Here is a 245942-nt window from a genome sequence, read left to right on the forward strand (position 1 = left end):
GGCCGGGATGGCGGGGCAGTACCCGCGGGACGCCGGGATGGGCGGGGGGCGTCCCGGCTGAGGAAAACCACTCGCACCTCTTCTGGGGGGAGCCACCGCGGCAGGGAGAGGGAGGAGGAGAAAAGGAAGCCGAGGAGAGGGGCTGAGGAGAAGCGGGAGGGAAGGGAGCCGGGGTCTAGAGGAGGAGCTGAGCGCAGAGAGGCGGCGGCGGGCAGGGACTCAGTCGGGCCGGGAGCTGACGGCCGCCGGAGCGGCGGGCAGGCGGGCGGCCGGGGGCAGGTGCGGGAGCCGCCTACGGCGGCGGGGCGGGGGGCTCGGCTCGGCGCCCCGGCAGCGCGGCGGCGGCCCCCGGGCCCTATGGTGCCGCGGCGGGACCCGGTCCCTGCCCGCCGCCTTCGAAAGGGGCCCGCGGAGCGGCGCGGGGCAGCGGAGCCCGCCGGCCCCGGCACTTGGCTGGCATGAGGAACCTGCCGATCCTCCTCCTCTCCCTCTGCTGGAGCCTGGGGCGGGTAAGTCACCCCGCGCTCGCCGCCGGGAGAAGGGCAGAACTCGCCCCTCCAGCCGGCGGGCGGGGCGGCCCCTACGGCTCTTCCCGCCGCCCCCGCCCCTGAGGTGCCTGTGGGAAGCCCCCCGGGCCGGCGGTCCCCTCGCAGCTTCCCCCGCTCCCCGGCGCGGGGGCTGAGCCGCAGCAGGTGCGCTACGCGCCGCCGCCGCCGCACGCACTTCGGGAGAAGACAAGCGACTCCCGCCGCCGGCGCTTACCGGGCGTCCCCGGGCGGGGCTCTCGCAGGAGTGAGGGCTCCGCAGCCCCCGCCGGGACCCCCGGCCCGGCTCCCCTCTGCCGCTCCTGGGGCAAGCTCCCTGCCCGCGCAAGCAGCGCCGGGCCGGGCCGGAGGCGCAGGCGGCTGGGGGCGCCGCCCCGAACCCCCGGGCGCTCGTCAGGGGCCGGGACGGCTCCGCCCCGGCGGGGCAGCGCGGGCCGGGCCGCAGCCCCGTCCCGCCGGAGCGGCGCTGAGGGGGACCGGCGCCGGGCCGTTCGCCGGCGAGTCGCTTGCTCCCCGGTACTTTCCCCGGCGGCCGGTGGCCACCACGAGTTCCCGGAGGGCTTTCGCAGAGCGCTGCCCCGGTGCGGTCTGGAGGGTGGCTGGCGATGACCGTATGGGGGGAAAACCCGCATGAGTACTTTAATACATGCAACCTGCTAACAGCGTACGAAGCATTCAGAACATTAAAGTCTTCAAATTTAGAGCATCTGCTTTTAACATCTTTATATTTTTAAGCGTTTCTGTTGTTCGTAAAAGTCTATAGCGTTGCTGGAAACATGATTTACAAAAAAATCAAAGATCTGCTCTCTAAATCTTTCCCTTTTTTGCTGCTGTAAATCGAAAATAACAGATTATTTCCATCAAAAGTTGGGAAACCGTGCTTAAGGTAAATGTAAGCTGCTTGTCAGAAGAAATGTTTTTCCGGTCAAACTGTTGTTCTGGGTGCCTTAAAAATTATTAAGCCACTAAAAACATAGAGAAACTCCTCAGCTGGATTTCCAGCTAGGTGTTTACCTTCACAATGCACAGCACAGCGCACATGGTTCTGAATCCTGTGGCTACAAAGGATAACATAGCCTTGGTAAAGAAGAGGGAAAGATGGACGAGCACCAACCCTGAAAGGTGTTGAGTGAGTGCCCTCAAAATCCATTTTGGGATTCTTGATGTTTTTTTCGACGTGGTCAGTGCCACATACTCTTGAACCCTAGATCACTTTAGCTTGGTGAAGTACATCTGAATGAAACGGGTGTATATATTAGAACAAAGTGTATTACAGTTTGACGTGTCTCAGGTTTGAAAAGTAATGTCGTGTTACCCTTGGGTACTAACAAATTTATGTTCTCAGAGTAACTGTTGCTATTAGATCATTGATACTGGGAAACTTGCAGTTCTTTCAGAAGTACGAGGGAGAGAAGCCACTTACTCATCAGGTTTCTTAATTGCGGTAGCTGCTTTGATTTATCCCTCATTTAGTTAACATTTCTATTTACTGGAGCCTACCTTTCCAAGACCCAGTAATTATAGTACTTTTTGATGAGCAGGAAATATACTCTCAGTTACCAAATGTTTGCAATTGGAAAAAAAAAAAACATTCAAAATCCGTTACGTGAAAGGAAAATGCAATTGCAAACATTATGGATACATAGGACTTTATTTTACAGTGGAGCTATCTGGAAAGTAGATACTATATAACAAAACACAGATTTTCAGTATAACACTGAACTTTCTATATTAAATGCTAGAAATCCTACTTTATGTTAAGGATCTGTACAAATTCCCTTAAAAAAAAATCTTCCCAGGAAACATGTAATATCAATAGTCAATGTAGAGAAAAGATGGGGAAAAGGAAGTAAGGTTCTGATGTTGTAGATGGTGCAATGAGACATTTGGAGAAGAGACGGGGTTTTGTGAGTTCTCATAGCAGCTCCTGCTGTTATGCTTATGGCAATTATTACACTGTATTTTTAAAAGCTGCGCAAGTGTCTTGCCCACAAGGAGACTGCAGCGTAACCGGGTGCTCAGCCCTAATTCTGGGTCCTACGTTCTGGGTCCATGATCACAGCTTAATTAATTAAGTGTTGCCAATTAAAAAAAAAAAAAAAAAAAGTCCACAAACCAGAGATTATTACCATGTTTCCTTTCAAAAGTAAGAGAGAGTAAGAGAGAAACTTGGAGACCACCCTTTTCTGGGTAACTGCAAGTGTGAGCATGACTGAAGTACTCCATATTCACATTTTATTTCATTATGGTGTTATTTCATTTGAGCTAATCTCACTGTCCTCTCAGCTCCAGTGATGTTTCCTACTCCCTCATTTGTCAGCTACTACAGTCATTTCTCCCATGCAGTCCTTTGTGGACTCCGCATGTTTCTCTGTTAGGCTCCGTGTGCCTCTGTGAGTCCAGCTGACTTACCTACAACTTCCCAGTTGTATCTTGTATCTCTCCCCAATACTGCTACACCCCTGTCTCTTCCTGTGGACTTAAGTAACCCTTTCTGAAAAACAAGGAACTGGGCCACGGCTATAAACAAGTAAAGGTGACAGTGCTTTCATTTTTAAAGGAGTAGGGTTTTCTTCCTGTGTAGCAGTTGCTTGAATCAAATAATCATACTCTGGGGCCTTCAGGAGGTAAAAAATACATGGTGGAAAAGGGAAGAAAAGCAAAATTTACCGTGTCAAAGAGAATGCAGTTTGATTGGTTTTCATGTTCTGTGATTCATATTAAACTGTCAGCTTCTGAACTTACTACAAAAGCAAAGAAAGCAAATGTGTTTACTTTCCTGCTTCAGTTTAACTCACTTTTAAAAAACCTCAGTTTTTCTAGAGAAAAAAAGTCTCATGAAACAGTATTGGTGAATGCACTAGAAAGTTAAATGTTTAATATTAAATATTTAGTTAAGTAATCAATATTACAGAATTAATTAAATATTTACTAAATGACAGTTGGCCTTGAAATGCTGCAGGAAGGAGCCAGTGAATGCTCTAGTACCTTATTTTAACATTTTGTTTTGAAAAGTCAATGTGTGAGAAGCTAAGATGGGCAATGACTGTCTGTTAAAATGCCTAGCACATGGGCAAAACCAGCGCCAGCTAAAGTTGTGGCTTTCATTATCAGTAGCTGCATCCTTCATAAAGCATTTTAATTCACGTTTCAAGACCCTAACCTGTTTGTTATTTAACACAGGTGAATAGTGTCCATCCAGAATGCAGATTTCAGCTGGAGATTCACAAGGAGGAAACAAGGTGCATGGAACTTCTAAAGAACACAAAGCCAGTGGACTACAAAGGTAAGAGAAGATAAGCTGTAATGTGGAGACAGCTGGAGTATTCAAGATTTCCTCCCTTTACCTTCTTTGCTGTTGCGGCTGCAGTTCCCGTATTTGTGTGTACTGTGCTCATAATGTTGTGTATTTTGGCATTTATGCAGATTTTGTGTTAAAGGTACAGCTGCAACAAGCATGCTGTGAGAGGTGTGCCAGGCGCTAGGCACACACATTCTCCTGCTTTCAGCTGTTGCTGCTAGTGTTTTCTGCCTGGCAGAGAAGCTGCTGGCTGGTGATGACAGGACCAGCAGAAAGAGCAAGTCTGAGGAAAAGTTGAAAGCCTTGAATACAAGCATCTTTCTCTAGCTGTGGTTGAAAGTGAAGTATTAGTGGCAGGAATGATCTCTGGGTATCCCAGGCAGATGTTTCAAACAGAAGATCAGATTCACACCCAGAGTACCATAGGGTCACGCAAAGGAAAAACTGGACAGTGGTGTTACATTCAAAATCCAAATTCTCTCTGTTACTTTATTGTTTTTATTTTCTCTTTACATAGGAAGATAAATATATAGATACAGGTACGGCCAACTGTAATTTAATAGAAGAAAGAGGAAATGTAGTTTATTATTTTTTAATTTTAGATTTTACTAGATTTTCTTGCTACATTTTCATGTGAGTAGAACATAAGATTATTGAAAAGTGACATTCTTCTTGTCAGTTGAAGCTGCTGACAAAGCCGTTTTTTTCAGCAAGCAAAATATGAAGGCAACAGATAAATCCAGACAGACAAATGAAAAGCAAATGTGTGACATTAAAGCAGCTAGGGCAGAACTTGGTTAAAAGGTTTTGGCTTTTTAGGAAAATTGGAGGTGTGTATATATTAAGTTTAATTTTTTTAATGACAAAGGTATTAATATTTTATGATTAGTCATCTTTTGTAAACCCTGTGCCAGAACTTGTGAGCAGAAAGCTGTTGCTACCCACCTCCTGGTGAAAAGGTAAAAGTGCTTCTTGGAGTGCTTCACTTCCGTACATTTTCTGCCCAGCACTCTGGTACCGTGTCAAATAGTGAAAGGAAGGATGGGCTTTCAGTGGGACTTTGATAAAAGGGAAAGATATTTTGGATCTAAGATCACCTGAACATTTTTTGGTTCAAAATACAATTTTGATTTTTACAAATTAGTGTCACATCTGAATTCCTGTTGTTAAATGTTCTTTAAGTGACTGGAAGTATTTAATTTCAAATTAGTTCTACAAAGCTCTAAGCCACGTCAGTGTCCTGCCTTTTGATACAGTAGTCCAGGTATGTATCATCTCAGAATAACTGGGCTCCTTGGAGTACTGCAGCTCTTGCAGTGCAGTTGTTTGCCTTTGGCTGAACTAGATGATACATAGTGTATTTTTTTTTTTCATATTCAGTCTGTTTTAAATGTGCTCTGAAGATGATTATGGTACCTCAGGGACCTGCCATCTGCAGTGCTCTTGGAGCATAAACATGAGTCCCAACTCATGATGCTTTCTCCAACTCTTTTCTTGATTTAAATCTAAAGCTCTCTTAGTGCATACTCCTAGATCAATTTGTATACAATAAAATAGTTAAAAGTATCATCAGCAGTTTCTATTTTGCTATAATTTCTCCTTTTTATTAATCCAGATCAGTAATTAGAAAAATTATAATAACAGTGAATAATTTACATGGATATCTCTCCAAGCAAAATCTTACTGGAATAATTCATCTACTTTTGGAATTTTTTATTTATATGGGTGGTGAAGAGAGATGGCTGTTACATAAATAATACTAGTGTGAAGCCAGATGGAGAAATAATTACTAGCCTAGCTTAATGAATTAAATCTTGAATTAATAGATTCACTCTTAGCTATTATATGGCTTTGAAAGTCAAGATTTCTTCAAGATCCACTTTTGTGATCCAGATGCTGGGCTGCTCCAAGGATATCCTTGTGATGCACACCACTTTTATTTTGGGTTCCCTAGGGGAAGAAAGAAGCTTTCTGTCAGTATTTCCTTCACAGCGTCTTTTCACTGGAAGAGGGGTGTCTCCTGCAGGCAAATTGCTGTGGAAGAACTTCAAGTCTTGGAAGGAGACAGTATGTCTGACAGTGTTGATTCAGCCCTGTAGATGGTGATAAAGCAGCAGAGGAAGGATTTATATGTTTGATTGAATGCATGGCTGAAACTGAGCGACTATTCCATTTTGTAGGAGACTGGAATAAAGCCCCTGTGGTAATGAACCCTTAAAAACTATGTATTTCCTATGCTGCATGTTATAGATACCTTTACCAAGAACCAGTTAAGAAGAGCCTATGTTAAATATGTGCACTTGCATTCCAAAAATACACATTCTCTATTTCCTAATAAACTCTCTGTATTCTTACAGAGATGTAAGGAGTGTTTTGAACAGAGACTTGCAAATTGTCTCAGTGATACTTTGACTGTTGATAAAGAAGAATTACTAATGAAAATTGGCAAGCTGGAACTAGTCCAAGTCCTAGCTCTACACCTAAAACTTGTAGTACATTTGAAACATAATTCATTACAATAAATTCAAAATCCTATTTCATTTCCTGAGTGGGAAAGATGGCTATACAGCCTTTGTCACACTTTTCTTGCTGTAGTATTTGCTACCTGCCTTACAAAAGTGATAATGAAATCTGGTGAAGGTCCTGTCTGGAACTTGGAAATAAAGGTTCACAGAGGTTTTCCACTGGAGGCTTGGGCCTCCATTATCAAAATCAGTGGGAATTTTTTCATTAACTTCTTGGGCACCTGAGAAGCCTTCGCACCTCCATATAACATGCTTCAGAATTTGACTGATGTGCACAGCTACTGCATTTTAGAGGATGCAAATTTTATGGCACAGACAGTTTCTTCTTTGACCTAGATGGCAATTGTGTGCTGAATACCTTATCTAATACTTCTCAGCTCCCAGTCAGGGAGATATAAAGGAAAGATTTAAAGATGATTGTGTTTTTGTGGGGGGGGTTTTACATAAAAGAAAGATGTTATAGTCATCTCATCTGAGCTGCCTTATAACATGGGCTGAAGAATTTCACTGAGTAATTTTTGTAGTGCACCTAAAATCACTAAACATGAAGTCTACAGAGGACTTGCTTACTTCATGGCTAAATAGAGCAATAGTGTGTTTTTCAAGGAAACATTCTATAAATACTGTGTAAATATCCTTTGAACAATGCTAAGGATGTATTAGAACCACAGCACCCAGTTTGTCTAAATTCTGCTCATTTGCCAACGTTGAACTGTTAAACATCCGGACCTCCTGCTTTGCACCCTTTGAGGGATTTTCAGGCATTAAATGCACATACTCTTCCATTAGCGGAGCACATTACACTCCATTTAGGGAAGAAAGTCACTCTCCAAAGAGCTGTGGCAGTGCCTTCCTCTCTGTAGTGCTCTCTAGCAAATCTAGTTGTTTATTTTATGAAGACTGCATTAGTTTCTATCCACATTTGTTTTCTTCTTTCCTCCTGTAAGTTGACACGTGAGGTATGGATGCACCTTAGCTGGAAGCCTAGGAGAGGATTTTTTTTTGCGCACTTATTTTTGGAGACCAGATGAATTGCATTCTAAATGTCTCATAATAGCTATGGATTTTGAGGTCCATAGGGAAAAACACTAATTTAGTTTTTAACTATTACCTGTGGCTTGTCTTCTTACAAGAAATAGAAAGCTCCCAATAAAAAATTATTTAAAATACATAAAAATTGGCCCACTGCAAATTTCTGTCTTTATTCAGAAAATATTATTTGGAAATTTTTGTTATAGAGTGATTGACTCATTTCTGTTAACCTTTAAATGAAAAGTGAAATCTTACATTCAAAAATGGTAAAACTCAGTCAGTAGACTTTATAGCAGGGTTCTACAACAATAAAAAGATTTCATTATGAAAAAATTAAGTCTACGGGTTTTTATTCTATTTGGACTGAGTGACTGTACAGTTAAATGAGTCTTTTTGGCTCTTGCTTTCCAAAATGTGTTTTTGTTAGACAGATAGCCAGACAACATTTTTAATTTTAGATATGACATCTTAACTTTGAGGAAGGGATGTAGACGGAAAGAGAAATGGCTTTGGAAAGAATTTCATAAACCTCTCAAAGAGAGGCTTCATAATACAACTCATAATGGGAAATTAAAACAGACAGGACTACCAAAATGATACTTACTTATGCATAAATTTAAAGCAAGAGGGACCAATGTTGCTATATAATCCAATCTCCTGAATTGACTGCCAGTAGAATTTCACTCAGTGATTGCAGCAGAGCTCATGATCTTGTGGATGAAACAAAGTACATTTTTCTGAAAGCTCTTCAGAACAGTGGGATGAATATTCAAATGTTGGACCCATGGCAAGTTGTCCAAAAGTTACTTTTAACCTCTGCTGTTAAGGTTATTTCTCCAGTAAGAAAGGTGCCTATTTTGCATTCCAAATGCACACACGCACACGTATCTCTCTGTATTGCGCAAAAAGACTGATGGTGAGTGTAACTAAGCCAACCCGACGATCATTCTCTCCTCCACATCAGTAAATAGAAGACTTGCACAAAGTCAGAGGTGGCCTTTCTTTTGCTGTGTGAAAAGGAATCTCCTGGAGGCTCCCCCTTTCATAATCCTCCCAATCTCATCAAGGTCTTCCATCACTTGTTTAGTTTTGCAGCTATTTTCTCTGTAAGATGAGTCAGTACTTCAGACTGCAGTGTTGCTTAGAGTTATCTGAGGTAGCATTAAAAGTAGAATTAAATGAGAGAGTGGGATCATGGAGCCACCGTTCATGCAGCACCAGTAGCTCTTGCAGGACAACTTTCGCTTTCTTGAATCTCTGTGCTGATGCTTTTCTAGCTATAGTACAGACATACTGCTGCTTTTTGATTCTCGTATTTTTGTTTATGAGGGGAGCTGAAGGGGCTGCTTTGAATGTTTGTCCATTTTGGCTTCCATTAATTGAAGTGTCATCGTTAATGACACCACATAAAACTGATCAGCCTTATGGTGTTGACAATGTCTGGGCTTTCTGGTAGCTATACTTAATTATTTGAGGGCAGAAGATAGGCAGACCTTGTTCGTCTTTTGTGGAGGCTGGGTGGTAGGTGAGAAAGAACCTTAAGTGAAAGGAGTTGCCTACTGAAAAATAACCAACAGGAAGTAAACAGCGAAGACCAAGAAAATGTCCTGATCAGCCTCGTTTAAAAATCTCACATAATAAAGGTTACTAAGAATGACAATACCAAATTTTTTTGGAAAGAAGAGAGGCAACATGTGGCCACAGATACATTCTACAACTTTGAAGGTCTGAAATTTCTACCACCTCAAAACTTAAACAGAAATTCAGCAGTAGACATTAATAAATGGCATTTGGAGCCCTGAAAAAGGAAAGTGCACAGCCATAAGTGAATTTGTTGTGGTCTTCAGAAGATTTTGAAAGAAATACTGCCCCGCATAGTTTTGCACTTGAGTCCTGATAAAGACAGCTGTGGCTGTCTCAGTCTACTCTCCATGACATCCAAAGTTCAGATACCACAAGGAAACAATCTTGAAGAACAAAGCACTAAAAAATTTTGGCTAATTCAACAAATAGCACATGGGTTAGACATTATCCAAACTGACAGAAATATATGATTCAAATACTTTACAGAGACTTTTAATTTTTTGCGGTGGGGTTTATATGAACAGGAGATTGTTATTTAATGTTATTTTTTGAAGAATGTACAGCATGTCTAAGTTAGGGCAGTGAGAAGATGAAGGTACATCTTAGAGCCTTGGCTATACATCCATGAATATCTTTGCAGTATAATGGAAAATGGTGTTCTTATGGTAAGATTGGAGTGCTGTCCAGTCATACAAAAATAAATGCTCTTGTGTCCACAGAACATTGTGAGTACTTGGAAAGCAGGATTTACTTGGTGGAAAATTTGAATGGAAATGTGTTTTCTTTTTCAGAGGGTTTTTTTTTTTTCAAAGTTTTGATCTGGCAACTTCCATATTTCCTTACAGAACTGTAAAAATACGTAAATTGCATAAAAATGGAAAATTGGCTTATAGATTTTTGATTCTCTAATGGGAAACTGTTCTTTGGAAGGGAAATAAGGCATTTCTTCTAAAATGTTTTGTTTAGTGAAAAGCCAGTAGTCCCCTAGAAATCTCAGTAACAATATTTTTGCCATTCCTGGTAATAGGACTGGCTTTTGAAAACCTATGAACTGGAAATTTTTTAGGTGAGCATGAGATAAACTCTATTGGTTTCATCATTCATTTTTAACTAGTTAAATCCGATGTATACTGTAGACTTCCAAAACTGTTCTTGCTGTATATGAGTAGTTTTTCTTGACTGGTAGTTTAAAAAGTTTACATTTGCATTTCCTCAGAATTTCTGGATAATCACAGCTTGTATACACACACCACACAATTTCACAACGGTGCTTTAGTTCAATTTAGGCATATTGGAGATGCTTCTGGAGCGTTTTGCAGCCAGTATTTTCATGTTCACACAATTGCAGACTGACAGCTCCTTGTGGAGGGGTTTGGGGGCCCCTGATGGGCAGGCAGGGCCCATCTCACCCACAGCCATGGCAGCCGGAGGGCAGCCACAGCTCTGGGCTTCGGGCAGCTCCCTGGGGTAGGGACAGCTGCGGACATTAGCCTGCAGCTGGGGGGTCAGGATCCAGCCTGGTGCTGGGAACCAGGGTCGGACACAGCCCTGGGATGGCTGGGCAGGGCTGTAGCGGTGGGTCGTGGAGGTAGGCACAGGTGCTGCTGCGATGAAGCTGAAGTCAAGTGCACCCACAGCATCGCTGAAGGCCCAGACCTCAGCTCAGATGGGACCCTGGGCAGGGGCGTGAGGCTGGTCCCAGCCATTAAGGCCAATTAGTGCAGTCAGCCATAATCTGAGTTCTTCTGTGTGTTTGCTTTGCTTCCAGTTTCATGGCTCGCTATTTCTCTAGTGCCTCCTTTTCCTTTCTTTCTTATTACTTCTGTGAAAATGCAGAAAGAATTTCAGTCCGTATATGTTCATAAATTCTCAAGCGGCCATGCTGCAGCGTTCAGACCTGCAGTCTAGAAAACATTGCCCATAAGAGGTGAGATTGTTTCTGCTTTGTCAAGTTAAGTACAAAAATCAAAACGTTTCCCTGTTCGAAAAATAAACCCTAGACTAGCTGACAACTTTCTGGCTCATTTTCAAAGCACTCTCTCTTTATTTCATGTATCATGCACGCCTAGACGGTTTGAAAAATGCTAAGCCTTTCTTTGAATTGGGAGTTTTCTAAATCCAAATGCAAAGTGCCATCTAGTGGTTAATATATGGATAAAAGGTATATATATAAACTTGTACAAACTCAGTGTTACACATTTTTATAGATGAAGAAGCACATGTAGGTAAGTAAACTTACTCAAAGACTGAATCTCTGCAGGATGATGAACGTGGTAGCAATACTTATGTAAGCTGAAAAAAAAAAAGAGAAACAAGATGTAGTTTATAGTCTGTTATATTTCTTTTCATTATGACGTATGTGCAGATGCATCACAAGTGTTAAAGACCAAACATTCAAATAAACTAAGTGATCTCATTGAAACTAGCTAAGAATAGCATCTGCAATATCGTCTGGAGGAACAGGAGGGAAGAGCAGTAGAGGGGTGACACTGTGGCCACACTTGAACGAGTCATTGAGCAAAGGTTTTCTGGGAAGATTGATCATTTCCTTCAATATGCTGCAAATGACACACCAGAGAAATAAATTATGCAAATGAAGAGATTGAAAAGAGATTGTTACATGTAGGGTGCAGGAGCGTTCTTCTAGACACTACAGAAAAAGGGATGAAGAGCCTATTTTTTTGCCTTTGCCAGCTTTATTAATAGGTAAAGAAGAAGGTAAAGACTATAGTAGTAGAGATGCACAGAAAAAGTTGAGGAGCTAAGACAGATCAAGAGCTGTACTGGTTTTATATATGTACATATCAGAGTGAAAGGACAAAAACATACAAGGCTTGAGAATTTATTGAAGCAGGATGCAAAAATAGACTAAATCCATTAATGAACATAAGAGAATAAAATTGTACATTAAAATACTTTTGGGGTACTTAGAATATTTTTTTAACTACGATAAATAAAGAAAATTGCAGACATTATATGAAATAAACATTGGAGTAATTTAAGTTTATTTAAAATGTGAGATATTGTCCATAGAGTTATTGGTAAAATTGTTACTGGATCTAAAACTTAAAACCTTATTTAAAACTAAAAATAAAAATGTTTTGTGTATTACTTGATTAATAGCCTTTGGAGACTGTAGGAAACAGGCTTATTTATATGGGAGATGGGTAAAACTTCCAGAGAATAAGAGGGTCCATAATGATTTTATGAAATGCAGCAGTGATGGATGACAGTCCGGAAATACTAACATTGAATGAATTAATGTCTGGGCAGAGAGTAGAGGGAGTGAGTGAGTAGAGAGGAGAATATGAAGCTTGATTAAGTTAGATATTCTATGTGCAGAGACACATTTAATGTAGCATTTATTGCACCTTCATTTTCCAACAGTGTAGGTATTTATAGCACTGTAGGCTGCTCTGTAGTCACTGGGGACAAGCAGGCAATTGTTGGGAGCAATTAATCTGACCTATTTTCATGTGGTTTAGGATCAAGTGAATCATTCTCTGTCACTCTCTGACAATATTGTGTATGTCTTTGTAAAGGATACTGTGGCGGGTAAAGAGTAGGATCTACTTGAAGACCTGTGAAACTCACCAAGGTCTCAAATTGCGCCCCATCTTGAATTTCCAAGATCAGTGGGAAATTAATTGCTAGTTTCAGTGTGCACAATTAAGCTCGTGCTGTACAATAGAGATATGTTGTTGGGATGGAAAAGACAAATTGACGCAAGTGTAGTAAGAATGGACTTGTTAATTGTATGCCATCTCTGCATAAGGGTATGTTTTGCTAAGAGAAGAAAAGATGTATGACTGCAATATTGTCAAAAGTCTGTAGTAATAGGAGGAGGCAGAAATGAGGAAAGGTGTAATTTGAAAGCCTGGAAAGTGCATATTGTTTAGCAGTTATACTTCTCGCAGCTCACCAGTGACACCGTCATTTCAGCATTCAGCCTTAGACCAGTTTTCAGAAGCACACTGTAGTCATTCAGTGACCATAAATGCCTCCAGGACAATTCAGCAGTTTTCTCAGATTTCCTGTATACATAAATTGAGGCTTGATGTTCTTGGAATTCTGATGACAGCCACTCAAGTTTCACTTTCATGGTTGTTGGTGCGTTTGAATGTAGTCTAGATATAGGAAATAGAACTTTTGTGTTATTTCATCTGTTTGATTAAAGGAGTCTGAAAAAGTGTCATGCTCTCCTGTGCCATAAATGCCTGTGAAGTCCTAAAATACTGAGGAAAAATGGAGGTAAAAAATACATTCTGCAGAAAACATTAGTGACTTGTAATGTTTTGAATGTCAAAAACTTCTATACAGATTTCCTTCCTGCAAGCTAGCTTCGAGATCTGATTCAAATTATGTTGACTAATTTTGGTGGGAATAGGACTTGGACCTCAGATTTTCTGTATAATATTTCATACAATTGAAACTTGAATAAGAATTCTGTAGGTTTTTTGTGGAAAGTGTACTAATGGAGCTGTTGTTCAGCTGCCTTTTTAGCAAAACCTTAGCCCAGTCCATATAGCAGCTTAGCAAAAATTTATAAAGGCCATGAACTGTTTGCAGATTACTGTAGTAAGTAAGTCCACCATTTTACAGAGAGTGTGCTGAACAAAACGGAGAATTTGTGAAAGTCATCCGCTTCTATGGGTGTGCATGAACACTTTCAGGACTCATCTCAGTGTTCTCTCCCATTCTGACTTGTTAGTGGAAATGAGGATAAACTAAAAAGGTCTGAAGTCGCACAAGATGCTGATTATTCTTGTGTACTCCAGGGTTTGTTTGTGCTGGCTCAGGCAGAACCTCCATCAAAGCCAAAAGAGTTTCATTTTGTCACTATAGTTCTGAGTGCTGGCAGATGAAGAAAATAGTTTCTTTGTCTTTCTGATTACTCGTATGACAGGTTGTTGATGTTGTTTCTGGCTTAAAATCAATTGGGAAGGAAGCATGACCTGAATTGGCTGAGGTAAGCATTTTTTTACTTAGCATAAGCCTTGTTGTTACATCATAGAGAGTTGGACTTGATTTTGATCCAGTACTTCAACTCAGGAAGCACCTAAGCATGTTGAAGTTCCATTAACTTCAAAGATCATGAAGATGACTTGCCCAGATGTATACAGATGACCGTCAACATCATCTCAGAGATACCATTATTAATGCTAAAAGAAAAGCCACAAGTGCTAGACGGGAGTACAAGGTAGACGGGTAAAAAGGAGCATTGTCACGGTTTGAGGCTGGACCGACCACTACCGAATGACAGACGCTCTCTGTCAACCCCTCTCCCCTCCCAAAAAGGAAAAGGAGAGAGAACAAGGGAGAGAGACTTTATGGTTTGGAAAAGAAAACTAAAACAGCTTTAATGAAACAATAACAATAAAAGAAAAGATAATAATAAGAATAAGGAAATAATGGAATATATACAATATGTACAAATAGATACAAACCCAATACCGAACCCAACTCCCCCCACCCTGGTGACAATACGTCACCACCACACTGCAGAGCTGGCACTGGGGCAGTCCCAGGCTGGACTCAGCAGCAGACAAGGATGGGATGCAGGAGCTGGGTTCAGGCACTGGATTCAGGGATGCATGGATCGGGATCGACGACAGAAGAACAGAGAGAGTCCTCCTTGGGTGTCGGCCATCGAAGAAGAGAGAGAGACCCTCGTGATCTCTCAGTTTTTTACTGAATATGACGTATATGGGATGGAGTACTCTGTTGGTCAGGTTTGGGTCACCTGTCCAGTTCACTCCTCCCTGCAGGGGCGACCTTTTTCGTGCTTGTGACACTTTTCAAGCCTGGCACCCCAACACGCAGTACAAGATTTAGCAGTGACCTTGGTCACTACAAGAACAAGTGTAGGCAAGGGCCTCTCTGCACACCATTCCTTGGTACCAACTATAAACCTCAGGCCTTATCACTGCTAGAAGCAGTCACTGTCTGGAAAAACAGGCTGCTGTTTCAGAAAGTGCTGTTAGTTAGGGGAGACTTAACTGAAAAGTTAAAGCACTAAAACAGAATTGGTTCTGGTTTAGCCCAAACCAGGACAAGCATAGATGAAACTCATGAGTTAATTCTTAAAGAAGTGTATGAACAAGCTGTAGGGGCAGATAGACTAGAAAGGACAAACTCTGCATGATCAGCAGGGAAAATAAGAGTGTTTATGGAGTTCAAGGAGTATTACACTCTCAGTCAGTTGCTAAAAACACTTATTTGAGAGGCAAGGACCAGAAACCTGAAAAGAGTGAATTGTCAATGGGAACAGGAACTTCTCAGCCAACTGTGTAATACGGCTAAAAAGAATGCCTCTCCCACAGTTCCTAGACCTGGGTAAATATCCCTTACCTTAAGATAAGGCTAAAAGATGGAGTCAGATATATTGGTCTAGGAGTCAGAGTTACTAAAAGAATTGAAACAGTTAGTTCTCTTCAGGAGACTGGAGAACTTGACAAGCTGAAGTTAGTCACATGGTATTAAGCAAATAAGGATGGGATTGACTGGAGTAAATACAGATACTTAGAGACTAGTCTTACCTGGGTTAACAACATCAGGCTCCCTTAGGAAGAAATAAGCATTTTTTAGGATTAAATTCTGACCCTTTTTAGGAGTTTTCTTTAGAAATATATTGATTTAAGCATGAGTTAGCAGTGCACCCTTACAGAGATGAGGTTTAACTGTGTCCTGTGTTACATTAGCAAACTGGTATATCAAGAGAAGCAATTGTCTCTATTTGGCACTTGTGAGACTGCGTCTCAGCGGAGTACTGTGTGCAGTTTTGGGCTCTTGTGTACGGGAAAGCCATTAATCAGCTCAGCAGAGGGCGTGGAGATGGCACTGGAATAAGCAGCATGTAACAACTAACTGAAAGCTGGGTTTGTTTGGCTTGGAGAAAAGTCATCTGATTGCTGTCTTACCTACCTAATGGGCTTATAGAGAAGATAGAGCAGACTCTTCTCAGATGTGAACAGAAAAAAAAAAAAACCAAGAAACACAAAAGGAAACAATGGAAGCAGCCTGCAGCAAGGGAAATCCTGATTAGATGCATAGAGAAATTCTTCATGGAGGAAGTTGTGTGTGTGCAGGTTGCCCAGAGAGGTTGTGATATCTCCCGTCTTTGGGGATTTTTGATGCTTGACTGGAAAAGGCATTGAAGTGAGTATGGATGAGTGTGTGAGGTAATGAATGTTTAATACATTTGTTGCATACCTCTTTGGAGGTTGATACAGCATATGAGGCAGTGGAGGATAAGGCATTACATCTTGTCTACCCACACAGATATACTTGTGTTTAGTAATCCCTTGCTTTTGGCATCATCTTTCTGAATATAGAACAGATGCTGCATTTAAAGCTCTATAAACCACAGAGGAGTGAAGACAGACCCAGTCCCTATGAACAAGTTTCCTTGGGAAACTGTATAAAGACTCTACAGAATTGGTGACCAAATGCAGAATTTACCCCATAATCCTCCTCTCATCTTCTTTTTTCATCTCCCAACTTTATTCTTGGTACAGCACAAAGGCTCCCTCCCAACTATCACACTTAGATGTCTTCCAAAGGAAAGCAAGACCCGTGGGAATGCTATGCCACTGGCTCTCCATGCTGCAGCTACGACCCCAGGGGCAAATCCAACTGCCAGTGCTGTAACACATTCTTGGGTTCCCTAGTTTACACGTACTTTGAAAGTCACTTAAACTTGAAAGCAGAATGATAGGCACTTTAAGTCAACACAAGCTGTCCAAGTTTAATTGCACTAATATGGTTTAATACAAATACGGAACTTTTAAGTATTCCTTTTCCAGCTTCATTTAACTCAGGTGGCTTGATTTTGGGCATGACCTCACTAGCGCAGAGCAAATGAATAGTGAATTGGTAATACTATAAATATTCTGAAGAATAGTATTATGCATGGATGTGAGCAATTCCTAATCCAAGTTTCATGTTCTGTACTGAAAGGAACAAACTGTCCCTTAGACTTTCTAATAATCTTATGGAAATAATACTGGTAGGATAAAAGTTTCTTTTCTCTCTTTAGCATTAATTGTAAATTTCGATTTTCAGTTGCCTTATTTGAAGACATAAATCCCCAGAACTTTGCATATGCCTTTTTTTTTTTTTGAGATAACTTGTACTGAGATAATATGAGTAACATTTCCTTACTTCTTTGTCCTGATAATTTTTCATAGGGCTTATATTCAGAAACCTTAGTAACTCTTCTCTTAGCTTAGAAGACATGCATTATAAGTAGATGCCTTTAAACACATAGAGCATGGTTGATCCAAGTGCCCGTAGTGGGCTATAGGAAGGTTTATGCTCATTTACAAGATACTGCTTTTGAGCCACATTTACGTAGACATTAGCATGGGCAAACCTGTAACAAGTAGTTACTATCTGCTAGTAACAAGTTGTTACTAGTGCTACTATAAAACATGCCTATAAAATGTTATGACCTGCTCTTCCTGAAATCAATGTACAGAAGCGTTCTTTGTTCAAATCTCTGTATTTTGGTTAGGAGAGATGATTTTGTAAGTCCGTGCCCATTGTTCCAAAAATCCTCTGATCAGGATCCGCTCCTATTGTGTTTGTGATGCTGAGTCCAATGAACTACTTAAATATTTCTTTGTGATGTTCAGTCTTCCTGTTATTTCAGATAAAAAAGATAATTTTAACTGTGATTAAGAGATTCTCAAAATTTTGGAATTGTTAATAATCCATATTAATACTCAGATTTATTTTTTAACATTTCTTGTCTTTTCTTAGCATGATCCCATCAAAATGACACAGTCTTAATGAGACATTTTGCAAACAATATATTAACTGATTTAAAAATAAGCTGGTTAATCAGCAGACTCTTAAGATTCCCTTAACGTTTTAATGGAAAATACTGTCTTGGCAACTTTCTTGAAAGAGTCTCATCTTTCTTGAACTACTCATCAAAGCTTCTACCAAGTCTTTATAAGGTAAATACAGTAGGGTGATTTGGACCAGACTGAGCTTTCAAGTCTGTTACTGCTGTTTTTGTTTCAGGATGTGTTGGAATTTGGGATAACATCACCTGTTGGCGTCCTGCAAAGATTGGAGAGACTGTCACTGTCCCTTGTCCAAAAGTATTTAGCCTTTTTTCTGGCAAACCAGGTATTTCATTTTAAGGTGTATTTTTTCTGGCTTTTCTTTAGTATTTTGTAACAATGTGCTAAAAATTGTTTATTTGCAATATAAGGTTTTTATTTTTTTTAAAGAGTTAAAATAATAGATCCTTAACAGAGCTGTCATGATACATCATGAAAAGACCAAATAATTGTCTTTGTGGTCTGTATGGTGTTCTTTGAGTCACATACTAAATGTATATTCTGATATAATGACCTTCATCAAGGCTGAAGACATTGCTTGCTCTTTTTGTCCTATTTGTGTTAGTTAATAAGGCAGCTGAGCCTGACTGACATGTTTAACAGTTGCCAGCAGGTGACATGAAGGTTGTTCCTTCTGTGCTTGGGAGGGGAGCTCTGCCTTGCTTTCATGAGAATAATGAGCCAACATTAACACATAATAACTAAAAAGTGTCACTAATGCAATTTAAGGTAGTTGTGATTAAACCTTTTATCCTGCTTATTAATGGAACTTGAAGAGAGCTCGTCAGTGTCTCAAATTGCTGAAATATGCACCTGTTTTAAGTCTGCCGTCTTCTGCACCAACTTGTCAATACATGATACTGTGGTTTAATTTTGCACACTTTTGCTTGTTAGTGGGGTTTTGAAAACAGATAATGCAAACACAGCATTTCACATATATATCTTGAAATGCAACAGGGAAAATCTTATGCCCATTGATCAGGTGAGAACCCTTTATCATGAAGAGCTGGTGAAAGATGCAAAACTTATCACAGTGATTTAATTCTGCTTTTAAGGTCTCCGTGGAGAGCTTTTTTACAATATTACTTTTTACATAGAGGCTAACTTGGGATATGACTAAAATACCTTTATTCTCAAAATTGTTGATTAAGTCTTTTTCCAGTAAAAAATAGGTAACTAAAATAATCTATGGATGAGCAAATATTTTCATTCCTGGTGGTGGTGAATCTTGATTACTTTATCATGGGTAGTCTAAACAGTTTATAAAGGGGAAAGTATGCATAGTCTTCACTAAATCTGATGAAATCTATAAAAGTATTCAAATGACTCAAGTAAAGATATTAAGATGTCATGAGACAAGGCAAACTAATAAATAGAAAAAATTCAGGATCTAAATTAAATCACACTGCTTCTCTCTATTTACCAAAAGTTAGAGCATGCACACTCTCTCTGGAGTTTGGATGTCTGGTATTTCACAACTGTTAACATCTTATATTACAATAACATTTTAATTTTCCTATAAAACAAGGGCAATAAATATTTAAGTTTGAAACCTTCACAGTGCATTACAACTCTGTCTCACTTGGGCATGGCATCATCAAGACTGAAAGATCACTTTCTTTTTATAGTTTGCTGTAATTTTCCTGTATACAGCTTTTTTCGTAGCTACCCGTTTACTTCTTGCTTCTTGCTTGTGGAAATAACAGAATGGTTTTCAGAGGTACTTGTTCAATTTAGAGGATTTTTTAAATCTTGTCTTTCTATAATTTCAGAGAAGGAAGACAGCAAACATCTTGCATGGTTGATTCTATTAAGATATAACTAAGTATCTCAGCACCTTTATAATTTGATTATGCTCAGGAGTATATAGTTTATTTAATTCGTACACAGCACATTTCAAATTCCCTTGATTCTTATGGCAGGAAATTATAAAAATATCTTTAAACAGGAAATCTAACTCTTTTTATTTAGCCAGATTTATGAGATATATGTTTTAGTTTTTTCAGGGCTTAAGAGGAATTAAAATTCTACTACCAGGTAATCTAGACTACCTTATTTTTTATGGAAGTATTCCAAATCACAAGTACGCTTTTAAACACTATCAATTCTTTAAAGGATGTCTTAATTTAAATTGTAATTAAAAAGAGTAGTTGTCTTCTATCTTTACAACTTTTGGAGAACCAAAACTTCTTCTGTGATGGTCGAGGTTGTAGTTTAAGCATACCACATAATTAATTCTCTATTGAATATTAGTAATTATATCAAATGACTTTTTACTGTAAAAGCAATCATATTATCCCATAATGTTTTTTCTGTATTGTACATGACAATGTAATTATATGTGTATCAGAAAGTTATTCTGTGAATTTTTTATTCAAATGTATGTGTCAAGTTATAGGTTTTAAATGAGGTTGCCATCTGAAATATTTAATTGCGTGGAACAATGGTGTAGAAATAAACAGTGTTTTCCATAGAACAGTTAGGCAATGTTAGAAGGCTTTACAGTATTTATAGTAGAAAGTACTTTAGCATCTTAGTCCATAGAGTCTTTTTCTTGCAAAACGGGCTTTGATGTAATATGTGATTCTCTTAACACATTCCTCTGCTCTGCCTAGTCAGAGAATGTTGATGTACTTTTAAAGTGAAGACTCTTCAGAGTGTATAAATAGGTTGCATTTTCTTTAAAAAATGCCATGTCAATGTCAAATGGCAGAAATGTCCTGTTGTTTGAGGAGACACTGTGGTTTGAGGTCAAGGTCTTGTTACAAGCTAGAAAGATTTGGTTGTTGGTTGGTAAACCATTTGTAGGATATTTACAGCTTTCCACTGAAGACTTTATACAAAGAAGAAATTCCAGTAACCAATCAGCAAGATAAAAATCACAAAAGCTTTAGTTTGGAGTGTATATAAACATGTTTGATTATTCTTGGCCCAAGTTGATCTGTGACACATAAACTTGTTCTTGTGTGGTGAAAAACAGGCATCTTTAATCAGTTAAAGACCACTCCAAACCAAAGCAGTATGTTACAGATTTCAAGATCGTGGATATAAAAAATGCTGTATAGAAAATTGAGGGAAAATTGCTTATGATTTAACATTGTAATAGTAAGTTACAATAATTTTAGTGACTACTCTTTATTCTGACATCAGACTCTTAAGTTTTCTCCTACTGGAGCTGTTCCATATTGTATGATCATTAGTGCGTATTAATTAGATGAAGGAGTAGAATCAGGGGTTGCCCCTCTCTCATCTGCGTGGCTTCATCTGGGAAAAGTCAACAACTTCTCTCCACTCCAATCAAAAAATACTTTCTGAAATGAATAGATGTTCAAAATTTCTTTCCAGCCGTACTTGCACATCTCCTGTACGTTCCTTGGACTACATTGCTTCAGTGATTGGTTCAAAGAGTGAGATTCAGCATGCATATTTATTTCCCTGTTCTTCAACCTGTCACATAGTTTGGCCTTTAAAGTGCTTTACCAACTCTACCAACATTTGCTGTAGCAAAAATTCATCACCATACTATCCAAGAGCTTTTATAACTCTTCAGTAGTTCTTCAATTATTGCCTTCTCAGAAAAGCTTAAATAGGAGGCTAGAACTTAAATTACTTTTCTATCAGATTCCTTTACCAACAAATTATCCCCTTTATAGAGTGAGCTGAAAGACTTCCTCCAGAATACTTTGGAAACAACAGCAAAATATTTCAGGCTTTTGCAGATGTAACAGAAATAGCTGTCATACCAAAGCAGAAGCCTGCCATCACAGCTTGGAATTACTTTTGTTTTTTCCTAGTGCAGAGGCAACTCAGAGAAAGAGTAAAACCAAAGTAACATGAATGAAGAGCACATGAAAGGAAGTGTCTGGGTTGCTTTAACAGGAGTGCTAGGAAATACAGGATCAGAGAACAACAAAGTTAGGTTGTCTAAAGATTCATTGATGAGGAGACTTTGGAATCTTTCTGATTTAAACTCTCAAATTTTGCTTTATAGGAAATATTAGCAAAAATTGTACGAGTAATGGGTGGTCAGATATTTTTCCTGACATCTTAAGTACTTGTGGATATAATGACTATGAAGATGATTATAAGGTAGGAAAAATACTTTTTCTATTCATTTAGATGCTTCTATTCAATACTGCAATCAGACCTATTCTGCTTCTAAATAATTCCCATTTTACTCCATCAGAATTAATGAAAATCTGTAGTAATTTTTGGTAGCATTGATTGCCATATGCTTGGAGTGAAAATGTCATATAAGATAAAATCAGAAATGTAGAATTCAGTAACTGTTTGAAACTCAAGGCTATAAACAGTTGGTAATTGCAGTAATGCAGCTGTATTTCTAATATTACAGTGTTACTCGGCTTGTGCACAGTATGTTTTACATTGTGTTGTTTCTGGAATTTTCTATGCTAACAAATCCTAATACTGTAATAATCTGTTAATAATATATGCACCACTTGATTGCTGGTATGTGTTTAAGTTATAAGTAAAAATAGAATTAATTTAGGTAATTGGAATTATTGCAGATTTGTATCAGACTTTAAATTGCGTTAGCAATTAGAAGTAGTTTAAAAAGCTATCAAGATATCTTAAATACACTATAAATGGAAAAATGAATTTGTTCACTTTGCGGATACTATCTCTTGTCCTTTTTGTGGAGGGAAGTATTTTTTCTGTCACGTTTTACCTATTTTCTATCTGTTTTCCTGCTGAGGCTAACAGAGGAAGATTTTGTTTACAAGCATGAGCTCATACTGTCAGTAAAACTCTTGTTAACATGAACAGATGAAGTCCTCTCATGAATAAAGATACTTGACTGGTTGGGTTTTTCTGGATTTTACTATGTGTGGAATAGCTCTAGCAGATCTGTCTGGTTTGCAGAGATGTGCTGACATTCTAGCTAAGACGTGCAGTTCTTGACATCTCTTTCTGTATTTAAAAGCCCAGCCATTATTGTAGTTGGAAATAAATAATAAAGAAAATGGATAGAATATGCTGCTTTCCCAACTTTTCTGAAGATGCATTGTAAAACATTGGTATCATCTGACAGCGTGGGAACACACGCACACTGCTAAACCAGCCATTTAAAACCACTGTCATTCAACCCAGACATTGTCATGTGGGGTGAAAATGGGTCAAGACTTAAAAATTCAAATTAACAAAAGATAACCTTTCAAGTAGTGAGAAATACTTAATTAGCAGATGAACTAGTATAATTGAAAAGCAGTTCTTGTTTGACATATTCGTTAGTAATTTGAAGGAGGAGAATAAAATGCAGGTTGACTACTTGCAGGAGTGAAGCTGTAGAAACTGAAATAGGAAGTAGTAGCAACATTTACAAAAGCCTGGAAAAGAGCAAATAATAAACCAGTGAGGAGAGAAATCAGAAGAGAGATGTGGAAAGCTGGTACTGAAAAAATTATCAACAGAAGTGCAAGAGATAGAATATTATAGACATCTAACATAGACAGTATTCGAATAAATGCATAGCATGTTGTAGGGAGGGAGAGGGGAAATGCAGGAACTGATTGGATTTCAAGCAACATGGCCCAAGGGCCCAGTCTTTTTTTCTCAAGTACCAGGGAGTAGTCTTTGCCTGAAGATTATAATTTCAGTGGGACAAGACAGTAATTCTTTTCTAACCTTAAAGTTGACAAGTCAAAAAGTGGATACAATAGTGCTGGCTTGTCAGAAGATGAGCTGTTCCCATGCAAATAATAAAATTATTGTGGCTAAAGAAAGGACAAAAATTATAAGAATAAAATCTGAAAAGGGAAACAGGAAAGCATATGTCTAAATCCATCTCTTAATGGGTGATAAGAGAACAAATGCAAGTATCATGCAGTTGTGAGATCTCAGGAGGCACTAAGGTTATGCAGAAAGAAGATGTTGTCTTGAATTCGGATCTTAGCACTCAGTGGTAGCACCTCAAGCCAAAAGATCTTTACTCAATGTAGATCACGTTAGTGCATTTTTATTTGACCTAGAATTTTGACAAAAAGAGCTAAAAATTAAATCCTAAGTATTTGGATACAAAATATTTTGGACACTAAAATGTCATGCAACAATATGCTTTGCAGATGATGTATGAGGTTGCCCTCAAAGTTACAGTAAGGACATCATATTTTAGGGAAGGTGGCAAAATACTTTTCTTATGGTAAGTCTTAAATTTTCTTCTGAATTCTTTCTCTGAAGACAGTGTTAAAGGAGTAGGTACAAACTGTCTTACGTGTCAGTTTGGTGCCTGCATCTTCACTGCTGAATGAGTTTCTGTTATAGATCCAATTAAGTATTTATTCCTGGGTTTTTTTGCTGTCTTTTAGGATATGAACTTGTATCTTTACTTCAAAGGGCCTTATTTCTATACATATTTTATATTTTTTTATGTTTTTATATATATGCATACACACAGACATATATATCTCTCCAGATAAGCATCTCTTTTGAGCAATTTTGAATATTCTAGAGAAGGTTTGAATGACAGAGACTGGTGAGCAAATACTGAACAGGCAGTTTATTAATAGGTACCAAATTTTTATGCTGAAAATGCACCGAAATGAGAAAGCTTATTTAAAAATACTGTAACCATGTCATCTATTATTTCTCTGCTGAAAGAACTTGTCTGTTTCCACAGTTAGCATTGATTTTACTCAGTTAAAACGTTCAATTTTTATTCCATGTCAAATGATATATTAGCAGGTTCTATAAAAAGAAACAATTTGCGTAACATTTTGAAATGAACTATAAGTTCCTGATACAGCACCCTTAAACTGAATGTTTTATTTTATGTTAGACCTTCTCTCAGTCTTCTTTAGTGCTCCTGCCTGTATTTACAGGGGACCAATTTGACAAGTATAACAGTGTCTGAACAAACTGTCTGTATGTTGTTATCACATCAAATTGTAGATTTAAACCTTTATTATATTCTTCCAGTCTCTTTTCTATAAGTGAACTAGTTACTGCTAACCTTCAAGATCAAGTTTTAGGTTCATCTCAGTCATTCATATAAGTGTCTTTTTTTTTTCCCTTTTGTATTTCAGTTGAGCTCATGCAACACAATGGCAAAATGAATAGCTTGATTTAACCATGCTAGAAACACACATCAAGGTGTGTTAACCCAACCCAAGCCTCATTGCAAACTTTCCTTGACATATTTTGACATCTATCTAGACTGAACATGCTAGAGATGTGTCATTGCTGTCTTCATAGGGTATTAAACTCTCTGTCAACATCATTAATATATGGCAAGATGCCTGGTGAATGTAAAGGACTGAAATGTGTTCACTTCATTTAAAATAATGACTGAGTCGGTTCATACAGCTTTGTCTAATCTTAGCATGAATTCGCGCAAGATGTAATAGATCACACAGAACTCCCAATATGTAAAAGTTGCAGGCTATGTGATTTGAATGCCTAAGGTCATACAAAGGCAAAATCATGGCGAGAAGGATCCTCAGGGCTATTAAACGTGGTGATTCTGTTGCAGTTTGTGCCTAAGTAAAAGCATCATCTACAGACGAAGTGTTCCTCTCTTTGGCTGGTTTCCTGAAGCGTTCACTCTGAGGCTGCTGTCAGAGATAACGTCCTGTGTGTGTTACCTGCTACGCAATACAGATACCCTGCCCGAGACAAGTGGAGTCAAGGCAGGGAGGTCAGGACTGACACAAACACTTGACATGTCTGTCGCTACCTTTAGAAAACAGATGCATTACTACTGTCTGTGAAGTGGATCATTGCACTGGACTAATGGATTGTTTGTGTTGCGTCTAAATTGAATCCTTCCCTGTCAACAAAATGCTGGGCAGCCATCTACCAATGCTTTTTCTGTGCACCTATCACTCAGGCTATATTTATTTACATTACATTCTGCATTTTTCATTACTTTTTCCATGAGATGTGATTAGGAGACCAGTATTCCTTAAAATAAATAGAAAATCTTCTTCGGTTGACTTCAAGTAAGAAGAACTAGGTCTGAATATAAGCAGATATTCTCTCTTGTAGAGCACAGTGGGAATTTAATTTATTACTTGCAGACTGTCCAAAAGCGCTGCAGAATACCAGTATGCAATGAGAATGTTCACATTCACAGATACACATATACTAGTACACATTTACACAGGAAAATATGGAGGTTTGTGCATTTATAAAGTTCTCATCTCTCTCACTATGGTTAGGGAACTTTGAATAAGGAGATATTCTTACTGACATACTTAAAATTGATGATGCGACTATTATTAAGAGATACTTAAGGCAATGCTGGTCTTACCTTTTTTGAGTGAGGTGAATGGAAGGAGAAAAATGTTGGAAAAGGGATATCATTACTTATATAAAGATTATTAAATACCATGAGGAATACTGATTTTGTTACATGTATTTTTAGTAAATTCTGGTTTTATCTGTACCATTTAAAGTTGTGTAGAAGTGCTGATAAGAAAAAAGTAAGTTGCCCACAACATTTATTTCACCTCTTTATCTCCATTTATATTTATTCCTTTGTAAGTAAATGCTACAAGATTTTAGAAATGGCTACTGTGTTGTTGAAGTTAATTTTGCAAAAGGAAAGAACTAGTGTTCTGTATTTTACTTCTAATTGTATTTGCTCATTTCAGTGTTCTAAAGCACTGAACTCATTTGCTAGGCCTAGTTCTGATTTTATATTTGTACAGTTTAAGGTCTTGTGATATGTTCTTCTAGTGTGAATATTTGGATGTTATGGAATGTACTCTGATGTGTCTCATGAAAATTTAAGACCACAACTTTTAATACAGTTGTCATTAATCATATCTGTGAATACTAGACTCTTAAGCACAGCATTACAGGAATGTACCAGCCCACAGAAAAAAACAAAATGAAGAGTCACTTGGGATGATAATAGTCATAAATACTTCAGTAATCACAGAATCACAGAATGGTAGGGATTGGAAGTGACCTCTGGAGATCATCTAGTCCAGCCACCTGCTAAAGCAGGCTCACCTAGAGCAGGTTGTACAGGACTGCATCCGGGTGGGTTTTGAGTATCTCCAGGGAAGGAGAATCCACAGCCTCTCTGGGCAGCCTGTTCCTGTACTCTGTCACCCTCAGAGTAAAGAAGTTTTTTCTCACGTTGATGTGGAACTTCCTGTGCTCCAGTTTGTGCCCATTGCCACTTGTCCTGTCACTGGGCGCCGCTTGAGTGTTGATAAGGTCCCCTCTCAGTCTTCTCTTCTCCAGGCTAAAGAGCCCCAGATCTCTCAGCCTTTCCTCATAGGAGAGATGCTTCAGCCCCCTAATCATCTTCGTAGCCCTCCGCTGGACTCGCTCCAGTAGTTCCCTGTCCCTCTTGAACTGGGAGGCCAAGAACTGGACACAGTAATCCGGTTGTGGCCTCACCAGGGCAGAGCAGAGGGGGAGAAGAACCTCCCTTGACCTGCTGGCCACACTCTTCTTAATGCATTATCAATTATCAATTGATAATGATCGATTATGTTTCTGGTTAAATTAATAAAGAGGTGTGAGTTTTTCTTTTACATTTAGGGTGACTTCTGGTCAATAGTAAAACTCCTTTGGACAAAGAATCAAGCTCTAAACTTTCTTCAGAGCATTTTGTCCTTCAGCACTGAATTACCCCCTCACCCCTAGAGATCCTTCCAAACCAAGGCTGAGGTTGAAAGATCCACTGGGTAAATGTCAACTTTGCCTGGGAAGCTTCTGTGCTCTCTGTTCTGTAAATAAACAGAAGACTTTTTTCTCCTGAACTTCGTAAAAATTACATGAAACTAACTTTGAAGGAAACAGAAAAATGTGTCTGTTCTAAGAAAACAAAACACAAGTGTGCATAAGAATAGATTTTACAAAAAAAGTCTATTGAAGATAATACTTCTTACACCAACTTGTACTAATCCAATTTATTTTTATATGTGTTATTTTTACCCTTTTAAAACCTGTTAACATTGGATAGCCACAAAAAAAAAAAAAAAAAAGAGGAAACATCTTAGGATTAGACCTTTATAGTCTACAAAGCAGTTAGAGATCCTATGAAATTTCCATAAAATTGTTCTGAAAATCATAAGCCACTGATTTTTTGCTGTGGCTAACCACCTATTGAGCTTACTTTAGTGGTTTTAATTTGAACATTTTTATCAAAACTTTAAAAGTAAGTTGTTGGATTTCAGTTTTGGAATCAGTATTGCTCAGATAATCATGTGAATATTTTTCGGAGGCCAGCTGTTCTTACTACTGCTGCAAAAGTACTATTTTTGTTAGACTTGCAGAAAATTTCATGTCTTTTCAATTTCATAATGGCATTTCAATTTCATATGCATGACTCGAACTGGTTTATACTTTGAATACAATTATAAAATCTAAAGAGATTTTGATATTTTTTATGTGTTAAAATCCTTTAAAATATAAGTGTGATTTAGTTTTAAATTCTGGTTTGGTCAATCTGTACCTTATTTTACTCCTGCCAATCTTGCACCTTTTTACTAAGTTCGGAGGTTAAAGCTAAAGTTTAATTGAGAACTGGCTAATTATTGTTCACACAGACTAGTAAATAAGACATAAGATATGCCCATCTTACATAAAAGACATTGATTTTTATGTGCTATCAGATTTGGTATTGCTTTGCCTGTTTCTTTTGCAGCAATACAATATAAAGAGTTTGTTTCTAAATGGTACTATATAAAATACAGAGTAGTGACAAATATTTAATAGCTTTAACTAAGTCAATATTAATCTTAAGTAATGTCCTGGTTTTCAACTACTACAACACAATGCAGAATTTAATTCTTTGTCTTTATGGGGGTCATGTGTGTATTTAATAATCATATAATTTCAGAACACCATTCACTAATTTTTTTGCTGAGTCACTAGAAGTTATAGAGCTCTCACAGACAAATTAAGACACTTCTGTTTATGCTCATACAGGAAATATAAGTAGCAGGATAATTTCATCTTCTCTGGTGTGGATCTTCATGCTAATCATCTAAAATTTTTGCTTGTTTTTGAATAACACCTGAATTTAAATAATGGTAATTTTTGATGTACCATTGCATTCAAAATGTAGCAGTGTTTACTTAGCTTTGCAATAGTTTGAGAAGCAGTGTTAACTTTTGATCAGCAGAAAATGCTAAAACATTTAAGATTTCTGACCATTATGATACTAGGCCAGTAAAATGGTCTGAAAGAAGGAAAAGGCACAATTTCAAGTGTAGAACAGAGAATAATTTAAAATTTTTATGTATGATAAAATAATTTCAGTTGTGTAATTATTTCTTATTTCCTTGTACATAGTTTGAATGAAATTACCATGGTCAGTATTAAGGTAATGTCAAAGTACTTTTGGCTGATTAGCTTCAATCCTGACTTACTCCTCCGTGTAGCTACTTCATGTTTGTCAATTTGGCAAATGAATGGACGTCAGATATATTCAGTCCTGCTGACAATGACAGCTCTTGTGCTGGACTAAAAGTACACAGGATTCTTGTTTTGATTTTAGTCAGGCTATTTGTTGTAGGGGTCATGCATGCGTACAGAATGCTAGAAACATTATTTTAAATAATGTGTTTTTTCTGGAGGAAGACAACCTCTTCTCTTCTTCTTAGTGGGTAGAAGTGACGGGTCATTTTACATGCAGCTTGCCTGACAGTTACTGTCAAGCTCAGAGTACATGGCTAGAGGCTAAATTTGAGGCGCAGTAACATCCTTGTGGCTGGACAACTGATGCTTTGTTAGAAAGTCCATGCAGGGTTTCACCTTCTTTTCCTTCATTTAAGAATTTTGAAATCAGATACAAGACAGGTCCAATTTCAAAACATTCAGTCAATGGAGCTTTTCTGAAATCAGATCTAGACAGGTTTTTCAAGACGGTGTGGAACAATAAAAGAAGTCCAAGTTTTTCGCTGGGCATGTTTCAATCAACCCAATGCTGTTTGAGCCACAGCTGCTTTCTTTATGCCAAAGTACAAAACACTCTGTTACTATATAGTCTAACGACTGAAAAATATGTAAAGTAGTATTTTCAATTCTGTAATGCCAATGTCTGCCATGCACGTTTGTTTATAGACGGCAACAATTTTGGTAAGTTTATGAAGTTTAATGCAATTTATGTCTCTGCATCCGCAGTTGGAGTTATTAACAACAGTCCAGCTTCCAACTTAAATAATGAGGTTTTATGATGCCTTCAAAAATTGACAAGGTGAAGAACGTTTGAAGTTTCAGTGCTATGAACATAGTGAATATAGCTGGTATAGTTCCATCTGCTTCAAGAGCTGACACATGGCTTATATATAGAGGGCATGACTCCTGGGAGAATGTAAATACAATGGCTTCTGTATTTCTTGCCAGTGCTGTAGAATTGGCCATTAGATGCTTTCTAAGGACTGAGGTAATCTCAGTTGCAAGTTGATAATATCTGAAGCATGAGAGAACTGGAATAAAGGATGTCTCTAGTGGGAATCCTTTATTGCCTTCAGGGGATTTCTGAATCATTCCCTTTAGCAGATGCTTTTACTACTGACTTTGGAAATTCACTGCTGACACATGAAAATAGTCTTAGAAATACTGTTAGAAAAATTTGTATTGAATTCTGAGACTGCCTGCAAATCCATTTAAGCTGCTTTCCTTCTCTTTGAATGTTTATAAACAATTTTTCAAAAGAACGCTCTTCATTTTTTTCTTTGTATGTTATTCTTCTTGTCTGTTTATCTGATGCCTTTGCAAACTGCCAGCCTCCAAAGTTGGTTAACTTGGCAGCGTGGTGGCAGATCATAGTCTACCCAGGCCAGTCAAGAGCAGACCCAAAGGGAACAATTTGTCCACTTAGCCGTAAGCACCGAGGGGTTATGAATTAGATATAAACTCTCCAGGAGGTTGTGGACGTGTTATCAGAGACGGGTCAGTCAAGAACTTTGTGCAGCATGCTTTATTGGTAAAAACAGTAGATAGTATTTTATTCATAAGGGAAGGAGGCCATTAGGCAAAAAATACTTTTCGATGAGACTGTTCTCTCTCCCTCTACCTATTTGAGTTTAGATTCATATCCCAGGAAATACAAGGCGCAAGTAAAAGAAAGGTGAGGTATTAAGAGGAGACACAGTTATAAGGCATTGATTTTAAGACAGAAAATGTGTTAAAGAAGGGCTTTTAACTCTTAACATTTTAATTGAAATTTTTCATCAAACAAATGCAATGTAGGGATGCTATCAAGAAAAAAAAATTTGCAATGGACATCTTGGTTTTCTTTAACATACTATAAAATCATTCTGCAGTACTATCTTCTGCAAGATATCCTTTAAGAGAAAAGCACAGGATATTTTGAACAAAGATAACATCTGCAGTTTACAGCAGCTAGAATTGGAGCTGTGCTCACAACAGGCTCTGTGCTCATTTTAGATCCAGTGAGAATGACAACTCCTTTTGACCAGTGTCTTGCTTTGAACAAATGTAAATTGCAACAGAAGAAATGAATTAAAAAGACTAAGGCTCAATCTCTGGCTATCCAAAAACTTTAATTGGTTTAACTATGTGGTTTTGAAGTAAGCTGAATTGATGAACATTGTATTTGATTTTATTTAAGTTAGGTTTACTTGAATCAGGCTTGGTGGGGCTCTGAGCAACCTGACTTAGTTAGAGATGTCCCTGCTCCTTTAGCAGTCTCTTCCAACCCAATACATTCTATGATTCTATGAATTACCTTAATTTCTGACTGACTTATAAAGTACACAATATCTGCATGCATACATAGCTGTATATGCATGTTAAAGCCCCTATCTGTTGTGAGAATGCTGCAACACAAGATGAAAATGCAGAATTTTTAAATATTTCCATGGGAAAACAGTATTTAAAGCATAGCTTAATCAGTAGCTTCTGACACCTATCTTGTTAGTACGTTTCCCTTCAAAAATGCCTCCTCCCTCACTTCCTTGTAATTTCTCTGTACCAAGCACTACTGGGTTCTTTCCCAATAATCTCTAGTAGCTTTGAGATGCACGCTCATTATGTGACACACTGGCATCACTACAACTGTGTGCAGTTACCAGTAATAGTATGATGGCTGCTAATGTACGGGCACATCGCAAAACTGAGATTTTTGAACAGTAAGCAAAAAATGCATGCATTTGTTCAACTAGAATTACAACTCAATTTCATCTGACTAGATTGTACAATGTACTCATCTGCATTTAGTCCAGGCAGCCTGTGCCTTCTGTACAGTTGAAGGAGATCAAGTCTTTGGAGGCTGGATGGAAGTCAGATCATCCTGATTTCTTTGAATTGCTACAACCACAATGAAGCACATGAATCATAACACAGAAGAGTCTGTGCTCTTCCATTGACTCCCTCTCTTAGGGGACAACTAATTCTGTTGAGTTGCCTACCTTTTAGAAAGGCTATATCCCACTGTTATGTGCATTAAGCTCATTGAGTCTTACTTTATTCATTTCACCTAGTCAGCAGTAGTTATTTGAAAGGTTTTAAAAGAATATATTTTACTTTGTGATATTATTACTGAGAAAGCAGACTTGTGTTATCAGAATTCCCATGAGTGTTTAACCTCAATTGGAAAAATTCCAGATGAAAGGAAACCCAAATGCTAGACTTCAGATGCTGGCCTTCAAAACAAGATGGAAAAAAGGAATAAAGGAAAAAATCTTAATGTAAATAAAGCCCAAAGTTTTGTAATGCTTTTACTCCCTGATGGAAGGCTAACCAAATCCTTGGAGAAATTTATGGGACAGTCATGTCGTCTAATGTTAGACATCTGTCATCTGCATCTGCACTAGTGTCTCTAGGTTCTGTTGGATTTAATGACGAAAAAGTAGGTGGTTTTAATTCACTGCCCTAAATTATTTTAGATGCCTGTCTTAGGATGACATGAATAGCACTCTGCTGCTTCTATTCATTGGTTATAAAGAGAATCTTGATACCTAGCTCATATGGTCTCATCCCTGCAAAATTCAGTGGCTATTAGTGCATTTGTTTCTTTGCTGTACTGTCCTGCACTTTATTCTAACTTGTTTTGAGGAAGTAAACAGGAACTCTGCATTCCTGGGCATGGAAAACATTTACAGGAAGGCAAAATTGCTTATCCTAAAATCAACTTTACAGAGATCTCAGGAAAAAAATATTCCACAAAAAATGGAAAAAAGTACTCAGTTGAATTACATAAACCAGATAAATTTCAGTGTTGTTACTTGGTGTGATGGATTCCAAGAAACAGAGGAGTAAAAGATACATGGAGTTCAAATTGTTCTTGATATGAAGCAACGCAAACATATAAGCAGAATCCAGGCTTTCCCATGGGAACATTGTTCTGACTGCAATTTCCCCATAGCGACTTCTAGTCCAGAATCATTCCTATAAACATCTTGGTGCATGCCATCTAAAGACTATAGTGACTGTGGATCATTAGAGTGTGTAAATCAGTTGATTCTGTCTTCTTAATTTATGAAAGTATAATAGATGCTCTGTCTAGGATGGGAATAAAGGAAGGAAAAGAATGTTGGAGCAGTGCAATTCATTCCAAAATGAAGATGGGCAAAAATATGGAAAAAGTGAGCAAAGGCAATGCAGACTAAACATGGATATGAATTTGATATACTTGGCACCAAACATATTGCCTAAACGAAAACTTCCAAGATGGGACAAAAATTAAGGAGAATATACAATCTCTTCTAGATCTGGTATGCTTGGGCCTTTTGAACGATTATTAACATCATAAAAATACAATACACAGATGAGAGAATTGTATGATAATGCAAGCGGTGAGTATTTTATAAGCAGCGAACTTGTTGAATTGCAACGAAATGCATCAGAAGAAGTGATCAGAAGACAAGAGGTTTGTTCTTACCCATTCAGAATAGAGGCTGAGTGTCAAACCTTTCACCTTGCATTGCAGGTTTTCTAATCTGATGGGAGCTCACCCAGCTGTGTTCAGAACATCCGAGCAGGTGCTGGAACAAATTTCTTGTGTCTTTCAGTGGTGTCCATGCCAAGACAGTCAACCACATCAAATTCTTTCCAGTCGTTTACATTCATGTACTTACCACATGTTTTAAAACCTGAAAGGCCGAAATTCAACTTGCAGATCTAAATGCCTGAACTTGGATATTTACTTGAGATGTAGGTGTCTAATCATGAGTGTGTGGAAATAAGGCTTGATGTGATTGCCTAAACACAAGTATCTTGTGCCATTGGACTCGCCACTGCCAATCCCGCAAAGAGGTCCTTTGTCACATCTGCCGTGCAGGTGTCTTGCATGCCCAGGGCATCTCAAATAGTGCTAGATGACAACGTTTAGGCAAGTAGGTATGGTTTGTTCATTATGTAAGTGGAACTTGTGTTGACCAGCGGTGATGTCTACTTGAGGATGAACTGAATGTCTCTCTTGACTGTATTTTTAATTGATGCTGTAATCGATATCTCTGGCTGTGTAAGGAGGTGAGCTAGTATGGCTGTTGCTATGAAAGTCAAAAAAGTTGGGCAAACCTTATGGTAATGTAAAATGTTGCAAATGGAATTTGGCAGATGAGGACAGATCTCTATCCTGTCTTACTTGGTAATAAATTATCATCCATGATAGCCAGCAAAGCTGTTCATAGCTCGTGTACTGATCTGAAATCAACTGGTGCTACATCTGGCACGTTCATTGCCGTGTAGTGAGTTTGTAGCTTCACTTTACTTACTCTGGCCAGCAAAAAAAAAAAAAGGCAATTTGATAATGTTTTTTTTTATTGCTTAGGTATTTTATAGCTAGAATGGTGTTATTTACTATTTGGTTTTCTTTCATGTATTTGAAATGAATGAATCTCAATGACTGAGGTTTTCTATACTGATGAGCAGAATGCACACTTCTAACTGGCTGATTTAAGATGTTTAAGACATTAAATGTAAAGAAGCTGAAACAGCTTAACTGAATCATTATATGTGACAGTAAGACATATAGTATCTTTGCAGTTGTGTATGTTCTGCAGCCTGGATTAGTCACTCAGAAAGATAATATATATATCCATATATATCCATAGTACAGTCTTTGAAGTCTACTCCTTGCAGTAGATACAGAAACCCTTTGTGTGAAATAATAGTAAAAGATATTATGACTAATTTTTGAGAAACTAATGTTATATTCAGTGTCAGGCCGAAGCCGAGGACTTGAGTAGAGTTCTCAAAAATGTCAAACATGTTCAAGAATAGCTACTTTCTATTGTTGAAAAGAAACATACAAGTTGAAATTATGTCTTACAGTTGCCTGACAGTTTGATCTTTCATGTAAATATGGGATAAGTAGTCACTAGCAACAGAATGATGTAATCAAAATTGCTAGTGTCTGTATTATAAGCTAAATGTATTTTATTAATTCAAGTATTTTTAAGGTTCCCTGCATCAAAATAGCATCGTTTCTAGTACTGTCAGCTTTCTAATAATCCCTGTGTATACCATATGTGTGCGGTTTTTTACAAGATCTGCAGAAAAAGGATTTCAAGGCTGTTGTGGATTAGCCCCAGCCAGCAGCTCAGCCCCGCACAGCCGCTCACTCACTCCCCCGCCATGGAATGGGGAGAGAATCAGCACAGTAAAAGTGAGAAAGCTCCTGGGTTCAGATGAAGGCAGTTTAATAGGTCAAGCCAAAACTACATGTGCAAGCAAAGCAGAATAAGGAATTCATTCGCTGTTTCCCATCACAGGCAGGTGTTCAGCCATCTGCTGGAAAGCAGGGCTCCACCGTGTGTAACAGTTTGGGAAGACAAACACCACAACTCCAAATGTCCTCCCTTCCTCCTTCTTCCCACAGCTTTTATGTGTGAGCATGATGTCATATGGTATGGGATATTCCTTTGGTCAGTTGGGGTCAGCTGTGTGGGCTGTGTCCACTCCCAGCCTGTTGCACACCCCCAGCCCACTCACGAGTGGGTGGGGTGAGAAGCAGAGGAGGCCTTGACACTGTGTAAGCACTGCTCAGCAAGAGCTAAAACATCCCTGTGATATCAACACTGCTTTGGTCACAAATCCAAAACAGCACCCTGCGAGCTGCTATGAAGAAAATCAACTCCATCCTAGAAAAACCAGGTCAAAGGCCTAACCCAAATGCCAGCAGTGTGAGAGTGAGCACAAGAGAGTTTTTGAATGAAGCAAGGAGCTGACAGGAGGAAGTTTAATGTCTAGCCAGAGGGAACTAATCTTAAGTCTGGAGTACAGAGACCATGGTACTTACAGAAAAGTGTACGGTTGGGTCAGTTTAGTCATCTGTTTGACAGAAAATGCATGAGTTGTGCCAGTCTCACGTACTTCTTGTTTTGGAGTTGTTTCTGCTCCTTAGGCAAACCTAAGACTGTCTTTGGAGCAGATCTTATAACGAACTTACAACACACTTCAGCTGCTCAGCAGCAGAAAGGGACCTTGCAGCTGCTTTTAAGATTTTCTAGCACAATGAGAAACCGGAATAGGAGGGAAGAGGTAATTTCTTCTGGGCACTGTGAAGGGCCAGGACACAATTTACATCAGAAGTCCTGGTTTAAGTACTTTCCTTTTTGAAGGCTGTTAACAAATACAAATTAGAGGAGGCCAGTGGTTACTTTAACAGGTCAGGATTTGATAAGCTGCTTGGTAGTTCCCAGGATAAGATGAGAGTGGTGTAAAGTTGTCCCTCTGTCCACTCTTACCAGGTGTTGCGAGCATGGCTTTAGGATACCTGGAGAGACCTCTGTCTCTGCTTTGCAATAATGTGATGTTGAACATCACTGTTACTATTGAAAGTGTGTCTCTGCCAATCAATTTTTTCCATGAAAGTGAATAAGAAATCTCCACTCAGTGTTTAAACAGCACAGATGTATTGCCATTGTGACTTCTTTTGCAAATGACACTTATGTCCCTCAAATTTACAATATTTACTTGGTGGACGTTAAGAATTTTTGATTTAGGGATCATTCAAGCTTCTATTTGTATACTTGGTAGAAATGTATTCAGTAGCAATGGGGTCTGCAAATGCCAGCAAAACGATAGCAAATAGAACATATTGTGGAACTGCTGGAACTGCTGTGCATCATTTCTAAGCTTTACACTGTAATTGTAACTCCTGATGTGCACGAGGTCAGGAAATAAATTTCCTTTTCTTCCAGAATAGTGTTGATGGGGACATGAGGCTGCCAAATTTTTAAGTCATTTGTCGGAGCATCCTTTTCCATAATTTTGCAGAGTAGATCAGGTTGAGTAAATGAAAGAGGATGCCCAAAGTATTTGCAGTGTTCTTGGGCCATGGGCTGTTGTAATTGCTGCTGAGAAACTGCTCATCACTCTATTCCCAGAAAATTGCCTGGAGACTGGCTGATTTTCCTTTTGCTGTGACAGAAGCCAAATTAAAGAAGCGTGGTCTGCAGTGCTTGTCTGTAGGCATAGTTTGTAGAACTGTGCAAAAATGAGCCAAACTGCAGAGTGTAATTCTGCCATTCTAGCAGGGAATTGAAGGGCAGTTCTTCAGAAATGATTTTGTGTGAAATTATGTTAATTTTGAAAAAAATATTTTTAGAATTGTATTTGAAAACAAGTTTAGAAGCATCATTCAAGAAACGTTGGACTACTTAGAGTTCTATTTAGCAAACCCAGGATTCATGTGGAAAACCAGGATCTTTTGAGGGCGTCTGTCTAAGCGCAAGCATTTGTACACTCTGGGTAGCTACGCTTGCATTAGTCACTGTGAGGCCTTTTCATTGTCTGTAGAAATACATCCAATGAAGTCCATGTTGACTGCTTACATAGATACAAGAAGTGCTTCCTAGAAGGCTCGTGAAGAGAGCCCACAGTGCCTTAGATGTTCATATTTGCAGTGTAGACACCTAACTTTAGGTGAAATAGAGCCTATGATTTATGCCCACAGAGGGTCCCTAGAAATGCAGTGGAGCTCCACAAACATACAGCAGACTTTGTAGTGAGCAAGAAACTAACATATCAGGTTTAACCATTTTAACCAGCCAGAGACACCAATTAAAAAAAAAAAAAAAAAAAGAAAAGAAAAAGAAAAAGCAATATTCATTCAGGATTTTAACTGAGGAACTTTCTTATGGTCATTCTAATGGCATTGGAAATGACATTAATTTTGTATTTTCTTTCTTTAGCTCTGCAGTAAATTAATATTATGTAAAGCAAACAAAACATTAAACTGTCAGGACCGTTGTCAAAAAGGCTATTAAAGCTTACTTCTCTAATTAAAAAAAAGAGATTTCTGTTTCCTGTGACAGCTCATATACCAATTTTAGCTCCTAACAAGCATGATAGTTGCTATGAATATACTTAAGATCTATGTCAGTTGTATCCCTTATTTTTTTCCTTTAACTGTATCTACAATAGTGTGGTTGCAAGATTCTTCATTTTGTTTCACATTTCGTTTAGTCCTTTCTGTACCTGTATGATATTTGCTAAGGGAATGACCAGCTAACTTCATCACAAATTGGGGTTGCTGAAGTTACCTCTTTACTTGGCCTTTTAAATGCTATAAAAATATATTGATTTGCTTTTCCTTTTGCTATCTTATATAAAATATTGCTTCCTTGCTACTTTTTACAAACATTGCTCGAGAAGGTGATTGATATATGGGCACTAAATATTGAAATTCTGTCTGTTATACATAGCACATTCTACACTGCTATTAAAAACTTTAATCTCATAACATAGTAAAAAACTTCACAGTTTTAATATTCTGTCTAGCTTGAGTGGAAAATAATGTAAGTCTAATGACTGTTGTAGACATAAATGAAGAAGCAGCTTAATTCTGAGAATATATACCATTATTTTTCTTGGTGTTGTCATTCAGAATAGGATTTAATGTAATATGTAGCTGGTAAATTTACAGATAAGAGTCCACAGTTAATCAGCAGACTGTGCACTTCAGTCTGCTTTTCCTCTGTTGAAAAATTTCCTTTCCAAGTTCTAGCAAATAACTTTACTAAAGAAAGAAAGGGTAGTTTGGGTCAATATTTAATAAAGTATTTGAATATTTAGATTAGGAAATTAATGAGACTTAAACATGTCTTTTAAAATTAAACTCATGTATAAATGCATTACGAAGTACACTGGAGCAAGACTGTCTCTCTTTCAGACATAATCCATTCTTTCAAACTGTGGCTCATTCTTCCCAGATTGATTTTGTTTATGGAAGTTGATGAATCTGATACTTTCTTTGACCTCATTGACATTGGATAATCAGCTGAAATTGTGCCAGCTTGTGTGTCTAAGTTTTGAGTTCCTGAGGCTGAATTTTCTGCTGAGGTCAACTGGCTTGAGATGTTGCTTTGCAGAAATATGCTGGAATAAAGATGTAACATTCTTGTCACATACTGTAGAGCAAAGAGTGAAAATAATGCTATTTCTTAAGACTTCAGAGCTATTTAATGGAAAATTATATCATTTCACAGTCTATTTTACGTATCAGTAAGTGGTTTCTGCATATATATTTTTCTGTGCAGGTCAACTTCTATGTAAGGGTGAAGGCAATTTATACCCTTGGACACAGCGTATCTCTAATTGCTCTTACAACAGGAAGTATAATTCTTTGCCTTTTCAGGTATGTATTTTTCATAACTATGAAGATGACAGGAGTTAAATAAAAATTAAACCAAAAAATAGTAGGTGAGAGAGTATGTCTGAAATATATCCAGGATAATCAAAGTTTTATTTGCAAGAAAAACACTAGGATGGTTGCACACACAGAAGGATATAAAAATCTGTGTTTATGTTCATCTTATGTTAAAGTGTGGGAGAAATACCACTGGGATCTTTTGATCTGTGATACTGAAAAGGAGCAAGGCATACTTTATTTGTATATTTTGCACAGCCTATAGTGATCATGAGGATGATAAAAGAAAACAGCAAGGCAGCACTGAAAGGGGAGGCCCTTACTTAAGGTTCCTATTACTAAGAAACAACTGGAGAGTAATAGAAGGCTGTTCAAGAGCTTTCTGTCTCAAAATCTAAAATGCCTGTTTTTAAATCTCTTCTTAGAAAACTTCATTGTACTCGGAACTACATCCATCTGAACCTGTTCCTCTCTTTCATTCTAAGAGCAATCTCTGTTTTAGTCAAGGATGATATTCTCTATTCCAGCTCCAACACAGCTCACTGTCCAGAGGATCAAACCTCATGGGTAATAAACCTCATTTGCTACCTAGTATAATAATGTTGTGTCACTAAATTTTCCTCTTTGATCACTTTAAATATTTAGGAATTCCAAGCTGTCAGTGAAGACAGTTCTGTAGAGAATATAATGACTAGCAAAATGATCTATTAGAAGTAGCCAGAGAAAGAAGGTTGTATCAGGGGTCCAGGAATTGGACAGGTATCAATGGAGGGAGAGAAATTAGTCAGGGAATTAAATATTCACAAGAGTTGTCTTTATTAATTCCTGTATACTTTCTGCCTATGACAGAGGTGGTGTTAAGTGCATTCTTGGCAAGCTAATATGTTTACTGCGTTTTCATGCACAAGGGTTAAAAAAATCTCAAGTCTTGCTGTTAAAGGACTGACCACTATATGATATTCCCCATTCTCTGCCTCCATTGTTTCAGTCAAAAGTGCTGCAGAAGAACAAATATCGCTGAATATTCTGAATCTAATTTACTACAGTTTAAGCTTGTGAGAAAAAAATGGAAGGAAGACATTTTTATATTGATGAAGCCATATTGTCCAAAAGCATGAAGTTCTTAGCAGTGACTACCAGGCTGTACATATGAAATTGTAACCTGGGATATTTCTAATGAGAGAAGTCTCTGAGTTAGTAGACCCAAAGTAGGCAAAGTAGCTAGTAGGCAGACTGCCAGGAGTAATCAAAAGCTTTTAGGTCCTTGAAAGGTTAGTCAATGGACTTTCAAAATACTACTCGATTTCTGCAATTTCTTTTATTCTGCAGTTATTCTTGGCTGCAAAGCCTCATACTTTCCTATTTGAATATGTCCAGTCTTCTGGACTGTTGAGTATTTTCTGTTGCATTATATGTGGGATGATCTGACACCAGCTTGGCAAGGCTGTTTTGTCTTGCATTGGCTGGATGCTACCTTTCTTACATAGCAGCGTGCGGGGTTTGCCCCTTTTGTCGTATATGTGTGAAGTTCCACAGTTCTGCTGCACGCACAGATGTCTAAAAGCACACAATTCAAAATGCAATGTGACTAGGTCCTGAATCTGAATGACACAGAGCCATAATTTTTGGCTAACTTTTTACTGACAGATACCTTCGCTGTTCAGCATCTGGAAATACACCTGATACAGGATTAGCTGCAGGAGGAAAGGAAAATATTTTGATGCGGGGTTCTGGTATGTAAATCGAGAATATGATACAGGGGAGTATTGGAATTTAAAAGAGATTACAAAAATTTTATACTTTGACTGCTAATCTGGTTGTAAGTAGTCATAAGCGTAAAAGCAAATTTCAGCTTGCATTTTGAAATGTTTAATTTTCTCCATGTTAAATTTCCTGGCCCATTACTGGTCTGCAATGGATGTCCCTTCAGTGGATACGAAGTCCAGAGGTAAAATTAGTCTTACCAAACAAGATGACTGGACTAAGCTGTTTCTCTGGGCTTCTGTCTTTCTCACTGGACAGTTTATCTCATCTGTTTTAAGACTTTCTCTGGACATGCCTGTCTCTTTTCATGAGCTATATAAGGAGCTAGTTGCTTAGTAGGTGGCTAGCTTTCACCGGAAACCTTGCTTGTAGGCAGCTAAAATCAGATGAAATTAATTCAAGCCTTTGGGCTCTTACTTAGTTGTCTATATAGGCATGTACACAGGCATAAATGTAGGCATGTATGTTACTTGGAATGCACTGAGATTTCGGAGACATCACAAGGGACTGATGGATACAAAGAGGTATCTCCAGGAGGTCTGTGCCTTTCTGGCTTAGCAGCTGGTGACTGGGATCCCTGAGGGCATTTCACTTCATAATAGACAGCTGTGTTTTAGACAGAGGAATCAATCACTAAATAAGTGAGTTACCTACTTAGGTAATTGGTGTACTTGGAATTTTAGCAGAAACAGTGGAGGCATGAAGGATATTTAAAATGGGGAAGGGAGTAAAACAGGCAGAAACTAGAAGTTTTATGTAGTCCATTTTTTTTAGTCTGTTACGTTCGCCATATCATCACATTTCTCAGCTCAGTCTCAACAGAAACATTTTTGTGTTCAATTCTCGCAACCCAGATTCCTGCTGGGAAGTACCAAAGTAGCAGCAGCCAGCACTGTGGAACATCAGCACAGACATCTGAAAATTAATTCTGAAGAGCAGCACACAGACTATAAGTATACTGGGACTTCATTTTGTGATACATGCTTATGTGTTTTGTTAATTAAGAAACACTAAAGCATTTTCTAAAGGGAAAACATAATTTTTAAAAGTCCAGTCAACTTCTTCTAAGTCTGCTTAAAGTGTTCATCATGTAAAGTTACATTTTTCACTTAATTTCCCATTTAGCCTTGAAAAATTCATAAAGCAGTTTCTTTGTTAATTTTTGCTGTTAGAAAGCCAGCTGGGATTTTAATGTGTTTATTAGCCACCTAATAGATGATCATTTAATCTAATAGCCATTCATTAACTAACTATTGCAAATATGTGTTTTTATTGATAACCACAACCTTTTACAATATTGATGCTATGAAGTTTTCAAAATTTCTGAGCGAATTTGCTACGAGAGCCATCTAAAGAATTTTCTTTTTATATATACAGTAACATTTATGATATCTCAATTTGCTTGACTGAAGAAAAAAAATTCCTACTGGACCTGGGTTACTAGTATTACATGGAGAGTTAAGAACTGCAAGATATATTAATAAGAATAATACAGCATCTTTCCTGCAACAGCTTTGATCCCTATTCTCATATTTCAGGTGGGCTGCAAGGCTATTTTGGTGTTTTTTCAGTATGGTGTTATGGCAAACTTTTACTGGCTCTTAGTTGAAGGACTTTACCTCCACATCCTCCTTGTGCTAATATTCTCCCCCAACAGACACTTCACAATCTACCTGCTGATTGGATGGGGTAAGAACTTAAACACCTTCCAATAATATTCTTTTTTGTGTATGTACATATTAGTCAGGTTCAATATTCATACCAAGGTAGTCGAGCCGTTTCTGTTGGATGGCTCCTCAGACTGACTAGTTCCTCAGTTCAGCTCCAGCATAGGTTTCAGCCACTGTACCAGGGGGGAGAGTGGGCACAAAACTGCTGAAGCATGACTGCTGTCATGCAGTTCCTTGGCATGGCTCTGACCTGTGCCAATCTGCACAATGATCAGGGGTTGTTCAGGAGACAGGATGGTGAAAGGACTGCTGCTGCAAAACGTGTGATTCAGGCTGTCCTAATTTGGGAGGAAAAAGAAAGTTTAGCTGTTTGCCTTTTTGAAAAGCCCAGTAATATTGTCCATCTGGTTTTAAATACATGTATTCCTTTAATTTTCAGAAAGTGCAATGGTATTTGTACAGAACATTTTAAAGCTTCCAGTAATAGGTGGTCATAAAACATTTGGGTATTGCTGGGAAATGGGAATAAACCAGTGTGTGGGAACAGCTCCTTGTCAAATGATTTACACTTCAGTTTTATATTGTAGTCCTTGGAAGTGCACTAGGAATGTGTAACTTATATCTGTCTCCCTGTAGGTCACTCTGACAGCTTGAAAGAAACTTAAGAAAGGCGTGTTCTTTGTGTATTAGTCATTATGGCTTCATTTTCATAAGAAATAAACCCACTTCCCTGCAGTCTTTGTTTGTAATACATTGGTTACATCACATGGCTCATCAGATGGGCATCTCCCTCCGGTCACTAAACCGTTTACGCTGTATATTTGGGGAGTAATTGGTTACTTAGAGGCTGGACTTTTGGGTTGTTTTTTTTGTGGACTTACATTTTTCTGATCATCCTCTAAACCTCTGGGATTTTTCAGGAATTCCTACCATATTCATTATTACGTGGACAGTGACACGGATTATTTTAGAGGACACTGGGTAAGTGTGTGGGGAGAGAAAGCTTAAAGCCTCCAACTGTGCCAGTACAACCCTTGCTTGGATATGGTGGTGTTCACACCAAGCTCATTTGCTGATCTGAAGGGGATAAGCACAGAACTGAAATTTCAGATATGGCAATAAAGGGCCAGGTGTTTAGGAGCTCTTCAGCACTCAATTTACACTTGCTGTTTATTTGAAAAACTCTAAGGGCAGGAGAGGACAGAGAGAGGTTATGACTAACGTTGCCCCTTGGGACCCGCATTTAGAGGTATCTGCTTTGGAGCTCAAAATAATACTTAAAATAGCAGTGGGGGCCCTTGGGTTCAGTGCTGCAATACACTGCAGTAAGATGTTGGACATTCTAATTTGCTAACTAGCAACTCAAAAGATTGAAATCTAGATAACTTTGGGTATGTCTAAATTGCATTCCCTGAAGTGAAGCAATGTGGTGTAAACATACATGAGATGCACATAGTCAGGTGAAACTATGACTAGCTAGAGCTAGGCCTGGCTGCTGGCATGGGAAGGGGAACTGAGATAAGAATGTCGTAGGAAGATCAGACTTGGTGCTCCTGCTGGCCCCAAGGAATGGGGCAGCATTCCTAGCTAGTGGGAAAACAGTTTTCATGCTCCTTTTTTTCAACCTAATATTTTTCAACTGATTCTGTAATTAAACTGAAAAATCATATCCTACAATTCCTAAGTTTTCTTTGCATGTAAACCAAAGGCTAAAAGGCTAACCCCTTTTTCCTTTGTCATTATGATCACAGTTAGAGGAACTCTGAAGGGTATTGCCCTTGCTTGATTAATCTTTCAGAGCACTTATTCTCAGAGTATTTGTACCAAAAGTGCTGAGCCCACAGTGAAAATTAAATTTTCAGTTTTTCAGACAGATTTTCAGGTTCAGTCTCACATATCCCTATACCAATTCCAGCCATCTGTAACCTAAATATCCCACAAGGAATTATGTCTTTTCAATTGTATCTGTCAGTTGCTTTAGATCTTCCTGCTACCCAGAGGCTGGTGTTAAGTGCTTATTGGAAAAGTGTCCTTACAGAAAGTGAAATGAAGCTTGGTTTCCCTAAAGGCCAGCATGTCTAGCGGTACAGTCTAGTGTGCCTGATGTTTTAGCTGATTTGAATATGCATATTAAAACCAGGGAGGTAAAATTAAAAGCAGAAAAAGACTGAATGCCAAATTCTAGGCTAGAATAGGCATTATTTTAGTGAGCTTTGACTTGTCTGTAAGAAATACTTCTCCTCATAGTTCTTGCTTGCCAGATGATATTAACATCAACATCATTTTCCTTCTCTTTTTTTTATAGTTGCTGGGATACAAATGAGCATGGTGGTCCCTGGTGGGTTATACGAATACCAATTTTAATTTCTATTATAGTAAGTAAACTTTGAAGCATGAATTATAGATCAGTTCAGCATTGTGCAGTGCATATAGCCATTATTCTTTACTGCTGGTTACAGATAGGCAAGAATTCTGTTTTAATGAAAAGAAATTGCGCTGTAGGAGAAATGTTAAACAGATGCCAAGGCCATTAAAATTTGTTGCCATCAAAATTTATTTGCCTCCTATTAAAGGAGCAGTTGCTTTTATTTGTACGTTCTTTCTTTAACATCTTTCCTGTTTATGAGCCTGGGGGAAGCAAAAATCTAATTATACTTTTCAATGAATTGCAGATTTGATTTTGCCTGTAAATAGATAGCCCTGCAATTGAGAACCTGATTTTATTGCAAACATAAACTGGCTCTGTATATCTTTCTTTAATTGGTAGCCTACTGAAATATATATTGAAGTAGTTGCAAAAGAATACCATTTGAGAATGTTTCATGGGGCTTTTCCTATTTGGAGCTCATTATAATTACTGGAGTAGCATAGTAAAATTCCTGTTCACTGTGATGATTGTGTAATTAACTTTGGGCATAATATACTATGGTTATATGTCCATTTATGAAAACAGTCTCAGTGCAAATTAGTACTTTTCAGATACACTTGCTTTATTTTTAACATTTTAGTCAGAAAAAAAGTAGGGCATTATTAGATCACGCAAGATTTCAACTGTCCACATTACGCTTGGGCTTGCCTTTCAACCTGTGACTGCTGAAAATCATTTTGAGAGAACTTAATTATTGTCTTCATCAGAGTGAATTCTACAGTGTTTAGAGAGAGCAGAGTAGGAATGTGCAGAATGACAGAAGGTAAGGGCTCACAGAAAAGACATTTTATGATATGAAGAAACGGGCACACAACAGAACTGCAGCATGAAGAGGATACGTGTACCTCAAAGGAGGTGGAGAATTGGGGATTGTCCAGAGTGAAGAAAATATGCTGAAAGATAAAAGCAAAGCAAACCACCTGGTCTTTACAGAAGCATGAGTCTATTCTCTGTATGTTCAATTTAAACAGCTATCTGGTAGACAGCTGAGACTTCATGTGCCAGAAAGCAGTGGTTCTTCAAGGAAGTCCTAGACCTGGAAGCGGAAGTTATCCAAGTGCTCACTGGCAGACTTGAATTGCAGCTGGATCTTAGCAAAGACTGGGAAATGAGTTGTGACTTAAGCAAATGAGTACTGGTCAGTCAGCAAAAGTCCAGTATATTATAAACCGTGGACCAGAATCACTGCTTGAGGCAAGGGAACAGTAGTTGGTTTTGTTTTTTTTTTTTTTTAAATGGTTCTGTTACTAATTTGATACAAAGGGGTTGTAAGACATAGGAAGACATTCTGCAAGTGATGATTTTGGCTTGCTAGGTGCACATGTTTAAGTTCTGCTGTCTCCTTCCAGACATGTTTCTTCTCTTAAACAGCACGTTCTAGGGATGAGAGCAACTAAAGATGGCCAAGTGATTCTGCGGTGTGTACTGTGTGAAGCCACTTCTCCGATTAGATGATTCGTCAGCTGTTTGATCAACTACATTTTGCATTTAGGAAGTTAAGCTGTGAAAGGGAGTTATAAAAGCAGTGATACTCTCTCTTTCCTGCTGGATAAGTAATGTATCTTGCTGGAGCATCAAACTACAACTACCATGTTCATTGTGGCAGCTGGGATGCTATGCAAACTTACTGCTGTGCAAAGTAGAGCATGCATTCATAAAGCAAGAGGAGGTAATGAAGTGTCATGTAAAACTGGTCATTGATGAGTGAAAAATACTACATTCATGAGAACATAATTTTCAATATACATACACCATATAAGCCTCAACATTTCCTGTTACCTTCTAAAAAAACAGAAGTTGAAGATTCAAATCTTTGAATAATGAGGTCAGTGCTGCCTGCTGTTCAATAGTGAAAATAGATCATTGCAATTTCTTTGGATAGGCGTTGTGAAAGGGTCATGATGTTTCTCACTAAAAGTATGATGTACTTAGAGTGCCTTCAGTCGGCTCAAGAATGTAAGAAGACTGGAAGACTCACAGAGAATGGTGCAAGGATGACCAGCAATAACACATGGCTTCAGTATTAGGAAGGACATCTGTGTAAATAGTCAGTGACTGAACACAGAACTGAGAGAAGCTGAATTTCAGGAAAATAATGGAGAGCAGAACACCTAAGCTGCGAACTCCCATCAACTTCCTTATGTAATGGCATGAAATAAAGCCCAGAGTATGGCTGATATTGAAAATCATTGAGGAGGATGTAGAGTGAAGAAAAGTGTAGAAGAGAACCTGATTGTGAGAAAGATGCCATAAATATACTTTTGAAAGGCAGAGGGAATCAAAGGTTTTAAGGAACAATGGTTTAACCATATTAGATTTAACAGGAAGTCCACCATCTACATTTAGCCTGTACCCAGGGCTAAACTGTAACAGTTGCTCTGTCACCCAACACCCCTCACCAGCCAGGAAGGGGAATCGGGAAAAGGAGAGGAGATCTGTGGGTTGAAGTGAAAACAGATTTAGTGAAATAGCACCAATACCAACACAGGCATACAAAGTTATACCCAGCCAAATGCGTATGCAGCAGTCACAATCGACAGGAGAGCAGTCCTCAGGAGCAGCAGGACCTCCAGCAGGAACTCCCCTTCTTCAACAAATCTTCCCCTTTTATAATGACCATGACATGATGGGATGGGCTACCCCTGTGGCTCACTCAGGTTGGCTGCCCTGGCTGACTCCAAACTGCTGACAGCCTGCCTGGCATGGCTGGGCGGTGATTCTGTCCCAGCCAAACCAGGACATCCACTCAGTCTTCATGCCATATTCACTCTCTTACATCAATTTTTGTGTTAACTCCAGACATTTTCACTGCTTAGCAGATTATACTTTCTGTAAGGTTATTATCCAACTCTAAACAGTATTGTGAGTGCAAATGCTGAAGTCACTTCTCAAAGCAGGAACGGTTTCAGTTAATTCAGTGTGTCAGAAACCTTCCCTGGCATCTCCTCCTGACAAGTCTGGCTTGAGAAAAGTTGTCTGGCAGGCTTCCATGCTTTGTGCTGTACACATTTCAGAGTTATTTAATTGGGGGTGACTATTCCGAACAGTTAATGTGGTGTTACCCATATTCTTCATTTAGCAAATGCCTCCACAACTGTGTTCTCTGTACTTGACTTGCATAAACTGCTCTCATTTGGGAAGGAGTGGTGTTTGGGTGGAAATAGCACTTCTGTCACGACAAAGTAACTGAAAAGTATTTATCTTGTTATCTCACATTGCAGGTAGTGTAAGGGGCTAAATAGCAAGAAAGAAGGAAGATGAAGACAGTTTAAATGATACATGGTCAGGCAATGTCTTTAGACTCAAAACCTTATTGTCTGAGTCTGTCATGCAGTAGAAAAGGGTACCAGCAGCATCCTGCTGTTACCCCACTAGAGAGGCATCATTTGTTATCACTCTCTTGCAGTTCCTCTGCGTTCATATTATTTTCTCTTTTTCCTGATCTTAGATGTTCATTGAAGAGTATACATATTCTATTTTATTTAAAGGTAGTATGCTTGAAACTATTTTGTGGGACTGAAAAGCTACAATACTAAAAGTAAAATTTCAGGGCACTATGTGTTTCATATTTTATTGAAACATACTATTCTAAATCAGGTATTTACTTTAAAGAATTTTATTTGTTATAATTTGATAACGAATGATCAATTCAATGCTAATCTTAAGAGAAGTTAATTTACTCCACTCTAGTAAGTTAGTGGCAATTGCTACCTTTAGACCTTAATACCCAGTTTCAGCTGGCTGGATTTACAAGCTCAGAAGTGCCAAGGACTGTTACAAACTCCAAAGAAAAAGGTGTGGTTTTCATTAATCCAAGATTGTGCTTACAGACAGAAGGGTTTGAAAACAGACATAAAAGTAATACAGGAATGTCAGTCAAGAACATGAGTCACCCGAGTGTAGTTTTGCAGATGATTTGATGCTTCAGAAACCAAATGGATGACAGTTCATTCTGTTACAGTAGAAACTAGGGATGCCTGTGAAGAGCAAGAAGTTATTCTGCCAGTCCCTTTACAAACACAGAATAAAGAGTTTTCCTTCTCCTATTTTGTGGCTAACAAATATACAATTAAATGGAATCTCTCTCCTTGTCCACTAATACTGGCTGTAGTGCATATGGCAAATGAAATGTATGTCCCTTGGTCCGTACTCTCTGCTGTGGTGAGTCTGTAGATACAATCAGCAATAACAGGCTTCTGCCTGTTACTTTTATAGGAGACTTGCATCAAGGAAAACTTCTAAGCCATCATCTGCCTGAAAAATGTATGTTAAGTTCAATAAAGGCCTATATTTTCCAAATTTTGTTTAATTATTCTTTTTTCAAAAATACTAAATATAATTTTCCTAATTTTTTTATTTAATCCTTGTCAGTTCCTGACACTTCCCTTCACCTGTCATTTCAAATAACATATGAAATACAGAGGGACATGCAGTTGCTACGATCATGGTTTATTTATTAACATCACAAATTGTACTGGGTATGTCAGAGAAGACACAGAAATTCATTGAACTTTAAAAGCTTACAGCCAAATTGTTAAGACTCGAAAAAGAAGAGTTCCAGCAATACATCAAGGCAGAGACTGGAGGTTTGTAGCAGCGAGGCAGGCACCGTCTGGTTGCGTACTCAACCCCCTGATTTTGGGCTTTAGCATGGGGTTAGTTAAAAACAATAAAATGCTCATTTTCACAGTGATAGAAATTTTTCTCTAGGTTGATTTCTTCTAAAATGTGTGCATTTGATGCAGCTGTTTATGTAGCTGTAGCTGTAGTTTTTAGCCCACATTGTTGCTGTGAAGGTGTGGATTCCAAGTGTTCCCTCGTTTTAGTACGGGCATGCTATATTTAGTGTGTGGTTTTCTAGACCACACCAAACAATCCAGTACCGTAACAGCTGGTAAACTCAAGATGCCAAAAGCCAAGGATGAAGAAATAATGAGAGTGAGACTTAGGAACTACTGAATTTTATACATCAGTTTTCTAGATTGATCAGGGTTTAATCATGAATTTTTTATGCAAGGGCCTTTTTATGAAATAAAATATGAAATAAAATAGTGCTACTGTTCTATCTCAGAGGGCTGTCACGAGAATTAGACTGCATGGATTCGATTGCTTAAGCGATAATATCTGCATCACTACTGAAGACAGGCAGATACTTGTGAGAGGCCCTTTCAGTGCTTGATTGGAGTGAACAGATCACCTGTGCAACAATCTTCTGTTCCCCTAATTCAGACAGAAAATATTAAAAGTCAAGGTGAAAGGCAAAAGAGAGGGTCAAAACGCTGTGTGGGACTCACATTTTCCTTTGGGCTTCCAGTTGTGAATCCACGTGACAATTTAGGACAATGCTGGATTGTACCAAATCACATCCAGTGTCCCATCCTGCTAGGAAACCTATCTTCAGCTGAGATTTTTGGAAGGAGGGCATTTCTGACAGCTGGGGCTTTCAAATGTTTTTGCCAGCCAGACTAGAACTGCTGGCCATGCAGAGGTGCGCTGAATGTAACAAACCTAGTGAGGCAGAAAACGGACAATAGGTTTGACAGAGCTTGCTGTGTTCTGGCGGGAGGTGCACAACACATGCGGCTGAGTTGGTTTGGCTGACTTGATGAGCATTTCTTTGTGCTGAGTGTTGAGTGGAGAAGTCAGAAGTCACTGTTATATTTGTTTTCTTTCCAGGTGAATTTTATACTTTTCATTAGTATTATAAGAATCTTACTGCAGAAGTTAAGATCTCCAGATGTTGGAGGAAATGACCAGTCACAGTACAAGTGAGTCATATTTTCAGATATTATTTACAGAACCGAAATAATCTCTGTAAGATTTCCTGTGCTGAAACTTGTTTCCAACAATTGCTGTGATACTATAATTACCTTTAATTCAGAAATACTTTTAGATGTGGTTTAATGAAGATCTTCTCACTGTGTTGAAGTAGAGGTGAACATAATTTTTTTATCAAACACTAGATTCAATAAAAATATGCAATTTCATAAAGACTAACAAGCTATTCTTGAATTTTAATTTAATCTATGGATGAATATGCTGATACAAAAATACGGAGAGTAATATCTTTCTTTTAACGTATGAATATTTCATTTCAACATAAGAAAAGTTTCAAGATCAGAACACTTTGCTTCAATTTCCTTAAAAACATTTTTAAAAAAACTTCGTTTATAAAATATTTTTTTGTTGTAATATTTACATATATTTCACAAGCCGGAAAGAAATTATGTTGTTCCCAAAAAATAAAAAATGGAATGTAATGTCTTATGTTGATTTAAAATGGCATCTTTATTTTTCTAGGACAAAATGTTTCTGATTTAGATCAACTTCATTTCTGTTTAGCCGTTCTTCTTTTGCGTGTTAGTTTGAACATCAAATCCTAACATCCATTGTTTCCACAGGTTTAGAATCAAGGAATGTTGGGGAGCAATTTAAATACATTGCTAAGACTGGATTTGTTCTCTATTGTATTGCTGTTATCAGTTATTATGGTTTATTATAATAGCTGCTGGATACTGTAATCCAGAATCAAAAGTCTGTTGTAGTAGGTCTTATTTTAAAGCGCAGATATAGACACTGAGTTTGACACTTCAGGGTGTTAATATGATATTTCAATGGCAAAACCTAACGAGAAGACTGAAAATTCAAAACCATGCCAGTGGCCTTTGAAAACGGGCTCCTGGGTAACACCTTTTCTTTGTTTAAAAAATACTGAATTCCTGTCCTTAAAAGAGATAAAACATGGTGTGCTAAAGTAAAGCATATCTTTAAAGCCAAGAGAACTAGAACCTTACGTGTTTTGTAAATGGCATGACACATTTGATGCAAAAAATGAAGAATTCTGCTGCACCACAGAAAAGGTAACACGACTAGATTGACATAAGGCTTTGCTTCATAATGCTACAAGGGTCCTTTCTTGTGTTTGCTCCTTGAATTAACTAAACATTTGGGAGAACCAAATCAACCTAGATGAAATTATGCGGTTGCCACATTATTCTTTAGCACAATGACTAACCTATGGGCAGGAAATCCCCTCAAGTTTACTTCTTGTGTGATGAACTTTTCTTTGTTTCTGTGTGGTATTTATGTATTTTATGAAAATGAGGCATTCCCTTCCTATCAGTCCCATCATTTTCCACAGTTTACTGTAGCACTTCAGAGTATAAAATGTTCATTAAGAGCAACCTTGTCCTTCATTATTCAGCCCTGTGAATTCTTTGCTTGTAGCATTTGATTGCCTGATTAAGTTTGGATTGGATAGTCTTTAGCTGATACCCATGGGAACAGTGGATTAACCTCCTCAAGAAGTACTGCATCTACAGAGCAAATTAAAGGTCTGGAAGGCTGGCTTTTCAAAATGCAAATGAATTTTCTAAAATACAGAGAAAGATAAGGCTATTTTGTCTGTCCCTCCCTTTCACTAAAATGTAAGTGCAGTGTAGAGAAAGTAACATCCCCTAGACAAAAATAATGAAAACAAGAATGGAGTGAAATTGAAATACGAGTCTGAAATCAATACTACTCATTGAAGTTGCCATTTTTCTTCCCTTCCTCTGTCCCACTTGCTCATACCTGGTTCTGTTCTTTTTGTTGCTCATTTTACTCTTGCAGTGGGTAAGGTTAATTTCAAATAAAATCAGTGTTCTATTACACTTGGGAAACCAGGAAATTTGCTGCCATCGTCATCTTCTCCGGTTGTAAATGAATTTCTTCTGCTAAGGAAGTCCTATTTGTCTGGCTTATTGGTGTCACCTTTAGATGTGAGGGTTTTACTATTCCAGAGAAACTTTGCTGTCAGAACTGATTATTTCCACATAAATAGATGCAGCCTCTGGGACATTATGAGCAAAAGAAGGCCGTGAAGACTGACACAAATAAAACTGCTTGAAATACCTTGACTTTTCTGTTAAAATAGGCGAATTCGCGACAGCGTCCTTTCATTGTTGAATCGTTATATTCATCAAGACAGTGATGAATTATGGGACTCAATACTATAACTTCTTGAATTTTATAGGATACCAGGCATCCATAATCATGCAAGACTGGCCCTGTATAATATATAAAAGTGATGTTATTAGAGTGAAATAAGTGACAGATGAGGGATAATTAGCAATTCATCATTTCAGAGATTTCACAGGCAGTTTGTCAGAGCCGCTCTGCTTAATAATTTAAAGTTCGCTTTCCTTAACTTCAGTAGTGTCTTGTACTAAAATGTATTGTGTAACTGACAACATTAAAAATTAGTTTATGGCATATGCTTAATACCATCAGTATAGTTATGAGATTTCAGTATTTGGGGCATTTAAAGGAAGTTAACATCAATTAATTCCAACAGAGAGATTTTACCTTCCATGCAAGTATGACTTTGCAGGAAGGCATTATTCCTTTCCACTCTGAACCCTGTATGCCAGGTAAAAAATACCTTGAGAGATCTGATGGCAGCTTGTCGAATGTTGTCCTGTGGAATAATACAGTGAAACCCCACCCTCAAGAACCGTGCCGTGAAACCAGGCTGGGGACTGGATGTGTGTTGGAGACATGGCAGAGGGCAGGTCCTACACCCTGTTGCTCTCCAGAGGGCAACTGAGAAAGGCCCTGCTGCCTTTTACCAACGTTTGGAAGAGTGCAAGGTCAGCAAGGTCAAGTATAACGGGATTGCACACGTTACTGTATGAGGTTACTGTACGGCTAATCTCATAGCAAGCCTGAAAGGAAAACGATTTGCAATCAATGACTCTTACTAGGACTGTTTCTAAATCTGAAGTCATACGAGGTTTATCTAAAAGACCTTGCATCAGGTTCTTATCTTAGTAAACCAAGAGATTACCATTAAACTCCATCTTTTTCTCTTTTATTTACCCAGGAGACTTGCAAAATCCACATTGTTGCTTATTCCGTTATTTGGAGTTCATTACACAGTGTTTGCTCTATTTCCTGACCGCAGTTCCAATTATTATAAAATAATCTTTGAGTTGTGTTTGGGATCTTTTCAGGTAAATTTTAAAGTTTTTATTCCAAAAAAAGTTTTATTGACCTAGGTCGGTGCTGCCTACTAACTAAGGATTATTGTCTCTTTCCAGGGGTTGATTGTTGCAGTCCTGTATTGTTTTTTGAACAGTGAAGTAAGTATCACCGTTCCTACTGAGGATATTAAGTATTGTTTTCAGTAAATATGCAAGTGCCCCTATAATTCCACTTTGATACATGAAGCTGTTTTAAAAGATGTTTGCCCTCCTGTTTATTGAATATATATGTGGCATTTTCTGTGCAACAGGAGAAATTAGTGTGTTTGGGCATAGTTAAGAGCTGTTTGAAATCTTAATTCCCTCAAACTAAGGTGTTAGTAAGTGTGTCTTCTGTTATTTAATGTGATCTAATTCTGGCTCTGTTACAAGCAATGTGGACTGATCAAGTGAGGTGCAACAAGTCTAGAAATTTATCCAAAACTTGAAACACCATTTAGTAATTATTTAGGGGTAATCTCCTGGCAGAATCTAGCCCCCAGAACAGCGGCACATTTTCAGAAGTGCTCAGCATGTAGCAGCTTTCTTAATCTCAGCTGAGGAAGATGCAAGGAATTCCTTTTGATGTCAGCCACTTTTAAAGGTAGAATATACGTTAAACAGCATGCAGTGTCTGACAGGAGGAATCTGCTGAAGACACCTGCTTGCACAGAAAACTGACATCAGGTCTCCTGAATGCTATTCTGGTCTTTGATATTCATGAGGTGCCTGATTTTGGGCTATTCATTTGATTCTATGCTTTAAGTACGTGTGATTAATAGCTAGACACCAAAAGCTAATGTTGCAGCACAAGTGATACAAAACTGATTTTGAAAGTGGCCGTGGGGCACCTCCTCACAGACAGGGTAGACACAGTCTTTGCCTCAATTTTGTAATCTTTGTAAAAACTGATTTGATACTCTAGAGGGAAGGGAGGCCATCCAGAGGGACCTTGACAAACTTGTGGAGTAGGCCCATGTGAACCCTGTGAAGTTCAACAAGGCCAAGTGCAAGGTCCTGCACCTGGGTCGGGGCCGTCCCCAGTATCAATGCAGGCTGAGGGATGAAAGGATTGAGAGCAGTCTGGCAGAAAAGGACTTGGAATACTGGGGGATGAAAAATTGGACATGAGCCGGTCATCTGTGCTTGCAGCTGAGAAAGCCAATTGTATCATGGATTAAAAAAATGTGGCCAGCAGGTTGAGAGAGGTGATTGTCTCCAGTACCAGAATGACGTGGACCTGTTAGAGTGAGTACAGAGGAGGGTCATAAAAATTTTCAGAAGGCTGGAACACCTCTCTTATGCAGAGAGGCTGAGAGAGTTGGGATTGTAGAGCCTGGAGAAGAGAAGGCTCTGGGGAGACCTTATTGCAGCCTTTCAATATAAAAAGGGGTGATTATGAGGAAGACAGAGCAAGACTTTTTAGCAGGGTCTGTAGTGACAGGACAAGGGGTAATAGTTTTAGACTGAAAGAGAGTAGATTTATATTGCATATAAGGAAGAATTTTTTTCTGTGGGGGTGGCGGAGAAACTGGAACAGGTTGGCCAGTGAAGTTGTGGATACTATGTCACTGAAAGTGTTCAAGATCAGGTTGGATGAGCTTTGAGCAACCTGCACTAGAGATAGATATCCCTGCCCATGGGAGGGATATCAGACTAGGTGATCTTGAAAAGTCCCTACCAACTCAAACCATTCTAGAGGTCCCTATTTGACAGCCATATTGCTAGAGGTCCCTATTTGACAGCCAATAAACGTGGAAAAGTTCCTCATGTAAAAGCACATTTTCAGCTCGTTTGTGCATTTTCTTTTTAACACAGGTGCAAGGGGAGCTGAAAAGAAAATGGCGGAGTTTGTGCTGGAAGCAGACAGCAGGCAGAGATTACAGACTCCACAGCTCTTCAATTTCTCGAAATGGATCAGAAAGTGTTTCTCAGCTCCACCGGAATTCAAGGGCTCAGTCGTTTATGCAGACAGAGACCACCATGATATAAATCAGCTAGGTCCTCCGAAACAGGAAAAACTGTGGGATGTAGCATTCATTATGCAGCTTGATGTGATACTTTATAAAATGTATAGTTCAGTGCTTTGCTTTTCTACATGTTGGTATTTGGGAAATTGGTTTGTGCAGCCAAGCAGTTAATAACAAGGACACCTGCCCCATGGATGCTTTCTGTTGTTTTTTTGTTTTAATGGTATTCATACTAATTTTGATGTTCTCTTGCCATTTACTAGGCATAACTATTCAAAAACTCATTTACTATAATGGTCCCTTTACCTTCCAACATGTCTACAAGATAGATGTGTGGTATCCTGTTCAATGCAGACTGCTTTTTTATGTGTTGAAATCTTAAGATGGGAAGCAAGATTTCTTACACTTTATTTGTACTTAAGAAAACATTTATTCCGTTAAGGATTAGGAAATTCTTTCCTAATTATGGAAAACAAAATAAAAATAAAGAATGTAAGACTATAATTAACCACACTGGGAGTTTAGCTAATCCAGGAAATCATTAACATTATTTATATAGAGGTAAAAAAGGTAGTACTTCTCGGCTAATTGTATAAATTTCAGAGATTACTTTCTACAGAGTTTGATTCCAATCCTGTTTTTCCTTTCAGAAGTGCCTGGCTTTATGTTTAGGTGCAGAAAGTAGGGCTACCTTTGCAGTCCATACAGAAAAGGATACTGTAATAGTTTTGATTAAAACAGCAGCATTTTCCAGTAGTGCTATTGCAATCACCAGTTGTTCTCTTCTGTTTAAAATTTAAGAGATTTGTGTTGATCTTCTATTAAACAGATTTCTGAAGAGGTGCTTTATTGCTAGAGCAGTCTGGCATAGGATAAACAGCCTTGGATAGCATATTACCCATTGAAAATATTATTTTTATATAATATTTTCATTGAAATATGTCTCTAGAACTACATGCTTGGCAGGTAAATCTAGGAATATTGCAATAAAGTTACAAATCCCATTTAAGGAATAGTGTCAATTCTTTTAGCTTAATTCTATTCTGTATATATCTCAGCTGATTTAAAATTTAGTCCTGACCATGACTCCAGCAAAAAATATTAGACAGAATCCCTAAAAATTACCATAAAAGGCATAAATAGAAGGAATTCTCAAGAATGCCAATCCTCTTATGTAGCCACTTTGTAAAAAAAAAAAAAAAAAAAAGACACAGAACCGACAGATTCTTATACACAGAACATTTGCACTTTTTAAAATAAATAAACTCAGTGATGTTTACTTCTCATGTCACATTTAACCATGTCTGCTCTAAATAGCAAGTGGGAATAATAATATTTGCATGAGTACCTGTGAACCATAAAAGCAAATGCCCCAGTATTTCAGGTAACAGATTGTATGGAGCTAGCAGAAGCCGAGGTCCATGATATTGCCAGGGAAAGGGACGAGCAGCAGCAAGGGCATGTCTTGGCAGGCATACATGTACACTCTTGGAAATATTACCAGTACTGGGAATATTGTTGGCAGCTGTCAAAGTGTCCGTACACTTCTTGGTCTGATTTAATTTAGCTATAAATCTGTCAAACACAACTTATTTTAATGGGTTTACCTGGAGTGATATAAAGTTATGTCAGACCAAAGACAGAAAAGGCCCCATGGTTCACGTGAGCGCTGCAGAACAGGTAACTGTGAATGTTACATGACGCCAACCTTAACATAGTAGGTGTCATTTGAGTTAAACAATAATCGCTTGATGAGTTGTTACTTTGCCAGATTTGACTTTAAAGAAGCTATTGATCACCAGCTACTCAGAGTGTTTTCTGCTGTCACTTGGTGAAGTGACTTTGATTGTAGAGTGAGGTGGGCTGCCCAATGACTGTCACATGGGGTCTAAATGTATGCCCCTACCCATGTGTTTAAACTGAATATATTGCCAAAGGCTTTAGACTCAGAAACCACTGCTAAACTTTAGTATTTTTCTTAGAGCTCTGGAAAGCCTATCAACGAACTCTTAACTGCAGGTATAGGATGACACATTGGAGCTTTGGGGGCTGCTCCTATACCTAAATTAAACACCTCTGTGCACTTTAGGCTGCTTTGTCTGATGTGGCATTGGGACTGCACAGGTCCCTGAAATATGACATGCAGGGTGTATTTTTTTCCCCAGATTTCTAGGGTAGAAAGGCTCACTTGACAAGCATTCAGACTTTATGTTCAAAGGAGGTTCTTTAAGTGAGTTCACACAAAGACGGAATGATGATATAGAAATAGAGATTTCAAGCAATCATTTCCATCAGTCTGTTCTGCGTGATGCATCACCAATTATACATGTTTATAATTCATTGTATCCAAAGAAAACTATCTTTGTTCTAATTAGGTGAGCATGGAGAAAATGTGCATTTTAATGATTTCTGGATGATAAAACAAAAAAGCTTAAATAAGAAAATACATTTTAAGTTGCAACTAAACAGCATAGACTCCAGGGAGACCTTATAGCGGCCTTCCCGTACCTGAGGGGGGCCTGCAGGAAGGCTGGGGAGGCACTGTTTACAAGGGCATGTAGGAATAGGACAAGGGGCAATGGTTTTAAACCAGAAACTAGTAGATTTAGATTGGATATTAGGAAGAAGTTCTTTACCATAAGGGTGGTAAAGCACTGGAAGTTTGCCCAGAGAGGTGGTGGAGGCCCCGTCCTTGGAGACATTCAAGATCAGGCTTCATGGGGCTCTGGACAACATGATCTAGCTAAAGATGTCCCTGCTCACTGCAGGGGGGTTGGACTAAATGACCTTTGGGGGTCCCTTTCAGCCCAATGCATTCTATGGTTCTATGATAGGTAGTATCACTGTTTGTAAAGGACTACATGGGTGTATGAAGAATGGCACACAAGGGAGAGAGGTGCTGCATATATTTTTCTTTCTAACCAGTGAAAAGTGCAGTACTTTGTAGAACCTCATCCCTCTTCTAAAAATTATAGAATCTAAATGCAGAAAGTATGTTTTCTGTGAGACAGTTTAGCTTCATAATGCTTTATGCGAGCATTTTCATGTCAGTGCAGGCCCAGAGGGCACTGTGCTCACTTTTTACTCCCAGAAAATTCTGATTGCCAAATAATTTTATGCAAAGTTAGAGCATCAACCCCATCATCATTTGACTTTTAGCTGCCTTTTCGTGCAGCTATACATAATATTAAAATGTATGTAAGAACTGCAAAATAGTTTGACAAATCTAGGACTTGATCAGTTTTGCATCTTTACAGCACCCAGAAACAAGATAGGTCTTTCATTGCATTTTGCACAAGGGTGTGGAGTTAAACGCTCCTTCTCTGTGCTGTGGTGACTCTTAAGAGTCGAAAGGATAATGCAAGAAAAATTTGGCCTTCTGTCATCCCTGAACCTAGTTCTCGCTCAGTCTTAGCACCATCAGGGTAGGAGGTATGCTTTCCCAGCACGGCCTTGTCACACAGTGCTCCTCCCTTTCTTTGTTCTTTTATTGCCTTTCTCCCTTTGGCTGCATCAGGGTACAAACCGAGTTGTAAACTCTTCAGTGCAGGAAACCTGGTTTTTTTTTGTCCCCACTGAAAAGCCAGCAGCACACAAGTTATTGAACAAGAACAGTAATACAATACACTTACCTACTGCGGTTAATTGTTATACTTTATTTTATCTGTACTGTGCTTTCCTTGGAGCTGCCAGGGCAGCAGCATTCATTCTGGGTGATTTTTATCAGTGTTACCAGCTGCTGATGCCTGAGGGACGCAGTGACAGATTACTCTCCAGTTGCTAATCATGATCAAAATCTAAATATATAACAAGAATTTACTGAAATTTTCCTCTGCAGAGTCGATTTCAGCTAGGTGCTTTGTAAACTCAGCTGAAATTCATGTGCCCTGGTTTTGGTATCTAAAAGCTGGATGTCTGTCTCTGAACTAAAGACTCTTTTTAAGTGCCTTCCTTAGTCATCATAGAGAAATAGGCACTAGTTGAAGATGATTCATCCCATATTCAGCTGGGCATTGAAGGTAGGTAAGCTAAATCAACTTTTTCTCTATCCTTACTATAAAAGGAGCCCAGCGTAGCTGGCTAGTACTTAGATTTCTCACTCTACATCTAAAATTAGGTAAGATTAATCTCTTCAGAAAAGGCCATCCAGTTATCTGACTAATATTACGCAGATACTCCATTTTAAGCCAAGTAACTTGGGTTGGCCAACGTTATCCTCCAAGAAATGTGCAGGGTAATTCAGAAGTTCAGCCAGTGGAAGATTCCTCAGCTCATTTGGTAGAGTGTCACTGTGGTTGACTGCCTTCTGTGGTAAAGCCAAGAGCCTTATGTCCCGTTTTGATTTGCCTGACTTCAGCTTTCAACAATTGTTTTTCAGTTTGGTTTAGGTGTTTGGCGTTTTGTCTTTTATAGAGGGGTAATACACTAAAACAAAGTGCTTTAGACTACCAGAAATTTTCTTTATGTGAAGTCTCTTGAAAAATCACTCTTTAAATCATGTCTTGATTTCCTGTCTGACAAACTAAACATGTCAAATCTTTCAAATTCTGACAGTGAGGCACTTTCTCGAATATTCTTCCTGATTCTCTTCTGTTCCATTCTTAAAGCTTTGGCTAAGAGAGGCAAAGAAACTATTTCAGTATCTCCTCCCACATGACTGCATACACCATTGACCATATTTCTCACTCCCATTTGCAGCTCACCTGGTCACAGCTCTGAAGTCTTTGACTTTACATGTTCATTTCAGCTGATCAGGAACTGGCTAGTGACATGCAATGGGATTACTGCTGGCATGTTTTTTGCCATATAAACTAGTACCTTTTAAATATATGTTGGCCGTGGTGTCTGGGTCAGGTGCATTAGTGTGCTTTGCAAAATAACCTTAGGAGTATGGAAAGCACCCTTTTAGCCGTTGAAAGCACTGCTGGCTTTCATGAAATTTTAAGAATTTGACATGTGTTTAACTAAGTATTCCGTGCTGGACTGTGCAGGAGCCCAACTGATTGTGCCCGAATGGCCTGGTGATGGGTGCTGCAGGTAGCCAGCACACATTGGAACTGCGCTATAGCAGCAATAACTAATTGGTGGCAAAAAGCATTATGGAAAACCTTCTACAGTCAAGTTGGAGGCAGCCTGCCCCACTCTGTAGCGTGTATTTCATGTCCTGATGCATCCCAAACCCGCTTCCCTCTGCCTTTAACACGATGAAGGGGAAAGCCACAGGCATTGATGCTCAGCAAATCAGAGAGCCTGCCTGAGACGGCTTTATGAAATAAGGTATTGCCAGGTGCATGTCTCACACTCCATGCGTAAGGACTAAAATGAGTCATTTACATTATTTGTCTCCTGGTTTTTGTGAGTTCTAAAAAACATCTGTTGACTGTGAGTTTGTCCATTTCAGCGAAGTGAAATTCACTTTATACAGAATTTGTTCAGACTTTTCTAATGAAAAAACAGGCATTAAATATGTCTGATAAAAAGGAAGAATCAGCAAGTAACCTGCAGAGAAAGCTGCTATGTATGTAACGGTTATTGTCTGAGCAATTGATACAGGAAATACTTTTACTAATAAAAGTACCTTACACATTACCATGAGTGCCTATATGAGCTGTGGGCTGTCAGTGCTACCCGACGTAACCAAGTAGCAGAAGTTAGTATGCAGTGCTATTCTGTTGACGAAAAAAAAAATTAAAAATGATGTGTTCTAACGTATGTTACGAGAGTATGTCAGGAAAACATTTAAAAGGAGCATTCTGTGGTATTGTTTAGCCACTCTGTGTTGAACCTGGTTCTGCCCAATGATAACAGTGTGTAGTTAAATCTAAGTCACTAACATTTCCATTGTCAGCTAAACCAGTGACTGAAATGTCCCAACCCCCTTTATTTCCCAGAGCACTGTAATAAGTTTATGATGACCTGCAGCTTTTTTTTTCCTGGCATATCAGTATGTGTATTGCTTTGATGTTCTCTTTTATCATCTTTATTGATAACTTTTTATCTGTCAAGTACGGTAAAAATTAAAGATTATGTAAATGAATGTGATTATTTTTTACAAAATGTACAGACTATGATGTTGTATAGATTAATGTATGTAAATAGATCTCCTTTTCATACTATTATTCACTGTTCTTTTCTTCTGGTTTTGCTCTTTCGTTCTTTTCTGGTTTTGGTTTTTAATGTCACATACCTAACAGCCTTCTCTGAGATATGTTATATATAAAGCTGTGAACAAGTAAGTGTTTACATCTTTATGCTATTAGAGACAATAGTAGTTAATAACACCGTAATGGACTGAAGAAGAATCAGAGAATAAAAATTTTGAAAGTTTTGCACAGAAATTCTGTTATTTCTGTTTCAAACATATGTGTAAAATGATGCAGTTTTCTTGCTGATTCAGTGGGTCAGGACCATGCTGAAGGATGTGGCTAAGTTACTATTTCACATTTTAATTCAACAGCTGTAAGACACGTGTTAAGGAAAACCAGCCCCTGCGTGAGATACTCCACTGAGGAACGTGTAGCTTCACGGACCCTACAGGGGTGTGAGAATGGCACACACACACAGCAGACCCAGGTGATCCCATATGTCATGTATGTCAACAACTCCACAGCCAGTAGTTAATTTTGACTTACTACATCTTGCTTAAATTCGTTGTCCAGGCATCTGTCAGAAGTACAGTGTAATGGAGCTGGAACAAAGGAAAGCTATGAAACATTTACTGTAGAGGGAACGCCATGTATCATGTATTGCTTCCCTAAAAGATACATATCTATTCATATGTCTGAGAATCTGTCCCCTTCGGCGTGTAAATGTATGTATCACGGAAGCTACATCACCAAGAGAGGTGTTCTGACCCCTTGAGAGACTGAGCTTTCACCCTTTCCCACCTTATGTGTGTGTGCCCGTAAGAGCTGCAGTCTGAACCTTTCTGCAATCAATTACATGACCACAAAGCACTTCAGAGTCCTTGCCCACACGCATGTCCTCTCTCCCCCATTGCTAATTGGATGACCCGCAGCCAGATCACCTGGATGTCTGAGGGTGAGCTGCTTTAGGGCTGATGAGCTTGAACCTGCAGGAGAGCCAGGGTGCAGGTGAGCAGGGGCACTGGCAATGGGATTCCCATCAGCTCTGGCAACAGCACCTGCAGGTTTCCAGGGCAAGTCTGAGTCCTGTCAAATGCAAAAACTGGGTCCCTTACAAAAATTCTGGATAATTTTAACACTCTCAATGCTGACGGACTCCTGTAGCTAGAGAAATGGATGTCCCCGGAATAAAAGCAAAAGTCAGTGTGTTGGGAAGGGGAGAGAGTAAGGGAGCCTGCACTCAAGAAGCAGCTTAAAGAAGCAATCACTTCTATTGCAACTTCTGCATGGTTTCGCTAGGCTGTATCAGCTGCAGGAGTCTCTTCGCTCTGTACCTGTAACCACTGGCCTGCAGGCAGGCTTGAATAGAGCACAAAGCTCCCAGTTTTCTCTGGTTGTACCAAGGAGCTTCTAACTGGGACATCTGAAAAGGCAAAAGAGATCAGTGCTGGGATGGTGAAACAGTCAGAAAGAGTGGCAGCCTTCCTCTCCTCTCTGTAAGAGAGCTGAACCAAAGTACTACAGCAAACGGCAAAAGAAAAGGTATTGAAAACTCTTTGTGTGTGTTTATGTATGTGTGTGTGCAAGTTTGAGTGTGGATCGTAGAATGCAGTTGCTTTTGTATCACATCTTGCATTCACTTGGCAGCCTGTAAGCCAAATCCCAATCTAGCTCCCAATTCCAGTTCTGTTTGCTTGTACCCAGGCAGAAGTCGGCCTTGGGCGACAGAGTGACAGTCTAAAACGTGATTTATGCAGATTGCAAGGGTGAACCAGGTGCTCAGTGGGAGGCCTGAGAGCCTGTGTTCAGGAAAAGCTGCAACCTACACCTGCAGTCGGCTGTATAAAGGCAGAGTCTCTGTGTTGCAGCATCTCTGCAAAACTGCATTGCCAGTGGAGTTTGGGGGGGTGACTTTTGCTGCAGTGACTCCATGGCAGGATAGAGGTCATTCCAGTTTGCAAAGGGGATTCCTTGGACTGCACAATGCTATTGAGTTAATACAAAGTTCCAAATAATCAGACCCTATGTATCCAACTGAATAAAATAAAATGTTTTCTATTAAGTTCCATTATTTATAACTGACTGTGCTTTAATACCCTCATATTTCCTTAACAGCATAGGCTGGAATATATCGTAAGCTAGCTGACATGCAATTTATGTTGAACTATTGTATCAAACCATTTAATAAGTAAGTATATGTTATACCAAACTAGTTATAGATTTTTCACATAAGAAAAATAAATATTTTTCTAGTAATATCCTACAGAATATAGTCAGTGCCCCAGGCTATTCAATTAAACATGAATATTGGATTTGGAAGACAAAAGAAATCAAAATGAAGAGCTGTGCTTTATGTTGAAGCCCTTCTATATTTCTGAGCTGTTGCCTTTGTAATTGAGACTGCTTCTCAACACAATCCTGTTAAGCTGTGAAATTCTCTGTTCAGAAAGGCTTTATTTAGCAATAGCCCTCAGCCACTGCTTATCCCTGGTTTCCTGCTTACATTCTTCACCTGCTCTTAGTTAGTGCCTTGGGCTTTGGCTCCCTGTCTCTGTAGGATATGAAAAAATACTCTGCAAATAATGAAGGAATCAGTAAGCAAGTTTGTAACAATATAATTAATAATGGATCCTGGCTACTAGGGGACATGTTGTTATACAGAGCTGTATTCATGGGAAGCAATTTGAAAATCAAAACATAATCTGAGTAATACAGAAAATTGTGCTGTGGAGGATGATTGTGTCTTAGCCAGGTGATGAATTGGACAATTTAATAGTTCCTGCAGATTCTAGCTTCTGTTATTCAGATAAGTACCCAAACCATATGGCCTGTTTTAAAAAACACTTAACTTGACCTTATTACTCAACAATAAAAACATGAAGAAAAATATTGTTTCCCTCAAATACATGACATGTTTAAAGAACCATTTTCATTTTGCCTATGAAGACCATAACATCCTGTTTCTTGGATGAGGACAGTAGTTTATCAATTTAGCCACTTGAAAGTACCATTTTGTCTTGTAACATACAGAATTAATATTGTTAATAAGTTTTTTTAAAAAAAATCCTTTTAAAACTCAGCATGCACCTTCCTCGGGGTATAGCTCTGGTTACTTGTCCTAATGCCCCAAATATGAGCTGACCCCAGCTGGGAAGACACAGAAAATATTGGGTTTTTTGCCACTCAGGCCCAGTTCATGTCTATCTAACTTTAAACATCTCAGTTAAGCATTCTATTTATAAATCTCCTTTTTGGCTGAATGCAAAGCCAAAAAATATCCAGCCCGAGCACTGAGCCTGCCTCTGGGACATCTCACGTTCTGGCCAAGGCAGGGCCGCGCTAAGGGCCTGCCTGACGCCTGCGAGGGGCTGCAGCGGGACACCTGAGTCCCCACAGCGGGTTCAGCGAGCCCAGACAGCGCTGCTGCCCCTCACGCACAGGTTTCCCTCTTACTGGCAGCGTTGTGCTACAGATATGTTGAGGTTTTCCCATGCTTATGAAATCTGAATCTTAATTTAAACCGGGTGATCGCTGGTTTTATTTTCCCACTCCCATGACATTCAGTAAAATGATACTTACCTTACAACCCTCTCTAGCTTCACTGCTGTGAAATACTGAGTTTACAGCAGTGCTTTGAAACAGCCTAATGAGGAGGGAGAGGGTTTTACTTAAAACGATTGATGTTGAGTAACAACTGTTCTTGTGTTCGCGAACGTTAGCAGAAAGAGTTTTTTATGGTTCTGCTACCTAGGCAAATTTTCGTACAAAAGTCATATATTGACCGGCATCACATAAACTGAGGCTGGAAGATACAAAGTTATTTGTAATCACCAGAGGAGTGAGATTTTGAAAAAGCCACATAGCATCTGAGCAAAATTCCACTTTTAGATTCCTGTTTATATGGCTTAGAGGCAGTAATATGGTATGAGTCTAAAACAGCAGGGGATTAGGCCTCATGACCCATGCACTTACACTTTGTACACTCCCATATGACTACGGGATCTTAAGTATGGGCATTAGTATGTCCAAAGTTTTTGAAAAAAATAGGAGAAATTAGAAAAAAAATTATAAACTTCTGCAGATCTGAGAGTTAAATAAATCACAACGAATCGTTAGGTTTTGATCCTTTGTCAATTGCTATCATAAAACTCTCAATGCTATTTCAGTCACTTCTTTCAGCTGTAGACTCAGTCTGAAATGGCTGCTTTGTTCCTGGCTGAGCAGAAACTGCTGTTGACGTAGATGCTTTGGAAGAAAATGTGAGTACTATAAAGAGATTTTTAGTTTAAGTTCATCTTCGCCTTCTATTGTGGTCTGCATTCATCCCCAGCCTAGAAAAATTCTTCCAATTACCTATTCATATACTGATCCATGAATAGTACAACTGTACTTCTACATATGATCTCCAAATGTCTGGGCTGAATAGCTTATTTCCTCTGAGTTGTAATTATTCATCTCAGCGTTTGGCAATGTTTTTGAGTGCTTTTAACTTTCCTCATGCAACGTGTCATCAGGTTTAAAAAGTAGTGGTTGCTTTGGACACTCTGGATGCTGAAGTATTTGGTTGGCTTATAGGGTGGAAAGTGGCTTCTGACCTCACAACTAACTCACGGTTGACTGCTTCAGTATGTGTTAAAAATTCAGATTGATCCAAAATGGTAAATTAAAAACATACAGAAAAAAAGTGAAGTTGGGGAATAAAATGGGGTCAAAGCTTGGATCTTACTTTGAGGAAATAAGATTATACTCCAGGAAGATGGAAGAGTGAAGGGAAGCTTGGTTTGGGGAAGGGTACATGTCATGCGAGGTGGGTGGGAAAAGGGTTGTGATAGGAAGTCAAGGGCTTTGCTGAAGATCCCATTTGAGTCAATCACTCCCTAGGGACCATTTTCATGGGGAACTGTGAATGGTCTTCCAAAAAGCTTTCCATTATATATGTACAGAGCTAAACGAGAAGCTAGCTTTTCAGAAACATGCACTGCATATGAAACCTGAGCAGTTTTGCTCCGGATCGCAGTAAGTTATACAGGCTGAAAAGTTGAGGTAGTCAGGTACAATCCACCTATCAACTGATGTCTATATTTTCTATCCATCTAAACAGAAATTTTACATATTTTAGGTGACATGAAGGCAAATTTTTGACTCTCTACATATGACAAAATGAAAACTTTTCTGAGTAAAGAATAGAATTGTGTTGTTCAGCCTGGAGAAGAGAAGGCTCTGGGGAGACCTTATTGTGGCCTTCCAGTAATTAAAGGAGAATTATAAGAAAGATGGGGACAAACTTTTTAGCAGGACCTGTTGCAATACGACAAGGAGTAATGGTTTTAAACTAAAAGAGGGCAGACTTAGACTAGATATAAGGAAGAAATTTTTTACAATGAGGGTGGTGAAACACTGGCACAGGCTGCCCAGAGAGGTGGTAGATGCCCCATCCCTGGAAACATTCCAGGTCAGGTTGGACGGGGCTCTGAGCAACCTGATCTAGTTGAAGATGTCCCTGCTCATGGCGAGGGGGTTGGACTAGATGGCCTTTAAAGGTCCCTTCCGACCCAGACCACTCTATGATTCTAACACCGATTCATCTGCTAAGACAGAAAAGACAAAAGACTTTCACACCACCAGATCAAAGAAGTATTTTTACACAAATAAGCAAATAAGGCAATACATGGGAGTCATTTAATATAACTCATGATTCTTGGTCTCATCACCGAACTTAAACACTGTGGTATTAACTATGTCAGCTGAAGGATTATGTTTACTGTGATTGATTCTCAAAGCCAAAATCAGTAATGGAAAAATAAAATTCTCTAGGCTTTCATATGGCTTGGAGTATTTCCACTGTATCAGAAATTTTTTTCTGGACCCAACATGGCTTTATTCCTCCATTCTCCCAAACCAAAACATAGTAACTTCAGCTTTCACTCTTTCACTAGTGTCCAGGTTGTACCTGTTTAATTGCCAATTATGCACTAATGGTACAGTCCCAGTAGCCAGCAAGCTGCTATCGATTAAAGTATCGCTCAAAACCAGCTAAGCAGAATGCCAGGTTTTGATGATGACTCATTGATTTGCCCTTCAGTTTTCTACTTGTGAATATTTAAAATTTTGTTTCTTCATTAACACAACTTAAAGTTTGCCATCTGCCTTTGTAAAGCCAGAAATCTCAGACATGCAGAGTCAAATTCCTGCAAGGTAACCTGTTGCTTATCCCAACCGCGACTATATCTCCGCTATTACTGACATACTCATTTAGTCTATTCTTCATGACCCTTAGCAACAGGCACTAAACAAATTCCCCAGGGTAGAAATCCCATCAGGTAAGGTTTTTGTCACAAGCTGTGTCTGGTGAAAGACCTATGCTTTCTGTACAGCCCTTCCTCAAGTAAGATCCACAGATGTCCTGGCATCATAGTAGTTCTTTGCAGGAAAATAATTACTGCTCTAAAATAAGTCATCTGCGATATGTTTTAGTTCAGCTTCTGCAGTGAACAAAAAAAACAGAAGCAGCAAAAAGCATCTGGATACTTGTTTACCATAAAGTTTTATTGTTTCAACTACTGCTCTACTGAATCTGCTGGGGCGTACAACTGGCAGCGTGGTACCAGCTAGGAATATGTGCCCACCTCCTACACAGGAACATTCTCTCAGGCCCATTCAAATGTCTAGCTTGTTATGTTTGAGTTTTAAACCTGTATTTAAGTCCTGAAACATCAGCAGGTCTTAAGGAGCTGTTCTCGGGTTTTGCTGATCATAAATAAAGTTTAGAGCAACAGTGCTTGTTCTTCCCCTGCTTGTGCTTCATCGTTTCAATTCTGTAAATTATATATGATCTTGAGAATCCTTTACCAATACTTACCCATCTTATAGCATCTGTTTGTATCTCATCCTTTGCGTTTCCCAAGAACGCAGTTTATTCTTTTGGAATCGTGTGCATACTTTATGATGTTGTACATATTTCCCTTCGATTTATACGCACATTACTTGTTTGCTGGCATTGGCCTGCACATTGTTAGTGTCTCTGGATACATTTTCAGAATTGTTATGGCAGGAGGAGAACAAGATCAGAGTTACAGCTGAGACAAGACAGTCATGAGATCCCTCCTGAGACTGGAACATTAAGCTAAGAGGGGGAGTGCCAAGGCAGAGAGCTGGAAGACCAAAGCATGTCAGCATGCTGCGGGAAAGAGCCTTGAGCACCCGTACTGCCATGGGCAGAGCAAAGAGATATAACCAGAGCCTCCCACAGAGGGGTCTGAAACCCTTCCTGGTGATCTTGGTGTTGACAAAAACTGACACACCACTAGAATATCATAAGGGGAGGGCTTGGATCAGCTGCTCCAGCACTAAGGGAGCTCTTTTGAAGGCTTTGGTTGACTTATTTAAGTGTGTGATTTTAAGGCACAGCAATCTCATCTGGGGCCGTTGGACAGCAGTACAGACAGCTCCAAACTTGCAGGATGACCTCCCAGTTGTGGGTTGCAGTGGGATCTCTGGCTCATACATCAAAAAGTCTCACTATCATTGCTCAAGTTTTCTGTTTATTATTCCAGATATCTTCTTGAAAATGTTTATTTTAACTCCTGACATGGTGTTTCAAGTACTGAGGTGACTGTTAATTACAGATGTGATGTATGGCTTGAGAATATGATGAGAATTACTTAATTCAAGATGGCTTTCATCATAGTTAATTATCAAGAATTTGAGAGATTTGATGTAGTACTACTTGGAATGGCTTCTACCAGGCCTATAACTGTTATGATGGAAGGAGAGAGCTTGAGTAAATTAAAAACAGTTTCAGATTTTGAAGATATAGGACACACTGTGCTATTCATGACACATAAGCATGTCCAGCCAAGATGCAGAGGACCAGTAGGCCGGATTTCATTTCTTCTCAGTGGATAATAACACAGAGCTAGCTTCCAACTGAATTTCAACTGCCATTAAACAAGTAAACAGTCATGAAAGTCCATCTAGGTCCCAGTACCACGTACTGTTCTTTAAAAATCAGCCATTGTAATGTAAATGAGGAATTCAAACAAGTGGAGAGATGAGCCCACTAGATTTTCCTTCTAACCTCCGATGCAATCTTATTTTTAAAACTGGATGGATATTAATAACAGTAGTCTATATCACTGCTTGTAGAGCTGAGTAATTCTGAATGACATTTACAGTAATTCCTGCTTCTTCCTTCAGCCTTGTTTCCCATACATAGTTTCTTTCATCTTGTCTCCCACACAGCAGTATTGTTTGTGATTTATCACATGCTGATTTAGTACAAAAATAACAAAGCCCAGAAGTGACGACTGGACACCGAAAAAAAATAGCAGGTTCACATAAATTTGCTTCAAATACCATTCGACTCCATGAATCTTTCACCTGGATTCTAGGAGATGTCCCTGCAAAGGGAAATAATCTGTGTAAAACAGTGGTAAAGACTGCAACTACCTGTTATAAACTGATTATCGTGTATATGACTGATAGTTTTCAAGAGGATTTTTTGTTTGTTAACCTGTTTACAGATATTTCTGAATGCATTATGCTATCACAGATAGTACAGCATGGCATACCAGATCCAATCAATGATCTTACAGTCACCTATAACAAATGCTTCAGGAAAAACAAATCTAAACATTGTCACTGAACAACCTCTGCTTGGTTTCTTCCTAACGCAAAGTGTTCATGAACTACACCTGGACACATGCAACACCCAGCTCCACGTCTTGCATTTTACCTATTCCATAACACTCCCCCAGGACTTTTTTTTTCCCATTGCCATCCCACCATAGACTGTCCTTTCTAAAGGGAAACTTTCTTTTCAGCTGTGGTTGTTGAGATGACCAGTGCCCTCTCTAAGTAAGTGCAATGTTTCTGTGCTATATAATACAATACTTCCAGTAGTCTAAAGTTTCCAGACTAAGATGTTGCATTTCCTGATTGGCTTCTGGCCTCTGGGCTCCAGCATTGCTCAATGTTGCTCCATGCTGCTTTTCTGCACATCAAGAGATTTTTTTGCTGTTGCTGATCAGTGGAAGATATTCCTTCCCCAGCTCTTAAGATAGAAATTTGCAGGCTGCTTATGCAGATGTACCAATCCTTTTTTTTTTTTTTTTTTTTTTTTCCAGGATTTCCACTCCTGGAGGCATGGAGATCTTCATCACACATCAAATTTCTCAGATTCTACTGTTTCAAAAACTTTACAGATTTACAAGAACAGATAAAATTGCAAAATATCAGTAGATTATTTAATAATAAAAAACTTCCTTGGTTGCTTTCACCCCAGTTTCAGTGAAGGTGGAATTAACTCTGTGATGTTAAGATGAACTTTAAAGATTATCCAAAGTGGCCACTTCTTCCTGCCTTCCCTTGCTTTTTTCACTCTGTAAGGACAAGACCCAAAAGCCAGAATTTTCATGTGCTCACACAAGGTAGAAAGCCTTGTTCTGCCCATTTATTTGTTATAAAACTTTGCTTCTCTGGTTCTTGCTGTTGCAAGGGAACTCCTTATGATACTTCTTTTTCCAATGAGGAAAATTTTCTCCTTGAAATGATGTAATATTGCCCATTTTATTCTTTACTTCACATATTTCTCCTTTCATCTGTTATGTCCTTTTGAAAATGCTCTAGTAAAACCTTTTGCATCATCATCTGAATAATTTTCAAAGCACATTTTTTACCAGATTCAAAGCTGTTTGGTCCCTGTGAAGCTGTAAAAAGATCTAAAGGTGATATCACAGGTGGTCAAACCAGAACAAAGCTGCTTAATTTTACTAATATCCCTTTCCCTAATACATACTGTTCCATTCATATCCTATTCCATTTGTGAATAAATTATGGGTTTATTGGCAGTATTTGTGGGTTTCAGCTCACAGTATTTATTCCTGAGGTGACATCCAGAATTTAAATAATGCAGCATACCCATGTATTGCCAGCTCTGAGTGATTTTGTGTGAGGAAGTGCAGCTTACTTCTGCATGGAGCTGGAAAGAGCAATTGAACTGGTTTTGTTGGGAAGGAGCAAGACTGTGACCAGGCAGTTAATTAAGCAATCAAAGTGATACTGCAGGGGCTGTCAATTCACATTATTTGTTAGATTAGTTTCACTGGAGTGGAGTAGAGAACTAAGGGTTGGTTTCTGTCTCTCTCCTGGAAGCCAGCAGCAGATAGCTGGTGCAGAGCAGTCTTCCAAGTTCCTTGTCCAGCAGGCAAGAGAAGGGAATCACAGTATTTTAGCACAAATGTGAGGTGTGCTGATGATCAGTCTGACCTTCTCTCTCTGATACCTTGGCAAAGACATGATTCTGTCTCTGTGCGTATCTATTCCAAACAGAAAATCACCCTGCAAAACATTGGTACTTTTAGCTTAGAGCGGTTCCCAGCTTTTTTTCACCACGCTGCCTGGCAAATGGTTAATTTGGCACACTGAGAGTTGGTGTAGGTAAAGGAACAGGGGTGGGAAAAGGGAGTCAGAGGCTGCTTAAACCAGCAAGAAAGAATTGTCACACTGTGCCCATGTGTAGGGTTAGTCTGAGATCCTATCTGTGGTGTTTCAGAGGAGCTACAAGCTGAGTTTTCTTAGAGCAGGAGCAATTGGTAAAATATGAATGTAGGGAAATTTTATTAGCTTGAAAAGAAGGGACTGAAGAATGAAAGATGAAGAGAAAAATCAAAGAAAATTAACTTTATCAAGTGAAGGGTAAGATTATGTCAATATTTCATGTTTAAAATCTGCAGTGCATTAATAATTTATACTCCTACCATGAAACAGAATAAGTTCCAGGTGTAGACACTCTGTAATGCACAGTGATAAAATATAATTTACATTAATCTTTTGCAGCGCTATACTGTCTCAAGCAAGTATGTCAAAGTGCTTGAAAAATATCAGCTGATACATTCTGCCAGTTTATTGGTTTGACGGAACTAATCACATTTTTTCTAGGAGGAAAACTGAACAATTCAGATATACTTAGTTCATATAGGAAGTGTGTGTCAGTCCAGGATATAGCCCAGACCTTCTGAATCCCAGGCCTTCTATTTCAGCTGTCCTTGACTTGTTTGAGTCACATCTCGTACTCTGAAATAGCCTCCTCCCCCACCAAAGTTTTGATTCAAAAAGGATTAAGGGTACAATTATAGGGTGGATTTAGGAACTTTTGGTGAAAATACGCATGGAGACAAGCCTCAAATTTACCAGCAGACAGGCTGGCTTGACACCAGTAAGGAAGAGAGAACACAGAAACTTCAAGACTAGACATTTTTGAAAGTTTTAAATTGACATGTTGTGGAGTTGCATATAAAGCATACTAAGGTGAAGCATGCTGTTATTAACACCAGCTACTCCTTTTCTGGATGACAACAAGGTCAAATCAGCCATTTGACTGCCAATTTATTTTCAAGAAATGTGTGCAAGCTTACTAAAACCTTTGTGGACTGCCCTGGGCTATGCTTGTGAAATCATTCTGGAGGAAATTGGTAGTCTGTGCAATGTGATTTTCTTGAAAGCTGAAAATTCTTACTTTCCGTTCCCTCCTTACCTGCTCTCAGAGTATCTGCATGATACTCAAATCCTATGTTATTCAGAGCTTTGGAAAACAAGTAAAACCATAACATTGCAATGTATCCTGCAGTCCAGACTGCAGCCACCTCAGAATCCCCTCTATACTACATTTCTTGATCTTTTACTTCTATCTTACATAATTTTTCAAACATTAATTGAACTAGATTATTTTCCACTAAAGCTTTTTTGTTTAAAAACCCCACAAATGTTTTATGTTTTATGACATACTTCTTAGAATTAAAAGGCCTAGGCAGATGCATCCCAAATCTTGGCTGACTCATAGTCCTATCCTGCTCTTTTAGCACCTTCTTAAGCTAAAATTAATCTTTCCTGAGCACAGGAAAGCTGTACAAAGTGTCCCACTTGGAAACCTGCATTTTCCCACATTACTTCTTATTTCTACAGTAAATACCTTACCAAACACCTTCTGGGTCTGCAAGTTCTTCCTCAGAGAAGCGATGGCAGTTCATAGTCAATGATGTGACTGTTACACCAGCCTGTCATCCTGTCATGCATTCTCATAGAAACATAGCAATGTGGTTGGAAAAGATCTCTGGATTCCTGATCCAGTTCTCCTCTCAGAGGGAAACTATTTCCACCCTGGATGATGACAGCTTTAGCTTTGCCTAGTCAAGCCTTGGAACCTCCAAGGAAGGCACTTTGGTTCATGGCCAAAGTTTATGATAGCAGCCCTTTGCTCAATAGGCTTCCATCTCACGTTGTGTTTAGTCCCATTTCTAACATTTTGATCCTCAAGTGCCATGTAACTATGTTTTCTTTACACAACAAATCTCTCTATAAGGATGATATTTCTTGACTTTGTGTCATCAGCAGCTTTCATTAGTAAATTCCTACATTTCTGGACCAAGGCCTTGTGAATTTAATCCCTGATTACTGTTAAATAAGATTAGTCTCAAGATTGATTCCTGAGGAATTTCTCTGATATCTCCCTCCACCCTACATAGGATTGCCTGCCATTTCAGGTTTTTTCTACACTGCTTATATGAATCCCCATCTTCTCTGCCTAACTCACATTTTTAGACAGTCACATGCCAGATGTTTTGCACTAATTCAAGTACATCTAGCACTCTCTTTGCCTAAGAGATCAGCTGTTAGCAAACAAGGATATTGGATTTTCCAGCACAGTTAGCTGTGACAAACTCATATTTGGTTTCCTCTCATTTTCTATTTATTCCCTTACTTAAGTTACTTTTTCCTTAAAAAACCCCAAAAACCAATATTTTAAAGCTTTGTATCCCATTCAAGTCACACTACTGTTGCAGCTCTCTGTTTGATATCCTTTCCTTCCATATATATATAGTTACTGCACCTGCTGTTCTCCAGACATGTGATACCAGTTTGGTGCTTTGGACTACAGACTTTTTACTAGAGGACTTACAGTTTTGCGTGCCAGGTAGCGCTATGAATTTGTAGTTGGCACTTTTAATGGCAAGTGACACTCTGACCATGGGCTGCCTCCTGTGATGATGAATTAATTTAATGATTTAATGCAGTTATTCAAATCTGTTTGTAAGAAACATATATGGCTACATGTTGCTAACTATTTCAATGACTAGAAATGCATTTGTGTTTCTTTTCTGGACAGAAAGGGGCCATTTTTTTAAGTCTCTAGTTCTTGCTTATAGAAATCGGTGGAGATGTCCCTGAAAGGTGTACTATTGGAAATGAAGGCAGAGTTTGTTTATCAGTTCCCATGCAGCTATGGTGATGGGAGCATTTTGCTGGAATACTTGAAGTGTGGCAATGCTTCTGACCCTGTGAGCTGCACACCAGGTATTTGATGTGGTCAAAAGCCATGAGTAGCATTCCACATATGCTATATAACTAAAAAGAAGGGAATCAAAAATTATGTGAATACATGAGATGATATCAACTTCCATGACTTCCCTATTTCCATCCAGTTGGAGCCTCTTCAGGGTCTTGTGACGATATGATGACTAGTCCCACTGGCCATGGCTGGCTCATTTCCATCCAAAAGCCACTCAATTTATCTGCCAGTCCTCCTGGCAGTCCCATGGGACTGTCCTGGCATGCAAGCATGCTCAAATGATTTGCTGGCTGAGTGTAGCTTGAGAACAGTCATCATAATTTTTGAAAGTTCAGGTTATCATTTTAAAAGATAATTGAAATAATAATTAAATGTCAACTTGTCCTTCTTTTCTGTTTGCTTCAACTGGAAAATATACAGAGCTCTACATGTCTCCAAAAGGAGCAAAGTTAAAGGCATGTATAACTGGAAGGATTCCTGGAAGTATGCACCTAGCACAGTTCTCCATGACAGTGCAGCCTTGCAAGGCAGAGTGAGAGAAATTGCAGGGCAGCACGACATCAGCTACTGTCTAAGGTCATCAAGGTACCCTTGGCGCATCTCCCTGAACCTCCTTTGCCTTTCTGGTCTCAGTGCCTCTTCTCTGCTGGTTGTAGCTGACCTTCCTAGTTGTGCTGGACTGGAAGCACAATGCAGAGAACTTGGCAAGCTGTATGTGAAAGGGATGTGTTCCAGCCTGAGGAAAGAGGAGTTCATCATTAAAGACTTGGTAAACAATGAGCTGCTCATAAAGAACAAAAATGGAAGTAGAATAGATTGGAAACTCGTGAGCATCTTGAAATGGCAGGAGCCATGTTACCCGGCTTCTGAAACACATTTAAATTACTATAAAAGTTGTGGATCCATGATCACTAAGCTGCATACTGGAAGGAAACTGGTGATATAAAAAGTAATGAGAAAAGCCAGAACTGAACATTAGTAATTTTCTTCATAAAAGGCAAGTTTCCATGACTCATTCATATACTATCAATTACATGTGTTTAGAGGCTGAATTTTAAGATTAAAATAGTCAACTAAATTTAACTCTGCCATTATCTTTATGTTCTTGCAGAAATGTTTTGCCCTGGCAATTGCAGAGTGATTGTGAGCATAGGTTATGATAACATCCGCCCATAAACTGCATTTACTGCTTATATAAATGTGTGGATAACGTTTTTTTTCCATTCTTCTAAATATTTGCTTGCCAAGGTGACACTGTTTAATTCACATCTCCAAAGAGCTTTATTTTTACAGATGCATTTTCAGTCTTTTCATAATGATGCTATTTATGTGCAATGTGAACTGAACTTCCTAATGTCCCGGATCACAATGTTTAGAGATTGCTGCAGCCGCACCGGTGCACATTAAGCATGATGATTTTCACTTCCTCAGCCTTGGTTCATGTTCACCTGTGAATAATTCTTTGAGAAAAAGGACATAAATGCCATACTATATCAATCCAGAGATAAGCCCAGCTGATTAGTTCGTCTCTGGCAAGAATCTGTGGTGGGTGCAAGGGGAAAAGTGATGGGAAGAAAACTATGGATAAAATTATTCTTTCCTGCCTGTGTTCTCCCATTTTGCAGCTTATAGTAGTCTGGGAATAGCCTGAGTCAAAGTTGCATCCAACAACTCCTTGCTACTTCACATTTACTCTTAGGTTTATCCTCCATGAATTGGATTGAACACAATTATATATTTTGACCGACATAGCATCCTCAAAGTCTGAGTACTACCATTTCACTATGTATTGTCTGAAAAAGTAATTACCTTTATTTTAACACTACGGCAGGTTCTCTCTCCCTCTGATCATATTCTTCTTCCTGCTTTGTATCATCTCTAGCTTTGCTGCATCCCTTTTCCAACAGGAATCTAGAGCTGCACACAGCAACAAATAAGTAGGTTCACCATTGGTTTCTACAGTGACTTAGTGATGATTTCTGTTTGTTAAGAAATATGTATTAAAAGATCTTAATTAAAGATGCTTACTTAATATTCTCTTTGACTTTTGACCACCACTGAGCAGCAAGACAGCATTTTCACGAAATTAGATAACAGCACCTTTTTGAGTGGCTATGCTTCATGTATATGTGGCTATAGCTGTATATACATACAGCTAGGGGTTTTATTCCCCATCTGCAACCTTTTGTCAGGAGTAGCTTCTAGAATAAAACTGACTTAAAGCAAAATGAACCTCAGGAAAGAACACATCAGACAGTTCTGAACGCCGTCCATAATGTATTCAATGTCTTCGTTTCAGAATGCCCTACCGTGAAAGCCTTAGAGCACAGAAGTCCTACAGATTTACATGAAATATTTGAGCAAAAAAGAAGAGTGATTGAACATGAATCTGAATCCTTCTATCAGCAGAATATTCTTCTCTGTAATATTTGGTCTCTTTTTTCATTGTATGCCATAGCGGGAGTATTTCGAGTTGATTGAAAAGTAATTTATAATCAGTGGAAAACAGAACATAAAAAGCTGAATTTAATATCCATTTCTTTTCACAACCGTCACCTGAAGAACTTCTGACATTTTTTCTCACATGGTTTTTCCCTGTCTTTGGAAATACTGCAATTACAGTCAAGTAAAATCAGTGCAGCCCTTGATTAGAATAATTTGATTACTAAGGAAATGGGGAGAAAAAATACCCAACAAATACAAAAAAAAAAAAACCAAACAATAACTAAAACCAGTTACTGCAGCTACAGATTTTTGGTATGGCTGTACTTGAAGAGCTTGTAACAGAATGCCTCATCCTTCAATAGAAATGGTTTTATCTAAATTAATAATAAAAAAAGAAATTCTATTTCTCAAGTATTAGCCGTAAGTCCTTTTCACTAACTGTCATGATCTGAAATGGTTGAGAGATGGTGAGAGAAATTTCAGTTAAAAGCAAGTCATTCTTATTTGTTTATCATGGATTACCAGAACAGTTTATAAAATGGGAAAAATATGAACAAGTGAATAATCTCATGGAATTTATGTTAATTAAATCAGGTGAATATAAATTATCTATTGAAGGACTCCTCTAGAGAGACAGGACTTCTCTAGGTGTTTTAAACCTAACAGAAATACAGCTATTTTTCTCTTTACAAATATGTGGTTACTAATAATAGACAAAAAGATAAGGCTATGCTGTATCTTCAGGAACATCGGAGAGCTTAAAGCTTCCCAAACTCAGTTTAACTGAATGACATGATCAGTCTAAAAAATATTAACGTACATGTGTGTCTGTGGTTGCTTCCCCTCTCTGCCAAGTCCTGATGTGTCTTGAGCAGCAGTTACTCTTGGAACCACTGAACTGCAAGAGCCAGCACTGATGTGGGTGAGGGGATACTTCCTTAATCACTGTAATTTTGTCTAGACAGTATCCACCTTGCCAAATCCTCCCAAAGTCTGGTGTAATAATGAAAAGAGTGGTTTTTTCCATTCTTTTTCTAATTTCATCCTTTCTTCCATGTTACAGACTCTTTCCTTGCTCTTTGTTTTCTCCTGTATTCAATACTAATTTGATGGTCATTCCAACATGTAATTCGACGTTAACATAAGGAAAAACTTTTTCACTGTGAGGGTGACAGAGCACTGGAAGAGGCTGCTCAGAGAGGTTGTGGAGTCTCCTTCTCTGGAGACATTCAAAACCTGCCTGGACGCGTTCCTGTGTGACCTACTCTAGGTGGTCCTGCTCTGGCAGGTGGGTTAGCCTAGATGATCTTTTGAGGTCCCTTCCAACCCCTAACATTCTGTGATTCTGTGATTCCTACAGCTACACTGACTTTGGCTTTGTCATAGTTGCAGTGCACATACAATTAGGGTACTTCATAATTTCAGAATTTTTGAAAACCAACCTGCAATGATAGAAAGGTCATTTTTCTGCAGGAGCATTGAGGGTTAATAACACAGACTTTAATTTCATCTTTTTATGTAGTTGGCATAGCAGTTCATAGAATTTTATTTGGAGACACTTCAGTTCTTTGTTACTGTTATTTAAGTGTTTATTGCATATTTTGCCATTCCACCTACAACAATTCAACTTTTAGCAAGACGAGATTTTAGTACCGTACACTCAAGTGACTTTAAATTCTCTGACACAAAACACTGTTTCTTCTTCTGTGCTTTTGCAATAAGTATTTCTTTCAAAAGCCACATTTTAAGGAGATAATGGGTTATTTTTCTTTAAAGCGTTCCCTAGTCCAGCAGTAAGAAGCATGGCACTCAGATCAGCATTTCTCAGAGGAGGTGCGTCTTTCTCGCGGTCCCTGAAGGACCTAGCTTCATACTGTGCTATTGCTATGGAAGTGTTTTGTCATCAGGTTCATCTCAGACAGAAATGAGTTGCTGCTGTCAGCAAAGGAGGGTTGTGATGTTTCCTCACACTAGATGATTTTATAATGCCAGTGTCATGAAAACCCTCAAAGCAACTTTTAACTGGCAGTTTTAGGTTATCTCTTAGTCACTTGGCTCTCTGAGGTACTTCTTTTGTTTCTGTGGGGTTTAGCAGCAGTTGGGTTATTTGTGAAACACATCTGAATGCTACACTGATGTCTGAAATAAAATGTGGTTATCTGGAATTCCTCTGGTACTCTTAGTCTTTTTCACATCTAGTTCTTAAATAAAGTCTTTAAATCTTGAAAAATATCACTGAAAACCACTGTTTCTGCCTCCCTGCCCCTGCAGGCCTTGTCTCCTGGCAGAAAGTTGGGGCCCTGCAGGCTGGCAGCCCCCCATGGAGGGGGTTTGGGGGCCTCTGGGCAAGCAGGGCCCATCCCACACCCGGTGGGGGCAGCACCAGCACAGGGCACTGCCCTGGGGACCGGGACAGCCAGAAGCCTCTCCTCGCAGCCCAGGGACAGGGACACCTGCAGCCCTGGGCAGCAGCAGCAAAGCCCTTAACGCAGGCTGCTCCAAGAGCCATGGCAGCCTGTTTTTTCTGGATTTAGTAAGGATTATTCTTGAACAATGCTAGATAATAGATTTCCTTCTTAATATAAATTATTTGTAGCATTCCTCATTAAGAACCACTCAGCATTCAAGGCACAGTCTCAGTTGCCCATTAATCACATTATGCACATAGCAAGAGTTCCCGTGCATGGGTTTTCTTGATGAAGATTTCCATCAAAATGCAGTGTGTTTGTGAACGTATTCTCAGCAGACATTTATCTATGAAAAGAAATCTATGAAAAGTCTCATCTGCTGAGTACTTTGGTAAACTAAGTCAAGGCATAAATTGTCAAAGTAAATAAATCCATTCAGATAAATCCAAATCTGCCTGCTCTGACAGTTTTTAAAGAAAGACCATATTTGTGCAATGGCTTGTGATCTGCAGTTGTATTTGTTGTATGCCATTTGTAAAGTAGGTAATTAAATTGCTTCATGGATAGTCTCAAAATTTGCTCAGTGATAAAAAACAAAGCTTGGTTTTATCACCCTTTTGCATCTCAGCATTAATAAGATTATTGTGAGATCAAACATCAAGGGAAGAAAAAACATAATTAATTTTTTTGAAATCATTTCATTAACTGCCCAAAGAAAAGAAGCAGAATATATGGATCTCACATTTAGTAGCTCGTGTGAAAACCGATGCATCTCAGTAACAAAAGTCCCAATAAAACACATCAGTTTGTAGGGACACCAGGGATAACTGATGATGAAGATCTGTGCAACACCAGCTGAGTTGCTGCCGGGTTGCTACAAAGCTATTTAAATTGATTTAATGGCACAATATCTCTGGTTCAGTGTATTCGGTGAATTAGTATCGAATTAGTTCAAGTTACAAGTAAAGGCCTCAGGAGTCAAGCAGCATAAGATAATTACCATTACGTGCTGACAGGATAATCTCATTTTTTTCATAGACCTTGACTAAGCAACTCACTCATGTGCCCACTTCCCTGGCAAAACATTTATATTTGATTAAGACTCCCATATACATGAAGCACGTGCCTGAGATGCATTATGACCAGTCATAACCTGTTTTTCAATAGACTTTGGATCATGTCCCAGACTGCAGTCATCCAGTTCCTTACAACACTCTTGACTAATAAGAACCTGAAACGTCCCTGAAATTTTATTTTATGAGTGCTACATAACTCAACAGAGTGAAGAGAGGGCATACAACCCTCCATAAGGTTAACATGCTGCTTCCTGGTCCTGCAAAATATTATTATATACTGCTAAAAATATTATCTTCCATTGGTTCTGTTTTCCAAATCTTTGTGCTCACGGTTTGATACTAAAAGTAACACTCAAGAATAGGCTGAAGTGTTCTTTGGGCGCAAACATTCAGTGTACATGTCACTTAAGCTGGGATTTTTTCAAGTGGATTAGAGAAGCAGGCTCACAGTTGTAATACACACTTTTGTGTGTGATAGTGTACAGTTTACATATGCAAATAATCATTTGCATAGTTTACATGACTCAAGGTTGAAGGCCTTTGAAAACATCACCTTCATAGAGCCTAAGATGAAAGCAAAATCAGAGAGCCGCAGAATGACATCACGAGATTTTCACTAATAGTAGCTGCGGTGGTGTATTTCTACCACAGTCAAATAACAAATGCAAGAGATATTTCCTTTGTTATCCTTCATAGAGATGTGTTGCTAACACAATATTGAGTGTACGTGTGAAACAAATCAGGCCATTTTACACACAGCAGTCATTCAAGTGTTCATTTATTTAATCTTGGTAAGAAGTACAACCCATATCCTTACACTGCTGAATTGAATTGATTTCATTTGTCCGTTCATCTTGCTGCTTTTATGGCTGAGATTTTTGACATCCACAGAGATGGATGTCTTTAGGCCAAATGTGCTGTTTAGTGTTCTATAGTGAAATAGCACTGACCTACATATATGTCAACAATAGCATAAGGAACATTATATAAAGACTATCAGAAGTTAATTTCCTCCAAATTTTGTTTACTGAGTTATTTGAAAATGTTTGCTATATTCTTGGTAAAGACTTATATGTGTGCAAAATGCTTTTTTAGTCTGTTCTGATCTTCTTTATGCACCCTATGAGGCTGTCTGTCGGCTCTAATTGACATCTACACTAAAGGTTTTGTATGTCTTAGTTTTTATAATTTACAGGGAAAACGCACCTTTGACATTTGTTTCTGCAGAATGGACTATAACCAAATAAGATGGGCAGTATAGCTTAATGTAATATTAAATTACTTTTGGTTAATATCTAACAAGCACTCTGTGCAGTCTTAGAACAGTGACAGAGGTAAGAAACTGGTATCCATAGCAGCAATTCACAGTAACCAGTCTCTATTTCTACTTACTGTCTATTGTAAGGAAACCGCTTAAAATGTTCTCCTCACCAGGGAGGAAGGAAACTAGTATCCCACTTGCTGCTTTTGTTAATAGGAAAGTGGAGTGAATAATCATTAAAGAACAAAATGTAATATATTTTGTGGGAACAATGATGCTATCACTAAAAGCAACACAAAGGGCACCTACACAAGTAGCAAATCCAGGTTAAACAATGGGGGACTGGGGATTACGGCATTTGGGCTAAAGATCAAGTCTGAATTCCTAAAAGTTTTCGAATCTGTTAATGTTTTCCAGTTTTCTAACTTCTGTGTAAGTGTCTCGAGGTACAAAGAACATCTTCCACCACCTCTGAAAACAAACTCTCAAATGTTTTACTGATATTTATTCCCTCTTTAAAAGAGAGGTTTTACATGTCACAATGTTCAAATAATCTTACTCAGCTTGACACTTTACTCATCTGTTCAGTCCTAGAAGCATGTTTCAACATCATACTGTTAATGTGTCTTTTGGTTTTGTCTTTTCATTACATTTCTCAATTAGACAGTGTTCTATGATTATTTCTACAACGGCAGACTGTACACACAAAAAACACAGGTACTTCGAGAAGAAGAAGAAGATATGCCAAGACAGTAACTTTTAGTGCAAGAAGCCATGTTGTTAATTTAGTTCTTTAGGTTGGAAACATGAAGATAGGCCAGTGCTCCCTTATTCTTTAATTTAAACTGGAGACTGGGATGTGAATCACCTTCTGAAAAACTGCTTTCAAATAACCATCTAGAGAGACAGAGAGGCTTCTTTTCTCATTCTCTGCAAGGGAAATTTCTCATTTCCTTTTGCAAGGCACGAAGATTAATAGAGAAAATCAGATGGAGACGTGTTTTAGAAGATATCAGGGCTCCAGTTCTGACTTCCACTGCTACTCATGTTTTTGGTATCAAAGACCAATGGCGTCACCTTACCCCAAGCCCCTTCTCCCAGAAAGACTGCTCATCAGCAAGCAGCGCTTTGGTTCCAATTTTGTGAGTCTCCCTTTTCATTTCAGTCTAATGGCTTAGCTTCACTAGGAGGGATGAAGGTCTGCCACATTTTATAACCTGGTGTTAGTCTCTAAGCAAGGGAATGATAGCACTTATGTATGTGACTGAATTGCATAAATAATGGTTTACTTAAAATCAAGTCAGTGCTGTACAAAACAGGTTCCCAGTGTTGCACAGTTACAACTCCTTCTGTAGTTGTCCAGGGACAGGAATGACAGGAAGACTGTGACCCTAGGACAGGTTCCTTTCTGTTGTTCTCATGAAAACAGGAATCCCTGAATCTATCTTTTTCTTCATGGGGCATTATAGACCTTCAAAGAAATCCCGCGTTTATCAATATGCATTGGACTCATTTACATCCTCCAGTTTTACTGGATTCTTTTACACTCAGGACCACCATGTCCTTGATCAATGACATCTGCAGTTGGATAGAAGTTGTCACAGGATTTAGAGCAGGTACTAGCTTGACGCACTTTCTTCCTTTCCTAGAAACCTTTGGTTTTGGAGTCTCCAAAGCATAGGAAGACATCAGGGATACCTATTCACTACATTGATCCAGTGCATGCTTAAGAGACTAGTTTCTATTCCAGCGGCCTGGGAACCGGTTGTGTTATTCTATCTGAAAAGATAGAGTGTTGTCATTAAGCTTACAATGGAACAGACATATCTTAGTTGTAATATTCTCTGGGAAAGCACTTCAAAGAGCTAATTCCTGGAAGAAGAGCATGAAGTCACAAGCGATAAATCCAGCTAATGTTTATAAAATACATAGAGTTTTGAAACTACTGAATAAAATATGCTCACAGAAAATCAGACAGAAAGAAGACCTTTTGTTCTTGGCCTTATAGTTTGTTTGGCAGTCCAAATGAAATGTGGGGTGAGGAACACTCCCACTGTACCAAGGGCAGGACTCAAACATTTCACTAGTGTAGGAATGACTGTCCAGAGTCACGTCTAGGTATCAGAGCAAAAAGACGAGGGAGCAAATAATTGTTTTTTTCTGAGGCCCATAGTGCTTCTCACTGGTCCTGAGTAGTTCATTATACACCACATTCTTTCTGAAGATGTAGATATTCCTAAAAGTTTTCCGTCAATGAAAGTTCAGAGCAAAATTGTCCCCATTGTGTACAGCTGAGGACTGAGAGGCCACTCTCTGCCCATATGCAATTGCAGACTGAGACTTGGCAGGCCCAAAAGGAATGAGAGATCATCAAATGCTGCTGCCCCATGAGCCAGGGCTTACTGTAGAACAGCAGAGTGACAAAACAATTTTTCCTCCATTTTGTCCAAAATAGTCCTAAACTGGATGTATGGGACGAAAGTACTGTGGCCATAACTGTAAGATACTGGTCATGGGAATTCTTTTCTTTACAGCCTCTCATCTTCCTCTCTTCTTTTGTTTACAGCCTCTCTTTCTGAAGATCTTTTATCTGTTGCTAACTCTGAAATTGTCTCTAGGCAGTGATTAGCTTTCAAAGGCTCTGTTTCCCCATGTTGTTTTGGTGGGGTTTTATTTGGTGGGGTTTTTTTAGTTTTTTAACTGTAAAAATCTTTATACTTCTTAATAACCTGAAAATAAAAACTGAGTTTGGTCTCCAGGTGAGAAGTTGTTACTTCTCCACAACTTTGTTGATCAAGCCATTTGGCAAGGGGTCTGATACTGTGACCCTGGAGAGACATAAATATGTTGTTAGATGCCAGTGGATGACTGGGACCGCAGAGAAGAAAACTCGTCCTTCCAGATACATAGGTACCACTGATGACAGGAAGACAGTTTTGAGAAGATGGCAGCTAAGATGTGTATGTACTAAATCACAAAAAAGTTCTGATGGAATGCTAAACATGCAACCTTTCATCAATAACTCTGTTGTAGTGGACTCCAACCTGCACCACTCCAAACCCTGCCGCCTCTTTTCCACAGAACACCAAACAACCAACTCATGTGCCCTACCTGAATCTGGACACCTCACAATTAGCAAGGATGTTGTAGCACATACACTATAGTTGTGGGATGAAGTCTGTTATCCATCAAGGGTATGCATATTTCTGTGCATTGAAGTAAAGTATCAAACATCTCAAATATAATTTCCATAAGCAGCTACAGAAATACCAGCCTTTGAGCTCCTGATGCAGAATGCTATTCCACTTTTATTTATATAAACACATATATTACTGTATATTCACAATATACACATATGCACTCCCTTTAACAGTGAAAAGCCACCACCTACGTGCAGCAGATGGTTTCTTAATTCCTTTTTGTTTAGTAAAACATCTATTTAAATAAATAGTAAAGCCTCTTGAGTCATAATTTCTTCAAGATAGAGAAAAGAGGTTGCAGAATAGTCTCTATTAATAGAAGTAATAATAAAATAATGAAGCATCTTCAATGGCAGAAAAAGAATTGAGCCTAATAATCAGTTGTAATTAAATGAAGGGCCACATAAGAGATTTTGTCCTGGAAATAACTTTTACACAGAAAACAGATAGAGTAAGTAAAAAAATCAAAAGAAAGAGAAACTCAGTACACAGCTCACAATTCAAGAATGTTTTCTGCAGAAATCAGTGATAAATGTTTCTTCAGAGATATCTATCTCCACAGGAGGGAAAAACATCTGATGAAATATATGCTGTTGTACAGAAAATGAATGTGCGAGTGAGTGAATTCATTTAGAGAACATGCCATATGTAAAAATGAATCAGCATACAGATACATCAACACCATGATACTGGCATTAGTATAAATATACAAGAAAAGAAAGATAATTTCTCAGTCATATCTACACTGAATTAAAAAAAAAAAAAAAAAAAAAAAAAGCCCAGTAAGATGATTAGGAAATTTGTGCTAGTTCTTGTTCTAGAACAAGTACAAAGGCTAGTTCTGCCTTGTTATTTTTTTATCTTAATTTGTCCTACTTAATTTGACTGATTTCATAAATAGATCATAGAATAATGGAACCCTGAAACCTCAAGAAATTAGCTGACTTGCAGCCTCTGTCCTCAAGGATCAGCTGAATCTGGACCATTACTTCAGCATTGTTGTGGCATGAAGACTGGAGGACCTCTCCTGATAAACCTTGCTAAATGATTTCTGAAGGATATTGCCTCATCTGTACTAAAAATCTTCCATTAACAGAAATTCATAGAGTCACTGGACAACATGCCCAGCAGCCTTTTTATTCTGAAGTGTTCAATAACTTTCAGGCTATTATCCCCCACAACAAACTGTTTTCTGCTATAATGGAGACAGGAGTTTACGCTCAGAAATGACTGCCATTAAACTACATTTAGGGAATCCAGTGTACAGTTCATTTATAATTCATTCAGAATTTTTATAGAAATACCATATGGCAGCTGCAATAGAGGAGATGGAAACATTTTCTTAAATCCTGCCATACTGTCATCCCATAATATTTCCCAGGACATCATAGTTCTGCTTGCTTTTCAAAATCTCAATAGAAGAGGGAAAAAGGGAAAAAATGATACAACCTTAAATTTCTCACTGCTTAATTACTTTCACTGACATTTACATGGCAACACTTTTCATGTATTTCAGTTTCGTAAATACAGGACTGTTTGAGAAAATCACTTAAATAATCATTAGATCACTGTTGCCATTCAAAAAGAAAGTATTTAAAATGTCATCGCACCGCTTATCTCATAAATAAAGCACTCAAAAGCTGAGTACAGTTTTATGAGGGCCGAGCAGTATTTTGCAGTTAGTATGCTTTTCTGACAATGAAATATAAAAGGACGGACCTATTACAGTCAGACATATCCTCATGTTTTATGGGAATATGTTCTGTATCACTGCCATAACTTGACTATTCTCTAATTTAAACTAAACTAGTCAGTGCCTTCTTAATGACTATTCTCTATTTGTTATACTTTACAGCTTGCTCTTGGATGTAACAAATACATCATATATTTCCCAGAGCACTTGAAGAAATACTGCACTTCCCATGCAGTCTTCCAGAGTATACAGCTCTGTAGCCATCAGCTGAGGACACTTTTTGTCTTTTTGCTTGCTTCACTAAGTTTTGGGGATTTCCCTTCAGGGTTAGAGCTCAGTCAGTAGCACCAACGCACCTACTGGCTTCTCCTCTGCACCAAAGGTGCTCCATACATTTGCTGTCTCATGCTTGTGTAGAGATTATGTTTTGCATTTCACGTTGATTATCAAGTCAACAGATTATGCTGTGAAAAATTGCTCTGTTGGGTAGCATTTACTATCCTTTCAAATAATATTAAATACTAATTTCTGCGCAGTTCTCTTCCTCTGTTTTTCTGTCATACACTTATTTAAAGAGATGATATGAGAAATAGTACTCATCTGGGGAGATGACAGCTTCCAGTATTTTTTCACGGCTGATGGTAGAAAGCAAAGAGAAATTTACATTTGTGTATTTTGCCTACCAGAGAGAGCACAAAGACACATCTGGATCACTGGGAGCAGAGTTAATTTTAGCCAGCTCTGTCTCCAGCCACTGGCTGCCCACGCTGCTGCTCCCTCCGACACAGGTTCCGGGCTGGGGTTACCGTGCTCTGCACTCAGGTTCACTCACTGTGGTTGGGGTAAACTCAGCTGGGAGTGTTTCCTCCCAGCTCGCAGGGCTTTTGCCCAAGCCCAACCTGACAAACTGCACATGCAGCAGTATCTTTGTGAGTCCACTGGTTCTCAGACTAAAGGTCTGAACCTGAGTGCATTTGCATGCTAACGGTGTGAATGGTAAAGGAGGCTGGGCTTTAGACCAGGTCTGGGCATACATTTAACCAACAGTGTAAGTGTATGGGAGAGGAAGAGGAGCAGAGAATCTGGTCTGAGTAAGTTTGAACACGACGTCAACAAGATTAGTTCAGTTTGGAACGAGAAAGCATTAAAGAAATCTTTTCCAGACATGGAGTTAGCCTCATTTGCCTCATAAGTTTTAAATTTTGCTCCCCCTTCACCTACTGAGGTGATAATTACTGGGAACGGGCTATCAGAAGTTGAGCACCATTTTTTTAATATAGTGCTCCTTCCTCAGGAATGTAGCTGCATCCATCCTAACAGCACACTCCAGTGTCATTAAGGACAACCGGCTCAGCGAGAAATGACCGTTCTGCCTAGTAGCAAATCTTCCATTTCCTTTGTTATCCAGACAGCTTCTTTCCACTGTGGCCAAGGACTGTGTGTTCAGCCATGGACACACAGTGCAGGCCTGCAGGAAGGGGAAGATGCATAATTTATACTGCAAGCCAGCACAGCCTCTCGCACGCTTTAAAACAAGCACTTCCTATTTCATAACTTTGGCCAATTCCACAGCTGGAGAGAGCTTCTGTCCCATGGCACAAAAGACTCCTTTGCATATTTCAAAGTCTTATTTCTACAGCAGAATTTCTTTACTTAAAGGGAAATGAAAATTTCCTTCACACTATCAGCAATCTCAAGCTAAATGTCTTTTTTTGGCAGGCAGCTGCAAAGAATAAGCGCTAGCCCAGAAAAGGAAGAATATACAACTTATTCCAGGTACAAATTCTAATAATCAGAGAAAATCTGCCCTCATCTTCAACAACAATTAATATTTGGGAGGACATAAGCATTTGATTTTCCTCATTGCTTTGTTACACCAGGTGTCACCTCAGCCCCAGCTGCGGTACATGTAACCCTTCTTTGCTACTGGTAAAGCTAGTACTGATGTGAGCCTGATGACCCATCAGGAGACCTTCAGATATTAAAATGCAGACATATTACATTTCAAATCTGTCTTTGCAAGGCCTGAAAGATGCTGTCTATACTCAGGGCAGAAGATAAATCAGGATTAAATGATAGCCAGCATAACTGAAAGACTGGTCCTTTTTTCCTCAGCAGAAGCCAAATAACACCACCTAAACCGATGCCATGGAAGTTTCTTGCTGGATGGGAACATAAGAAGACAGAAAAAAACCCAGGATAATTTTATGAATCATCTTTTACTTAATAATATATTAAGTGGTGCTGTATTACTGGCAGTGGGTCAGTCCATGACAGATTTGCTTTGCTCTGTACTCAGTCAGAATTGTGATAGGAACAGAAAATGGCATTTTGAAATAATTTTATTTTCAGTGCAAGTCATTCCACATTTTTATTCCCTTTATACAGTTTGATTTACCTAATGGAGGGTTGCTGCCTTAGTACAGCATTTTGCTCTGGACATTTCACTTAATGTTGTAGACAAATGAGAAACTGTTTAGAGGAGAGAAATAAAAGAATAAAAACTTTAAAAACCCTCAGCCTCATAGGCAAAGTTGGAAGAATTATCTGTATCTGTTCTAGAATAGAGAAGTGTCACAGAAACATGATAATAGTCCTCATATACAGGCAAGGATTGTTACAGAGTAAGATAATCCATGTTTTTCTATTTCTACAAACGTAAAAGAAGATGGAATCAACTCCATTTGCAGTCAGAGGGGTCTGGGTTAGGAAAGCATATGTGCTATAGGAAGTGATAAATCCTAGTAGATCACCAAGGGAGATGAAAGAATCTCCAACACATAAATATATGTTAAGATTTATGTCTTGGATTATACATTATGTGTGCACATGTTAGACGTACAGCTGCAAAAGATGGGCTGGTCTAACAGATGCAGAACAGGGTAATTAAACAGCAGGCCTTTCCCTGTCCTCCTTTACATAATTTATTTGAATTTATAACAGGGAATCTCAGGACAGAATCCAGCCGGTTAGCAAGGCATATGAATTGTAATAGTCTTCTAGAGAAGATTTCTAGCTTTCACTCCCTAATAGTATCAATGTCTAGACAGACGCTGAGTGACCGAGATATCAGCTTGCTGGTTTTTTTAAGCAACTTAAATACATGAGAAGGTTGTCTGTGCTGTACCTCCCACAACATTTACTTTGATCTAATCACTCTAATTAGTGCTGATGGAAAGGTCAGGAAGGGCAGGTTGCTTTTCCTAAGCTGAAGTCACTGATTCATCCCTTGGTTGCCCACCTACCAACTGGGACAGCAATAGGTATGTTGTAGAGTAGAAAAGCACCCCTTGAGTAACACTTTCTCTCTAAATTGTGTCAGGTTATCTCAGAAAGTTCAAATTCAAATCTTACCACCATTGAACTTGATGGGAATTTTTCCATTAGCTTCAGCAGAACCAAGGTTTTCTTCTCACATCAGGGTTGGATACCTTCCAGAATGGAGGATGTTTAGCTGTGAACTGTCTGCACTAACTTCATCACTTTCAGCTGTGGGAACACAACCTTGCTTTAAACTAAATGAATAATCTGAACCTCTGGAGTCTGTAAAAGCTCATCTGACCAGACATGACAGCTGTGAAGTACTCTCACTGCTTGAGATAAGGAATACCAGGCCTGTACCCTGTACCATCAGGTTCTTGTTTTGAATGTAACCAAGCTGCCAACTTTTGCAGGCAGAGGCTGCGTTTGGAATAGCTTCAGAAAGTCATTGGGAGCTAACCGGAGATCCTCCTTAGCTGCCTTGCTGGACCCTAACACACTCATTAAAATTACACAGTAGCTCCATACAGGTTTATATACTTCTAGCATCCCCTACTATCCCCTCACTTTGTTTCCTGGTACCTGCAGCTCGCCACTGTGGGATCATCTGTGCCAAATGACCCAACCTGGGTCTCATCCACCCCTATATACAGCAAAGGTGCATCCACTAAAATAGTAATGTGATGTACCACACCTACCACCACCACACACCTTCTTGTATACGTGAACTAATGATTCATGTATGAGGCAAAGGTAGTTTCCTTCATCAGCTATAAATTTGTTTGATCGATCCTTAACGCAGAACACGCTGCCTGGTACTAAGTATGCCACTGGTCTTTAATTCTTTACAAGGCAGTCTTTTCAGGATTTTACTCAACTTCTTCCTTTCTTACTAATTCCAGATGTCCCAGAGCTTGGAAACAAGTGTGATTTACAAAATGTGCAGCTTAATCAAACTGCTTTTGAGACTAGAGAAATAACATGTTATTCACCTCACTGACTTTCTGACCTTTTTAAACCTTCCTAAGGATCTGGCAGCAGAAAGCATGTATTCCCTTCAGTTGTATTCAGCCAGCCAGTAATTGCTGTCAGTTCTACAAAGTTTTCTTCTACAGTCCTTCCTAGCATGGTAGAAAAGAGCATATTTGAAAAGATTATTCCTTACTCTAAGGCTTCTAAGATGCTGTGAGATGCTCAGAAAGCATACTAACATTGTATTTTCTTCAACATTCTGAGGAATATTTTACTGACTCACTTTCACATGTAAGCTTTCTATGGTCTATACCTACCCTAACCATAATCTCTTCTGTGCTGTTTGAGCTCTTGACTTCTGCCTAAACTGGTATGCCTGCATGCAGTGATGTAAACCTTAGTCACTCTAACTTTTCTTTTCCATTAGTTACTGTTGTGTTTTAAGACGTTCATAGCCGTTGGATTAATCTCTTGTATAGCTCTCCTTAAAGTCTGCCTCCACTATGATTACTACAGACAATTTAACAAGAGTTATATGGATGGAGTAGCCATATGTTGTTCATAAATTGCTGTTCTAATAATTTGAGGTACTGACATTGTTTATGAGGTATGAGATGCTATTTTTATCATTAAATATAATAAATCTTTAAAGGTCAGCTTAGAAAAATAACATCTTGATGATGGAAATCACTAAAAAGAAATACATGAAATCAAGAAAAGTGAGTTAAGGTAAAAATGTAAACAGCAGTTGGAGAGATAAAAATAATCATCCAGGATCCTAGTAGGTATGTCAATGGTAGAACAAAGTGGGAGTAGCTCAAACTGGGCCAAGTTAACGGGAAAGTATTGCTGCTGATGCTGGATTTTTCACTTTAAAAGTGGTTGCTGCACTTTTGTGCCATAGAAGAATGAAAAAAGAAGTCCTAAAGAAATATCTTGCAGGATGTATATAAGTTATGAGGTCACCTGGTTCTCAGTCAAAAACTGAGAAGCCCAGAGAGGATACAAACCCACACAACAAAACTTAAGCTAGCCTTCCTATTCCTTTGCTGTAACAAGAAAAAAATAATTGAATCAGTAAGAGGAAAAGCTATTGAATTTTCACACCCCACTGTTCCTTATTTCTCTACTTGACCTTACTGCGTTTTTCTCTGGAATGTCCTGTAATCATCAGAAGCTGAGCTACTACTGCTTGGTGCTGCTCCATCTCCACAGAGCTGCTGAGCCAGCACTTGCTTTTTGCTTACCTTAACTGCAAAGTGGAATGAGTTAACTTAAACCACCTGACTTGTCTCAGCCCAAAAGTCAGTAAATCATCAGTTACAGAAGCTAAAATTTGCTTTGCTGCTTGCATCTAAGGATGTAATCTGGGTAGTTCCTCTGATGGAAGGACTGTCCACAGGCTCAGGATTTATGACTTCTCATACTTGTTTGAAGAGGCACACGCTTCAACTATTTTGTGTACGTGAGCTCCTTTGTTTTTGACCCTGAGTATGGCCCATCTGTGAGGGTTACTATTTCTTCTTGGAACAGTCCACACAGACTGTAACCGTGGCTAGCAACAGTGAGATAATGAGAGGAAGGTTATTAAAAGACTTAGCACAGGCAAAATGATACACGGTTAACTGGTCTGTTCTGTCATGCTGAAACGCAACCACTTTTGCACCAAGACTGCCATCTCCTTGCTGTGCATGCAAAGTGTATGCTGGTTCACATTCAGGATACTCTCTGACACGGGTCAGATAGCTCAAGGCAGGCAAATGCAGCTGGAACTGGAGGATGGACCATTCAGAGCTTTCTGCTCTACAAGTAGGATGGGTATGGCCAGTGACCAATGTACAAAAGCAGCTATACTCTCTTGAGTGGAGAAAAGGACTAAAGACTTCTGACAGAGGTTTGGAGATCTGGCAGAGGCTTGGTTCTTCAATAGTGGAGAACAAGCCATGATTCAGCCATGCACTGCAGCACATACTTGTTTTCAAGTGAATGCTTAAATCAACCCTTAGCCAATAGAGTTTAAGTTTACCAAGGATTTGATGAATATTTACCTGAATTAAAGTCAAAGAGAGCCAACTTGCCTCTGAGGTCTCAGAAGGATTTGGAGAAAAGTGTGTTCTCCCTTCCAATTTTTGGGCACACTAATGCACTGTTCTTTAAAATAAGGTGATTGAAGTGTTGCACAGAGCAATCCTAGCCAGGCATTGATTGTGACAACCTAACACTAATGTGTTGACATTCAGGGTTTAGTTATTTTTCAAACTGTAACAATGACCAAAAATTGTTACCAACCACAAAAAACCCACACCTGAAATGGGATCTATGCGCAGCTTGGCATTTGCACAGTGAACATCATTGTATATATGTGTGTGTGTCGTGTGCTAACTGTACGCAGAACTGACAGCCAGAGCAAATGGGGCTTAACTTCGTTCCCTGACTCTGGGATGATTTCATCCTTAATAGCTTGTGTTGACCTCCTTCGGTTTTTCTTTCTCCTATAGTATCACCATCCTATAAAGGCAGCTGATGGGATTATGAGCTTTGCTTGTGTATTCGGGCTATTTCTGTTCTGCCACAGGAGCACACAGCATCGCATGCCAGTTACCCGCTGCTGGGAGTCTGTGGGCTGTAGGAAGAAGATGGACAGGAGTTCAGACACCAGCAAGAAGCAGGAGCACCATACTGTGCTCTTCATAACAAGTGTCAAAAGATATTTAAAAGGATGCTTCATTCCAGCTTGTACTGCTGGGTGGTGAAAACCACTGAGCTGAAAAGGAGAGGGCTGACCTATGCGTTGTTTTTTGCAGAGGGAGGAATTTCAGCACTCAGCAGCATGTCATGCAGCAGTTCTGCATGATAGGTGGATGCAGCACAACCGTGGCCAAGAGGGATGGTGATGACACGAGCAAAACAGTTTCATTTATGACTACAGTCTATCAGCAAGCACTGTTCCCAGAGAGATGAGCAAATGGCACGCATGCTGTTGGCAAATCGTGTACATGCAAGCAGAAGTTACTCACGCCACTTAGACCCAATTCCCCAAAGGAAAAAACATTTCTGAGTTTCAATGGACCTGAATTCAGAGCCACACATGGGTAGCCTTGATGACCAGGATTTGGATGTGAGAAGTGAGATTAGCTGAGTTAAGCCCTCACGTTTTAAAAGTGAACTCCTTTCCTGTGCTCAGCTCCAGAGTTGCTCCCACATGACCAATCACCAAGTCAGGTGCTGCCTCTCGCCATCCTCTGTCCCTTGGGCAAAAGTTTCAGAGAAATAAATCAAATCATGACCTCACCGATGACTGATGGAAATCTCTAGAATTTACTTCAAATTTTACCTATGGATTTCAGAGATCTTTCCAACACTACTTAACCATCAACTCATTCCCTGCATTTGTATTAAAACTGAAAATAAAGCCCACCCTTTTTGGCCATCTCTCAGAAATCTTATGCCCAAATTGGTCTGACTTCAGAGTGACTCCTACTTGCTGGGAGCTTCGTGAAACAGAGGGTACATTAACCTCAGTGCAGCAACCATATATTTGTCCTAATCTTTAGTTTCTCTCCATATTGATGTTCACTTATTGAGACTACTATCAGCTCCATTTGCCAGCCTGTTCAAAGCTGTTAAGTAGCATTCTGGCAATTTAGGGTCACATCCTCGTTCTTCTTTGTGTTATCTTGGCCTTTTGGTTTCCATGAAGGTGTTGAAAAATTAAATAAATGTAATTTGTTATTAAAAGTTTGTCCATACTTATTAAAGCCTCAAAAATGCAACCTGGCCTCTGGAAGAGGGCTCTGATTTAACCCATCTGAGACAGAAGACAACCAAGCTTTTGACAGTCAGCAAGGAGACATGAGAGAGCAGTTTGTCCTGTCTTAAAAGAAGTGTTGAAGACCTGTCCTCATTCTTCACTCCACTTCATAGGATCAGTATTTGTCTGCTGTAAAGGTCTTCTCTGCAGTGCTTTGTTCCACCTGACAGTGGAGTTGCTCCAAGTGGCATGGTTCCACCTACGAGCAAGTGAGAGAAACCAAGGAAATTGTGTTATGTGACTCTAATATTACAAAAATGAGGCTATCTGCTGATAGATGAGGTTAGATGACAGCAGTCATCTTCTCTGTAGCTGTATTATTTAGAGTGAAAGATTTATAGAACTAATAACACAATGCTTTAAATTTATGAATTTATTCCATTCTTTTGCAAAATTTAGAAAAGCTATGAGCTGATTTTACCCTTCCAAGTGGCCAAGGTGAAAAAATAGCAGAACAGCCTTCTCCTGTATGCACAAAGATGAGCTGCAGCCTCAGCACAGTGCCATCCCTTGGGGGCCAGGGGCCTTAAGCTGCTCTCCTGATTGCTCACCCCTAAAGGAGCCTTTCACCTCCCAAATCCTATGAAGACACCAGAAACTTTGCAAGGACCATAAGGTAAAAAGGACTATTTTAGACAATCCAAGTATAACTGCTACTGCCTTTCACCCTCCAGACCCATCTGGAAAGCGGCTTATAGCTGTAAATAATGCCTTTGCTGATGGAAAGAGCCAGTGCTGGAGCAGTCACCATCACTCAGGCACAATATACGGTAGCCTGGCAGCAGTCCAGAACCCTCATCTGGGACTCACATCTCACATGGACTGAGAACAAGGCAGTCCTCCAGCTTATACCTGGCAGCATTTGCAGGAACAGGTTTATTTTTAGAAACAGCCATAGAAAGACTGGCTCATTATTAAAAATAAAGTGAACAAATAAAAAATAGCTAGAGCATTTCAATTTCAAAAACATTTGATACAGCATTTTCCAAACAGCTAAAATTCTCCTCCTAAGTCTGACCCCTTCTTGTTCTAAACTAGATGTCAGACAAATGGTACTTCATTTGCTCTATTTAGTTATTTGGAGGAGCAGTACATTACAAAGTGTATGTGTTATAAAGTGAACAGTATTTTTTTATTTATCAAAACACCGGTAACATATATTTTAGAATATTGCCATTTATTTAAGGTTATTATCACTTACACATGCATTTTTCCCCTTATTTATAGTAATACCTTCAGAAACAGCCCATATAACAGGCATTAGTCTCTGTGATTGGGTTCACCTTGGCATACAAACTCTCCTCTCTGGTTATGATGCTCAGAGGAAAGTCCTGTAGACCTCAGTCTTTGACACGTAAATACAAAAGGCTGGTGCAGGGATGACAAAGGTAAGGGAGAGAAAATCTCAAAATTCAGCTCTCCTAAGTCATACCATAAATCAAATACTGTTTTTTCATATTTTAGCACTGCTTGGGTTTGCAGGAGGGTGAGGGATGCATGGCCCACCAAGCTTTGGGCCAAAGTGACTGCAGCCACTGGTGTTTTGCTGATGCCAATGGACACCATGATCTCTGTGATTCCTTCGCTTAGCAAACCTGTAGCTATAAATTCCTTGTTTGAAATGCCAGACAGCTTTCACCATGAGACAGATGCAGCCAAGGCATGACAGAGGGAGTGAGTTGCACAAATCCACTATAAAACACTATTAGGTGATCGTTGGTACCTTGACAGATCTGCACGCCTCTCATGATCTTCTAAGCACCATTTGCACTTTTAAAATGTCCCAATACTCACTAAAATTCTTTGAAACTCCTACCTGCTTTCACCTACACACCTCTTGTGCTTACCTGTGCTCAAAAAACAATATTTCTCTGCCCCTCTCCAATTTATCACAATTTTTTTTCAGTCCCGAGGTCATCAAATGAAAGATAGTTGTCCTAAATATTGAATTGTAAACCTGTTCCGCTGGCTCTGTTGTCAGCTGCCACTGCAGAGGTGCACTCAGTGCTCTTGCTGAAACAGAAGTAGATGGCAACAATCCAACCAAAGTCACTGCAGGAGGCACCACAGGAGCTGGCACCCACCCATTCCCCGAGCACAACTCATCTGCCAGCAGGCATCGTGGCAGCACCAGTGCCCTCCACCCCTCCAAAACACCTCCACTCTCGGGCACTTGGGAAACAAATTCTAAACATTAATGTGTACTATCAACCAGCTTCCTTCCTCATCAAGATCAACTTGCGTGGTATTGAAAATATTTTGAGGCAATTTCATCATAACAACATGCTTAATTACTTCAGCCATTTTGGTGTGTTGGTTTCAGCACAATTAATTGCTCTCCATTATTCCAGTTACTCATGACGGTGACATAATTTTTGGAGATAAAAAGGTTCTCAATCACAGTTTATTAGGTAGGCAAGTGCAATCAAATAGCAGCTGTGATCAGAAAAAATGAAGCACAAAGACTGCCTGGCTGGGAATGCAAATGAACCAAGCGGCACACAGGAAAAACACGCACTGCCATATTGGACCAGGAGATAGCCCCTCTCCACCTGCACGTGCTGCTCAGCCCACAGAGGCTGGGAGGAGGAAGACACCCATCCGAGGGGAGTTGTGCTACTCGCAGTTTTCCCTCTGGGTTCTCTGATGATTGAACCTTTGCTGGCCCCAGAAGCTAAGGACAGGTTTGCTGTGAGAGCAGATAATGGATAAAAGCGTTCTTTAACAATCTTGAAGATAAAAGCAGGTCACAAGAGTACCAGAATAAGCCAGACCTGATGCACTGAATAGATGATGTCCATTTCTTTGCAAAATTCTCCCTCCTGACACTGCCGCATGTGTGCGGGGAAGCACTGCTCTTCAGCTTCCTCTGAGCTGCCTCCCTTTGTCCCTTCTCAGCTCCTTTCCAGGCACTCTCTGGATGCAGACTCTCTTACACCTTTGCAATAGCTGAGCCTGAGAAACTGTCCTCCATCTGTAAGGACACACACCATGGCATGCAGTTTCCCCACAACTCCAGCTTTCCCCGCAGCGCGTACTCACAGCTCGTCTTTCCAGGAACCTTGATAGCTGGGACATACAAGCACAAACTGCAGGTAGGTCTAGGACAGTCCATCATCCAAGGATGCCTGGCTGGGTAATGTAATACCAGAGGTTACTTCTATGTAGGTTGCTTGGAAAAAGGACAGTGAGATCTGCAGTAATGATAAGCTGTTAGATTGTGTCACTTCATTACATTTTTACAGCTTTCCTAACACTTTTGATCTTTTATTAGCATTTTAATAAATGGAAATGATGCAAGCACAGGCAAATTCACAGGTGTTAGGCAGGACTTTTTTATCTGCACTCTTTTGTAGAACTAGCCTTTAATCCTGATGATTTCTATGTGATATTCATAATGTACGTGTCTCCTGAGGCTGTCAGACTAACCCGGCAATGGCCAGTCTTTTGTATAAGGTACCTAGCTTTCCTGTGATAGAACAGTATCTTATGCCAGCCTTCACTCAGTGCTGCTAGGCATTATTTAGGAGAAAATTAAGTGAAATTCAAATAAAAGTCAAGTTCAAGCTTTGTTCAATGGCCCAGAATCAAAGGGCTACTACCATTGCTATCTTATAGCCAAAGTTTCAGGTGTGAGGCACAACAGATCTGAGGTGGGACGTAGCTCTTGCTCCAGAGCTGGGTGCTTGTGAGCTGGTGTGGGTGCCTAAAAGTTAGGTACCTGTAACCGCAGCACAAAGGAAAAGGAACTTAGAGCCCTAAAAGGTCAGCAGAGACTATGCAATATCAAACCCCAGGTAGGATGAAGGTGGGACTCAGATTCCAAATATTTTTTCTCCTAATATTTCGTAGGACTGTCTCTGTCTCTGCTTCCTCCTTCATTGCAAAGTACCTCAGCATCACAGTTAAAACTCAAAGAAATGGAACATTGTGTGTGCTTTGCACAGCAAAAAAGCTCCTGGTTTCTCCACCAACCTGCCTGCTTTCCATGCCAGCCTGTTACAAGAGGATTGCACCCCGTCAGTCATTCTTCTATCATCAGCACTTATTTGTAGATAAACAAGTGTTTGGTGAACAGTACAATCCTTATCTTCATTACTTTCCTAACCACTGCCAGCTGAATGTATCAGACAGACTGTTACAATGCTATCTTTTATGGTACTATTATTCCCTTAAGCTTTTTTCCAGCATTTTCAGCATAAATCTTTGTAACCAATCCATTTAGACTGAGCTCTAATAAAATGCTGGAGATCTTAAGGTTTTGCAAGCACTGTCTCTGCCAGAGTTTTTTTCTTTCTTTTTTTTTTTAAGGAACTGACTCTCTTTCAAAGTAAAAATGTATTTTATCACCTAATTTCAGGCAGATGTAAGCATCTAACACCCTCTTCTTACTGGAATAAAGGGTGTTGTCTTATAGTGTGTCTTGTAGCAACTGCTAGTGCCTCTGTGGCTGGCATGTGTTATCAGTTACATTTTATCTGTGCTAAGAAGATTGCGAGACACTGTGTTTGGGGATAAGAAAGTGGCAGAAAACTGAAAATCTCAAAAAAATATTGGGCATCATCACTGTAATATTTATAAAATTCTGAGTATGCTAGTGATTCATAGTGAGACACAGCTGTGCTATTTTTAGTCGGGTATTGAAAACTACTGATCACCTGTTACAGAATTCAGCAGAAGGCTGAAAGCATCAGCTTTGATCAGGGTGAAAAAAACCCTAGAAATTGTCCATGTGTCACTCACAAATCAGAATGGCGAGTTTAGAGAGGGCTTGCTTTATTCCTCCCTTTTCATACTGTCAAAAACTATTTACCTCACAAATGCAGCATCACCCAAAGTCTCAGGAACACTTCTACCTCTTTTTGGACAACTTAATTTATTAATCTATTTATTTTTATTGAGGTCAAAGTAATGGCATTGAAATAACCAAGATCTGAAATAGTGAAAAGATAGATTATTGTCACTGTAGCTGTATGGAAGAAGAGGACAGATCATGTCTTAGAGGGTTGTTGGCCCCATTTAGACAGACAGATTTTGAGGATGCTGCGGAATGACAACGGCCAGGTTTGGGACCAGTGTGACAGGCGGGGTGGCGGTACAGGACGCGCTCATGCAAGGAGGTGACCAAGGGGGTGAAAGGTGGGAGGAAGCCAAACAAATGAGGCAAAACTATGAGTGTGAACAAAGAAAACTGCTGTCCAATAGAGAGAATAATCGATATCAGCCCATAATATTATGCTGAGGAATTAGACAGAAGAGCTGAATCCTGCTAAGGCAGCGCGCAGCCCCTCTCAGAGTCTGGGTCCTTTCAAGGCCACCAACAGCCACAGGCCCTGTGCCTTGCACCTTGTCTCATCCCTTGCCTTCATGCAGAACTAGAGGAAGGGAGAGTGGTAGAATTTTGTGCTTATTTTCTACTTATTTGTAGGTATTTTCTACTTATTTTCCACAGATGGAGTGCCTAAATTCGTGGTGTACATGATTGCAGCAGCATGGCAGTATTGATCTAACACCTGTACTTAGTTATCTTCACAGGCTCACAACTGGATGGTCATTCTGGAAAACTGGACTCAATCAGCAGGGATGACTGTGCAGTTCTATATTAAGTCTCTTAAGGCAGCTGTTTCCATGGTGTTTAAGTGTTAAATATAGTAAATGGGATTCCAGCAGCTCCTTGCAAGGCTGCTGGGCAGTCACTGTTAGGGGTTGAAAACATATAAGGACTTTCATTCAGATGATGCTCAAAACTTTATAAGGCAAATGAAAAACAAACGCTAGTAAATCCGTGATGTTTTTACGCATGATCCAGCACTACAGTCTGTTTAGTCTATGCGTATGTCAAGACACATTTCGTTGAACTCCAAAACTCTCTGTGGGCAACTTTTTACTTTTGGATATATCTGCCTATCCTTTAAGCAACCTGGATAAAGTATTTCCTCTTTCCTTCCTTCCTTCTGTTGGTGATTTTATTCTATGTTAGACACATTTTCAAACAAAATGTTAAGTGATGTTATTGCTAGTATTGCAAATTGATATATGTGCTGTAAAGCAAACAGCCTGTGGGACAATCACTGTGCTTTTAACTACATTTGAAAGGCGTCACAGTGATTGTCAACTAGGCCATTATGGATGTTCAAGTTTTTAAAATGTATTGATTTAAATTATGCATGTTAATGCACCTATCAACATTACAAATGTAGTTTGCAGCAAACTGCTTATAATATAAAAATGATAAGCCATAAATAATAACTATGGCTGTAAATTAAATTACTTGATTATGCTGGAAAGATGCACTCTAATTTGGAACAGAAAATTACTTTGAAGTGATTTCAGCAGCTGATAATGCTTTTAGAGTAGCAGAGCTTTATGAGCCATGGTCTTCTTTAAGGCAAGCATCAAACTTTCTGACTGATTTTGCCCACTAATCTGGTTTGTTGGGTATTGCTGTGCCCTGAATGCAATGGATGTGACAGACTGACAAAATAATGAGTGAGTGAAGACATGTGTTAATCAAAATAAGGAAGTGCTTCAAATCAAAGACGTGAATGCTCTCCTGATAGAAATTGAACCTTGGGTTGGGTATCGGCAAGAGCTAAGATCTTAGAAGGGCCTTAATTTTGGGAGACGACAGAGACCCATTGTCTCTAAAGGAGTTACAGGTACCTTGGAATTTTTTGAATATGCCTGAAGAAATAATGGTATTATTAAAAAATCTATAGAGAATTTAATATGAGGCTCCAAAATACAAGCTGAGCAGAAATGCAATGCTTAAGCGCTAGTCCCATCGTGTTTTACATTGCTGGTATAGTAGATTAGATTCTGGATGACTTTCAATAGCTAGAATAACCAAAAATAACTTACCAAACATGGACTTCTGTGCCCAAATGTTGCTTTGATAGTTTGTGTGTACCTAAACGGAAAGATATGAGGTTGTGGGAAAATACTGTCGAGCATGTATTCAAGGAGCAGTGAGCCTTTTCTGCGTATCCCAAGTGAAGTACTGCACATGCCTTAAAACCAGAGGGTAAACAGCCAGGATTGTTAAGGCGTATGGTAACTACTCAAGGCTTCCCTGGAGCTCGGGTAACACTGCTCTGTCTCCATAAGGAGTCTCCTTCTCAAACCTTCTTGTCTCTAAAGACTCCCTAAATATTTGCTGTGGCATGTAGATCCCTTGGGGATTGTCACACAGTGTGATAGTGGTTTTTGTAATTTGTGAGCTTCTGCTTTAGAGTCACCATTAGCACATGCTAGGCAAGGGTAAACCAGAAATGATTCATCTGGGCTGGATGAGCACTGAGACGTATCATTACGAAGTGACAACAAAAAGACACTGATAAACAAAATGTAAAACCAATCCCACTTTAAGTCTAAGAGCTGTGGGTCCTTCTAGTTTTTTGGTGCATTTTTACTTTTTTTTTCCTAATCCAGTATCTGTAAATGTCCCAGCTATTACAGCTGGGGTTTGGGGTCCACCTCTTCCTTCTGAATTCTGCCCCTAGATCTGAACTTGTACATTTGTTGCTCTGAAGACAATTGCTGGGCACTTTGGGTGTGGGTTGATTTTTTTCCCACCCTTTACTCTAGTAAATGCAAATGCTGGAAGACAGTGTGATCATGCATCACAAGGTGTTGAAGTATTCAAATGCATTTCAAGTAAATGTGACTTGTTTGTTTGATCTCTCAGCCTGATACTGTGTCATCCTCTGCAGGATCTGTTTGGGCAACTTTGGTTCTACAGAGGAACAAACCAGAAATTTGGAAAGCTTCCTCAGCTAACCATTTGTGGGTTCTAGTTTGGCAGTTAAGAGCATATGGGCAAGATGCTGAAACGTTTGGTGTGAAAGGAGGACATATGCAGCATGAACATATCCTCTCCATATAGCACTTGCTTGCCTTCCTGCTCCTTCCTCCTCACCAGCACATGGGTGAGCTCACCAGCTTCACACCCTTTCTCCTTCAGTGGCAGCTCCCCAGGGTTCTTCTGTCCCATGAGGAGGGTAAGGAGGAGAAACTCCCTACGATCCTGATCCCCTTCTACAACAACAAGAGCACCTTTCCTCTCACTGCCTCCTGCCATGCCATATAGAAGCTTTGGTCTTCACCTTCACCATGGGACAAAAGAGAGTAAAGAGGCAGAACAGCTGCCTTGGGCTACAACCTGTAGGTGTATCCCTGTTATACCGTTGGGGTCTTCATCTGCTTTCTCAGAAGCCATTGCAATTACATCACAGACACTACTGGCCCCAGAAGCTTCAACACTGGTGGAAGTGTTTTCCAGTGCGATTCTAATGCAAACACCCCAAATCTGTGCTCATTTTTTATTCTGCTTCTGGGACACAATAGCACCACTTCCCTCCCCTGTCATGGCCTACAAAATCCACGATATTTAATGCAGTCTGTCAAACTAGTGTTGGGGGTAAGGAAAATAAAGATTTCAAATCTACTTTCACACAAAGGAAGATATTGTGAAACGTATATACCTACTAATTTTGCCTGGCTCTTTTGTTTGAACCACCTCACTTTTACTAGAAACTTTTCACAATTATTCTTGGAGATCAGACATTGAGATCCCCTGGGAGAGCTGCTGAACGATGCAAGTTATAGAAACATTGCAAATGACTCTAATATCAACAGCCAGAGCTGCACAAGCCTGATATTGCAGATTTTCCTTATGTCAGCTGTCAGCCTTTTAGATGCCCTACGGCCCATTTGCTATATATACCTACAGTGCCCGCCCACGGGGATGGTATCAGCCTCAGCACAAGCTGGCTGAAAGGCAGAGCAGTGAGCAGTTTCATAGCCCTTTCTGAGGCTGTGCCAATTACTCTTCACTGCAATACTACATATTTCATCTATAAGAAGCGTGTTGCAGAGAAAATACCAAAACAATGGTTCAGAAACTTCGGTTTCAGCAGCTTTCCGTGATGACATTTTTTCTGTGGAACTGGTGTCTTTCCTCTGTTTTTTCAGATCTGGCGGTAAATTATATTGTTATAATGAAACCCCTAGTCTGTCAGATTGATGATGTGTTGGAGAGAGTAGATTTCAGATCCGTGTTGACATAGATGAAGACATGTATGAGATTTACTGTGACTAATATTGCCTTAGTCTCTCTTCATTTCATTTGAATCATGTCAATCCTACGGTGCTACAAAAAGCTCCAAGAAACATCACAGAGGAATATTTTTCTCCGCCTTTGAAATACATCACCCTGAAGTACATTATCTTGGGACATTCCAGGAACCTGAGAGAATGCTGAATCTTAAATCTGGCTTGTTTTGCTGTTATGCATAAATGACACCTCTTGCCTAGCAGAGACATCAGTAGTGCCTGTCCCTGGCCCAGGACTGAGGTCCCTTGGGTAAGGGCAAGCTTGACTGCGAACGGAGGTAAAGGCCACAGAGCAGGTGGTGCCTATGTTTACAAAGCAGCTTTTTAATCTAAATCTAAGCAGTTTTGTAAACTAGATTAGATCTCTAAATTACCTAAATCTATGTATCAGGTAGCTCAGTTTCATATACAGAGAAATAGATATATATATATATTGTATGTGTACATATATATGTATATATGTTTATATTATTCCATTGGCATTTCTATTTAAAACTTCCCTTGATTAGTATTTCCCATATTCCTTTCCCATGTCAATATTTTTACTAGTGTATCTGAAAGTGTGTTTTAAAACAAGATAACTAAACATTATCTCTGGATCTTTCTTAGGAATTGAATGATGTTACTGTTCTCCACGACCTTTGACTTCAAAGATCAATATGGATCAACACTGATCAACAAATTGTGTTTTTTCCTACAATTTCCTACAAACTGGTCAAGAGCCAGTTTAATCCAACAGCTGTCAGCTGCTAATGTGTTACACCTGGACTCATTTTGATAGTCTCATTTCCACCTGAAAAGATTCAAAATGGTAATATTATGGTTCAAACAAATATTATTTACATAAAAAATACACTTAGTGAGGCGTGATTAAGAAAAGCAGAATTGCTGTCTCCTATAAAGTCAAAGATAATCTGTTCCTTTCTAAATACTCACAGCTTTTCCACCGCATTAGGCAGAGGACTCGTTCCCCCCAAGTACTCTACCAAGCCTCTTATAACTAGCTCAGTCTTGGATATCCGTTTGGGGGGTTTTGTACTTTGAAATGGAACATCTCTTTGCAGACATTGGAGAACAAAGCACAAAAAGGACACACACATTTATTGTTGTTGAAATGATAAACCTGTCTAACAGTCAGTCAAGCAGTCAGCACCTAAGACAAAGACAGCCCATCCTTTAACAGATGAGGCCTGTTGGATACACGTACAGCTACACCCAAGGAGCGTTAAGAGTCACAAGAATCTGGAGTTTGACTGTCCCTGAGGCATGTGCAGATTTGGATCCTGTAACTTAGAGTTTATAAACCTAAAGTTTCCACTGGATCACATGGCTTTTGTTCTTGGTCAAGTTCCTTGTCTAAGGACGGTAACCCCTCCACTCACATCAGCGGTCACTTGTCCTGTCCCAGGTGCAATGCTCCTTCCTTTCTTCTCTGCTTTGGAAATCCTCAGTCTCTAAATGAAAGCTACCTTTCTCATTTCTCTAGAGGGATCAAACTGGTTGACCTACCACATCACTAGCCTTATTCTATACGCAAATATGGATTCCTAATTTTAAAAAGTGATCACTTTAAGAGTAATGATGTATTCCATCACTGATCTTTACTGGAGTCAAATAGGCTCCATCTATATTGCGCAAGGGCTGAAGCTCCCAGGCTCTGCTGGAGGCTAATTTCAACACACACCTGCTTTCCTTATCTAAAGGAGTGTCCTTGGAGCACGGTCTGATGAAATTTACTGGTGTTCCCAGGAGTGACTATTACATAAACCACCTTGAAAGCGAGACAACATCTGAGCCTAAATCATGCTCTAAATGCAACCCACCTCAATGTAGAGATGAATGATGAATATTTGGAAGAGTTTCTTTATGAGGAATCATTAAGAGACAGAGATAGTATGGGGAATAATAATTTCCCTATTTATTTCCCAGTTAAAGTTTCCCTTTTCAGATAACACAAGATCTATGACAGAGTTAATGAACTGATCAGCCAGTAGGCTTGAAACAGAAGTATTTATTTACACAGTGTAATTATTCGGTGAAATATATTGCCACAAAATTTTTGGAGGCCAAAATAAAAATAGCTTTTAAAAGCTACCGGATGAATTAATGGGAAAAAAATGCCTCTCTTTCTCTTAAACACTGTGATCTGCTACCATCTGAGTCAGAAAATCCCTATGCCACAGATTGTCAGAAGCTTGGAAGACATACCATACTTGGAAGAAAAGTATCATCGCATGCTTCCTGTGTTATTCTGTATTTCTTTCTTCAGCATTTGCTGTTGGTCCATGCGAATGGGATAAGATCAACCTGTTGTCTGAATAAGGCTATTTTCATGTATGGGTAGATTTTTTAGAAAGACCTTAAAGATCAAGGATCAGTAAACACACTAAAGAAGTGAAGGGTTTTGTTTTTAAAGGCATGGATGCAAGGATATGAAATGTAGTATGTTGTGAAATCCTTATCTGTGTGAAATATGAAAAGAATGCAAATTGGAGCTTAAAGAAATGTAAACTACTCTTAATGTCTTTGAAGATTGTGGCTAGTTAGCTTTCAGTTGTATCTGTACAGCATGGACCCCATGCAGCCATGACATAATTAACAATGTATTTGCTTAATGAATTGACCTTGCTGAACTGCCAGAATGCTACGTATTGAGCAAGTAAACTAAAAGCCTAAGGAAACTTAGGGAATCTATAGCAATGCACTGTCTTCCTGTGACCCAGGTCCTGTGTTCCAACCTCAACAACCCCAGTGAAGGAATTTCATTATACTCCATGTGAATTTCATCATTTTGAATGAATTAATCTTTAAATGAGGCCCTTTGACACTCTCTTATAATGTGAAAAACAGTTGGATATCTAAAGTAACCTCAGTAACCGTTCATTTTCTAAACGAAGGTTAGAAGGGCAGTTTCAGATCCGTTTTTTTTCCTTAATCCTACTTTTCTGGTATTAATCAGGCTGTCCTTTGGCTCAACTGCATGGGCATTAAGAGTATCGTGTTACCATTGCAAATAAATGCAGCAATCAAAAAACCCACCCTTTTCCACCTACATCATATAAGGTCTGTGAGACAGATTGTTTTCTTGGCTGCTTGTTTCAACAGTGCAGTAGAACTTCACTCCCAACTGGTTGTCAAAGACTATTCTAGATGAGGAAAGTTTCTTAATTTTTTCTCTTAATTCTTTGCCCCTAAGTTACGGCATTTGAAATCTGCAGTACCAAGTGCAGTGACAGTAATTCAAATCTTTATGTAACTTGTTGCAAAGGTTCACTATTGGACTCTGCTATTTAAATAAAATAGCAAATATCTGATTATGGACCATCCATTCTCTAAGCCTCTGGAAGAGTTTCTCCATGTTTCTAAACAGCACAGGTATTTTAGCCAGCTCTCTTGTCTCTTCGTCTCCAAGAAGAACCAAGTGGATTAAAAACGTGGCTTTTAAAATACTTGTCTAACCAGCTGCTGTGTTATGTCTTTTTTCTATAACAGAGATAAAAAACATTGCAGTTTGAGTTAGAAGCAAGTTATGAAATCGCTGATGTGCAACAACTGTAGTCTAGATGAGTTGAACAGTTTTTCCTGGTCACAGGACAGACAACACAGAAGAGGAATATCAGTGCAATTATCAGCTGGTGAAGCAGAACTTTTGGCTAGGAGGAAAGACCTCTTAAAGAACGCTGTAGCCGACTCAAGCCTGGACTATAAAGACTAATAATATATTATAACTGCTTTTTATTTATTGCATTAAGTCTATTTAGCAGCAACACACTGTCTGACCTGTGCATGGGATTAGTTTCCAACTAAGCTGTTATATCTCAGACTCCTAAAAGCAAAACCCACTTGACATCTGGGAGAAAAGGGCAACAAATATATTACAAAATTTAATGAATCCAGTAGAAGTAATGGTTCAACTAAAGGTGAAAAATAATCATATTATAAATATCAATGGGTAGTATAGGCTATTACGGTATTACTTTACTCCTACTTTTTACTGCTGTTTTCAGTTGGGTTGCACCAGTGTAAAACTGGAAAACAGAACACTTCAGCTGCCTTAATTTTTAATAGGATATAAATTATTTGTAGCTGATATTCCATCAGTTTAATGGCACAGTGCCGAAAAGTTTAAGCTACATCCATGAAAAATACAAATTTTCCTAACTGTGCAAGTGTTAGTGGTTTTATTCAAGTTTGTATTCGACACTATGTCAATAACCAATATGAAGAAAAAAAAGCACAGATTTCCTTGCACTCAAAATCAAGTTCATCAATGCTACCAAACAATCGGACTGTAGTCTGCCTCCATGAATCTGGCCTGATGCCCTCACGCCAGTCTAAGGTTAGTTTAACTCAGGACCACATTGCATTAAGCCAGGGAGACTGATAAACAATATCTTGTGAAGAAAACATGTTTCTGATTACAAATGGAAAACGTGTACACAGCATGGCTCCTGGAGGGTCTGAACTTGCATCATCACAGGGGACAAGGCACAATTAAACCTGTATTTCCCATGTTCCCCTCTTGTCCCCAAAGGAGATTTGATGGAAAGCAGGACACTCTGAACTGGCCTCGTCCTGCTGCAAACGCTCAGGCACACCAAGGTCACATTGAATGGCAGCCAGGCAAGAGCAGCAGTGGACAACCCCTTCCCTGCCAGGGCGGGGAGAGCCAGTGCTCCCTATAACACAGGAAATTTAGAGAGGGATGGAAACTCAATCCTGGTCTTTAGACCACTAGACTTCCTCATGCTTCATACTGGTGTCAGTATCCTAATGGCACAGGTATGTGATAGTTTTCAGGATTCGGCATAATCCACTGTTGCACCCAGAAGAGAGAAGGATCTCCAGAGCACAGAGCTGGCACCTCAGTAAGGAGACAGGGCGGCCAAGTCTGGCCGCTGCCAGCAGCTGGAAATCAATTTCACACATACCTGAATTCTCCTCATTTTGTGCCATTCATTCTGAGCATTTTACCGGATTTACAAATTACTTTCTTCAACACTTATTCAGCGATTTTTTTCCACCTAAAAGACCTTAAACCATTGAAAATTGATTGAGTACTTTTACCTCTCTCAAGTGGAAGTCGTTGGCATCACCTATTAACACATGCTTATAAATACCAGAAAAATAAAGATATCCAGTGAGAAATCTACTTTCTGCTACTTTTCACAACCTGTATAGGAGAAGCCTAAGTTATATGTGGAAACAATTCTGTTGATTTTGGTTGGCTTCAATTCAGTCCATGAGGTATAAAGAAATTATTTCGTTATGAACTGGTTCACTATCAGACATTGACAGACAGGGAAAGTCTGCATTGCTACTGCCAATGCAGTATCTGCTACGGAGGCAAAAACCTCCAGCTTCCAGTGTCAGCTACTGAAACACGTTCAAGATCTCAGGTGATTGATTAAGGGACAACTTTTCTTCCCCAGTGTAGTGGGCTTGGCACCAGTGGCTGCAGAACACAAAAAGGAAAGGCTGAACAAATCACAGTGTTTGTAGGGAAGGGCTGTGGAGGATACTGCAATGAGGCAAGGAAGCATGTCCTTCCTCCCAGCCATAGTCAACAGCTATTTGCATAACTGCATTTGCTGACTTCTTTAAAAATAGCTAATGCTGAGCATGGTTCATCTAAACTGAAAAAAAAAAAATATTTTTACCACTAAGGGTGTATGTAAACACTTCCCCCTTCATGCTAAGCTTTTGCAAAACATAATCAGAAGTGTAATTTCAGTAATTGACAGGATTGTCTTTTGCTTGGCTTGGTTTGTTGGCACTCTATTTCCACCTGTAAAATCCTGTGGGATGTGACCATTACTGTGTCAAGTGAACTTTGCTTTGGTTTTAACAGCTTAAAGAATAGCAAATGCTGTGAACTACACTGCAATTGCTGAAGCATCAGACACTGACAATGTATTTTCCTTGCCCTTCGTAAAGAGGTCATCATTGGTAACTGGAAGGCCTGGGTGACACTGTAAGGATGTTTTCAGTTTCTCTCCACAGCAGGAAGCAGATATCTTATTTATTCAGTTTCAGTACAGTTTGAATAATGACAAGCTTCCAGCACCGGGTGGTCCACATCTCTTCTCCTCCTTCATGCCAATGATTATCACATGAGAGGTGAGCAGGAAAACTCTCATCATGTTAAGAGGCTCTGAGTAAAAAACCAGTCTGAAAGATAATCCATATTTAAACAGCTCCAGTGGGATATTTCATGTAGCATTAAAAAAAGAAAAGAATAAAGAATTCCACATCCTACTCAGTTTTCACAGAGCGGCACCTAAATCACCACTTCCTGTGCTGTAACATAGACGTAGGCCCTCCTATGGCAGCTTGAACGATGCAAGAAGAAGCCTTCATCAGGGATGAGGGTAAGAGATCTTCCATTTATTCATTTTCTGAAACCTTCAGGAACTGCTAGTAAAAGAGAAGGTCGCTGACTTTTTTAAGCAGAGCTGTAAATGGAATTGCCATTTTCCTTCTCATAGCCGAGGACGCTCAGAAGCACGCGGGCAAACAAACATTTGTCTGTGAACAGAATCCTGGTAAGCCTGGTCAGAAATTAAGCTAGCAATGAAAACATGGCTCATTAGCCATTTTCTGCCCCTGTATCCTCATAACTTTTCCTGGTTTGCGTGCCACCAAGCATGCCACCAATGGCCAAATTCTGGTCACTTCCCAAGTGAATTTTACATAGGCCTATTCCAACAGTCTCTGTAATTCAATGACACTTTAGTATTTGCTTTAGTCCAGCCGATTTCTACACCTAAAACAGACCTAGATGGACTTTGGAACTCCTCAGGAAAAAAAACATCTGCCTTTAGAAAGAACAGATATTTTTATGATTTAAATGTGCTCCGCTAAAAATATTCCAGCTAGTAGAATATTCCCTCATTGCTGTGGAAGCTACAATGCTCCTGTGTCCTTCGACATGTCATAACTAAATGACAGCTATGATTAATTAAGGCAAAATTGCATTTGGTCACCTTCAGTACAATTCTTCAGTAAAAAGAAATACTCTGGTACAAAAGAGTCGTCACGCTATTCCTGCTCTCCCAAGCTCTACTGCAAATATAGGCTGACAGGTTAATAAAAGCATTTCTAAACAGTTGTTAGAAATCAGCCATCTGATTCAAGAATTCTGTTCCTCAGTTAACTTATTATTCAGCTACTGAAAACTCCATTTTTCCATGTGTGAGATGACAAAATCCAATGGCAACAATATTAATATTTATGTTCTAAATAGAAAAGGCTTTCAAAGCATATTCATAAAGTGGAAATAAAAGCAGAAGTTTATCCAAAACTTTCTGGCATTTTGCATATTTAAAATTTTTCAGCCTTGCTGCCAGGATTCGTTGGCTTCAGAGCAAGAGGTTATATTTTATAAAAGTTATTAATATGGGTGGATAGTGATTTAACTTTAATATAATTTGAATCATACCTCTCAATTATACAGGTCAGTCAATTTTAACTACAGTTCATACTGTTAAGAATACGTATTCCAAAATTGTGCACAAGTGGGAAAAAATGTATTTATTTGGGCTATTTTAAATGTTTCATGATATTAGTGTTTACATCATATATAAAGACCATTCAATAGCACGTGTGTGCATATGCACACGTATCAGAGCTACCAGTAAAAATTCTGTGGATATGAAAATACTTTGGCATTAAGAGTGAATTTTTTTGCTTTCATATACAGGGTCTCATTTTTAATCAATCAGGTTGTTGCTTTCTTATGAAACAGGCGTAAAATCCAATACCTCATGTTAACAATGTAAACTTGATAATCATTAGAAGGAGCTGATGGAAAATTAAATATTTTGTTTGAAACAATTTTGTAAGTCTTTATGCATGGAATGCTTTCCTTGTATTGCAGTCTACCAATACTTCCCAATTCTCTGATCAGATATATGCTCAAAAATGGTTACACCAACACATCCAACTGCTAAGATTACATGGAGCATCACTCTAACGGTCTGCACTTACCCAGTGAGAGAACACGCAAAAGAGCAGCAACTTCTACACGTTTTCTCATTCTCATAACGGCAACTGTCAGCACAGGGTACGTTTATATTATTACACTAGTTTGCAGTTCAAGAGAGAAACCTCATCTTTCAGGCAAGAAACACAGGCCCAGTGCAGGAATGGACTGACACTCGGCTCTCCAGGCAGTACAAGCATAACTGCCCCAAAACACTTGGGTCTGTGAATTCAAGTGTAGCTTTCAACAGCAAAAGTAGCAACAGGTGCTTCTGTGTGAAGGTTGACATGATTTTTTTCTTTGTGCGTATTGGAAAAAACCCCACCACCACTGCAGACAGCACAAGGCAGAAAAAACCCAACTCTTTGGTTGCAGTTTCCAGGTATAGAAGTGGGCGCAGTAAAATATTTGGCATGGTAAGTCCTGAAAGTCATGAAATGATAATAAAACCCAGATTTCTTTCAGAAGACTACTATAATTTCAAGGCTTAATTTTAATCTTAAATTGGGGGGAGGAAGTGGTGGGGTATGTGTGTCTCTGTCTTTGAGAAGGAAAGAGTACGACATTTGGGTTTGTTTTTTTACTGTGGGTCTCAGTAGTCGTTCTCTGCACTTCACTGTGAAAAGTACCTGCCATTTCTTCTTTAGCTGGATTACTAAAGCTATTCTAATTTATAGTGTATATTATTACTGTATAAACCCAACAATGAAGCTGAGGAGAGTCATTTGTGTTTATGCGCATTAAGAAAAATCTATGGCTGACCAGGGAACGAGGATAGAGAAAACAGTCTCTGAGATATGCATCCCTCCGGCAGTCCATGGGGCTCTCCGGATTGAAGCTGCTGCTTTTGAGGAAAGGGGAACATGCAATGTACCACAACAGATTCGTTCCCAAAGTGGGGTTTACAGAGGCTCTCATTTTTTACTGCTGTGACTTGGCACCATCATGTGGCCACTTTGAGTTTGCTCAGTTTAAGTAACGATTTACATAGAAAAATGTTTGCAAGTAATTAATTAGAATTTACAAGTTATTTGAGCCTGTTTTAGAAGAAGACAGTATATATCTTAAATATACGTTCATTAAATTCTGAACACATTGTCTTCCAATTGTCCTTTTTTCCCCAAATCCATGCTCATTTAATCATGTTCCTTATGTTTTCCTCATGATCTTTAAGTCAGAAGTTGTTAGGCTACAAAAGTTATAGACATTTTCAGTGCTTGGTCTTGGTCCAAACTTTAGCAAGAATGTACAAAAATTAGTATCACATTATAGACAAATATCCTCTTCCTCACTACAAGAGCTTTGGAAATTACTGGCAGGATTAAACAGGTCAGTATTTTCTGTTTTACAGAAAGGATTTAGAATTTCAGTAAATCTCACAGGCATATTGTTTACATAGTTTGATCTATACAGGTAGTGTACATATCAGGACAACTTGAGTTAGTCAGGTATTGCTTTTGCAAAGTTTCAGGGTCAAAATGAGCAGTAAGATACCATGTGATGTAAATTCGTATTCTGGTATGTTTGCCTAATGTTTTTAGGTAGATGTAAGAAGGTTTTACCAAGTGCTAGTGTGCAAAAGACCCAGAGGCAGAAGTCTCCATATATTCAGGTTGCTTATACAGAGGCACAACTTTACACTCACCAGACAAAGGATTGTTATCACTTAGTTCAGAACAGAATAATGAGGAACAGCAATGTAATTTATAGGAATATATTTTCAGTAGTTTTTAAAAAATACTTACATCTAGAGTACTTCCAATAATGAAATACAGTTCATCAACTTTTTGAGTACAATAACGCTAAATTTGGTTCTGTCATTTTTACGATAAAATATAGTGTTTCAGCTGAAATATTGTATCGGTATTTTTTAAAATATCTACAAGTTATATACAAATACAAAATTACATTACATATCTTTTAAATGCAGTAAACCCCAATCTAAATATTTTGCAATAATTTGTACATGGAGACAGGTGTACTGCTTCTAAAAAGGCTGCAATAAAATCAAATGTAGTTTTTCAGATTCCTCAGGCTGAGGTAGGGCCCACTTCTTCTTTACATACTGAATGTCGATCTGTCCGGACTCTTTGGCCAGCACAATGCCTAACAATCCATTTGTTTTTTCTGGTTCCCCCACTAGAGCCATCGTTACAACACTGAAATCAAAAGAACAGAGGAGAGTTTTTTAATCGAGGCAAAATTAATAGAAATTGGTGTTTTCAAACATGTTTTTAGCAGGTTACTCATAGCTAACTAAAGGATTCCTTTTTTCTGCTTATCACAGTGTACTACTCCTCACTGTTTCAAGACCCAGCACGTTCTTTAGCTTTTCACCAGTTGCAATCATTTAATGTCAATATAACAGGCAATTCTTCCCCTGTTCACAGATTCCATCAACAACTTCTAATCATGACTTAAAAAGTATTTCAAGCTAGTAAAAATGAACTATGTTTTAGGTATTTTCTAGTACAGTTTAACACCTTTAAAAATTATATTATTTTCTCCCCAAACTAGCAGCACTTTGCTACAGTTCACAAAGCTAGAAGGAAAACTTTTAGCTCGAGGGATATTCACCAAGACTAACTTAAGCCTAGGGAAGGCAGAGTCTCCCCGTAGGGTTCCCACCAGGGAGGAAAGAGAACCATCAAGACTAAGTCAGAAAGGCTGAACTAAACTGCTTTTCAGCATCAGTCCACCCAGGTCTCTACACTGACTGCAGGAACAGTATTGTGAGACTACCCTGATGTTAGTCTTGGTGAACATGTGCTAGCCAAAAATATTCGTGTTTACTTATGTGACAACGAAGACAATATATTTTGTCCACACTATATATAGGCATTTTAAAGTGTTGTCCCACATCATCTTATTTCAGGGGTTGATCATGATCCAGCAAAGGTATCTTTGAACTTCAACAGTTCCGTGATTTTAGTGGGAACAAAATTTTTCTTTTTGTACAAAGAGAAACTGCTCCACATACAGACATCTGTCCCAACTGATAACACTACACCTGACTTTCATTTATACTACCATTATTTCTTCTTTATCAGATGGTATAAAACAATAATTAAATTAGGATAAACTAAAATTTAGCTTGCTATAGTCTCTTTCCACACCTCCAACAGTCTAAAAAATACAGTTAGAAAAGCAAATTCTAATGAGCATTTAATGTCAAGCAAAAAATCCCATCCAAACTCTAATAAAAATGCAGATGATAATAATATTAATATTTTATTGAAAAGAGAATAACATAATGTACTTACTTCTCTGATGGAATAGTCTGCTTTGCTACAGGCAACAAATCATTTTCCAGAAGATCCCAAATGTAAATATTAGATGATGCATCCAGGACAAAAAAGACAGAGGGTCTTGTTAAAGCCCACTGCAGGGCAATAACTGGCTGGCCATTTGTGCTGTCATTCCACTGCATGAGGGGATACTCTGATGCCATTTGGTGTAATCTAATACTTCCATCTGAACAGCCAACCTATATTGTAGTCAAAAAGAAAATACTTCCTAGGAACAAAACAAACTAAGCAAGATAAAAACTGCAATTCAATTCCTAAGAGTATCAAGCACATAAATAAAATTAGTTACCTGACTCCAGTGGCACATATCTCTCATGTCTCACTCTACGAGCTATCTGGATTTTAACTCTCAATGTAATTTTGACTTCAAAAGCAGTAACTCTGTACTGAGCATACTAATCCAATCCACTAATCCTGGGTTGAAGCCCTAATTTCATGTTTTAAAAAAAAAAGTTCTCAAACTATCATCTTCACTAAGACAGCACACATAATCCATTCTGCTTCACGAATCCAGCACAACTTCACAGCAGTCTGAACTGGGGCAAGGTCAGAGCTTGGAGACCAATTCAGACAGCTACTTAGTGACACATGTAATCTGAAAACCAAGAATAGCTTTCAGTAGGGCAGCCTGTGCTTAACAGTATAATGATATTAAACTGATTCATAATGAACAACTAAATCCAAAGACAGGCAGATATCACTGCTTCCAGATATTTTTTTACCTTTGCCTTGCCTAGTATAATATTTACAAGTTTGCCCTAATCAAGGTACAGAGGAAACTATTCTATGAAAACAGAAAACGACTTTTTCTTACTACCCTGGGCCACCCTCTGCATCAGGAAGACTTCCTAGAATTTTCAAATTTTGATGGCTTTTTACAGTGACTCTGCAAATTGTGCTTAAATTTAAAAGGACTCTGCAGATACAAACTTGTAGAAGTCAGTATCACTCTACACAGACGCATTTGGGAAAAAGGTAAGAATGTCCACACTGGCAAAAGAAAGTCCTGACTGCACAGAACGTGACACAATACGCGCACTGCAGCCAAACCCATCCATTTTATACCTTAGGCAATCGCAATGAAGTCATGTAAATCATGGCAAATTTAGAAAGACAGCATTTTTAAGAGAGGATCAAGTACAAATATATGCAAAGATAAGCACTGGAAAATCATACCAAAGTTAGATTCAACTCACAGTGAACAAACTTTCCCAAGAGAGACAAAAAATACCCCCAACCAGTGAGTGTGTCAATCTCAACTGCTGAGGGCAGATTTGAACACACCTGACCACACGGGGTGCTGCCAGGCATACCCCAAGGGTGTGTCTGATGTGGAAAGAAAGCAGGGAATGCCCAGAGCTGCCCCTCAGACCTTTATTCCACAGCAATACAGGTATTTCATCTCTAAAACGACTATGTCTCTAAGAGACGAATGATAAGAGTGAGAAACAGCTGAGGCTTCATTAACAGCAGAAGACCTGTTGCAATGCTGAATTTCAGCAAAAACAGAGAATAAGTTATAGGGCTGAAGTGAGATTGCCATTTGTCTCTGTGAGCCAGATGGTTCACCTTTTTACATAAGCAAAGTTTGAACACCAGGACACAAGATTTGTTGTCACCCTTCACAGCAGATTGGCATTAGTGCGGTAAAACAGCTATCACATCTAGTTAAACACATCAAATTAGAAATCCTCCCTCAGCAAATAATTAAAAAAATTAAACTTGTATTAAAACGTTTTCATACCAAAAATAGTGGCTTTCCAAAAGGGAAGAAATCAATTGCATTGATGCTTATCGATCTCATTCCACTCTCCTGAGGTCTGAATAGCTTTGGAAGAACTTTTAAATCATGTCTTGTACCGTGGCCTACCAGTCCCTAAGAACAATAGAAAAAAAAGGAATTAAACAAACCAAAACAAAATTTGCATTATCAGTATTACAATAAAAAGTTAAATAATTCACAGAGCTGCTGCCTTAAAAGATCCTTAACAGCTAACAAATTTTAACAGCTAACAGATTTTAATAATAGTCTACAATTATGAATTTTATATACGGTCTGCTGGTAATATTCCAAATAAATGGGGCAGCTTCCAAACCAAAAATTAACAATGAGATGAATTTCAGCACGTTACTCACAATGTTTGTTCCCACAATGAAATGATTAGGATTAGAAGGCAGAAATTTAATAGTCAATGTCTGGGGCATTCTCTGGCGCACATCCTTTGGGAAAAGGCTAGGAAAAACACAAAAGTAAAAGATGACAGAAATACAGGAAGTTGTCTCCTGAAGCTATGCAAGTACATACAGAAACTTTTGATCTAACACGTCTATGACTAGCTCTAGGAAGAAATGTGTATTAAAAAACACCCGAACAACTAATAAAATTATTGTTAAATATATCCTACATAACAGTAAATTAATAATGTATAGGAAAAATTAGCTTTGTAAGACACACATATAAAATCTAAATGCCCCTGTTTTCCTACCTGTTATTCAATTCCATAGTAGCGCTATGTACTAACTTCACTTTCCCTCCAGGAATTAAACCTAAAATTACATAAAATTAGTTAAACCGATTCAAGCACTTTGCATTAAGAAAGGGCTATCATCAAATTAAAACCTAAGCTAATAAGTAAAAGGTTATTTCATAATTAAATTGTTTATTGTAGATACAGCTTTTGATACGTAAGAATCTTACATAATTTAGAACTATTTACTTCAGAATTCAACTGTGAAGATTTATAATCTTTGACAGAAATCAAAGAAGAGAGAGAGAGAAACATGATTATATGTATGTTTTAGTTTTACAGTAGGCATATAACATCCTGTAGTATCACTCTATAAAACCCAATTCTGTCAATGGTGAAAACGTACATTTATGTCACTGGGATCTTTGACAATGAATTATAGTAATGACAGACTGTAATAATGCCTCTATAAAGTTGTTCTGTGTTGCTTGTTAGTAGAGAATAGCATAAATCCTTCAAACACAGGAATTTTTTGAAGAGGAAAAAAATGAATGCTGGTGGCAGTAAAACTGTGTCAACACAGGACCATAGCTTTAAAAGGTACCTCTCCACAGACATAATACCCAGCTTTAGCAGCTTAACATGGCCGGATATTGAATATGAGCTTATAAATTAGAAAATTGATCAAAAATTCTAGTCTGTTAGAATTACTTCATTGTTTATATATGTATTTTAAAATGTATCACAACTTTAATCACAGCCTTTTCCAGTTAGCTAAGTATGTAGTCTAAATTTGTTCAAAGAACAAAAAATGTAATTTTCTTCATTCATACAATTCAAAAAGGGCTGAATAGACTTTGTTCTTTACTTTTTTTCACGGAAGCTTTTTTCTCACACTAAATGGTACCTCACCCAAAACAGAACTTTCAGGACAATTATCAAAATGGAGACACAGGCAACAACAAAAGCGTTATAATAGATTTGATTAAAACTAAAGAAAGAACAGGAGGACTGAGAAGGACATAAAACCTCTAAGAATCTGTTGAGGACACAGAAATCTGCTTTGACATTATAAGAAATGCGGTTGTCTGGTGGCAATAACCAGTACAGAATTAGCAGATGAGGTTTAGGTAGCAGTGAAAATAATTCTCATGATACCCAACCAACAACCCCAAATATCAGATATGTGTCCTATTCAGAATGAATCTTTTCCTCAGTAATTTTGCTTTCTTCTAAACTATTTTTTGTCATCACTGACTCTTCCTTTCTCCTCTAACTTCATAATCTCAAAACTCAAGCACTTTATTCTACCTCTAATGTACAGTACTCACCTAAATCAGTTTGTGAACCAGCTAAATCCCCTTTTAGTAGTTCAACAACTACCTGAAAAGTCAATATTTAATGTTAATAAGCAATAAATATTTACCAAACTTGAATGTTTTTTAACTAGCTGTAATGTATAACACAACTCTAAAGGAAGGTTTAGATCACCAGGTCTAACACTGCAATGATTACGGCAGATTCTCTATCTGCCTGTCAATGTCTGCAATTCTAAAAATAGCCTCACGTGCCTGCTGGAAGGCAGAACATGGGAAGTTACATTCTACACTGAATCGCAGGTTGGCATCTTGTTGGTTTGGTGGGGCACAAAAAACCCACCCTAAACCCCCAAATAAAGAATTGTAACACACTTCCTCTGCTTTTCACTATTTATGAAATAGAAAGGGTAGATCATTTGGCCCGAATCTGTTGCCACTAAAGTTACCTAGAGCTTAAGGGACTTAACTAGTGATACAGAAGGGAAATCTTTTATTGCCTTATTATTCACGGAGCCATTCAGTTCCCCAAGCAAGATTAAGTCAGTCAGATGCAAACAACAGGTTCAGCAGCTGGGCCAAGGCTGCATCAGAAAGAGACTGAAAATATCCAATAGAAAGAGTTGTCAGGACAGTAATTAAGAGCAGCAGCCCTGGTGCTTGACTGTCATATTTTAGGCAGGGTAATCTTATCCACAGATTTTCACATTTTGCCTCTCAAACATTTATTTTATATAAATTACGAATGCCATCTCTCACATACATGCAGTACAGTCTCTGACAGCACTGTGATTCAAATAACATACAGGGGGTTGGTGAAAGAGGACTGAGGTCTATTACTCAATTAATAGAAATATGTGAACTTATTCCTATGAAGCAGAACTACTGATGGCCTGTTTTCAAGAATTCATGCACCTGTTAATAGTTTTGCCTAAGGATAATATCATGGCATAAGGGAGTCAAGTCACAAATTTTGAGAATTCCAACAGAATGGCTAGTGTTGCTGTACTTTTCATGGAGGAAATTCTCATCACAAATCCCAGATTTGGGTTACTATATTTGAAGAAGTATTTTATTATTCTAATACATGACACACTCTCTTTTCATACATATATAACTCACCCATATATTGAGGATTCCACTTTCATCCATTGAAGCTATCTGAAATGGAAGGCCTGACATTTCTATGGAAGGAATAATAACAATCCATTTTCATACACTGACCTTTATCCTGAACAATATCAAAGGATTTGAAACATTTCCTACGTTAATACATTCTCTGAAACTTCTATGATCCTCTCAGCTGCATAAAAAAGGTAAATGCCCTAATTCTACCACAGAAGAAAAAAGCATGAAACTTTCCTTACCAAGAGGCTGGTCAAACACTGGAATAGGCTTCCTAGAGGTGGTCAACGCCCCAAGCCTGTCAGTGTTTGAGACATTTGGACAATGCCCTTAACATGCTTAATAACTTTTGGTCAGCCCTGAATTGGTCAGGCAGTTGGACTAAGATGACCGTTGTAGGGCCTTTGCAGCTGAAATAGTCTGTTTCTGTATCTGTCTATTCTAGTATGTTCAGTTTGTCCTACCAGAAAGGCAGGTGAACTCTGCATCTTTTAAAATCCATGATTCTGCATGGACTTTGAAACAAAACATAAAGTGCAATAGATGGAATCTTGTAAAACGTAGATCATAGAAGTTTCAAAACGCAGCACATTTCTTTGTACTACCATGGATTTCAAAGTGCAAATCTGCAAGGGAAGTAATAATGCTTCCTACCTGAGAATTTGGGGGCATGAGGATCACAGTTTCCTTGCAAACTTTGGTCATAAAAAATTTAGGCAAAAGGCACAGGAAGAACCACCAAGCACAGTCACACACTTTCAAAGCTTTCAGATATTAAGCAAGTTGCTCCACTGATTCAGTTAGGGTTTTTTCAGACATTATAGAAGCACTAAGACTTCTCTAAAGGCAGTTTTTGAGTGATAACTTGTTGCAGCATGGAAGAACAAAATATTGTCTTGAATACAGACATTAAAACAAGCATGCATCCACACCTGATGTGAAGCTGCACTGAATGAACATCACATAAAAATGAGAGCAGAAAATACACATGAATTTACATGCAACTGATATTACAGACAACTTAAGAGGCAGAATAGAATTATAAACTGGATTTTGGCTGTGATGTATTTGTTTCACTAGATATCTAAAGAAAGACTCAGACGTATTGATGCTTTGAAGAGCAGCTTACATACCTGTCTGATAAGAGAGGCTCGAGAGCCCATAATTCTGGTCAGTGTAGAGAGAGGTTGAGACAGGTTCCACTGCCAGTATAGGAGAGGTGTGGTTTACTGAGTTTAGAATGCCATCTGTAATTACGGACAATGAAAGTTAAACACTATATTATTCTCAACAAAAACAACAACAAAACCCTAATCACTTTTCAGCTTGTGGGAGAATGATTACACAGAAAAAATGGCAAATAATGAACTTCATAAAGAATTACTTTGTAAAAGTCTCAAATACAATACTGCAAACTGTTTCCTAAATTAACAAAATACTACTAGACAGATCGATGTTTCACCATTCGTGTTTACTTCTCATTTTCCAAACGACTGCTGCACCACTTCTGCCACCGTACCAGACATTTCATTAAAATCTGCAATTTCAGGGTTACCATGAAAACAATTATGTTTATTTCAAGCTCCATAAACAACAGAAGTAGAAATAAATCACTGTTTACTACAGAAAAGACAAACTTGAAGAAAAATTACTCTTAATGGAGAGTAACTATCCTGAAACAAACAATTCACCACAAGAAAATATGTATTTACCCTTTAATAACATTTTAAAATAAATGTATATTTAGAGCCATTTCAACACGCATCCTTTGTCAGATACTCTTGCTTTCTGGCCTTGCCGTGTGTGCTGAACTTAATCTCATTTAAGACTAAAGGCATAAAGCTTCCTCAGAACACAGCATTAAAGCCTGCTTGCTTATATAAGCAACCACATGAAATGGTACACATACACTAACTACTAGCCCACTGTGCAACACAAGACCAAGCATCTCTGATCTACTAAAAAATTAAAAGTCTATCAACAACCAACTAATGTTTACTTGTACATGGCTACTGGAATTAGATACACTGGTGAACATAAGAGGATTTTGTGCATGTGAATGTTTTTTTTAGAAAAGTAGTAATAACTCAGTGTAAGTTAAATGGTAGCACCCACACACAAAATAAGGAAAAATACATGAAGAAGGACTTATTTTGCAATAATATAATTATTTACAAAAATATTGCTGTGTGTTACTTTTCACTCTAGAGTACAATACCGTGCCAAGAAAAACGGCACCAATTTATAATTAAGACTGAGACAAATGTTGGGAGGTACACCTCATTCCCGATCTCTCAACGCATAACTACATACAATGAAAAATGCAGCAAGATTAATGACTTGCTCCTCTATTCAAATTTGCAATGACAAACACTGGTAATAGGTATAAAGATCCATTAATTTCTATCAGATTCATAGAATTTTAAGGATCTCGTACACCCACTCAAATGCAGAGAGAAGTACTGGATTGCGCCTTCTAGTATGTCAGTTATATGCCCTAAATAAACCTCTGTATCTTTTGAATTTGTCATCCATGGATTACAAGAAAAATTACAAAAGCCTATGGTATTTTGATCATATGTTACAGGATCAGAAGTGTATGAAAAAAAGAGAAATGTAATGATGAGAAAATGTCAAAGGATGAAAGGAGGTCACCCACGAGCACTTTTGAAAAGTAAACTTTCTTCTGGCTTCCCAATATGTACGCAACACTAATTTAGGACATATCTAAACAATACAACAAATGAATTCCACATTATTTTTTGTTGCTTTGCTTCTCTGCCATTAAGAACCCGGAAGGAGCACGCTATAGCTCCCAATTGGCCGCAGTGCTAAAGATTTTGCTCATGTGACAAGCTGGATGACAGAAAAACATACATCCAGGTTTTGCTCCAACATGCAATCAATACGTTTCTAGAGATATTGAACCAGGGAGCCTTTGGGCCCCAAAGTTTAGTCACAGCTTCAGAATATCTTCAACAAAAGACTGAAAGTAACTGACTGCTTGATGCATATCGAGCTGGCTTACATTTCTTTACAGCTATTTCTGATTGGCAATTTTTACTAGACTAAATATAATCTCTGAACTGGGTAAACCAGGCTACTGAGAAAGAGTGTTCTTCGAAGAATTAGCAGTGGAGTTGTTTTAGTGCCCACAAAATAATTAACCAGAATGCATAGATACTAACCAGTGGAAAATGTTGGAACTCTAAATGTCCAGTCAGTGTCACTGATCATCATATGAGGGTGCATTCTTGCATCTTCTCGAAGATCCCACACCAACAATGAACCATCTACTGTTCCAGCAAAAACTAATGTTGTTTTATTGGGACTAAAGCAGCAACATATCACCTGTTAAGCAGCAAAAATACACATGGTTGACATTATGATACGGGACAATGATTTGATAAGCCTGAAATATGTTTGTTCTTCCTAGGCATGCAAATCCAAAAAAGTCAGATTACAGGCGTTTGCAGCAGAAAAACAATTTATTTAAAAGGGAAGTAGGATACCAGACTTCGAGTAGGCCTTCCCTTTTCAAGACAATTGTTGTGTAATCTGCATCTGCTGCAACAAAGTTGGGGGTGATTCAACTATATGATAGTGATGACTAGAGAGAAGTCCTGACAATATCTAAACCAGCTGTTTTACTTCCATTCACTCCTCAGCCACGAAATGGAGTCAAAACTTAAAAAAAACACAAACAAACAAAACACCATGACCATCACCACATTCTAGTACTGGAGCACAAAATGGCATGAGAATAGCGTTTTGTTCGCTAGGCTTAAATGTTTCTCAGAAGATGACATGTCTGGCAGCAAGGCAAGAAAACAAAATACACATAATAAGGTGTTTATTCAATTGGCAAATATACAATGTTATTAAAACATACCTCTGAATCACATATTAAAACTTTCTGAGGACTGGAGGGCTGCCAGATGTTCCAAACGCATATGACACTCTTTCTGTTCAGTAAACCAACACCTGCCTTTTCAGGTAATCCGTGAACAGAAAGTAGGGTCTGCCTCTGAACTTGAGAGACATATAGGCAGGATATTTTTCGGTCTAAACCATTAAAAAAAAAAAATCAATAAATAAAAGCAATAAATAAAAAGGTAAAGTCACTGCAGATGAAAAAGCATATTTATCTACTAAAGGTAAGACATAATCATGAAGATTTCTACTAACAGTGGGTTTCTTTTGACACTATACAAAAAAAAAAGGAGGGACTACAGAAGGAATCAAAAAATTAGAAGTACAAAGCAAAAAGGAAGAGAGCCAGGAAGTTAATAGAATAATTATTCTGGACATAAGCAAGCCAATCTGATCTGACATCCATCCGTATATATACTGAAAATCAAGCTAAGTCTCACAGGAAACAGCACAGGCCAGGCTTTTTCTGGTTCATCTCATGTGTTCATGTTAGAATACATATGGTCTTGCGTTATAATAGGTCTTCCTAACATAATTACAGATGCTTTATTTTTAATTTTTCTTTTCGTCTGAACATCTGTTGTTTCAATGGGGAAGATCCAACTGCCACTCAAATATATCAGGCTATATTCTTCCTGTTCAGTAAACTTGGTTTATTTGCAACTTTGGCCCTACTGTCAGCATAAAGAGCCTGAATGAAATTACACCCCCTGGGATGGCCCTTCAACAACAGGGGCAAGATTAAACAGCCACAGCACCCCTACATCATCCTAATCGCTGGCTATATTTCTGGTTTCACAGCAGCTAGGATGCTCTGATGTTCCCTATGTGAAACCAACCTGCACAGAGTTACAGCAAGATTAGTGTAATTAAAAGAAAAGTGGCTTTACGTCATCTAAAGATCCTGTTATGTGCTGTTTGCACTTCAGTCATGACAAAAAGCATGGTATTTTGCACAAGGAAGAAGAGTTCACACTGTATACTAAAAGGTGTAGAATAAAGTTCCCTTACCATGGAGGAATGGCTGGTTAGTATTTAACTGGAAACAGCTATCACTAATAGACAGACTGGTTTGTCGAGATCTTAGTTTCCACCTGGGTTGTGTTGCAACTTGATCTTCCTCTAGCAAAACAGCAATCACCTTTCAAACATAATTACATTTACAGAAATAAAAGGGTCGTCTTATCTTTCAGCTTTGTTATTTGTAGCTTTCTAAAGTATGTGGATCAATTTAATAAACCCTTATCAACTCTCTTGTCAATTTTATATCTTTGCAAATACAGCTTTACAGACATAAAAGTTGCACAGCTCTGGTTCCATTCCTTTGCAGAGAGATGAATCTCACTGATAATAAGTGTTATTTAAGTAATTTATTTAAATTAGTAGAACAAGTACTGTAAGTGATCTATCACACAGTGTATACTTATGCAGGAAACTCGTAAGGGATATTAAGTACATACACATACCTGGCAAGCAGACCGGAGGAAATTTGCTAATCTTTGTGAATCGATTTTAGGTGTTAGAGCTCCATTCACTGACATATCCTGGCTGTTTATGGGACCTAAGAAAAAAACAAAACCAAAACCAAACTTGAAGCTTCAAAAGGGAATCAATGAAGAAAACCGTAAGAACAATGCAACTTTTAAGCAAGAGGAGAGTGGCAGGAATAAACTTCTCTTCAGCAGAAGTAACAATACTGATGAACAAGATCTGTAGGGGAATCATATCTGCTGCGAACAGAAACAGCAATCCAGAAGGAAGAAACTATTTATTCTCCACCCCCTCCACAAGTGGATTCAGAGTGCCTACAGTAGTTCGTTATCAGTGCAGCCTGGCACATTACAAATTCTGAACAATTAATGGGTGCAAAAGAGAAAGTTTACATGCATATGTCCATAAATGAATAAGATTAAAATGCTCTTCACCTCCAGATACAAGGGCACTTTCTCCTGGATGCTGTGTCCATTTCTCCAATGTCTCAACTTCCTCAGTCTGAGTGTCTCTCTCCAGATTATCCTCATTACACTGAACATATGCCTAAAATACAGAGATAAAGTGATCAATACATGTGTGACACAGCTAAGAATGACAGCACACAACTGAACAGAACTTAGTCTTTTTAAAACTGATGTGCTCAACCTCTTCTGTTTGTAAATTCAGACCTAAGCAAACTGACAGCGTCACTATTTTGTGTGTGCACATTTTATCACATTTCACACAAGAGTGTTAGATCTACTACAAAAATACAGAATGTCTTACATGATGCATAAACACTAAACCCAGTGCACTTGGGACAGTGAGCCACAGACATACAGAAAGTCCTTTAGAAATAGAGAAGGAACATAAGAGAGCCCTCTTCTAACACAAAAAGGAAACGGCCTGTTTGGCCAAAACATTTTGATATCATTGCTTTACAGTAATTAAGGCTTAGAGATAAAAAAATATTGATTTGTTACTTTAATGTACTTTCTTTTGTAAGGAAAAACATTTTCCAGAACAAGAACCAGCACTTTCAGGATTTAAGTATTACTACATATTTGTTACCTACCTGCTTAGTGTTCATTTTACCAAAATTCCTGATATACATGTCGTACTCATTTACAGGAGGCAAATCCAATAAAGGAAAACTAACTGAGAAGTCCAGATCAATTAGTGGGAGAAGTTCTGAACTCCGTTTTCTTTAGAATGAATTACAAGAGAGAAACACAAAAATGGTTAAGACCAAGCATTTGGTATTCCAAAAGAGAAAACATGATTTTGTACAGTACCAGAGATCTAACAATACATTGATCTAGGAGAACTGAAGCTGTATCAAAACTGACTGATAAAAATATATCAGTAGAAGTACATATAATATTATGAGTTCTTATTTAATGTTATGCTGAGATAATTATCATATTTGAAAATGCAATACTGATTGCAAATGGCAAACTTATGTGGTTTATTAAACAACCCAAACTGTCAAAGCCTAGCACAATCATCTTGCCTAAGTCTCTTTCTTCCTATATTTAGGATGGTGGCTAATTCTCTTCAACTCATTTTATTAACTTACATCATCTACATGTGTACATGCTTTATAAAGATCATCTAGAATGTCCTGGTTTTGTTAGACTTATGCAGATATATTTTGAATGACCTCCATCGGTAATAGACTGCCTGAATTTGTATCCCTTTACATCACTAGGGGAACAAATAACAATAGCGGCAATCCTAAAATGTATTGTAAACATATGTAAGAAATTAATTTATTACTGATTCATAACCTGTGGACATGAATACTGACCTCTTCCCCAAAAAGTACGCCTCCAAAACCCATCTATTTGGCTTGATCTAAATTGTATGAAAATGAGTACTTGAGATTGAGGCAGACTATGTATTTTTCCACTTGTATTTTTTGTTTTGCGTAGGATTAGCACACTGTACAGTATTTGAGATACCTGAATCTCTTTGTCCTATGAAATCTCAAATCTTTCTTTCTTCCTAAACTCCCTTGCTGGAATGATTAAAAAAATAACTCAACTGCCTTACCCAGCTTCCCTCAATCCTTTTACTTTCTGCCTACCTCAATTCTTAATTTTTTCATCTTTGCTCATAAATAAAACTACATTTTGATTCTTAATTGGAAAACAAGTCTACCTTCATATCCTGTATCTTACTCTGACAATTAAAAAAAAGTTATGTGATATTAAAACATTTATGGGATATTACTTATCATCAACTACAGAGATTAATACCACTCCGCTTGTATGAATGTGTGGATAATCAAAAGACAGTCAATCTTTGTCACAATTCACACAACTATCTATCTGCTTTAATGTCATTTTACTGCTAAGATATTTTAAGAGTTAACTGCTTGAATTACATACAGATGTCTGTTTACAAGTCAATTCCATGCTCTTGCTGTAGTACACATTCCTCCACAGTAAGAAAATGTTCTCCATTTCTCTCTTGCACTTCCAGGTTTTTTTAATATATTTAATATAAACACAACCCAGACACAATTACGGGTCTGTAGCAGTTCCGTACCTAAACAGTGTTACAGATGCATATCCTAGTTGCAGTTTCTTCTCAGTAAGATAGTCTTTGAAAAGGGAAAAGACTAGAGCAACATGAGCTGGAATTTCTCCTCCAATATTTTAGGCTGGATTTTTCTTTATGCATAAGGACAATTTTCACATCTCCTTTTTGCTACTTGATGACATCTATTGCATTTTCTTACCCACATTTTATTTTTACTTCTAATTCCTAATACACCACCTCTTCACAAACATTGTGGGCAGATTGCTGAGATTAATTCAAACGTATGAAAGTTGCTTCCTAGTTACAAATCTTGATACATGCAGACAAATCCTTAAAATAAACTAATAAGCCTCATATGAATACTTACAACGCCAAAGTGTCACAGCTCATTTATGTGATGCTTTCAGTCTATTTGCTGGTAATGATGTATCATTACAGCATTAAATTCCACAAACGGTTTCTTTTTCCATTAAAATGTTGGTTATCTTCACAGAGTATATACGTTGTTAGTATGTACATGAAGTTACATACATAGTCATAATCAGTAGAGGCTGACAAACATTTCAGAAGGCAATTTTTCAGAGAGATGCCTTCCTGAATTTCCTAATCTGTCTCCACTGTCTAGAGAGAAAGCCTAGACAATGAAATCATGTAAAATTTGGGCATATAAATTTAGGCAAGGTGAATTAGACAGCCTAGACAATAAAATCTTCCTTATGTGAAGACTGGCCACTGATGTGCAGCCACAAAGCAGTGGAATCTAGTATTATCAATAAAATTTAATATTCTTGCTTTATGCATCCAGTTGATGTAATAAAAAATTGGAGATATATACAGTGCTTCAGATGAATCTGGGCTCCTGGCAAGTTTCGCAAGAAGCAGGCATCAAGTTGTTTCTTTAATATGGAGCTGTCTTAGATGTCTCAAATCTAGATCAATTTTAGATCAGTAATAACAAGTTTTTACACCAACTGGTGTTATTCCTGAAACAGAACATGCTATTTTGGCAACAGTATGTACCATATAGAGTCTTGATTATTTCAAGAAATTACAGTTCTGCAGAGCCTGAAAGCAGGCAGCTTGCCCTTTAGTACTCTAAGTCAATATCTAATGAAGTGACCAAAGAATCAACCAAAGAAAGTAGAATCCTGGCAACTCATTCTGTAATAAAATTATACACACGAACTGATATACAGATAAATTTCTGTTATAAATGGACACGTAGCAAAGCCTGTAAATTATATTTACTAAATAACTAACTACAGTTAGCTTACAAAATAATATTTGACTCTAAAAGCCTCATGTTTATAAACTCCACATATTTCAAATATACTGAACAAATTTTGTGTGGATTATTTAAAACACACTTACTTCTGCTTACTAGCCATGCTTCTGCTACTTTGTCGTTGGTTTGCCATTTGAAAATCCATGAATATTCCACAAAAAGAGTTTCTGACAGAAGAGTATTGCCTTTCTGTGATATAAAACATTGCTAGTGTTATAATTCACACTTTACAGTGCATAAAAATGTAAAGCAGTAAGTCTAAAAAGCAACGGATTTATTACAACACAGCTACTAAAAGTTACTAGCTTGCACATTACACAACACGCTCCAGCACAGTTATCAGTACAATAAGCTGCTTAGCCTCAGTAATGGGCCAGCATTTATCCTTTATTATGATCCTTTACCGATCAATTCAAAATGACTGACCATTGTAATTTTTATTTTAGAAGACCAAGATGCAGAAAGTGCCTCGTTCTTTCTCCTGCCATTAGCTGGTCCCTTGCTCCCCTGTGTACAGTAAAACGCTCTATGACCAATTCTAAAAAGCATACCAAATTCACACAGACTACACCATGTGCATGCTACACCTCTAAACAAGAATTCATCACTACAGCTAGTGGAAAACCTCATCAACACAAGCTTAACTGTTGGATGTCCTTGGATGAATAAGAAAAACATTGAAAACTACTGCTTTAAAAGCCACAGTTAATGGAACAACTACAATATCTGATGTCACATCAATTTTACTCCCTTTCCTGGCTAGGTTGTAGCTAACTGACCTTAATATCCAACTTCCAGACAGGACCAATTGTATTTCACTTCCTCAGAGGAAGACTGTCTCTATAGGTAATACTGGTAAAATACATTTAAACTTCTGAAAGTCATTACCAGAACAATCAAGAAGCATTTTAACCAAATGAGATCAAAATTTATTTAAAAAAAAAAAAAAAAGTGTTGTGTAATTTACAATAAAGTACTAAGTGCTACAATTCAGAATTTAAAATTTGATTCTATATTAGAATTCCATCCTGTTCATTAGATCTATAGCATTAATTGAATTCTTTTATTGATTCCACATGGTTTATTAGAAAAATAATAATAATTGCATAAATATTCTGCAAGAAGAAATTCATATTACAGTATACTGGTTCTGACTTGCAATGACTACGTAACTGAAAATCTATTGATACTGTAAACACTTACAGAAATTCCATGCTATTCTTCAGTGACTGTACTAAAGTTGTACAAACTACAGTAAAAAGCTGCTTCAGATTCTTTTGCACAGTGATTCTATACTGCCATTCCCGTAAGTGGAGAGTGCAAAGGGGAACCACGGCTGTAGTTAGTTAAATATGTAGATCTGGCACTCACGGGTATCAGATCAATGCTGAATGCAAGATGACAATTCTATACTAACATTTCAGAAAAAAACATGCATTTTAGAAGTGATACAGAACTATATATTTAAGTAGTATCGGTGTTTCTCTCGCCTTCCCACCCAGAGCAGTGGCTTCAACTTTGCTTAAAAGAAAAAGGCAAATTAATGGCACCGGAAGCCCCAAACTGTTCTAGCACTCCTCCAGTTTTCAAAATCCAGACTCTCATATCCTCCTCTTACCCAAAATAAGACATATTAAATGTCAGTCTGTAAATTTTTATACTTCACATTGGAAATGATTAGTAATGCCTCTGAATCATTCTTTAGCAATGTGAAAGTTACAGTACTTACCCACAAACCTAAGTGACTCATCCAGAGGACCAGATTTCTGCCTCTAGGCAGACTTCAAGAAAAAGTGGCCTGTTTACTCCTAAATTGTATGTGCTATTCATACATTTAATAAAAAAAGACTGGTATCTAGACACATACCCATGATTCGTTCCTTTTTTTCATTTTCAATTTTCTTTGGCAGTGAAGTACAAATTTGATCATTTTCTGCAGTAATTGCTCTCTGAATTTCTTCAATTTCTGATGTTCTGGAAAACAGACTCTCTCTCAGGTTTTCTTCTGCATCTCTTTCTTCACCACTTTTGTCTTCATCAGCATCAAAATCATCTTCATAATCCTTTAAAATAACAGTACTTTCAATAACTAATAATCATGCATTACAGATGTATTTTTCAAGATCTTTTAAGAAATTATAAAATGCTGCCAAAAATAAAATTCTCATACAGATGGCTATAAATCCTCTGACTAAAAGGCATTTTAAAAAAACTGTTTGATAGAAAGAAAGTGGCATGTCTTGATTGTGCAGTAATTTTAATCAAGAGAAGACAATCCCACAGTGTTGCTCTTCAGTGCTCAAAATAGGTTCCTTTTTATTTTTATCCTAAAGTAGGAACTATATGTTTAGGTTAATTATGCGTTCTTTAAAGAAATAAAACGACAGCGTTCAGTGGCATAAACACTCTACAGATGTATGAAGTTGTTAATTTGACAGTTTTAATTCAAATTGCCCTTCAATGGCAGGCTCAAATTTACTAATCTACCACACTATCTGTTTGCAAGCCCATGCACAAGGCTCACACTTCAATAAGCCTCTTAACTACGACAATTCAGTTCATGCTAAAATAATCACCTAACACAAATGATACAAACAAGTCTTAAATGTGCTCATTTCTCTCCACTGAATGGTGAAGGGCTACTACTGTGCACAGCTCAACAGCGGACACCATTCCTAACATGAAGTGGAGGTGAACTCTGGCTTCTCTGAACACAGAAGTACAGCTGGTTCAGCTAGCAATGACAGCACGTCCAACACACGCTTCTACCTTAGTAACTTTAAAGTAAACGAAGGAGAGCTAAAAAGTAAGAGTTCAATTAAACAAGTTAGTGAAGGGACTGCTGTGCGTCACTACTTTTTTCAACGATATTTTTGCAATGAAAAACGAGGGTTTTTTTTCCTCCTGAAATAGATTATTTGCTCCCATTATTTACAAAATCCAGCATTTTTCACAGAAAATCATTTAAATTATTAAAATCCAGGAAGACAGAAAGAGCATCTTGTGAAGATTTCAACTCAAAAGTTGGTTCCCAACATCTGATGAAAACTAAGTACATATATAGCACAGAGTTTCTACATAACATTCTGGTTACTTATTATCTACTGTTAGCCAAGTTAAGGTCACTGTTGCCAAAAAAGAGTAAGTAAAAACTGCGTAACATCCTGTCATTTTTACTTCTGTGAAGAAAGTTAATCACTATTTTGATACTTGAGATACACTTCAAAAGGACAATTGTGCGCTTTTACTTACTTCAAAATCATCTTCATAATTTGCTGAAAAGTTATCAAACCCAGTGTCTGAATTATAGATGTGTGAATCCTTCATTTCCTAAATGAGAAAAATAAATGAAACTGTTAAATAATCTTACCAAAAAAAATTACATCTTTATTGTCAAATCTTAGCGTAAGATGAATAGTTGTTCTTCTCAGATATTTCTACAATTTCAAGCAAACATACAACAAATTCAGTTTAGGAATATAAATAAAAGTGTATTAACAAGTGGTAATTACTGACTCAAAATAATAATACAGGAAGAAAAAACAGAACTCAACCCTGTCTTGGGAAGACCAACTGTTTTCCATCAGTATTTTTACTGGGAAAGACATACTGCTGTGTTGCCTGTCATTTCAATAGTATACAGGAGCTCTTACGATGGTGTAAGAACAAAATAAGACTATTCTACTTTTTCGAGAATTAGCCAAAATTATCCCTATACTTAAATTATACCAAGGGACTCAATCTGTTGATAAAATAGTGCAGATGTTGGAACCAGGAAAATAGAGACATGGATCCAACAGGAAAATAAGGTATTCTATACATAAATAATTTTGTTAACAATGAATCCTTTACTGTATTTACACAGAATAAGATTTATGGCATCCCTAAAATAACTTCAAAGAAATTGCCTATCTCCAGCTTATTGAACTTGATTAAAATAATGCCACTTAATTACCCCAACACGTACTCCCAACAAACAAAAAGCTTAAAATGACACACACCAAACTATTCTATCTTTAGTCAGCCTTTTCCTTCAACAGCCTCTTTGAAGTCATGGACTACATTATCCACATGTAAGGGATTTCAAAAGATTTCAAAATGGAAATAAATGTGAAGTTTTATGAAAATCATGCAGCATTACAGCACACCTATCACCTGCTTCTACACTTACAACCAAAGGACAGCAGCTGGTTGTCAAACACCAAGTTAGGCACACTTCTAGTCCTTTCATGACTCTTCAAGAGCTAGAGCCACCTAGTTTTCACAGAATGTAATACTTTCAAAGTATTAAGTACATTATATAGCAGTAAACAGCTTCTATGGATATCTTACTTTTCAGAGTCATCAGACTCCTAGAACCAGGACTATAGTACTTCAGTCTTTCTTTCTGGTTGCCACATTTTGTCATTTCTCAGATCAATCTTTGGATTAAGAATAAATTGTATTAGTCAGATCATCCATCTGGGCATAAAGTGCAAACCCATGAAATTTTATTTATTTATCCCTGTTGAGTCAGATCTTAAGTAGGGATCTCACCCACCTAAGTTGCCTCCTATTGCCAATGAAGACCAAGAAGATAATGGAAAAGGAGACTAAATACAAAAGGACAGATCTGTCTATTTCTCTCCACAAAACAGAAAGGAAATTTAGGGAAATTTAGGTCCTCACCACAGACAATTCACACCTAAAGGTGAGATGAATCTGGGCCTTAAAGATTGGCATCAATGCCAGTTGCTACCTGGAACCTCAGCTGCTGCAAACAATAGAGGAAGAGAATAGTTTGAACATATCAGTTCATCCAGGGTGACTGTTGGCCACAGTGGTTAAGAGCTGTGCAGAATAAATCTAAGGATATGTCAGAAAGCTACTTCTTTCGGAAACAGGTAAGTGTTTATGTCACATACAGTACTACACAAGGCATTGATGAAAATTCACATTCAGTACTGTGTTCAACTCTGGTCACCTATATTCAAGAAAAATCAGAGCAATTGAAACAGACAAAGAGACAACTGCTAGAATGATGAGAGGAATGAAGAATATGGCTTGTCTAGGTCAGCAAAATTAAGTCAGAGAAGAGACAAACACGCTTTCAATAAGCTCATTAGGGGGATAAAACCCTAAAAAAGTATTTGAGCTAGCACTAAAGCAAGCATAATGGAACTGTATTGGAAACTAGAAGGAAAGAATAACAGAGGTTTTAGAACATCCTTGAAAGAGAAGTATTTCTGGCATGAAAACAGCCATGTTTAATAGAAGTTAGTATAGTTTTGAAAAATGCACGTCTGAAAGATACATGAAAAATAAATCGCTGCCCATAACATGAGAATATAGAAGAGGACATCTTCATTAGGTACTACTACTTTTTCCTAAATCAGGACCATAATCCTAAAACATTTCAAAACAGAATTTGGATTCTGGGGGATGGTTACAAACAGTTGAAAAAATGACAAAATACTTTAAAACTTTTTACGGTATAGTTAGGCTGTAACGACACAGGCTGGTCCAAATAAACCAGTCTATACTCCTTGCACTTCAGACTTGCTGAATACGTTGTCCTGTCCGCAACTGTCCATTTAAACATTTAAAAAATACTTTCCCCTTTCTTATGGCAACTGTTTTAAAAGACATGTATGAATTACATTGCTAGCTGCTGCGTTTTACTTGGTTTACACTACATATTATTTGCCTATGTCAGCTGTTTATATAAAGAAATAATATACTTTATGTGTAGATGATTTGTAGACGATTTGTATGACATCTAAACTCTTCCCATTTATTGATAATTATTTTTTCAAGCATAGAAGATACTGAAATACAGTTGAATACCTGGCTACCTTCAATGCTTAGCAAATTTATACAGAGTAAATCCACTTTCCAACTCTGTATCCAGAAGGAGAGGTTAGGAGATACCTGAAGACCAATATAAATAAATCTTATCTTAGAATGGCACTATATTGAAACACATATTGTAATTGTTACTAATCCCAAGAAAAACGCAACATTCTAAGTTCGAAGCCCAAATAGTTTTACCTCTTGTTTTGTGTCCCTTTCCTCTTTCTCAATGAGTTTTCCTTTATCTTTTACCGTCCTACTGAAAAAGAGAAAATCAATTTTATTGGTTAACTCAGAAGAAAGAACTAGTTTTGCTTTGCTTTTGTTTTCTGGGGTTTTGTTTGTTTGTTTTAGAAAAAACAAGTATTTTTTCCTGAAATTATTTTTAATAATCTTTAATTTAAAAAAAAATATAATTTAATCCTGAAAAAAATTTCCAATAAACTGAAATATTTCTACAAATACTTTTATAGGTCTCTATTTATGGTACAAAATTATAATGAAACAGCCAAGTGATTAACCAGCTAAGAACTGCAAAAACCTTGTCCAAATTTAATGCCTATAATTGCATCAAAACGGAACAAAAAGTAAGGAGGAAAAAACCTATTAAACCCACACATTTATTAGTTGTATTAATATCCGCTGCAAACTGGAGATCAAGATCAGGTTGGTGTAATACGCTCTAAAGCTATAAATCACAGACTGACATTCAAACCTGGTCTCTCATTCAGGGGTTTTATTTACAAGGACAATACAATCAGGGTTAGATTGCAGGAGAAAATCAACAGCCAGCTCTGTTCCTTAACAACATATCTAATTTTTTTATGAGTACTGACAGACTTCAAGAAAAGAATGTGCTGACTTCTTAAGTAAGCGGGTATTCATATATACTGCTGTTGGGACTGACAAACCTAAGAAAAGGCACCAATAAAAATAAAAATTTGGCTGGATCCTCTCATAACAAATCAGAATGTCAACGTTGACAGTGCTTGAGGCTGAACCAGGGTTTTGGGACATGCAATAAACTATATTGCCTTCCTTGCCATTCAGAAATGGCTAACTCACAAGAAAGACACAGACCTGTTGGAATGAGTGCAGAGGAGAGCCACAAAAATGATCAGGGGGCTGGAGCACCTCCCCTATGAGGTCAGGCTGAGAGAGTTGGGTTGTTCAGCCTGGAGAACAGAAGGCTCTGGGGAGACCTTATTGTGGCCTTCCAGTAATTAAAGGAGAATTATAAGAAAGATGGGGACAAACTTTTTAGCAGGACCTGTTGCAATACGACAAGGAGTAATGGTTTTAAACTAAAAGAGGGCAGATTTAGACTAGATATAAGGAAGAAATTTTTTACAATGAGGGCGGTGAAACACTGGCACAGGCTGCCCAGAGAGGTGGTAGATGCCCCATCCCTGGAAACATTCCAGGTCAGGTTGGACGGAGGTCTGAGCAACCTGATCTAGTTGAAGATGCCCCTGCTCACAGCAGGGGGGTTGGACTGGGCGACCTTTAAAGGTCCGCTACAACCCAAACTATTGTAGAATTCTATGACATCTTGCTATCCTGGGGTAGAAAAAAAAAAAAGGATTACAAATACATACATTTTTCTATGAATCCTCTCAGAGGCAAAACACCAGATTTTTTATTTTTTTAAGTGCTATAGTATTGTACAAAGGGTCTATGAAAAAAATTATATGCAACCTAGATATTTGAGATCAAGAATTCACGCTTATTGTTTTGGTGGTAACTGAATCTTAGTAGATACCATACAGTATATACTTATTTTAAATCTCTGAATTTACCTTACATGTTGATGGCTCATTTCTTCTTGAATCCTCTCCTCTTTTTTGCATTCGCTGTTCTGTAAAAAAGTCACAATATTCATGTGTCAGAAATGCTGGGAGGAAATATGTATATGAACCTACATTAGTAGTAGTGATATTGAACAGTAAGAAAGGTTTCTAATTAATTATTTCAATGACACATACTATTTTTTTTTTATCAGTCATTGCTTATAAGTTCTGTGTATGAACTAATGTCAGAACAATCTCCTCCTTACAGATATGGTAAGCAAAGAAAATAAAACCCCATGAAAGATATGCTAAACACAAAATACGAGCCTCTCCTGAAAATTTTAAATACTTGCCATTGAAGTTTGGTGACATCCCTTTCTGCAACACATTTCAGAAAAGAAACAAGAAGGGATCTTGAGTCTTCTTCTTTGCTTAAAAGACCTTTTTATGATTTACCAGCGTAAATTCCGGCTTTTTTTATACGATAACTTCACATTTGTGTATTAGTAATAATGGTCAAAAACTGCTCTGGGCCCGGTGTATACTGCTTAAATTGTAAGCCCAGAGCACTTTCCTAAATAACCCCTAGGCATGGCTGAAAACCTGATAGGGACTAAGGGTTGACGTCAGTGGGCTGTGGCCAGCGTGTTCCAAAGAATGAGATTTTAACAGTATGGACTGCAACAATTCACACCAGTTGGACCCAGGGACAGGGAACAGTCTCAGGCACTTTTAATCCCCAGTACAGGGACTTGAGTCTTAAATTCTGCAATATGACGGTTTGCCTAAGTTTGGAAATGTATTCAATAGGTTGTTTAAGATAAAGGTGCTTTTCTCTATCCATGAGCATGAGGAAAAGAAAACTCTGAAACAGAAGCATCAGCATCAGCACATATATTCTGTAACAGCTACTTGAGTTAATTTCCAAGGAAGTCAAACCCTGAGCAAGCTCCTGATAGGACTTTTGAATTCTGCTACAGAAAGTCAGTTGTGGTGAGCCCCTACACTGAAAATGCCTAATATTTTCACTAGAAAATACATTTCTGAACTTTTCTTTGAGAATTTTGTACACCTTCACTCTTTAGGCAGCAGGAGAAACTACCGTAGACCATCTGAATGGTTCTGTGTTCCATAAAACTTACCTGATTTTAAGAGTGACAAATTACTATATATTTCTTCTGTCATTCTTGTAGAATGAGTACTTGTCCATAAAAAACAATTTAAAATGTCAAAGTTTTGATTAAGTCTCTAGGATACAACATCATGCTCTGTATTAGAAACATAAAAGATATTCTGTGGCTTCAGAAGTAGAGGCAAACCCCATAAATATAAGGGATCTCTACTCACACGCCTACTTGTGAGTTAGATATTCACGCTCCCTTCATTGCTAACATTGAAAATAGTTTATTAATTTTTTTTTTCCTCCATAAAGGCATCCAATACATTTTAATGGACCTCTAGCCTATTCTCATCTCCACATCAAAGTGTTAGTAAAACTTTCAAAAGCCACAGCAATAAACAATTTTATGAATAAAAGACATTTCTAACATATCGACAAGTTTCTAGTTTAACTTCCATGGAAGGAATCAGCTGTGGGTTAGGATACTTAAATGCAGATGTAGTATTTTAATCTACCACTTTAGCCTCAAGTTTCAGAAAATGTTGACTTACAATCCTAGCATTTTTTATTATTCACCTTATCAATGATGATATATCAGCAATTAAAGTATGTTTTAAGGTAACTTTTTAAAGTCTTAACAAAACTAACCCTTAGATCATGCTTCTTTCTTTCATTTTCTCTGCTTCTTAGTCTCTCATTAGCTTCTGCTGGTTGCCCTTCTCTATCTCCATGGGACGATCCCTCTTTAGATCTCCTTGATTTATGTTTTTCTTCCTCTTCCTTTTCATAACGTTTATGCCTTCTCTCTTTTGAAAGCCTCTCTTTTCCTGGCCTAACAGAATGGTCTTTTTTTTCTCTGTGTCTTCTTTCTCCCTCTTTATCCAACTCTTGATCTTTCTGTAACCTGTGTACATGTTCATCTTCTTCAACTCTGTAGGCCAAAAATTTGTCAATGCTCTTTTTGGTATCACTATCCTGGAAAGAAAACAGTAATATTGAAGAGTCAGGAAGTTCTCCAAGACTGTTTTATCTTCACAAATCTATCCATTTTTGACCATTAGAACAATGGATTTGTAAGTACCTAATCTCTTTCTGCCATGTGGATCTTAAGACACTTTTTTTAATCTCCTATGACAGCAAGTTTCAAATCATTATATCACTTGAGATTCTGATATTTCTTCTGGGACATTGCATACTCTGCTACTGAAAATTCTTTGGATTATGTATTCTTCACACAAAAATTCAGTTCTTTGTTTACTAGGTCGTCTAACACAAAATAGGATGTATGCTTACCAACATCCTTGTAATAAAGGCATAAATAGCAGATGGAAAATTTAGATGTAGCTGTACAAAAATAAATCACTGTTTGCTATGTAAATTTTATTTTACTTTTACTTTAAAATAAGAATGAAGTATGTCCTTAAAATAGAATGGCTCAGACCTATTTTGTTGGTATGTGTTTCGTACACTTCTGAGGACCTTACTATCTATGCATCTCTTAGCTTTCTTGGGAACTGGAGCCTGATCCAGTTTTTTCATTATTCTACAATTTTATCTTATTCCATTATGAAACACTTCATTCCTTTCCCTTCCTTTACCTTCTTTTCTGTACGTTGTCTTTCTTGCTCTTCACTTCTTGTTTTCTCATCTTCTAGAACACATATGTACCCATTAATGAACAAATTTTATTATACTCAAACTCTGTACATAATTAATTCTAGCACGTAGAAAAGAGTATTTCAGTGGCATGGGTTTTCTGAAACATAAAAGCTTTCTAAAAATAACTTGATATTCCATTGAAAAAGTTGGTTGCACCTTTTTCTTTCCCAGTGAATCCCCCTGTTCCCAACTGTCTTGTGCAATGGTAAGAATAATGACACACGCTACTAACTTCAGCAATCAGCCTGCAACTTGGGAATTCAAATGGATCACTCAGTAGAGAATGTCTAGTCAGGAAAGTCCTTATTCTCTTCACGTCAACTGACCAACAAAATCAGTGACATTCACCCTCTCTTCAGAGGAAGAAAAACTAACGTCAGAATTTTTAAAAGCACCAAAATAAAACTAGGTTACCATAAGATTCTGTAAAGATACACATTGCAGTAGGCATTCACACCTGCCTGTCTTTATCCTCTCTGTACAGATGGGGGTACGGTTTCAGAGTATTTCTATCTAAATAGCAAATATTTCAAAGTACCAGAGCAACCCAAAGCAACTTACCTAAATGATGCCTGCTTTCTCTTCTTCTGCGATGTTCTTTATCTCTTCCTTCAAAAGATTTCACATTATTTTCTGTATCTATTTGTTTTATCTCATGTCTTTTATGCTTTTTCTCTCGTTCTCTGTTGCTCTCCCTGTCTTTATCTTTTGGTACACTGTATCTTTCCTTCTCCAAACTCGACTCTTGAAGTTTATCTTTGTGTGTCTCTCGGTCTCCTTCTGTCTGGTGCTCTTTCCCTCTTTCTCTCTCTCTCACTTTATGCCTGTCTCTTTCACCAGATTTAAATCTCTCTCTCTCTCCCGTTCTTTCCTTGCTCTTCCCTCTGTCTTTGCGTTCATGTTTATGTGTGTCTGTGTCACGAACAGACTTCTCTTTCTGCACTTTCTTTTCTCTATGCTTTTGCTCTTCATTTTGACTATCTGGTTGTGATGCCTGAAACAAACAAACAAACAAACCAAGACAAAACAAAAACTAATATTATAATTCTGCAATCTATTTTGATATAGTATATTAATAAAAAAAAATCAGTGGACTGCTAACTAGGAATTTAATTTCCCAAATCCTATTAAAATGCTGACATATTTCTAGGCTTACTTTGTAAATTTACGAACATTATGTCTGTACTTACTGTAAAAAGAATTAATGAATTAAATAAATAATAAGCTGCATTTTCAACATGTTTGAAAATAATTTGGTATAAAAAGAAAATTTACTGAGGAACTGTGCATTCTGTTTAAAACCTGGTTGAAAAATTAACTAAGCATCTTAAAGCTGTTAGCTCCTGTAGATAGAAACTGTGCCATCTTCTCTAATACGTAACAGATATAAACAGTAATAGTAGATGACATCCTGCAGCTGCCTTTAGAATAGAAGATTAGCTTTTACTCAAACAGAAATCAGCATATAAAAACTATGAAAGAAAGTTTTTGGCCTAGATCCCTTGAGGATATAACTATTCTTATATTTTTCTAAAGTCATAAGAGATTATATTTTAACCTTCCTGAAGCAAGTAGCCTAACTCCCTTTGATTTCACTACACCCATGTTTTCAGCTATTTACTCAATGCAGAAGAAACAGAACTTGCTTTGGTTATAGTCAATGAGTGAATTAAACGTTATCCATCTGTTTCACAGAAATGAAAGTCCAATCACATCATTTTTGTTGGAACTAAGGTGTTTCAACTCAAATTTGTTTGCTTTAGCCCACACAGAAATAGTGGAAATGTTACTGAACGTCTAAAAAAATAGGAAGCACTTACACTGTAGCACTGGCACCGAAATAACGGGGAGCTTTGAAATGTAATTGACAGAAAGCTAGATAATAGAGTAACAAGTAGGATGCTTTAGTTTATCAAAGGACTAATGAAGATCTGCACAAGACATGGAAAAAAGATACATATTGGAAAACAGTTTTTTAAAAAATACGGCACAAAACTAATATGAATATCAGTGGTGTAACTGATTGGAGCCTGAATGCCTATTTGACCAGCGGATAAAGTAATTAACCAGTTTAAAAGCACATGACAAACATGATAGATGATGATAACGAATTCAATACATAATAGACGTGTAGGAAAGTGAATAAGTACATATTAAGCAGAGCTGTAACTTGGATTTGGGTGGCCAGCAAACCAGACCTCATTATGTGCTTTGTGATTACCACCACAACAGTATTTTTTCAATTTACCTAATTAAGACATCTGTGGAGTGATCTTACACAACTTGTGTAGCTAGAAACAGTTGAATGGGTCAGCCTCTGGACACCCTTGGACTAGACAGATTCCAGAACAGTCAGTTGTGGCGAGGAAGTTGGCAGCTACACATTAAATCTGCATCACTGAATACAAACAGTACAGATCTTTAAAGCGCCTGGCGTACCAAAAAGCCTTATAGAGCTACTATAGATCCCACAAGGCAGAGTGGCCAATAGAACAAGCAGCCAACCCTCTGTCTTTAGACCATCTATAAATTCCATTGCTGTAAGATAACTTAACATCAAAACTAGTAGAAATAAAATAAAATCACCCTAAGATGTTTCCTAAGTTCTTCTGATTTCCAAGTATCTTCTCTGGTTCTTCTCTAGAACAGAACAGACAGAAAAAGACTGAGTAACCCATTTTTTTGAGTCACCCCAAACTCAGCTGTAAGAATATTTCAGGGGATAAAGAACATGGGCAAGCAGCGCATCTAAAAATACGATGACAAATGTAATCCTTCTTTTTTTCAGCAGCAGGGATCTGACATAACCCCAACACATTTTTGTTAGACTTTTAAACACTTAAAGTTAAAAATAGTTAGATTACTGTGCATTTCAAGCAAACCAAGGAAGCTTCTGGTTTAGAAACTGCACGCATTTCAAAAAACGCTGGCACTATTTTTCAATCATCTGTCACTTAATATTTTAAAATGGTTCAGACTACATGTGTAAGTTAACTGCCATATGAAATATTTGTCTGCAGCACTGAAGAAAAAAGTAAAAAGATAATTAAAATAATCAGAGTATACATGGAGACTGTTTCACTAGACTTCTCCCTAATTAAATAGGTTGTATTTCTTCTATCTTCATTTGCAGAGTTACTGCCCTTAACTGCTTGGCTGCTGCTAAATAGAATAAACTAAAAGAATCATATTGTTTGAGACCAATAAAGCAAATGAGGAATTTTAATCTATTGAATATTTGTAACTAATTCATTGAACCATGATGACTATATTCAAAGCATCATGACGAGGCTACAATTATTCTCAAATTTAGACTTGGTAAAAGTTACTGAAGATTAACAAAATAATTGCTGACGCATATTTGAATAGTGAGCTGCACTGGAGGGAGAAAATAAACATATTATGCCCAGTTTTTTGCTATTTCATTATATGGAAGTATCATTGTGGAAGCCCTCAAATAGGTAAGAAGCTCGAGTGATAGCCTTGATTTGACAGAACAGAAAGAGCAAAAGGAGGCTTTCTCATACAGTGTAGCTGTCAGTATGACCACCTCTGGGTCTTTGGCAGACTTACACCAACTTATACTGAAAAATTCTAGATCAAAGTTTAATTTTCCATCACAACTCACCAACTCATCTCCTTTCAGTAAAGAGGTTACTGATGTACCACAGTTACTCAAATATCTGAATGAAAGTTTTTAGAGTGGTCCTAACATGCTGTTACACATACCCTGCCCAGCCACTCTGTTTCCTACTCCATTTTCTATTCAGCTTGATCACAAATTAATTAGCTGCAAAATCCAGATTCACACAACAGTAATAAAAGTGATCTGATACTTCTGCTTTTTCAAGTATCTATGTAACACCAGCATAGAATGAATCACAGAATGGTTTGGGTTGGAAGGGACCTTGAAGATCATCTAGTCCCACCCCCTGCCATGGGCAGGGACACCTTCCACTAGACCAGGTTGCTCCAAGCCCCATCTAACCCGGCCTTGAACACTGCCAGGGAGGGGGCAGCTGCAGCTTCTCTGGGCCACCTGTGCCAGCGTCTCACCACCCTTGTAGTGAAGAATTTCTTCCTAATATCTAATCTAATCCTATCCCCTTTCAGTTTGCAATCATTACCCTACCATATCCTACCACTAAGCTCCCTGATCAATAGTCTCTCCCCACCTTTCCTATAGGCTCCCTTTAAGTACTTTAGCATGTCCATGTAGTTTTATTCATGTTGGAGCTCTCCAAACTTTTCACAATTTAACACCATCACACAAAAGTTACGTGGGTTCCTAAAGAACTAAACCCCAACACTTAGCAGTTACAGGAGTATCAATTATTAAATATACTTTATCTACAATCTGAAACTTTAACAGCTTTGGCTATACTCATAAACCATCCACCCTATTCTGCAAAAAGGTCTGCGGCGGATACAGCCTCACCCTTCTGCTAGAGGAGTAAGGGCTTCCTTACTGCCGCTACTTGGGTGAGAGTTTCACCGGCATGCTGACAAAACAAGGAGACCCGAACTCTACAGGGAGCGCCAGGGGGGTTCTCGGGGCCAGCAGAAGAAACACTAGGGCTGTTCCCTGCCTTCGCCCCCACAGAAGCCGTATCTTACTCAACGCCAAGGGACGCGAGCGGCGGCAGCCGGGTGAGAGGATGGCTTCGGCAGGCGCCAAGGCGCCCAAAGCGTAAAGGGCCGGGAGCAGGGGGAGGCTGAGCAGAAGAACAAGCCGGGCCGGACGGCGGTCGCACCCCGCGGCCACCGCCCCCGGCGCCTCCTCAGGGCCCGCCTGGAGCGGAGGAAGGGAAGAGGCGCGGCGGCCCTTCGCGCGGTGCTCGCAGGAGCCGGGCCTGGGCGGCACCGGCAAGCTCGGCGGCTCCCCAGGGCCCCGGCCGCCTCCCCGCGGCCCCTCACCTTGTCACCCTCCATGGCGGGGGCGGGCCGGGCACCGCCACCCCCCGCCTCCGAGCGGGCAGGAAACGAGGGCAGCTGCGTCCGGGCCTGCCTAGCAACAGGCGGCCAGGGCGGAGCAGCCGAGCGGCGGAGCGACCGATGAGCGCCGGTGCCCGCCGCCAGGCCGGGCGGGCGGTGCTGCCGCAGGGGGTTGTGGGGAAGGGAGAAGGCGGTGAGGGAGCGTGTCATGGCGGAGCTGCATGTACCCCAGCGGGATGGCGCTTGGCCGTCTGCAGCCCTTCCTGGGCGAGAAGCGGCACTCCGGGACGCCTGCGGGGAGGCTCTGCCGGTGCCCAGCTGGGCAGGCTCGGGCGGAGGGGCCCTGGGGCCCGGGCCCGGGGGCGCCATCCCGTGAGGCGGCCCGGGGAGTGCCTTGGGCTGCTGCTGCTGCTGCTCGCTGCCGGCCCTTGGCGGGCCAAGCGTGCCATGGGCCGCTCCTGGCCGCGGCTCGCTCGCTTTCAGCCAAGGCACGCGCCGTTACTGCGGGGACAAAAGGGAGACAGGCGTGATGAACCTGCCGTGTACCCGGGCGTTAGGTACAGGCGGGTGTGAACAACACCTGGAGAAGTAAAAATGTTAATAACAGTCCCACAGTAACAAATACCGGAGCTGTTTTCTGCAGCAAAGCGCAAGTGGCAGCTTACCAAGCAGGCGTGAGGCAAGCTGGAGGTAAACGATGAATGCCTGCAGGAAAGGGGTGTGCGATTTCCACAGCAAGTATTTACAACCTATTAACGTGCCATTTAAAAGACCGGGTGAAAATTCCTCCAGGCACTTTTTAACTTTGACTATTTTTTTTTTAAGAGTTAAAAAAAAAAAGTTAATATGTAACTATTACTGCTAATATTAATCATTGTTTGTAGAAAACTGACTACTAAGAGAAAAAAAAACCACGAAGGAAGAGGCATTTTTGAGAAACATTCTTGCAATAGTTCAATGGGGAGTTTGTCACAGTGACTTCAAAGAGATAAAACTTAACCCCTTACACTTGGCCTTAGTCAGTTGACAAATATGTACAAAGCCTTGACACAGTTGCCTCTTATTCATGTTTCCAGAATAAATTAAAAATGCTGTAAAAGTTGCCCCATTGTCTGGACTATGCAATATTTTCCTTTATCATGTAGCACAAAACCAAACACAAGCAGGCAATTAGGAGGAAAAAAAAAAAAACCTCAGTATTTTATTGAAAAAAACCCAAGCCAACAAACCACCATTAACTGTAAGTGTGACCTCTAAGGGTTAAATTACATCCACCTAATACAAGCATCTATGGATACTAAACTATTTCTAAACATCCTTATGAATTATTTAGCTGTCTTTCTCAGAGCAATAATAATCTATAAGCATTTTCTGTCTTCTTCCCTGAGCAAATAAAAATGCACTTACAAGCCATCTTGGGTTAACTCAAAGAGCTCTTTAGCCGAAGTGGTGACAGTGTTACAATCACATGGAACTGGCATCCGCATAGTAAGGGCTGAAGGACGAAAACTACCTGCAAGTACTAAATTGAATTTTGTTTTTAACCACAATATAGCAAATACATGTAACTAAAACTAGCAAATGTAATACCAAAGACCAGACAAAAGAAAAATCTTTTTTTGAGTTATGGTCCTACCTACTCTTTAGAATATGCATATGCTTTTCTTACCAAAACAAAGAAACAAAATCAGTTTTGGCTGACAAAAGCTCTTCCTTACCGCTATTAGAGTACACCAGTCAGACAGCTTTATGGCAAGAGACAAATACAGCTGTGGGAAGGCACCACTAGAGGGTTTGGAAAGAACTTTTCAAACCTTGAAGCCAGGGATCAAACTGAAGTTTAGCTGCTGCAAGAGAACACAAGCTGGAATAACACCTTTGGAATAATAGAACTAAAATCTGTGCATGTTTAAGTGTTTCCACCATGTATTCAAATAAACTACAGTTTCTCACCGACACAGGGGAAAAAATGAATACATCAGTAGTTTTACTGTCTTTATAAAAATGGGTGTTAGAATCATGTGAATACAGGGAGTAAAACGGCACATATCTGTTGTGTTAATAGACAGTATAAAAGGCCCTAGCTTTTCCTGGAAAGAAAAGTGATGTAAACAAGGCTTTTTGGGAATTTTAATACAATTTTAGCTTCTACATACTTTTCTCTTGTCCAGCTTGGACACATATCTTCTTCTTCACCTGCACTGTTAGCTAAAAAAATAGGAATATAAAATAACTCAGCTTTTTACATTCTGTAGTAATAAACGATTTTTTTTTGGTCTTTAGATGTTTCTCTAATCCTGCAAAGCAGTAATGCATTTTTCTTCACCTCTCTATGGCATGTCGCACCACAGCATTACACCAAAAAATTACTGGAAATATCAGCTCTCATAGGGACAGCATGGCAACCCTCCATCATGCTTAAAAGTGATGATTCTTTTCTTATTTTTTTAAAAAAAAAAAAGGTTTTTGTATGAATGAAGAGATTTGTTAGGATCTAGGCTTTGTAGCTATATTTTTTCCCTTTTTTAACCAATTTCTGCTGAAGCCTTACAAAAATGAGAAGAAAATTCAAATATTACTGTCAACAGAGGTGCATAAATGACCTTTTGCAAAGTGTTCAACATGCTTATGTTAGTCCTCAGGGTTCATAAAGAGAAACAGCAAAAATGTGGATCTCTGAAGTATTGAACTATAACTTGTAAGAATCCCATTAGGGAAAAAAAAAAAAAAGGAGAGATGATTATTGTGAAAACTTATTAAGAAACACGTTTTAGTGGAAAGTATTTCTGTCTCTTCAGGACAATATTTCTTCTTCAGGAAGATTAACTGCTACTGAAAATGGTCAAGAAGCAACAATTAAAATTGCTTCCAAAACATGTGTTCCATCCAAAGAAGTCGGGGAAACTTAGATTTTCTTGCTCACCATATAAACTGAATTTTGCTGCTTTTTCTCATTTTCAAACCCCCAGATGTATAAAGAAGATCTTTTGGGAAGTTGTTCTGAAGATTAGTGCTGGTACTTACTGGAAGAAAGCATCATGGCAAACTGATGTGATGCAAGGTAGACAAACATAGGACAGACGACACTATGTTGACTCCAACGGAAGCCATCGAGTTTGGAAAAACAAAAAGGGAATCTGATAAAAAGGAGGAACAACCACATGTGGCTAAGAATGGCTATCAACGAATGCTGCAAGCAAAAAGTATTAATTAAAACTCTAAGAAGGTAACAGACCTGCAAAGTAGGATGTGAAAAGAATGAATATTATGTAAATCAGATCAATATAATCAGCTCTGTAGCTGATACAATTCACTATAGGATACTTGAGGAAAAGCCAAGTGTGGCATAAGTGGGTATCCTCAAAGGTTCCCGACGCATTGAAGACTGCTATGGTAAGCACTGAAAAATAGGATCAGGAAATACATGAATGAAAAGTTCCATGATTCTTAAGCAAATCATTAACTTATCAGCACCAAAATGATTAGAATAAACAACTTGTGTTTATCCAGAAATTTTTATGAAAAAAACTTTATTTATAATAGAGTAACTGACCTTCATTTATCCCCTAGTAGCAGGATTTGCATCTCGATTTTAACAAGACTCTTTGTCCCTATTATTATTGTAACGGGTATGCTAATTTCATACCACCCAGTTTCATCAAAATATTGCGCGGGGCCAAGCCAGTTACCTACAGAAGTTCTAAGAAGTCAGTGGTAACCTCTTTATCAGAACTTTCTATTGATGTCCCAGATAAATGCTACCAAATTAATGCTACGAGATCTTCCTTCTGTTTTCCTATTTGACTGGCACAGTATCACCTACCTCTAGTTCTGATTAACCAAACATCTGTAATGAATTACTCTGCCCAGGATCAATGCTAGGCTGTCAGGCCTACAATTATATGTTTGTCATCCTAAATGCTACTACAAGATTGATTTTTTTTTTCTCATGTGCTTCTCCAGTGTATTAATAGTGACTGTACAGGGTACTCCTCTACAAATTCTATATCCAGCTCATTTGCAGAATACACACTGAGACATAAAGGAGAGCAGTATAAGATGCAGCATATGGTAAAGTGTTATTTGGCAAACGACATGTCAATTCAATAGTTTTTTTCTCGTTTTGAATTTTCATTTTGGTTTGTGGTACAGTTGTATTCTACTTCAGATACTATGAGATGTATATACACTTCCAAACAGAGAAGTAAAATGGAGAAACGGAGTCCAAGACTGAGAACAAAGGACTTGAAAAAATGAGAAAATGTTAATAGTATTGGTTGTACTGGAGGGAGCCAACACACAATTTGTACTTGGTGTTACTGAAACTCAGGAGTGAGGAGTTCACAAGAAAGTCTGTATAAGCACACAAAGTAATTAGAAGAGGAAACCAACAAATGCAAAAAAATCACCCACATTTACAGAAGTGTGATATTGGTATCCAAAGAGGTCACAGAGTCGTACTCGATACCCCAGTTTAAGGTAACAAGCTCTTATAGAGGCTTATGTTGCCCTTCAGTCCCCTCACTGTCACAGCCTGAGGTGTTTTCTTTAGAACTGAGGGCATTTCAAAGCCTGGATTACCATCTAATTATAAATCATTGATTTTGCTACTCCTTTTTGTATCATTTGGTTGTTCTGAATGTTCATCCTGACTAACCTAATTACACACATGGAGAACACACACTGTCAGTGGTAAAGAGGGAGTAAAGGAGAGCAACGCGAGTCTATGGCCAGAAATTGTTTTTTAGTGATCCACTGTGTCTGATTGCAGGCACGGAGGCAATTTGGAAGGATGATAGAACAGAACAGCACGTTCAGTTGTCACGATATGGATTCTTTTTCCAATTCTGCTGTGCAGCATTGAGCAAACAACTTTTCCTTTTGTGCTGCTGCCTTTGTGACTTTCCATTTCTCTGGATATTTGAGATGAGATTGCTTTAACTTCTTAAGGAAATGAAGCTTATGCAGCTTTCCTATTTGTCCATTTGTATGTGTTTTCACAACTTTTCAGCCTATTGGCTGAACTCATTCTCCCCTCTTCCCTGCCTGCAAATACTAGTCTAATAAAGCCCTACAAATTCTGTGAAAATAGGCAGCTGAAGAGAGGAGAAAGGACCCTCATTCCCACTAAGTGAAAGGTTGGCTATTTAAAGCCACAATAATAAAAAAACCCCAAACCACAACTCCTGGTAAATGCTGAGTTTAATCAGCAAGTGTTATCAGCAAACTGATGAGCCCACAGCTAAGGACAAGCAACAGCTGTCCCTTACGGAACTGGTGGTTACATTAAAATTATTGAAAAGATATGGCAGGAGGAATGATGTGGGAACCAGGTGTTAAAGGGGTACAAGATACAAGGCTGTAGAAAATCAGCTTTTTTAGTTCCACAGATCAGGGCTTGTGTAACCCCAAGGTCGTGGGTGCCACCTTTATCTGAGGACGTGTGAGCAAAGCTTCGGGCAACACCTGATGTCACCAAGGAGTGGAGCGACCGGCCTCTGCTTCCTCCGAGCCATTGGTCAGTCGCTCCTTTAATAATGTCCCTCAATAGAGACCACAGAAAAATACGAAGGTTGTTACCGAAGGGTGTAACAGGTAGAAACCATCCCACCGCATCCGCGACTAAAGAGAGCGGGGAGCTGGCGTGGTCCGCCCGTGAGGAAGCGCACACTGGCGCGCCCGCTGTCCCCAACCCCTGGGCGAGCGGGTTCTGCTCCGTGCCACGGGCAAGAGCCCCTTTCCTTGTGACCGCCCCTCCTCCCGCGGCACCTTGCCCCCTCGCTCCTGCGAGACCAAGCAGCGATAGCCTCCGGGCGGGTGGGGCGGGCGGCTGGGCAGGGGGTTCCGAGGCGGCGGGGGTCCCGACGGAGAGCGCGGCGAGAGGCGGCGACAACCTCGTCCTGTCCCGGATCCCGCCGCGCAGGGCGAACGCCCGCGCCCCAGGGCAGGCCTGGAGGGGGAAGATGAGCGAGAGTAAGGCCGGGTCGGGCCCGGCGGAGGGGAGGGGGCCGCGGGCCGCCTGCTGCCCGGGGCAGGGGGCGGTGGCAGGGCGGGGAGGCCGGTTGGGTGGCGCTCTGGGCGCCAATAGCCGTGGCCGGGGAGGAAGCGCCCCCTCGCGGTGACACACCCGCCCCCCCTGCACCCCCTCCCCGCGGCGGCGGCGGCCGCCGCTTGGGCCGGGCCGCCCCGAACCCGGAAGCGGGCGGAGGCTGGTGTCGGTGCGCGGTGAGCGGGGCCGGGCGCAGGATGCGAGGCGCCGCCGCCGCCCTGCCCCCCTGCCCGCTCGCAGCCAGCGCCCGAGGAGGAGGAGGAGCAGCAGCACCAGCACCAACAGCAGCAGCGGGAGGAGCGGCAGCAGTAGTAGGAGCCGCCGCTGCGATAGCATGAGCGGGGCCGCGGCTAAGCAGTCCCCCGGCGCGGGGTCCGCCACGGATCCCGCCACCGCGGAGAAGGCGGCGGCTGGGGACTCGGTGCCGGAGCCGCCGCCGCCGCTGCTGAGCGTGGACGTGACGGGTTTAGTGTCGCAGTTCGCGAGGAGCTTCGTGCTGATCTTCCCCGTGTATGTGCTGGGCTACCTGGGGCTGAGCTTCAGCTGGGTCCTCATCGCCCTGTGCGGGCTCTTCTGGATCCGCAGGCACCGCGGCGGCAAGACCTCCCGCCTGGGCCGGGCGCTCGCCTTCCTGGAGGACGAGGAGGAGGCGGTGCGGCTCAGCGTCTCCTCCGCAGATCTGCCTGCGTGGGTGAGTGGCCAACACCCTTCGGCGCTTCCGAGGGAGCACCCGCGCACGGCGGGCAGCGCGGCCGCCGGGCGGGCTGGGGCCTGCCACCCTTCCGGGCGCTGCGGGACGCCCACCCCCGGGGCCGCCCCCTCCCCGGGCTGCGGGGCTGGCTACAGGCCGGAGCCCCAGAGCCGGCCTGGCGGGAGGGAGGGAGGGAGGGAGGGAGGGAGGGAGGGAGGAGGTGGCCTCTCCCGCGCCCCTAGGCTGCTCGTCCCCGTTTGCGTGTCCCTTCCGAGACTTTGCGTCCAGCGGCGGGAGCGGCGTCGGCGGACGCGGGAGGGCAGAGGGACCCTCCGTCGCCGGGGGGGCCTGTCCTCGCCGGCACTCGGTCCGTTGACTCCCGGGGCAGCCGAGAGCCGCGTCTGCCGAAGGGTGAGAGCCCCGCGGCGCTAAACCTGTCATGGCCGGGGATTCCCTCGCAGAAATAAACTTTACCTCAGGGTTTGGGTTTTTTCCCCCCTCAGATGCCAGTGACGCGCACGTCTGGGATGTAGCAATGTCTCTACGGCGCACGGATCTCACGACTGGGGCAGGAACTTTTTCTTAAACAGTTGAGATTAGAGGCAGACAAAATCGGCATCGTAACAGTTTTATGGTTTTCAGTAAAGCATTACTTAAAAGGGAGTGACAGAAAAATGAGGTGGTGTTTCTGGCTGGTTTCAGGGTTGTAACATGAAGACTAAGGTGAAGGGGCCATGGTGGCCTTATCTCTGCGTTGCTGAGATTGGTTTTGGGAGGCTTTCTTTGGAAGTGGAGTCTTCCTTTGAAAGTTTCAGTCTTTCTAGTAAGTCTTTAGAACTGCCATTATTATTTTTTAGCCAAAACTCGGCTTCAAAGTTGAAGACTTGTTCTTTGTAGTTTTTACTTTGAAGGATCGACAGTTACTTCAATACGGCTGACAGCCCGGCACCCGGTAGTGCCAGTGCTCCTCCAGGCCTCCGTACCTCCTGGCCTGCCCTGGTGACCTGCTGTGCAGAGCTTGCTGCTCTTTCAGTCTCCATACCTGAAGTCTTGAGGGTTTCTGCTAAACCTTTCCATGTGATTTCTTTGTTGGCTTCTCTCCGCTCCTCAGTAGTAGCCACGGCATCTCTGCTAGGTACTCTGCAGTGACTGTGCACCGAGCAGTGTTGTGATGATAAGTATCCAGGTAGTTGTTTTCATGTGATCAAATTGCTCTACCTGATGTGACCTGTCCTGGCTCTACTAAGGAAGTTACAGGAGTTCCAGGCATCTGGAGAGAATATAGTGTGTAGGTGTGAAGTAGGACTCTTCTTTTCTTTTTTTTTTAGTACTCCTGTTTCTTCATATTTTGTACCCAAGTTCTAGTGGAAGATCATGATAAAAACGAGGACAGTGTTTAAGAGAGGTGAAGTGGTTTTACTGCTTGAAGCTGAGATGTGAGCCTTAAATAATGTGGTTAATAGCTCTTATGTTAGCTCTATGTTGTTGGTTTATTTTTTTTATTCCCCTGTAATCATGCAGCAATATAATGGAAGTATCCTGATTTGATGCATTTAAAATGAATTAACTGAAGCTAGATTTGTTGTGGAGGGTTGTGTATAGTAACTATCTGCTGGTAACTAAGCAGCAGATATTCAAGCTTAGTGCTGTGTGTAAATGTTATTTTAAGTCACAATTTGTTACCTTTGATAAAATAGCAATTAATTCCTGTGTGGAGTTGTCCAAGTAACTAAAGATTTAGAAAGGGGTCTCTTGACTGAAGTCGGAGGTAAAAAATCTTAGAGGAGTGAGTGCTGGCTGAAAACACCTGCATAGCCTATGGTTATTATGAGGAAGGCAACTGGTCAATATGAAGGGTTCCCCCAAAAGTGTGACCTGATACACCAGTTGGCAGAAGTATTGTAAATCACTGTTGGTTTGGGGATTTTGTTTTGTTTGGTTGGTTTTCCGCCCTTCAATCTTGTTTGCAAATTTTAAAGATTTTAGTTCTTTTCTTTCTGCTGATTTATATGTTATATTCTGGAAGTATCACACTTCCAAATAAATGTAGCTTCCAGATGAAATGTGAAGCCTTCTGGGAACTGAAGGTCCACTTAAATCAAAAGTGGTCTTCAGTGTCTGTTGTCCGTCATTAAGTTTTATAAGAGTGTTTTTGCTGCTTCCATAATGCATCTGGGAAAACCTCTGTTCTCCTTCCTTCTGCTTTATGTGTGTTGTCTTGGAGATTCGTGGATTTCAGTCATATTTCAAATAAGAGCTACTGGATGGTATAGGGAGCCTGACATCTCTTTAATAGGTATCGAGTTTATCCGTCTCAATGTGAACTCCAAACTGGAGTATTGTCCCTTGGTTTCTGGTCAGGGAAATAAACTTTGTATTACTTGAGGAGGTCAGTGTGCTGCATTTTAAATACAGAAAATTTTTTACTCTTCTGGGATTGAAACTGAGATGTTAAAATCACTTTTCAACTAAACTTAGGTAATCTCCTAAATGTTTATTTGACATGTGATATCTTCCTGGGCTCTTGATTGGAAAAGAACTTTAGCTGTGCAGCAGTGTATGTAAGGTGAGATTTCCTTGCCCGCCACCTGCCTTGGGACTGATTGCTGCTTTATCAATTCATGTTAATGAATCAGTAATACCTCATTGAGTTACTCATTTTAAGAAAGTGCTTATTACAGGAGTAATGAATTAAGATTTTTCTGCTGGCAATACGCTCAGTTACGATTTGAAAGGGATACAGTTGTGCTATCATGCTAGAATTCATGATGTTAATTATTAGTTTCCTAAACTAGATTTACGTCTTCCGTAAGCAGGTGGTTATACAATAGGAATATTCTGTACTGTGCATGTAAAGTGAATTAATTCAACATGAATACAAGTTATGTTATTTAAAATGTCAACACTGAATTATTTAAAAGAAATATGTATGTGCTAAAACCCATTTCGTTTACTGTCTTAATAAGATCTGTACTCACAGACTTGCTAACATGTAGTTATAGCTGTGCTGCATGTTTGGAAGATGTTACTGGTTATATGGGGTGGGAGGGAGCAGAGGTGGGTGCTTTTCCAAGCCATTGACAACTAGGCAGCAGAATTTACAATGAGAAAGGATTGGAGATCAAAATGGTCTTTAAATAAAGTTGACATTTCCCCTTTCTTAGCAACATTTTTATACACTAGATGTATTTTATACTGGAGTGAATGTAAGATGCAAACATGTATAAGGAATGTCAATTTAACCATTGCTACTTGGAGGATAGACGGTAGGAAACCAGGACTTTCAATTTCTAAAGGCCAGGTGTCATGCTACCTTTTATTTTTAAAACAGTAATGGAATTTCATAATCTAAATGGTATAACAAATCTAGTTCACTCCTTCTCAGACCAAAAAAGTTAATCTAATTTTACCATTATAGGGGTTTTTGGTTGCTTGATGTGACGTTTATAACATGCCAACATGTCACGTTCAACATCTTTTTGGATAAGTGAAACTTCGACTCCTCTTTTCTTCAACATGCAGATAAAAAGCCATGCTGAATTTTTTTCCCCAGATTAACTGTAAGTTTGGCCTGGTACCAGGAGCTGTATCTGTGTGCAGTCTGTCAGCAATCAGCAGGAGACCAAAATAGGAACAAATCTTAGTGTTTTAAATAATTGATTCTGAAAACAGATTTAGACAATTTTCTTTGATTCCCGAACAATGTACTATACGAAACTGAAATATGGTACATCATTGTAGTAAAAGTAGTAAAAATTAAAACATTAATTACAGGTCTGCTGTAGCATTTTGAGTCCTACAGACTCACTTGAGTTTCTGCTGTAGTTTGGAGTGATTTTTAGGGTTTTATTTTTATTGTTTTGGTTTCTCATCTGCTTAAGGTAAAAGGAAAAATCTGCCTAAACCTAAATAGGAGCCTAGTCACCTTTTTAACTAAACTGATTTACAGTCTTATTGCAAAGAAATCTGGTAGGTCATGTTTCTCTTGGGAAGCTGTATGAAATTCTGGCAGACTCTGAGTACTGTGGATTACCGTTGAACTGCTATACCACTGCTACACCTATAGGCAGGAGATAATGTCAGCATGTACCCTTTTCACTAGATGCTGATGTATAGTTACAAAAATCAATAAAATAATTATCAACTCATGTTTTGTTGAGTGTTTTTGCAATGGTGATGTTCTGTAAAGCATGGCAGTTGCATATTTCTTAGCTGAATGTTGTGTTGAATGTTGAACAAACTGCTGGTGTTTAAGGGATGAGAAACCATTCTGAGTAAAGCAGACTTAAGGATGCATGTCTGAGAAAGGAAATTGTGACTTATAACTATGAAATTATTTAGTCTCTTGTGTTAGAATAAAATATACATATGTGATTTTCTTTTTCACCAAGGCTTTCCATGAGCTTCTTGTCAAATATAATCTCCAATTATATGCTGAAAGCAACAAAGACTTTGTTTTTTGCTGATACTGGGAAGGCAGACCTAGTGTTTGCTGAAGAAAAATGGTTAGGTAGCTTTGACTGCAGGGACATATCCTGTACTGAGTGACATCTGCAGAGGAGGTTGAGGTGGTTACCCTCTTACATGTATTTGACAGGAAGATTTCTTAATGAAAAATTAGAATCAAACTTGCCAAATGGATTTTAGATTGCTAGTTCAGGACAGGAATCTCCAAAGAATCCCTGCTGATGGGTGTTAGAATGTATTCAGTAAACCCGATAAACAAGTGGACTTTGCAATACGATGTGTGTTTTTAATGCCATAAACCAAAAAGATCTTCCTCTTTAATCATACTTTTGGTTAATGCTGTTATTACTGTAGCTGTAGGAGTTGTAGGTGGGCTTTTATACAGCTTACTAAAATATGAAAAGGAAGTCTGTGAGCCATTGTGACACATTCTTCTGATCCTTTTTCCAAATGTTAGTTGAGCGTGTACTGAGGAGTGATTTATAAGAAAAATTACTTCCATGTACGGATACTTACTGCTAAGCTGGATCTAATCAGTTTATGTGGTTAGTACTGCAGATGGCCATATACTCTAGGCTGCCAGCCTGCGTCTGGGAAGTATGAAGGAGTGTGAGTAAGAATGGAACAATAACTTGTGAGCACTTAACAACTGAAGTCCACAGCTGCCTTCTGCCTCATTATTTTCTTTCAAAACTGCCTTCTGTTCTAGATGCCTCTTAGCCTGTGTATGCAGACATGTGTGCTGTGGATTGTGTGATTGGGTGGTTTGGGTTTTTTTTTTTGTTTCAGTTAGTTTAGTTTAGTTCAGTATTACTTTTTGTAGTTAAGAAGGTAACCTGGGTAACGAGTACCCCGTAGTTCAGAAACACGTGAATGATGGCTTTAGCAGTGGAGAACCAGAGAGGAAAAACAAAAAAAAGACATTTATGTTGGACAATTGACCGTATCTTCCTGTTTCTCAAAGTTTTCAAATTTGATGTGTTAAAACTATGCTGAGATGATGTCTGTCACATAACATACTCTCATGTGGTACTGTGATAGCATCACTGTGATTCGTATTAAAGATCCTTTACCAGAATATAGAATATTTATGATAGAAAGCCACATGATGAAATGATGTTTATGAACATTATATCAAAATACTAAAGAAAAATATTAACCTGGAAGTATGCTTCTTGAGCTGTTTTTAGGTGTCACAGGCCTTCTAAATATGTATGTATAATACGTTCTTTTTTCATAAAATGAATTGATATTACTGGTAAGTTATTACAACTTTTGGGACTACTGCAAGTTGTTCTTTAAATGTGCTGTTTGTCCGAATAACTAAGGAAGATATGTACCAGGTTTTTTTAGTTGTTTTTTTTTGTGTGTGTGTTTTTTTTTTTTTTTTCTGGTTTGTTTTTTTTTAGTTTTCATTTTAGTCTGCTGGTGTTGTTTCCATGCGAAGTAGTTTTGCATATAAGGGCTGGCCCAGCTTTAGCCATATTTGAAAACATGGGAGTCATAAAAATCTTGTAAGTGAAGACTGAGGTTTTACAGAAGGAAAAAAAGTCTGGAGTAGCAGTCGACCTTTTCTGCCTCTTCAACAAGATACTTGTCAGTTTAAATTGCTACTACTTTTATGACATTGTTGGCACATCACAGAGTGTGGTTGGATATGCATTCTAAGATTTTTTTGAGTTGGTTTTTTTTTTTTTTTGCACATGAGAACCTGCTGGGAAGTAGGGAGATGAATCAGGGTTATTGTCAAAACATTTTCATTGTAGTTTATAGTAATGAAAGCCTCTTCTAGAAATTTTAAGTATTCAAAACAATTCTTTTATGTACCAAGCTTGACAGGCCAGCATAATTTCTAATGTATCACAGAATCACAGAACGTTAGGGGTTGGAAGGGACCTCGAAAGATCATCTAGTCCAACCCCCCTGCCAGAGCAGGACCACCTAGATTAGGTCACACAGGAATGTGTCCAGGCGGGTTTTGAATGCTTTCAGAGAAGGAGACTCCACAACCTCTCTGGGCAGCCTGTTCCAGTGCTCTGTCTGTAGAGCTGCTTTTGCATATTTGGGGGAAATACCGCACCACTTCAAAGAAGAAAATTAAATCCTTATCTTTGGCTGATGTTTGTGATCACTTAATGAAAATAAGGGATATACAGAGATGGAGTATTCAACATAAAATCAAATGTGAATAAGAACAGTGGGGAAAACCAGTATTTTGATAAGAAGAGAGGAGAGTGGTTTTGTTTTAAACAACTGTTTGAATTAAGTAAATTATGAAACTGAACTATTTAGAGAGGTTTGGCATTTTATCGTTTGTAGAACGTTTGGATCATACGGCACTGTGATATTTCAGTGTAAGATTTGTTCCAGTTGAATAAGGAGAGAGTTCTGTAAAGTTTAGAAAGAAGATTTTGGAGGAGGAGTAAGAGGGAAGAATCAAATCAAGAATTTGCTAAAAGTGACCCTGTGTGAAATGGTGGAAGGTAGTTGCCAGTGTGATGTGTTTGACAGGGTTGTAGTTGTCCAAGATGGCATGAACTGAGTCAGGACCCTTCTTCAGTCCCATCTGCCATGCACTAAATGCTTTTCTCATTTTTCAGCAAAAGAAAGAGGATCTGGACAACACTTGTGTTTCTTAGATGGTCTTAATACCTTTTTTTTTGAGGAAGCAGTGACTTCTCCCTGCATGAGACTAAAATTCTGTTGGGGCAAGTAGGAAAAGGTGATAGTGTAATTAAAGATGTGTGTGTGTATTTTTTGAAAATAAAGAACCAATGTAAATTTGTTTTATTTCTGGCACTTGACATCTTCTCTGTGTTTTGATTTCATAAATGTTATTCCTTTTATTGTTTTTAATGTAAGTTTTGTGACTTTTCTTAGCTGGCGATAATGGATTGTCAGGCCTGGAAAGTGAGGTTATGTAAACTTGGCACATCAGCGGGTGGAGTAACTGGTAGGAATAGTAGGTTTCTTCTCTATTGATTAGAATTAGTCCACATTAAACTTGCTTTATGAGGAAGTTTAGTTACAAAAGTGAGGTTCGAGAATCCTGAATCCTTTCCTGGCTTTGGGGGTGTGTGTTTAACAAGCATGCTGACCTTGCTCACTCCATTACCTTTACCTCAGCTCCTCAAGATACTTTGTTTTGATTCCTTGTTCCTTAACATAGTCTTGTATAGTCTCTGTCTTTATGTCAGGGTTCAGGTGAGGAGCTGTGTCCCATTTCCTCTTGAGTCCTATCGATATGGTGCCAGGGAGAGGGAGGAAGAGGGGTGCTCCTCGGCCTTCTTGCAGAGTCATTTGATCCTCATCCCCAACCTACTTCTATTTTTTTATTCTCAATAGCTTCTACCAAGCTTCATGTGCCAGTCTCTGTTAGATGGGTGAAGTTCTTATTTTCTTTGCAGTTTAAATGATGCAGCCTTTTTTTTTATTTTGGTTTGGTTTTGTTCCCTCTATGTGTTTCTTATGATAGTGTTAAAAGTTAGAGCAGTGAGAATTTTAAAGCCTCTTCCTACTAAGGATTACTTATTCATGAGAATATGTATAAATTTTATTTGTAGGCTTTTCTCTGCATTCACATATGCTTATTGCAGAGAGAATCAGGAAATTTGGTAGTTAAAGAGACTGATTCTGCAGTTTCAAAACAAAGTAGACGTGCACTCCTGACAAAAAAGGATGTTCTGCATCCAATTGTATTTTCCCGCTGCTGCCTTGTGCCAGCATTAGAATTTACTTGGCCACCTAATTCTAAGTTTTTTTTGCCAGGTTTAGTATTCAGCTGGATCACTTCCTTGAGTTGATTTACTGTGCAACCACACAAGTGCTAGTGCCTATAAAAACGTGGTCATGGAAGCCTATGGTCAGGTTTGAAGTGAAATGGAAGAATAGCCTGCGTAAAGAGGACTTTCTTAGAAAGAAGTGGCAGATAACACTGAGGTGTCTGTGGGGAAGCAAAGTTTGAACCTGAACAGTTTATAATGTCAAATAGCTCCCTCAACTTTTCATAACATTTCAACAGACCTGTGAACCTACTTACCCGTAAACATTTAACTCTCAATGCTTTGATCCAGCTTGAAAGTTGGCCCTGGTTTTAGTGCGTGGTTGGATCAGAAGAGCTCCAGAGATCCCTTCCAACCTGAATTATCCTATGATTTTAGTTTTTTGTTTTAAATTGTCATTTAAATTAGCTTTCAGTCTCCAGTTGTGGCTTATAAATGGTAAGAAACCTTATCTGCATAAAATACCAGTATTTGCTTAACTATTAAGTGTATTAGCAAAAAAAAAAAAAAAATTGATGGCTGTCTTTAGAGAGGTGTTTTGTGGGAGGCAGTGAGACTTTTTAAGTCATTCAGATGCCTGTTAGCTAAATAGCTAGTATTGAAGTTCTGTGCAGCACGTTGCTAAAACATGCCATTTTTCAAATGGGACTCCTGTTACATAAATAACCTTTGGAACATGAGCGTTCCCATGTAATGAGTCATTGCACAAAGTTTTGTCTGCTACACCCTGATGTGGCCACAGAATTCTCCTGAGGAGTTGCAAATTTGAAACAGGGCTAAGGGTGTTCAGCTGAAGCTGTCCAGAATTATGGACCATGAAGTTGTTACTAGAAATACGAAACTGGTTTTACTTGGCTGAAAATAACTGTCATATGACAGACAAGCATTGTCATTTGGCTCTCCTTATCGTATAGCAGCATGGGTCAAGTTTACATTGGTTCAGTTGCAAGTACTTTCACCTAAGAGATTTATATTAGCAATGTAAATTGAATGCCTTTTTGCATCTGTTTGAATGAAGAGTTTAGTTGAGAGAGTCTAATACAGACTCTAGCACTGTTGTTTTCATAACCTTTGTTTGCATTCCTGTGTTTAGATACTGGCTCACATGAATTATCCACACCGACTGAAATAGTTTCCTTTGGGAAGATTTTTAAAGATTTAATACCCAATGCAAAATTAGATGTATTGACAGTGTGTTGTCTTGTATTTCATCACTGTCTACCTTAAAAGGAAGGTGGAAAGAAAGCAGGTGAATCTCTAAAAATGTACTTACTTCCTGTTTTATTTTTCAGAAGTAACCACAAGATATGTTGAAGCATAAAGGTAGCTATAAAACCTTTATTGCTCTGTTTTGAATTAATTGTGCAGTATTATGATCCACACTTCTGCTTTTAAAGTTTGTGAGTGTTCACTTTTAAAATAGCCTACTAAAAAAAATGGATTCTGGGGAGGAAAATGTTGTGGGGGGGAAGGCGGGGGGGGTGACATGGGACGGGACACACATGACACGAACGAGCCAACTCAAATGGAACTTACCGGCTCGGGAAGCTCAGGAAGTTCGCTTTATGTTTAAGCATTATTACTGCTTCTTTGTGATACATGGCTCTTCATGCCTTATTTCAGATCTGCATAGCTTGATATAAAAAAAAAGTATCCGGGCTTTCTCAGATGCCCTGCTTTACATAGCTTATTCTGTAGGCTGTTAACGTGAGCAGCTTTGAAAAACAATAGTGAGTAAGTGTACAACGTTATATGCGAAAACTCAACAAGAACTCTTGTGGCATTCTTCAGCGGGGAGGGGTATTACAAGACATGCTCTGAGCAGTGAGTTTTTGTGCGGGCTTATAGGGCAAACTCTCAGGACTCATTGGTAGTTAACAAGTTTGCTCTGGCTGAATGTTTCAGGCAGACTGTTAAGGAATGAACGTATGATACTTCAAATGAGGAGATGACTTAATTTGTTAGTATTTCCTAGTACACTAAGCTTGCTGGTCCAGAATTTTGAAAAATTGTGATTTGTGTTGAGTCTCTTCTGTCCTCCCCCAGTCTATTGATTCATCTTGTTAATTGTTGAACTAGAATGCTAAATTCTCTTCTGTGTGTGTCTGGGAAGTTGTCTTAGTCTAGTAATCAATTTTGCGATGCAGAGTAAATTTATATTTTAAAATGCTGTGTTCCTTACTCAAGGACTTTCTCCTAAAATAATCGAACTAGAAAAAGAACACTTTTCCACCCACCCACTCTCTGCCAGTTTAAATGTCAGCTTGCAGCCAGGAAATGGTAACAGAGTGTTTCATGGGGGGGATAAAAAAAAGTGTTCAGTCATTTGACTTGTATGTGTTATAAGAATATTCAATAGTGGTTAGTACATTAGTTTGAATTATAGGACTTTCTTGTTCTCTATTTGTTCATGACACTCTTTATTTTGGTTTATATTTTAGGGAAAATATTTGGGCTTTTGAAAGTGCTTTTTTTTTTTTTTCCTTTTCTTTTTAGGGTGTGTTAGGTATGAGTACTGTGTTGATGTGAGTGTGCCTAAACTGTCCATGTTGCTTTGATAAAATCAGTTTTACTGTTTCTGTCTTACTCATAGAAGTTTTTTTCATAATGAGAATTAATTTTCTCCTAAATCTGGTGATGCATAAAGCTTTTTAAAAAGTTGCCTATAGTAAGTGCTTGTGTTGTTTTCAGGTCTCAACATAGATGTGTGATAACAGAAAATGTATTTGCCAACAGTTGTTTTTTTTTCAATTCCTTTGCATTTTGAAAGTTTTGCAATTATAGTCCAAAGTTTCTTTCCCGTATGTGTGCTATCTTTCATAAGTTCTCTAAAGTGTTACCAATCTGTTCACTTTGTTACCTTGATTTACCGAAAAAACCCTCATGAATTTTGGAGCTTTTTTTTTCCCTTTTTAGTTCGATAAAGTAATCCGTTGCACATAGAGCCATAGTAACAGCCTGAACATAGGTTTGATTTGGAAATCACTTTTTTTTTACGAATCAATTTCTCATATGAGAATACAAACTTTAATTTTATTGTATGAGAGATGAGAAACTACAAAAGTGTTCTTTTAAAACAGTAACTCAGGGTCAAGTGATTTTCTTCCAGCGCACACATGTTGTTGGTGGTGTACCTGCTTCCTTTATACTGAATTTTTCTGTTTCTGGCACAGCTAGGAAGGAAACCTGTTGTGCTAGTAACACCATAACAATACTTCTGATAAAGCTGTCAGAGAAAGTACAAGTGTATAGACCTGAAATTAGGTATTTTTTCCTCTTTTTATTTTTTATGGGAGGGGTTTTCTTGCTAGCGCTTAAACCTCTGTTGGGTTTAGGGAGAGGGTCTGCGCAATGTCGTTCTGGATATTAAGCAGGAGTGGGAGGGAATTGGTGTGGGCGGTTCTTGTGTGGGAATAAGTGTAGACAGGACCATTAAGGCCTAATGGACAATTTTTGAAGATGTTCAAACTTACCTGGGAAAAGCGTAAGAGGAAAACTGTATGGGATACTGAGGGACAGCCTGTGTTGGTTCTGGTTGAAGACATCTAAACTTTCATCTTCACTTCAAGTGAGCTTGGTATTTGAGATGTGGAATGTTTGACAGATATTTTGTAAACCTTTCTTTGGAGTAAAAAGTGGAGACATTTGTGCTTGAAGTGAAACTCTGCTGAAGGGATGGAAGTGATTATGGTTTTTACTTACAGTTGCTTTAAAGCATTTTTCCTTGTCTGTAATAGCATTCATTCACATCTGTGTCCTCAGGGTGCAAGCTGAAAAACTGTAGGATATCATTTAAGCTTCAGTTTATTGAAAAGCAATAGAAATGTATCCAAGTGCCAGAGAGAGGAGATTAGTTCATCAGTGTTCCTAAAATTAATGGGTTTTAAGCTCTGACAAATCGCTTTGGAATTTCCTCTACTGTAAAGTTACGATTCTTGATTCCCATGTAGCACATAAGCTTCTAGTTTAGGTGTAATCTGTAAGAATTTACAAGGTCATTTGCTTTCTTGCTTGAAACTTGCAGTGCTTGGGGAAATGGTTTTTCTTTTTTGTCAACTCCAGGTGTCTTGTGGGCTTTCATTTGTTCTAGTTTCTTCTTCCAACCATCAAAAGTGATGAACTCCAGCTCTGTTTTCTGCTGCTGCAATTGTTTGCTTTGCCAAACACATGGAAATAGCATTCCTGTCTGTCATACTCTAGAGAAGAACACAATGTATAAGTAAAGCTGTTACATTGCGATCTCCCACTGAGTAAGTGAAATGGAAAAAACCTCTGATTTGAAGCAGCTCAGGTTAGTCAATGATGTGGGATTTGAGATGTCACTATTTTAACAGAAGGTAACTGTATGAGCTCCTGAGGATAAAAGAGAACGTTGAGAATGAGACATTGAAATACATATCTCAAAGACCGTCTTAATTTTTTCCAGCATAGTTTACAAGTTACTTTCAGTTGCAGACGTTTCCATAGCCAAATAGATCATCAACTGTTTAGTTAAAACAAGTCTTCAATTTCTGTAGTTAAAAAAAAAGTGTGTTGTAGGTGCATGTTAGGCTTGCTGACTGTTTTGATGTCTTACCGATTTTTCAAGCACGTTGAGCAGTCAGGACTGTATCAGATGCAGCAAATTCTATATGGCAACAAGAATGGTGGATTTGATTTCAACATCGCTTCAATATTGAAAAGAAATAAAATCTTTGGTTTTTCGTCATGGTCTAGTTGTACATGGAAAAAGCCTTTATCAAATTCTTGAAAATACTTTTTTCAGCTGGAATGATACAGTTGCAAATTAACTGCTATTTATGCAGATCTCTACAAATAATGATGGCATTTTACTCAAGGGGTTTGATTTCGTTTTAACTGTCATCACTGTGTTCTTCTAAACTCAAGTGATGTCTTTTGCAAGAAAGCTATTACATGTGATTAAGAGCTGCATACAGATCTTAAACTGCTGAAAATATCTGTTAGTTGTACTGGGCTGGGATTCAGGCCTAAAACAACGCAATCAACAGTAAGAGCCATAAAACCCCAAATCTATTGCCAGTTAGCGCACACAATGAAGTTCACTGCAGCAAACTGAAATGTAGATTCATCCTACTGAACTTGGGCATCACGTTTCAGAGATACGAGTCCCTTTCTGCCATCTGTCTTTTGTCAGTGGGAAGAGATGAGCTGAATTTTTTGCAAAGGTCCCTTTTCTCTATATAATAAGAACCTAGAGTAATGAGGTCAACAACTTCACTGCTACTTTTTATGAATCTAAATTTAGGAAGGAATAATGTGGGCCACAGCTGTTAGATTTTAATTAATACATGTAGTAAATATTCTGTTGTAGAACTTCTAAAAAAATTATTAGCCCTGTGCAGCAGCATCTGCTGTAAAATCTGCTGATAGTTTAGGAGTGACTTGGCTGCATATATTACTCCCTGCATGTGCACAGACATTAACCTCTCCTTCAAGAGAAGTGCAGGCTAAGGAAGGTTCTGCTAAGGAGCAATTGAATGAAGTGGCATAGTTATTCTGGCATTGCCACATGGGCAAGGTTTCTCAAAGCTAGATTTTAGGGAACTGATCGATTAAGTGGTTGATTATTTGCAGTTCAGGTAGTTGTCTTTAATTGACAGAAATTTGTTTCCACTTGTAGAATTAATATTCACTTTAATTCTAGGCACAAGGTGTTTGGTTTGCACTTAGAGGTAGAATTTGCTGAACCTAAATTTAGACACATAAGTCAAATTCATTGGAGATTTTATTTGTGATCAATACAGGCATCTGACTGTAGGAGACATGTTTCAAGATGTCAGATGTGTCTCTCTCCAGAGGCCCTTATTTCTCTCTATTAATGATATAGCAGGTAGAGTGAGTAGATTATTCTTAGACATATAAAAGTTAGTATTTTGAAAATCAGAGTAGAAAAATTCAGCAATTGCCTACTGATCACCAATTTGGATCTTTAAAATGGAAGCCTTTGAAACTGCTGTGAAGCCATATATAGGTGAAAAGGGTTGCTGAGATGTAAAAACAGTCTTCCTGTTGTAAACTGCAACCGGGATCTAGTCAGTATGATCTGATTATCTCTGTTCCAGTACTGTGCAAATATCCTACTGCACTGTAGGACAGTAGGTGTGGATTAAAATGCAGAAATGGTGTGCTTAAGTATCAGTTATAAGCACTCTGTCTTTAAAGACTATTGTGTGCTTAATGTTATATTTCAGTTGTAGGCAGTATGTTTATAAAGTGACTTACTGCTGACATTAGTTAAAGTAGTATTGATTTATGATGGCTGTTTTTGCTGCTACATTGGGAGGTGGAAGAACATAGCCTTTTGTAATGGTTGAGTTTGAGGTAAAGAATGTTCAAGAGATCTCCGAATGCTTGGGTTATCTTCAACATTGGTGGTAATCAGTAATATGAGAAGCAGTGACAGCTCTGTGCTGCATTTATAAAAGGAAAAATGTATCCAACTCTTCTTTCTTCACTCTTACTTCCTCTCCATCCTGTCTACCAAACACCCAACAATTCCAGCGGTCTAACAGTACAACATTCCTCTACTGTGTTCAAGCAAATACCAAATCTTAATCACTCCACGCTGCTTGCTGCCCATCAGTTGTTTGAAGGGCAGTAACTGCCTGTATACAAGGACTAGTTTCAGTTGTGGGTGAACATCTTTGTGCAAGCACTTACTGAGCATAAACAATGGCTGTGTGTATAGAAACAAGTTTTTGTCGTTCAGGTCGGCAGCTATGCACACTTGATTGAGCGTGCTGCCTGGAAGTATATTGATGGTGGTACTGAAAATCTTTGGTGCGTGCTCAAGATAGTGGTTTTTTCCATAGTTTACAGTTCCACTGAAGGGCTAGTTTTATACCTGCTTATGTCAAAACTAGAGTACATTCTTTCAAAAAATATAGGAACTCCTCTCTAAATATACGCAAACAAAATAAGTGAATTTACATTAAAAGCAGAGAAATTAAAATGGATCATTTAAGACCTATATGGCCAAGTGCTAAACTTGCCAAATAAAGGAGAAGGCAGATTCTTTAGTTTCCAGTATTGTTTAAAAAAATTGCTTGGCTTAGAGATTTATATTTTTTTAGAGTTTATGATAACTCTCGGTTTTCTTCCTTCCTTAAAAAACCTTCCCTGTTTTTTAATGCGGAAAAACTCTTTAACAGAGAGTGGAGAATGTTTTGATGCAGAGCATTGTAAGACAACTATTTTGAAAGGCCTATCAGTGGTGGTTCGCAGTCATAACATGAGAGAAAGTGTCCTTGTCTGCAGGAAGCTGGAATGTCAGGGGATGTTTCCTGGAACCACGGCCAGGAGGAATTTTGGTAGGCTGTAGGGGAGCATTGCAAGCTGACAACTGGGCTTTTTATTTCTACTTAGTTGTTTGTATTTTTGTACTTACTACTGATCTCTTAAAAGATGTCATCTTCTTGAAACCTGGTCACTAACAAAAAAGAGAAAAAGGTCAAAAGTTGGTTTTAAACTCCACATTTCCTACTTACAGCAGTATTTTTTCCTTTTGGCTTTGCTGACTTGTAAGGACAAGTGACTGAACAAATGTTGCTGTGTACACAAGTCAAAGGATCAACAGGGTTGTCAAATACCTAGCCGTGTTTTAACTAAACTATTACAACACGTAGTAGTATCTTGGAGGAAAAGGTATGCATGCCCTTTGGTACTCATTTACTCATTTGCTTTGATTCCACTTGAGGGGCTTCACCTTGCTTCTTGCTAAGTGTTGACTTTATTATGTTGCAAACTGAGAGGTGCCTGCCAGGCGGTGTTCATCTGTTTGTGGACGACCGTAAATCCTGTAGTGCTGTGGATGGTGTATTTTGGTATTGAATTCACTTTCTGGTGAAAATTGTTGTACAGTTCTAGAGAGACACTGCAAGCACGCTTTGTACTTCTGCTTGTTCTGTGTGTAGTCTAGAACAGTAACTTCTGTAAATGTGAAATTCTGTTTATTTCAATTTTTTACTATTTTTAATGGAAATTGAGTCCATCAGTGTCAACATCAAGTCTCACTGCTGGGCTGTCAATCTGGTTTTAATGTTGTATTTGTCTTAGGCCCTTTATCCACATTCCAGGGCAAAATTGTGTATGTTGTGTCCGCCTGCTGAAGGATTCTTCCTCTGAGCCTGCTGAATTCGTAGGAGTTTGCCAGCTGACTTGACTTGCACCAGGATTTTAACCACTTTGGTAATCCCAGAAAAACAAAAGAAAACCAAAAAACTTTGCCTTTATATATGAAAACCTACTGGCTTCTGGCCTTCACAGGTTTTTCAGTTGATGACTGTGTGGCTGACAGAAAGCTTTGGTCTTGCACAAGGTTTGCCACTTGCTGGATGTTATACTATACAGATGCCGTACGTGTCGATGCAGTAGCATAGGCCTGTGTGTTTTCGTTGGAGGATGTGGTTTCAGTGGTATCCTTCCCTTTTGCAGGTTTGATTTAAGTACACTTACTCTGCTTTTTCTAAAATAGCTTCTTGGATAAGAGGTGCTAAGCTCAGTCATGGGACAGTTACTCCAGCTGAAGATAGGCTATTGAAACAGATCCACAATTTGTATGAATACAGGAATTACAAGCTGTGGGCACAGATTGAAAACATGCTTGTAAAACCTTTTCAGTATATAATGAAAATACCTTTCCTACTTCCAAACCAAGTGATATTTCTGGGGAGGGATTTGGTGGGTATTTTTATTGAACGTTATCTTCTGTCATTTGATGAAGATTTTCTCCTCTGAAGTATCTTGTTGATAATACATAGAGTTAAAATAGTAAGACTGATATTTAAGGATGAGGATAATAGTTAATTTAGTTGGGAGGCAGTCTGGGTTTTTGTTCCACCTTGTAACTCAAACATGTAACGTAACATACCTAAGTTTAGAAACTTGGTTTAGCAGGGAGTGCTTTAGTGTCTTTCCTTAGCAACCCAGCCTACCGAAAACACGCTAGAGCTGCCCTTGCTGGTCTGTACTGAGGAATGGTAGCAAACTCTGGTTTTAAGGTGGAGTTTATAAACAGAAATAGGCAATTGCAGGGGCTTGGAATTCAGTGGTCAGAATGTTTTCCAGTTATGTATTTCACTGGTCTCATATTTTCAGCATGATCCTGCGTGAGGATAAGGGCTGCCCTAAAAATCTGGTACAAGGGAATTTGTAAAATGGAATTAATCTCTTTTTTTTTTTTTTTTTCTACTTTTTGTTTTAATTTTTTTCTCTCCCCCCCCTGCCCCCGGCCAAGGGCCTGAGCTTTTTTGAGGTAGATGGGCTCAAGGAGGATGCCAGGATGCCAACAGCTGCTAAGGGTCACAGCTAGCATTTGCAGAAGCTGAGAGGATACTCAGGGAAGGATAACTCCGTAGTACTACTTTGCTTTTTTCTTTTTTCTTAGACATCACTTCTGGTTACTGTGTTTAGCTGAGCCTTTGATCTCTCCTAGTGCAGGAGTTCCTGTGTTATGTGTTGCCAAGGAAATGTATGGTGTATTTTTGCGTATCTTTTCGTAACAAATAACATCATACTGTATTCTGTGCTGAAATACAGTCCGTTGAGGGGGACGAAATTGTTTTAGGGAGGATAGAGAACAAATATCATAAAACTTCGAAATTTTAGTGTGCACCTGTTATTGGAACTACTGAGCTTCGTATAAGAACCTGATGTAAGAATCTGGTTAAATTCTTGAATGGAAGAACCTGAAAGGGTTACAAATGTAAGGTGTTTGTCATCTGATACCTGATGCTATCAGGTTAACTAGGGCTTTCCTCCCCACCATTTGTTGTCACTCTTAACCGAGACCCAAATTAAGCATTACCACTCATTTTATTTTCACGTTATTAGAATGTTCTCAGCAGAGTTTTATAGTTTCAGAGAGAGTTTATCACTGTATATATAGAGATTTAACAAAACTGCCAGGTAGTCTGTCTATACTGTCTGGATTTTATATAGTAAGTTTCTAGTGTTTGAGCTAGAAATGATACAAGGTACAATTTTAAAATGCCTGTAATACTTTGGGTGATTTCTGATTAGTTTAAAAAAAAAAAAATGTTTTAGTACTAAGAATAAGTTCTGGCTGGATAGTACTTGATGCAGTGCATTACATAGAAGTTAAAACACTTTTGCTGGTTTTGGGAGTCAGATTCAGTCGAAACATGAGTGTGCATGTATTTTCTTTTAGTGTAAGGCCTAAATAATAAGCATATAAGAGCTAAATAATGAGCATGTTCTACAGACTTGCTTGACTTCTTAGGATGCAGGTTAACTCAGCTTGAATTTGCATGCTCTGATACTGTTTTTTAACTTGAATACCACAAAAAGATCGAGTTCTCCATTTTGCTCTCTTGAATTTTCAAATACAAATTTGCAGTTTGGTCACCCCCAAAGCAATAAAAAGTAAGTGAATTATATTTGTCTCGTCGGAGTTCACATAGATTTGTTTCAAATGTATTGTCGGTTATAGGTTACATTTAAAAAAAAAAAAAAAGACAAGAAAAAGGTTACCCTGTGAAGTTTGGGGTTCAGTACATGGGGAAGTTTCATGCTGAAATGTGCACGCTGAGTCACAAGAGGTCATTTTGCTCTTTAGTAGTTAGCTGCTGCTAAGCCAGTTAAAGACAGGAAAGGACATTTAATCTGCCTGAGAACGAGGACAGGCAGTCATGGAGAAGGTGGTCAGTACTTCTTGAACACTTACCTTTCCCAAAAGCTAATGTCCATTTTAGTCCTCACAGAGCGCCTGCGTGGTTCCCTGGGAGAGATTAGCTGTGTAATCTAGCAGGTGTTAACGGGAATAAGATCTCCGTGGTGAAGGAACCTTCATCTTAGTGAATCAGAGCTCCTGACTACAGGGGTTAATAAAGCAGGTAGTGGATCAGTGGAGTAAAAGAAGCAACCTTCCACGTTTTAGTCTAGATAGCAACCAGGATGGCTGACAATTTGATGCAGAACCCAGCACTTGTATTCATATCTGTAGACAATTCAAAGGATAGTAAGTTACGCTGCAACGCTGGTTGAATAAGTTATTTTGAAAGCTAATATTTAGCAGTCTAGAAAGGAAAAAATTTCTTGTGTTCACCGTCAAAAGAGCAAGGCACTGGCATGCAGTGGAGTGGGAAGATACCTGGATTCTCGAGGGAACTGAAAAGGAATTTGTTATACAGCCTTAAAAGTACAAAAGATGTCATGTTTTTGAAATGTGGCAAATTGAAAATAAGGTGCTAATGCCTTTATAACATTTTTTTAAAACCTGAAAGCTCAAATTTCAAGGTGTTAAGACTTTGTCTCGGAAAGGAGAAGGAATTAAATTGCTTTTGAGAATTAAAGAGTAAAGTCAACAACATGTCAGAAAGCAGTTACTCTGCAAGATTTTTCAAGTGGTAAAATTCAGTGAGTCCTTACAGCTATGGTTCATGCTACACCTTTAAGCAGTTTTAACATTTAAGATCTGGTTCTCTGCTTTCAGTAATGATTGTGGGAATTTGGACTAACGTGGGCTGTCACGAAATGTTTTATTTCAAAATATTGGTTGCTCTACATGTCTATAACCTGGTGTGACAGTAGAGCTTTAATTAGTGTAAATCCAGTTCTTGGTATTTTCCTTGTGTAGAGTGTTATGCTTTTCAGGTTTTAATTTTTTTTTTTTTTTAAATTTTGCTTGTCCTGGCCTTTGATTGGACATCAGCATTTAAAATCTGATTGTTAATTGCTGTGAACGCCCACTGAAAGTGAGATTGGAAAAGGGCATCCTTCTGTCATAACAGTTGGTAGTAAATTTTGACCTCCTGAATAAGGCGGTGTAGTGTAGATAAATGCACTATTGTAAATGTGGGTAGTAAGCGATCAAAGTGTTAAACCAAAGTTCTTACGTTGCCTCACTTTAAGAAGTGCTCAGCACCACTTCTGTTCCAGCTGACAATTCAGAAGAATGGTAAACTGTTAGATGAAGTGTGCTTTGAAATAGTTTTGTTAGGAGTTTTCCACTCCCTCTAAACTTGAAGATTTCGGTTTTTCAGTGGGTCTTTATTCTCGATGGGTTCTGAATGATGGATACGATCTTCAACAGTGTAATTGGAGGACTGGCTTTTGGCAGGTCTGCCAGGCAGCAGGTGCCAGTCAGGTGTCGGGAAAATGTATATACAGGTGACTTGTTAGGTCTTGGTGGACCTGCATGCTGAACATAATGATGGTTTTAGTCCTTGCACTGCTAATTTATCCAGTGGCTTCATGAGTGCTTTTAACTTTAAATCCCTTTACATGAAATACATAGGATTTTTTAATAATAATATTAGAGATTTTTAAAATTAAAGTAAAAAGTCTAGCCATCAAACTGTGGGAAGCATAACTTCATTTCCTCAGTCTATGTATTTATTGTGATGAGGTTTTTTCTTGTAGTGAAAGATTAAGGCAAGATTAATTTTTTGATGTAGTGAAATTAAGTTCTAAAGGCTCTGTTTCTTGTTTGCAATAACTTGGTTTGAGTCTTAGCAACACATCCTGTCAAATTGGACATAGTGTGCCACATTGAAGTTACTTGTTGGAAATCTCCCATCCTGCAAAGCGGAGATCTTGTTTTAGTCATGATCCAGAAACCTTCATTCAGTTCTAGAGAAAAATACTAGCTTAGTGTGAAAAATATGTCTCTTTCTGTGTCGGGATATCAATCTTATGTGAGAGGAAAGTGAACTTCAGAAAGTGGAAACCACTAAATGGTTCCTTTTAAAAAGGAAAAAAAAAAAGGATTGGTTCAGGTTTTGGTTTTTTGGTTTGTTTTTTTTTTTTTTTTTACTCTTCTGTCCCAGGCCAAACTGGTCACTGAAAACATACAATCCTTTTCCAGCTGGAAAGTAGAAAAGTGTGAACACAACAATTCAGGAAGAATTACAAGATCTTCTTAAACTGCAGTGAGAATAAAGCAGCTTGGTTACAGAGTTGACTTCGTCTCTATGTTGAAGCCTGACTTTGGCTATGTAGTACTAGTATACTAGTACTTGAGGATAATTCTGAAATTAGGCTGCACTAGGAGATGAATCTGTGATGGAGGACTGAAGGCTTAAAGTTTTCTGTTTAGAAAGAGATAACATGAGCAAAGGAGAGCTCTGTGGTTCCCTCTAGCAGACATACTATGCTATGTTTAGGGTAGATTCTGCATCCAGATAAGGCAGAAACCCGTGCCAATGTATTTCCAGATGTTTGGAAGGAAGTTGTGTAACCACCAGTGGTAAAGCAAGGGATTTTTGTTTTATGTGTTGGTGGTCTTCAGGTGATTCAGCCAGGATGCTTCTAGAAGTTAATGATGCTCGTTTTTTAATTTCTAGGCTGAACAGCTTTCCTCGAGTTAAGGTTGCAAAGGCTGAGTGTCAGGCTAGAAGTAGGATTTCCCAGTTCCTTTACTTACTAGCAGACTACTGTTCTGTCGTTCTTCCAGAGCAGCTGCTTATAATGCCTATCCCAGAGGATTTTGTTATGGCAAGCTGCTGCTGAGTAGGAGGTTTCTGGGTAACTTTGTATTGCCGCATGCTTGCTCCATCTCTGCAAAAATAGCAGCACTTAGGCAAATTTTATCTGTTTTTTGCGCTGGTGAGTCAAATTGCTGAAAAGTCATGCAGTTCTTGACAAGCCTCACTGCCGTTATGAGTGAAGCATATTTAATAGATGTTGAAGTGAGAGATACACATGGAGAAAATGAAACTGTTGTGCTTTGTAATGTCTCAGCATCCTTGGGTTCTGAATTGCATGGCTGATTTCTGGGCTGCCTGTTTTGAGTTCCATCAGAGCTCTGGAGCCTCTTTTAGGCAGGGCTTTTCTTTTGCAAATAACAGCGTTATTTTGCGTTTCCAAAGACATTGTTTGCCATAGAAGTTAGGAGGAGTGTCCAGGTGAGAATATTCTGGTGGTATTGCAGGGCTGCAGATGAATGGATTCTGAATCCACAGCTGCCAGAACTTTAAGCTGATCAGACTTTGGTTGGCTGTTAGCAAAAATTGGAGGATTGTTAATTTTTTAAATGCTGTTCCAGTGAATTCTGTGAATTCTGTAATGAGAAGGAAAATGAGAAGGGACAACTTTCTCAATTACAGTCTTATATATGTATTTTTTATATATATATTTAAAATCTAAGCAAAGCAGCATCTTTTATATTACTTACATGAGAAATGGATACATTTATGGTTATTGATAAAATTTAAGAAAGCTTTAAATACTTTAATTTTGTGTTTTAATTCTAGCACAGCAGAAAGGGTGGATGTGAGTATGGGCTTCAGTTAAGTTCAGGAGTGCGTGTATGGGTAGTGGTGACTCTTCTTACAGTGCTGCTACCATTTGTAGCATTTTATGAAGACCCGTTTTATGCTAGTTTAGCCTGACTTTACAAAAAAACGCCTGTGTGCTGCTAGTCGTTTTCTCCCAGATGCAGTATCTACAAATGTATGTTAGGAAATACATCCTTCAGGGCATACCAGGATGCTGAAGTACCCAGCTCACATGAGGTGCTGTTTATTCCAGGTTAGAACTGTCAGTATATTAGGCCTTTAGACCTTTAAGAAGAAGGGGAGAGGAACAGAGGTAACAGAAGGCTGCAATGAAGTAAAAATTTCTATACCATATAAAGAATTTCGTATAAAGACTCTGTTTTACTACTTGAAGTATGTTAATTTTATTATAGTAGCTTTCCTGTATTAGTATTGAAACCCGGAGGTGTTGAAAAGCTGTTTGTTTTAGACTTTCTACAAGCACCAACTTGTTTTGTGTTTAATTGCCACGTTGTTGAAAGAATTCTTTTTCGCCTTGATGCTCACACTGACTCCGAAGCAAATAGCTTGTGAGGCAGTGGAGAATACGGTGGAGATCGTGCTGGAAAACTTGTGCTGAATAGCCGCTTGTAATTTGTTGTGGCAGCTCTTAGGACTTGCTGAACTGATAGTGGCAGTTCACGTGGGATGAGAGTGTTTGTGTTGGTAGAATGTTTTAGGAGCATTTGGTGTGGGATACCAAGCATGTGTTTCTAATACCGTTCTGGTCTCATAGGTGCAAATCTGACTCAAAGGCTACTTTTTTTTTTTTAATTTTAAAGGTTTATTTTGTTTTCCGATGTGTTGTCCAAGCACTTAAATGGCTTACATTCCAGTTCGTAAATAAAAACAATCCTTAACCTTGCTTGGCATTACAGCTGTTTCTTCTGTTTAGATACGTTTCCACTTTTTCCGATATTTCCATTTTACTTTCAGGTTTTATAGTGATCAGAGAGTCATGGAAATGACTGTAGGGCCATTCTCCACCTTCTTTGTCTCTGTATCTTGCTCTGTGTGTGTGTGTTTTGCTTTGTTTTCCTCTCCCCTTAATTTTCTGGTGTTTATTATGTATTAAAAACCTTTTTTTTTTTTTTTTTGCTAATGGGCAATTACTATCAAAACCTATACTGCTTATTTTATAGTTATAGCTTGTAATTTTAGGTTAGTTGCACTGATTTATGGAGGTGGTTCTAACTGCTGTTTTGTGAAGTACCCTGTGGGCTTTGATAGTGTGTTTGACAAAACTGATTTTCTGTATCAGCTTGCTTCCGGATCTTCCAGATGTTTCTGTTAAGAGACACTGCATATGCAACATGCCCTAATGATTCTTAGTGAAACTGTTTTAAGAGTCCTTGCTTAATCTCCATACTGGAAACATACCAAATTTGTGATACTGAATATGAATTTTGCTGTGCAAAGGCTGATCGGGGTTTTAATATGTTTAGGCACACACAAAATCCATGCCAAAGCATGCTAAACAGAAACAGAATCAGGCTACCAAAAAATAATGGAACTAGCAGTTGTTTGTTTATTTCGTCACAAGGGGCTGTGGTTAATTGCAGCCTTTTTGAGGAACCCTCATTATTAACAATTTAACCTTCTCTTTCAGGAATACTGAATCCTGCCGTTCTGCAACAGTAAATATTTAGTGTGTTTTTCCTTGTAAGGCGGAAGATATGGGAGCTACAATACTTCTGGGGCTGATAGAAGTTAGGAAAATTGCTAGGATAACCCTGGAGGTGGATTACTGGAGTAACAGGAGACAGCCTGGCTGCTTTGCTTTCCCTTCTTCACCCCCTGTTAGAAAGGAGCAGTTGTGCCCCAGTCTGTGTTTGGGGATAAGCTTCTTCAGGTTGTGTGGATGAGCAGAAGACTCTCGTCCATTCCTCTGTGGAAAGGAACAAACACTTCACCTACTGCTGCTCCTTGTTTCTCCAGAGAGAGAGAGAGAGGTTTGCTGGCTGGAATACATGGGATTAAGCCATTAGCTCTGTTTAGCTCTGGTTTACCTAAAATGTCCTTAGGCCAGCCTGCTTTACTGGCTGGAAAATACTGGAGTGAATAGCGGTTAAATTGAGCTTGAATATCACTGTACAACACTGTTCTATTCATGCTGGGATTCTTTGTAATTCTTTTACTAAATTTCTGTGGCCTTTTTGAGTTACAATTCAAAGGATAATTTAATTTTAGTGTGTTTCTTTTCTGCCACGCCACCTAGCTTTAGGCTTAGTAGTTAAATAACTGCTTATGCCGTGCATTCAGAAGGTGATTTAGAGCACCTAAGTTGGGCTTCTCTTCTGCCTGCCTTACTGTGGGGTGCTCACCCTTTCCTCTGATGATGCATGAAGAGATTCTGAAGAATAATTGCGATACCCTTTTACATTTAAGCTAGACAAATGTGCTTTTGATAGAGGGGACGATTTCTGCAAGTTATTTTATCTTTCCAAAGTAACAGAAGGAATCAGTATCTAATATAAGAGATATTTGTGAAATAACTGGAAAACTGTTCAAGAATACTTAGTTACATTTTAACTTTATCAAGAAACTTGGTTGTATTGTGTGACCTTACAATTAATCAAAAAGTTACTGTTTAATTTCTTTTAAGGTTTTCATAGGGAGCAACAGGTAGTTTAACAATGCAAATAGAAAGAACTAGGCATAAGCTAAGTCATACTGACTCAGATGAGTATCTGTTAAACATAGCTATTATAACACATTATTTTTAATGGAGTCAAAAATTGAATTCTTACCTCTAATCCTTGGGGGAAGAATAGAAGGGGAAAAAAGCCGATATACAGTGGTATGGGGGTTTTGTTTGGTTTGCTTTCTTGTTTGTTGTTTGGTTGGTTTTTTTTTGATCTAAACTGCTTTTATAGCTTCCTCTTCTTACTTTGCTGTAATACACAATTCATGAAAAAGTGACTGATTTGTAGCAGGAAAAGTTTTCACTTTATGGGATGCTGGTCAATAGCAGTAGTTTCATACTTCCAATGTAGGTGCCATTTTTGTTGTGTCAGTTCCTGTAACTAATACTTAGGCCCTATATATTAAACGTTAAATAGAAGTTAAATATAACAAGTGTTGGCTGATAAATAGCTTTAAGGCTGGAGAAGGCTACAAAGATAATTTTAAAAACAAATGTTTTACAGTGAGGGGATCAGTGAGTAATTTTAAAGTAGATTAATACCTGTAACTTGTGGTGAGAGCAATTCACCATTACTTCCAGAAGGGTGTTGTAACTTCATTCTTTCTGATTTTCTTGTCAGTGCTTGCTTTTAGTGACGTTTATGTAGATATGTGAAACCTCCCTTATGTGAATGAAGAATTACATCTAAGGCAGCATTATTATTGTTATTTGTAATTTGAAACACATTTGATAACATTTGGTGATTAGTGTTTGACTTTTCAAAATTTCCCACCAATCCTTAGTCTGTGAGATTTGAGTTTAATGTTTATTATTTTTTTGTCTAGCCTTGTTTCCTTAGAAAGATGCACATGATCATCTGGGCAGAGAACTGAGTTAATTTTGCCAATAGGAAGAGCATACGTAGAGAGTTTAAATAATAAAGTAATTGTGGGTAAGAAATGTTTCTGCTGTTATTATGGAAATAGGAGCTTGTTAGTGGTTTTCTTTTGTCCCTGTTTTGTTTTATTATCTTCCAGGACGGAACAAGGAACTGCATTCCATGGGCTCTTTCTGTTATTTTAGAGATCATTACAAAAAATAATGTATTCTGAATTGAGTGTTTGACAGGGATATGAGCACATCAGAAATAGGGAATAAACATGAGAATTGTTTACAGTTGAGCACAAGCAGTTTGTGAGAAAGCTAAATTGTGTATTTTTAATGTGCAGAAACATATCTTTTGAGCACTTGCAAGCATTTTGCAATATAACTTTTAATATTTGAACATTGCTGGAACATGTGGTATTACAATGTTTTTGGTGTTGAACATGGTCATTAGGGTATTTCTTGCAACAGTTCTCTCTAGTTACACTTTCCTTTGAATAATAAATAACTGCGCCAAGTGGTTGAAATCAGACAGTACTTACCAAACCTGCATGAGCAATTTAATTACAGAAACCAAGTGGAAAACGTTTTTAGTCTTTGACTGTCTCTGCTGAAATCTTGACTTCTGCCTCTTTTTGTCGTGCTTGTCTAACAGATTTTGTATAGAAATTAGCAGATTTTGGACATCGGTTAGTCTGACTTCTGCCTCTGTTTCTGGCCATAAAATGTTTGTGCAGTTGCCTTGATACTCTTCTGTCAGTCCTGACTGATCCAGAGTACCAACTTCCATCCCTTAGGCTTTCCCCTGTTGTCTTTGCGTAAGATTGTGTTTGATATCCAAAGCTCTTAAAGCAAAATATGACATTGCCATTAATATTGCAGTCTCATATAGCAGGCTAAAAATGTATGGAATTAGTAGACTGATAAATGTTTATGCCTTGTTTTCAGCCTGCCTGGTTTGGAGCATCTGAAGATTAAATAAAGCTCAACTTTTGATTCAAGATTGGCTGGAGTAAAAATTTCAGTCTTGAAGATGGAGGATTGTATTCTCTCTGTTTTGGGTGTCAGAGTAGACACTGAATACAACTGAATTATGTTAAAAGTGGTGCAAGTAGAAAAGCAAGGATGGGAAAGGGATGAGAAACAGGAAAGATGTAATTCATTGTATTATTTGTTGCCTGTTAACACGTGCAACTGTAGGAGTAAAATAGGCTTATATAATTAAGGAGTTGGCTTAGTCCTGACTCAGGTAACGGTAGGAGCATGGTAGGTGTGGCACAGTGAAGGATGAGTAATTATTAAATCTATGGAAAAATTAAGAACATATCCTGTTAAGCAAGGTCCTAATAAAGACTGTAGAGTAGATAAAATTCAGTGTATCTAGCCAGATATTAGTGTATGTGGCATCTTGCTTGTTTCCCAGCCCTATCTCAAGTGATTCTGCATAATTCAGGACGAATGTGAAGGGTGCTTGATGGGTGCAAGAGAGGTGCTACCTGATTCTTTCCAGTCAGATGTATTGAATGACGGTCTGTGCATAGTGCAGGGAACGTGGCCTGTGCCTTGGGGAGTTCATACCCTTGATCTGGGAAGTTGTATCACTCTGTGGAGGAAGATGGATTTCATCTGGGCTGAGATTATATTTAGGATGGGAAGTTTTTTCAGTCTAGTGACGCTCTCCTGTGGGTGTCGACTGGATGCTTGTACAAAAGGCTACAAATGAGTTGTGAATGTGATAACTCTATTTTATCTTGCATTACTTGCAGCAGACAGGTTTGCTTTTGGTATTTCCATTAATTTTCTTTTCCTCATCCATGCATTTAATTTGTTGTTTCTTTTTAATTTATTTCATTGCTGTTCATTCCAACAGCTGTAGTTCTCATGTATGGAACAGCTCTTGAGTTCCCACCCTGTGAACATCGCTGGTCGCTTTGCTAAGCAATCAGAATGAAATATTCATGTTGATCCAACGACATGCTTTAGAGATAAAGAATTGTTGAGAATTGTCACATTTTATGTCTGCAGATTCAGAAGGCAAATGCTTTAGAAGAAAGATCAAAATGTTACTTATTAGCATTACGGTTAACATAGTCTTCATTCTTTTTCTTTCTTTAACTTTTTGAGCGCTGGAAGCAACTTGAGAACCCTACAAGACAAAAAACTGAGTCATAAGCGCTGTTCAGCTATAAATTCATGTACATGCATTAACAGCTTGTGTTGCAAATGCAAAAAAACCGCAACCCCCCCAAACCTCTAAATACAGACTTCTGATATTCTATCCACCATGATTTTCTAGGAAATCAATTCTAAATAAATAAAATATAATAATATGGTTCCAAAACTGCTCCATTCATTATTAATAATTCTATTCTTTGAACTCATAAAGTAAAATAAATCCTATCGAACGTTTTTGTTAAAGTCAAGTAAATCATCAGTCATTCTTGTGCCACTTGATAGATACTTTTGATAGATATGTGATATACTTGAAAAAAGCAATTTTGAATAGATGCAAGGGCCTCTCTTTTGACAGTGGAAGACAGGAATTGTAATTCTTTAAGAATCAGTAAAAACCTAGAGCTTACCTTAGTTATGGACCTGGGAATATTGAGAAAGAAACAGACTGGAGAAATAACTGACAGTATTGATTATGCTGTAGAGAACAATCCTTCAGCATAGCTAGAACATGGATGCTTAGATGAAATTAAGGACTGCTCTGACAGTAACTTGAGTATATTCAAGAATATGTTAGTGCTGATTGTTAATGCAAGAATTTAATACAAACTAAACAAATCATTAAAGGGTCTTGCTTTCAGATCCAACTTGTTGAAAATACAGTTTAAAAAAGATGTATTTAACTGACTGTTCACATTTGGGATATCTGCATAACAAAAATAACCAGTAGGCACTGCTGTTAAAACCGGTGGTACAATCTGTTATGCTATGAAGAGATTACGATTTTGCAGTTCGGTTCAGTAGAGACATTGCTTCACGAAAGTCAGTATATGTAGGTCACAGTTTTTTAGTGTTTTCAAAGGCTCTTTGTGTTTTAGAAGTGTGATCTGCATCTTGTTGTAGAAGCTGGTCATTTTTAAAGAAGTGTTTCTTAACTCTGCTTCTTCTGAACTGCTTCAGGTTTTTATTTTTATTTTTTTTTAATTTTTAAATTTTTTTCCTGAGTTGTGTGTGTGTGTAAGATGTAAAGCTACAAACCATGCTCTCCTGTGTCTGGAAAACTGTCTGTTCTTCCAGTGTTTAATTAGTGTTCTCCAGTTGTGATGGGTAGTTTCCATCCCATGGATATACTGTCATACTTCTGTCTCTTACTGATTTCTGCAGTTAAGAAAAGAAATCACTAAAAATGTCTTTTTGAAGGGCTTTTGGTAGGACTTAAGTGCATATTCCTGAGCTTCAGCTTCACTACTTAAATATTTCTAGCCATGATTTATTGATACTGAAAAGATCTGGCATGAATGAAAGTAGAGGTGCAGTCAGGACTCTGACAGCCATGTGGGTCATGTTAAAACCCCCTGAAACAGAAGAGTTAAATTTGGTTGACACTAGCTGTGTCAGCTATGCTTATTATTACTATTTTTTGTTTGTTTATAGTGTTAAAGCAACACTTAATTCCAGATGCCACTATTAAATACATGCATGGACTTGTATCTATGTAGTTTAGAAATGAGTTCATACCTTATCTGCTTGAGTTCTAATGTTCTTGTCAAGAAGGTTAACTGCTTGATATACTCACTGTGTACAGTGCTCATAAGGAGGTCCCTGAGCTTTCCTGTATTATAAATGACTGGCCATGATAAACTAAAAAGTGTTTTATATTTGTATTAATTCGTTTGTTTTTTAGGTCCATTTTCCAGACACAGAGAGGGCAGAATGGCTCAACAAGGTAAGGGTAGTCATTAGCATTGCTTCCAAATGGGAATGGGGAGGAGGGAAATTCGAGATAAAAACCAAACCAAACCAAAACAAATGGTGAGGCAAGAATCTGAGAACAGAGTAGTTTTAGTGTTCTGTGCTCTTTACGCACTTGAAGCTTCTGGTTGTTGATCCAGTTAGTCCCAAGAAAGATTAAATCTGTTTTCCTGGTCTTGAAATTGTGAGTTTTGGAGAATGACTTTAAGTGGCATTAAAATAATGACATCTATAATTGTGTGGAAGTCATAGCAGCTGTAAACACAGTCTTTTATGTTCTACTTGTCTGGGATACTTTCCAGTTACTCTAGGTTCCTGACCTCCAATCTAAAAATAAATCAGTTTTGCAGTTTTGATTCGTATGTGTGATAATCTAAGATATAGATCTATGCAGTGGGTTTTTTTAATATCTTTCACTCAAAGAGCATAGAACATGAGTTAATTTTCAGATATGACACTAAAATACTGTATTTTTTACATTTATAAACCTTATACATGTATTTAAGAAATGCACTTGAGCCATTTTTCCTTAGTCTTCTCTTTACATGCAAATTAACTTAAACCTCTTCACCCTTCTCCCCAGCATTCACCGTTAGTGCTGAATGCATATGCATTCATGGGATAAAAGAATATTCTTTATATTGTTTTTCTCCTCCAGTGCTTCAGATTTGTGCAGATGTATAAAACACACAAATTGAGGATTTTAGAAAGCTTTCCTGTATGTAAAAAGGAACCAGTTTTTGTGTCTGTAACGAGCTGTATAGAAAACTTGCATGTTTAAAACTTTGTACAAAATGTCTTATGTATGCCTTAAAGAATATTTTTTAGTTGTCTGTTGTGTCCCATATAGATTTTTTTATTATTATTGTTTTTATTTTTTTTTTCCCTTAGACTGTAAAACAGATGTGGCCTTTTATTTGCCAATTTATTGAGAAACTCTTCCGGGAGACCATAGAACCAGCAGTAAGAGGAGCAAACAACCACCTCAGTACCTTCAGTTTTACGAAGATTGATATTGGTCATCAGGTCAGTGTCTGGTGAGGTTTTCTAAGGCTCTGCCTTGCATACCGTTTTCATGTAACATGTTTAAATCTACACAAAAATGTTTCTTAGTGGCACTTGGTGGTAAGCCTGATTCTGCTGTTGTAACATTAAAATAAAAAGCATGCATGGCTTTTTTTTAGCAGAGGCTTCAGGGTTGGTTTACTTTTTTTTTTTTTTTTTTTCCTGGGGTCTCTGCTTCAGAAATTTGCCTGAGAATTGGGAGAAGACTCAAAGTATAGTAACTCCTAGTCATGAGAAGAGCTCGTAGCAACATGATATTAATACTGTTCATGTAATGCTTTACATTAAGTGAGCAGGGACCATTATCCTTTTCTTGCCAGATGATCCAAGTGCAATTACCTTTCTTGTAACAGATGAACTTTTAATCACGTTCTGTATGGAGTCCAATGACAAGGCTGCTGGCTCAGCTTTCCAAAGGACTGCCCATAATGTAGTGTTAACGAGCAGAAAGGGGTTTACTTTCTGTTGGGTCCCACTGAAGAAGAGGTCATAATATATGGCTCTTACATGCCTGCAGAAGAGCCTGTTTGGCCAGTCCAAGCTAAGAATAAGTTACCTCTGCTTGCAGTAAGTTCGCCACTACTTACTCTTACCTGCATCAACTAGAACTTTACTTCTGTTGAGATGCAGCTTAACAGCTTTTTTGTGAAGTTGTCTTTTGTGTTCCTCTTGCTTGTCATAAATGGGGTTTTAAGTAAAGATTTTAAAATCTCTGCCCCCTGCCCCCGAATGTTAGGAAAACTGAAGTTAAGTTTCAGATGTGATGGAGGAGAATTGTTTTTCTCTCTTTGTGACTATTTCAAGTATATTACAGTTCGTTATGCTTTACTGCACCTTCTGTACTGTGTTTTTGGGGTTTTTTTGGTTTTGTTTGTTTGTTTGTTTTAAAAGTTGTAAATCCTTTTACACCTGGCCTCTGTCCTGCCATAGATATACCTGTATTACAGACTGTAGAATAGCATTCCATTTAAGGCATACTAATTTTAAGTGGGGTTTAAATTAGCTTCCATGCCTCTATATGCTTCTGCAGCTGGACTGAGTTATCTTGAACAAGAGAAACAGCTATTCTTACTTTATATTGCAGCCTTGATTGGGTTGCATCTTGTGAGCTGCACAGACCCCAACACAGTGGGAGTCTGACAGCAGTGAGATTTCCATTTTACTTAAATTACTAAAAAGGTGTAAACAGAAATACGGCAATTTTTCCAGACAGGAAAAATTCAAAATGTGACAGGAGGTGGTGCTAAGTAAGGTCATTGGTCATCCTCTCCTACCGTGTATTTGATGAACCTGTGAGTCTTGGGAGTGTTTGATTGGTATGTGTTGTTCCTGTATGAGAGAGGGAGGGAGCAAGGGAGAACAGGAGCCCAGCAGTTTAGAGAGAGAGAGAGCACAGAGTGGTTGACACAACTTTTTGTGGGGATTATGGGTTATTTTCATCCATTCTGACTGAATTCCACTTAAGGCAACTCCAATTTTGTGAATTAAATTTAGCTTGTTTTAGTTGCACAGAAATGAATGCTTTGTCTGTGAGTGTGAGACATATAGCAGTACAGAGAAATTACATGTTAATTGGAGGGAGAGGGAAATCTTTCGTAAATCTTGTAATCTAGTGGTCTAAGCCCAGGGTAATTGCTGGAAGGGTTGTGGTTGAGTAGACCCAAGCAAGGTAATTCTAACCCTTGCAGTAATATTTTGAGCTAAATCAGTAGCTTTGCTTCACGCCTTTTAATTATGCTTATAGTAAATTCTTAACTCCAGGCATGAATGTGTGTTTATTCACCTTTATTTTGAAGTTAAGAGTTTAATATGGTATAGTTCAGAAGAAGGATCCAGCTTTTACTTGCTTCATTGTTTCAGCCTCTGCGGATAAATGGTGTAAAAGTCTATACTGAAAATGTGGACAAAAGGCAGATCATTTTGGATCTTCAAATCAGGTAAACATTATTATCATATTACAGTGGTGCCCATGCTTTATAATATGTGCTTTGTTCGATTCAGCAGTTATGTTGGCCTGAAAGGAGAAGAATTGCTTCATTACACAAATGTAGTTAGTTCTAATTGTGTATGACTGGAGGAAGGAACTGCGTGCTGTAAATAGGATTTATCTGAGGGAAATAGTATGTCAACTCAGTGTGACCGCATCATTAAAGTAATGTTGGTTAATAAAAAAAAATACTTTCCAAAGCTAAAGCGCTGTCTTTGATTTTTTTGTTTGTTTGTTTGTTTCTAGTGTATTAAAACTTTGTCATTAAGTTTAGTCTAGTCTAAAATATAGGACATAATATTTGGGGTTTTTTACTTTTCTCAGTTACTCAGATTTTTCTATAAACAGGACATTAGAAAGAGAGAATGATAGCTACTGAAGTACTTGTGCTCATACCACTAACCGAAGTAAATCTATGTATTATGTGATGCCAGAGTGACTGTGCTCTGCTGCTTCAGGTTTCTTTGCCCTTTCATCCTGAACCCTTTTATATAGGTTTATAAATAGATCTACCCAACATTTGCCAAAGTCTTTCTCAACACAATCTGCAGTTACAGAGTTCTTTGAAAGTTCACTCAGTGAAACCAGCAATGTTTTTATATTTGACCATCAAAGATATGTGTAACAGTGACTACTTTCACCTGTTTGTAGGTTGTGGAAAGGCCAGATTTGTCAGTCACTGACGATCCAGTGAAGAGCAGCCTTCTGTGTTTCTTGCTGTTTCCGTGGCAGTAACCAGAAGGGTAATCAGGCCTCTCAGTGTCTCTTTTTCAGAGTTGCTTCCAAAGTTTGAACTTGGTTATTCTTAATTTTGAATTATCTATCTGAATCTCAGCTGTGTTGAAGACTGCTTCTTTGTCAAAGCTGGGCCCCAGAGTGATGAGAAGATACTTCTGCATCCTTTCTTTGGTTCCAGAGAGGGGTGGGGACAACGTCTGTGAGCAGGGCTCAATCTTTATTGAATTGAATCACTTTATTTCTGTGGGAAAAAGACAGCTATCCAGATCAGGGATTGGTGCTGCTGGACAAAATACAGCAGGATTATTTCTTGAGAGCTTGTTTCACTGGATGGATGCTGTTAGCCCTAACAGAGACATTTCCTTCTGTTTTCTCTCTGTTGTCACTTTGGATAGCAGCTGTGAGAACAGCTTCACCTCTTCAGACTTAAGCCCTCAGGAAAAAGACTTGTCTGAGCACTGTGGACACAGTGCAAATAAACTGTTTTTGAGAAGCTATTTTTGAGACATTTGGGGGGCCAAGACCATTTCTTCCCTTTAAAGCAGAATTATTCCCACAGGAGGATAGGGTAAACCTAGTGTTTCTTTTTTTCTTTTTTCTTTTTCTTCATGAAGTAGGTTGGGACAGATAAATGTACAATATGTTTGTACAAAAATTTCAGCAAGAATGTCCTATTACCTAGACCTAAAGGAAATCTTTACCCATGTGTCTCATTGCATTACACTGCAACCTACTTAGAGAAGTGATAACAGCTGGAATAGAATCCAGTCTAAAAGGCTGAAAAAAAATCCTTGAAGTGGTTTAAATAACAGTAATAGTGCTGAGTCAGCTAGGTGCCCATTTACCCTGACAGCCTGTCCCTACTGCCTGGAAGCATAGGCTTCCAGGAAGAAAGTGGAAACAAGAGAGCTATGGAGTGACTGTCATAGCTTCTAGAAATTACGGCTTAGACAAAACAACCATCAAAGGAAGTCCTGGTTCATGTTTAAGACTTGTCCTTGACACCTTCTCATTGGTAAAGGGCTGTTTTTCAAAGGCTTTTACTTATGCAAATTTAAGACAGATTGCACCCCAGTATCAATTATTACTGTTTGGGGTTTTTTAATTTTTTTTTTTTTTTTTAATGTTCTCTAAGGGTCTATCACTGGGTTTATTTCAGCAGTAACAGGAATGAAGTGTTTCTGTATTAAATGTTCTTGGCATGTTTAGACACACAGTGATGTACAGCTAGCAGCCCTAAACTGTTTCTTAGGGAATGAACTTTAGTTCAGTTTTGCAAGATTATAAAGAACAGTCTTACTGCTGGAGAAAAGTCTATCCTTCGAGGTATTTATCCCTGTAGATTTTAAATCTCCGGTTAAATTAGTTTGTTCTAATTTAATTTAATTTTATTTTAAAATTTAAAGTTAGCAGCTTTCTGTAAACTTTTCATTCCCTAAATACAGTTGAGAGGGAAAACAATCTCTAAGCATTCATAAGAATAGATGTGTAAAGCCAAGCCCTGGGGGGGGGGGTGTGTGGCAGGGGGGAAGGAAGGAAAGATTTTTATTTGGTTTATGTTTTTAATTTTTTTAAAGTACACTCATTCTTTTAATAACCTCCTTTTATCCTGCTCTTTCACTGTTGTGGCTTCTTTTAGCCCTTTCTGCTGTCAGTTGTTTGGGATGGGGTATATGCGTTTGCTTTGGACCTTCCATACAATATGTTTAAGCAGTTTCAATGTGTCTCCAAAATACTTCAGTATTTTTTGCATCTTCCTTGAGTTTTTTTTTTTGGTTTTTGCTTTAAGTGTAATTGCAAAAGGAGTGTGCATTGATTTAGTTTCTATTGTTTCTGCAAAGATACTGAGTGCATTATGGTCATTGCTTCAGAGTGTTTTTCAGAACCTTTTGAAACAGGTCCTGTGCATTGGTCAGGAGCCAGTTAAGAACTTTACTCTTGTAAGCAGCTTGACTAGCTAATCCACAAAGCGGTCACTGGAAAATGTATTTAAAGATTCAATTTCAGGACTACATTTGCAAAGGGAACACTTTACCTTTCTCTTACTGTGAGCTTTATGTTAATAAATTGTCAAAACTCATGTTACAATTTAAAAGTCTGGTTTCTAGTGATGAAGATGTGCAAGGGAAAAATTTTATCTATTTGAGCAAATGAAGATAAAATCTAAATAAATTGTTAATAAATAAAAATCTTACATTTGCTAAAGTGCATGGATGTAGTAAACATTTGGGGAAAATTAAAGGTTATGGATCAATAGAAAACAAGGTAAACTGTCGAATTAAATGTGAACTGTAGTAAAGAAAGCCAAAAAAGGTTGAGCGATTGAGGAAATATTTGTTAATAGTGTACAACTGAGTCTTTTCACCTTCTCATAACACAAAAAATAGAGGCACTAAAAGAAAGTTTTAGGTTGCAGATTTAAACATGTGGAAGTGTTTTTTTCTCATGTGGCATACTTGAATGGAGAAACTCGCTACCATTGTACTGGAAGAAGACAGATGTAAAAATGGGGTCAAAAGACCTTCTAAAAATAATGAAGATAGTCCAAAGTACGGAATCACAGACCACTGTCATCTGGGAAATATGTTTGTCCTATTCTTTCTTTGTTTTTCTTCTGAGCATCTTCTATGGACTACAATGACCACACACAGTATACTGTGCTTCTCATCCGATTCAGTACAGCTGCTCTTACATTCTTACAAGACTGTCCTCATTAAACTGTAATTTATCTCAGTGATCTGTACATTACAGGGGTCATAAATATTTCTGGGATATTATGATCTGAATGTATGGAATTTGCTTACTAAATGAGCCTTCAAGTTGTGTGTTATGTTACAGTGGAATTCTGTACAGCATCGACTGTTAACGGACCCAGACAAATATCTTGGGGAATAAAACCATGTTTAACTTTATAATAAAGTTAAAAGTTGTTGACTTATTTCCCTCAAATGCAGTTTGTTGCTATTTCTACTTCAATTTGTCATCATGTTGTTATGGATTTTCAAATGAGTGTATTGCTTCCCAGTCTTCATAACACAAATAGTTCTGATGCTACAGAGTGCCAAGATTGAGGTTTCAGTTGCAGGTTTTAATTGACCTTGCTTCTCTGTATCATGTTGTTATGCAATTATATGTGTGTGTCTATTTATATATATCTACTATCTCTATATATAGTTAGATCACTAAAAATAGAAATTACATCGTTTTAAATTGTGTATTAAAAACTATATACCTATTTTAAACTGTACCGTCACACTACATTCTTTCCAGGGACAGCAATGTTCACCTTCCTTTCACATAGACTCCTGTCATGTTGTTGTCTTGCAGTTCCCCAAACTGGTCTTTGTACCAAAATGGTTCTGCATAGTGTTATCTTTTGAATAGTCCAAAATAAATTCAATGTTGGATGTTTACAAGAGTGTCTCGGTACTATTGTTTATTTCTGTTTAAGGGATTGATAAGATTTGCATTTGCCTGGAATCCCGTAGGCAGCACTGTCACACACAGAGCACAGGAGGCTACAGCTCATTTGAATAATGGATATCCTGAATGCAGCAGCTCTCACCTTCATTTTCTTTTGATAGTGCCTTGTGGACATCAGTTGTCAGGGGGGAGGGAGCAGGGGTCCTGCTGTTCTGCTCTTATTGTGAGAGTAATTTATTTTATTTTGACTTGATCCTAAAATGGCCCCATGAGGAGAGGAACTCCATTTTGTTCATGATTTCCCAGACATTTCTGTAATAAGATTCTGTCAGACACCTGAACACGGCTGAACACTTTTTCACTGTACAGGCTAGGTCTAACCTAGTGTTAGGAAGCCTGGGCTCTACTGTAGAATCTGGAACAGGATGCCTTGTAGAGGAAACAAATTTCCCCTCCCTCCCAGCAGTGTCTGACTTTGTTTAAGCTGCCTTAAATCCTCCCCACTTAGTTCCTTCTTGCATTTTCTTTAACTGGGCAGTCTGCTCAGAAAGCTCTTCAGATTTCACTTGGCCTTTCATTACAACCCGTATCTCCGTAGCCAGTCTACTTATCCAGCCAGTCTCTCCCTAGCTGTAGCTTGGTATTCAGACTGTTGGCTTTTGGTTTTAGCTCTCATTCTGTAGAATCATTGACCAATTCCCTTGCTAAATCAGAGTCTAAAGCTTTCTTCCTAAATTCCTTGTTGAGTCTCAGAATTACTTTGTTTTCAGACCCAATGTGGCTCACGGCAGCAGCAGTTCTTGGTAAAGATCTGCTCAACTCTGCCGGTACATGCTTGACCTGCCTGGAGCTTCAGGAAAAGCAGCTGCTAAAATCTGAGGCTGAGGTGTATACAAATAGTCTTTTAGCCTTTGTAGCATAGGCAAAATAGATGGGGCTTTTTTTTACCATCTTCTACAAATCTGTCTCTGAGATAGAGGGCAGCATCTGCAAAATTTCAAGCCCCCTTGACCTTGCATCCTCAAAAATGGGGTGTAAGAACTGTTCAGGGAAAAACTTGCACCATTTTTAATATATTCTTTTCTAATTTCCTTCCTGCCTCCCTCTCTTCCTTCAGAAAGGGCTCAGCTGTTTTTGGCTTAAACCTTGCTTAGTGGGTCATCCAGCTCCGCATGCCCAGCTTACTGAATTTCTAAATAAGACTGATTTTGCAAGTCTCTGAATATTTCAGACAATTTTGATTTTTAGCAAAATAACCATCTCTGTCTAGTGCTTCTCATGATTATATTAGATGAGCGTGGCTTTGGGTACATGTACTATCAATGACACCAATGTAGAGCTTTCCTGAAATGAAGTACGAGTTTTGGGTCTGTTGCTTCCCAAAAATAAGGCTACTTGCGCGTTTTCTCTTACATATGCTTCTGGAGATGATTATATACCTATGTATTAATTTGAGTTATTTGGGTGACAGTGGTGATGATTTGAAGGGGATGTAATTTTTTTTAACAATCTTGACTTTGTTATATGTGGGAATGTTTTAACATGCATTTTTTTTTGTGTACAGACTGAGGTGCCAAATAAACCGTCATGACAGTGCAAAACAGGACTAACAGTGTGTTGCAGTTTGCTCCATTAAAGTGAAGCGTATACTTTCTTTTTTTTTGTTGTAGTTTTGTTGGAAACTGTGAAATTGATTTGGAGATAAAGAGATACTTCTGCAGAGCTGGTGTGAAAAGTATACAGGTGAAATTAATTTTTTTACTTTGATTTTGATATCGAGTCATCACTGAATCGTTACTTTCTAATTAAATAGTTTGTAAGAACAAACCAGTAATTATGTAGTTTTGCTGCTTACTGTTTTTTTTTTTTCTCAGTTGCGTAATATTGGGATTGCATAATAATTTCAGTAATATGACTTAGCTGAAAGGGTAAATTCCTTTCAGATGTAGAACTGTTATAAATATATAACAATTTCTACTGGAAAAGATGGAGATAATTTCACATCAAGCCAATGTTCATGTGATGTGTAATTTCATAAAGGGACCATGGAGCTTAAAATTATTTTTATTTAGTATTCCAGTGTTAGATGCAATTATTAGTTTAGATGCTATTATTAATAGTAGCCGTGCTTCTGATACTGTTTCTCAAATTTCCTCAATTTTCTGATAACAGATATCTCTCTCTAATGAGGAAAAACAGTATGCCTTTATTTTTGTTGTGTGTCTTGTCATACCTATAAGGATTTACCTACTTTTGTTCTAGTGTCTGGGGATGCCATTGTATTCGTTTGTGTTACATTTGTTTACGTTGAGCTGTATAAATAATCTACTTCATGTTTTTAGCAAAATTACCACTAACATGACACAGCATCATGTACATGAATGTAATGAATTTGTAAGCCAAACTATTTAGTGCCTGTGTTAAATTTTTTGGGTTTGATTGATATGTAAAGTGATATATATATAATTCTTCCATAATCAAGAATTTAATGAATTAAAAGTGTGAACATTGCCAGTGAATACATTTTATTTAAAACTAGAACTAAAGTCAATTCCATTGCCTTTTTTTCCTCATCTTCCGCAGATCCATGGCACTATGAGGGTTATCCTGGAACCATTAATTGGAGACATGCCTTTGATTGGAGCACTATCCCTTTTTTTCCTTAGGAAACCTGTAAGTACTTTTATCTCTGTCTCTACCCTTTTTAAGAGTGCTGGTGAAAGTAGTCAGAAACTGATGGAGCAAGAATTCAGCAGCAAAAGGGAAGAATTTGGGAAATCATTACCGTTTGGTGGAACTTTCCCAGAAAAATAGTGGACAAATGTTATGAATACTAGAAGAAACGAAGATCAATAATATTTACCTTGGAATTATGAAGTGTGTTTTGTCAAAACTGTCAGATTTTTCTTACAAGTTGTCTGCATAGGGAAGATCAACAGATGCTGTCTAGGTTGTTTGTAAAAAGCTTTTCTCAGGACAGTCTGCAGGTGAGCACGGTGTAAGATGAAATTCCACAAGATCTGTGTAAGGTTGTTTTGAAAACCGTGCTGGTGTTACCACAAATTAGAATCAGAATGGGTGTTTTGACATTACCCGCTACAGTGATTGAAGTTTTTGTCGTAGATAGCAGGTGGCCAATTTCTGTTACATTTACCAATGGCTGAAGTATGAGAATGGATGAAGGAGAGAGTGAGATGGGATTTGAATTCAAAATGCTCATGACAGCAGAAGTTGGAGGGAGAGAGGTTGTTACGTAGTTCATTTGGAATATGTGCTAGGCCAAAGTGGACATTTGGGCAGGAATAATGGTGAAACAAAGGTAAACCAACAAGGCCTTGCTGGTATGAAAATGATAGGGCTAGACTGGCATGTGTAAACAAGAGGGTAATCCACAAATGCTTTCAGTTTTAGGCACAGCACTTCAACAAAGATACTGACCAGTTGGAGAGTGTCCAAAGTAGCGAGATGAGAATAAACTTGACCTTTGAGGACAGACCAAAAGAATGGGTATTGTTTAGTTTGGAGAAGACGGAGGAGAACGTGTTCTTCAAAAATGTGAAAGGCTCTTACAGAAAAGAAACACACAATCTCTTCTTCATGTCAATGGCAGATAGGATAACAAATAGTCACAGCAAGGAAGATGCAGGCTGGGCAAGGGGGATGAGGGAAGGCCTGAATGGTAGTGGTAGTGAAGTGCTGTAGTAGGCTGCCTGGAGGCACTGGGAATCTCCGTCACGGATGTCTCTTAAGAACAGATTGGACCTGCATCTACTAGGATTGACATAAGTACAGTTCTTCCAGAACTGTTCACACAGACTGGCTCTTGAGGTTGCATCCAACCTAGTGAGTCTTGTAGAAGGTGAGATCCTGGGCATTCTAACTGGCATTACCTAGAAGGGTTGACCATGACTTAGTAAGAGTCAAAATACTTCTTAAATTAAAACCTTTTTTAATTACTAAAGAATATAATTATGTACAAACTGAAATTACTTTCAAGGTATTATAGCATTTGTCTAGGACTCTACTGTGTTTTACCAGCTTTTTGAAGAAGTAACTGATTTCTTTATCTAAATGAAATTGTAGTATACTTTAGAAATCTTTCCTAGGGTTCTCTGCTCTTTACTACCCGAATAGCAATGAAAGTGGCTGGGGATCTTTTTTCTCAGCTGATACAAATTTGTATCATGGAGTCTGGCACCAGAATTATTGCAAGATGCAATAACATTGTAGTCATCCCAGACATATTTACATTCTCTTGAATTCGATTCAGAGAATTCAAGAGAATGATTCTTAGCTCACCAAAGAGGAGGAAAAATTCTGCATCTGAGTTATTTGAAGAAAATGAGTTAAGGAAAGCTTCCTGAGGCTACAAAGTTTTCTGAATTTTGGCCTGTCACAAATTACCTGATAGTTACTTTTCATGAGAAGCTGTGTTTTATATGGCTGCCTTGCCTTTTCATGCTGAACTTAAATATGATCTTTTAAAAATACAGTAAGTGCAAAGTCTGAAACTAATATGGTTTTCAAAAGCTGGGAACCTGGGTGGTGTAGTCATACAATTTCAGTTCAACACTTTCCTCTATTTTAAAATGACAGATATATGTCATTGGAGTTTGCGCTGTGATAAGGCACTGTAGGTAGTGAGTTGTTGCACCTTGGAGTGATTTTTTCACTTCAAAAGCTGTAGTCTGAATCTCACAGGTAAGGTTGGCTGACAAGCCAGTATGTCTGTTGGTAACTTGATGCAGCATTGGTAGAACAAAGGATAGACAGCAAATGTAATTTTCAGTGTCAGAAAGTGAGTAACAAATACTCTACAGTTTTAATTTAATTAAATCTTATAAAATATGACAGTAATTCTAGTCTAGGTTTTGCTACTTCCAGGAAATTTATTTTTTGGTCTACAGATGAATCAAGAAATGTTCACAGATGTTGCAAAGTTCATACAGCAGTCTTATTTTACAGAAATATAAAGGAGAACATAATACACATTGCATACTTGCTGGCAGAAAATTCTTTGATGTTGTATATGTTTGTGTAAGGCAGTTTCAGCGATTTGAAGTTTGGTACTGCTTTTAATAAGTATCAGTAAGAGACCTTAATAGAAAATGTGAACATCATGGAAATTCTTATGCTACACAGACTTCTTTAAAGAAATTAATTGTTTCTGTCTCTTACTTGGAAGTATATTTTCTATTGGAAGCTTTTGTTTCTTGGCTGTATTCTAATTAAACAGTAAAACTTGTGATGTCAAGATGTAACAGTTTCAGACTTTGCTAGGTCATAAATGACAAGTATATGTGTTTAGGCACTTTGAAATGGTCTCAGAATGATCATCTTGGTTTCCTCAGCAGTCTGCAACTCTAAAAGTTTATCTAGTTTTCAAGGCTTGGGGGTGGGAGTGAATTCTTTACGTCAAGAGCTTTAGGAGGTATGTTGTTATTTCCTTCAATGAAATCACATTTTTGTAACACAATTCTTTTGAAGAAATGTCCTATGATAAATTTTTGCCAACTTGTTGAAAAGATGGGTTTGTATGGGTGTTTATGTATGGCCTAGGAAAAACTTGTGGTGTCACTTGCATCGTTTATGTGGCTTGTTTCATCTGTCTGGAGAAACCATATATGCTTAGTTAGAGGGAATGTGGACTTAAATCTTAGTAAAACATGCAAGAATTTGAAAATGTTTTGTGTATGATTTGGTGAGGTTTTTTTAAAATGAAATAGTTTGTGGAAAACTGATAAAACATCGTTGCTCTTATTTGGAAAGGGTTGGGAAAGTATATTGGGATGAATGAAATTTGGGTTTCCACTTATTTCTTTGAAGTGAATCTAAATATTAGGAGATGTCTGCGTAAGTTTTGTCTCATTTTTACCCTCTGCCTGAGCAGTATGAGTGTAGGGCATCTGTTAACATGTTTATACTAACAAACTAAGCAGGACCATGACAAGGATTGAACACTGCCTTATGGTAGTCTGCACTGTGTAATTGTTAGCATTCTCTTTGATATTATTTTGCTATTTAGTGCTCTCCCAAGCAATTTCCAGACTCCGTACAGTGCCCAGCTCATTACAGGGACCATCCAATAAATGCAAACACCCTGTTTTAGAGGAGCAGGGAGAAGGGTTTAGCTGTGTGAACACAGGCTTTACTTTTTTTTTTTTTTTTTTCCTACAGGAATGACCTTCATGTTGTAGGTGTGGTTTGTGTTGTCTCTCTGTTCTGTTTTGTATTCCCTGAGAAAGAAGCCAGTGTACAGTCCTGCTGCAGAAGCCGTTCTGCCACACTGGGTGCCAGAGCCGTGACCCGGTGCAGTACGCCTGGACTGCTTTCCCAGGGTACCTCCTGCACCTGCTGCTGCTTCGTTGCTTTCTAAGGGAGAGGTAGGAAAGCTGGCAGGGGACAGGGAGGAGAGCTCAGCAGCAGGCAGGCTTATAGGCAGTTCCTGACACTTGCTCCGTTTCCCAGCATTGTGCTCCAGTAGCATTTGTCTGAACCTTTCGTTTCTGGTACTCCCAGCTACCTCTCCAGTCAGCTTTGAGCTCTGGTGCCTGTGCCCAGTCCTTTCTGGCCCTGATCCACTCTAAGTGCTGTGCATTTGCGAAGTGCTTAACTCGGGCAACTTGCACCTGAGGTAGGAAACTGAAAATACACCAAGTGAAGCACTTCTCATTTGCGGTCAGTAGCTTTCTGAACTTTGGGAAACACTTTGTTGAGAGTAATTTTGTCTTTACTTCTAGCCCTATGTGAGTTTACTAGGGGTCTGGTTGACTTAGTGGGACAAAAAAGGATGGGAAGGAGACTAGAGTATGAAAATTAAAAAGTCAACCCCTCTGCAAAAGTATTTGGTTACAAAATTATTGGAAGTGTTTTTCAGCCTCCTTTCAGTTAAAAACTAAGCTAGTCATCAAGGTCTGAGCAAACTTAACGGTGAATGGTTCAAAAAAATCTATCTTTGAATCGAGTTCTTCCATAATTTTGACAGTTATACATGGATGTTTAGTTTTTTCCAAGCAGACTTCTCTCCCCACTGCAGCGTGTCTTCTTGGTGTTTATTTTTCTAATGTCTGTAGAAAAATGTAAAATAATGCTTATTATAGCAGTAACCAAATTCTGTCCTCTTACTAGAGAGCAAGTGGCTGCAGCCAAGGAAAGCTTTTCTTCGATATTTTTGTTAAAGAGAAGAGGAATTAGTTGGCAGCTAGCGTTAGATTTTGTTCTCATATTTTCCAGTCTAAAGTAACTGGCAACAATTCCGCTTGCTCTGTATCATCTCTTTGCTGGCCTTAATGACTATATAAGGCAATGCTGCCTAAATTAATAGTTCTGAACATACTTGTTTGAGTTTACCAGTCTTGTATTTCTGAGTAATGCATGAAGTTTTTGATATTGCAAGAGTTCTGACTTTATATGAAACTTTTTAAATACTGTATTTTGTTATTATTATTGTGAAGAAGAAACTAAAAGTTTCATCAGCTTATAAAATATGTCCAAATATGTAAGATATTTCAAGAGAGAAATATGTGTATTCTAATGTTTTGAAGTAGTCTTTTTAAGTCTCTGAGCTTTAATGCTAGAGAGAAGTTAGCACTTTGTAAATAGTCAGGATGAGTAAGGTTTGTCACCTTACTTCTCGTTATGTTAATATTATGTATATTTACCATATATTCTGTTTCTCTAGGTGTAGTTATCTTTTAGAACAGAATTTCACACAGTTAATTGTTTTTACTTTTGGTTCAGTTATAGAAGTGTATATGGCTTATAGCTGTACTGCAAAATGGCAGTTCTCAAAAGCTTGTTTAGGGGCACACTTAATATTGAAGGCATGTCCTAACCCAACCCTTTTCTCTTTTTTTAAAAAACCCAACATAACAGGCGTATGAAAATACCAATACTATTGTTCCAAAAAAGTCCCAATGGCTGGAAAACAGGATATCTTCCAGGAAAATGGGCAACTCTTCCAAAGCTCTCATTTTTATATTCACAGTTTTGCCATCTTCTTGCTGTCTTGAGCACTGCTGTCCCTCTACTAGCTTTACAAATGGGTTCTGCCCTGTAGTTTTTATTTATTTAATGGTGGTTTAGTTTCATTTAATATTGGCTGCCTTTGGAAAATTCAGTGCTGGATGTGACTTTCAAAATTATCAGTACTGATGAAAATTAGACTCAAAAGGGTTGCTTGCCCCAAGAATGAGTGCTGGTGAAATGGCTGGGAAAAAACATAAAGTGATTGTGTAGAATGTGGAAGAGTATTTTGGTTTAGCTTTTAGTTGATGAAAAGTGCCTTCAGAACATACGAGATTGTCAGTATCTTTGCTTCAAAACTTTTTAACCTCTTTAAAGGGGTTTGTGGAACACATGGATAAATTCTGAAGCATAGGTATTGTTAGAATAATGTTTGTTTAGAATTAGTCTTGTTGCATATAAAGTGAGAGTGATTTGCACTGTTATGTTGTGTACTTACGATTTGCTATAACCTACATTTTATCAGTTTTTAATTTTGACAGCTTATGGGATGTTTTAAGGGCCATCACAGTTAGTGTTTCCACAGTACTGTATTCTTCTCTTGCTGTGCCCTCCCATTCAGTGTTACTGTCTCTCTTATACCAGTGTTGAAACTTCTGCTCCTGAAGGAAGCTGGTTAAGGGACATAAGCTGGCAGAATATTAAACACAACAAGAAGTGACTAGTTTCCTGTTCTTCAGGTGTATTTTAGCATCTTGAGCTGGCTCACTGAGGAGTCAGGAGAGTGTCAGTGCTAGTGTGAGGGTGTGTACCAAAATGCAGGACTGTTAGAAGGGTAGAAAGCAGTAGAAAGTAGAAGGAATTGGCTTGAACTGTAGCTTTGAGTGGTTGACTCTATGAAGCACAGCAAGGTGCACTGGATTTTTGTTAAGACTAACTGTGATCCCTCTTCTGCTCACCTTAACTCTTAACGTCTTATCTCTGTAGCTATTGTCTTACTTAAATCTTTAGACAGTTAAAACTGAAAAACTTGCTACTGTTAAACACTGTTCCTGTGCAGAGATACGGTGTGTTTCCTATAGCAGTGATGAAAACCAGTGTGATTTCTACTTTCTATGATATTGTGTAGTCAAGCCTTGTTTGAGAGGGTGAGTTTATTATATATTTACTGGGGAAACACACTGGATAATGTTATTTATTAAATTATTACAATAACATTCACAGTTTAGCATTGTAATGGACTGCATTTTACTGACAGACAGTCAGTACTGTGTTTCTGCATGACCATTTACAAGTGACAGAAGAGGGCTTGTTAGTCCCCTTCTTACAATAAATTTGTGGGAAGAAACACAACTTATTCCATGGAATTGTATGGTTGTGCTCTGTAGAAGAGCTTAAATTTGTCCTGCAGAAATCTTATACTTCCATAACTTGATTAGCAGGAAGTTGTTCATCAGCATTTTAAAATACTTTGTGGCTTCTCTTCTGAGAATTAGTAGTGCTTATGGCAGCCAAATCAAGCCACAAGGTTGGCAGTGTTTAGAGGCTGCGTTTTGTGCTGCTGTGAACTTTAGTTATGGCCCTGTATATTCTACATTCCAGTACGTTCTTTTCCTTTTGTAAAGGCATCTAGGGTATCGAGAACACTAAATATGTAAAAATGCTCATCAGTTTTTAGCCTACCTTTTCTTATAGGCTGCAGGGATATATATTTTTTAAAAACTCTTTCAATGTGTGTGTTGCATTAGTTCTCAGTACAGAGCCTTGATAGGACACAAATTTCTTGGATTTCCGGGAAGAAACATAATTTGTTTTCGCTACTCTGAGCAGAGGAAGAATTGAAAGAGCTTTGAATAACATGACACACAGACTGCTTCATCGGAAAGTGTAACTGGTGTCTGAAATCCTGCTTTAGGCCTTGGTGACAAATCCTGAATGCAGTCTTTCCAGTGCCCTGTTAGTTCTGCCGCAGAAACCAGATGGCATTCCCTGAATTTAGCTAAATGAAGAGAATTATGCATTCCTCAAAGTGGTGACAGAGAAGGAAATTATATTGTTAAGCCATTTTTGAGATTTATAGGTCAAACCTTTTTTTTTTTTTTAAGTATGGGGTTTTTTTTTTATATTCAGTGCTTCATAAAATGATGGATCAGCTGGCAGTCTTGTGCTTGCTCCCTTTTTCTCTGTAAGGCTTTTCCGTTTGTTAGGGTGTTGATGTTGCTTTAACTTACTGTCAGAACCACAAGTTAGGGGGTCATCATCTTCTCCAGCAAGTTCATGGCATGGTGATGCCTAAAATGTAGAATCAAAATCCTTGTTGTTTGGCTGGACTATGGCTAGAAGGGGTCACTCTTGAGTATCACGCAATACTGTAGATTTGACTACTCTTCCCTCTCTGCTGTGAGTTTGTCTGCTGTCGGTGCTATTTCCATACTACCGCAGGTATAGGCTTTTTTTGCCTGAACTTGGTGTTGCTTTTTGGAAAACTCTTCTTATGTTACAAAAGGTGTATCTTATGGTGAAGTCTGATTACGTTTAGAAGCCAAAAGTTCAGACTTGAAACAACCTTATTGAGAGGAATGTGGGGTGATGGGGTGGGAAGAGGCCCAAAACAAAACAAAAAAAAACCCAACATGAAAAAAAAGCATTGTCACTAGTATCTGTAGACTAAGATTAGAGTGTGTGTTACTGCAGTGATATCAGTGTGCTTCATTACTGCTGGGCTCTTCTGGTAGAACTGGAAAGGAAGCACTGTGGTGGGCAAATTCAGGAAATCTTGCCTGCAAGGGGAATTTGCCTTCAAAGCCTGAAGAGTGAAAGCTTGCTTTATACCAGGAGTTTGAAGGCTCGTATTCCATCCAAAACATTTCATGGCTTAAGATTTATTTGCAAAGCTTTTCTAATAATCCTGTAAAGTGCTTAACCTTCATAATGTTTTTAATTTCTTAGCTCCAACTTTGAATGGAAGAGGATTTGTCTTTAACATTTCTGCAATTGACCTCTGTCTTTGTATTTATTCCTGTACAATAAGTAGATGAACAGAAGTTTCTGATATTATATGTACTAATTGCATTTCTTGGCTAAATGGCCACTCTTAGTGGCACTATTTTTTCAGTTTCTTTGTGTAATTATTTTTTACATGCTTCATGGTCTAAGGATTGATGGCAGAATGAATTGGTAGCTTTGTTTTTGAGAAGCGGTGTGTAATTATCAAAGTTTTGATAGTGAGGTTGTACCATAGATTTCATGTGCTGCGTTGCAACCTTTTGAAATGCTTTTTAGTCACATAAATTGAAAATCTTTCAGTTCTCAGTGTTATCTCATAGGATGTTCTTTGTTTTGGGATGTGGCAATTGCTAGAGAAACCACTATGATAAATGTTTCAATCTAGCGTGGGAGAAGTTTCTCAATGCTGAATTTCAACATATGTTATGTTGCTCAGTTCATTTAATTTGGTTAATTTAGGAGGCAGCACGGGACTTTGCCATGTTAACGGCTATATACTAAACTGCAGTATACTGAACAAAGCATGAAAAAATCGAAAGGAAATGCAAACATTTTTCTTATTTTCCTTTTATTCTGAAACCATCAGTATGTAAAACTGTTAAATATGGGATGCAGGTATGAACACATGAACTTGGAAATTCAGATTTATATTAAATAGTACCTGATGGTATGTTTAATTTTGTCCTGCAAGATATTTGTTTCACTTTGTTCTGCAAGATCAGTTTAATACACAGCATCAAGTAAATAAATGACCAAGCGAGAGGAAGTCTTTGGAACATAGTAGTTCTAAAGACAGAATCTTTTAATTGTGAAATGTAATTACCAGCAGAAAAATAAAAGTTTTCATTTCAACTTATCCAGCGGTGCATTTCACCAGCGATGTAAAGGCTAAAACAGAAGTGATACCAGCAACTAATGCAAGAAGTGTTTTATTTCTTTATACCACAAACTGCAGAAAGAAATTATTGGTGTTTAGTAAAAAGTTCAGAATTCTGGTACTTTCTTGCCTCCTCCAACATACTATTTTCAGTGCCTGTTTGAGATATTGTGCTGAAAAGTAAATCAAAAGGAAAAATTAACTTTCTGATGAAACTTGCAAAATATGGGTTTAGAAATCTCTTAAAAATCAACCTAAGTTTTCACAGTGGCATGAATTCTGCAGTGTCCTATTAGAAAGCTCCTGTTACTTCTAAGGCCACAGAATGGAGCTTATAGGAAACATGTTAGTCATAGGTTCAGCAAAATGTCTGAAGCTTTACATTTCAGTTCTCTGTTACTGCTGCTATTTGTTATACTTCAGAAAAGTATTTGTTAAGGGTCAGAGCAGAACAAAAAAATGTTGTTTTTTTTTTTTTTCTGCTATCGTAATTTCATCATTATTGTATCTGTGGAGATACTGAATGTAATTCCTGGGAAAAAAAAGAGTATGTGAAATGGATGGATAAAGGAAATACTCTGTAATTAGCAAGGGGAAAAGGATGGACACAAAGACATAATAAAATATATACAACTGGCAGAAGTTTATTGTTTACTGCATTTTAACCCACACAATATAAAATTATGTGAAGTAAGAAAATTAATTGGGTAGAACTAAATAGTGAAGCTTAGCTATCATTGTGAGAGCTCTTCTCTTCTGTCTGATGCTATAATGACAGAATGAAAAAGTTGCTTTGATTTTCATTCATTCTTTCAGAATCTGGGAAACATGAATATCCTGAAGGGTTTAGAAAATTGCATTTAGAAGAAGCAAACAGATAAACTGTAAGGATCTGTATAAAATTAAATTATTTTGTTCTAAGTGCATTGGTTTCTAAATGTTGAAATATGGCAGATCTCTGTTGGACTCCTTGCAGTTGAGGGAGGTACACAGAAAGCTTCTTTCAATCATCCACTGGAGTTTAAGTTAGATGTCTATAGTAGAGGAGTCTCCATTTCGGTTTCTCTTCTGCCTACACAGAGACACAGGAGTGTAATATGGTAAAAGAAGGGGGCTAAGAAAAATCTTGCAGCAATTTTTTGAATGGATATCAGCAGGGCAAGTGTTAAATTTTAAGCATTCCGTTGAAGTCTGCAGGTTTGTTCACCCTTCTGAATGGCATAGTTAGGAAGACACTAATCTTATTCCCTGTTTGGGACCAAATGTTTGGTTTCTGTTGTAATGTTCACAGAATCACAGAATAGTTGAGGTTGGCAGTGACCTCTGGAAGTCATCTAGGCCGACCCCCCTGCTCAAGCAGGGCCACCTAGAGCAGATTGTCCAGGACTGTCCAGATGGCCTTTGAGTATCTCCAAAAGTGGAGACTCTACAACCTCTCTGGGCAACCTGTCCCAGTGCTGTCATCCTCGCAGTAAAAAAGTGTTTCCTGATGTTTAGAGGGAACCTCCTGTGTTTCAGTTTGTGCCTGTTGCCTCTGGTCCTGTTGCTGGGCACCGCTGAGAAGAGCTCAGCTCTGTCTTCTCTGCACCTTCCCTTCAGGTATTTATAGACATTCATAAGGTCCACCCCAAGCTGCCTTTTCTTTGGACTGAACAGCCCCAGCTCTCTCAGCCTTTCCTTACAGGAGAGGTGCTCCAGTCCCTTTTGATCATCCTCATGGCCCTTTGTGGACTCTCTCCAGTATGTCCATGTGCTGAGGAGCCCAGAACTGGACACAGCACTCCAGGTGTGGCCTCAGCAGTGCTGAGCAGAGGGGAAGGGTCATCTCCCTCAGCCTGCTGGCAGTGCTTTGCCTAATGCAGCCCGGGATGGCGTTAGCTGCCTTTGTTGGCAAGGGCATGTTGTGGGCTCATGTAGATTCTTGCAGTACATCCCATGATATGTCTTGCCTTTTGTTTTGGATTAGTTAGTTACTAAATTTTACTACCTTTTCCGTTGAAAGGATAATGATTTTTTTCTGCTTAATTATTTGTTACAGGTAGGCTAGGTGCTCCATAGATAACATTGTTGAAAAGTTTTGCCACCATTATGAAAGTATATTAAGTAACAGTGCTCCTTATGAAAGTAAATGTATTATGTGCTATCTTTAGTCAAAGTATTCACAAAGGAAATCACTAATTAAACTATTAATAGATCCTTTATAAAAGAATGGTGTGTGCTGGTTTTTTTAATAGAAATTTAAGTAGGGTGATTGTGAAAAGATGCAACATGTGTTCTTGTAGAGATTAATTGTTTTGTTTCAGCATTTAACTGAACCACCACAAATAGTTTCTTAACTGAGGAATCTCAAAATCCTTTTAGCCTTTTTCATGCACTTAATCTTAGATTGAGTTAGTTGGATTTGGAAGCATGGTGGTAGTTGGGTGGGTTTGGATTAGTTTGTTGCTTATATTCAATTAACATCTATGCAGTTAACAGAAAGTTTTCCATGAGAAGAGAGATAAGGAAACTCTGTTCCACTAGTTTTGTTATCTAGAATTAGAAGATAATAGAATTGAAAGGGACATTAGAAATCAGTTGTTAATGCTGCAGCCCTGAAACAGAGTAAGTACCTTTATAGCATTCCTATGTCTAATATTCTGTAAAGATTTTCAGTAAAGGAAGTATATATGATCTAGGAATGAGTTATCCCTATTAATTATTTCTGAGGATTTTTCTCATTTTGATAGTTAATCCTGTTGGTATCTTTCTTCTTTACTGCATCAGTGGTAGAATGTATATGTCATTGAAAACAGCCTCCTCTGTTTCAAAGCTGTTTTCACAGCGTTCCTCCACCTTCGTAATCCTTCATTCTTTCCATTGGTCGTGTCTTCTAGATCTCTTTATTTTCCTGGTCTCAGATGGGATTCTTGATCAGGTTATTATGCCTTACAAATTCATGTTCCTTACTGTTCATCTATAACAGGTCTATGGTGAATATGAAGATATTTCTCCAGAAAATAGGTTCACATTTTGTTAGTTGATATTCGTTGTATATAGCACATTCTATATACACATGTATATTGGGGTGTGCATGTGTGTATTTATATGTATGTGTGGAAGGGTGGATAAGTGGATGGCGAGTTGTTTTTATAACTCTCTTTTAAAGGCCATGGCTAAAAATAATTTAGAATGAAAGAGGTTTTGTTTTTCTGTTTAAGAAAATCCTGGAACTCTGGTTATTAACCCTCCACTGACCATAATCTATAGTAATGAGGTTTATTTCTTCAGTGTTGTGAATTCTAAGCTGATCTTCTTTGCCTCCCGCCCTGCCCTTTTCTGTGTAATTCACAGCTTTTGGAAATTAACTGGACTGGACTGACCAATCTTCTGGATGTTCCGGGACTAAAGTGAGTATATGTAAAGCAGTGTTTGATGTTCCTCCACCTCAATAAACCCCGGAAAATCTGAAGATCACCAGCTAAATAATTTTATTTATTTAATGACTCTGAGCAGTTCTCTCTTAATTTAGAATTATATGAAATTGCTTAATATGTAGAAGGTGGTGATCTTGCTACAAGTGAAAGTACATCTAAAGTGTATCTATTTAGTAGGTCTTTTTAAAAACATTTTGAAAAGATTATTTTTAATATGCTTTTTTAGTGTTCTCAGCCTTACCAGATTTTGAGAATCTTGTGAATTTCCTATCTGCCATCTCCTAAAACAGGAGAATGACAAAGAGCCTTATTTTTATGCCAGTGGGTTCACAATGTCTTGGCTCGTGGCTTTGTATGCTGATACATCTCTAGTTGCTTGTGTAGAGGTAGTTAGAGATACCTTAAGATCGTAATCCAATTAAATAAAGCTTCTAATCTCTTTGAGTACTTACTTTTAAAACTTTCAGTTTATTATGTGAAGAACAAATGGAGTAGCAAAAATATTGACTGTGCATAGATAGAAAAACTGCTGGGCTTATTCAGAGTTTTTCAAAATAGTACATGATAAAACCCCGAAAATAGAGGTAAAAACCAAGCTGCTTTGAATCACTGCAATCCTGATAAGATTGAATCTGTGATTATATTTATAATTATCAAGTTGTAATAGTTGCCTAGGGGCTTTTTAATATTGAGACAATGGCTAGGGGGATAATAGCAGATATGATACACACTTGGATTTTGTGACTAGTCCTTTTATTTGATTCCATAGTCTCAAGAGCTGGCTGACTCCAGAGTTATTTTTTATTGTTTAAAAACAAGAGTTTGAATTTAGGTATTAAATTAATCCTTTAGTGCTCAATTGCGTGACTGAGACGGTTTTTGCTTTGCTTAGACATGTGAAGCCGTTGCATGGAATCCCAGTTGAACAGTTTGAAATTAAAACTTGCATTAAGTAGGTTAATGGCTGCAAGAGTTGCTTATGTTTCAAGCCTGCTTAAGACTGCCTGTGAGGAAAGAGGTTTTCTTCATGAGTGAGAAAATGGCTTCCAAAAATACTGCTTCCAAAATTTTGACATAATACTGATAGATTCACATTTAGTACTTAAGCTACTAGGCACCTGAGATTCATGTCATGCTACATATTTGCCTGACTGCAAACACAAAACCTCGGATGTAAACAAAGTCTCGCTAAATAGCTCAAGTTTATGGTTTCCAGAGCAACCAACCTTGGCCACATACGCATAAAGTGGTGCCATCTAGATGTGGTATAGTTTCTATAGTAACTGTAGCTGAGGTGACTCATGCTCTGCCTTGCCAAGAGATTTCTTCAGTGCTGTATTTGTTTTTCTTATCTGCATAGATAGATGGTATATTTTGGTACAGCAGCTTGACATGTTGTAGATGGTATAAACAATGATGAACAAGAGATTGCTGCTGCCATAGGCACCTTTTTTGTCCTGTGGCTGTTGGCTGCACACTGAACTCCTTACTCGTACTCTGCTTGCAAATGTCGGCTTCTAAATGAATTTCCACATTTGCTGCTGGAAGCTTCCCTGTCAGATTGTTAACAACTTCCATTGCTCTTTGTATATGACTCCACAAGAAGGAGGACAGAAAAGTAATTCATATTCCATCATTAATATAGCTTATGGAGGAGTGGAATTAAAATCTCTACGTGAGGAAAAGCCAGACTGTGAGAATACTCAAGTGCTGTCAGGAGGGGACGTGGATGACGAGAAGAGGAATTATGTTATGGTTGCTTGAGTTACAGTAAAAGTCAGAGATGTGCCATCTCTGCAATATGAATAAATGTGTTGCAGGAAAAATACATAACTGCTTATTCTGTCAGTAAAAATTAAGTAGAGCTAAATAGAGAGCAATACAAAAGAGTAGAGAACTGCCAATTATTTTTCTGCACTGAAATCGAGCTTTTGAAGACACTTAATATAATAAACTATATGTAGCATTTAACACCTCTCATTTTTGTGAACTGAAAAAGTAATTGTACTTAGAATCAATGATGTAGAGTTTTACGATCTTAAGAAGCTGTTCATGAATGATGCATCAACATAAGGGTATAAATTGATTTCTTTCTCGGTTGTTTGATCAGTGGTTTCTCTCTGTTTTCCATAGATCAGACCTCTTAGTTTAAGTAATAAAAGAATGAAAAATATTGTCAATTTTGCCTTGTGTTCCTGAAGAATACTTTCCATCTGGGAGCATCCCAGTTAGCTATTATCTGGTTACATATGTTTTAAACAGCTTGAAAGTGTCACGTTGTTTTAGAATTAATTTAATTCATTACTTGGTTACAATCTTTGGTATTCTTCTCCAGCTCCCTGTTTTTAAAAACAGAATATCTGGTACCTGCTCTGAGTTGTTTCTCTGTGTAAAATTTCATGAAATTCTGTTCATGCTTGTTAATTTTTCATATTAATTTCTCAGATGTTTTAGTGGAATTCAAGCATTTATGTTGAGATAAAATTTTGAGACTGACCTTTGGAATCACAGAGTTGGGCTTTGGTCCTAGCATAAAGGATTGCAAATCCTCCCAGTGACTGGCTGTGTTGTGCTTTGGGCTGTTTCTTTCTCTTATTTGAGGAGATCTGCTGTAGCTCCATTTGAGCATTAGTCAATCTCTAAACCTTTTGCTACTCTAGGGTAGGTTTATTTATGCCTTTAGCTTATTTCATAAGGTATGTGATCTTAACTAAATACTAGAGAAGAGCACGATAATCTCTCTTTCAAGGCAGCTCTGGTACCGTTGCCTCTCTTGCACTGCTCATTTGCTTTCTCTGACCTAGGTCAGTTAGTTTTCTCCATTAATCGTCTGTTCTTAAGGCATGCGCTGTACTGATCATAAAGGCAGAGCTTTCTCTTCTTGCCTGGTAGGGACACTAACAGAAGCAGGAACAAAACAAACTTACCTGATCTCTCTACTGGAGATTGTTATCAGACTTGTAAAAGTGTGATCGTTGCTTGTGTAGTTACCATCACCTCAGCTTTTTTTTTTTTTTCTTGTTTGGTTCCCGCCCTCCCTTTAATGTTAAGAGTGGCCGAGATGTTTATCTTAAATTTTAATGTCAACTCTAACAAAAAAAGGTTTCTATTTTCTTGTCTAATTTTAGAGAAAGTTTAGCATACAAGTTGAAAATTGGATGTTTAGCAAAAGGGAACTGAAGAAGTTTGAAAAGCAACATGTGTTACAATGATGACTAAAGCTATTTATTTTCAAATAATATGATAATCTTGTAGCAGTTGTCTTAAGAATTACTGAAACTATAAATTTGTAGGGTTCAGTGTTCACATTGAATGAAAACCTTGGTAAGTATGACTGGATAAGATCTGCAAGAAAGGAAGGAGAATGAAGACTCCTCTTTAGGACAGCTGTGAACAAACTCACAGAAGTGGAGAGGAAACTTTTCCTCTGAGCATTATCTTACGTTGTCCACTGTTGCTTCTTTCAGAGAATAAACAGAGGTCTGCACAGACCTGTCCATTGATCTTGATGCAGCCTTGAGTTTCTTCTGTTCCTATTGTACTGGATGCCATTAAAAAGTCAGCCATGTTCTATCACATATCGTACTTCATCTAGATGTACAGTGGAAGTGGGCAGCCAAGGGGATCCAGGCTGTACAGGTTGCACATCTCTGGCATGAAAGATCAGCGTGAAGTTGAAATGGGCCAGATTGTATTTAGTAGGTTAATTTGTTACCCATCTCTACCATAATATGGTTATTGCTCACCATGAAATTTTCTTCCCAAATGAAAATGTAATATATATGAGATTTCATTGCAGCTTTCCTGTTTTTATAAATACACTAGCTGCTGAGTCAGAGCTACTCCCAACTGCAGATTCAGTCTTAGAAAAACTTCACAAGGTGATTACACACAAGTGCTTAATCTGAAAAATGTTTTAAGTAATCAAACATTATCTGCATCTTAATTTCATAAAGACTGTAAAAGGAGAATCATAAAGTGTATTTGGGAGGAGCAGCTCCACCAGCTTTTGTGAGAGTGCACCTGCAGTTCAGAATATCTCAAGTAATTCTGTAATTTTTTCTCTGAACCTTTGTACGTACCCCTGAAATCTCCCTGGGTACTTGTCTTCCATGGTGAATTGTACCACTCCCGGTCTGCCTTTTTGCCAGTGTACGCAATGTGTATAACCCACGGTGTTGGTCTGACAATGTACTGGTTTGCCAGTTCAGACCCAAACTGGGTAAACTTGTAGCTTAGCAAATCTTTTTTTTTCTGTGTTTGTGGAGGGGTATGGGGTTGGGTTTTTTAAATAATTCATTGCCAGAGTGATTGTACTGCCACTCCCTTTTTGCCAGAACAAAACCTGTTTTGCTTTCCTAGGCTATAGTTTACTCGGCCACGAGAATGTTTTCTTTGTGTTTCTGTTTTAAATGATGGTCCTCCTAGCTCAAGAGGACATCTTGTTTCATAACAATGCAGGAATGGTTAGCCAAACTTTCAGGGACAGTTCAATCATTATTAAAATACAGAAGTAGATTAGCAGTTAACATCTGCTTGGTTATATGCAATGCAGTCAAGAAAACATATGCAATAGCCTTTTACCCTGGGTGGCTTTAAAAGGCAGGGGTGAGGGAGGAACTTGGCAGTGGCAGGGAAATAGAACTTCATATTTGTCTCTGTGGTTTCTGCTGTTCAGTGTCAGCTGCTTCCACCTGGTGGCAATTTTGGCAAGAATCCTTTATTTTAAAAAAAGTTTAAAATATAGATGTGTGTGCTATTGCCCCCAAAAGGCAAATATTTTCTCCATTTAGATTGTTAAGCAGCAAAAGGAGGCTATTAGTGTGACATAATGTGTTTAGTTCTCATGAAGTAACTGAGGATTATTTTCTCCGACAGTGGCTTATCAGATACAATAATATTGGATATAATATCCAACTACCTGGTCCTTCCAAATAGAATTACAGTCCCCCTTGTCAGTGAAGTGCAGATTGCTCAGTTGCGGTTTCCTATACCAAAGGTAAGCAGGTATCTGTTAATACTAATAATTTGGCATTTAGTTTTTTTCTGTAATAGTGACTGTTAAAGATAAGTGCATCTGTGTGAATTTCTGTATATAGTTACTGCAGTAGCACAAGTTATCATGAATCCAGTCACTTAAAATAATTGGTTTAATTTATAAATAATTTCTGTGGAGTTAATGTTTCATAGTAACACCAAGAATGATTTTTTTGTTTTTGCTAGAATCTTTAACATATTACTTCCTAAAATGTAGTTCAACTGTAAAAACTAAAAATTAGGTAGCATATGTTTCATATTATCACTGTAAATTAGTGCTCTTCACTTGAAAGTTGTTACTATTTATTGCTACTGACTTCAGTAGCATGGCATTCCTTGATGTAACTGGCATGTTTCTGATCGTTGATGACAGTTTTTATTTTCAGGAATCTCTTTAGTGCTAGGTCTGCTGTGTATGTGTATCATCATTGATATCCTTCCATTTACAGTGTGCCCAAACTAAGTTTCATGTTAAGGAAATTGCAATGGAAATTATAAAACATATATTGCGTAAATTGTTAGGACATGGAAGCTTTCAGATTACTACATAAACTCTTTTGCTTTTTCAGGGTGTTATAAGGATACACTTTATTGAAGCTCAGGACCTGGAGGGGAAAGATACTTACCTAAAAGGGATTGTCAAAGGAAAGTCAGATCCTTATGGAATCATACGTGTGGGCAACCAGATTTTCCAAAGCAAGGTCATCAAAGAAAATCTCAATCCAAAATGGAATGAAGTTTATGAGGTATAACCAATAAAAATACCTTGTTGTGCATTCTGTAAAGTTGTTTTCTGAAGCTTCTTTTGTTAAAAAAGACACTCTGGGAACTTCCTTGAGGAGCTCCTTGATGTCTCCCTCTAAAAGCCCAAAGTTCTGTAACAAAACAGAAATTCCCCATTGATGTACCTACTTTTTTGTTGCATCAGTATTTCTGAAAAGCATTCTAGTCATTTAAAGAAAACATTAGCAAATCACATCTGAAAAGCTGTTATACTTGCTCTGCTCATTAAATTGCATCTTTTTAACAGCATTTGCTTATTGAAATGTTTTAATACACATGGCACTGCAGTTCAATGTTTTACTGTTACTATGCCATTTAACAACGCTAGTTTTACCATTGACGATGCTATCTTCCTCTACTTCCAGGCCTTAGTATATGAACATCCAGGACAGGAGCTAGAGATTGAGCTCTTTGATGAAGATCCAGATAAAGATGACTTCCTGGGAAGGTAAATGTTATGGAGAATATTTTTGTAGGTATTGAAAAAGATGAAATATTTTGATGTGGTCTTTTTTTTCTTTCTTTTTTTTTTTTTTTTTTTTTAAAAATTTTATTGCAGTTGCGGTTCTGCTATATTACTGTATTTATAAATTAATTATATTTTCAAAATTATGGTAGTAAGTAGTTGCCTAATTACTTAATATATGTAACTATATAGATACAAAAATGTGCTTGTGTGTGTATACACCCATCTATACGTTTACATATTTTTTAAAAAAATAAGGTAAGTGTCGTGGGTACCCAGAAAAAAAAAAAAGTGGTGTGTTTTGGGTTTGTTTTTTTTTTTTTTAAGGAATTGTACCCTACCTGCATTAAAGTTTGTAAGCTAGGATGAAGTCTTAATTATTTCTTCAGGCAACGTTAATATAGCTTTATAACTGTTTTTTCTTCTTCATCTTCATAGTTTTTAAATGGCTATCTCACAGTTTATTTTTCTCTAAGAGCTGGTCTTAACTATTAGATTAAAGAAAAGAATGTGCTGTAATGCTTTCGCAAACATTTCTCACTTTTAGATTCCATAGGCCTACCTTTAGTGTTTGCCCATAAACATGTCAGGGTTTTAGTCAGCTTCTTTCTCCAGTAATTTGTCACCTTTATTTCTTGCAGAGTTTTGGAGCTTCCCATTGTTGCTTTCCATACAGAGTAGAACTCCCTTATCTTTCCAGCTCCTTCTCTCTAAACAGGAGCAACAGTACCTACTTCTCTTCTCATTAAAATAAAGAAGTAGGTAGTACAAAGGCTTTTTTTCTTTGCACTTCCCTAATCTTACACTGAAGTGGTGGGGGGGAAAAGTGGCATAATGTATACATCAGTACTAATAAAATAAAAAGCCACGACAAACGTTCATGCACTGGCATGCAGTTGTCTGCCCTGTTTAATTTTTAGTGGATTCCCTGGTACATTTTTAGCTTGTGTGAACTAGCACTCTCCCAGACAATGCCAAAGCATGAATTTGGTCATAGCATATGTCCAGGGGCTATTTCCAGTGGGTAGTTTGGATGTGGTCACAGTTTTGAGAGTTTGGTCATATGTCTGTGAGCCGTATTGTGCCAGTTGCCCTTGTGGCTACAAAATGGGCTCTATTATAGGCATATTTTGTGTTATCCTGCATTCATCTTCGTTCAGCCATTTCATTCCCTACTTCTTCCTCTCTTAGGGGCTAAAAGAATAGTATTCTGCTGTTTTGATCTCAGTCGAAGCCTGGATACTCGGCAAGCACAGGGTGGGGTTTCAGTTCTGTATTAGATTTTTTGCTTCTTTGCTAAAATACTGATTTTTTTTTTTTTTTTTTTTTTCTAGTTTGATGATAGATTTAATTGAAGTTGAAAAGGAGCGTCTTCTAGATGAAGTAAGTGTTCAGTAAGTTTTGGGTTAAAAAGCCGCATATGTTGTATATGTAGTTGTTCTTGTATTACTGTTTTTTTTCCTGGGGATAGTTCCTGTATGTGCGTGATAACTTTAATGCTATAGAAATAGATTCCCAGATGGTCAGTACAGTGGTTTAAGAGAGATACCTGAATTTGTATCTGAAAAATAATGTTGTTATTCTACTGTCTTGGGGTTTTAAGATTACTGGTATGTAAATGCAAAAAACCAGTAACTTATATTTGGTGAGAGCTTTTTGTTGCAGGAGAAGAGTTAATTGCTCAGTTTAACTCTCGCTAGACTTAGCAGACTAATTTTAGTCCTATATGTGAGAGAGATTTTATAGTAATGTTATACAGGGTCTGTATTTCTAGAACATCTTTACAGAACTTTAATAATTCTCTTGATATTTTAAAAATGCTTTTACTATGTAACATAGAGGTATACGTGGCTGTTTTTGTTATTCTGTGTTGTAATATTTACTGTGAAACAGGACATTTTAAATAACGAATCGGATCTTTTCACGTTATGCAGACTTCAGCTCTACGAGATTTCTAGTAGAGCTTAGCATTTCCTAAATGTCCTGGAGAGCCAATTGCAATCGTGTATTCGTTTGGTATCAGATTATTTCACATTACTTTGCTTGACTTTTAGTGGTTTACTTTGGATGAAGTGTCCAAAGGAAAATTGCATTTAAAACTAGAATGGCTCACATTGATGCCAACTGCTGAAAATCTAGACAAGGTATTAAAGGAACACATTACTTTTATCCTAATCTTAATTTTGTGGGGTGGGGTTTTTGGGGTTTGGGTGGGGTTTTTTATTTCGTGTTTTTGTGGGGGTTTTTGGGGGGGGTTTGGGGTTGGGTTTTTTTGGTTAAGTATGTAAGTAATTTGATTCTCTAGCTGTTGAGAATTTGGATAAACCTGTAACTTTATTTCAAGCTGTTCGTCTTGAGAAATCTCAAACCAGTCATAACTGTCAATGTACTCTTGTGGGGTTTTAAAATGTTTTTGTTGTCCTCCTCTTTTCTCTTAATGTTACATTTTAAGAATATCAGCTATTCATTAGCCTGGGAGATAAAGCTGGATATGATATTATAATCTATCCAGTCTAAAAAAAAATAATTAGGAAATGGGATGGAAATTTCCATTAAAATGGGTTTGAAATATCTATATGAGTCTTGAAAACTTACTTCTTATGTTTCATAGTGTGCATTTGTGAATGTTTGCATTTTGGGAGGTGTTTTTAAAATATTTTTCAGGAATGGGACAGAAATAATAATATTATTTGATTTTTCAGAAAGGCTTACAGTATGTTTCTGGTTTAGGTGCTAACAAGCATTAGAGCTGATAAAGACCAAGCCAATGATGGGCTTTCTTCTGCATTGCTTATTCTCTATTTGGACTCAGCAAGAAACTTGCCCGTAAGTTTTATTCTGATGGATACCCTTTTGTCATGGGTATCTCTTGCTTACTTCCAGCATGTCTTGCTTGGTAGAATGGCACACTGCTTTACTAACACATTATGCTATGTTTTCCATACTTTCTCTCGTTTCAAAACATGTAATGTAAGGTCCACATTTCTAGTAGTATAGTGTTATAGCTGTATATTTAATAAAACATTACTCTTTAATCAGTGTGATTTTTTTTTCTTTAAAGAATGCTCCTTTCCTGGACTTGAAAGGCTGCATGTTTTTAGTACACAATGTTTTCCATAAATAGCATGGGATTAGCGTGAGGAATTTTAAGGAACTAACTGGGAAAAGGCCCACTCCCTTGAGTTTGAGGTAAACTTGCTTGCTTTGGTTAGGGTATCTGCTAGATTTGCAGGTACTAAAGTTCTCATCATCAAACGAATACTGTGCAGTTGATGTTACAGTGGCAGAATACTTGTATGAGATTTCTGTCAGATTGTCGTTTGCTGTATTGTTTATTTGCTTGTGCAAAACACAAACCCCAAAAAATTAATGAGTCTGTCATTAGATGGATTATACTATGGGACTGTGAAATAGCTTGTTTATGACAAGCACAGGCTGTTCTATAGTTTATTTCAGGTTAGTAAAGTACTATTTGTGGTTATAAATGATAGCAGTAATAAAGTAAACGCTACCATAGATAGGTATGTGAAGCATAAGACTGAGTTTTGCTGTTTTTTCAGTATTTCTATTAGATGAGAAATTCTGGAAGTGGTGTCTAAAACATTAATCAGAGAATGAAGTTTTCAAGCCTCAAATTTTTTTTGATGCATTTTGCAAATTTGTCCACTTACCTTAAATTTAAGTTAAAATACTGCATCAGAGTAGTGACAAATGAAACCTCAGTAGCCTAAACAATTTACATCACTGGCTAGTGATTTCACGTCTGTCAGGGTGTATCGAGCAGTGTTTGGAAGTAGTATTTATAGGTTATTTTAAAAGCTAAAAAGATGTAGCTCATTTGGAACAGAGTCTTGCATTATCTTTTTAACCTCACTGTATTGAATTCAGGAAACTCTGTAACTTAGCAGAAAAAGAGTAGAATTACTCTAGTACAGAGTAAGCAGGAATAGAATAGAATTATGGTGTGCTTAATGTCAGTTTTAGAATACTACAACGCACCGAAAAAGTCCATCTACTATCTGTTTCGTGCACTAGATTGAACTGAAATAATTTCTGTATTTTCAACTACTGGATTTTACTCAAACGGTTACAAGTTTGATATATTTGTTAAAATACACTAAAGCCTCTTAATAAAATGAATAGTTTAAATTTCTGTCATCGACAATTGCCAATTTTTTTTTTTTCCATATAACTCTGCTTCTCTCTATTAGATTCTCTTCTCCAGCAAATATGCAGAGGCTTTGTCATAAATTTAGTTTTTTCCCTTCCTGTTTTAAACAAACATTCTGTAACACTGTCTCCCTCCTTCAGAAAGGTTAGGCTGTAAGTCTTGAGTTCTACTTACTTTTGGAGACAGAATTTTAATTTCAGTGTCTTAATCAGTACTTCTAATCAGTAGATCTCTAAACTCTAGGGCACAAAAAGGGGAAGTTCCTTGCACAAAGCTGACCAGTTAGGAAATTTGGGAACAGGATCCCGAATTTCCTGTTGCTGTCTCTGATGCTCTGTCTACAGTACAAGAGTGCTTCGGTAGGTTGAAAATAAGGATGGTCATTGTGTAGGACCTGTTTAACCCTCTGTTTTCTTGCTCTACCAGCCCACAAAAGCAGTTCCTACAAATGACTCGGAATTTAACTTCAAGTAATTTTCTTTCCAGAAATGCGTTATAAAGAATATGATAGAAAGTTACATTGAACACGTGAAAATTCCATTTGCAAGTTTACAACAATAAAATAATACAATACTCTGTTGAATTCAAGTTGTCCAAAACCAGATATGAAAAGGCTTCACAGTCAGGTGGGGAGAAGAATATAATTTGAAGACTTCTTCATGCAGGAGAACTGAAAAGATTCGTATAGATTCTCTAAAGGCGATGCTTAGATAATGTCATGGAGCTGCTAGACAAATTGCAGTGAATTACAGCAAATATGGCTTTTTCTGTGTCCATTTGATTCTAATATGGAACAACGTTTATGAATCTAAATATGAAAGTCTGCTGGCTTGTCGTGTTCGTATCGACATATGATTTCTTAAGTTACTGCTTATCACTGGTAAATTTTAGACGTTGTCATCAGCCTTGTTTTGTTTTAATTATAGTGGATAATCCCCAGCACAAGCATTTCTTTTGCACAGATGCATCATAGTAGTGAGTTTCTCAGACACTGGGATGATTTATCTGAAATACATTTCAAGTGAAATAGAAATGGTGTAGAAGGCTGGTTTCTAAATTTACTTAGTTGCGTCTGCCATGTAAGTCTGAGCTACCAAGAGTAAACCTGGAAAGCGGGTTAATATATTTGAATAAATTAATAAAAAATAAAGTAAAAAAAAAAAAAGTTTCACCTTGCTGTGCTACAGAAAGTCCTTTAACAGATGCAACTCTTTGTAATGACAAATATTTACTTATTTTTTGTTATCTGCTGTTTTCTCTGGAATCCTTTGACTGTTTTCCTTAACTTTTTTGTGTAGTAAAGCTGCTTATGCATTCATTCTGCCACAATCCCATCACTCTGCTTTCTCCTTCCATTTCCATCTTCCTAAGAGTATCTACGAGGGAAACTTTGGGTGTGGATACTTAAAAGAGAGGAGAGCATCGGGACTAGTCTTTTGTGAAAACACTACCTCACTCTATAGAGCACTATTTGTGAGTTCTCTGGTATTATTTGTATTGTACCTTTTATCTGCCAGAGTGTGGATTAGTGCTACTAAAGCCACTCACTCTAGTGGAATGAGAGCATGCAATTTGTTTTGCTGCATGGTTTCAACAAGTGTGCATTGTTTTTGTGCTATTTTTATTGCATTTTAAAGGGTACTTAAATTTCATTGATCAGCATATCATTGGGTAAGTAACTTTTTATGATAAAAACCCAAGATAAGTTTGTTGTAAGAGCTCTTACATTTAACTTAAATTGCTGATTCATTGAGAAATAAAATGCATACTATACTAGCACACTGTGTGCTGGTGAATTGTTGTCTTTTATTGCAAAGATATTGCAACCAACATCTCTGTAGTTTCTTTAAAAGGTGATGCACTCAATGTTTGTAAGAACTTGCAACCTCTCCACACTGGTTCAAGTACTGCTTTAAAAATGGGCATGGTTCTTTGTGCTCCCCAAACTATAAATTCCCTTGTAAATTCTATTTCACTCCATGATGCTCCTTGTTTTGCAAATTCCCAAGCTCCTTTTTTTTTTTTTTTTTTTTTTTTCCCCAAATTAGTCTGTAGTCAGGAAAATCCAGGGTAGGGAGAACCACCAATTTTTTTTTTTTGCTTGAATATAATGTTACAACATTATTACAAACTATTGAGCCTCTAAATATCTTACACTTCAGTCTGTAAACACAACCTTGGTATCTTCAAAAAGAATGAAATTCTGTTCAGAATAAGAACTCCTTTGCCAGAGGGAGGTGGGTGTACAATTGTAGATTGTGCAGATGGAGTTGTTGCTGGCTGGCTACTTTTGGCTCTTATCATAAACCTTGATTTAAAACCACCTTCCCCCTGCCCCACCCAATCCCAACAAAACCCTTTTCTGTGGTCCTTTCAGTTAGTTTCTGCATAGAAGCTGATTTTAAAGTATGAAAAAAGTTACATCCATTGTTAAAATTTAATTAATCAGAAATTCAGTTCATAAGCTGTCGTTCTGTTGTCTTAGTATTAAAACTGATAAGTAGTTGCTGTTTCTTTTAGTTATAAAAATACTAGATACATCCTAAAAATAGTAATAATTTTTTTTAAAAAAAATCAAAATGCTTGATAAGGGGCGTAGCCCTGATATTTTTGTGTTTGAGTCTTTGCATTAGGACATCGTCTACATATAACTATCTATTTAGACGTTGGACGAAACTTTCCAAGTCCCTGAAGCGATTTGTGAGTCAGAGTAGAAGAGCAACCACTTTAAGATAGCCAGGTCTGGACTACCTTCAACAGCTCCATTAGCTGCATTGTTCTGCAGTTGTGTGGGTGCTAGTCTTGCAGCAAGGAATAGGACAAGGTTATGGCTGGAGGCCAGGAGACAGGAGAGGACTGTCGTAGCCAAGAGATGATGACAGCTTCAGCAGTCATAACGCTGCATCTTGTTTTCAGGGCATCTTTAAACAGGAGGTATTATACAAACATTCACACCTGCAAGTTCAGATACCTAATTGCATGTAACATGAGTTACCTGGGAGAGTGGGTGTGCTCTGTTAAAAAGGGAGAGGAAAAACCAGTGCCGTGAGTGCTCTCTGTTCCTTTCTAGACAGTTTTATTGACTACTGGGAACCTAGATTCATGACACCTAATTCAGACATTTACCCGTCTAAATCTGATTTATCTGAAGTTAAAGGAGTATGACTAGTGTTCTTCGTATAATTTCCGAAAGTGAGTAACACTAGTCTTACACTACTTTATCATTAGTTCCTAACAATTTTGCTTGTAATTTTCTGTATAACTGTAATGACAATATAACATATAAATTATCCACATTTTAAATCAGCTCTTACAGATCAGTGACTGTCTTCTGGTTATCAATTCAGGATGCACTCACAGATTTAGAAACTTCTAAAGCCCCATTTTAGCCCCGAGCTAGACTCGGTGAGTCAACAGAAGTAATGAGTCGTACTCCAAAGCATGTTGAATTAGAATCTGGCTTAATAACAAAACAGCTTGTTAGTTGCAGTGTAATTTAGTGGTTTGTTACTAGTATTTACTGTATATGTCACAGGCAGTCACAGAACGCTAGCCTGAAATCTGATTTATTCCACTGTGTCAGTTATCAGTATAGTTCTCTGATATCCATCCCCTTTTACTATAACTGCAGAGACACTCAGAACTATAGCAAGACAATCTTGTCACCCAAGGCAAGACCTTTTCCTGGCTTTTTGTATTGAATACTCCCTTTTCTTCTCCTAGTCTCCTTCTGCCCAGCCTTTCAGCCACCATCCTCATGGATCTCCAGCTCCTTCCCTTGAAACCTGAAGTCTGGCTTAAACATATTTGCCCCAGCTGATGTCCCTCTTGGCCTATCCTTGCTATGATTCCAGAGGAATTGAGACATGTTCAATATCCAGGAATCATTGGTTGCCTGCCTTTGTAATTGATCACATAGGTTTGTTTTTGACTTTTAAAATTCTTTGAAATAATAATGTAGGGGCAAAAAGTTGTGTGCTGAATATGCAGGTGCAGATGTGAAGGGAAGACGGCCAGTAAGTTGGAGGGCAGTTGAGAATTCAAAATGATCTTGATGAATTGCAGATATGATCTGAAAAAATAAGGTACTTTTCCATAGAAGATGGTCATTGCACCCATATAGATATGGCATGGAAATAGTTCTCTGATGGATAGCACTACAGAGATAGATCTGTAGTCGTGCTGTATCATATTGTTATGAAAGACAAACACCATACTGTATATTGAAAAGAGAAATATAGCCTGTAAGACGTATGGATTAATCATTCTGTTCTACTTAGCCATTATTAAGGCCCTGATTTTGGCTGCAGCAATTTAAGGACAGCAGTGATGATAACGACAAAGCCAGTAAACACGACTAGCAGAGGAAGAGAGTTTAGCCTTAGGAAGTAAAGATGTAGATGGAAATGATAAAGGCTGCTGCGAACAAAGTGACTTTCTCATGTTTGTCAGAAAACAAGAAACGATGCTTAAACTCCAGCAAGGAACATACCTGTTGGACATTAAAAAGTTTTCTAATGAAAAGGATAGTTAAACATTAGGATTGATATGTCTAAGGCTGTTGTCTCCATCTTTGAATGTCTTTAAGTACAATAGTAAGTCCCTAACATATCAAATAGCTGTGGAAGAGTCCATAATTTTATTTTAAGAAAAATAAATATAATATTTCAGGTTTTCTGCAGTTTCATCATATTTTATGTTCATTCTGAAATAGAAATTTTAAAGCTGAATGCCAGGAATCTAGTCCTATGTTATGAGCCAACTTCAGGGTATGACATTCCAAAAGAAAATATAAAAAAGTATTTCTGCGTAAAAGTTAAATCTCTCTTCAAATTCTAGTCACTTTTGGATTTGAATTTCAGGAAGGCATCTCTTTTGGCAGAGCATTAATAATACCGGTTCCTGCTCATCAACCGGCATGTTTAAAAAAGGCCATTATGCAATTTTTCTGTTGCCACACACTACAGCTTTTAAAGCAGAATTCTCCCTTGAAACAAAAATTTGTGCTTAAAGAAAAAGCCAGCCAGAAGTCTGTTTTCAGGAAATATGGTTTTGAAATAAATTACTTCTTACGAGTTTGAATGTAAATTTTCTGCAACATTTTTGTACTTTACATGTGTTCTTTGAAGAACAATATATTATTCTTAAAAAAAAAAATTAAAAATTTGCTTAATTAATGGAAAGTAGTTAGAGGTTTTGTCCTGATAAATCAGTTCAAATTCCTATTGTTAGTGTATTTGCATGTCTTCATTCAACTGAGTAAAGTAGTGGACCTTCGTTCTAGTTAGCATGCAGTGTATGTATTCATCTGCTGAAGAGGCTCAAATGACTTTGATTTTTTTAATGATCTAAGTCCTATCAATATTTTTGCACTGTAATTTCTCCCATAAAAGGACTCCTTCACATAATTACTTGACTTATCAGAGGAGCTTCTATGTTGTGAAAATATACTTAATCAAGTTTTAAAAAGGTTGATTCAGAAGGCAGTCCATAGGACATCAGACATTCAATAAAACCTATTTTGTGGAGTTTGTTTATTATCATAAAAAAATCTAGTAAGGGAAATGTAAGTGGACTGAAAGTGGGTATATAAGTTTTAAAGCAGAATACAAACATTCAGAGAGAATAAGAGGAAAAAAAAGTTTTGTTAGACTTTTTGTTGTCATTCCTTCATTGTTTTGTTTGAAGGATTTTGAGGGGTTTTTTAGGTTGACTTTTTTTTCCCCCGCTGTGTCCTGTGTTGTCATGTCATAATTAATTAACCTAGTGAAATTGCTTCATTGCATGTCTTATTAACCCTTCCTATGTTCATTCTCTCCTGACTTAAAAGCATAATCCATTAGAATTTAACCCTGATGGCTTGAAGAAGGCTGCTGTTCAGAAAGCCCTAAAGGTAAAACTAATATAGTTGTCCATTTAAGGTCACAAAAGTAACTGGAAATGCACAAATGCCTGCAACGCTTCTCTTCCAACAGTGGATGGAATTTCCGTTGCCAGATAGATATTTAGTGCAATTCCGTTTTACTTAAATCTGGTTTCAAGAAGCGGACAAGACATTGGTAAAATACTATGCTCTGTGGTAATTTGAATTTTACATCAGTTGAGTGGAGTACAGACTGCTTTAGAAGGCTGGGGAAAAAAAAATAGTCCTGAGAACTAATTTGAAGCAGCAACTAAAGAACAAAGCTGACATGAAAGCTAAGGCATCTTGTACATACTGAGTGATACTTTATTGGTCAGCTCTGAATGACTAACCAATAAAATCAATCTCTGACATGTTTTGAAATGATCTTATTTCTGTTAGATGTTTTTAGAAGGCTTTACATCTCTTATATAAATGCTAAATAAATTTAGCCCAGCTTTTTGGTAGATTTGAGAGGCGAAGTTGGAAGGCATAAGCCAATTTCTCAGCTGGAGGGACTTGGACAAGAGTCAGTCTCTAATAGACTGTCAACAGCAAATCTGTCAGTAGCAGGTGTTAGAGGTGTGTTATATGTGTGTGTACATATTGCTGCCTATTTAGCATTAATTTAAATTATTTATATTTACATATCAGCATAAGCAACAGAGTCTTTTTGTCAGCTTCTGTAGTTTCATAATTTTATGAAGAAAAGGGAGTTTCAGGGACCTTTTTAAGGACAAATTAAAAATGAAACATATCACCTACCATTTTTAAAGACCATTAGCGGGAATGTGATCTGACTTGCTTTCTGTTCCTTAAACCTTTGTATTCTGTTGTCTTTGAGAGCTAAATATTGGAAATCATGAAAAGCAGAAATGCGGCATTAATCCAAGAAAGGAGTGCTTTCTTAACAGCTTTTTTTCCCAAAGGGAAGTGTGGTTATAAGCAGTGTGTCACATTAAAGTCAAGTAGTATTAGTGGAAGTATGAGGTCCAAAATATTAAGTTCAGATCTAAAAATATCTAAAATACGCACATTTTTAATTTAAAAATATAAAATATTTTAATCGATTGTAATTGTGACCTTACATGCATTAAGTAGATTTTAACTAACTTTCTGTTTACATACCTGATCTGTACAATTTCCTACATGGTGGAATTCAGAGTATATTATTAACCGTGTGTACTATATTTTCTAGGCCTTTTAAACTGCATTAACACCTGCTTGAGATGATTAACTTTCATGTCTAATTTTTCTTTCTGACTTAAATTTTTGTTAGGTTAATTTAAAATTTGTGAAAGGAACATGTAGTTGGGAATGCTCCTTTGTGTATATAATTTGTTTCTAAACTGATGTTTATTTTCACAGTTTGATGTAACGCTATACAGCTGGTGAGCAAGGCTCAGATATGGCAGATGGTTGATTCTCTAGTAATGAGTATTTGGTAAACTGTAGAAATATACATCAGGTACATTATAGTGTATCTTCTTTCTCCCAAAACTGAAAAGGGAGGAATATAAATGTTCTGATATTACATCCAATTTAATAATACTACTGCCATGTAAATAAAGTAAGCTTCCTGAGTTTGTGCTTTTTCCATATCTTCCATCTGCATGCAATATTCATTATGCAGTTTTAACTACGCTTCATCAGCTTTGGGGGTTGTAGTGCTTATTAAAGTATAAGTATTTGCACCTTACCAATTTCATTCAAAGAAAATGGAAAAGAGTCTAAAACTCCTGCTTATTTGTAGCATTTTGCTTCAGCATATTTAGAGTAGTTGGATGCCTTCATGTTAATGTGTTCACCAGTTACTAGCCAGTCCACCATTCAAGGCTGTTGAAAAAAAGATGCTGAGAATAATAGATAAGCATATAGTAGAATGCATATGATTTGTATTTTTAAGATTTAAGTTTCAGAGGAGAAAAGTTTTGCTTTATTCTGAAGGCAAAGTTTTTGCTTTTTCTTTACCAGTCAGGAAAGAAAATGAACAGCAATCCCAACCCACTTGTTTTGCTGTCAGTTGGACACAAGGCACAGGAAAGTAAGGTAAGTTCCTACTCTTTATATTTGACTCTTGTTTACAAACATTTTGTGGCTCTGCGTGCTTGGCATTGGCTAGCAAGCCATTGAGCATATACACTGCACTAAAAGTTACCACCAGAACTGAAATTGCCAACAAGAAGCTGAGGATTGAATGGGTGCTTACTCGATTTAAACTGTCTGTGAGTAGACAGCAGATTTTTAACTATTTGTAGATGGCCTTCCATAGTAGATTCTGATCTGCAACTGGGATTCCTACAGTGGTAACTATATAAATAACAGTGTGAGCAAACAGCAGGCTTCAAAATGCTCATCAGTATTTGAAAATTTACAGAGTCACGGAGTTAGAGACATGTCGAGGTCGAAAAGGACCACTGAAGATCATCTGCTTGGACCTTCTGCTTAAATTAGAGATTAGCCGAAGTGCTGTGTAGCTCTCAGGCCCTTGTAGTTTAGCCAGGCTACTTTGTTATGTCTGCTGCTTTTTCTGCTTTGAGGTATGCTTTTGTGCTTTGAGAAGGCTCTTCTCCTGCACTACTGAGCAAATTTGTCCTCCAAGGTAGACACTCATGGACTCCCTTCTAATAGTTCCTAGAGCAAGTTGAAATCTGCTTTTCTGAAGTCCAAGGCTTTTATTCTGCTATTTGTTTTCCTCATGCCCCTTAGGATCTTAAGCTCTGTGATCTTAAGGTCACTGTAGCCACAGCTGCTGTTGACAGTCACATCTGCAAACCAAGGTTCCTCACTTGTACGTAGTAGATTCAGAACACCACTCGTAGTCAACACATCTGATGATTGAGAACAACCATAACACAACAGTGCAAACTTAAATTGATTGTGCACCACTGTGCTGCTTTCCTCGAAGACATTGGAGTAGTGGAAGCTCTCGATGAGAACCTGGTTCTGCAGACCTGAGACAGCTTTGAGTTGCCTGAAGAAGGTCTCATCCATATCTTCTTCCTAATTGGGTGGTCTGTAACAGACGCCTGTCATGAGGTCGATTTTGATGGTGATCCCTCTGATTCTGGCCCAAGGCATTCAACATACCTGTCGTCTTCTCCATAACTAACCTCTGTGCATTCAAGCAGCTCTTTAAAATAAAATGGCAACAGTGAAGTGATACCCAGATAGGTAGATATATGCAATATGGGTGTGGTTTGGTTTTTTGTGGGGGTTTTTTTGGTGGTTTTTTTTTTTTTTTTTTAAAGTAAAAGTGTCAGTCAGCCAAAAGGGGAGGACATCTAATTTGGCTTCTTCATACCCTGTCAAAAATTGTCATAAAGCCTAAACCAGATCTTATATACAGTCTCAATTTTGATACCTATTAGAGAATGGAGATAGAAATGCAAGTCTTTTGTTCCTGGAGATAGGTTTTTGAATGAGCCCTTTTTCCTCTTTGCTCTCCCCACTGCCCCCCACCCTTAATGGCTTGCTGGAAGCAGTGAGATTTGGCAGTGAAAACTACAGGGCTATTTGGAGATTAGAAGGCAAAAATTACTAGTTTCTAGGAGTTTCATTGAGTTACTTCAGCCTCATAGAGAAGTATGAGAAGAGAGAATGTGCCAGTCTGAAAACATTGCACTTGTTCATAGACTGGTATGAAGTAAAAGTTCTTTAGCAGGAGTTTTGCTTCACATACAGCAACTTTAATTGAAAACGTGTTCTATTACATGTCCTGTGCATAATTTCATATGTGATATTATATATGCCTTGGGTAGATCCCACTTGGTCTTTATTTGAATATGTCAGGTTTCCGACATAAATTCTGTAAAGCCAAAATGAAAAATGTACCCAACTCTTGACACTGGCTTTATTAGACAAAAATGGTTTATAACGTGTATGCTTCCTGTTCTCTAACTTTAGATTCGATACAAGACCAATGAACCAGTATGGGAGGAAAACTTTACCTTCTTTGTACACAATCCCAAAAGACAAGATCTTGAAGTTGAGGTATGTTATCTTACTGTCTTTAGATACCTTTCTTTTCTAAGATATTATAGTAGTGACATTCAGACATTACAGGCTGCTAGGAAATGAGGCTGAATGTATTGTGACCACCATTAAAATTATACTTGAAGAGTTTTTTAAGACCAGGCTATGAAATGTTTGTTTGCATTTACTACTAAATGGAAGACAGACAGACCATAACCAGTCTCTCACCAGAGGAAAATAGTTGATGGTTTTCTGTGGGGAAAAAAGGTAAATTTTGATACTTGTTTTGAACCTTAACAGTCTTAGCTGCTAGCAAAAATTGCTGTAATGTATGGCTGACTTGTTTCCTTTCTCATCCCGAGGAAGTCTTTCCATTATCCAAATACTGGATCCCTTTACACCGCTGACATGTCATTTACATAATTCAAAGAGACTTAAGTGTCAGTGAGGACGGTCCTAGTTACTATTTCTCTAACAGTTGTGGGAATTCATTTTCACACAGACTGTTTGGAAACCATGTAGTTATTTATCAAGCATCAGGCAGAAGTAGATGTGATGGTTAGTTTTCTGTCTTCCTTTTGCTGTAGAAGATAGGGATGAAGAAACTAGGCATTGAGTATATTTGCTATTTCCTTCTTCAATGTAAAGTCATCTTATGATCAGGGAAATTTGGTTTAAGAATAAACTACATTTGATATCGTTTGGATTTTTTTGTTTTTAAATAAAACTGTCATTTCCTTTTCTTTCTCTGAATTCTTACAAAGGAGATGATAGAAAATTACTTGGCTTCTCTGTTCCTTCAGGTGAGGGATGAACAGCACCAGTGTTCTTTGGGGAACTTCAAACTCCCTCTAAGCCAGTTGCTAGAGAGTGAAGATTTAACTATGCATCAGCGGTTCCACCTGAGCAACTCCGGTCCAAACAGCACTATAAACATGAAGATTGCACTCAGGGTACTCTAAAACTTTTCACATTGTAAATACCTGACAGCATGTTTAACTCTATTGTGATTTCTGGTCTTGTAGCTTTATGAAGAAGAGAGTACATTTCCTTGGGTGTCACAATGCCAAGTGTCCTTAGTTGTGGCAGTGCTATCAAGTACACAAAGATAACCTCTAATGTAAATACATTCTATTTAGAAACCAAAAGTATCCAAATTAAACAGTAATGGGCTGCATTAATTAAGACTGAGGTTCCCTGTGGTTTTAGGTTCGGAAATTGCGTTTGGAGTCTGAATTCCTTCAAGTCTCTTATGAGTCAGTAGGCTACAGATCAGTGAAATCACCTTTATATTATAGAAATGGAACTGAGGTCATGATGGTTTAAAACGAATAAAGTTTATAGGGAAAAGAAGTGCCTTCATAGTACTAGAAAAATTGACCAACTTTCATGCACATTGGAGTTTTGAAGTCAAAGCTTGCATACCTGAAAGTTGGTTTGTATTTTCCCCAGCTAAATTATTTGGTTTAATAAGGTAGTGTATCTCTTTGCAAACACTGTCAAACTTCTGTTAACTTCTGCTATTTGTTCTTTTCTAAAGCACTTTCTTGCTTACTTGTCATTAATGAATGAAAGTAGCTTATAAAAGAGAAAGTAAGGATAATGAGGGAGAACTTGTGATGTAGGATTGAATTTCAAAAGATTAGAAGAAAAAAATTACAGAATAGCTTTCCAGGTGGCTAGAGATGCAGAGTAAGTAGCGCTTGCACCAGAAGTGTGTAGAGTATGGGAAACGAATAATGAGGAGAATAATTCTAAATGAATGGACAATTTCACTTTGTTTTATAGTTACTGCAGTGGCTGCAAAGAAGATGGAGCTGTGTTTCGCTGTGCAAAAAGTTTCCTGTTGTAGAGTGAATGAATATTAGTGTCAGCATTTTTGGTCCTGCTTTAGTGTCTGAACTTAACAATTTGTCATCAACCAGTATTCTTGTAGCAACAAATTTGTTCCTGGTTTTTATACTGGAAGATAGTAATATTAGATGTATTTTTACTGTATCTAGGTCCTTTCTCTTGAAAAGCAAGCAAGATCTCCAGATCATCAACACTCAGCCCAAGTAAAAAGGCCATCTCTTTCCAAAGATGCAAGAAAATCATCTTTTAAGCCTCAGGTTCCTGTCTCACCACCACCTGATTCAAACAAACCTGTTCCAGCTTCCCCAGTGACTGATAGTGATAAAAAGACTGATACAGCTGAAAAAAGTCAGCCTCCCAATGCCAGCCCTCAGTGGCCGACAGATCTCAGCCGAAGTTCCTCCAGCCTTCATGCCTCTAACTTCTCTTATTCTCCCAGCCACCTCTCGGTCAAAGAACCCACTCCTAGCATAGCCTCAGACATATCTCTGCCTATTGCCACGCAGGAGCTACGGCAAAGACTACGACAACTTGAAAAGTACGGTGTTAATTACTTGTTTTTGCAATCTAAGCTAATTTATAAAAAATGTTGTCAGTGCAGCCAAAGAAAGGGTGCTTTGTTTGCATTTCAGTAATATTTTTTTCCTGTTGCAGTTTGAGCTTGGCATTTGAAAATCGATCATTGTGATTTTCTGCTTCTTCCTGATACCTCAGACAGATTCTGCACTTAGAAGTTACCTTACTATCTGCAAGATAAAGACCACCTTGTTCTCGTAGCTACACTGTCTAGTGCTAAAAAGAGTGGGATGGCAAGAGGGAAGGATACTTTCCGATACAACATTAATCACTGTCATGGCAATAGTTGCCTGTTTCACCACTGAATCCTATTTGCTTTAATAAAGTCAATTAAGCTGAATATAGCTGATCTTTTAAAATTACTCAGAGGTGTACTTGACTATAAAGGACGTTAAGTGAATAGTCAGTTACTATTCAATTAATGAGGATTGCTGCAGCCATGCTTTCTTAAATTCTCTATTTTTTTGTTTTGCTTGCCTCAACAGGCAGCTATACTTACCAGCAAAGATAGCAGAGCAGCCATTCTGCTCTGAATAAGAGAATGGAAAACGTTAATTCCCTATTCATGTAGCTTCTCTGTGAATCTAAGTAGAAAGATTTTAATTTTTTATTTGTAAGGGATTGAGCAGATTCATCTTCTTCTCTGTCAGAGCTCATAGAATCAGTAGAGTAATATAGGTTGGAAGGAACCTCTGGAGGTCGGTCAGCCCTCTGCTCAGAGCAAACCCCACTTCAAAGTTAGATCAGGTTTCTTGAGCCTTGTCCAAACAAGTTTCGAATATCTTCAAGGATGGAGATTCTATAAATTTTCTCAGCAGTTCTGGTGCTTAACCACTCCACTGTGAAAATGTTTTTTCCTTATTTCCAATTGGAATTTATCTTGCTGCAACTTGATTGTGGCCTCTTGTTCTTTTACTGTACACAGCAATGAGGAGTTTGACTCCATCTTCTCTGTAACATCTGTTTTCAGTAGTGGAAGACAGCAATTGAATCTGCTCTTGGCTGTCTCTACCATTTGTACGAACCCATTTCGTTCACTGTCTGCCTGTGTGCTCCAGTCCCCCATTTATCATCATGTTCCTTTGCTGTCTTGTCTTCAGTTTGTCAATCTCTCTTCTGGCCCAAAAACTGGTTTAGACTTCATTAATTATGATAAATGTTGAAATACTACCTCTTATTTAATACACATTTCATACTTTCTCATTTGATAAGAGTGGTAAAGCTACAGCTAAGGAGGTCCTTTATTGTAGACCCCATATTTATATGTGCTATGATTTTTTTATTTTTTAAAAATTTATTTTAACTAAGAAAATACAGAACTGAAATGCTTCATTCTAGTTTTTAAAGTGAATGACTTGGGGAATTTTAGTGGAGCAATCACTTTGTAGTGGCTATTCACAAAAGAAGCATGCCTCTCCTTGAAAATAAGATAGCTTTCAGGTGGCTGAGGAATGGCAAGCATGCCATACACTGTCCTGTGTGAATCAGAAAGGACTCATCGTCAGTTTACACAAGCTAAAATAAGCATTTCATAGAGATGAGGGAACTCTGCGAATATTTGCCATTCTTCAGAACAGAAACTCTTAAACATGGTGCTTGCTTTTTATTTATGCATGCCCTGTATTTGTAAGTATAAATTGATTCTAATATTTTTTTCAATGTGTCGTGAGCTACAGAAAAGTAAAATGGCTGTGTTTATACTCTGACTTGAGCTTTTAAGACAATAAGTGAGTTTAAGCATCACTATTTTAATCCCAAGAATATCTATATTTCTGCATTAGAGAATTTACAAAATAATGAGATGGTTTTCTAATTGGTCCCTGGCCGTAGGCAAGAGTGGCTCATCACTGAGGTCTTCATTGCAGTTTGCACCATTATTCTTTCCCATTTTGTCGATACTGCTTTAGTGTTTATTTTAGGGTGAGCAAGTTCTTTACTGATAATCGTTTTCAGAATACTGAAGAGCAGCTGACCTCTGAACTGACAAGAATATCTAGCTTATTTTGGAGAGTAGAGCTGTTGGACAAGGAACTGAAATACAAGAAACTGATGAAGATGTGCTCACTTGCAAGCATGTGCTCTCTTCTTTCACATTGGTCTAGTGAAAAGTTAAACGGACAATACATGATTTCTGGGAAAATGACTCAGCATGTATTTCAGTTAGGTCTTACTTTAAATACGTGTTTTAAAAACTAAGTGTAATGTTCTACTTTTTCCTGCAGTGGAACAACTCTGGGGCAGTCTCCGTTAGGACAAATTCAGCTAACAATTCGTCATAGTTCACAAAGAAACAAACTGATTGTGGTAGTGCATTCCTGCAGGTGAGCGTAAAATACCAAATTTCATTTCTGTGCATATTTCTTTGTAAACTTTGTTGTACCTTGACTTATCCTTTTCAGTTTGTTGTCTGGATGATCTTTGCTATTTTTAAAATAACATACTGCTTGTAATTGTGTGTAAATACAAAAACATACAGAGCTATACTTAGAATTGGTAAAAACTTTGTTGAAGATTTTGCTGTGGTTTTGTATTTGTCTATTATGCCTCTGTCAGATTTTAAATAAAAACCGCATGTAGATTTTTATCAGCAGTGTCTGAAAGCTGTCTCTAAGAGATGGAATCTTTCATGGAATGACAAAAATGCATGATTTTTGGAAAGCCATATCTAAACTTGGAATTGGAATTTAAGAAACACTGTATTCCCACCTCTGCTGTCTTCTCACCATTTATCTGATCTTGTACAAATCACTACGTGACATTTTTTTTTAGTTTTTCTTTTCTACTGCTGTTACATATGTGCCGTATCCTGCACACCATACTTTGTGCAGGATATCCCACAACTGATTCATGTACTAAATCAAGTGATAGTAGTGTAGACGCTTAGCTTCAGCAATGTCTCATGTATTTTCTAAGTGGTTTTCCTTGTTTTTCACTGGTCACAGAAATCTAATAGCATTTTCAGAAGAAGGATCCGATCCATATGTGCGAATGTATTTATTGCCTGATAAGAGACGATCAGGAAGAAGAAAAACACATGTATCAAAGAAGACATTAAACCCAGTGTTTGATCAAATGTATGTTCTAAACTATGTGTATTAGTTTTATATCATGTAATTACAAAACTGTCAAATCAAGGTTTCTCAGCTTACCTGAATGGATGAGCTGTTGAAACTCTTAGCTGTCACCGCCAGACTTGATCATACCTTTCTCTTCTGCTATAATAGCTCTTCCCATTCTTCTGTTTCCTGTTATCACTGTTTCCCTTCTTATTCTGTTACCATCCCCTTCTCTCTTCTTTTTCGCCTTATACTATGTCAGTTACATCCCCTTTGTGCTGGTAGCTGAGAAGCAGCGCGCACTCTTCTGGCAGGTGGTCAGAACATGATTGCCTTTCAGCTGGCCAACGCCGTTGGTCTCCCTTCCTGCCAGGAAGCCTGTTGATGCTGACTGGCCGATTGCCTGGCTGAGAGGTGCTGCCTCCTCGGTGGGACTGGCCAGCCAGTGCTGTGCATGGTCAGATTGCTCGGTCAGTCTACTTGGTGGCACTTCTCAGCATCCAGGGAGTCAGGAAGTTTCCTCATAGGTTATATCCCAGCCCATAGGTTGAAGTTGTGCAAGCTTGTGCAACATTACATTGCATAAAAATCCTTACCTTTGCACTCAGCTTTTGATGGTAGTTTGCTCACAGGTGTACCCTTTCCTCCCCCACCCATCACTTAGCAATAAAGCTGACCTTTCTCCACAGACAGAAAGCTAATTTGGGGAGCACGTCATCCATTCTGTCCAAGGGAAACCTGGACAGAAATCATTAGTTAGGAGCTCTGGTAGGTTTTCGTGGTACTGCAGCACTCTCCTGTTTTTTCCCAGGTAATAGATTTGTTCTACTGTGCTTTTCCAAGTAAAATGTATTGCAAAGCAATAAAGCTGTTTAAGAACTGTAGTGACAAATAGATGTAGACTGTGGTATAATCTTGCCCTCACTTTCTGTAAGTTTCAGATCTAGCAAACAAAATGCATTCTTCCTTAAAAGTTGATACGTTTCCTTGGTATGCCAGGAAAGAAAAGGAGCTCTGCTTATCGAGGATCAGTAAGACTGACCAGTCTTTCCTTTTTGGAGAGTAGTGATACTGAGCTGTCAAGATAGTAGGATTCTTCATTCTCTTCTCTGTAGAATCAGTGTTTGACCTTTTCCTTGTTTTGTTTCGTTTGGTGTGTGTTTCTTTTGTTTTGTTTTGTTTTACCAGTGGCTTTTAGAGACCAAAGGTAACAGAAGTTTGATGGTGATATTGATCATAGTATTGAAGAAAAATTTTAGTCAAAATGTTGAGGTTTTCTTTCTTCATTTATCTCAGACCTCATTTTTGTTTGGGGAGAGGGGTGGCTTGGTTATGATTTGAATGGTTGTTTAGCTGTAGGAACTGACCTTGCACTTCCCTTCCAAAATTCTCTCTAAAGCATCACTTTGCCTGTCAGATTTGATTTCAGTGTTTCCCTGCCTGAAGTACAGAGAAGAACACTAGATGTAGCAGTGAAGAACAGCGGTGGTTTCTTGTCCAAAGATAAAGGGCTGCTTGGCAAAGTAAGTTGACAACAAGCAAATTCTTTAATAGAGCATGTTATTATGTTAAGACTAAAATCCTCTTGTGATATGAAGCACCTGATTCAGGAACAAAGCTTTTAAAAATTATGGATGAGTTAGATGTCAGGCTTCAGTAAGGGAAGGAACAAACTGCAGAAACAGACATAACAAGATGAGGCAATAATCTCTTCTAGAGAATGGTAAGTTCTGAGGTTCGCAGTAACAAAAGAAACCTGCATGTCAGACTTACTAATCATACAGAGAAAGAAAATAACAAGTAGAAAACAGGTGATATCTCAGAAAATGTTGAGACAAAACTGGAAAGCCAAGCAAAAGTCCTTAGAGAAGCACACAGAACAAATCTGTGTTTAATAATTAAAATTCCAGATTGTAAAATCCATGAGGAGAAAGAGCTGCTACTGGAGGCATTCCCAATGCCAAAACCAGCTGTTGTGTTTACAGCTTCACTGCTCTATAGGCACTCATTAAACCACTCTCATTTCCTACACGTGTGATTTGGAGCACGCAAAAAGAAACAGTAAATTCCTGCACCCTTGCAAAAACTGTCATACTTGAGCTCTGTAAAGAGGATGAGAAATACTAGAATCGTGGTCAGTTCATGGAGGAATGGGGTTCTTAATGTTCCTGTTTACCGAGAAGGCTGTTAGCATAAACACATCAGCTGATTGCCATTGCCAGGATACGCCATGTTCAGAATTTAAGCCTATGAGGTGCTCTGGGACTGTATCACTAAAGGGTATAGATTTTTAGGTCAAAACCAGCAACTTGAAACTTTACTACAAGTTGGGCAGAGAGCTATGATGACAAGGATGCAAATGGAATTACTTGTACCATAGTTCACAGGACCGTCAGATGTGATCTTTAAAAGACAGAGAATGAAAGGCACACGTAATGCATTGATTGCTAATTTAACTTTCCACAGTTATTAATACCTCTGGCATCTGAGGAACTTGCTAAAGGCTGGACCCAGTGGTAAGTATAATGTTTTCTTTATTAATAATAATACTATATACTAATAACTAGTGTGTTAATAATAGTTTTAATAATACATGCTAAATGTAAAAAAAAAATTCCTTTGTTTTTCTCATTTTCAGGTATGATTTAACAGAAGATGGTACAAGGCCACATGGTGCAAGTTAGGCCCATGGATACTGGGAATTCCCTACGCATAATTTTGCCAACCTTTATATATTTTTAAAGCGTTGTTCTCACAGATGTACCAATATTATTTTTATAGCTTTACTGATTTAGTTCTTAGACACATCCCCAGTAATTTTATAACACTTGGTCATTTTATGTAGACATAGCCTTTGACATCTTTAAACTTTGTATTTTAATTTGCTAAACAATTTTATGTGCTACTGTAATGTGCAATAGTACAGTAAAGTAACCTTTTGTGTTTAAATTGATCTTTGACAGCTGTACCTATTAGAAAGTGAAAAGATTATGTTCTGTTGTTTTCCTGCCTTGTTTTATATCTCACCAAGGTATACTGTACCATGTAAATATATACTATTTTTTTATAATTCTTTCATGCTGGTTTGAATTCAGAAGAAAATTAGATAAAAGATATAGATATTTTCTTCTAAATGCATGTTAATTTCTTCAGATGAATCTCTTTTGTCTTTGCAGCACAACGGTCTTAATCATTTTGTGATCTTCAAAAACAAAATGCAGAAAAACATTTTTACTTTATTGTGTTTCTGGCCCAGTATGGCTAGCTTAAATGTACAAAACATTAACATTTTAATATTTATATATAAATGTATTATTGGAAAATCATGCTATAGAATATTATAAACAAAAATGAGAATTCTATAATTATTGTATAAAGAGAGGGTGAGGTCCATGAATCACAGTTTCTAAATCTGAGTTTTCATTTAATGGAGTAAACAAACAGAACAGTTTTGTTATACAGGTTCACTTGGATTTTGTTATTTATTCCTGTACTGTACAGTACTAAACATGTGACCTTTTGAAAGTATGAGGACATGGATTTTTCTGTATTACAATCACTAATCACTTAGAACTGTCCTTACTGCCATGTTTCACTGATTTATAAGGTATACAAATCAGCTTGCAATGTAAGTTCATATAGTAGGCATACATACCAGACATGTTATTTTTATTATGCAAAACTGTGCTAAATAGTGTATTATGCTATACCTTCTGTAATACTGAAATGGAACACCAATAGCTAAGAAAGTGTGAAACTGAGTTGAAGCTGACTGTCTTTACAGTTGCTTCATTGCTATTTAATGTGTTTGGTGCATGAAAAAATGCACTTGGGTGGTCCACACAGGTTTCTTGAGAAATCATGGCATTCTGGTGAAGCATTGCCGCAGTGTGCTGCAAGGCTACAGCAGCGATACAATTAGCACAAACTCATAAAAGTAGGCAGTTGAGAGTTGAAGGGAGAGCATCGGCCCAAACAGCTGAGCTCATAACTCTTAATTTTATGAATTACAGGGAATTTTTTTTGTATTCAGGACTGATTTTTCTTTTTCTGGTAAGTTTTCTTAGACTGTTATAAAAACGTGCATTAAGAATCCAAGAGAACAGTTCAGCTCTTCCAGAGCCAACACCCTCATTCTTGGATAAGTATGCAATTAGACAGACAAAGTGTATTATTTAGCCAAGATTTTAGAATGATCTCTCAGCCAAGAAAGAATTTTAAAGCAGAATAATGAAACTCCTGAAATTAGCTTTATTGTAAGAGTACTGACAGGACCTTAATTCTAGATGTAGAATATGCCTACATTATTAGGTGTACCAAAGTGCCTACCATAGATGTAGCTTTTTGTCTTGTTCAGGTTTAAGAATTGACTCATTTCAGTTTGTCTAAACTCAGTTTAACATGAACATTTGTCACAGATGTGTGTGAGACGCACACATACACCTCTATACAGTGATGGCCTTCTTATTGGCACATTTTATACAAGACAATTTAAGCAAACAAACTTAGATTGTAAATTTTGCTGCTTTTACTTTCTGATGGACTGGGCAATAGAGAGAGGTTCTTTGTAAGAAAACATTTCCATCTGAAGGCTTCACTCTATATTGGAATGTATGAGTATCTATATATATATATACACATTCATCTATTCATATAAAATGTAATATATTATGAAATAAATATTTTCTTTGCTAGTTCTTCATTAAAATGTTAAGAATGGAAAGACAGAGAATTATTGTTAATGCAATGAAAATGCAGAAAGCGAAAGCTGATCTAAATAAAGGAGGTCTAAGAGCAGCAGTTCAGCATAGTTGTCTTTTGCCATGGTTCAGCCCGAGGTAGAAGGCCTTTTGCTGTACATCTTGGCCAGTGACTCCCCAGAGTTTGATCTGTAGCCAACAAATGGGCCGTTCAACTGATTTGGTGTTTCAAGTCTTAAGTGAAGTCTAGGGACAGATGTTAGAAGACTCTGCAGTTAAACAAAAAAAGTGCACGTTCTGTATTCTGCAGTCTCGAAGGGGGAAAGTAACGCTGTGTTTGGCTAGGTGGGAGATGGTAGCACAAAGCGAATAACTGAATAAAGTATATAGGACAGGTTTCCAAAATAGCTCACAACCTAAAATTAGGGATAGGCTCTTAAGAGAGCCCAGTTGCCATTTAGGAATCTAAAATGAAGAGATTGAATTGTGATTGTAATTGAGCAGCAGTAATTCCCATTGACTGCAATCAGTCCTGGATGCCAAACTCTTTACAAGTGTTCTCCTGAGTGAATTTGGATCAGAATGTGACTGCCTAGATGAGATAGGTTTGTTTCCACTATCAAAATAATCAGTGTATCATAGTTACCAAATTCTGATTGTTCCGTTTATATGGAAGTAAAAAGGATGAACATAATTTTTCCTCTGGGAAAAAAAATGCACCTCATTATCAAGTCAATGTGTTCAATATCAGCTGATAGCTTTTCATGTAGTTCTTGTTTATCCTGTGCCTTAAAATACGAACATATGAAGATGTTTAAGTGGCTAAAAATAAGCTTTGTTACCTGTATGTACCAACACATGTTCTCTACTATTGAAACTGTTTTTAGAATTACTCTGCTTCACTGACAAGAAAACCAGCTTTCTTAATTATAGCAGTCGTATAACCCGAACTCAAATCAGCATGCATATCACTTGGATTTGGATTAAAAGAGTTCTAATTTTCTGTCTTGAATCCTTTATCAGAGCTGCAGCAAATGGTGAGAGTTGAAATGAGAACAAAGGGTAATCAATTTTGTACAGATTGCCTTTTTTGCTCATGTAATTCTACATTATGATGCATGTATTTATTCAATAAATGGTTCATATTGAAGTTAGTGTGTTTCTTCACTCTACACACACACTCCCGTTTCCTCTCTTTCGCATATCCCTGTCCTAATGGGTAATACGATGAGGTGAATTTTTAAAATAGTCATGTATGCTGACTATAACCTAGCTAGCTTTGCTGTAAGGTGTGCAGGCAGAATTTGGGGTTTTACATGAGAGAAAGTGGAGTGAGAAGCACAGGATACTTCACTGGGGAGTTCTGTGCTTGTTGGTCTGGAACAGATTCACTCGTAAGAATTAGTAGGTCCTTTGCCCAACCTAAGCGTCTAAAATTTTTTTCTCTTAAAATGATCAATTGAACAAATTGCCACGATTCTAGCACTTACTAGTCAATTGTGATTAATTACATTTTCAAAAGGACTTAGAACTGCATGTAACTGCCTTAGATTTAGAACCAGCAGGTTTCTACATGTGACATTCTTCCCTGTCCTTCCACTTGCTTATCCTTCCACCCACTTGGCAGGTGTTGGCAGAAAATGCAACTACGTACTGCATAACTAAGAAAAGGGGTGTTGGACCCTGTATATATGACAGAAAAACAGCCATAGAAATCATGCTGTTTGCATTAAACATTAATTTATAAATAATTATAATACCATAATTGATTATGATACCTCTTCCCTTAAACAGGTACAACTTGTCATAATAATCAGTTTTCATCAGCCATAAATAAAAGCTCCAGAAGTTCATCACCCAGCCACTATTGCATTTAGAAGGGACCCCACTGGATAATCTTTATTGATACAAAATTATGTTCAGTTCTGTTTTTTTTTTTTTTTCCTAGGGGAGATATCTTACTTTTTTAGCAGAATAAACGGCTTCTGCTAATCCATGGGAAGGCAGCTAAAGCCAAGCAAAGGCATACCTACCTTCACAGCTCGCTCATGGCAAGGCGTTGCTGGGTGGCACAGTTACTGGCAGTGCAGGTACTATTCAGGTGTCTACTTTTTCCAGACTTGGATCAAAATCAAACCTTCCATTCAGTCCCACAAGACAGGTAGTAACGGGATCAGCACCTGCAAAAGAATGCTGTGTGTGTATTTGCAAGATGTTGTTAGAGAGCAGGGATAATTGTGCAAGATGCTGCTGCAGATGGGTTTGGTATTAATTTGATGGGCTCAGCCAAGCCTAGACTTTTTCTTAATATTTGCTGTATTGTTTAAACTGTTTTGGGCCATCATTTGGTTCATCCAGTCTCCATCAAAGGGCAGTGTTTGCCAGTGCAGTTGCCAATATGGTTATCTTAGGTATTTAATCAGCTAAGAGCTGAATGTAAAATTGGTTTCCTCTGTTTTCTGCTTTAATTAGTTTAATTCTTTATATATTCCCCCAAACAAACTCTGAATGTTGGATGTTACCTTTGATATTTGGTAGAAAGAACCAAAAGTTCAGATGGTCTCAGACCTATTTGTGGCTGTAGCTGGTTGCTGAAGGAGTCAGGCTATTTAATCACAAATGGTATTTTATGCATCTTAACGAAATGTCTAACTTTATCACTGTGTGCTCTCCTACTGATTCCTAAGGCTGTCAGGCTCTCAACGATATTCTTAGCCACCTTCTGAAATAGATTATTTGGAAAATGCGAAGCCGCTAAAGTAAAAAACCCACTTGTATTTCTTTCAGTGTTAGGCAGTGAATTTACCTGCCAGATTAGATGGCAGCTCTGGGAGAAAAGTTCTCTAATCTGTATTCATGCGGTAGAGGTGATGCTCTCTGTTCTCACCCTCTGCAGGGAATATTGCTTGCCAGTCACCTGCAGTGGAATCCAATCTGAACCGACTCCTGCGTATCTCTCCTCGGATGGCACTAAAGCGAAGCCAACCTGTCCTCCCCTGTTGTTTCTCTAAGTCCTCAGTAGCCATAAACTTTATTGCAAAGGAATTAAGGGCTAATAGCGACTGTTCTTCACATTACGATGGATAGAGGCAGCTTCAAGGACTGACAAAGCTCTAGGCAGGATTCCAACCTTCACACCCAGGCTGGGGTAGGGGTGGTTCTTGGCTTGGGGGCAGCAGGTCCGTCCCTGTCAGGACTCGACGATGCAGCTGCCCTCGGAGCTGGGCGTGTAGCGCCTCAGCCGCAGTGCAAGACACCACGTACCGAAGCTGTGACATCCCAGCCCCCCGGCTGTCCTGTGAGTTCATTCGTTGGGTGGTAAGAATCTGCGGCGGAAGTGATGATCAATTTTATTTCTTTATTATCTGAGCGATGTAGTTCCTTTCAGTGGGAGGTTGAACTAGATGACCTACTGAGGTCTCTTCCAACCTGAATTATTCTATGACTCTCCAGTATATTTTTTTAAATGTTCAGGATCTGTAAATGTACTGGAGCTCTTGTGCACTCCTGGGCCTGTGCAGTAGGTCTTTCTGGGTGTTTTCTGCCTGACCTCAAGCTGTCAGAGATGGGCATATAGCAAGTCTGACTGGGCAAAAAAAGGTCGCACGTAGCAGAAAGTTGCAAGCTTTGTTAAGTCAGGATGCAAAAATTGTGTAGTAATTAAAAATACATTAATCTATGCATAGAACTTGAGTTGCAACGTAGATAATGCTAGTAAAGTGCTAACTGCCTGCAGGTACTGAGTGAAGGTCATTTTTTTATTCTTTGGTTGGATTTGCAAGCTAATGTGTTACTCTACAAACTCAGAGACTGACAACTGCAGCTCACCAAGCATTTCACAAAGATTAATAATTCAATGAAGAATATTCTGCAAGACAATTCCATGCAGAATTCAATGTAGCAGAAATATTTCAACTGATAGGCTGAAAGCTGACATATTTTGCATGTTTTTTCATTGCTGTCTGGAAGTTTAGTTGGAGTTACCGTGTTGCAATGTTTTCAAAGTAGAATTTATAGGAACCTTTACCTGGTTTTGCATGAATCATGAAATGTCTGAGCTAAAGCAAATATGATAACCACTGAACAGGTGCTCTCTCGCAACTTTCAGCTCAGTGCTCAGCTGGATAAATTTGACAAACTGCAACAACGGCATCCAAGCGAAGAATGTGGGTTGTCTCTAGACCTGTCATTCATACAGGTGATGAAAGTGAACTGAAAGGTGATGAAAATGAGTTAATGGAAATGGCTGTTAGTGACTTGTAGAATGGTATTTGTGTGATGCTGGTTCTTTGTGGTTTACTTGGTAAATTAATTAATTTGCATGTAAAATAAGTTGGAATTGAAGGTTTAAAATACTAAGATGAGCTTTCTGAAAAGAGGTGTAAATCTTAGAGTTTTAGGGAACTTTGCTCTAGATCTTATTTTTTTATTTAATATGCTTTTTCAAGTTCAGATTATTGGAAATATAAAAAATGCTTCATTTAAAAAAATTATAAAGCATTTCAGTTTTGCTTATCTTGTCTTTCACAATGACACTTTAAAATTTTGGATTTATACTTGATCATTGTACAGTCTTTGTTTTCTGAAGATACCGTTATATTCCACTAGATGGTAGTGCAGACTCTGTTCTGAAGAGCCTTTTTTGCTGCCTATGCACTTCGCTTCTTGCACCCTAATGAGGTGGTTTGGACTCCAGGCATCTTTGGGAGTGGAGCCTGAAGTCAGCCTAGCTTAAAAGCAGTGAAAACCAGGCATGGTCCCCATTGCACTCTGCTCTCCTCCTTTGCTCTGAGGCACAGGTGATATTAAAATAATTGAGTTTCACAGTGGGGCTTAATAATACCTGGATTCAATTTGCCTGTTTTTGAAAAAGCATTTAGTCATGAGGCACAGGGAAATAAAACAACTGGTCTATGATTTGAGGAAACCCAAAACTTCTCCTGGAAGATTAAGGTTCTAAGTTCGCCATAAATTTGGCATGCCTCTATCAGCAATTCACTGGAGTGCTTCGTGCCTTGGGTACCTGCCCTGGACAACTGGATTTGATGATAGAGCTCCCTCGAGTTTCTGACGCAACTCTAAGTGCAAAAACTTGAAATCTGATAATCAGAGGCAGGCAGAAATGAAATTACAGTTTAAGATACAGAAAAGGGCCTTGACCAGCACATTTGAAACATCATCATGCTTTAAGTATTTGATTTCTACTGTTGGTTCAAGCATGAGGCTAGAAACTCTGGATAGCTAACAACAGTGAAACTCATCCTGGAGCAGTATGGTAAACACAGGGGGGAAAGGGACAAAGATCAAATTCTACTAGAAAAAAATATCTTGCAAAACAATTTTCCTTTGTTGAATGACATGATCAGAAAATACTTGCCAAACCACATTGTCACAAGGCCTTGTGATACTAAAACTGTTTGATTTGCAGAACAGGAATCATCGACAGGTACGTCTGAACTCGTGCCCGACTCCAAACGCGCCCCCCCAGCCCGACACCGCGCGGAGCAAGCGCTACACTCACTCAGTTCCCCAGCATTAGCTTTTTTCATGAAGGAAGCTGGCCATGCAGCCTGTAAGCAAAGCACGACAGGCGTTGGTCAGGAAGGAGGGGAGCACCCATGTCTCATCCTTGAGAAAGCCAACGCTGATGTGACAGACAAGCAAATGCTGGTATATTCGCCAAGCAATGTAAAGTAGTAGCTTGTTGTGTGTTTGTGTATGCGTACACATACACATATACGTACATACATATACCAAAACTAGTATGGACGAGCAAATCATGTCCATGCTGATATTTATACAGTATTTTCATGTTTCATACTAGACAGATGGAAGAGAGATGGTGTCATATCTAGATGATGCATGTCTATCACAATGTAACCTCTAAGAGCACTCGTAGAATTAATAACAACAGTATTTTGTACTTAAGAAACAATTCTTCTCTTTACCCTTAAAGACAAAAATAGAATGAGAGCTGAAAGGAGACAGAACACTTACAAGAGCTGTAAATCTCTAATAATTCAGAATGTTAAATTTAATAGAGTTAAAGTAATCTAGACATGGCAGATGTAACCGGTGCGTTTTATATCTGAAACAAATGAACTGACAAACTGGTATTATAAATTTACTCATTGATACATAATATTCTGAAAGATGTTAATGACTTTACACTAGAAAATGTTTGCTGTAGTTATCATGAAAAGCGAGACTTCGTATATTTACAGTGGGATGGATTTAGATATGCAAATACTGTTATTGTAATTTCTTTTTGTGAGCATTTTATAGCATTTCAGAAATATTTCCATTTTCGTGGTACTAATAGCAGAGTAAAATTACTGTGATTTATAAAACTGCCTATAAGGGAAGAGGGATAACAGAGCATAATAATAAAGTCAATAATAATAAATATTTTATAATAAAACATAATAATAAAGCAGAATAAATAAAGTTGCGCTGTTTTCAAGCCTTAAATTCTCCTTGGTGTGAATACCCAGCAAGACACCCGGCAGTGGCAGCGAGCTCCCGCGGGGCGGCGGTTCCCCGCTGCACAGCACCCACGGCTGCTCCGGGGAGCGGCTCTGCCGCACAGCTCCCGCATCCCCTCTGCGCCTTCGAGTTCCGCGGTTTTGTTCGAGTTAACAGGGATCCTTTTCCTCTTCTGTAGTGAATGGGGATTTTTACACTTAATCTCTTTAAGTCTAAAATTGTTTTGTGTTAATATTAATAATTTAAGGGAAATAAGCAGTTTCACAGTCTAATCACAGCACCATTGGAAACTGACAGTTGCCTCCGAATAAAGGGCGGCATGATTGGCAGCATTACCTTCAGGCAAGAGGAGATCTGGAGAAGTGGAATAGTGTGAAACTTCATCTCTCTCCCATGCTGTTCGGATTATTTATCAAAGTATGTGCAGATCAAAAAAAAAAAAAAAAATCAAGGGAAATGAAGGCATGTGAATTATTAACAGCCTGCCTCGGAGGATGAGCAGATTTCTGGATATGGTATTAACTGTGACACATTTTATTACATATTCAGATGAAAAGAAATAGGAGTAACAATTATAACATGTTAGTAGATAATGTGTACAATAATATCAGAAATTATTAACTAGAAAATAACACTGTAAATATGAAAAAATGCAGGTGTCAAGAAAGCATCTGACGTTCAGGGAATTACTTTTTATTTTGTTACAAGTATTAGCAATGTTGAGTCATACAGGTTAAAACAGAATACTTGCTGTAGTCCAAACTACGATGTTCTTGTGAGAGATACCTGTAATTGAGATCTCTTGTACAGGCCACCAACAAGAATAAAGACTGGTTTATGAAGCAGTAGCACGAAAGCAAATCTTTATTTGCTGTTGCTCAGCAACCATGTGTGGAAGGCCCATTTTTCATTTTTGCCTTAACTTGACTTGACAGGAAAATGATAATAAACATGAGATTATTATCACAGGGTATAGATTATTTTGAACAGATGAACAGATACGCCAAAAAGAGGCATGTAATTTGGTACCCTTGAAAAGGAGAACATTAGATAAACTGAAAATAGAGTTGTAGCTTCATTACTAGCTTGCAGTTCATGCACAGTTCTTGAAAAAACCTGCAAAACATCATTCTGCCTCTCCGATTTCTCTGTGTGGTCCTTTGAAATGAATCATTTGGTGTTACTCAGTCTGTTGTTATCTGTGTCAACTTTAGTTTCAATACTATGAAAAAATCATTCTGTGGTTGCTATGCAACACAAATTATAAGCTAAAATATGTTTTAGTTCATTTGCTAAATGAGTACGTGCCCAACTAAATAAACAGTAACCAGGTGACTGATGCAGCATCTAATTAAAAGACTAATCAAGATATTAATGGCATATTCAGTCCATACAAGACATGATAAAGAAGTCCATCAGTTTGGATCTATAATGGCAAAGATTTTTAATATGTGCAAAAAGGGTAGACATTGGCACAATGTATAAATGCCAGTTTTCATACTTTTTTATTGCTTTTACTATTCTACAAGCATGATGATTGCTCACAGAACTTAGTTCAAGTAAAATGTTTCACAGGCTTCTTGGACTTAGCTGAATACTTAACTAAAGAAATAAAGTCAAGTCCATAGGATCTGAAACAGCCCAAATTCTTGATGCTGCTTTGCTGTAGAACAGAAAACTGCTCCCTTCTGTTGGTAGTCTGCTTCTGGAAGTCAATGCCTGCTGGCTGCCACAGTGCAGGGGTTCGGGCTGGAGGACAGATGCTATTTCAAGTGATTGTCCAGGGACCCGTCTCTCCTGGGACCGTTCTCCATGGTGGCTGGTAGGCGGGTGTCAGCAATTTGCTGGAGTGCCTTTTTCATCCTTCAAAGGAGACAGGCCTTTGGGTGGAAATATGATGTGAGGAGGTGTGTGTGTGTGTGGCTTCAGGTGGAGACCAGGAGCAGCACTGAACTGCCAGCGCACCGTTATATTGCTCAAGAAGAAGAGTTTTTGGCTGCTAATACTGCTGCTTCTGCCATATTGCCCCTGCCTTGGGTGCACGACCGTCTCAATCACGACTTGTAAGTCATGTAACCCATTCTCCTACAGTACTTTCTATCTGGCACGTATCTGTTTGAAAAAACAGTTATTTTGGAAGTTTCATGTGGACTCAGTTGATGATTCAGGAGTTTAAACAGTTTTTATCTTTGTTTTTAGTATGTACATTTTTTAAGCAGCACAAAATAGCATTATTTATATGGGGTAAGCCTATAATAAACTATTTTTCATCCTATAGTCTTCAAACTGTAAACCTCAGGTAAATAGTATACTCAAAAACTTTAAAAAGTAAACCAGGAAAAGTCTGTAAGTCAAATATGTATGTCAGAAAATGTGACAAGTCTTAATTTTGAGTATAAACCGATACAGTAGGATGATTGGATTGCAGAAGAGCTCAAACAAATGGAATGGGGACTATTACAGAATTTGAGATCTGATTATGCTTAATTCAAGGAACTGAGTCCAACTATTTTCAAACGCTGCAAATTAAATTTGAGAAAAAACACAAAGCAGCACTTCTTCATACATTAAAAAAAGCCTGAGTTACCAAAGTGTAAGTATCATCTGGCCTACATAGTCTCCTAGAAATTCTGGTGAGTAGTCTGTTTAGCTCTTCATCGCTTTGGATGAAGAGTGCGTGATACAGGTACTGCTCCCTGCACCGAAGATTAAATGTGTAGCTGTCAGCACTGGCAACAGAAGCATTCTTGGAGGAAAAAAAAGTCACCAGTGTACCCAAAGGGGTGATGCAGGCTTTGTGAGCTAGCAGAGGTGTTTTTGTAAGAATAGTACGCCCACGTTCCCCGAGATCCGTGGAAGAAGGCATCCTGTTTCTTAAGCCCGTACCTGAATTTGGCTACACCTGGCCCATCGCCGTTGGAAGGCAGCGAGGCTGGAGAGCTGGAGGAGGGAGACGCGAGCTGGTACGCAGGCCTGCTCCCCGGCAGCTGCCTCTGGGGAGCTGATCCCATGGCCCGCCAGGGAGAGCCGTGCGAGCCGGCCAGCCTTTATGACACCTGAAAGCAGCAGAGCAGCATGTCGGCGCCGCCGCATTTGGGGCCGAGCAGCGCCGCCTGCACTGGGCTCCGCACAGCGGCCTGGGCGGCGGCTGCCCCCGCCTGCCCGGGACCGGGCCGCTCTCCCCAGGGCGAGTCACCGCCCGGGGCGCCCCCTCCAGCCCAACTCGCCGGCTCCTTCTGCGGGCCCGGCAGGGGCACAAGGGCCACAACGTGGATTTGGAACACGGCCCCGCCTCGGGCAGCGCGCGGAGCCAGGGCCGGCCCTGCGGGGCTGCGGTACCGCCCGCCGGCGGCCCCGGGCACAGCGCGCGCGGCCCCGCCCTGCGCCGGGGAGGGCGGGGCAGGAGCCGAGCTCTCGCGAGACGGGAGCTCCGCGGCGGGCGCGCGCGGGCCCGCCCGCTCGACCGCGCTCAACGGCCGCCGCGGGAGAATTTGAAAGCGCCGCAGCGCGCGCAGCGGCAGGGCCAGGCTTGGGCCTGGCCTCAGCGCATCGTGAGGGAGGGAGGGCGGGAGGGCGGGCGGGCTGGCTGGCTGGCTGGGGACTGTGCCGTGCCGTCTGAGCAGCACCCGGGGCTGGCGCCCCTTGAGGCGGCGGGGCAGGTGGTCGGGGAATCTCCGTGGGCAGCGCCACTGAGAGGCGCAGGCTGTTCTCCCTGTCAGTCCGGGCGACCGCCGGTTTTGTTTCCCTCCTGCGCCGGCAGCTCCGCGCTGTTGGGACCGTAACCCCGAGGTCCGTGAGGATTTCTCTCTGAGGGAGCGCCAGGTAAGCGGCCCCTCCGTCTTCCCACTTCCGCTTCCCGCGGGGCGTACGGCGGCCTGCGGGGCCGGGCGGCGGACCCGGCGGTGGCCCGGCGAGCGGCCAGCCCCTGGCTGCCCGGGGCAGTGCCCTGGGTCGGCACCCGCCCCCTCCTGTGGCACGGCTTCCCGCCCGTGAGGGCTGTGTGAGGCGGGCTCACGGCTGACGGGGGTGGGAGACCTCGTCAGGAATCGCCCAGGCTGGAAGGAAGGCGTCGGT

At 38.5% G+C, this 245942-nt stretch overlaps 3 protein-coding genes across 5 annotated transcripts; 2 read left to right on the plus strand and 1 right to left on the minus strand.

Moving 5' to 3' along the window:
* Positions 1–458: 458 nt before the first annotated feature.
* On the plus strand, positions 459–56239 carry VIPR2 (vasoactive intestinal peptide receptor 2). Its single transcript, XM_086466448.1, has 13 exons — positions 459–509; positions 3729–3831; positions 18018–18125; positions 21831–21928; positions 39274–39371; positions 39809–39950; positions 42686–42836; positions 43738–43798; positions 45123–45192; positions 50922–51013; positions 54109–54238; positions 54326–54367; positions 56066–56239. Exons 1-13 carry the CDS (start codon positions 459–461, stop codon positions 56237–56239), a joined length of 1320 nt encoding a protein of 439 aa, XP_086322574.1.
* A 58621-nt stretch (positions 56240–114860) lies between these two features.
* DYNC2I1 (dynein 2 intermediate chain 1) lies at positions 114861–145661 on the minus strand. The gene is made up of 24 exons (XM_086466801.1): positions 145647–145661; positions 143316–143369; positions 141291–141723; positions 140669–140721; positions 139719–140045; positions 137960–138018; positions 136359–136419; positions 133581–133658; positions 132196–132391; positions 130415–130517; positions 127572–127701; positions 126949–127060; positions 126490–126584; positions 126035–126164; positions 124983–125155; positions 124279–124441; positions 122224–122337; positions 121088–121149; positions 119981–120032; positions 118668–118728; positions 118318–118414; positions 117926–118057; positions 116137–116360; positions 114861–115032 (listed from the first exon to the last, which is right to left on the minus strand). The coding sequence occupies exons 1-24, from the start codon at positions 145659–145661 to the stop codon at positions 114861–114863; spliced, it is 3096 nt and encodes a 1031-aa protein (XP_086322927.1).
* Positions 145662–152047: 6386 nt separating this feature from the next.
* Positions 152048–233366, plus strand: ESYT2 (extended synaptotagmin 2). 3 transcript variants are annotated; one of them, XM_086466664.1, is made up of 24 exons: positions 152048–152404; positions 182318–182359; positions 183277–183411; positions 185311–185387; positions 191269–191341; positions 192182–192271; positions 204780–204835; positions 209741–209861; positions 210469–210645; positions 211048–211130; positions 212483–212531; positions 213203–213292; positions 213879–213974; positions 216691–216792; positions 221150–221212; positions 223196–223270; positions 225128–225214; positions 226000–226149; positions 227200–227588; positions 229849–229947; positions 230569–230700; positions 232100–232205; positions 233149–233198; positions 233321–233366. In XM_086466664.1, exons 1-24 carry the CDS (start codon positions 152048–152050, stop codon positions 233364–233366), a joined length of 2745 nt encoding a protein of 914 aa, XP_086322790.1. The 3 variants fall into 3 exon arrangements, with proteins under 3 accessions (XP_086322790.1, XP_086322791.1, XP_086322792.1); XM_086466665.1 differs by lacking the exon at positions 221150–221212; XM_086466666.1 differs by lacking the exon at positions 216691–216792.
* The last annotated feature ends 12576 nt before the right edge of the window (positions 233367–245942 follow it).

This window comes from Leptosomus discolor, chromosome 6 (genome assembly GCF_034619465.1).
Source record: "Leptosomus discolor isolate bLepDis1 chromosome 6, bLepDis1.hap2, whole genome shotgun sequence".
Lineage (NCBI taxonomy): Eukaryota > Metazoa > Chordata > Aves > Leptosomiformes > Leptosomidae > Leptosomus > Leptosomus discolor.

What these genes read in the sequence shown, in the direction of transcription:
- ESYT2 (XM_086466664.1), top strand. Translation starts at nt 152,048, where the DNA reads ATGAGCGGGGCCGCGGCTAAGCAGTCCCCCGGCGCGGGGTCCGCCACG. An exon ending in AATGGAATGAAGTTTATGAG is followed by an intron (nt 210,646 to 211,047) that starts GTATAACCAATA and finishes CTCTACTTCCAG; the next exon opens with GCCTTAGTATATGAACATCC. An exon ending in ACAAGGCACAGGAAAGTAAG is followed by an intron (nt 223,271 to 225,127) that starts GTAAGTTCCTAC and finishes CTCTAACTTTAG; the next exon opens with ATTCGATACAAGACCAATGA.
- VIPR2 (XM_086466448.1), top strand. Translation starts at nt 459, where the DNA reads ATGAGGAACCTGCCGATCCTCCTCCTCTCCCTCTGCTGGAGCCTGGGG. An exon ending in AAAGCCAGTGGACTACAAAG is followed by an intron (nt 3,832 to 18,017) that starts GTAAGAGAAGAT and finishes TTTTTGTTTCAG; the next exon opens with GATGTGTTGGAATTTGGGAT. An exon ending in ATAATTCTTTGCCTTTTCAG is followed by an intron (nt 39,372 to 39,808) that starts GTATGTATTTTT and finishes ATCTCTTCTTAG; the next exon opens with AAAACTTCATTGTACTCGGA.
- DYNC2I1 (XM_086466801.1), bottom strand. An exon ending in TTTTAATATGTGATTCAGAG is followed by an intron (nt 124,442 to 124,982) that starts GTATGTTTTAAT and finishes GCTGCTTAACAG; the next exon opens with GTGATATGTTGCTGCTTTAG. An exon ending in TGGTTCACAAACTGATTTAG is followed by an intron (nt 118,729 to 119,980) that starts GTGAGTACTGTA and finishes ATGTAATTTTAG; the next exon opens with GTTTAATTCCTGGAGGGAAA.